The sequence below is a fragment of the Mustela nivalis genome (assembly GCF_964662115.1).
Source record: "Mustela nivalis genome assembly, contig: HAP1_SCAFFOLD_405, whole genome shotgun sequence".
NCBI lineage: Eukaryota > Metazoa > Chordata > Mammalia > Carnivora > Mustelidae > Mustela > Mustela nivalis.
This window is the reverse complement of record NW_028136247.1, coordinates 17,497-305,854: the sequence shown is the minus strand read 5'-3', so window position 1 is coordinate 305,854 and position 288,358 is coordinate 17,497. Positions and strand designations below refer to the sequence as shown.

The 288,358-nt window shown below is 41.3% G+C and overlaps 1 pseudogene across 1 annotated transcript; it reads left to right on the top strand.

The window, feature by feature from the left end:
* The first annotated feature begins 267,293 nt into the window (after positions 1-267,293).
* Positions 267,294-270,577, top strand: LOC309857131 (vasculin-like protein 1 pseudogene; annotated as a pseudogene). Its single transcript has one exon. The product of its transcript is annotated as a vasculin-like protein 1 pseudogene (transcript).
* The last annotated feature ends 17,781 nt before the right edge of the window (positions 270,578-288,358 follow it).

Here is a 288,358-nt window from a genome sequence, read left to right as displayed (position 1 = left end):
AAAGATTAAAGAATCTTTTCAACTACCAAGCTTAAAATATCTATGTTTATGAACAAATGCCATGCATTTTCTATCTTGGTTTATCCTTGTTCCTTTCATTCCTAGTATTTTTTTTTTTAATACCATGATGTCTTTTGCATCTTCCTATTCATGTATTTATTCAGCAAACATTTACTGAGTGTTTTTCGTGAGGTAAACATTATTGTGGGCCTTCCATTTTCAGAGACTTGGCTCTTCCCTGGAGGAGATCAAGTGTACTGGGAATACCAGCTATAGACAGATACAATATAATATCAGTAAACCTGAGCAAAGTAGGATCAGAGCAACTCTTTCTGCCTAAGGGAGTCCAGGAAGTTGTTCACAGCAGATAACATTGAAGGGAGACATGAAGAATGTATAGTAATTTGGGCAAAAAAGTGGAAGGAAAGATCTTCTGTGCAGAGAGTAGTGTAATACAGAGGCACAGATATGAGAGAGGTTTGGCATGTTCAAGAAACAATAAGTGCCATTTTCTTAGAGCTTAAAGCACACTGGGATAAAGAAGAGGGGGAAGACTTGAGATGAAGAAGGTTACCATTTCCACTGCCAGACATGAAAAGCACAGCCTTCCCCCCAAATGACCCCCTCCTTTTTCTCTTGGAACAGAACAGTAATATGGGAACTGGTAACCCTTTGTACAATTGGCAGGAATTGAATAAAAGTAGGCTTTTGATCAGCAAAGAAAATAGGATTGAGTTTTCTAAAAAAAAGTGTAAAAAGGACAAATGAGAGTAAAACCCCAGCATAGTCTCAGAGCAATAAGTAATCAGTGGTCATTCCCAAAGTAGAGATGCTACAGATAAGAGGGAAGGAAGCCTCCGTTAGAGTGTCATAGAGCACTGGGCATGGTTTTCTTTATTTCTTCGTCTTCCTTCATCAACCTGGGTGAACCACAGAGGGCAACTGGATGGAATTAGGTAGACAGTAATGTGGTTGATAACAGAAATAGGCAACAGAAGGATTATGATAGGGAGATGTGCTGGCCTGAGAGTGAGAAAGTAAAGTTTAAAGGCAAAAATCCAAATTTCTGCAATTCTATAATTAGTGGGAAAGAGATGTTCTGTGTTTTAAACAAGCCCCTAAAAGAAGGGAACAGTATTAGAAGACTGTTAGGAAAGTAAATGTGGTCTTACCAGGAAGGTGTTGGTAAAGACAGGTGACACTGGATGGAGGTGTCACCTCCATCAGTGCATTTCCCTTTGTTCTGGAGGCCATATTTTTAGAGATAATTACAGAGAAGAGAATGGCCAGGGTTGGTAAACAGGGTAGCAAATGGTCTGGGAAGAATATTGCAGGCAAAAGAGACAATGGAACTGAAGCTGATCAACCCTCCCATTGAATAAAGGAGACAAGATAGTCAAAAGCAAGAATTGTCTAGAGGGAAGGCAACAGCCACTAACTGGAAGTCCGAGGAGTAGATTTAGTTCTATGAAGAAATTTAGTTCTATGATCTTTCTTATGACTTTCATTGACAATAGGGAAATAAACAACTTTGGAATAAATACCTTCAAGATAATGAGTTCTCTGTGTATTGGGGGTGTTCAAGCTGTGTTGGGTGCCAACTTGTCAGTAATGTTGTGATTTGTAGGCATTTTGACTAATGACCTTCAGTGTCATTAGAAGATGTCTGAGAATGTAAAATATGACACTCTTGATAGCCTTAAGATGTATGTGAACCAGATGGCCTCAGCTGGATGCATTTAGGAGCCCTGATGCCAGCGAGCCCTGGGCATGCAGTAGGGCTACGTGTGAGCTTTCATTGGAGATCTGACTGGTGGGAAATGACCTAGTTGCTAAAATGAGATGAAATAACAATTATAGCCATTAGGAAATGAATGTCTGCTAATGCCCAATTCTCAGCTGGGTACTTTATACACACTATCTGACTTAGTCATCACAACAAACTTGGGTGGTGGAGTTTATTATCTATCCCTTCTTTTATCAATGAACAAAGAAAGGATTGACTAGATTGAGTCCAGCTGCAACATTTGCCAGCTGTGTCACTTTGGAGACTTACGTGTCTCCATGCCTCTGTTCCCCCATCGAAAAGTGTGGATAGTAAGAGTGGCTGTCACATAGATGAGGGTTAAATGTGTTCAGTACATAGTAGATGCTTAGTACAACTTTGCTATCATACTTTAATTTTTACTATGGCTCTAAAGCTCCTGCTGTTTTACCAGAGATGCAGTTGGTTGGGGGAATGTCACAGCTAAAGAAATTTGAAAAAATATTAGAATCTTCATTCTTTACAGGGGGGAAGAATCTTCATTCTTTCATTCTACTTGGGAGTTTGGGAGAGAGCCAGGTAGCAGTTGATGATTACATGAGTAGTCTCGTATATTTATGTATAAGAATGGTGTACAGTACGGGGCTATATATCCTTCTTCAGGTAAACAACCTCTTAAAACCAATCCAAAATGCTACTTACTTTACAAAATTTTTCCAATCCTCAAACTGGGATGGAATTATGTTTTCCTTTAACTGCCCACCCCTGCACACACCCCCCTCCTACCCCGAATGTTCTTACTTGCTTATTATTCCCTGATTTATATCACGGTTACTTGCGTACTCTCCAAAGAACCTGAAGCTCAGCTTTGGCCTGGCCTTTAGCATCTCCTCTGTGGTATTTCTTGGAATACCTCAGTTCTGGTATGTAGGTACTCAAGTCTTTATTTGAATTGAACCACATTATTAAGTTTTCATTTTTATCTTTTTTTTTTTTTTTTTTTTTACTGACCCCTTTAGACAATACTGAAAGGCATCCACAGAACATTTACTTTCTCTAGACCATAGAGTTTGTTTTTTTAAAGCAGATAGGCTAATTCCTAAAATTTTAAGTTTGTGTACTTTAAAAACAAACATTACTTTAGCACTGGGTGTGGTGCAAAAATAATGAATACTGTTATGCTGAAAATAAATAAATTTAATTTAAACAAACAAACAAACAGACATTACTTTAATGAAAACAGATCCTGAATCTGGTATTTGCATACCAATGATTAGGAATCAGTGGGGGAGGAAAGAAACTGTTTCACTCTGGCCCCAAAGGGCTTTCATGCAAAAAGACTAAATGCTCCCTTTAACTGACTCAGTTGCACAGATGTGTAGATGCCTATGTCCCCCTTCATCACCCAGCCATGCTGGTGCAGTGATGCTAGAATGTGCACATGTTTTGCAATACCTTCCACCGCTCCATCTTCACTGTCACTTCATTTAAATTCTTATACCTGAGTTATTGTACTAGCTTCCTCATTGAGGTGCCTGACACCATTCTGGACTCAGGTAAGTCCCCACCCTCCGTGATCGTGAACATTCTATGCACAGAACTGACCATGTTCATGGACCTAGAATGCCACAGGAGTTTGAAGCAGTGAAGCTGGCCTCAGGGTGCTTCTGAGATCCCCCTCTCCCCACAACAGATTTCTAGCAGCAGTCTTTCCCTGTCCTTTCCCTTCTGCCAGACCCCTTGGATTTTATGCTTCAGAAATATAGGTAGTTTTTTGTTGTGTTATTCACTCTTTGATAACCCCTTAAATGTTATTGTAGCTATTAGGGATGTGGGCTCTACACTCAAATTTTATTTCCTTCAACTTTCACAACTGTAAAGTGGGGATTATGTTAGTGCCTAAGTCATAGGATTGTTATGAGGATTGAGTTAATATGTGTAAAGTAGTACATTAGTGTACCTCTGTGCTCTGTCCTGCTTTGGGAATATGTGTCATCACATCTTTATTCCTGTTCCTGCTGTTCTCTCTATTTTTTTTTTAAGATTTTATTTATTTATTTGACAGAAAGAGCATACACATGAATGGGGGGGAGGAGGGGCAGAGAGAAGGGGAGAATCAGGCTTTCAACTGAGCAGGGAGCCCAATGCAGGACTTGATCCCAGGAACCTGAGATCATGGCCTGAGCGGAAGGCAGATGCTTAACCAATTTAGCCACTCAAGCACCTCTGCTGTTCCCACTATCTTAAGAGTTCTTCTCTATCTGAAGAATTTCTATCCATTTCTTTAGAACCCTCCTTTAAGACATCAGTCTCTTAGCCTTTTCATGTTACCCTTTACATGCTCAGAAAGATCTGATACTCCATCTACTTCTGAACCTTGAAAATAAATTTACATGGAACATACTGTAATGCAAATATTTTTATATGTATCAGTTTCCTCTTCTGGACCATCAACTCATGAAATCATTGTTGACTTATCATTGGTTCCTCAGAAGCTAGCTCAGTGTCAAACACATCATTTTTAATAAATAATCTTTGGACTTTTTTTTTTTTTTTTGACTGAACAGAGAAGCATTTTACGACAGAACGTGGTGGTGGTAGTATTGAATTTCAAGATTTCGTTTGGACTTTGGTCCAGAGCATGGTGTTCTTGTGTGATTCTGATAGGTATAGATACATATCTGCATATGTGTACTTTTATTAGTGTATGCCTGATTAAATACAATCATTCCTTCCAGTTTGCATTTATTTAACTACTTCTGGTAGCTTATAAGAAATTAATCTTCTGACTTCCCATGTAAAAATGCAAGCCGGGAGTTGTGGTGATTCCGTGCCAAAGATCTGTTGCTGTTCACCTGGAAGACTGACGCGTCCTCTGGTTCAAGCTGTGCTTTAATAAACAGGAGCTCAAACACTTTGTGATGGGAAGTACAGCTGAGGACTCTTTCAAGTGCACAAGCGGATCATGCTGAATGCTTTTCTAGGTCATGCTCATTTCATAAAAACAGTCAATTCCCAGCCATCCCAGAAGAGGAAATGCTGAAGGTCCCTTGCTGCACTGCGGGGTGAGGAGGAAACCAAGTGCTGCGAGCGGGAGGGGCCCCACCGCCATACCCTTCCTTGGCTAGTAACTGGTGGGCATGGAGCCCGGTTGCACAAGTCCCCACACAGCAGCTTTCAGGCTAAATTTGTGCCGCTGTTTCAATGCAGAAGTTTTTTTGTTTGGTTTTGTTCCCCCCCTCCTTTCCTTTTGCAGCCACCACATAGTTCCAGGGACCAGAGCAACATGACACAGAAGCAGAGAAAACACACTAAGTTCTTGCCAGTTGCTAAGCAGAGAAAATGCTTTTGGATGTTTGAAGTATGCTTCCCATGTTGATTTCCTAATCATGACTTGTTTTCAAAGCCAAACACAATAGCATCCTGAATACTCATCAGCATTTGGCCAGCTTTGCCCACAAGCTAATTAACAGATTTTTATTTAGAGGGATGAGAATAAAGGCGATGCTTTTGTTAAAGAAGTACCATCGTGGGAAATTTGATTTTTCTTCTTCAAGAATTGTTATTTCTAATTTTTGGATATTATGTTGTAAATATTAATCCCACTGGCCATGTTTGCTTTAATTTGAACATACAGTTTTCAGATTATACTGACCATTGATACTGACACATTTGTGTTGGATATTACCAAGTTATCTTTTTTTAAAGATATTATTTATTCATTTGAGAGAGAAACAGTGAGCAAGAGCATGAGAGAGGAGAAGGTTAGAGGGAGAAATAGACTCCCTGTGGAGCTGAGAGCCAGATGCTGGACTTGATCCTGGGACTCCAGGATCATGACCTGAGCCAAAGGCAGTTGCTTAACCACTGAGCCATCCAGGCACCACCAAGTTATCTTTTTAAAAACCTGATGAGTTATTGAGAAGGTACCACTTTGGATCTAAATGCCAAGATCAGAGTAGCTGACAAGTAAGTCTACTTGTGTGCTGACAAAACTTATTTTTCCTTCTTTTCAGGGATGAGAAAACAACGTTTTAGTCTGGAACAGCAGGCTTCTCACTGCTAAACCGTGAAGCCTGAGAATCCCAAAACCAGAGGCAGAGAATCCTGTGGAGGGTGCTAAGTGTAGGCGGCTGAAGGGGAATCGGGAAGGAATCTCTCTTCCCTGGCATGACCACACATTTGGAAGGGAGAGGAGCAGCTAGGCCATTGGAGGCAATTTGAGTGCAATGTCCGGACAGGGTATTTGGGCTTGGCTATGGTCCACAATTTATCTGGGGTGTGGAGCTGCTCCAACCTCGCATACAACCAGTGCTTCCCACCAGAAATATCCAGAATGATATCTCTTTAATTCTGTTATCAGGACCATGAGGTTTCTTGCAGGGAACAGCTCTGCTGGAAGCTTTCAGGAAGCTTGATGAATAGCAAGACTCATGTAGTGGTGGAAAGATCTCAGGCAGCTGTCACTTGGGAGATGGAAGTTCAAGGTTAATTTCACTTGGTTGGCAAATGTGTATTGAGAAAAAGGTTCATTTTCATAATGCTTCTTTTGACTGGAGACAGGAGAAATGCAGGAAAGATTAACATTTTTCTAGGCTCTCTTTTGGGCTAATCAGGTTATACTAATGACAATATTTTAGTGTGCAACACACAGTATTAAGTGCAACATGTGTGTAAATTCTTTTAATTCTCACAGTGATCCTATGAGGTAGGCTCGCTTATTCTGCCTTTTTTATGGTTGGGACATTGAGGCACAGAGAGATTAAGTGATTGCCCTGGAATCACCCAGCTGATCAGTGGCACAGCTGGGATTTGAACCACCTCTTAGAGTTGAGCTTCTGCTCTTTGTCAGGACACTGTACTGCCTGAGCATGCAGGGAGCATGTAGATACAATAGTTGGATTGGTCTCTGAGCTCTCTGTAACACTTCTTGGAGCATTGATTTATCTCACTGGATTTAAGCCATTGATTTCCATTTATTTTGCTTCTCTCCTTCTGTAACCTTCCAAAGGCAGGGGTTTGACTTTGCATCCCTGGCACCAGCTTGCGTTCCTGGCACCGTAGGAAATTCTGGAACACGGTGCCAGCAACCTGGGGTCCAAGAAGAACAGCAAAGCTGTGAAATCCAAGTGATACTGTGGCCTTTCCAGCTCTGGTCAGGGGAATAGAGATAATGTGTCAGAGTTTAGAAGTCACTGAAACCAAAGTTGAAGATGAATAGAATCACTCATTTCTGATGTGTTTATGTTTGCTCTCCTTTTATTATCAATATCTTCATCTTTCCAGAACTATGTAAAGCTGGTCAACATTCCCCAGAAGGTAAGCTAGTGAGACCGTTAGCTAGCAACGCTAAATAGATCAATTCAGAGCCACTATTGACATCATAAAGCCCGATTCTTTTCCTCTGTCCTGGTTGGGCACCTTTAAGATATTTATTATTTCTTTCCAACCTGCTGTACTTCTGCAGGGATTCTGAGGTTATCTCTCTCTGGGGAAAGCTGTGTCCAGAATGAATGTGTCCAGGATGAAGTTGTAGACTGACAGTTCCTCTCCAGGTATATTTCAAGTTCATCTCCTGCCTTGTTCCCCAAGCCCTCCTCTCATGCACTGGACTGACTGTTCCCACATAGATCTGGTAGCTGCTGCCCTTGGGTCTGGCCTCAGATTGTTGCCTTTTCAAGATACTTGATACCCCATTTCTTCCTCTTTTTGGAAACCCTTCTTGGTCTGTGATGTTCAAACTCCACCTTTTCTAAGCATCTGTTCAGAGTTTCCCCACCTGCATTTGACTTCTTCCTTTCCTACTCGATCATCCTTCTTTCTAGACTGTTCTTATTAATACAAGCCTCATATTAGGTATTTGAATGTGTCTGTCTTTTTCATTGGGAATTTTGGAGGACCAGAAATTTTTTTTGTGTGTGTATGTGAGTGTGTGTGTGTGTGTGTGTGTGTGTGTATACATGTGGCTATTCCCACGTACATAAATATACCCAATGTCTTTGCTGTCCCATAAGGCAGAATAGCAGGTACTCAAAGATACTTTTTTTCATTTGAATGACCACCCTCCATCTTCCTGTTCACCTTTTGCCTCCACACATCATGGATGCCTCATTCTGATACCACAGAAAATATTTGAACACTTCTGCCTTCTAGCCATACAGTTTTTGGATTGTCTCTCTTCCCATTCTTTTTAATTTCTAAAATGCTACAGAGTCCGCAGCCACCTAGCATCTGCCTGGCCTCAGTTCTAGCCAGGGCTCCTTCACTTCCCCCTGCAGTGGGACAAGGACTGGAATCAGAGAAGTAGGACTGATGATGATAGAGGTTTGGTGAAAGTCAATGCACTCCATAGCAGACATTCTCCTGGCAACCCTTCTGTCCTTACTCCAGGAATGTTGCCTCCAAGGAGGAAACTGAAGCTCACGGAGATGGTGGAGTACAGCTGGGATTCAAAGCCAGATTTTGCTACCAAATCCAATGTTCTTTCGCCTACTACTCCCTACATCTCCTAAGCCCTGAATGTGCATGACACGGTGCACTCATCACCCTAGTGACTCTTCACTCAGAGAGAAATTGGTAGCCCATTATCCACAGAGGGCAAGCTCCACCCAAGGTCCCACCAATGATAGTGGGAGAGCCCATGATTCAAGCACAGATGTTCCCCCACTCTTTTCTTTCCATTGAACCACACCATCTCCTGACTCCCCAAAATATGTATAGTAGACTTTGTGTGTCTTCTTTGTTTCCCAGGGTTGTTGCCCACCACTCTTTTTTTTTTTTGTCTTCTAGGCCCCTACCTTGGTTGTGGAGTCTTGGGCCTGAGTTTGAGGTCTCTTACTTGATTAGTTTATCCTTTTGTTGGAAACTCAGAAGCTTCCAGAGGTAAAGCAGGCAACGCATACATAACAAGCAGGTGGTGATAACTGGTCAGGTGGAGGGAGTCTGTGCCCCATCCAAAGGGGCAGCGATACTCACGTCCAGTCAACTCTTGCTAAAGACTATGACCCCAATGTTCCAGGAGCTCCTGCTTTTCCAGAATAAGCTGGAATTCAGGATTTTTATCTGAGTTTTCCAAATTTTTTAAATGCAAAAGAAGCAAACCATTCATGTGTATGGACCAGATTTCCAGGCTGCTGTTTTGTGGCCTCTGCCTGGGGACCTGACTGCCTGCCACTACTTTGCTGTTTTGTGTGATTTCCCTATCCTATAGAGATCTGGGTTTGTAACTTTGTTTGGGGGAAAGGAGAAGGAAATTAGTACATGAGATACAGATATGGAAAAAGAAATTCAAAAAGTGTTAATATTTGATTTAAAAGATTTATGCTAAAATAAGTGGGGCACATCTAAATTTACATTTAAATATACGTGGCATCCTAATTTAGTGACTACAAAGAATATTAGATTTCCTCAAAATAGAGTTTTCTCCAAATTAGTTATCTCTCAACCTAAATTTTGCCTAAGAATGATCTTTAAATCTATCTTAAAAACATCTAAATCTTAGATATTTTAATAATTAAAAATTTTCAGATCTAATTAAAGACTGCTAAAGAATAATACTAATATTTTATTTTCTATACATGTAGTTTGATAAGCATTTAAACTGTTTAGCCAAATTAGCATAGAACTTACACATATATTAGCAACATTTTAATGATGTTGCTCTATATTTCCTGCAAAACTATTGATGATTTTGTTATTTTTAAGTAGAAAGCTATGACTTCTTTATAAAAATTTAAAGTTGTCTCACTATTAAGTAAAACTAGCTTTATATGCCAACCTTTAATTACTTAATGTGGTATTGCTAAATTCAGTCACCTTCCGAAAACTCAAAATTCTTTTCCCTCAGTCTGTGGAATGCACTTAAAAGAGGCATTTAAGTGTATCCACACATTTGTGTGGGGATACACTTGATGAAATACCACAGTCGCAAACAATGATCTTCCTATTTTTAAAAAATGTAACTCACTTAATCCAAAATGCAGACATGTTTACAAAATGAATATTTTCTGCCAGATGAATCAGTAATTTCTGGATTTTAATGCTTCCTAAGCTGCTCATTTTTAAAAATGTGAACCCCTGTCTTGGATCTTTTGAGAGTCCTAGACATGGCTGGGGAGGGCTGGTGCTCTCTGTGCCATGGAACAGTGGTTCTCAAGCCTGTCTGTACATTAGAATCACCTAGGGAGCTTTAAAGATATATCTAGATCCACTTCAATAGATCTGACTTGCTTGGTTTGGTGTAGGGCTTGGGCATTGTTTTCTTTAGTTTTGAGACTCTCCGCAGGTGACTGTAAAGTATAGCTAGGTATAAGAACGGTCCCGGGACTTCGAGGAGAATGCCAGCCATAACTGATACAATGCACTGAGTTTCAACCTGGGTCCACCTCACTCAAGATCCCCAGCAGCCTATCCAGATTGTGCTACTGGGGCTGTGGCCCATGTTCCCTTGGCCTAAGGCTGAAAGCCTCTGAGGTAGCTCTACACATCTAATGCAGTGGGGCAGAGGGGGTTTAATCTAGCCCCACTCGTGTGTGTCTGTGTGTTTTCCTTAATAATAAGTACATTTATGGATTCACTGGCCTCTGTACTTGATGTCCATGTTATTTTTAATTTCCCCAACAACTCTATAAAGTAGTGAAAATTATTATAACTTTTCAAGGAGAAAACAAAAGAGCAAGGAGAGGGAAGAAAGTAATATGCCCAGGGTCATACAACTAGGAAGTGTTGGGATTTAAATCTGGGTAGTCTAATAGCAGAGTTCTCACACTTAAACCAAAGGGTTCGAATAAAATGCTCATGAGGTAAGGCAGGGAACAAAAATGGCCAAAGCTGATCAGGGGCAAACACTAGGGAATGGTAAGGACTGGGGAGCGCAAGGAGGGCAGCACCCCTCTGCTTCAGCCAATTGCTGCCAGGCAGGTGTGTGGCCCCAAGTATAGTTAGCACATCTGATGTTTTAAGAGGTACTCTAAAAAATCTGGAATTTTAATTTTTAAAATTTATTGATTTATTTAAAGATTGTATGTATTTATCAGATAGAGAACACAAGTATGCAGAGAAGCAGGCAGAGAGAGAGAAGGAAGCAGGCTCCGGGCTGAGTAGAGAGCCCGATGCAGGGCTCAATCCCAGGACCCTGAGATCATGACCTGATCCAAAGGCAGAGGCTTTAACCCACTGAGCCACCCAGGCACCCCCCAAATCTGGAATTTTTAATATGAATCTTCCTCAACTTTTTTTTTAAAGATTTTTTATTTATTTATTTGACAGAGAGAGATCACAAGTAGGCAGAGAGGCAAGCAGAGAGAGAGAGGAGGAAGCAGGCTCCCTGCTGAGCAGAGAGCCCGATGCGGGACTCGATCCCAGGACCCTGAGATCATGACCTGAGCCGAAGGCAGCGGCTTAACCCACTGAGCCACCCAGGGGCCCTTCCTCAACTTTTTAAACTAGCAAACTTCTGTTACAAATTATGCTGTCTTCACTGTTCTTTATTCTCATTAAGGGAAGCTCTAGTCAAGGACAGAGATACTGAAAAGACAATATGAGCAACGCATTAAGCTCTGTGAAAAGAAGGCATGTAGATTCTTTTGGGGAGGGACTGGTCTTTCCACAGACAGGACCTGCATTGATCTATACAAGCTCTTTGTGGTACTCTTCTGAAACTGGTATATACTCTTCTTTGTGACACTAAACTAAGCTGCAGGTGCAGGAATGTCTTATTGATCTAAAGGTCATATCAAGGACATCTCTCCAGTTTGTTTGTCATCTCTGTGGTCTGTGGTTCAGCAGAGATGAGGGTATCATGATATCATAAACACAGGTCTTAAGATACAACCTGCACCCATCAACTTAATATCCTGGTTTTGCTTAATTTTCATGTATAAATTTCTCATTTTTGTACATGTGCATTAATTAGTCTCAGCTGAGAAGTATGATGAACATTTTCTTAGTATTTATTTATTCAACAAACCTACAGGCTGAGAAGTGTTTAAGAACTTGGAAAAATAAAGTGTTTAAAAAAATAAAGAGTTTTATAATTTAAGGAACATTGCTTCAAATCTGATTTGGTCAGATATTGACCCTTTCTAAATAATACCTAAGATTAAGGAACATTAATTATAAACAGCTTTTTTTTTAAAGATTTTATTTATTTATTTGACAGAGAGAAATCACAAGTAGACAGAAGGCAGGCAGAGAGAGAGAGGAGGAAGCAGACTTTCTGCTGAGCAGAGAGCCCGATGTGGGACTCCATCCCAGGACCCTGAGATCATGACTTGAGCCGAAGGCAGCGGCTTAATCCACTGAGCCACCCAGGTGCCCTATAAACAGCTTTTTTTTTTTAATATAATTTTTTATTTTTTATAAACATATATTTTTATCCCCAGGGGTACAGGTCTGTGAATCACCAGGTTTACAAACTTCACAGCACTCACCAAAACACATACCCTCCCCAATGTCCATAATACCACCCCCTTCTCCCAAACCCCCTCCCCCCAGCAACCCTCAGTTTGTTTTCTGAGATTAAGAGTCACTTATGGTTTGTCTCCCTCCCAATCCCATCTTCTTTCATTTATTCTTCTCGTACCCACTTAAGCCCCCATGTTGCATCACCACTTCCTCATATCAGGGAGATGATATGATAGTTGTCTTTCTCTGATTGACTTATTTCGCTAAGCATGATATGCTCTAGTTCCATCCATGTTGTCGCAAATGGCAAGATTTCATTTCTTTTGATGGCTGCATAGTATTCCATTGTGTATATATACCACATCTTCTTGATCCATTCATCTGTTGATGGACATCTAGGTTCTTTCCATAGTTTGGATATTGTGGACATTGCTGCTATAAACATTCGAGTACACGTGCCCCTTTGGATCACTACGTTTGTATCTTTAGGGTAAATACCCAGTAGTGCAATTGCTGGGTCATAGGGCAGTTCTATTTTCAACATTTTGAGGAACCTCCATGCTGTTTTCCAGAGAGGTTGCACCAGCTTGCATTCCCACCAACAGTGTAGGAGTGTTCCCCTTTCTCCACATCCTCGCCAGCATCTGTCATTTCCTGACTTGTTGATTTTAGCCATTCTGACTGGTGTGAGGTGATATCGCATTGTGGTTTTGATTTGTATTTCCCTGATGCAGAGTGATATGGAGCACTTTTTCATGTGTCTGTTGGCAATCTGGATGTCTTCTTTGCAGAAATGTCTGTTCATGTCCTCTGCCCATTTCTTGATTGGATTATTTGTTCTTTGGGTGTTGAGTTTGCTAAGTTCTTTATAGATTCTGGACACTAGTCCTTTATCTGATATGTCGTTTGCAAATATCTTCTCCCATTCTGTCAGTTGTCTTTTGATTTTGTTAACTGTTTCCTTTGCTGTGCAAAAGCTTTTGATCTTGATGAAATCCCAATAGTTCATTTTTGCCCTTGCTTCCCTTGCCTTTTGCGTTGTTCCTAGGAAGATGTTGCTGCGGCTGAGGTCGAAGAGGTTGCTGCCCGTGTTCTCCTCAAGGATTTTGATGGATTCCTTTCGCACATTGAGGTCCGTCATCCACTTTGAGTCTATTTTTGTGTGTGGTGTAAGGAAATGGTCCAATTTCATTTTTCTGCATGTGGCCGTCCAATTTTCCCAGCACCATTTATTGAAGAGGCTGTCTTTTTTCCATTGGACATTCTTTCCTGCTTTGTCGAAGATTAGTTGACCATAGAGTTGAGGGTCTATTTCTGGGCTCTCTATTCTGTTCTATTGATCTATGGGTCTGTTTTTGTGCCAGTATCATGCTGTCTTGATGATGACCGCTTTGTAATAGAGCTTGAAGTCCGGAATTGTGATGCCACCAACGTTGGCTTTCTTTTTCAATATCCCTTTGGCTATTCGAGGTCTTTTCTGGTTCCATATAAATTTTAGAATTATTTGCTCCATTTCTTTGAAAAAGATGGATGGTACTTTGATAGGAATTGCATTAAATGTGTAGATTGCTTTAGGTAGCATAGACATTTTCACAATATTTATTCTTCCAATCCAGGAGCATGGAACATTTTTCCATTTCTTTGTGTCTTCCTCAATTTCTTTCATGAGTACTTTATAGTTTTCTGAGTATAGATTCTGTGCCTCTTTGGTTAGGTATATTCCTAGGTATCTTATGGTTTTGGATGCAATTGTAAATGGGATGGACTCCTTAATTTCTCTTTCTTCTGTCTTGCTGTTGGTGTAGAGAAATGCAACTGATTTCTGCGCATTGATTTTATATCCTGACAATTTACTGAATTCCTGTATAAGTCCTAGCAGTTTTGGAGTGGAGTCTTTTGGGTTTCCACATATAGTATCATATCATCTGCGAAGAGTGATAATTTGACTTCTTCTTTGCCGATTTGGATGCCTTTAATTTCCTTTTGTTGTCTGATTGCTGAGGCTAGGACCTCTAGTACTATGTTGAATAGCAGTGGTGATAAGGGACATCCCTGCCGTGTTCCTGACCTTAGCGGAAAAGCTTTCAGTTTTTCTCCATTGAGAATGATATTTGCGGTGGGTTTTTCATAGATGGCTTTGATGATATTGAGGTATATGCCCTCTATCCCTACACTTTGAAGAGTTTTGATCAGGAAGGGATGCTGTACTTTGTCAAATGCTTTTTCAGCATCTATTGAGAGTATCATATGGCTCTTGTTCTTTCTTTTATTGATGTGTTGTATCACATTGACTGATTTGCGGATGTTGAACCAACCTTGCAGCCCTGGAATAAATCCCACTTGGTTGTGGTGAATAATCCTTTTAATGTATTGTTGAATCCTATTAGCTAGTATTTTGTTGAGTATTTTCGCATCTGTGTTCATCAAGGATATTGGTCTATAGCTCTCTTTTTTGATGGGATCCTGGTCTGGTTTTGGGATCAAGGTGATGCTGGCCTCATTAAATGAGTTTGGAAGTTTTCCTTCCATTTCTATTTTTTGGAACAGTTTCAGGAGAATAGGAATTAGTTCTTCTTTAATGTTTGGTAGAATTCCCCCGGGAAGCCGTCTGGCCCTGGGCTTTTGTTTGTTTGGAGATTTTTAATGACTGTTTCAATCTCCTTACTGGTTATGGGTCTGTTCAGGCTTTCTACTTCTTCCTGGTTTAGTTGTGGTAGTTTATATGTTTCTAGGAATGCATCCATTTCTTCCAGATTGTCAAATTTATTGCCGTAGAGTTGCTCATAGTATGTTCTTATAATAGTTTGTATTTCTTTGGTGTTAGTTGTGATCTCTCCTCTTTCATTCATGATTTTATTTATTTGGGTCCTTTCTCTTTTCTTTTTGATAAGTCGGGCCAGGGGTTTATCAATTTTATTAATTATTTCAAAGAACCAGCTCCTAGTTTCGTTGATTTGTTCTATTGTCTTTTTGGTTTCTATTTCATTGATTTCTGCTCTGATCTTTATGATTTCTCTTCTCCTGCTGGGCTTAGGGTTTCTTTCTTGTTCTTTCTGCAGCTCCTTTAGGTGTAGGGTTAGGTTGTGTACCTGAGACGTTTCTTGTTTCTTGAGAAAGGCTTGTACCGCTATATATTTTCCTCTCAGGACTGCCTTTGTTGTGCCCCACAGATTTTGAACTGTTGTATTTTCATTATCATTTGTTTCCATGATTTTTTTCAATTCTTCTTTAATTTCCCGGTTGACCCATTCATTCTTTAGAAGGATGCTGTTTAGTCTGCATGTATTTGGGTTCTTTCCAAACTTCCTTTTGTGGTTGAGTTCTAGCTTTAGAGCATTGTGGTCTGAAAATATGCAGGGAATGATCTCAATCTTTTGATACTGGTTGAGTCCTGATTTAGGACCGAGGATGTGATCTATTCTGGAGAATGTTCCATGTGCACTAGAGAAGAATGTGTATTCTGTTGCTTTGGGATGAAATGTTCTGAATATATCTGTGATGTCCATCTGGTCCAGTGTTTTGTTTAAGGCCTTTATTTCCTTGCTGATCTTTGGCTTGGATGATCTGTCCATTTCAGTGAGGGGAGTGTTAAAGTCCCCTACTATTATTGTATTATTGTTGATGTGTTTCTTTGATTTTGTTATTAATTGGTTTATATAGTTGGCTGCTCCCACGTTGGGGGCATAGATATTTAAAATGTTTAAATCTTCCTGTTGGGCAGACCCTTTGCGTATGATATAGTGTCCTTCCTGATCTCTTATTATAGTCTTTGGCTTAAAATCTAATTGATCTGATATAAGGATTGCCACTCCTGCTTTCTTCTGATGTCCATTAGCATGGTAAATTCTTTTCCACCCCCTCACTTTAAATCTGGAGGTGTCTTCGGGCTTAAAATGAGTTTCTTGGAGGCAACATATAGATGGGTTTTGTTTTTTTTATCCATTCTGATACCCTGTGTCTCTTGACAGGGGCATTTAGCCCATTAACATTCAGGGTAACTATTGAGAGATATGAATTTAGTGCCATTGTATTGCCTGTCAGGTGACTGTTACTGTATATGGTCTCTGTTCCTTTCTCATCTACCACTTGTAGCCTCTCTCTTTGCTTAGAGGACCCCTTTCAATATTTCCTGTAGAGCTGGTTTGGTGTTTGCAAATTCTTTCAGTTTTTGTTTGTCCTGGAAGCTTTTAATCTCTCCTTCTATTTTCAATGAAAGCCTAGCTGGATATAGTATTCTTGGCTGCATGTTTTTCTCGTTTAGTGCTCTGAAAATTTCATGCCAGCTCTTTCTGGCCTGCCAGGTCTCTGTGGATAGGTCAGCTGCCAATCTAATATTTTTACCATTGTATGTTACAGACTTCTTTTCCAGGGCTGCTTTCAGGATTTTCTCTTTGTCACTGAGACTTGTAAATTTTACTATTAGGTGACGGGGTGTTGGCCTATTCTTATTGATTTTGAGGGGCGTTTCTGAACCTCCTGAATTTTGATGCTCGTTCCCTTTGCCATATTGGGGAAATTCTCCCCAATAATTCTCTCCAGTATACCATCTGCTCCCCTCTCTCTTTCTTCTTCTTCTGGAATCCCAATTATTCTAATGTTGTTTTGTTGTATGGTGTCACTTATCTCTCGAATTCTCCCCTCGTGGTCCAGTAGCTGTTTGACCCTCTTTTGCTCAGCTTCTTTATTCTCTGTCATTTGGTCTTCTATATCACTAATTCTTTCTTCTGTCTCATTTATCCTAGCAGAGAGAGCCTCCATTTTTTATTGCACCTCATTAATCGCTTTTTTGATTTCAACTTGGTTAGATTTTTGTTCTTTTATTTCTCCAGAATGGGCTTTTATATCTCTCGAGAGGGTTTCTCTCATATCTTCCATGCCTTTTTTGAGCCTGGCTAGAACCTTGAGAATTGTCATTCTGAACTCTAGATCTGACATATTACCAATGTCTGTATTGATTAGGTCCCTATCCTTCGGTACTGCCTCTTGTTCTCTTTTCTGCGTTGAATTTTTCCGTCTTGTCATTTTGTCCAGATAAGAGTATATGAAGGAGCAAGTAAAATACTAAAAGGGTGGCAACAACCCCAGGAAAATATGCTTTAACCAAATTAGAAGAGATCCCAAATTGTGAAGGGGGAGAAAGGGGATAAAAAGAAGTTCAAAAAGGAAGACAGAAATAAAAAAGAAAAAAGAAAAGAAAAGAAAAGAATTTTAAAAAAAGAAAACACATAAGAAAAATATAAAAAAGAAAAAATATATATATTAGATAAACTAGTTAAAAAACGTTAAAAAAGAAAAAGGTAAAAGTTACAAAAAAAATTTTACCCAAAGGCAAGAAAAAAAAAACGCAAAATGAAAAAGAAAAAATTAAATTACCTGGAAGACTAAAAAAAATCACAGGGAAAAAGCCATGAGTTCCGTGCTTGGCTTTCTCCTCCTCTGGAATTCTGCTGCTCTCCTTGGTATTGAAACCACACTCCTTGGTAGGTGAACTTGGTCTTGGCTGGATTTCTTGTTGATCTTCTGGGGGAGAGGCCAGGTGTAGTGATTCTCAAGTGTCTTTGCCCCACGCGGAATTACACCGCCCTTTCCATGGGCCGGGGTGAGTAATCCGCTCGGGTTTGCTTTCAGGAGCTTTTGTTCCCTGAGCGCTTTCCGTAGAGTTCCGGAGGTCGGGAATACAAATGGCGGCCTCCTAGTCTCTGGCCCCGAGGAGCCGAGAGCCCAGGGCCCCACTCCTCAGTGCGCCCTCAGAGAACAGCGCCCAGTTACTCCCGTCTGCCTGACCTCCGGCCGCGCTCCGAGCTCACCGAGCTTGCGTCCGGTTCAAGGTAACACCGAGGTGTGAGCTTACTGTCGGCTCTGTCTCTGCAGCCGGCTTTCCCGTTCCAATACCCGCAAGCACTGCGACACTCAGACACCCCCGATCCTTCTGTGACCCTGCGGGACCTGAGGCCACGCTGACCCTGGGTTGGCTTCGCCCCGGGTAGCCTCTGGAGCGATGTCCCTCAGCGGAACAGACTTTTAAAAGTCGTGATTTTGTGCGCCGCTGCTGCGCTGCTTGACGGGAGCCGGCCCCTCCCCCCGGGGTCTATCTTCCCGTCGCTTTGGATTCACTTCTCCGCCGGTCCTACCTTTCAGAAAGTGGTTGTTTTTCTGTTTCCAGAATTGCTGTTCTTCTCTTCGATCTGCCGATTGATTTTCAGGTGTTTGCAATCTTTAGATAAGCTATCTAGCTGATCTCCGGCTAGCTGAAGTAGTCTCAGCCTGCTACTTCGCCGCCATCTTGACTCCTCCTTCTCTGTAATTAGTTATTCTTAAGGAGAAACTTCAGATGAAGACATTTCTCTTCGAAAACATAAGGTTATGGAAAAAATTGCACTCTTTATTTTAAAAAATAAGTTTTGAAGATTATGAATTGTTTATTTCAGAACTTGAACTGTTCAAAATTATCCTTGGCTTAAGTTTGTAAGCAGATGTCAAAATATTGTTTTTTTTTCTTTTAATGATGAGGAAATAATTATTAAAATTTGTTCTAGATTTATAAGTATTTAGAGATAGGTGTTCTATTGTTTAAGAATTCTGTTCCTTTAAAAAGCTCCAAGGTGATTCTGATGCAGTCATGTTCAGAATTCTAAGAATGACTTCCAGTGGCCCTTGTCCTGATGCAATTTCCTCCTGAGTGAAGATGGAACCCATGAATATGGTGAGCTTGGACTCTCATGGTTATATCACGTTATATGACAAAAGATAGATTATCTGGCGAGTCTAATCTAACTACAAAGCTCTTTAAAAGCAGGGTTTTCTGTGGCTTGTGGCAAAAGAAACTGAAGAGATTTCAAATGGGAGAAGTCAAGGCACCATTTTGCTAAGCAGCGGGTGGAGAGGGTCATAGGAGAATGAAAGCAGAGAGCCTTAGGGACTGAGAGCAGTGCCCTGCTGACAGCCAGCAAGGAAACAGGGACCTTGATCCTACAACCACATGGAACTAAAGTCTGCCAACACCCTGAATGAGCCTGGAGGCTGATTCTTCCAGAACCTCCAGATAAGAACCCATCTGGTCTTTGACACCCTGACTTTGGGCTTGTGAGCCCCTAAGTAGAGGACCCAGCCAAGCCTGCTGACTTCTTACCTGCAAAAATATGAGAGGATAAATGGGTGTTGTTTTAAGCTGGTAAATAGATGGCAATTTGTTATGCAGCAGTGGAAAACCAATGCATAAACATTTAGGTTTGGCAGTAGACCATTAAGGAATGGGATCCTCCCATAGGCTCTGAAGCACAGGTTCATTATTTCCACTTTTTGGATGACCAGGTGGGGTCAGAGGACTGAGGTTCTTTTCCCACAGTCTCATACCTAATGTCAGAACTATAGTTTGGGAAAAAAATATATGTACATTAAATATATATATATTCATATATATATGAAAAAATATATGTACATGAAATATATATATTCACATATATAAATATATGTACATGAAATATGAATCTATCTCTCTCTCTATATATGTATGTACATATTTTTTTTTTCCAAACTATAGTTTGAAGTTCCCTAATGCTCAAAAACAGAAAGGGAAAAGATCAAACATATAGAAAATAGGGAGACTGGATGAAGCCAAAGAAGAAAGACTTCAGTTCAGTAGACATTGAAAAAAAATGAGTCCTATTTCTTTAATGTGCCCGCGAAAATTGCAAACTCCAATCTGTTTGCTTTATAAGATAGTTGAATGGTTCAAACACATAAGGGAGGCTTGGGATATTCTTTCAGGCTTAATGTAGTTGCAACTCAAGGATAGGAGATAACTGTAGAGTCAGATCCTCCTGACAGTGGCTCCAAAGGTTGGCAATGTAATCAATATGTCAGGAGGCCCAGAACAATTGTCCAGGCTTTGTCCTTTGGCAAGGGTCTTACAGCCCCCTGGCTCACTGGAGATACAGAGAACATTTAGGTAAGTCCCCCACAGTGTTTCATCAACTTCCCAGAACATACCTTTGTGCATAGTGATGTCAGCTGGAATATAAAACACGGAGACTTAATGAAGTTCTGTCCTCTGGCTCTTTAAATCAGGAGTAGTCACTCCTGCCAAAGGTATGAAGGGTGATGTGTGTGCCTACTTCAACCCAGTCTTTCCACTGAGGTTCCTTCTCTGCTGTCTCAGACACTGACTTAGGGAAGCCAAGACAAGGGGAAGAGCTACCCATCCATCCATTCATTCATCCCTTCTGCCCACACACATATATTAAGCTCCTGCTGGGGTGCTCAGTGCGATTCCGAAGCAACTGGGCTTCATCAGACCAATTTTAGTACAAAACAAAAAGCATCTTCGCTGTGGAGAGAGTAAAAATAAAAATCTATCCCTAATTCTGATCCTATCTTTTGAAAAGAGTCTTTACAAACTATATTAATCTGCTTGCATAGACAAGTTCCAAAAGTGTGTAATAGAAATTCTACAGAAATCCATCCAAGAATAATTTATGTTGCTCTTCCAAAGAGGGCTGTCCTGGCTTCACTCCCCAAATGTTTATTCATGTCAGCCATTCATTGGCTCAAGGAATATACACTGGGTGTCTTCTATGTGCTCCCCAGAGAGGCATAGGTACAAAAGTGAATAAAACAAAGTTTTGCTCTCAAAATCTAGCCCAGACAATCCCCCCCCAAAATATTAATAATAACAACACATTTTGCATCCAAATACTCTGATGCAGGGGAATCTATGTGCCCAGCCATAAACTCTTGTTCGTGCAAGAATAACCTGAAAACCAGAGGACTGTACAAGTAGGTTTTTCTGCCGGGCTGAGGGTTTTTTTGTTTGTTTGTTTGTTTGTTTTTGTTTTCCTTATTTAGTCTGCTTGTAAAACTCTCACTTTCCATTTCTGCAGCCACTCCATTAGGAATTTTGATGAACTGGAGGACAGAAATCCTATCTGTGTGTAAAAAAGCTGAGGTATTGCATAGTTTCTTTTGGATTTTTCCTCTGACAAGTGGTTGGCATCTGCTAACAATACTTCTTTTCTTGAGCTTTGTAACATTGCCAGCCTTAGAGCTGAGCTTTGAAAAAGGAGATGGGACTGTTAACAAATGCCTTTGTTATCTCCAGAATTGATTATTGTACAGTGGTTCACAGAAAAAACTTGATGTGCATCTTGTCTCAATATTTACCTGCTCCTCTCAGGAAATATTGTGCTAAGAGCAATTCCCTGCCTCACAACAAATGTCAACTTGCCTAAGATAGCTGGTGTGCAGCTCACCAATCGACTGTCTTTCTCCCCATTTGGGGAACCAGTATGATAAGACCCCAGGAAGAATTTCTCACTGGAGATCTTGGGTGATCTTTTGGTTGTGATGGCTGTGTGGAGTGTCTCATATATCTCTTTTCTCCCCTTGCTTTCATTTGAAAAATATTTATTGAAACCTTCTACTTGCTAAGCCCTTTTCTGGCCTCTTGGAAAATACTAATGAATGAAAACAAACCTGAGGCAAATGGCCTTCCTGGAGATTACATTGGGCGGAGGAGAGGAGCATTCCTCAGGCAATCCCAGTACATGGTGATAACACAGGATTGCCCAGTACATGTGCTACAAGAAGTTAATATAGTCAAAGATCAAAGACAGCTATTTTGAGAAAGTGATTTTTTTTAACTGAGTTAGAAGGAATCCAGGAATTGGGATGGGGGAGAGTGAGTGAGAGAGAAGCAGTAAAGAACAGGGAGGTGGCATTTTCTAGACGGAGAGGACAATAGTAAAAAGGGGGTTCAAAGGTGAATGAGGGCATGGCAAATGACCCTGGGCAAGCTGCTAAACTTTTCGAGGGCTCAGTTTCCTCATCTCTGAAATGAAGGAATGAAAAATAAATAAAATGGGCAAAATGGTAAAACCCATGTAATAGTGTTGTAAGGATTAACTGGACGGTTCATGGAAATCATTGACACGTATTTCTTGATAAGTCCACATGGACAATAAGCTAGTATTTATTCATTGATTGAGGAACTGAGAAAAATTTGAGATCAGGGTGGCTGGGCTGCCTGTGGTTTTCGCCCAATCTTGTATGCCAGACTTTCTTTACAGTTAGAGTATAGCCTGTGTTGTACATCTGAAGCTCTCCAATGTGTAGCAAACATTTGTTGTTTATATGTCTGTATCTGACTCAAAACTATCATTCTTTGCAGACAAGTGCTATGTCTTATTTATTTCTGTATCCACACACATAATGTAGTGCCTGGCACAAAGTAGTTTCTCAATAAATGTTTCATGGATGAATGAATAAATAGAAGAAGATAGAAGTAATAGAGTAGAGTAGAATAGAATCCTTTAAGATCTTGGTGCTAAGCTAAATGCTACAGGAAATTCAAAGAGTAGCTGTTGAATTTAGTCTCTAAGATACTTTTTTAAAAGAGATTTTATTTATTTATTTGACAGAGAGGCAGGCAGAGAGAGAGAGAGGAGGAAGCAGGTTCACTGCTGAGCAGAGAGCCTGATGTGGGGCTTGATCCCAGGGTACTTGGATCATGACCTGAGCCAAAGGCATAGACTTTAACCCACTGAGCCACCCAGGTGCCCCCCTAAGATACTTTTTAAGGGCTATTAGAACACTGCTGCCCCAGGAAGACATGAATAGACATTTTTCCAAAGGAGACATCCAGATAGCCAACGGACACTTGAAAAGATATTCAGCATCACATCATCAGGGAAATGAAAATCAAAACCACAATGAGATATCATTTCCTACCAGTCAGAATGGTTAAAATCAACAACACAAGAAACAACACGTATTGGTGAAGATGTGGAGATCTTGCACTGCTGGTGGGAAAGCAAACGGGTGGTAGCCACTGGGAAAACAGTATGGGAGTTCCTGAAAAAGTAAAAAATAAAACTACCCTATAATCTAGCAATTGCATGAATGGTTATTTACCCAAAGAATATAAAAAATACTAATTCAGACAAGATCGGGTATGTTTAGGATGGTATTGCCATAGACCAAAAATACTAATACAAAGGGTTATGTGCACCCTGATGTTTATAGCAGCATTATTTACAATAACCAAATTATGGAAATAGCCATACACACACACACACACATATGTATATATTGCATATATTATTTATGAATATATTGTGAATATATTATATATATAATATATTATATAAAATATATATGATACATTATATATATATATAATATATATATAATATTATCCAGCCCTAAAAAAGAATGAAATCTCTATTTGCAGCAACACGGGTAGAGCTAGAGAGTATTATGCTAAGTGAAATATGTCGGTCTCACTCACATGTGGAATTTAAGAAACTAAACAAATGAGCATAGGGAGAAAAAGGCAAACCAAGAAACACACTTTTAACCATAGAGAACAAGCTGATGGTGACCAAAAGGGAGGTGGGTGGGGGATAAGTGAAACAGGTGATGGGGATTAAGGAGGGCACTTGTGATGAGCTCGGGGTGATGTTGGAAGTGTTGAATCACTATACGGTACACCTAAAACTAATATTAGATTGTATGTAAACTACACTGCAATTTAAATAAAAATTAAAAAAAAAAAAACTGCTTCCCCAGGCTGCCAGATGTTTGGAACAGCAGAGGAATAAAAAGCTCACTCACCCTAGCAACCTTCCCTCGCGCCTCAGAGCACAAATTTTGGGCATTGCATTTCTTCCCCATGCCTCCCTTGAGAGAAAACTGTGCAGCTAAACTCTATTGCATGATAGTAAATATCCAAGACCCCTCCCAAATAAAAATCCTTATTATTATTTCAAGAATTATATGTACTCATTTTTTACAATATGGATATTTTTGAAGATATTTAAAATATGTCCAAAGATAGCTACAACCTTGGCACCTTTGCACATTATTATAAACTATATATTGTCTCACAATCCACTGTCATTAACTCTGTGCTAAAGATGGGAAGACTGAGGCTCATCGCAGCCAGGGGAGCTATCCAGTGTAGCACAATCAGTAAATGGTGCAACTGGTACTCAGGCCCGACTATGTCCTGGGTATGCAAGGCCAAGAGGGGATGGTACCTCTTCATGATAGATTACGAAGCCCACGCTACCTTTGGACTTGGGAGTGATATCCATTTTAATTTTATATTCCCTCTAACCTAGCTTTAATGATACTCCCTCACTTTTCCATTCATCTGGACCCCACTCTCATTTGGAGGTTCTGTTAAAGTTTTTCATCCTCCAGCAGCCTTCTTGAATCTGTCAAGCCAATTGATTATAGCTCCCCCTGGTCTCTGTTGTTAGGCCCTCCAGCTTTGCATCTCTGGCTTAGGACTTTTAAATACTACATTACATACATAGCTATTTTTTTTAGGTACATGCTAGGCCATTAGTTTAATAATAAAACCACCAAATATTAGACCCGAGAGTCCCCTTCTTCTGAATTCAGATCTTATCTCCATCACTCCTGGGCTTTGTGTCTATCTGCATGTTCTCTGACTTCTCTGTGCTTTAGCTCCTCATTTAAAAATGGGAACGAATACTACCCTCTCATAGGAGGGCAATAAGTTAATACACATAAAGCATCTGGGAGTTTTGAGTCGCTGCTAACTATTTTCGTAGGCCAACCTTTAAAGACCTAGAATCCATTCTTCATATAAAGCTGAATTGAGGAAGGAAGGTACTGACATTTTGTTATGTCCATCTCATTTGTGGGCACCCCTCACTCCACCAGAATCCCTGGAGCTCCACAGATCACCCAGCATTTTTTGTGGGCTAAAAAACAAAAGGCCTAGAGAGATGAAGTAACTTGTCTAATCACACATGGCCAGTAGTTGACAAGGAGGTCTGGCCTTGGGCCCGTGTTCTTCTCACTTGCACTAGACATGACCAAGTCTGACTGTCTGTTATCTTTATGTATTCCTTCCTCCGCCCCCCAGCCCAAAGCTTTACATGGCTTTATTCATCCACTGAGGATATAAATAAGTTTAGACCAGTCCCAGCATTTATGGAACTCATACTTTGGTGGGAGGGGAAGGGTAGAGAAACATAATTATAGAAGAGAATTAATTTAATGATAAAGGTATGCAGGGGGAACACAGATGAGGAATAATTAATCCAATGTTGAGCAGAATGTGAGGGATGAGTAAGAGGCAAATCGAGCTGTTGTGGGATTGGGGGCATTCCTGGCAGAGGGTACTGCTGGGACAAACCCACAAGGGCAGGGAAGAGCATGACATCTGTGAAGAGCTGCAATTTCCTTTCCCTGCTAGAGCGTGGAGCCTAAGATGTGAAGAGGGGGAGAAGCCCAGGAGAGAAAGCCAGGGGTGGCATACTGGGGGAGCATTGGTGAAAGGAGTCCCGGGCGTCATGTTGGAACACCTGGGGATTGATGTCCGTTTCCAGAACTACGTACTTTAAAGCTGAGAGGGTTGTGTTGGCAGAAAAAAAGAAAAAAGACCCGTGGTTTTGAAAAAGTGTTAAAATCAAGCAATATGAAACATATGTTGGTATCCTCTGAGGTGATGGAAAAGGGAAAATGCACTCCAACATTAGGATAGCACAGAAGTGCTGAGAGTCAACAAAATAAAGACTTTGACCAATCACTCTCTGTGTTGCTGCAGTACAGATTCTCTTTGATAAATGGAGTTTCAGCCATGAGGAGAGTTACCAAATACTGTTCCAAGCGACCTTAGTTAGCAACGCTTGTGTTCCACTTCTAACTAAGAGCAAGTTTTTCAAATCAGGTAAGATGAAAATCCTGTAGAGCTTGAAAAAAGACAATTAGTGGATGCACCAGACTCTGACCAGAGATGGGCACTGACAGCTGGAGATACACCCTCCCCGTGGCCTGCAGGACCTTCCCAGTGAGGCAGGGAGCTGGCTGGGCATGGAAGGGGGAGAGACGGAAAGGACCAGCTCGGCTGAGACAAGGAGTCCTGGCAGCTAAAGTCTATTTATTAGTGTCTCTGCTCCTCCCTTGCTGTTATATTAATATAACGAATTGCTCACAGGTGCGTCAAATGAGGTTTAGATTGCTGGGAGCTTTGTTACCCAAACAGGCCAAATTAGGGAGAGAAGATGCATCAGGCAAACTAGCTCCTTAGCAGAAGTACAAAGCTTGAATTAATGAAGGTCGGTGTTCACATTTGGCCTTCATGGCTTTCACGGCAGTGAGATTCAGCCCCATGTTCAGCTCTTGCTTGCCAAGAAGTTCTCTCTATCTTCACTTCTGTGGGGATAGGATAGATGGGGTGAGTGTCCCAAGGAAATTGTCTTCTCCTTTCCAATAATAATGAGAATAAGAAAAACTGATGGCCACATGTACCGGGCCTTACTGTAAGGGTGTGCAGGTTTTGTCGCTCAACACAAAGGTTCTAGAACAAAGGAGTGAACGTGTGCTGGCATCATGTTATGTAGTGCTCCCCACATCGTGTGCCCTGTGTGGGCTGCACACCCTGGAGGAAGGAGCACCTTTTTCTAACTGCCCCAAATATACAGTCCACTCAAGGACTTGTGTACTCGAGCCTTGGTACAGCTTTTCAGAGAGAGTGATTTTTCCCTCCTAACCCTCAGCGTGGCACATGAGCTAGTGGTAGCCCCCCACATATTATCTATAATCCCAACAACCACCCTGTATGGTGCACATAGTCTTAGGATCCCCATTTTACAGATTAGAAAACTGAGTGCCAGAAAGATGAAGCAACATGGTGAGAGTTTTACGTGGCAGAGCAAGGATTTGATCCAAAGCACTTTCCTATTCCTCTGCTGCCTTAAACCAAAATAAACACATTTTTTTTTCTTTATCTCTCACTCCAGAGAGAGGGATGAGAAAGGAGAAAGAATACTTCAAAACAGAGGCATGAGAGGGGCTCTATAGTCAAGAGAGCTAAGTTTGATGTTCAATATGAAGCTCGCTTTGAGTCCTCTGAATTTCTATTTCTTCCTGTAAAATGAGAATTGCCCTAGATGGCTGATCTCCAAGGTTTCCTCTAGTTTAATGTCCAAGAAATACAATGGCCTTTTCTTCCATTCATTTTTTTTCCCTGTAGGAGAGTATTAAGACTACATAAACTCCATGCATCCTGGAGAGTGATCTGAGAATACACACCAAAGCCATAAAAAGAATCATGTGCGTAATTTCGTACAATGATTACAATTCTGGAGAACATCCCAAGGAAATTATAAAAAAGAAGAGCTCTGAGTACAAAGCCTTGGCATTTGCTCATTGTGTCAAACAGCCAAGACCTAAATGACCCACAATAGGAGAATGGTTTTATAAATTTTAGGGTGTACATGTGATGGGGTGATTGACTATAATAACATACCAACTGTGATACCTCTCCAAGTAGAAACATGCATATGTCTTTAGGAAATAATGCCAAGCAAAAAAATAAAGAATTTAAAATTGTGCATAGACTATATTACAGACAGAAAAATGTTTACAGATTGATTGAAAGAGAATATAATATAAAATCATTTATTTTGGTAATGGGTTTATAGTACTTTACAAAAATTAATTTTATAATATTTAAGTCTCACTATCACTTTGGGCAGTTAAAGGTACTTCATCAAAACTTTTTGACTTCTGTATTTCTCTTGGGATTTCAAAATTGATACTCATTACATAAAATTTGGAAATTCAAAAGAGTAAAAAGAAATGGAAAAACATTCAAACTGCACTCATGAGAGGAAACCTAATTTTTTTTTTTTAAGATTTCTTTATGCATCTTAGAGAGAAAGAGAGAGAACACAAGCTGGGGAGGAGCAGAGGAGAGGAAGGGAATCCCAAGGAGATGCCCCGCTGAGTGTGGAGCCCGATGTGGGTCTCGATCTCACAACCCAGAGTTCATGTCCTGACCCAAAACCAAGTTAGACACTTCACCAACTAGCCACCCAGACATCCCACAGGCAACTTATTATGAGTTTGGTCTTTTTCTAGTTTTTTTAAACATTGATTTTGATTTTCCTTTGCACAGGTAGATCATTCTATCTCTATAAATCTGAATCATGTTTTGCTTTTAATATTATTTAACTTTATTTTGTATTTTCCCATGTTGCTAAAAAGGTTTATAAACACATAATACATCATTTAGTCCCCCAGTTATTTCTAACTCTTGTTACATATTTAGATTATTTCCAATTATTATTGGATTATTATTTTGCTTAATAATCCTGAAATGGTCTTTATAGTTTATAAATCACTGTCCAAATTTTAGATTATTTGCTTATGATAGAATCTCAGAATGGGAAAATAAGAAACTCTTCTTTTATTCTTTTATTTTTTTTTTAAGATTTTATTTATTCATTTGACAGACAGAGATCACAAGTAGGCAGAGAGGTAGGCAGAGAGAGAGGAGGAATCAGGGTCCCCACGGAGCAGAGAGCCCAATGTGGGGTCCGATCCCAGGACCCTGGGATCATGACCTGAACTGAAGGCAGAGGCTTTAACCCACTGAGCCACCCAGGTGCCCCGGAATTCTTTTAAACCAAAACTTCTCATTCCCAGACCTCATATTCAATGTATTTTGAAGTCAGTAAGGATTGGTAATTCATCTTCAAGGATTTTTTTTAAAGGTTTTGTTTTTTATTTGAGAGAGAGAGAGTGAGAGACAGAGGTCATCAGGAGAAGCAGACACCCTGCCGAGCAGGGAGCCCAATGTGGGACTTGATTCTAGGACTCCAGGATCATGACCTGAGCCGAAAGCAATTGCTTAACCAACTGAGACACCCATGCACCCAAGGATTTTTTTTTTTTAATCGAGGTACATAGTGGCATATTATTTGAGCTCTTATACATCTTCCTTTTGCCTATGCATGTGAAGATAGAACAGCATAAAAATCTTGGGTTGCAACTTTTTATTCTGAGAACTCTGTGGGTTTTCTTTCATTGTCCTCTGACTTGAAGTATTAAAGAGAAGGCTGAGGCTAATCTGCAGGTGGTCATCTTGAAGGAAATTGGAGTTTTCTGCTTGGTCAAGGAATGCTTATGAGTTTTAAATTTCCAATTTAAAATTATACTTTGTATCATTTGATCTAGCAATTTAAGTTCGTCAATTGGTCTCATAGGAGTAAACAGAAATGTGGTTGTTTATAGTAAAGTTTCTAATACAGAACCTTTTTTTAATGTTTCTAATACATAATTCTAATAATTATGTCTATAATCATGAAGATTTAAACTGATTTAAGTGACCAACAAGAAAGCATTAGTTAAATAACTCAGGATATGATGGACTACTCTAAAAATATTTTATAACACTTAGGGGCATTAGGAAATATTTGTGATACATTGTTAATTTAAAAAGCAAGCTACACAAATATGTATAGTCTGAATACATATGTGCTACATATAAATGTATGTAAATAGACTTATCTATGAAATACCTCCCTGGAAGAAGAATGCACACACATACACACACAAACACCAAAATATTTACCACAATTTATTAGTGAAACAGTGCAAACCACCATTTTTTTCAGGTTCTACATAGGTGTGATTCTGTGGTTAACTGATTTTGCCTAAAATACAGCAAGCTTTTCTAATTTATGGGCTTAAATCGGATATCCTTTTGCTTTTTGTTTTACTCTCAGGAAAGTTTTCCTCAGTTATATCTTTGATTATTACTTCTGTTTCAATTGTTCTACTTTGCTCCTCAGACCATCCTATAAGATTGGAATTTTCTTTACTGTCTTCCATCTCTACTCTCTTTTAATTATTTTGATCTGGTTTTGTCCCTTTTCTCCTCTGAGAGTTTTCCAAATCTGTCTTCTTCATCATAAATCCCATTTTCTCTCAATATCTTTCTATTCTTCACTACTTCTGCAAAAGCTTTAATTTTGTTAACATTTTTAGTCTACTCCCATCCTTCTTTCTTGTGGCGTTTGGTTCTGGTTTCCTGGAGATCACACCAACTTGCAAGCATTGAGTGATGCCAAATAGATTTCTGAAATTATTTCTTCTGAAGTTCCTGCAGTAGATAATTTTCAGAAGTCTTATGAATACACAATTCCCTTTTCCTTATTCTATAGCATTTTTTGTACAGTCCCCATGGTGATTTTGTTGTTTGCCATCTAATCACCCTTTAATAGAAGAGATCTATTCAGACCTACTGTTTGCCAATAAATGCAGTGTGTGGATTGCCCTTGACCCCAATTTCTGTCCACTGACATGCTGGTCAGATTTCTTTAACAGATCTATGGCAGATGGCGCCTTGATTCTTAGAGTTCTTACAATTCTCGTGTCTACCACACATTTGTTTCATGCTGAACTGAAACAGGTTCTTTCCTCTTTGCCCACCTCTCAAAGATCCCTGATGCTCTGATCAAAGTATACATGACAACTGTGTTCAGGATTCACTGCTACAGGATTCCTTGTGTCCTCCGCTATCTTCTTTAGCAATTCATAGCTTTACTTGTGGAAGTCATGCCTCCTCGGATTCACTGCACTCCCATGAACATGATCATCCTGATTTCTTTTTGTTTGTTTGTTTGTTTGCCTTTTAAATTCTGGCAATTCCAGTTTACAGTGGTTATAAAAAAAAAAAGAATGCTAATATGGAAAGTTAGGAAGAGCTCTCTGGGTTCTATTTTTCTCTTTCAAAAGTGGAACCCACTTAGGAAAATGATGTCTGCCCTGTTTTCAAGTTGAAACAGATCTTACTTTTAGAATAGAGATAGCTGGGAAGAGCTAAATCACATTCTTTTTAGGATCAGATGATATAATTGGAACATTGATTGCATTTTCCAACTGTTCAATGCTTATTGTGAATGAGCAATGCTTGAATAACGTGTCACTATCTTAACAGTGGTTATTGATGGGCTTTTATGAGTTTTTGGATTTTTTGTCTTATTTGGAAGGTTGAGAGAAGATTTCCCCAACTACTTTTTTAATAGTATTTTTAAACCAGAGGCTTCTGATTTTTAAATTTATATAATAACTTTGTTTTAATATTAAGCATACATGCAAATGTATTGTGGAATTTTTATTTTAAATTTATGATTTGAATTCTAATCCAGCATCCGTTTCTGATGGTCAGATATCTCAAAGCCACTAACATCTGTAATCTTTCAAATTATAACTGATTTGATTTCTGTGTCAGTCTTGGACTCTGCTAATAGTGAGAGATGCTGTATTTTTTTTTCAGTAATGCTTAGGAATTTAGTCATGCAAACTGAGTAGTTATTAGCAGATTTGACTGCCTTATATGAGAAACTGTTGAAGAAACTAAATGTTTATCTTAGGAAAGAAGAAAACTAAGAAACCCTTGAGAGCTTTCAAATCTTTCAGTATTTGAAATGCTACAGTACATAAGAGAACAGCTTACTTTTATAATTCTAGGAAACAGAACTAGTTACCATAGGTGGATATCATAGGGAAACAGGTTTTAATATTAGGTTTTAAGTTCCTCAAGGCCCTGTTTGCTTTTGTTTATTGTATCCACAGCATCAAAAATAATGCCTTGACCACAGTAGGTGCTCAATAAATGTTTACTGAGTAAATGCTGTTAATCATTCTAAAGACATTTTTTGCTAATAACTTCAGGCAAAGAATAGAACATCATTTGACAGTGATGCTTTATAAGGAATTCCTAACTGGAGAGGACAGAGGTACCGAATCAACCTAAGCTTTCTTCCAGCTCTGAGTTCTGTGAGTCTGGGCCCCAGCTGCATGTTAGAATAGAGGGTATTTTCTCTTAATGCCATAATATACAGGACTGTGAATTGGGTAAGATGGTAGAGCAAAGTCCAAACCCCACTCTTTAATCCTAGCTGAGCTGGTTATTTCACCTTTGGCCAATTACCTTTCTGTGCTGGAGAAATCATGTCCCTTGTAGTAGTTTCAGTCTTTGTTATATTGCCTTGATGACGAACCCTGGTCTGCTAGGTGGTTTTGCACATACAGATGCCCTTCTTTAATCCATTCTCCACACTAGGGTTTGAAGAACCTTTGTAAAGCCTACTCTTGCCATGCTATTCCTCTCTTTGAAACTCTTTACCATAGCCTAAAGATAAAGCCCAGACTCTCATGTAATGATGAAGAGACAAGAGTCTAGAATCAGATTCTGTACATTTTGTTGCTGTTAATTCCCAGCTATGTGGCTTTGGATAGCCACGTGTGTCTCAGTTTCCTTATCTATAAATTTGGGATTATAAATATTACAACCTCGGGCTTATGGGAATTAAATTATATATACACACTAGATAAGAAGGTAGGTAGGTAGATAGACAGACAGGCAACCAGACAGACAGAAGCATCTGATATATATATACATAGTAGAATTTGGCTGTTCCATGAACTCATCCATTTATTCCTATCTAATCTTATCACTGGTACTCCCTAAAACTGCTTGTAGTTTCTTGCACATACCAAACAATTGTCCTAATCTTGGAACATGCTTTTCCCTTGACCTGAAATCTCCTTGAGTCTTCCTCTGGATTATGATTCCCTTTCATCTTTCAATACCCAGCTCTGCATCTCTCCTTCTTCCCTAATTGTCCTCCCCTCTCCTAGACAATGCTGTCCTCTCCCTCCTTTGTATCAATTAATGTTCTTTTCACACATCTTTATTAAAGCACTTGCAACAGAATATTGACATAATTTGAATATATTCTGCCTCCTCTACCAAATGACCTCTTTGAAGAAAGAGAATTTTTTATTTACTCATTTTAGAATTCTCAGTGTTCAACTTTGTTCTTAGTGCATGATAGGCATACAGTAAAGGTTTGTTAAATGAGTAAAAGAATCAACAGATGGATTCCTGGGTGACTCAGTCAGTTAAGTGCCTAACTTTTGATCTCAGGATCATGAGTTCAAACCCCATGTTGGGGAAAAGAAGAATTAAAAATTAAAAATTAAGAAAAATGAACAGAATATCATATAATGGAATCTCTAGCTATAGGTGAAGTGAATTTTCCTCCTACCTACATACCTAATTACCATCCTCAGCACATTATTCTCTAGGTTCATGAGAGTTATCTCATTCCCCCTTATAATTGTACCTACCAAGACAGTTGGGAATTAGTCCTGTGGCTATAAAATGGGGAAGAATAGGAGCCACATTTACTATCAGTCTAAGGGTCTAGAAAATATCAGTCAAGACTGGGCATGGTGACCCTGGCCCATGAGCATTTTACAAGAGGTTTCCAATAAGCATTGTAACTGGTTCGTAGGTGTTCTCTCTTGCGGGCTGCAAGATTCTCCTTCTGTGCAAATCTGGGAGGAGCTGCTTTAGCACCGATTCAAGAACTAGTAGAGTTAAAAAAGATGATCTTTTCCAAAATACACCACTTCCTAAACTAATCAGTAAGAGTTTGTTTTTCTTCTTTAGTGTGTTTAGAGAAATAAGTCATGTCTGCCATAGGCAGCCATAACTGTTTTTTATGAGATAAGCAAAAAATACATACAATAGCACATAATGCACTTACATCTTAGGTTGTAATTAATGCAAATTACACAAGATTCATATACAATGTAATTAGATTTCTCTAGCACATAATTTATGGTTGAATTAACAAAGAAGCTGATTAAATGAGAAAATTGATTTCTGTCGCTTGACTTTTTTTTTTTTTGGTTATTTTTTTTATAAAAACAGGTCTGAAGACTCGAAGAAATTAGATTATAAAGTTGGAGTTCAAGGTATTCATCCTACTCTCTGACCTTCTTCCAGAGTAGCAAGCCTACCAAGGTTCACAAGCCTACCAAGGTCCATGATACTTTCCGACAATATACTGCAGGGCAAGTTTTAGTAAAACAATGTGAGGCTTTACCCTGAAGATACAGTGAAAAGAAGGGCCACCTGTTCCCCAATGTTTATGGCAGCAATGGCCACGGTTGCCAAACTGTGGAAAGAACCAAGATGCCCTTCAATGGACGAATGGATAAGGAAGATGTGGTCCATATACACTATGGAGTATTATGCCTCCATCAGAAAGGATGAATACCCAATTTTTGTATCAACATGGACGGGCCTGAAAGAGATTATGCTGAGTGAAATAAGTCAAGCAGAGAAAGTCAATTATCATATGGTTTCACTTATTTGTGGAGCATAAGAAATAACATGGAGGACAAGGGGAGATGGAGAGGAGAAGGGAGTTGAGGGAAATTGGAAGGGGAGGTGAATCGTGAAAGACTAAGGACTCTGAAAAACAATCTGAGGGTTTTGAAGTGGCGGGGGGTAGGAGGTTGGGGGAACCAGGTAGTGGGTATTAGGGAGGGCACGGATTGCGTGGAGCACTGGGTATGGTGCAAAAACAATGAATACTGTTACACTGAAAAGAAATAAAAAATTAAAAAAAAAAAAAACCATGAGGCTCTTGTAACTCCAAAATACAAATGTGTGGATGATTCAGTGGTGAAACAGAATAGATTTCTTTTCATGGTTTACTGGCCAGGAGCCATTTCCTTGAGTCCTATTCAAAAGCACTGTGGCAAATTTTTTCAGATACAAATACAGAAAGTTTGTATATGGTTAAACTTTTTCCTTGATTCTAATTCCAGTGATGGAACTGAATTTGAACTCTGGAATAAACAATAATTGGAAACCTTTCCCATTTCTTAGAAGAACACCCCCTGTAAACCAATGATCAATATTCATAGACAGAAATTTCATCTCCCAGACAACAGGACTCTTGATGGCCCAGGTCTGTGTCTTCTTAGCTTCTCTCCCTGCTCTCTAACTCCTTCTCAGGCAATCAAGTCCCAAATTCTACCAGTTTACTTTAACGTCTACAATATTTATTTCCTTCCACCCCTCCTCCATTTCTTCCTTTCTTCCTTGCTTCCTTCCATCCTTCCTTCTATCCCTCTTCCCTCCTGCCCCCCGTTCCATGTTTATTGAATGCCTACTCTGGGCCAGGCCTTGAAAACACACTGATGCATGCAACAGACAAGACATTGATGTCTAGAGGTGCCTGGGTGGATCAGTGGGTTAAAGCCTCTGCCTTCAGCTCAGGTCATGATCCTGGGTCCTGGGATAGAGCCCCGCATTGGGCTCTCTGCTCCATGGGGAGCCTGCTTCCTCCTCTCTCTCTGCCTGCCTCTCTGCCTACTTGTGATCTCTGTCTGTCAAATAAATAAATAAATAAAATCTTTAAAAAAAAAATAAAGAGCTGCCTTCAGCTCAGGTCATGATTCTGGAGTCCCAGTGTCAAGTCCCGCATTGGGTTCCTTGCTCAGCAGGGAGTCTGTTTCTTCCTCTGACGCTTCTCCCTCATGTTCTTCTCTCTCTCCCATTCTCTTTCTCTCAAATAAATAAGTAAAGTCTTTTAAAGAAAGTCTTTTAAAGAGTAATTGCTGCCTCAGCTACTGGAAAGAGTTATATCCTGGTATACAGAGGGCCTTGTTGGTGCCACCTTGGCTGACAGACTTTACTGTCAGAGGGTCCAAGCTATACCAATGCCTATAAGATCAAAGTAGAAATATACAAAGTTGCTTTAAAACAAAAGAATCACAGGGTGCCTGGGTGGCTCAGTCCATTAAGTGTGTGACTCCTCATTTTGGTGTTGTGGAATGGAGCCCCACTCTTGGGCTTCACACTCAGCAGGAGTCTGCTTGAGATTTTCTCCCTCTGCCCCCCTCCCACTCTCTCTCTCTCTCTCAAATAAATAAATCTTTAAAGCAAAAGAATCACCCTCCTACACCAGAACAAAGCTGAAATGACACCTTACTAAGCCAAGGGTGGGGATCAATCACAGAAAGACATGAAGAGAGACTAGAGGATAAGATCCATGGTGCTCATCGAAGGATTTCCCAGGAAGGGGACAGGGCATGGCTCAAGGGCCACCAGCCACCCCCTTACCCCAGTGCGGCCTCTGTCCCTAGGATGGAGATGGAGGGTTCAAGTTGTTTTCATCGCTTACCACCTTCTTGGCTGACGGGAAGTTAGTTCATGTCTCTGAGCTTCTGCTTTCTCATCTTGAAAATCAAACCACCTTCTGATAATGTCACTATCCCAGAACAAAGTGCCCTACTCATGCCACTGTAACAGTTATCACCCATGGGTAGTTCTGTTTCCCACCATAAAATCTTCAGTGCGAATTCAGTGCCATCCTCAGCCTCTTGTGAGGTTTGTTACTGTGAGTCAGTACTCCCAAGCTGACTCACTTCTTGGGTATGACAAATTTATTTTACAACTCAAAGTCTCAGGGTCAAATGTTAGTTTAGGATGTAAAATGTAACCAACATAAATGCTACTTCATGAGGCCTATGGACAGCCAGCCACTTTTTCTTTGGATGATGACACAGAAGAAGGTACTATCTACAGGTGCTTCTGAGAGTCACATGCAATAATGAATGGGAAAAGGGCTTTGTAAACTATCAAGCACTTCATACATATAAATTGGGACACAGTTTTGAAAGAAAGGATATTGCTAGGGCTTCCACTTCAGGATGCAAGATAGCCTGAATATTCTATATACGATAGATGCCAAAGTCAAGGGACAGTTTAGGAAGAATTCCCGTTGACAATTCTACCATTCCCCCCACCCTAAGAATTTGGCCAGAAAGGGGGGGGTATAGAAAGAGAAAGAGAGAAACTGTCATTTTTAATATCAAATCCTCCCTGCTGATTCTGTGAAGGCCTGGAAACAGCAAGTAACAATGTATAAGTGACTTTGAATTAAGACTGAACTCACTGTGCCCTTCGTTTCTCCCTCCAATGTGGAATGATTTTCTAAGAATTTAATTATCCAAACAGAGCATCAATGCTGTTAGACCCTTGTTAGTGTTAATTCAATGTGCATGAGATTTAGAGATCTTGGATACTAGGAAAATGATTTCAATTTAAATAGCCTTCTTTGTCTTACACATCACAAAACATCTTTTAACATAGGCTTTTTTTTTTTTTTTAATAGAATACTATAACCCAGGTCTCTCCCACTAAAAAAGAGTCTCACTGTGGAGAAATCAGATGTTCTGCAAATCAGCAGGATGCAATAGAAAGAATACATATGAGCTTTGGTGCCTTAGAAATGTAAGTTCAGGGGAGCCTGGGTGGCTCAGTGGGTTAAGCCGCTGCCTTCGGCTCAGGTCATAATCTCAGGGTCCTGGGATCGAGTCCCGCATCAGGCTCTCTGCTCAGCAGGGAGCCTGCTTCCTCCTCTCTCTCTCTCTCTCTGCCTGCCTCTCTGCCTACTTGTAATCTCTCTCTGTCAAATAGATAAATAAAATCTTTAAAAAAATTTAAAAAAAAAGAAATGTAAGTTCAAATCTTAGAGGTTCACCTTTTTCCCTGTGTCTGTGGGCAGAAGTTTAACTTCTTTGAACCTCAGTAAATTAACCTCTCAGCAAGGACTGAGAGCAGACAAGAGGGCATGTGGGAGAGCCACCAAAATGGGGTGAAGGCAGAGACATGTCTTGAAGCTGGTGGTCCTGGTGGAGTCTGGGGTCTAGAATTATCCGATCCATCCTAAGGCAAGAAGGGGACTTGTAATGAATGTTGGCCTGAGGACACGATGGGTCCATTGGATTTCATGACCCACAATTAAATCATGGCTAGTAGAAAACAACAAAGCAATACCTCCTTACCAACAAAGCAATACCAAAACATAACTGCTTAAAAAGTGTTATGGTACTTTAAGTGAAATATAGATCTCATATGTTAACTGTGGAACAATTGGACAATAGAAATCAGCCAATCCTACTGGAATATGTTTATTTCAAAAGTGTGAGATAAGCCCTGTGACACAATAATTCCTTTGAAAGGCATAAAGGAATCATTAGTTATTATGAACTGAAACTATGGCTTCAGGTAAATTAAAGTTCATTGTTTTAAAGTCTGAGAGTAGAACTTTATTACTGGACCAACAAAGATGTATGTATATATAATTACTTTTAAATCAGTGTCCCAGCTTACACTTGTTTCATTCATCTTTTAGATGTAATTTGAGGTTTCCAGTGCAGTATAACAATTTTCCTGCCTTATTAACACCTTACATGTGTATAGCCTATGATCAATATTACTTTCCCCCCAAATTTGTGAGGTGTTGGGACAAACTTTGTTATCCCCTTTTAATAACAATAATTTAAATCTCAGAGAAATTACAGGCCTTTTTCAGAGTCCAAAGTGAAGTGATTGAGCCCAAAGAACAATCTGAACTTAGAATTCTTTTCATCAAATATATACTCAAAGGACTCACCATAAGCGAGATTATTTGGTAGGTAATTTCTCCCCACTCATAACACCATGATTCCCCTAATTTAATAACCTATTGTACCTTCCTCTTTACCTTTTCTCCATCAAGAGCTTTATTCAAGAACTAATATCCAGTGTCAGTCATTTCCACTTCAGTATGAATTCAAGCCAATGAGCCATGTGGCCTCCTCCTTTATTTGTTTGCCTTTCAGTCATTATCTTTCAGCTGAATAATCACAAACATGTTTCTCTTATTTTTTTTAAGGATTTTTAAAAATGTATTTATTTGACAGAGAGACAGAACACAAGCAGGGGGAGTGGCAGAGGGAGAAGGAGAAGGAGGCTCCCTGCCAAGCAGGGAGTCCAAAGTGGGGCTTGATCCCAGGACCCTGGGATCATGATCTGAAGCGAAGTTAGATGCTTAACAACGGAGCCACCCAGGTGCCCACAAACATGTTTCTCTTACTGAAAGAATTTCAAGAGCATAAGGAGCTCTAACGGTTTCTGTTTAGAGACCTCTACTAGAAGCCCTTAGTGAAACACTGCCTGAGATATATCCGTGAACCTGAATTATTAAATGTGCCTCGCCACAGGATGGTAAGCTTCCTAAAGGAAGGGACCACAGCTGTCCAGTTGGCTTTTGTATTCCCAGTGGTTGACTACAAAGCCTGTCATATATTTAACACTAAATAATTCTAGAATCAATAACATCAACCTAACAGATACAGCAAGTCATGTCAAATATATCACATTTTCATAAGCTGAGTAAAAAAAAGAGAGAGAGAGAGAGAGAGAAAGACACTAAACGACATATTTGAAAAGAATTTCACAGCCATCAGTCAGATTGAAAAAGAATCTCTTAAGGCACCTAAACAATCCACCCTCTGCCTGGGAACTGCTTACACAATCAGGTCCCAAAGAAACTAAGATGCTAAAGAAGGGCCTGGGACTCCAGCTGACATGGCCGCCGTAGGGATCCGGGAGAGTTCGTGCTTACTCATGACTTGAATGTGATACCTGCGTGTTCTTATATTGCCACAGAAAAGTAGAATCCTGCCTTTGGATTCATGGTTGGTCATATTTCTTACATGAACGCATTGCTCTTTTGAAATGCAGGGTTATGTTGATGTTAGATGAGGACTGGATATAACCTGGTGGGTCGGGGGGAGAGTTGCCCCTTCCCTCATGAGCCCACCAAAGCCTCCAGACCCCACACCAGAAGGCAAGATGTTTATCCAAGACAAGAGAAGCTGCTGTTGCTTGGGAGGAATCAAATTCCTAGTCAGAGGTTGAGGAAAATAAAAGTTCCTGTATAAATGAGCCTTAAAGACAGAAGTGGGAAAATTAGGACATAAGCAAAATTTTGGAACACAAAGTACATGAAGCTTACTGATTTAGAACTGGGGACAATAACAGTGTGCAGCTAATTCCTAATCAGTGTTTTCAATATAGTGTGTGTATGTACGTGGAGTTGGCTTGATAGCATGAAGGAATAAGACAGGTCAACCTGTGTCCCGTATTGGTTTTTACTTTATGCGACTAAGACCTCAGAATAAATGGAAATACTCTGCTCCTTGAAGGCAAGGATGACATCTAATTTCTTAGACAGCAGTTTGTTTTTGTTGTGTCTAATAGATACTCAATAAATATCTATTGAATTAATTCATTCATACAAGGAGACAAATCCAGTGATTATTTTTTTAATATAATTGTACAACACTCAAATGTTATTAGCTACAGGTTGGGTTATTTTGAATCTAACTCTTCAAATTGCTGGAGAGTGTTTTTCATATAACTAGTTTATTGCCTCATGGAGAAGAGTAGTATGTATCACTTCTTAAACTGGTTTGCATTTCCCACCCTCTGCCTGGGAACTGCTTACACAATCAGGTCCCAAAGAAACTAAGATGCTAAAGAAGGGCCTGGGACTCCAGCTGACATGGCCGCCGTAGGGATCCGGGAGAGTTCGTGCTTACTCATGACTTGAATGTGATACCTGCGTGTTCTTATATTGCCACAGAAAAGTAGAATCCTGCCTGTGCTTTGTATTTTATTTTTTCAGAAGGAGAAAAAAATGATAGCAAACCCCGATTTCAAGGCACCCTTCTTAAGTAGGTGCAGACAAGTATGAAATAACTAAACACTTACAGTGATTCACATTTTCACCCAGGTGCTCCTGTGCACAATGACACAGAGAGGGCTATGTTTACAAACTATTGGCCAATTTAGCATTTGTCGAGAGAATACGTAATGGATTGGCACTGGAGTAACTCAGGAGACTGATAGCAAACCTTTAGATTGACATTTTTACAGAAGTAATAGGAAATACCCTGGAACCCTCTTTGGTATATTTTTTGAAGTACAATATGCATTTTGTTGTTGTTGTTACTTATTCTCTTTCCCTGTTTTTTTGCTTCCTAATTGGTGGTCTGTCTCATTCCAGGAAAGTATTAAGGAAGCACGTTGAGGTATACATGGATTTTGCTGCAATAGTTGCTCCATTCAGGGAATGTAGAACAAACTTCGAAAAATGTAGATTAGCTCTTATCACTTTTCCACTGACTCCTTCAATGACTTCTCTGGTCACAGGCCACCTTGCCTGGTGGCCTCTGATGCATGGGGTCCTCTTGATAAGGGATGCCGCAGAGTACACAGGTGCTCACCATGAAGGTCCTGTATGCCAGATTAAAGACCCTGGATTTTCTCCTCCAGGCACTGGAGATTATTTCAAATAAGGGCATAATCAGACCTGGGCTTCACATTATGGAACTGCCGTACAGTATTTTTCTCTGGGAAGCTGGTTCTTTACTGACCTCTCTGAAAAGAAAGCCCACGGGAGGAATAAATCTCCCCCTAAAAAACAGTGAAATATACTGAAGCGGTAACAATCTGAGTGCAAGTGTGGGCACAAATAAAGTTATATCTCATCTGAGCAGTAGCTGCATGGTTGCCCAGAGAGAGAGAGAAACCTTCACAAGGCTTCCTCACTTTGGAACTTCTCTGAGAATCTTAACAGGGTGATCAGTGTCACTGGAAAGGAATTAGTTGGAGAAAATCTCTGAGTAGTGAAAAATCTGGAGGGCTGAGTGGCTAAGGAATGAGATGACCTTTGTCATCCATCTAACAGACTCACAAAGTCTTTCTTTTGAAGCTGCTGATCACTTCCCCACTCTAAATACCTCTCTCTTGGAAGTGGGGAGGCATTTAAAGCACTCAGTCCTTACCTGTATTATGGTACTTAGGGCACTATTTTATTTCATTTATTAATTTTTTAAGTTTATTTATTCAAGTCGTTTCTACACCCAGTGTAGGGCTTGAACTCATAATGCCAAGGTCAACATTACATGCTTCACCAACTGAGACAGGCAGGTGCCCCACTTAGGGCAAGACTTTTTTTTTTTAAGATTTTATTTATTTATATGACAGACAGAGATCACAAGTAGGCAGAGAAGCAGGCAGAGAGAGATGGTGAGGCAGGCTTCCCACCAAGCAGAGAGCCCTATGCGGGGCTCAATCCCAGGACACTGAGATCATGACCCGAGCCAAAGGCAGAGGTTAGGGCAAGATTTTAAAAAACTACCTGTTTACTTATCTTTCTGTCCCATTGTTCTGTGAGTTACTTGGGAATGGAACTAGTCTTTCATTTCCTTACCATCGGCGCCTAGCACAGCGCATCATTCACAGGGAAAAAATACTTGGGTTTTGTTTTGTTTTTAGACAAATGAACATACGAATGAATAAAAATATGAGCTTTATAAATGAAAACAGACATGATCGTTCAGAAAAATATATTCCAGAGAAGATGTGGGCTCCAGTTCCAAGGATACTTAAAAGTATAATGGTTAAAACTTACATAGGTGTGTGTAATTAAAAATCAATTTGCAGCTGGACCTTTGGTAAATGACCTTGGGGAGTCCTCCGACTATGACAGGAGTCTCCAAATTTAGTCACATATGGTAAATCCAAAGGAAAGAACACACCAGGTTCTCACAATCATTGTGCAGTTTTCCTGACAGGTATAGACGGATATTCATGGCATGTCAGGGAGGACAGAACAACTGGGGACACAGTGACTAAAAAGAGCATGTGTTTGGGAATTAAATGATGTGGCATTAACAGTAATGGAATTAGAGCCTGAGTAGCTAGATAGCGAATGGTCAGTGAGTGATACGCACAAAGGTCATGTCAGTTGCCCAAGATCATACAATTAGACCAATGAAATAAATCCAGCAATGCTGATTTCCAGAGCTCTATTTTGGGTTCCCACATAGTGGGAACCACTAGAAGTGATTCAAGATACTCTTTTTGTATTAACAGAAATATATGAGGTCTTTTCTGTCATGCATACATAAAATATGAGAAAGCATTAAACTGTAATCATTAGAGACTCCTTGAGTGGAGTTACCCCTAAGTCAGAAATTAAGTGGGAAAAACCTTAGTATTCAAGTGCATTGGTTTACTCTATGCATTTTAATATATTTTGGGGTAAATTCTTAAATGAAGAGATAATGCCTGATAAGCCGCTTAAATATTTGAATGCCAATAATGAAATCATAATTAAATCAAGTAAAATGTAATAGTAAATGTCTATCTAATGTTGCTATTCCCTCATGGATTCCTTGGAATTTGAATGGATAAAAATTTTATCTTATAATTCTTGGGATTTAGTTCAACATTTATTTCATTATCAGTGCAGACCTACACATACTAACTAGTTTAAGGACAATGAATGCTGGGGTCTTTGACTAAAGACAGCAGCAACATAGCAAATGATTTTAATTAGAATAATATAATTGTACTTAAGAAAGATAGTCTAGTATATAGGAATAGGAATGGTATAGGAATTATATAAATAAATGCCATTTCCTTCAGCCTGAACCTGCTGTGTGACCTCGTGTAAGTCAGATAATCTTCCTCAATTCTATAGTTTTCATTTATAAAAATGAGAATATTGCCTAGTATATCTTTGTTTCTCTTGCATATTTAAGCTTTAAAAATTTCATACACCTGTATTTCTTATAAAATGAAATCAAATTAAATGAAATTTAATAAATAATTTGAGCACCAAGTGTGCTCTGTTCACTGTGGAAAAATCTGGTATATAATGCTGGACATTTATAACTTTTGCTCTATGAAAACTCGCTTGTTCATTCTGCATGTACTCCCCGATCAGCCCTCAGCAATATATCCAATACAGAATTATCTGTGTCCTAGAAATACAAAAATATTAGTGCCATAGAGCTGCTATAACAAGGTGCCACAAATTTGGTAACTTAGAACAACAGGTGTTTATCCTCTCCTAGTTCTGGAGCCCAAAGTCTAACATGGAGGTCTCCACACAGCTGGGCTCCCTATGAAGTCTTTAGGGAGGAATCCGTTCCTTGCCTCTTCCAGTTTCTTCTGCTGTTAGCTGTTTCTCAGCTTATTGCCGCATCACTCCCGTCCTTGACCGTCTGGTCACATTGCCTCCTCTCCTCTATGTCTCCATTGTGTGTGTCTTACAAGGATACTTTTAATTTGATTTAGGACCCACCTGTATAATCCTGGATTATCTTTTTTTTTTTTTTTAAGATTTATTAATTTACGTATTAGGGAGTGAGAAAGAATGATCACAAGCAAGGGACAGGGCAGAGAAAAGGAAAGAAGCAGACTTCCTGCAGAGTGCAGAGTCAAATGGGGCTCCATCTCACAACCCTGAGATCACGACCTGAGCTGAAATTAAGAGCCGGACACTTAACTGACTGAGCCACCCAGGCACCCTTGTCCTGGATTCTCTTCTCATCTCAACATCCTAACTTGAGATACAAAGACAGCAAAGATTTTTTCCAAATAAGGTAACACTCATAGATCTGGGGACTGAGTCACGGACATATATCTTGGGGAGCCACCATCCAACCCACTACAGTGACCAAACACAAAAACAACAAATAAAAGCGTCATTCTATCCTTATGGAGCTTATAGTCTATGAGGGGAAATAGACATTAAGCCATAATATTATTATAAAATGTAATTATACTTTCTATATTGTTGTACATTAATAGTTTTACATTGTAATTAGGTCTGTGGAGGGAAATTACAGGTGCCTTGAAAGATTTTAACCAAGGAAACTCATTACGGCTGGGAGTAAGGTCAGACCATTAAACAAGGGACAGTTAAGCTAGCACTGGTGAATATGTAGGAGGTGAGGCCTAGGTAGAAGCTGTTGGCGACATGGGGAGATACCATTCCAAGCAGACAGAACATTACTTGGAAAGGCCTTTATATGGGGGTTTGTAGAAGTGAATGAAGCCCACTGTTGCTGGAGTATAATGAGCAGGGGCAGAGTGGAGTGAGTTGAGGCTAGGTCATATGATGGAGGGATTTGAAAGCCTTTATCAAGACTTCTGAAAAGTCTTGGCATCATTAATGTGTTTTAAGAAAGAATACCTGAATTATATTTTTAGAATGTTACTGCAGCTAATATTTGTGTTTCAGGGAAGCAAGAGTAAAAACAGGGCAAAGGATGGTTCGAGGCCAGAGATGGATGCGGCTGGGTCCAGGATGATAGCAGGAGAGATGATGGAAGTGAAGGGATTTGAGTTACATGTTGGATGTACATTGACAAGGATGGGGAAAGGGCTGGTTATAGTTCAATGAGGCACAGGGAAGGTATAGTGATGGCTTTTAGTCTGTTGGGGGAACAGGCATTAAACAGATGCCCATAGGAGAGGGATTCTTAATGGGATTCAATAATGGAGATGAGACAAGTGACAGCACCTGGAACCAGACAGGGATGCATGCCTGCCTGTCTTCCTTCCTTCCTTCCTTCCTTCCTTCCTTCCTTCCTTCCTTCTTCCCTTCCTTCCTCTGTTATCCACTCTCCTGTCTTTTTTTTTTTTGTAACTTCCAGTTAGATTGAAGTCTAAGCATTCCTAATTATAAAGACTTTCCATCTCTTCATAAGGTGCTGTTTATATGGTTTTGATTGATGATTGTTCAATGGTGGAATTACAACCACACCAGCTGAATCACCCTTGAAATTTGTGCAGTGACAGGTGTCACATACATCTCTCTCTCTCTCTCTCTCTCTCTCTCTGCTGTTTATAAGGAGCTTAGCATCTACTCTAAGAGATTATAGTCCTTATGGGTTATCCCATAACGCATGGTAGGGATCAGGATTTAAGTAGGAACAATATATAAAGGAAGCAGAAGAGAGAATGATGGGGGGAGGCTTCGTTTAGACTAGGTCCTACACATTGGGAAGGATTTCAGTCCGTGGGAATAGGGAGGAGTCATCCAGGAGTAAGAAGCAGCCTGAGTGAGGGAATGGAGGCAAGCATGGAGAAGGTGTGGTCAGGAAGAGACCCATCATCTTTGTGGTTTGATCAGGAATATATAGGAGTGCCCTGCTAGAAGAAGATTATAAAATGAATCTAGATTGAAACGTAGAAAAATGAACTACTTTTGTCTTTAACCCCTGAAGGAAATTTCTGATCTATGGGAAATTCCAGAGCCATGTTTGTTGAAAGGTGTTCCTCTTCTCCCAGTCATCATGTCATTGTTGTCATAATCACCATTGCTAAATTTTATGATTGTGTAGCCTTTGCAATTTATCATTCACTACCTCATTACATTGATGATGTGGTTTGGGCAGAAGTAACAGAAACTATAAACAATGTTGGCTTAGATAATCAAAAGGACATTGTGGCTCCTGCTATTGTTAATGCAGTGCTGACTTTAGAGAGTGACTCCATGATATGACAGGATGAGTTCTTTTTGGTCTCTCTGCTTTGAGCTCTTTGGATCCAGCTTAATTATACGACCCATTCCCTTTAGAAGCATACACTGCTGTGTCCTGGTCTACAGGATTTTTTTTTTTTTTTTTTTGGTCTCAGGTCACATGCTCTTATCCAGAGCTGAAGCTGAAGACAGCTTCTGAGAAATCACACACTTCTCCAAATTGGAACTGGGTTTTCAGGAAGGGAGAAATGGTCTGGGTATGGGTGGGATGAGAGCCAAAGAAGGAACTAAAGAGTATCCTTTAGAGAAACATAGGTACTTTCATTGCCATTTTATAGCTGAGGAATAGAGGTTCACAGTACTGTTGGTTGCACAAAGATGTACTTGTTCCCTTTCTGTAAGAGGATCATGTATGTTGAGACAAAACAAAGTTACCTGTCTATGGGAATTCATAGATGAAAGTATATTACTATCCCTTCTGAATAGAAAGGACAGACACGTGTCATGGATTGTATGACCCTGAACAAGTTATTTAACTTCTCTTTCTTTTACTTTTGTGTGTGTGTGTGTGTGTGTGTGTGTGTGTGAGAGAGAGAGAGAGAGAGAGATGTGTGTGTGTGTGAATGTGTATATGTGTGAGTGTGTATGTGTATGTATGCTGAAAAATAGAGATGAGAGGAGCACCTACTTCACACGGTTGCTGGAAGGATTAAATAAGACATTTACAAATACAGGTGACCAAATGACTTTCCCATTCATTGTGTGCTTTATCTTAACAATGCCCAAGAAATTAGCTGAGGGCATCCATTCTAAGAGATGAAATTCCTGGGGCCTGGTATGGTTATTAGCCAAAGGAAATGCCAAACCAAAGTCTCGTGATTCCAAGTTCTATCTGCCTCTCTTTCCACTATACTGTGCTGCTGCTTAATGAGATCCCCAGCTCTCTATCTTTTCACCTTGCAGATAACAGGAACCACACTGAAAGAACTACACATGCAAATTATTATTAGCATGAAAACAGGTAATTATTATTTTTTTACATTTGCATCATCACAGATGATCTTTGCATTAGATATCCTTTAGCAATGAATGACTGCACCACAGGGCTTGTGGTTCATCCAGACAGTCATTCATTTTAAATAAGAAATTCATTTACTGTCACTCATGTTGCTTAAACAATGCAAAGCAAAGAACGACTACAGGGCCGTCTTAGATTATAAGGGCTGGGATGGAAGCTGGAAATCACCTAGTCCAGCCTTCTGATTTACATATGAGCAAAATGAGGGTCAGCATGAGGAAGGTGACACAATTAATTAGTGGCAGAGCTGAGACTAAACCCAATTTCTTTATTTCTCTACCCAAGCCTTGCCATTAAAGCATGAATGCTGGTCATCTGACTCCTATTTAGTTAGGAATTCCCTGATTGTTTAAAACACATGGAGGACATAGGATGGAGAGACACTTAACGTGCTAAAGGTTCCCAAGGGAAAATATATTAAGAATCTTTCATAAATTCCCTTGTGCTATATTAATTTTATCTCATTTATTTCTACAATGTACTTGTGGGGGGCGGGATGGGTATCTGTCTGTACTGAATGGACTCATTTGAGTCCTGCCAGTGTGAAGGTATGAAGAAAAACATTTTACATTAAAACAGAACAAATTGCTTATGGTAACCATTGCATAATGAAGGACCACAATGAAGAATTACAGCTCAAATTACTTATCAGGTCTCTTCCATTTTCTAAGTTTTTAAAGTAGAAGATTGCACAGTATAATTACAGTAAGTTAATTTGCATTCATATTACAATTCAGTGAGCAATTACATTCTTTTTATTTAAAAAATATATTTTATAAAGTGTGATTTCCATCAGTAAGTTTCCAGGAAAGAGTGGTGACTTTTTCCTTGTGAGGTTTTCATACAAATTCAACCACACAGCATAGACCTTCCAGTAGAGAGTTTTATATAGCCTTTATCGTCTTTCTGGGACAGGAGAGAAGAGAACCATTTGAAGTATAACTGTGGTTTCTGAGTTTTTTGAGAACTCTTCAAGGAATCATCAACTGTTGGGGTTTCAAAGGTCAACTTAAAAGTCTTATGGCTCAAGATTCCATTCCTCCATTCACTTCCACAATCCGAAGCTTAAATGTGCCTATCCCATTTCTGCTAAACCATCATCCAACCTACGTTTGCTTAACTCCTCTGGCAGGAAATCCTTTACCTTTTGGTGACACCCACAGCATTGCTGGACAGTACTTTCATTCTGTGTATGTAGGGGGCAGTGGTGGTGAAGGTACTCTATTTTGGCCTAACCATTCTTTCATTAATGTACTTTAAAGGATACTTAGATGAAACAAGAGAGGGAGACAAACCATAAGAGACTCTTAATCTCAGGAAACAAACTGAGGGTTCCTGGAGGGGATGGGGTGGTTGGTGGATGCACATTGGGGAGGGTAGGTGCTGTGCTGAGTGCTGTGAATTGGGTAAGACTGATGAATCACAGATCTGTGCCCCTGAAACAAATACTACATTATATGTCCATTTTAAAAAAGGCATACTTAAAACACACACACACACACACACACTCTCTCTCTCTCTCTCTCTCTCTCTCTCTCATTCATTGCTTTGGTTGTGCCTTACATAACATAGAGCACTCTTTTTGTTGAGGTATAAAATTTCATTTAGAACTTGCAACATTATCACAAACATCTGTGTTGGGCCATCATGGAGTGGTCCCCATGAGGACTGTGGGGTCTGATGGGCTGCTCCACTTTCTCTGCACTTGATCTCTTAAATTTTTAAAAGGATGAAATTAACTTATATTGCAATGCATAGGTTTTTTTTTTTTTACCTGCAATGCATAGATATTAAGAGTAATTTGGCCAATTTTGGCAAATGTATTTGCCTATGTAACCAACACTACATTAAAGAAAGAGTATATTCTATTAATCCAGGAAGTGCCTTGTGCCCCTTTCCAGACAATCCCTCTCCACAGAGGCAGCCAGTGTTCTGATTTTTCTTATCATACATTTAATTTCCCTGTTCTTGATCCTCCTATAGAAGGAACCATAATAATGTTATTGATCTTCTTATAGAAGGAATCATAATAATGTTCTTGATCTTCCTATAGAAGGAATCATAATAATGTCTGGTTTCTTTCATTTAATATTTTTTAAAGATTGGTCCATGTTGCTGTACTCATGAGTAGTCTATTTTGTTTCTTGCATATTAGTATAGTAGTATTCCACTGTATGACTTATCCTCCTGTGGAAAGACATTTGTGTGGTTTCCACTTGGACCTATTAGAAGTATATAACTTTCTAGCATATGTGTTTGTGTGTATGTGTGTGTATTAAGTGTGCGTGTATGTACTTATTTTATTTCTCAGAGGTAAATACTTAGGAGTGCAACATCTATAAATGCCCAAAGAGTAGATGTATCTTTAACTTGATAAGTTTTTCAACATGACCACACCATTGTACACTTCCACTGGAAACATATGAGAGTTCTATGTCCTCACCAAAATTGAATGTTGTCAGGCTTCCAAAATTTTAGAAATTTTAATGGGTGTGAAGTGATATCTCATTATGGTTTATTTGCATATTCTTTATGATCAGAGATGACACACACCTTCTCGTGTGCCTATTGGCTATATTCAATATATCTTTCTTTCTTTTTTATTTTTAGCAAAGTGTCTGTTCAACCATTTTGTCCATTTTGATTAGGTTGCTTATCTTTTTATTATTAATTGATAGGATTTGTTTATATTTTCTGGATTTAAGCCCTTTGTCAGATATGTATTTTGAATATTTTCTCTGGGCTTTTAGTTTACCATTAATTTCCTTAATACTGTCTTATGATCATCACATGTCTTAAATTTTTATAAAGTCTAATTTATTATATTTTCTTTTATGTTCAATGAATTTTTTTTCTGAGAAATCTGTGCATACCTAAAACCTAAGAGGATCCTTTTATAGTTCTTTTCTAAAATCTTTACTATTTTAGTGATTGTATATTGTTCTATACATGGTGGAAGGAAGGGACTGAGGTTAATTTTTTTCCATATCTTTGTCCATTTGTTGCAAAACCATACTTTAAAGACATTTCTTTCCTCAAGGCATTGTGATGACAACTTTGTAAAATATATATATGTATATATATATATATATATATATATATATATATGTGTGTGTGTGTGTGTGTGTGTGTATCAATTGGCCACATATATGTTGGCCTATTTCTGTTTCTCTATTCTGTTCCATTGATCACTTTATCTATCCCTAATGCTAAGACTGTACTGTCTTGATTATTGTAGCTTTGTAGTAATTCTTGAAATAAGGTAGGATAAGCTCTCTAATTTTGCTTTTCTTCCTCAGGATTGTTTTGGCTATTCTAAGTCTCTTTGCATTCTCACATACATTTTAGATTTATCTTGTCAATTTCTTGAAAAAAAAAAAGGGTGGGATTTTTTGGGATTTGTACTAAATGTGTAGTTAAATTTGGGGGAGAATTGACCTCAATGTTGAGTTTTGTAAACCGTGAACATGGTACGGTTCTCCATTTATTTGGGTTTTCTTTAATTGTTTTCATCAAAAATTTCTGTTTTGGGCCGAAATCTTGGATGACTTTTGTTCAATTTACTCCTACTTTGAGACATGCTTTTATAAATAACATTTAAATTTTTAATTTTCCAATGGTCTAACTATGTAACTTTGGGAATGATTTAACCTGAGTTTATTTTAACCTATAAAATGTAAATTCATGTATTTCTCAGAACAAGGCTAAGTATAAAAATATACAAATAGCTTTTTGGTATTCTTTAAGTATTAAATTGGATTTAAATATAGAAAGTTCCTAATACAATACGTGGTATATTAGTATTCTTTTCGTCAAAAGTGAAAAAAAAAAAAAAACTAACCCAAACTGACTTAAGTAATAGAGGGGGTATTTTGGCTCATATTGAAAAATCTGGATGGGGGGATGATAGTTAGCTTTAGGCATGACTAAACCAAACATTCTTCGAGTTTCCTCATACATCTCTATTTTTATCACCTTAGTCTGTTTTCTTCTTTGTTAAGGATTTTCTTTTTCTTTTCTTTTCTTTTTTTTTTTTAATTCTTCATTTAAGTAGTAGTTCAGTACTTCATTTAAGTAGTTCACATACACTGCATCACCAGTTCCCTGCTTAGAATTTAGTGATTCTTTAGTTGCATATAACGCCCAGAGCTCATTCCATCAAGTGCCCTCCTTAATGCCCATTGCCCAGTTACCCCCCCAACCTTCCCTTTAGCAACCATCAGTTTGTTTCCTAGATTTCAGAGTCTCTTATGGTTTGCCTTCCTCTCTATTTTCACGTTATTTTTCCTTCCTTTGACTATGTTATCTGTTTTGTTTCCTCAGTTCTACATATGAGTGACTGACTTATCACACTTTGCATAATATCCTCTAGCTCTATCCACACTGTTGCAAATGGCAAGTTTTCATTCTTTTTGATGGCTGAGTAATATTCCTTTGTATTTATATCCCACATTTTCTTTATCTCTTCACCCTTTGATGAACATCTGGGCTCTTTGCATATTTTGGCCCTTATGGACATTGCTGCTATAAATATTGGAGTGCAAGTGCCCCTTTGAATCACTATGTTTGTATCCTTTGGGCAAATACCTAGTAGTGCATTTGCTGGGTCATAGAGTGAGCCTATTTTTAAATTTTTAAGGAAACTCCATACTGTTTTCAAGAGTGGCTGCACCGGTTTATGTTCCCACCAACAGTGTACGAGGGTTCCTCTTTCTCTACATCCTCACCAATACCTGTTTTTTTCCTGACTTGTTCATTTTAGCCATTCTGACTCATGTGAGGTGGTATCTCATTGTGGTTTTGATCTGTGTTTTCCTGATCTCTGAAGGCTTTTCTTATGAAATGGGTTCTTAGAGCTACAGGCTTACCATCTTTCCAGTTTAGAATAGCAGTAAGGAGAAAGCATTTTCCCTAGTTGCTCTAGCAAAAGTACACAGGTCTATTGGACCATCCCTGAATTGTGGCCATTGATGTGTTGCACCTGTTTCTCCCTGGAGTTCAAGGTTGGGTCAACTCTCCCAAAATTAAATGGAAACCAAATCACTGAGTGTAGGAAATGGTTCCCCAACAAAATTTGGGTGGTGTTTACTAATGAAGGGGCAATGGCTGCAGAGAGGCCAAAAAACCAAGCATCTGTCATAACTTGAATATTGTAGCCACAAGCTACATGGCATTGTATCTTTTAGCATTCTGATTCTTCCCTGATCTCATACTCCATAGGCTCCGGAAACTTGGTCTTTCTGATAGCGTCCAGGCTCCTCCTATTTTCAATCACTAACATCCACTTATGCTCCATTTTATGATTGAAAAAAAAAATTGGGATTTGTGTTGGAACATAAGAGCCTTTTTTTTTTTTTAAGATTTTATTTATTTACTTGAGAGAGAGACAGTGAGAGAGAGCATTAATGAGGAGAAGGTCAGAGAGAGAAGCAGACTCCCCATGGAGCTGGGAGCCTGATGCTGGACTTGATCCCGGGACTCCAGGATCATGACCTGAGCCGAAGGCAGTTGTCCAACCAACTGAGCCACCCAGGCGTCCCCATAAGAGCCTTTTGATGATTGTTTCAGCTCTGCACTTTGTTTCTACTATGCATTTAGCCAAAAAGAGCAGATTGGTAGCATAAATACAATTGTAGTGCCACTAGTCCCCTCCACAGCCTCCTTGGAGAAATAAAAGGAGGGCTATTTATAGCAACTGTAAACCAGAGTCAAGTTTAGTCATAATACTGCCACACAACGTTTCCCTGGAATCAAGAAAGGCCAGCATCATAAAAGAAAGGAGCTTCTGTTTTGATGAAGACTTACAGAAATTTCTTGTCTTTTTTAACCTTCAGAAGAGAAATAGCAATTGAAAATCTTGCTTGAGTCCAGGGTGTGTAAGAAACATATCTGAAATGTGGCTAATGTAAGGATTGCAAAATATTTTTTCTTGCTTTTTAAAAAATCTGAGCCCTTTCACAGTAAATTCCAAAGTCCTTAATATGGCAAACAAGACCCTTTAAAATTTGTTTACATTGCTTCCCTCTATATAGTTAACTATATCTACCCTCTACCTCCATGAGGGTATTTGTCCATTCTCTTTTCTTGTCCTGAAATACCTTTCCCTGCTTCATTTGGTCATCTTTCGAGATGATATCACTTCCTTCCTGAAGTCTTCCTAATGTCCAACTCTGTGTTAAATGCCCCTATCTGATCTTCCCCTAGCATGCTGTACTTAACACTACCATAGCATGGATCAGAATGCAGCATAATGATGTATGGCCTTCGTGTGCCTCTGAGTTGTTTGAGAATGAGTTTTGTTTGCTTTTTGTTTTCTTTCTTTGTCAATGCCAAGCATTGTGCCTGGTATGGAGTAAACAATCAGCAAACACTTTTTGAGTAAAGGAATAGAATCGGAGTGTTAACATGAACTTGAATGAAAGGGCCTGTGCAAGGCTCATTTACTTTAGGTATTAACCTTCGAAATTTTGTGCATTCTATATACTGGTATACTTTGAACACATGATGTCTCTAGTAAGCTGGGTGGAAATGTTCCTACTGAGCATTAGTCAAAATCTTATTAATTTGAGAGCTTTATGTATATAGAATATTAGTGTATTCCTGGCATATGCAAGCACTAGAAACCATTTAATAAACAGTGGCTATGTAATAATTTGTGTTTGAAACCCTCAGAGCTTATGGCCCGAATTTATTTATTTATTAGAAAAAATTGCAGGAATAAACTTAGTTTTAAATAATATATACTACACAAAATGAGCTACTTTCCATTTCTTTCACAGGAGGAGTAATTTCTGGTAACTGAATTGATGATTTTTGACATTTGGTTTTACTTTTAATCCTAGGTCAGTTTCAAACAGTAACTCATACAGGCTGCTCCTCTGTTTAGCTCGAGAATCAGGTGCATCAGGATGAATTATGTGAAGTTCAATAAAACTCCTTTGTGCCCATCCACCTGCCCATGCCCTTGCTTTTTTATTCAGTTGACTCACAGCTCCTGAAAGGCAGAGTCTGTTTCTGATTTATCATCATTCCCATTGCATAGCACAGAGTCTGATATATAAAAGGAATGGCATAGATGCTTGTTGATTTAAAATGAACTATTTTGGGGGCGCCTGGGTGGCTCAGTGGGTTAAGCTGCTGCCTTCGGCTCAGGTCATGATCTCAGGGTCCTGGGATCAGGTCCCGCATCGGGCTCTCTGCTCAGCAGGAGCCTCCTTCCCTCTCTCTCTCTCTCTCTGCCTGCCTCTCCGTCTACTTGTGATTTCTCTCTGTCAAATAAATAAATAAAATCTTTAAAAAAAATGAACTATTTTGGCATTATTCTAGGAGGACAACCAATGTTTACTAGGTGATTCCTTTGGTGCTAGCTATGTCTACTGCATTATCTCTCTTAAGACCTGCTCTGATCTCATGAAGCAGGTGTCTCATGAAGCTAACACCATAGCAGAGTAAGGAATGTTGGAGTGCAGAAAGGTGAGTAGCTTGTCGAAGGTGATTCAGGCCCATCAGATTTCAAAGTGGGCAGTCTATCCAGTATATGTTAAAAGCTATACTTCTCTCACTGGGCTGCCATGAAGATTAAATGAGTTAATGTATGGAAAGCACCCAGCACAGTGCCTGGAACATAATACAAAATGCATACATCTTTGCTTTGCGGTTTCTCAGAGTAGATGGTAAAGAAATGTTTATTGATTTTTTTTCTTTATGCCACACTTAGTAGAAAGGACATTGTTATGTAAAGAGAAGAAAAACAACACCTACTTAGGTATGTTCTTTCTTGATATGTTTACTACAATAACTCAAAATAGTGCTTTAAGACTTGGTTTGGGGTTTAACCCAGAAGAATATTAGTGTCTTCACCAAGTTCTTGGTGAGCAGCTTGTGTGCACTTACTGTCTTTCTGTTACACTTTCTTCTAGCCTGGACTTGGGAACAGCTGTGGCTTATTGCCCCTGTTGGATGTAATGGGGATTTGCCCAGTTTCTGTAGTTGACCTTATTCAACATTGAATATAGAGAGAGTTTTACATGAACCTCTTCCATTTCTATTACTTGGCCAACTCAGCGTCCTGCATTCCCTTCAAACTTCCATTTGTACAGAAGCTGTTATTACGGAATAAGTTTAATGGGTCGTGAATTTTATGCAGAAAGCGAGGGTTTCTCGATGACTTTGTATGTACCAGCAATGGACGTATTGGCTCCACAAGGAGTGCATTAGGCTAAATATTTTTAGCCCATTGACCCTGGGGGTAATGATCCTAAATGCTTCATTAAATTTTCATGGGTGAGTGACAGAAGCTATGAGGGGAAAAAAACCCCAAAACCCAAATCTGCCACATTAGCTTTTTTATTATACAGCTGGAGGACAGGAGTGTGGCCCCTCAAAAGAATAAAAAAATCAATTTTTTGAGGAACTGTTCCCTGTCTTTTCTTCCTTTCTTGGCCCTGTTCCCATGGGCAGCCCTTGATCGGGTTTTTTTCTCTCTCCCACACCTGGCATTCCGGCGTCTGGAGACAGGTTATACCATACCAGACATTTACTGGAGTTAAACCCAATCTCAGGATACAAGACTTTCAGACCAAAACAGTCTTCTGTGCAACTAGGACCAGAAGGAGGGAGCAACTGTTTACTGGCTGGGGCCTTCTCCCTTGCAGGCCGCGTGTTCGAACTGAATCTGCAGATTGTCTTCTGCCGAGCATTCTAAGAACGCGAGTGGGCGAGCAGACCAGCCCGCATACCTTCAGGGGCTTGAGCCCCTTCCTAGGACTGAGGGCCACGGGAGCGATGCAAGCCTTCTCCCTTCTCGCCCAGTGGAGCCTCAGTGGAGACGCGGGTCTGCCTAACCAGGGTTGGCCGCTGGGAGCTAGCGGCCCCTCCCGCGAAGGAGCGAGGGGGCAGCGGGCCCTCGCCGAACCCGCCTCTGGCTCTCACCCGCGGTCGCTCTACCCTTGGGAATGCGTGAGAAGTTTGGAGGCTTGGATAAGAGTAGACCCTAGGGAAAAATGAGGCAGGTCGGGAGGGCGCTGTGGTCGGTGGGGACGGTGGCGAAAAACACTGGCTACTTTCAGCCGAGGCTGAAAGCTTTGACCCTTTCCCTCCCTCCCCCGCTCGGCGCGATGCGGCTGGGGGGGAGACCCCAAGCCCTGTAGGGGACCCCAAGCCCTCGGCTCCGCTCGCCTCCTTCCGCACCGGGATGCGGAGTGAGCGCAGGGGCTCCAGAGGCGCGACCGCGAATCGAGGCGCACCCGCTCGCTTGTTCGCTCCTTCTGCCTCCTCCACCCCGCCGCCGCCATGACTCGGCTAAGCTCGCGGAGCGCGCTCAGGCGCCGCGGACAGCGTCCGGGCGAGAGCGGGGGCGAGTGCCGGAGCCGCAGCCGGAGCCGGAGAGGCAAGGCCCCGGGCGAGGGCGCGCCGCAGGCGAGCGGCCCGGCGGCCAGGCGGCGGAGAGGCAGCGAGGGGAGCCAGCAGGTGAGCTAGGTTGCCCTGCGCTGGGCGGGCGCGGGGGCGGATGGGGCGGAGGCCGCGGGAGGAGTCGGGGCTGCGCGGGCGGCCGTCTCCTCCCCCGGCGCTGACGCAGGCTGGTGGCTCCTGGGGAGAATGGACCCTGCGCGGCGCTCGCCGGGGCTTTCCCAGGCTGGAGAGCGCGCCTGAGTGTGTCGCCCGCCGTGCATGGGGAGCCGCTTCCAGCGCGGCTGCGACAGCGGAGGAGGATGCTGTCCGCGAGCGGAGGTGAGTCGCGGTGGGGCCCGGCGCAGCTCTGAGTTCAGCGCCAGCAGGTGCCGGGGGGAGAGGGGAACCGGGTGCCAGACGCCACCGCTTGGGGCTCCGGACGCAGAAGAGGGCTCCTGGGCGCGCCCGTCGTGGGAGTTTGGCTGGGGTGTTGCGGGGATGGCGACAGCAGTTTTCCGCCCGCTCCCTCTTTCTGCTGGGAGAAAAGGAGCGACCTCTCCTCCTTCCTTTTGGCTCTCCCTGACCACCCCTAGTCTCCTTCTGACCGCGCGCGTCTTCTTTCCAGACGTCCTCACCCCAAACACTCGTCTCTCTCCGAGACCGGCTGCTCCCTCCTCCCTGCCGCGAACCCGGTTCTATCCACCTTTGAGCCCTCCCTTCCACTCCAAAACCTCCCCATTGCTCCGGAGCCCATCTCCCGGCCTCTCGAGCGGCTTCCCGCGGCCGGACCCTCTTCCCCACTCATCTGTAGAGCTACGGCTCTGCCCGCAACCGTCGAACAAGCGGGTTTCTCCTATAACCCCTACCTTTTCGCAAACACCCTCAGAGCTGGACCCCGCGTCTCCCCGGACCCAAGCCGTTCCCGAGTCCTCCGTGGACTCCGTTCTGTGCTGCTCCCCCCTGTCCCATTCCCCAGGCTCCCCGCAGCCCCGATGGCTCTCCTCCCTGGCCCGCCCCCTTGGTTTAGGTTCCAGACTGGATGCTGTGCCTGGGAACCAGAACTCAGGGCTTTTGTTTTGTTTTTGCTTTCTTTCTTTTTCTTTTTTTTCTCCTACTGGGGAAACTTTAAAATCCCCGTGGTTCGGCTCCTAAAAAGCGCTATCGGAGGGCTCAACCGCCGAGAGAATCTGGACGCAGGGAGACAGAGATGGGGGAGATTGTGTCGTTCGTCGGAAGGGAGCCTTGGGATGAGTGTACAAAGTAAATTTCAAAACGGAGGTGGTTGCTGCTGCCGGGACCCTCCTTCCCCGGCTGATTCCGTCCCCGTCCGGCAGAGTATTATTGTGACCCTTGGTGGGAGGGCGAGTCTTTTCTCTGCACTTTTTAAGGCGCCCGTCCCTCCCCGCCCCCCTCCCTTGGTGGTGCTGGTGACCTGACCGGGTGGGGGAAGAGCTAGTCGGCGCAAGGGAAATCTGCATGGAGAGGCTGATGCCACTTGGCTCCTGCGTTGCTTGCTCCCGGACCCGCCAGATTGTGTATGTTTCACTCTAAACTACCCGCCACCCCCAACTGCACCACACAAGTCCTCATTGTTGGGGGTCTGCCAGGGCACGTCTGCCTGGGTTGGGAGAGTCTGAAGGAATGGGATGCGGGTGGGGAGGCCGGGGGCGCTCAGCGAACGGGCGCCGACCCAGCGCCGGCATCCGTGAGCTCCGGCAACTGTAGGCGAGCGTGGTTGCGTGCCCACGTGGGTCGGTGCCTGGCGGGTAAGTTTGGAGACTCAGGCACGCCTGGACTTAGATCCTTTAGGAAGAGCTTTTCTGTCCGGGCGCTGGGCGGGTAAGAAAAACACTGGCTACTTTGTGAAAGCCAAGGCTGAAAGCTTTGACCCTTTCCCTTTCGCCCGCGGCAACCTAATCAGAACTGTGTAAAAGTCAACTTCTTAACAATCAGAAATTGTCTGCTGATGTCCTTGATTGAAACCCCAGCATTCAAATGGAGTATTGAAGAACTCGCAGACATAGCTTTTGAAGTGCTATTGTTCTTTTCCATACACAGAGGCCCTCTTAAAGGTTTGGGAAGTTCTAAATGCAGTGATTTGAAAGACTGACATTGTAACTATTTGCTGACTCTCAGGGGATTGGCAGGGATGAGAGCAGAGGCCACGGTGAGAAGTGCAAATGTGTTGCTACAGTTTTCTTGGGAGCAGTGCCACTGTCAAGTAGGAATTCAGTTCTAAGCATCAAGTTGGCAATTAAATCTCCTCCTAAAGCAGATTTAGGGGATGATTTTTACTAGGTTTTTTTTTTTTCTTTTTTCTTTTCTTGATGGTTTGCTTAAGGTCTGAGTAGGCATATTTGAAACATTTAATCATGTTCATTGTATTCAACAATAGAATCTGGATAAAAATTACTTATTGTTGATGAAGCTCATCTCACAAGCTGTTTCACAGTATGTTTCATTTGCAAGACACACCACTGTAGGAGGCTGCAGGGAAGAGATGCCATCACTTACTGTTCTGTTCTCTTCCCCAGGCCAGAGAGGAATCTGCTACTTCACTCCCCTCTGCCCTCCAAAGTCATTTCCCTTAAAGGGATGGGGGTTGGCTTGGTACCTGATAGGACCCTTCCTAAAAATTGCATTTGGTGGATATATGGATGCCTGGAGCCACCCTCCAGGCAGATGAAGAATCTAATTGAAGCAGCATTTCATTTTGATAATTCACTCAAGTCAAACATTTTGGTTTTTGCAGGAATTTAATCCCTCTCTCAAACTACTAAAACTAACAAAGCAAGAACATCACAGTTTATATCTTTTAGATGGCACTTTAAAAAATTGCCCACATTGAAAGCTGTTGTCAGGAACTTTCAGAATTATTTAGGGCTTACTGTGAAGCACATGCACTGGGTGAGTTAATTGAGGATAAATCTCTTGACCTCTCAGAACTTCCGTTTTGTTATTTGCAAAGCAAGGACAGTATTATCTACTTTGTATGTTCTTCCAACAATTTGATAGGGAAAACTATCTCTCTGGGCCCTTTGACAGATAACAGGACTTCATGGGAATGGTAGTTTTTGGTCAGAGGATGGAGTCCTGCTAAGGAGAGAGGATATTTGGCGTTGGAAGGCCATGATGGAATCCTGACTATGTGATGTTTGGTAAATCACCTCTTCTATTAATAAAAAAATAAAAAAAAAAAAAGAATAGTTTACCTTTTTGGATCACTTACTAAGAGTCAGGTACCCTTTTAAGCACTTTGCATGCATTAGTTTATTTAATCTTTAAATAACCATGAATAATCTTTGAGTAACCATAGGTTGATAGTTGTATTTTTGTTCCCCTTGGATTGATAAAGAGACTGGGGCTCACAGAGGTGGTAACTGGTCCAAGGTCACAAAGCCAATAAGTTATAGAACTAGGGTCTGTTTGTTTGTTTATTTATTTATTTATTTATTTAGAGTGCCCATGAGCAGGGAGGGGCAGAGGGCAAGGGAGGAGGAGACAATCCTAAGCAGGCTCCATTATCAGCATGGAGCCCCATGTGGGCCTCATCTTCACAATCTGGAGATCATGACCTGAGTCAAGAGTTGATAGGTAACCAACTGAGCCACCCAGGTGCCCCTAGAACTGGGATTTAAATCCAAGCTTTCTGGTTCCTGGGCCTGTGTGGCAGCACACTGCTGCCTCTGTGTGGGGGGTGATCCCAGCTATCTCTCGCGGTGGTTGTAAAACTTAACAGGGAACAATGGAATAGACTTCTGGCAGGAGCAAGTTATAGATTTTTCTCAAGGTTCAGATGCTAAAACAAAATGAGTATTGTGTTATCAATAGGGCATTGGGCTGATGATAGACATTTTGAACACTTGGGACTTCATGATAGGTATTGGTCAGTATGTTCACATCTGTCTGTGCTGTCAAAGTATTCTTTAAGTAGGTATTCAGAAATTGCATTACTACGGTTGTCTGTTACCAACTGTGATAAGCAGAGATTCTTAAAATTGAATGGTGGCATAACAGGTAGTTAGAAGTCTGGACTTGGGTGCTAGACTGCCTGAGTTCAGACCCTAGTTCCTCCAGCCCTGCCAGCGGTGTGGACTTGACCAACCTCTCTGACTTCTCCATGCTTTAGTGTCCTTGATAATAAAACAACAGTACCCACCACCTATGACTGTGGAGACCATTATAGGAATTAACACCAAGTGCTTAGAACAGCAGTGAGTACGTAATGTTACTTATCTATGTGTTACCCTTCAAATGAAAGCCAGATTCTTCCTTTTCATAATACAAAGGTCTCTGTCATTGATATCCCAAGGCCTAAATATCCTAACAGTATCTGTTATTATTTTTATTTTTTTCCTAAACAGAAGATAGGGAGAAAGAGATATAGTTCAGGATTTCAGAGAAAGGTTTTATTGTTGTTGGTTATTTTTTTGTCTTTTTAGTTTATTGGAAATATTACCTTGAACATTTACATTCTTTGTGAAGAGAATTGGGAAGTATACATAATGCTAAACTCTCCATGGAATTGCTCTTTTCAGAAACTGTTTTGAGGAAAATAAAATGACTGTTGGATTGATTGGATTCTAGTAGTAGAATAGTCAATTCTCCCCATTTACAGATTGGAAAACAAGTCAGATTGAAGGAAGCATGTAAACATAATGGCTGAGAGACACCATTGGAACCCAGAATTCTTGGGTTCCTCTTCCACTGTTTTTTCCTCTGGGCCAGATTGCCTCCCATACCAGGATAGGGAAGTAGCCTGAAATATAAACAAACCTTGAAGCAAGGGGAATGTTGCCAGACTGGGAGCAGGAGCCAGTCAGATGTTCGGTACTGAAACATGTGTCCAATAGGAAAAGAAAATGTGTCCAATAGGAAAAGAAAATGTGTCCAATAGGAAAAGAAAACCCCTCCTCTTATAAGTACACTTATATCCATGAAAACTGGCACTAAACTCAATCTATGAAATGCATATCAGGATATGAACCCATGTTAAATATACACACACACACACACACAGCAGTTGATGACTTGAACACCTCCCTTAGGTTGGAGAGCAAATGAACAAATGATTGGGTTTCTTTTTCTGTGAGATGCTCTTTGTGTTTTTCTTCCACTTAGTTCTCAGATATGGGAAGGTTTTGGTTCAGGAATCATTAAAACTCCTCCGGTTTCTATTTCATGAAATATGCAGCATATGCTATTGGAGAGAAATTGCCAGCTTGTTTTTATTATTATTATTATTATTATTATTATTATTTTTATTTGAACCCAACATATAACCAATCTACAATGCCAGTGGGGGATTCTCATAAAGAGAAAGGAAAACAGAAATAAAATTTTTGCTGAATAGAGCAACTCACAGCCAAAATGATACAAGTTTTGTGATGGCTAAGATGGGTTGTTTAGTTTAGGGGGTAAAAATGAGAGGAGGGCAGTCCCAGACAGATGAGGCCATTCAAGGTGAACCCCAGTCCCTGTCGACCACCTACAGTGAGCCTTGCAAAATAGTCAACTTGGTATATTGGCTCCAAGATTCAATTTCTGACTCTTGCTGTTGGTCAGTGTCTCTGGTTCTTGACTGGACAACTGTGATCTGTTGGTCCATCAGTTAGTCTTCCTTTCCCCCTCTTTTCCTCTTCTTGTTTTTGTCTCAGAGTTTGTCTCTCTTTCAGTCTTTGAATTGGTTTGTATCTCTTCTTGTTAGTGTCACTTTTGCTAGTAAAGACTGAAAAGTTACAAATATGTCTTTGAGACTATCTGGGAAATGGAGGAAGCTAACTCAGGGAATGCGCATAGACATTACTTCCATGCCCATTTAACACATACTTGCCTGAGCACCTAGTTTGTGTCTGGCTCTGGCTTTGTGCCTGGCATTATGAACAGTACCATGAGCAAGGGTGTCGTCTCTGCCATCTAGGCACTCTGCCTCACGCATAAATTACTGCCACAGTGTGAGATACGGTACAGGAAATATCTGCATGGCACTAGAAGCTTCCAGAAGAGTAATTTATTATGTCTAAAGAAAGGAAAAGGAGGGGGAAGCTTCAAAGAAGAGATTGCCTTTCAGCTGGAAGCTGAAGGTTGACCAAGAATTTCTCAGGTCTTGAAGGGATCCAGACCGGGAGAACTGTGGGCAAAGATAGGTGGGCATGAAGGTTCATCATTGGTTTGGAGACAGGCAAAGTTGGGTGTGGTTGTAGTGTACAATATGTGACTGAAATGGATTATTTTATACAGCATTTTCCAGATTGTGTTCCAAGGAACACTAGGGTTCCCCAAGATGGTTATGAGTATTTTAAAAGAAAGAACATACAGAAGGAAAATGTTCTGTGCCCCCCAAAGTTTGAAAAGCATTGAAAAACATAACACACTCTTGCTAAGACATGGTATTTACTGACATTAAAACTTCAGTAAGAAGTAAAAGCAAGCAAGCAAGGAAGCTCATTGAAATCATTAAGATCTTCTAAACTTACTTGCCAGAGACCCTCTCATTTCAAGAATCCCTTTTTAAAAAGTGTCTTATGAGATAGAGTGGGGAATATGTTTGTAGGTAAATCAATTAGGATTTTTACAAAAAGGAGTTGATTTTTAAAAAATATTTTATTTATTTATTTGACAGAGATCACAAGTAGACAGAGAGGCAGGTTGGGGGGGGGGTGGTTGGAAGCAGGCTCCCCGCCGAGCAGGGAGCCCGATGTGGGGCTGAATTCCAGGACCCTGTGATCATGACCTGAGCTGAAGGCAGAGGCTTTAACCTACTGAGCCACCCAGGCACCCCAAAAGGAGTTAATCTTATCATAAAAGTAATATGTGTGATTTGAAATGTAGTATAGTATATGTGAGACATACAAAAAAGTATAAAAATAGAGTAAAAGTTGATTAAAGAAGAAAAAAAAGCAACCCAAAAAAGCTGAGAACACTCAGCTTAAGAAATAGAGCCATGTAAATACAGTTGAAGTCTCCTTTCCCTGATCATATCTCCTTCCCTTCTGCCAGAGGTAACCACCGTCTTATATTTGGTGTTTATGATTCCATATAATTCTTTTGAATATTCTTTTTAGAAGACAAAGAATTCCTTTGAATTCTCATTCAGTTTCTAGCTTGTCAGTACAGAGATAATAAAGAAATTGTTGTTCTGTCCAGGAATTGTTGTTCTGTTCCTGGAATAAAATTCATTTATAAGCTCTTCAGAAGAAGGAACTATGGCTTCTCCTTTTAACAGTTTTCAGAATGCAGTAGATGCTCAATAAATTTCTGCTGAATTGAATTGAACTAAATGTGTGCACTCTCATGGGGTATATTAAGTTCACGTGGTAACAGAGATTGGGGAAAAGTAATTATTTTTCGTTAACAGTATTGAAATTCTTTGTGATCAGAGATCTTGAAAACTTTTTTTGTTTCATTTTTGTTTTGTTTTGTAATCTGGATCTGTAAGTGAAAAGGCATTTCAGGTCATCAAGTTGAGCAGGAATAGAGATCCAGGTCTCCTGTACCCATGTCGGTATTCTTCCCACCTCCCCACGTTGACTTACCATCCTCAAGTATATTGTGTTGAACATGTGAAAGACTGAAGCATTTTTCTATATGAGGAATCACCATTATGCACAGACATTGTAACATATCTGCAAAAATGGGGACAGCAGGACAGACGTCTACCTATGGCCCAAGGGATGATGATTATTTGTCGATTGCTATCCTTCTCTCTCTGTTGCTGTCTCTCTATGTCTTTCTCTGAAATTCTTTTTTTTTTTTTAATTTCAGATTTTATTCATTTATTTGACAGAGAGAGAGATCACAAGTAGGCAGAGAGGCAGGCAGGTTGGGGGGGGGGGCGGAAGCAGGCTTCCCACTGAACAGAGAGCCTGATGTGGGATTTGATTGTGAGACCATGACCTGAGCTGAAGGCAGAGGTTTAACCCACTGAGCCACCCAGGTGCCCCTCGGAATTCTTTATGTTATTAACTCTTTCATAAACTCACTCCCAGTAATATTTTTCCCATTCAAATATTATTTATATTTTAGGAGCTAGAGGGGATACTCGTTTCTCTCCTGGAATATGCCTAGGATATTCGTGTGGATAAAGTTTCAAATTTTTCTTCTCTCCTTGCTTATTGGGGTACCTTTCTCCTCTTTCTCACATTATGCCATCATGTTTCATTGTATTGTCTGGGGTGAAGATAATGCAAGTCATACTTATTTAGGTTGATGTAAAAAAGGGTGTCATTTTAAGGCAAAATTACAGGAAGGAGAAGCTGATCACTTGGTTACCCTAATATCACTCCATATTTTCTCTTTGCTCTCCCTGGGTTCATAGGAGTGAGGTCAGATATCATTTTGTATACATTTGACTGCTCCAAATGTTTCAGTGGAGAGAGAGGTCTTGATTCCAGTAGCCATAAGTTAATGTGGCTGAGAGGAAGGGGGTTGGGAGAATGGATTGACATTGTCCTTTTTTAAAAACAAAAATACATGAGTCATTCAGCATAGGCTCAGCCAAGTTTGATGCCTCCCTGTGCCTGCCTTTCCTAGGCATGTGTATCGTTCTCAGGCTTCTGGAACCTCAAACTCTATTAAACACCATACTTCATTATGTCCTATGCTGTTCTGCTCCATGTCTGTTTCTCTCGATTCCTCTAAAGATTGAGAGTTTCTCCAGGGCCCTGTCGACTTGTCTTCCATGCCTCAGAGGCTTAGCTTTTCCAGGAAGTTCACCCTAAATTCTTGCTTCTTCTGATTTATAATGCCTACCAAGGTTACTTTGCAGTAGAGAGAAGATTGTCCTCCCTTTCATGAACTATTTTGAACCTTGGAAACAAAATAAGAGCTTTCTCTTGTAATTTTCAGTGTTTCCTTTTGGGACCAGTCCTTGGCTCCTTTTATGCCCAAACTGTGCATTTCCTGCCCTGTCCTCTCTCCTTCCCTCCTTTACCTTGCTTCCTTCCTTTGTTTGTTTGTTTGTTTTGTTTTGTCCTTCCCCTTTCACCAAATCAAAGAAATTGCATGAAATCAACAACCACAAAAGGGCTCCCAGCTTAAAGTTTTGTAGTGTGATCTTGCACAGTTGCTGAAATATGCTTTATTCCCTCTTTCATGTGTTATTTCTATTTGGGGGAATAGTCAGGAGGTGGACCTTATCAGCTCTTTGCCCAGTTCCCTGGTAATGTAGGTATTTTAGCTGGGTGATTGTTCCCTTCATGGGTTGTCTGCAGTTGGTTTAAAATTACAACTTAAAGATGGAAACTCTGCCAACCATTGTGTTTTGGGGGCAAGGGGAGAGTGTCTCTGGGTGCTGTCCCTGAGCACACCTCAAAACCCAGCCACACCACTGGGACATCCAAGCAGAACGTAACAATGTTAACAGTAGACACTGTGTCAGTGAGCGCTGTGTCAAGAGACACATACCAGGTAGCCTAATAGAAGGAATTTAATACAGGAAACTACAAGGAAAATTTTCATAGAATCACACACGTGTCTGAAGAGCTGAGAGTGGGATGGAACAGCAGTGGGAAGCTCCTTCTGGAGTTAGAGGCACAAAGGGAAGGGGTACTGTTCCCAGAGCCTGGGAATTGGGGCTGCATGGTGGGAGCAGGTCCCACACAGGGCTGGGTGGGATCCATCGAGGAGACTGGGCCGCTGCGCAGGATGCCACCTTGAAGCAGAAAGAGAGGGATAGAGGGAGATAGATACCCTAGTTTCTAACCCCCTCCCTTTCTTCCTGTCTCCTGCCTGCCATTCCCATTGATTGACCCTAACTGGAAGTCAGTTGGCCAGGGAGCCTGGGAATGGGACTTGGGCTCAGCTTCCTGCCATGCAGGAAGGCTGCAGCGCAGGGGAAGGAGCCTGAATTGGATCAGAGAGAAACAGGCAAAGGACTAGTTCTGATGCCAGGAAGACTAGTCTCTTATAAAAGTGTTTGCTAATATTGCAGAACTTGGGAATGGGAAGTAAAGCCCTGCTCCTCCTCTAAGCTGCCCTCCCATGCTGTCCCATCCAACCTCCCTTGCTGAACTGTGAGAGGGACCCCTGGCATTGAATCTCTATCTTGCCAGGGGGAGCTACATCCATGCCAAGTGCCCTGGTGAGTAGAACAGTGATAGTCCCTATTCTGCAGTTCCCAAATCTAGATGACTCTGAAAAGTCCCAATATTTTTCCTAATTCATTGAATGGCAAGACCTGATCTGATCTGAATGGACACGAGACTACTTATCATATCTGTTGATCCCCCTGAGTGTGAATAGTCATACATATGGCTTGAGAGGTATTGATGAACTTGATTACGGAGGGAGGGACCTAGCTAGGGGTAGTCCAGATACCTAAAAGCTAAGTGTGTGACATGTGACATGTGACATGCGACACGCTGCCTTTCTGAACTTTTTTCAGAAGGAGAAAAAAATGATAGCAAACCCCGATTTCAAGGCACCCTTCTTAAGTAGGTGCAGACAAGTATGAAATAACTAAACACTTACAGTGATTCACATTTTCACCCAGGTGCTCCTGTGCACAATGACACAGAGAGGGCTATGTTTACAAACTATTGGCCAATTTAGCATTTGTCGAGAGAATACGTAATGGATTGGCACTGGAGTAACTCAGGAGACTGATAGCAAACCTTTAGATTGACATTTTTACAGAAGTAATAGGAAATACCCTGGAACCCTCTTTGGTATATTTTTTGAAGTACAATATGCATTTTGTTGTTGTTGTTACTTATTCTCTTTCCCTGTTTTTTTGCTTCCTAATTGGTGGTCTGTCTCATTCCAGGAAAGTATTAAGGAAGCACGTTGAGGTATACATGGATTTTGCTGCAATAGTTGCTCCATTCAGGGAATGTAGAACAAACTTCGAAAAATGTAGATTAGCTCTTATCACTTTTCCACTGACTCCTTCAATGACTTCTCTGGTCACAGGCCACCTTGCCTGGTGGCCTCTGATGCATGGGGTCCTCTTGATAAGGGATGCCGCAGAGTACACAGGTGCTCACCATGAAGGTCCTGTATGCCAGATTAAAGACCCTGGATTTTCTCCTCCAGGCACTGGAGATTATTTCAAATAAGGGCATAATCAGACCTGGGCTTCACATTATGGAACTGCCGTACAGTATTTTTCTCTGGGAAGCTGGTTCTTTACTGACCTCTCTGAAAAGAAAGCCCACAGGAGGAATAAATCTCCCCCTAAAAAACAGTGAAATATACTGAAGCGGTAACAATCTGAGTGCAAGTGTGGGCACAAATAAAGTTATATCTCATCTGAGCAGTAGCTGCATGGTTGCCCAGAGAGAGAGAGAAACCTTCACAAGGCTTCCTCACTTTGGAACTTCTCTGAGAATCTTAACAGGGTGATCAGTGTCACTGGAAAGGAATTAGTTGGAGAAAATCTCTGAGTAGTGAAAAATCTGGAGGGCTGAGTGGCTAAGGAATGAGATGACCTTTGTCATCCATCTAACAGACTCACAAAGTCTTTCTTTTGAAGCTGCTGATCACTTCCCCACTCTAAATACCTCTCTCTTGGAAGTGGGGAGGCATTTAAAGCACTCAGTCCTTACCTGTATTATGGTACTTAGGGCACTATTTTATTTCATTTATTAATTTTTTAAGTTTATTTATTCAAGTCGTTTCTACACCCAGTGTAGGGCTTGAACTCATGATGCCAAGGTCAACATTACATGCTTCACCAACTGAGACAGGCAGGTGCCCCACTTAGGGCAAGACTTTTTTTTTTTAAGATTTTATTTATTTATATGACAGACAGAGATCACAAGTAGGCAGAGAAGCAGGCAGAGAGAGATGGTGAGGCAGGCTTCCCACCAAGCAGAGAGCCCTATGCGGGGCTCAATCCCAGGACACTGAGATCATGACCCGAGCCAAAGGCAGAGGTTAGGGCAAGATTTTAAAAAACTACCTGTTTACTTATCTTTCTGTCCCATTGTTCTGTGAGTTACTTGGGAATGGAACTAGTCTTTCATTTCCTTACCATCGGCGCCTAGCACAGCGCATCATTCACAGGGAAAAAATACTTGGGTTTTGTTTTGTTTTTAGACAAATGAACATACGAATGAATAAAAATATGAGCTTTATAAATGAAAACAGACATGATCGTTCAGAAAAATATATTCCAGAGAAGATGTGGGCTCCAGTTCCAAGGATACTTAAAAGTATAATGGTTAAAACTTACATAGGTGTGTGTAATTAAAAATCAATTTGCAGCTGGACCTTTGGTAAATGACCTTGGGGAGTCCTCCGACTATGACAGGAGTCTCCAAATTTAGTCACATATGGTAAATCCAAAGGAAAGAACACACCAGGTTCTCACAATCATTGTGCAGTTTTCCTGACAGGTATAGACGGATATTCATGGCATGTCAGGGAGGACAGAACAACTGGGGACACAGTGACTAAAAAGAGCATGTGTTTGGGAATTAAATGATGTGGCATTAACAGTAATGGAATTAGAGCCTGAGTAGCTAGATAGCGAATGGTCAGTGAGTGATACGCACAAAGGTCATGTCAGTTGCCCAAGATCATACAATTAGACCAATGAAATAAATCCAGCAATGCTGATTTCCAGAGCTCTATTTTGGGTTCCCACATAGTGGGAACCACTAGAAGTGATTCAAGATACTCTTTTTGTATTAACAGAAATATATGAGGTCTTTTCTGTCATGCATACATAAAATATGAGAAAGCATTAAACTGTAATCATTAGAGACTCCTTGAGTGGAGTTACCCCTAAGTCAGAAATTAAGTGGGAAAAACCTTAGTATTCAAGTGCATTGGTTTACTCTATGCATTTTAATATATTTTGGGGTAAATTCTTAAATGAAGAGATAATGCCTGATAAGCCGCTTAAATATTTGAATGCCAATAATGAAATCATAATTAAATCAAGTAAAATGTAATAGTAAATGTCTATCTAATGTTGCTATTCCCTCATGGATTCCTTGGAATTTGAATGGATAAAAATTTTATCTTATAATTCTTGGGATTTAGTTCAACATTTATTTCATTATCAGTGCAGACCTACACATACTAACTAGTTTAAGGACAATGAATGCTGGGGTCTTTGACTAAAGACAGCAGCAACATAGCAAATGATTTTAATTAGAATAATATAATTGTACTTAAGAAAGATAGTCTAGTATATAGGAATAGGAATGGTATAGGAATTATATAAATAAATGCCATTTCCTTCAGCCTGAACCTGCTGTGTGACCTCGTGTAAGTCAGATAATCTTCCTCAATTCTATAGTTTTCATTTATAAAAATGAGAATATTGCCTAGTATATCTTTGTTTCTCTTGCATATTTAAGCTTTAAAAATTTCATACACCTGTATTTCTTATAAAATGAAATCAAATTAAATGAAATTTAATAAATAATTTGAGCACCAAGTGTGCTCTGTTCACTGTGGAAAAATCTGGTATATAATGCTGGACATTTATAACTTTTGCTCTATGAAAACTCGCTTGTTCATTCTGCATGTACTCCCCGATCAGCCCTCAGCAATATATCCAATACAGAATTATCTGTGTCCTAGAAATACAAAAATATTAGTGCCATAGAGCTGCTATAACAAGGTGCCACAAATTTGGTAACTTAGAACAACAGGTGTTTATCCTCTCCTAGTTCTGGAGCCCAAAGTCTAACATGGAGGTCTCCACACAGCTGGGCTCCCTATGAAGTCTTTAGGGAGGAATCCGTTCCTTGCCTCTTCCAGTTTCTTCTGCTGTTAGCTGTTTCTCAGCTTATTGCCGCATCACTCCCGTCCTTGACCGTCTGGTCACATTGCCTCCTCTCCTCTATGTCTCCATTGTGTGTGTCTTACAAGGATACTTTTAATTTGATTTAGGACCCACCTGTATAATCCTGGATTATCTTTTTTTTTTTTTTTAAGATTTATTAATTTACGTATTAGGGAGTGAGAAAGAATGATCACAAGCAAGGGACAGGGCAGAGAAAAGGAAAGAAGCAGACTTCCTGCAGAGTGCAGAGTCAAATGGGGCTCCATCTCACAACCCTGAGATCACGACCTGAGCTGAAATTAAGAGCCGGACACTTAACTGACTGAGCCACCCAGGCACCCTTGTCCTGGATTCTCTTCTCATCTCAACATCCTAACTTGAGATACAAAGACAGCAAAGATTTTTTCCAAATAAGGTAACACTCATAGATCTGGGGACTGAGTCACGGACATATATCTTGGGGAGCCACCATCCAACCCACTACAGTGACCAAACACAAAAACAACAAATAAAAGCGTCATTCTATCCTTATGGAGCTTATAGTCTATGAGGGGAAATAGACATTAAGCCATAATATTATTATAAAATGTAATTATACTTTCTATATTGTTGTACATTAATAGTTTTACATTGTAATTAGGTCTGTGGAGGGAAATTACAGGTGCCTTGAAAGATTTTAACCAAGGAAACTCATTACGGCTGGGAGTAAGGTCAGACCATTAAACAAGGGACAGTTAAGCTAGCACTGGTGAATATGTAGGAGGTGAGGCCTAGGTAGAAGCTGTTGGCGACATGGGGAGATACCATTCCAAGCAGACAGAACATTACTTGGAAAGGCCTTTATATGGGGGTTTGTAGAAGTGAATGAAGCCCACTGTTGCTGGAGTATAATGAGCAGGGGCAGAGTGGAGTGAGTTGAGGCTAGGTCATATGATGGAGGGATTTGAAAGCCTTTATCAAGACTTCTGAAAAGTCTTGGCATCATTAATGTGTTTTAAGAAAGAATACCTGAATTATATTTTTAGAATGTTACTGCAGCTAATATTTGTGTTTCAGGGAAGCAAGAGTAAAAACAGGGCAAAGGATGGTTCGAGGCCAGAGATGGATGCGGCTGGGTCCAGGATGATAGCAGGAGAGATGATGGAAGTGAAGGGATTTGAGTTACATGTTGGATGTACATTGACAAGGATGGGGAAAGGGCTGGTTATAGTTCAATGAGGCACAGGGAAGGTATAGTGATGGCTTTTAGTCTGTTGGGGGAACAGGCATTAAACAGATGCCCATAGGAGAGGGATTCTTAATGGGATTCAATAATGGAGATGAGACAAGTGACAGCACCTGGAACCAGACAGGGATGCATGCCTGCCTGTCTTCCTTCCTTCCTTCCTTCCTTCCTTCCTTCCTTCCTTCCTTCCTTCCTTCTTCCCTTCCTTCCTCTGTTATCCACTCTCCTGTCTTTTTTTTGGTAACTTCCAGTTAGATTGAAGTCTAAGCATTCCTAATTATAAAGACTTTCCATCTCTTCATAAGGTGCTGTTTATATGGTTTTGATTGATGATTGTTCAATGGTGGAATTACAACCACACCAGCTGAATCACCCTTGAAATTTGTGCAGTGACAGGTGTCACATACATCTCTCTCTCTCTCTCTCTCTCTCTCTCTCTCTCTCTGCTGTTTATAAGGAGCTTAGCATCTACTCTAAGAGATTATAGTCCTTATGGGTTATCCCATAACGCATGGTAGGGATCAGGATTTAAGTAGGAACAATATATAAAGGAAGCAGAAGAGAGAATGATGGGGGGAGGCTTCGTTTAGACTAGGTCCTACACATTGGGAAGGATTTCAGTCCGTGGGAATAGGGAGGAGTCATCCAGGAGTAAGAAGCAGCCTGAGTGAGGGAATGGAGGCAAGCATGGAGAAGGTGTGGTCAGGAAGAGACCCATCATCTTTGTGGTTTGATCAGGAATATATAGGAGTGCCCTGCTAGAAGAAGATTATAAAATGAATCTAGATTGAAACGTAGAAAAATGAACTACTTTTGTCTTTAACCCCTGAAGGAAATTTCTGATCTATGGGAAATTCCAGAGCCATGTTTGTTGAAAGGTGTTCCTCTTCTCCCAGTCATCATGTCATTGTTGTCATAATCACCATTGCTAAATTTTATGATTGTGTAGCCTTTGCAATTTATCATTCACTACCTCATTACATTGATGATGTGGTTTGGGCAGAAGTAACAGAAACTATAAACAATGTTGGCTTAGATAATCAAAAGGACATTGTGGCTCCTGCTATTGTTAATGCAGTGCTGACTTTAGAGAGTGACTCCATGATATGACAGGATGAGTTCTTTTTGGTCTCTCTGCTTTGAGCTCTTTGGATCCAGCTTAATTATACGACCCATTCCCTTTAGAAGCATACACTGCTGTGTCCTGGTCTACAGGATTTTTTTTTTTTTTTTTTGGTCTCAGGTCACATGCTCTTATCCAGAGCTGAAGCTGAAGACAGCTTCTGAGAAATCACACACTTCTCCAAATTGGAACTGGGTTTTCAGGAAGGGAGAAATGGTCTGGGTATGGGTGGGATGAGAGCCAAAGAAGGAACTAAAGAGTATCCTTTAGAGAAACATAGGTACTTTCATTGCCATTTTATAGCTGAGGAATAGAGGTTCACAGTACTGTTGGTTGCACAAAGATGTACTTGTTCCCTTTCTGTAAGAGGATCATGTATGTTGAGACAAAACAAAGTTACTTGTCTATGGGAATTCATAGATGAAAGTATATTACTATCCCTTCTGAATAGAAAGGACAGACACGTGTCATGGATTGTATGACCCTGAACAAGTTATTTAACTTCTCTTTCTTTTACTTTTGTGTGTGTGTGTGTGTGTGTGTGTGTGAGAGAGAGAGAGAGATGTGTGTGTGTGTGAATGTGTATATGTGTGAGTGTGTATGTGTATGTATGCTGAAAAATAGAGATGAGAGGAGCACCTACTTCACACGGTTGCTGGAAGGATTAAATAAGACATTTACAAATACAGGTGACCAAATGACTTTCCCATTCATTGTGTGCTTTATCTTAACAATGCCCAAGAAATTAGCTGAGGGCATCCATTCTAAGAGATGAAATTCCTGGGGCCTGGTATGGTTATTAGCCAAAGGAAATGCCAAACCAAAGTCTCGTGATTCCAAGTTCTATCTGCCTCTCTTTCCACTATACTGTGCTGCTGCTTAATGAGATCCCCAGCTCTCTATCTTTTCACCTTGCAGATAACAGGAACCACACTGAAAGAACTACACATGCAAATTATTATTAGCATGAAAACAGGTAATTATTATTTTTTTACATTTGCATCATCACAGATGATCTTTGCATTAGATATCCTTTAGCAATGAATGACTGCACCACAGGGCTTGTGGTTCATCCAGACAGTCATTCATTTTAAATAAGAAATTCATTTACTGTCACTCATGTTGCTTAAACAATGCAAAGCAAAGAACGACTACAGGGCCGTCTTAGATTATAAGGGCTGGGATGGAAGCTGGAAATCACCTAGTCCAGCCTTCTGATTTACATATGAGCAAAATGAGGGTCAGCATGAGGAAGGTGACACAATTAATTAGTGGCAGAGCTGAGACTAAACCCAATTTCTTTATTTCTCTACCCAAGCCTTGCCATTAAAGCATGAATGCTGGTCATCTGACTCCTATTTAGTTAGGAATTCCCTGATTGTTTAAAACACATGGAGGACATAGGATGGAGAGACACTTAACGTGCTAAAGGTTCCAAGGGAAAATATATTAAGAATCTTTCATAAATTCCCTTGTGCTATATTAATTTTATCTCATTTATTTCTACAATGTACTTGTGGGGGGCGGGATGGGTATCTGTCTGTACTGAATGGACTCATTTGAGTCCTGCCAGTGTGAAGGTATGAAGAAAAACATTTTACATTAAAACAGAACAAATTGCTTATGGTAACCATTGCATAATGAAGGACCACAATGAAGAATTACAGCTCAAATTACTTATCAGGTCTCTTCCATTTTCTAAGTTTTTAAAGTAGAAGATTGCACAGTATAATTACAGTAAGTTAATTTGCATTCATATTACAATTCAGTGAGCAATTACATTCTTTTTATTTAAAAAATATATTTTATAAAGTGTGATTTCCATCAGTAAGTTTCCAGGAAAGAGTGGTGACTTTTTCCTTGTGAGGTTTTCATACAAATTCAACCACACAGCATAGACCTTCCAGTAGAGAGTTTTATATAGCCTTTATCGTCTTTCTGGGACAGGAGAGAAGAGAACCATTTGAAGTATAACTGTGGTTTCTGAGTTTTTTGAGAACTCTTCAAGGAATCATCAACTGTTGGGGTTTCAAAGGTCAACTTAAAAGTCTTATGGCTCAAGATTCCATTCCTCCATTCACTTCCACAATCCGAAGCTTAAATGTGCCTATCCCATTTCTGCTAAACCATCATCCAACCTACGTTTGCTTAACTCCTCTGGCAGGAAATCCTTTACCTTTTGGTGACACCCACAGCATTGCTGGACAGTACTTTCATTCTGTGTATGTAGGGGGCAGTGGTGGTGAAGGTACTCTATTTTGGCCTAACCATTCTTTCATTAATGTACTTTAAAGGATACTTAGATGAAACAAGAGAGGGAGACAAACCATAAGAGACTCTTAATCTCAGGAAACAAACTGAGGGTTCCTGGAGGGGATGGGGTGGTTGGTGGATGCACATTGGGGAGGGTAGGTGCTGTGCTGAGTGCTGTGAATTGGGTAAGACTGATGAATCACAGATCTGTGCCCCTGAAACAAATACTACATTATATGTCCATTTTAAAAAAGGCATACTTAAAACACACACACACACACACACACACTCTCTCTCTCTCTCTCTCTCATTCATTGCTTTTGTTGTGCCTTACATAACATAGAGCACTCTTTTTGTTGAGGTATAAAATTTCATTTAGAACTTGCAACATTATCACAAACATCTGTGTTGGGCCATCATGGAGTGGTCCCCATGAGGACTGTGGGGTCTGATGGGCTGCTCCACTTTCTCTGCACTTGATCTCTTAAATTTTTAAAAGGATGAAATTAACTTATATTGCAATGCATAGGTTTTTTTTTTTACCTGCAATGCATAGATATTAAGAGTAATTTGGCCAATTTTGGCAAATGTATTTGCCTATGTAACCAACACTACATTAAAGAAAGAGTATATTCTATTAATCCAGGAAGTGCCTTGTGCCCCTTTCCAGACAATCCCTCTCCACAGAGGCAGCCAGTGTTCTGATTTTTCTTATCATACATTTAATTTCCCTGTTCTTGATCCTCCTATAGAAGGAACCATAATAATGTTATTGATCTTCTTATAGAAGGAATCATAATAATGTTCTTGATCTTCCTATAGAAGGAATCATAATAATGTCTGGTTTCTTTCATTTAATATTTTTTAAAGATTGGTCCATGTTGCTGTACTCATGAGTAGTCTATTTTGTTTCTTGCATATTAGTATAGTAGTATTCCACTGTATGACTTATCCTCCTGTGGAAAGACATTTGTGTGGTTTCCACTTGGACCTATTAGAAGTATATAACTTTCTAGCATATGTGTTTGTGTGTATGTGTGTGTATTAAGTGTGCGTGTATGTACTTATTTTATTTCTCAGAGGTAAATACTTAGGAGTGCAACATCTATAAATGCCCAAAGAGTAGATGTATCTTTAACTTGATAAGTTTTTCAACATGACCACACCATTGTACACTTCCACTGGAAACATATGAGAGTTCTATGTCCTCACCAAAATTGAATGTTGTCAGGCTTCCAAAATTTTAGAAATTTTAATGGGTGTGAAGTGATATCTCATTATGGTTTATTTGCATATTCTTTATGATCAGAGATGACACACACCTTCTCGTGTGCCTATTGGCTATATTCAATATATCTTTCTTTCTTTTTTATTTTTAGCAAAGTGTCTGTTCAACCATTTTGTCCATTTTGATTAGGTTGCTTATCTTTTTATTATTAATTGATAGGATTTGTTTATATTTTCTGGATTTAAGCCCTTTGTCAGATATGTATTTTGAATATTTTCTCTGGGCTTTTAGTTTACCATTAATTTCCTTAATACTGTCTTATGATCATCACATGTCTTAAATTTTTATAAAGTCTAATTTATTATATTTTCTTTTATGTTCAATGAATTTTTTTTCTGAGAAATCTGTGCATACCTAAAACCTAAGAGGATCCTTTTATAGTTCTTTTCTAAAATCTTTACTATTTTAGTGATTGTATATTGTTCTATACATGGTGGAAGGAAGGGACTGAGGTTAATTTTTTTCCATATCTTTGTCCATTTGTTGCAAAACCATACTTTAAAGACATTTCTTTCCTCAAGGCATTGTGATGACAACTTTGTAAAATATATATATGTATATATATATATATATATATATATATATATATATATATATGTGTGTGTGTGTGTGTGTATCAATTGGCCACATATATGTTGGCCTATTTCTGTTTCTCTATTCTGTTCCATTGATCACTTTATCTATCCCTAATGCTAAGACTGTACTGTCTTGATTATTGTAGCTTTGTAGTAATTCTTGAAATAAGGTAGGATAAGCTCTCTAATTTTGCTTTTCTTCCTCAGGATTGTTTTGGCTATTCTAAGTCTCTTTGCATTCTCACATACATTTTAGATTTATCTTGTCAATTTCTTGAAAAAAAAAAAAAGGGTGGGATTTTTTGGGATTTGTACTAAATGTGTAGTTAAATTTGGGGGAGAATTGACCTCAATGTTGAGTTTTGTAAACCGTGAACATGGTACGGTTCTCCATTTATTTGGGTTTTCTTTAATTGTTTTCATCAAAAATTTCTGTTTTGGGCCGAAATCTTGGATGACTTTTGTTCAATTTACTCCTACTTTGAGACATGCTTTTATAAATAACATTTAAATTTTTAATTTTCCAATGGTCTAACTATGTAACTTTGGGAATGATTTAACCTGAGTTTATTTTAACCTATAAAATGTAAATTCATGTATTTCTCAGAACAAGGCTAAGTATAAAAATATACAAATAGCTTTTTGGTATTCTTTAAGTATTAAATTGGATTTAAATATAGAAAGTTCCTAATACAATACATGGTATATTAGTATTCTTTTCGTCAAAAGTGAAAAAAAAAAAAAAACTAACCCAAACTGACTTAAGTAATAGAGGGGGTATTTTGGCTCATATTGAAAAATCTGGATGGGGGGATGATAGTTAGCTTTAGGCATGACTAAACCAAACATTCTTCGAGTTTCCTCATACATCTCTATTTTTATCACCTTAGTCTGTTTTCTTCTTTGTTAAGGATTTTCTTTTTCTTTTCTTTTCTTTTTTTTTTTTAATTCTTCATTTAAGTAGTAGTTCAGTACTTCATTTAAGTAGTTCACATACACTGCATCACCAGTTCCCTGCTTAGAATTTAGTGATTCTTTAGTTGCATATAACGCCCAGAGCTCATTCCATCAAGTGCCCTCCTTAATGCCCATTGCCCAGTTACCCCCCCAACCTTCCCTTTAGCAACCATCAGTTTGTTTCCTAGATTTCAGAGTCTCTTATGGTTTGCCTTCCTCTCTATTTTCACGTTATTTTTCCTTCCTTTGACTATGTTATCTGTTTTGTTTCCTCAGTTCTACATATGAGTGACTGACTTATCACACTTTGCATAATATCCTCTAGCTCTATCCACACTGTTGCAAATGGCAAGTTTTCATTCTTTTTGATGGCTGAGTAATATTCCTTTGTATTTATATCCCACATTTTCTTTATCTCTTCACCCTTTGATGAACATCTGGGCTCTTTGCATATTTTGGCCCTTATGGACATTGCTGCTATAAATATTGGAGTGCAAGTGCCCCTTTGAATCACTATGTTTGTATCCTTTGGGCAAATACCTAGTAGTGCATTTGCTGGGTCATAGAGTGAGCCTATTTTTAAATTTTTAAGGAAACTCCATACTGTTTTCAAGAGTGGCTGCACCGGTTTATGTTCCCACCAACAGTGTACGAGGGTTCCTCTTTCTCTACATCCTCACCAATACCTGTTTTTTTCCTGACTTGTTCATTTTAGCCATTCTGACTCATGTGAGGTGGTATCTCATTGTGGTTTTGATCTGTGTTTTCCTGATCTCTGAAGGCTTTTCTTATGAAATGGGTTCTTAGAGCTACAGGCTTACCATCTTTCCAGTTTAGAATAGCAATAAGGAGAAAGCATTTTCCCTAGTTGCTCTAGCAAAAGTACACAGGTCTATTGGACCATCCCTGAATTGTGGCCATTGATGTGTTGCACCTGTTTCTCCCTGGAGTTCAAGGTTGGGTCAACTCTCCCAAAATTAAATGGAAACCAAATCACTGAGTGTAGGAAATGGTTCCCCAACAAAATTTGGGTGGTGTTTACTAATGAAGGGGCAATGGCTGCAGAGAGGCCAAAAAACCAAGCATCTGTCATAACTTGAATATTGTAGCCACAAGCTACATGGCATTGTATCTTTTAGCATTCTGATTCTTCCCTGATCTCATACTCCATAGGCTCCGGAAACTTGGTCTTTCTGATAGCGTCCAGGCTCCTCCTATTTTCAATCACTAACATCCACTTATGCTCCATTTTATGATTGAAAAAAAAAATTGGGATTTGTGTTGGAACATAAGAGCCTTTTTTTTTTTTAAGATTTTATTTATTTACTTGAGAGAGAGACAGTGAGAGAGAGCATTAATGAGGAGAAGGTCAGAGAGAGAAGCAGACTCCCCATGGAGCTGGGAGCCTGATGCTGGACTTGATCCCGGGACTCCAGGATCATGACCTGAGCCGAAGGCAGTTGTCCAACCAACTGAGCCACCCAGGCGTCCCCATAAGAGCCTTTTGATGATTGTTTCAGCTCTGCACTTTGTTTCTACTATGCATTTAGCCAAAAAGAGCAGATTGGTAGCATAAATACAATTGTAGTGCCACTAGTCCCCTCCACAGCCTCCTTGGAGAAATAAAAGGAGGGCTATTTATAGCAACTGTAAACCAGAGTCAAGTTTAGTCATAATACTGCCACACAACGTTTCCCTGGAATCAAGAAAGGCCAGCATCATAAAAGAAAGGAGCTTCTGTTTTGATGAAGACTTACAGAAATTTCTTGTCTTTTTTAACCTTCAGAAGAGAAATAGCAATTGAAAATCTTGCTTGAGTCCAGGGTGTGTAAGAAACATATCTGAAATGTGGCTAATGTAAGGATTGCAAAATATTTTTTCTTGCTTTTTAAAAAATCTGAGCCCTTTCACAGTAAATTCCAAAGTCCTTAATATGGCAAACAAGACCCTTTAAAATTTGTTTACATTGCTTCCCTCTATATAGTTAACTATATCTACCCTCTACCTCCATGAGGGTATTTGTCCATTCTCTTTTCTTGTCCTGAAATACCTTTCCCTGCTTCATTTGGTCATCTTTCGAGATGATATCACTTCCTTCCTGAAGTCTTCCTAATGTCCAACTCTGTGTTAAATGCCCCTATCTGATCTTCCCCTAGCATGCTGTACTTAACACTACCATAGCATGGATCAGAATGCAGCATAATGATGTATGGCCTTCGTGTGCCTCTGAGTTGTTTGAGAATGAGTTTTGTTTGCTTTTTGTTTTCTTTCTTTGTCAATGCCAAGCATTGTGCCTGGTATGGAGTAAACAATCAGCAAACACTTTTTGAGTAAAGGAATAGAATCGGAGTGTTAACATGAACTTGAATGAAAGGGCCTGTGCAAGGCTCATTTACTTTAGGTATTAACCTTCGAAATTTTGTGCATTCTATATACTGGTATACTTTGAACACATGATGTCTCTAGTAAGCTGGGTGGAAATGTTCCTACTGAGCATTAGTCAAAATCTTATTAATTTGAGAGCTTTATGTATATAGAATATTAGTGTATTCCTGGCATATGCAAGCACTAGAAACCATTTAATAAACAGTGGCTATGTAATAATTTGTGTTTGAAACCCTCAGAGCTTATGGCCCGAATTTATTTATTTATTAGAAAAAATTGCAGGAATAAACTTAGTTTTAAATAATATATACTACACAAAATGAGCTACTTTCCATTTCTTTCACAGGAGGAGTAATTTCTGGTAACTGAATTGATGATTTTTGACATTTGGTTTTACTTTTAATCCTAGGTCAGTTTCAAACAGTAACTCATACAGGCTGCTCCTCTGTTTAGCTCGAGAATCAGGTGCATCAGGATGAATTATGTGAAGTTCAATAAAACTCCTTTGTGCCCATCCACCTGCCCATGCCCTTGCTTTTTTATTCAGTTGACTCACAGCTCCTGAAAGGCAGAGTCTGTTTCTGATTTATCATCATTCCCATTGCATAGCACAGAGTCTGATATATAAAAGGAATGGCATAGATGCTTGTTGATTTAAAATGAACTATTTTGGGGGCGCCTGGGTGGCTCAGTGGGTTAAGCTGCTGCCTTCGGCTCAGGTCATGATCTCAGGGTCCTGGGATCAGGTCCCGCATCGGGCTCTCTGCTCAGCAGGAGCCTCCTTCCCTCTCTCTCTCTCTCTCTGCCTGCCTCTCCGTCTACTTGTGATTTCTCTCTGTCAAATAAATAAATAAAATCTTTAAAAAAAATGAACTATTTTGGCATTATTCTAGGAGGACAACCAATGTTTACTAGGTGATTCCTTTGGTGCTAGCTATGTCTACTGCATTATCTCTCTTAAGACCTGCTCTGATCTCATGAAGCAGGTGTCTCATGAAGCTAACACCATAGCAGAGTAAGGAATGTTGGAGTGCAGAAAGGTGAGTAGCTTGTCGAAGGTGATTCAGGCCCATCAGATTTCAAAGTGGGCAGTCTATCCAGTATATGTTAAAAGCTATACTTCTCTCACTGGGCTGCCATGAAGATTAAATGAGTTAATGTATGGAAAGCACCCAGCACAGTGCCTGGAACATAATACAAAATGCATACATCTTTGCTTTGCGGTTTCTCAGAGTAGATGGTAAAGAAATGTTTATTGATTTTTTTTCTTTATGCCACACTTAGTAGAAAGGACATTGTTATGTAAAGAGAAGAAAAACAACACCTACTTAGGTATGTTCTTTCTTGATATGTTTACTACAATAACTCAAAATAGTGCTTTAAGACTTGGTTTGGGGTTTAACCCAGAAGAATATTAGTGTCTTCACCAAGTTCTTGGTGAGCAGCTTGTGTGCACTTACTGTCTTTCTGTTACACTTTCTTCTAGCCTGGACTTGGGAACAGCTGTGGCTTATTGCCCCTGTTGGATGTAATGGGGATTTGCCCAGTTTCTGTAGTTGACCTTATTCAACATTGAATATAGAGAGAGTTTTACATGAACCTCTTCCATTTCTATTACTTGGCCAACTCAGCGTCCTGCATTCCCTTCAAACTTCCATTTGTACAGAAGCTGTTATTACGGAATAAGTTTAATGGGTCGTGAATTTTATGCAGAAAGCGAGGGTTTCTCGATGACTTTGTATGTACCAGCAATGGACGTATTGGCTCCACAAGGAGTGCATTAGGCTAAATATTTTTAGCCCATTGACCCTGGGGGTAATGATCCTAAATGCTTCATTAAATTTTCATGGGTGAGTGACAGAAGCTATGAGGGGAAAAAAACCCCAAAACCCAAATCTGCCACATTAGCTTTTTTATTATACAGCTGGAGGACAGGAGTGTGGCCCCTCAAAAGAATAAAAAAATCAATTTTTTGAGGAACTGTTCCCTGTCTTTTCTTCCTTTCTTGGCCCTGTTCCCATGGGCAGCCCTTGATCGGGTTTTTTTCTCTCTCCCACACCTGGCATTCCGGCGTCTGGAGACAGGTTATACCATACCAGACATTTACTGGAGTTAAACCCAATCTCAGGATACAAGACTTTCAGACCAAAACAGTCTTCTGTGCAACTAGGACCAGAAGGAGGGAGCAACTGTTTACTGGCTGGGGCCTTCTCCCTTGCAGGCCGCGTGTTCGAACTGAATCTGCAGATTGTCTTCTGCCGAGCATTCTAAGAACGCGAGTGGGCGAGCAGACCAGCCCGCATACCTTCAGGGGCTTGAGCCCCTTCCTAGGACTGAGGGCCACGGGAGCGATGCAAGCCTTCTCCCTTCTCGCCCAGTGGAGCCTCAGTGGAGACGCGGGTCTGCCTAACCAGGGTTGGCCGCTGGGAGCTAGCGGCCCCTCCCGCGAAGGAGCGAGGGGGCAGCGGGCCCTCGCCGAACCCGCCTCTGGCTCTCACCCGCGGTCGCTCTACCCTTGGGAATGCGTGAGAAGTTTGGAGGCTTGGATAAGAGTAGACCCTAGGGAAAAATGAGGCAGGTCGGGAGGGCGCTGTGGTCGGTGGGGACGGTGGCGAAAAACACTGGCTACTTTCAGCCGAGGCTGAAAGCTTTGACCCTTTCCCTCCCTCCCCCGCTCGGCGCGATGCGGCTGGGGGGGAGACCCCAAGCCCTGTAGGGGACCCCAAGCCCTCGGCTCCGCTCGCCTCCTTCCGCACCGGGATGCGGAGTGAGCGCAGGGGCTCCAGAGGCGCGACCGCGAATCGAGGCGCACCCGCTCGCTTGTTCGCTCCTTCTGCCTCCTCCACCCCGCCGCCGCCATGACTCGGCTAAGCTCGCGGAGCGCGCTCAGGCGCCGCGGACAGCGTCCGGGCGAGAGCGGGGGCGAGTGCCGGAGCCGCAGCCGGAGCCGGAGAGGCAAGGCCCCGGGCGAGGGCGCGCCGCAGGCGAGCGGCCCGGCGGCCAGGCGGCGGAGAGGCAGCGAGGGGAGCCAGCAGGTGAGCTAGGTTGCCCTGCGCTGGGCGGGCGCCGGGGCGGATGGGGCGGAGGCCGCGGGAGGAGTCGGGGCTGCGCGGGCGGCCGTCTCCTCCCCCGGCGCTGACGCAGGCTGGTGGCTCCTGGGGAGAATGGACCCTGCGCGGCGCTCGCCGGGGCTTTCCCAGGCTGGAGAGCGCGCCTGAGTGTGTCGCCCGCCGTGCATGGGGAGCCGCTTCCAGCGCGGCTGCGACAGCGGAGGAGGATGCTGTCCGCGAGCGGAGGTGAGTCGCGGTGGGGCCCGGCGCAGCTCTGAGTTCAGCGCCAGCAGGTGCCGGGGGGAGAGGGGAACCGGGTGCCAGACGCCACCGCTTGGGGCTCCGGGCGCAGAAGAGGGCTCCTGGGCGCGCCCGTCGTGGGAGTTTGGCTGGGGTGTTGCGGGGATGGCGACAGCAGTTTTCCGCCCGCTCCCTCTTTCTGCTGGGAGAAAAGGAGCGACCTCTCCTCCTTCCTTTTGGCTCTCCCTGACCACCCCTAGTCTCCTTCTGACCGCGCGCGTCTTCTTTCCAGACGTCCTCACCCCAAACACTCGTCTCTCTCCGAGACCGGCTGCTCCCTCCTCCCTGCCGCGAACCCGGTTCTATCCACCTTTGAGCCCTCCCTTCCACTCCAAAACCTCCCCATTGCTCCGGAGCCCATCTCCCGGCCTCTCGAGCGGCTTCCCGCGGCCGGACCCTCTTCCCCACTCATCTGTAGAGCTACGGCTCTGCCCGCAACCGTCGAACAAGCGGGTTTCTCCTATAACCCCTACCTTTTCGCAAACACCCTCAGAGCTGGACCCCGCGTCTCCCCGGACCCAAGCCGTTCCCGAGTCCTCCGTGGACTCCGTTCTGTGCTGCTCCCCCCTGTCCCATTCCCCAGGCTCCCCGCAGCCCCGATGGCTCTCCTCCCTGGCCCGCCCCCTTGGTTTAGGTTCCAGACTGGATGCTGTGCCTGGGAACCAGAACTCAGGGCTTTTGTTTTGTTTTTGCTTTCTTTCTTTTTCTTTTTTTTCTCCTACTGGGGAAACTTTAAAATCCCCGTGGTTCGGCTCCTAAAAAGCGCTATCGGAGGGCTCAACCGCCGAGAGAATCTGGACGCAGGGAGACAGAGATGGGGGAGATTGTGTCGTTCGTCGGAAGGGAGCCTTGGGATGAGTGTACAAAGTAAATTTCAAAACGGAGGTGGTTGCTGCTGCCGGGACCCTCCTTCCCCGGCTGATTCCGTCCCCGTCCGGCAGAGTATTATTGTGACCCTTGGTGGGAGGGCGAGTCTTTTCTCTGCACTTTTTAAGGCGCCCGTCCCTCCCCGCCCCCCTCCCTTGGTGGTGCTGGTGACCTGACCGGGTGGGGGAAGAGCTAGTCGGCGCAAGGGAAATCTGCATGGAGAGGCTGATGCCACTTGGCTCCTGCGTTGCTTGCTCCCGGACCCGCCAGATTGTGTATGTTTCACTCTAAACTACCCGCCACCCCCAACTGCACCACACAAGTCCTCATTGTTGGGGGTCTGCCAGGGCACGTCTGCCTGGGTTGGGAGAGTCTGAAGGAATGGGATGCGGGTGGGGAGGCCGGGGGCGCTCAGCGAACGGGCGCCGACCCAGCGCCGGCATCCGTGAGCTCCGGCAACTGTAGGCGAGCGTGGTTGCGTGCCCACGTGGGTCGGTGCCTGGCGGGTAAGTTTGGAGACTCAGGCACGCCTGGACTTAGATCCTTTAGGAAGAGCTTTTCTGTCCGGGCGCTGGGCGGGTAAGAAAAACACTGGCTACTTTGTGAAAGCCAAGGCTGAAAGCTTTGACCCTTTCCCTTTCGCCCGCGGCAACCTAATCAGAACTGTGTAAAAGTCAACTTCTTAACAATCAGAAATTGTCTGCTGATGTCCTTGATTGAAACCCCAGCATTCAAATGGAGTATTGAAGAACTCGCAGACATAGCTTTTGAAGTGCTATTGTTCTTTTCCATACACAGAGGCCCTCTTAAAGGTTTGGGAAGTTCTAAATGCAGTGATTTGAAAGACTGACATTGTAACTATTTGCTGACTCTCAGGGGATTGGCAGGGATGAGAGCAGAGGCCACGGTGAGAAGTGCAAATGTGTTGCTACAGTTTTCTTGGGAGCAGTGCCACTGTCAAGTAGGAATTCAGTTCTAAGCATCAAGTTGGCAATTAAATCTCCTCCTAAAGCAGATTTAGGGGATGATTTTTACTAGGTTTTTTTTTTTTCTTTTTTCTTTTCTTGATGGTTTGCTTAAGGTCTGAGTAGGCATATTTGAAACATTTAATCATGTTCATTGTATTCAACAATAGAATCTGGATAAAAATTACTTATTGTTGATGAAGCTCATCTCACAAGCTGTTTCACAGTATGTTTCATTTGCAAGACACACCACTGTAGGAGGCTGCAGGGAAGAGATGCCATCACTTACTGTTCTGTTCTCTTCCCCAGGCCAGAGAGGAATCTGCTACTTCACTCCCCTCTGCCCTCCAAAGTCATTTCCCTTAAAGGGATGGGGGTTGGCTTGGTACCTGATAGGACCCTTCCTAAAAATTGCATTTGGTGGATATATGGATGCCTGGAGCCACCCTCCAGGCAGATGAAGAATCTAATTGAAGCAGCATTTCATTTTGATAATTCACTCAAGTCAAACATTTTGGTTTTTGCAGGAATTTAATCCCTCTCTCAAACTACTAAAACTAACAAAGCAAGAACATCACAGTTTATATCTTTTAGATGGCACTTTAAAAAATTGCCCACATTGAAAGCTGTTGTCAGGAACTTTCAGAATTATTTAGGGCTTACTGTGAAGCACATGCACTGGGTGAGTTAATTGAGGATAAATCTCTTGACCTCTCAGAACTTCCGTTTTGTTATTTGCAAAGCAAGGACAGTATTATCTACTTTGTATGTTCTTCCAACAATTTGATAGGGAAAACTATCTCTCTGGGCCCTTTGACAGATAACAGGACTTCATGGGAATGGTAGTTTTTGGTCAGAGGATGGAGTCCTGCTAAGGAGAGAGGATATTTGGCGTTGGAAGGCCATGATGGAATCCTGACTATGTGATGTTTGGTAAATCACCTCTTCTATTAATAAAAAAATAAAAAAAAAAAAAGAATAGTTTACCTTTTTGGATCACTTACTAAGAGTCAGGTACCCTTTTAAGCACTTTGCATGCATTAGTTTATTTAATCTTTAAATAACCATGAATAATCTTTGAGTAACCATAGGTTGATAGTTGTATTTTTGTTCCCCTTGGATTGATAAAGAGACTGGGGCTCACAGAGGTGGTAACTGGTCCAAGGTCACAAAGCCAATAAGTTATAGAACTAGGGTCTGTTTGTTTGTTTATTTATTTATTTATTTATTTAGAGTGCCCATGAGCAGGGAGGGGCAGAGGGCAAGGGAGGAGGAGACAATCCTAAGCAGGCTCCATTATCAGCATGGAGCCCCATGTGGGCCTCATCTTCACAATCTGGAGATCATGACCTGAGTCAAGAGTTGATAGGTAACCAACTGAGCCACCCAGGTGCCCCTAGAACTGGGATTTAAATCCAAGCTTTCTGGTTCCTGGGCCTGTGTGGCAGCACACTGCTGCCTCTGTGTGGGGGGTGATCCCAGCTATCTCTCGCGGTGGTTGTAAAACTTAACAGGGAACAATGGAATAGACTTCTGGCAGGAGCAAGTTATAGATTTTTCTCAAGGTTCAGATGCTAAAACAAAATGAGTATTGTGTTATCAATAGGGCATTGGGCTGATGATAGACATTTTGAACACTTGGGACTTCATGATAGGTATTGGTCAGTATGTTCACATCTGTCTGTGCTGTCAAAGTATTCTTTAAGTAGGTATTCAGAAATTGCATTACTACGGTTGTCTGTTACCAACTGTGATAAGCAGAGATTCTTAAAATTGAATGGTGGCATAACAGGTAGTTAGAAGTCTGGACTTGGGTGCTAGACTGCCTGAGTTCAGACCCTAGTTCCTCCAGCCCTGCCAGCGGTGTGGACTTGACCAACCTCTCTGACTTCTCCATGCTTTAGTGTCCTTGATAATAAAACAACAGTACCCACCACCTATGACTGTGGAGACCATTATAGGAATTAACACCAAGTGCTTAGAACAGCAGTGAGTACGTAATGTTACTTATCTATGTGTTACCCTTCAAATGAAAGCCAGATTCTTCCTTTTCATAATACAAAGGTCTCTGTCATTGATATCCCAAGGCCTAAATATCCTAACAGTATCTGTTATTATTTTTATTTTTTTCCTAAACAGAAGATAGGGAGAAAGAGATATAGTTCAGGATTTCAGAGAAAGGTTTTATTGTTGTTGGTTATTTTTTTGTCTTTTTAGTTTATTGGAAATATTACCTTGAACATTTACATTCTTTGTGAAGAGAATTGGGAAGTATACATAATGCTAAACTCTCCATGGAATTGCTCTTTTCAGAAACTGTTTTGAGGAAAATAAAATGACTGTTGGATTGATTGGATTCTAGTAGTAGAATAGTCAATTCTCCCCATTTACAGATTGGAAAACAAGTCAGATTGAAGGAAGCATGTAAACATAATGGCTGAGAGACACCATTGGAACCCAGAATTCTTGGGTTCCTCTTCCACTGTTTTTTCCTCTGGGCCAGATTGCCTCCCATACCAGGATAGGGAAGTAGCCTGAAATATAAACAAACCTTGAAGCAAGGGGAATGTTGCCAGACTGGGAGCAGGAGCCAGTCAGATGTTCGGTACTGAAACATGTGTCCAATAGGAAAAGAAAATGTGTCCAATAGGAAAAGAAAATGTGTCCAATAGGAAAAGAAAACCCCTCCTCTTATAAGTACACTTATATCCATGAAAACTGGCACTAAACTCAATCTATGAAATGCATATCAGGATATGAACCCATGTTAAATATACACACACACACACACACAGCAGTTGATGACTTGAACACCTCCCTTAGGTTGGAGAGCAAATGAACAAATGATTGGGTTTCTTTTTCTGTGAGATGCTCTTTGTGTTTTTCTTCCACTTAGTTCTCAGATATGGGAAGGTTTTGGTTCAGGAATCATTAAAACTCCTCCGGTTTCTATTTCATGAAATATGCAGCATATGCTATTGGAGAGAAATTGCCAGCTTGTTTTTATTATTATTATTATTATTATTATTATTATTATTATTATTTGAACCCAACATATAACCAATCTACAATGCCAGTGGGGGATTCTCATAAAGAGAAAGGAAAACAGAAATAAAATTTTTGCTGAATAGAGCAACTCACAGCCAAAATGATACAAGTTTTGTGATGGCTAAGATGGGTTGTTTAGTTTAGGGGGTAAAAATGAGAGGAGGGCAGTCCCAGACAGATGAGGCCATTCAAGGTGAACCCCAGTCCCTGTCGACCACCTACAGTGAGCCTTGCAAAATAGTCAACTTGGTATATTGGCTCCAAGATTCAATTTCTGACTCTTGCTGTTGGTCAGTGTCTCTGGTTCTTGACTGGACAACTGTGATCTGTTGGTCCATCAGTTAGTCTTCCTTTCCCCCTCTTTTCCTCTTCTTGTTTTTGTCTCAGAGTTTGTCTCTCTTTCAGTCTTTGAATTGGTTTGTATCTCTTCTTGTTAGTGTCACTTTTGCTAGTAAAGACTGAAAAGTTACAAATATGTCTTTGAGACTATCTGGGAAATGGAGGAAGCTAACTCAGGGAATGCGCATAGACATTACTTCCATGCCCATTTAACACATACTTGCCTGAGCACCTAGTTTGTGTCTGGCTCTGGCTTTGTGCCTGGCATTATGAACAGTACCATGAGCAAGGGTGTCGTCTCTGCCATCTAGGCACTCTGCCTCACGCATAAATTACTGCCACAGTGTGAGATACGGTACAGGAAATATCTGCATGGCACTAGAAGCTTCCAGAAGAGTAATTTATTATGTCTAAAGAAAGGAAAAGGAGGGGGAAGCTTCAAAGAAGAGATTGCCTTTCAGCTGGAAGCTGAAGGTTGACCAAGAATTTCTCAGGTCTTGAAGGGATCCAGACCGGGAGAACTGTGGGCAAAGATAGGTGGGCATGAAGGTTCATCATTGGTTTGGAGACAGGCAAAGTTGGGTGTGGTTGTAGTGTACAATATGTGACTGAAATGGATTATTTTATACAGCATTTTCCAGATTGTGTTCCAAGGAACACTAGGGTTCCCCAAGATGGTTATGAGTATTTTAAAAGAAAGAACATACAGAAGGAAAATGTTCTGTGCCCCCCAAAGTTTGAAAAGCATTGAAAAACATAACACACTCTTGCTAAGACATGGTATTTACTGACATTAAAACTTCAGTAAGAAGTAAAAGCAAGCAAGCAAGGAAGCTCATTGAAATCATTAAGATCTTCTAAACTTACTTGCCAGAGACCCTCTCATTTCAAGAATCCCTTTTTAAAAAGTGTCTTATGAGATAGAGTGGGGAATATGTTTGTAGGTAAATCAATTAGGATTTTTACAAAAAGGAGTTGATTTTTTAAAAATATTTTATTTATTTATTTGACAGAGATCACAAGTAGACAGAGAGGCAGGTTGGGGGGGGGGTGGTTGGAAGCAGGCTCCCCGCCGAGCAGGGAGCCCGATGTGGGGCTGAATTCCAGGACCCTGTGATCATGACCTGAGCTGAAGGCAGAGGCTTTAACCTACTGAGCCACCCAGGCACCCCAAAAGGAGTTAATCTTATCATAAAAGTAATATGTGTGATTTGAAATGTAGTATAGTATATGTGAGACATACAAAAAAGTATAAAAATAGAGTAAAAGTTGATTAAAGAAGAAAAAAAAGCAACCCAAAAAAGCTGAGAACACTCAGCTTAAGAAATAGAGCCATGTAAATACAGTTGAAGTCTCCTTTCCCTGATCATATCTCCTTCCCTTCTGCCAGAGGTAACCACCGTCTTATATTTGGTGTTTATGATTCCATATAATTCTTTTGAATATTCTTTTTAGAAGACAAAGAATTCCTTTGAATTCTCATTCAGTTTCTAGCTTGTCAGTACAGAGATAATAAAGAAATTGTTGTTCTGTCCAGGAATTGTTGTTCTGTTCCTGGAATAAAATTCATTTATAAGCTCTTCAGAAGAAGGAACTATGGCTTCTCCTTTTAACAGTTTTCAGAATGCAGTAGATGCTCAATAAATTTCTGCTGAATTGAATTGAACTAAATGTGTGCACTCTCATGGGGTATATTAAGTTCACGTGGTAACAGAGATTGGGGAAAAGTAATTATTTTTCGTTAACAGTATTGAAATTCTTTGTGATCAGAGATCTTGAAAACTTTTTTTGTTTCATTTTTGTTTTGTTTTGTAATCTGGATCTGTAAGTGAAAAGGCATTTCAGGTCATCAAGTTGAGCAGGAATAGAGATCCAGGTCTCCTGTACCCATGTCGGTATTCTTCCCACCTCCCCACGTTGACTTACCATCCTCAAGTATATTGTGTTGAACATGTGAAAGACTGAAGCATTTTTCTATATGAGGAATCACCATTATGCACAGACATTGTAACATATCTGCAAAAATGGGGACAGCAGGACAGACGTCTACCTATGGCCCAAGGGATGATGATTATTTGTCGATTGCTATCCTTCTCTCTCTGTTGCTGTCTCTCTATGTCTTTCTCTGAAATTCTTTTTTTTTTTTTAATTTCAGATTTTATTCATTTATTTGACAGAGAGAGAGATCACAAGTAGGCAGAGAGGCAGGCAGGTTGGGGGGGGGGGGCGCGGAAGCAGGCTTCCCACTGAACAGAGAGCCTGATGTGGGATTTGATTGTGAGACCATGACCTGAGCTGAAGGCAGAGGTTTAACCCACTGAGCCACCCAGGTGCCCCTCGGAATTCTTTATGTTATTAACTCTTTCATAAACTCACTCCCAGTAATATTTTTCCCATTCAAATATTATTTATATTTTAGGAGCTAGAGGGGATACTCGTTTCTCTCCCGGAATATGCCTAGGATATTCGTGTGGATAAAGTTTCAAATTTTTCTTCTCTCCTTGCTTATTGGGGTACCTTTCTCCTCTTTCTCACATTATGCCATCATGTTTCATTGTATTTTCTGGGGTGAAGATAATGCAAGTCATACTTATTTAGGTTGATGTAAAAAAGGGTGTCATTTTAAGGCAAAATTACAGGAAGGAGAAGCTGATCACTTGGTTACCCTAATATCACTCCATATTTTCTCTTTGCTCTCCCTGGGTTCATAGGAGTGAGGTCAGATATCATTTTGTATACATTTGACTGCTCCAAATGTTTCAGTGGAGAGAGAGGTCTTGATTCCAGTAGCCATAAGTTAATGTGGCTGAGAGGAAGGGGGTTGGGAGAATGGATTGACATTGTCCTTTTTTAAAAACAAAAATACATGAGTCATTCAGCATAGGCTCAGCCAAGTTTGATGCCTCCCTGTGCCTGCCTTTCCTAGGCATGTGTATCGTTCTCAGGCTTCTGGAACCTCAAACTCTATTAAACACCATACTTCATTATGTCCTATGCTGTTCTGCTCCATGTCTGTTTCTCTGGATTCCTCTAAAGATTGAGAGTTTCTCCAGGGCCCTGTCGACTTGTCTTCCATGCCTCAGAGGCTTAGCTTTTCCAGGAAGTTCACCCTAAATTCTTGCTTCTTCTGATTTATAATGCCTACCAAGGTTACTTTGCAGTAGAGAGAAGATTGTCCTCCCTTTCATGAACTATTTTGAACCTTGGAAACAAAATAAGAGCTTTCTCTTGTAATTTTCAGTGTTTCCTTTTGGGACCAGTCCTTGGCTCCTTTTATGCCCAAACTGTGCATTTCCTGCCCTGTCCTCTCTCCTTCCCTCCTTTACCTTGCTTCCTTTGTTTGTTTGTTTGTTTGTTTTGTTTTGTCCTTCCCCTTTCACCAAATCAAAGAAATTGCATGAAATCAACAACCACAAAAGGGCTCCCAGCTTAAAGTTTTGTAGTGTGATCTTGCACAGTTGCTGAAATATGCTTTATTCCCTCTTTCATGTGTTATTTCTATTTGGGGGAATAGTCAGGAGGTGGACCTTATCAGCTCTTTGCCCAGTTCCCTGGTAATGTAGGTATTTTAGCTGGGTGATTGTTCCCTTCATGGGTTGTCTGCAGTTGGTTTAAAATTACAACTTAAAGATGGAAACTCTGCCAACCATTGTGTTTTGGGGGCAAGGGGAGAGTGTCTCTGGGTGCTGTCCCTGAGCACACCTCAAAACCCAGCCACACCACTGGGACATCCAAGCAGAACGTAACAATGTTAACAGTAGACACTGTGTCAGTGAGCGCTGTGTCAAGAGACACATACCAGGTAGCCTAATAGAAGGAATTTAATACAGGAAACTACAAGGAAAATTTTCATAGAATCACACACGTGTCTGAAGAGCTGAGAGTGGGATGGAACAGCAGTGGGAAGCTCCTTCTGGAGTTAGAGGCACAAAGGGAAGGGGTACTGTTCCCAGAGCCTGGGAATTGGGGCTGCATGGTGGGAGCAGGTCCCACACAGGGCTGGGTGGGATCCATCGAGGAGACTGGGCCGCTGCGCAGGATGCCACCTTGAAGCAGAAAGAGAGGGATAGAGGGAGATAGATACCCTAGTTTCTAACCCCCTCCCTTTCTTCCTGTCTCCTGCCTGCCATTCCCATTGATTGACCCTAACTGGAAGTCAGTTGGCCAGGGAGCCTGGGAATGGGACTTGGGCTCAGCTTCCTGCCATGCAGGAAGGCTGCAGCGCAGGGGAAGGAGCCTGAATTGGATCAGAGAGAAACAGGCAAAGGACTAGTTCTGATGCCAGGAAGACTAGTCTCTTATAAAAGTGTTTGCTAATATTGCAGAACTTGGGAATGGGAAGTAAAGCCCTGCTCCTCCTCTAAGCTGCCCTCCCATGCTGTCCCATCCAACCTCCCTTGCTGAACTGTGAGAGGGACCCCTGGCATTGAATCTCTATCTTGCCAGGGGGAGCTACATCCATGCCAAGTGCCCTGGTGAGTAGAACAGTGATAGTCCCTATTCTGCAGTTCCCAAATCTAGATGACTCTGAAAAGTCCCAATATTTTTCCTAATTCATTGAATGGCAAGACCTGATCTGATCTGAATGGACACGAGACTACTTATCATATCTGTTGATCCCCCTGAGTGTGAATAGTCATACATATGGCTTGAGAGGTATTGATGAACTTGATTACGGAGGGAGGGACCTAGCTAGGGGTAGTCCAGATACCTAAAAGCTAAGTGTGTGACATGTGACATGTGACATGCGACACGCTGCCTTTCTGAACTTTTTTCAGAAGGAGAAAAAAATGATAGCAAACCCCGATTTCAAGGCACCCTTCTTAAGTAGGTGCAGACAAGTATGAAATAACTAAACACTTACAGTGATTCACATTTTCACCCAGGTGCTCCTGTGCACAATGACACAGAGAGGGCTATGTTTACAAACTATTGGCCAATTTAGCATTTGTCGAGAGAATACGTAATGGATTGGCACTGGAGTAACTCAGGAGACTGATAGCAAACCTTTAGATTGACATTTTTACAGAAGTAATAGGAAATACCCTGGAACCCTCTTTGGTATATTTTTTGAAGTACAATATGCATTTTGTTGTTGTTGTTACTTATTCTCTTTCCCTGTTTTTTTGCTTCCTAATTGGTGGTCTGTCTCATTCCAGGAAAGTATTAAGGAAGCACGTTGAGGTATACATGGATTTTGCTGCAATAGTTGCTCCATTCAGGGAATGTAGAACAAACTTCGAAAAATGTAGATTAGCTCTTATCACTTTTCCACTGACTCCTTCAATGACTTCTCTGGTCACAGGCCACCTTGCCTGGTGGCCTCTGATGCATGGGGTCCTCTTGATAAGGGATGCTGCAGAGTACACAGGTGCTCACCATGAAGGTCCTGTATGCCAGATTAAAGACCCTGGATTTTCTCCTCCAGGCACTGGAGATTATTTCAAATAAGGGCATAATCAGACCTGGGCTTCACATTATGGAACTGCCGTACAGTATTTTTCTCTGGGAAGCTGGTTCTTTACTGACCTCTCTGAAAAGAAAGCCCACGGGAGGAATAAATCTCCCCCTAAAAAACAGTGAAATATACTGAAGCGGTAACAATCTGAGTGCAAGTGTGGGCACAAATAAAGTTATATCTCATCTGAGCAGTAGCTGCATGGTTGCCCAGAGAGAGAGAGAAACCTTCACAAGGCTTCCTCACTTTGGAACTTCTCTGAGAATCTTAACAGGGTGATCAGTGTCACTGGAAAGGAATTAGTTGGAGAAAATCTCTGAGTAGTGAAAAATCTGGAGGGCTGAGTGGCTAAGGAATGAGATGACCTTTGTCATCCATCTAACAGACTCACAAAGTCTTTCTTTTGAAGCTGCTGATCACTTCCCCACTCTAAATACCTCTCTCTTGGAAGTGGGGAGGCATTTAAAGCACTCAGTCCTTACCTGTATTATGGTACTTAGGGCACTATTTTATTTCATTTATTAATTTTTTAAGTTTATTTATTCAAGTCGTTTCTACACCCAGTGTAGGGCTTGAACTCATGATGCCAAGGTCAACATTACATGCTTCACCAACTGAGACAGGCAGGTGCCCCACTTAGGGCAAGACTTTTTTTTTTTAAGATTTTATTTATTTATATGACAGACAGAGATCACAAGTAGGCAGAGAAGCAGGCAGAGAGAGATGGTGAGGCAGGCTTCCCACCAAGCAGAGAGCCCTATGCGGGGCTCAATCCCAGGACACTGAGATCATGACCCGAGCCAAAGGCAGAGGTTAGGGCAAGATTTTAAAAAACTACCTGTTTACTTATCTTTCTGTCCCATTGTTCTGTGAGTTACTTGGGAATGGAACTAGTCTTTCATTTCCTTACCATCGGCGCCTAGCACAGCGCATCATTCACAGGGAAAAAATACTTGGGTTTTGTTTTGTTTTTAGACAAATGAACATACGAATGAATAAAAATATGAGCTTTATAAATGAAAACAGACATGATCGTTCAGAAAAATATATTCCAGAGAAGATGTGGGCTCCAGTTCCAAGGATACTTAAAAGTATAATGGTTAAAACTTACATAGGTGTGTGTAATTAAAAATCAATTTGCAGCTGGACCTTTGGTAAATGACCTTGGGGAGTCCTCCGACTATGACAGGAGTCTCCAAATTTAGTCACATATGGTAAATCCAAAGGAAAGAACACACCAGGTTCTCACAATCATTGTGCAGTTTTCCTGACAGGTATAGACGGATATTCATGGCATGTCAGGGAGGACAGAACAACTGGGGACACAGTGACTAAAAAGAGCATGTGTTTGGGAATTAAATGATGTGGCATTAACAGTAATGGAATTAGAGCCTGAGTAGCTAGATAGCGAATGGTCAGTGAGTGATACGCACAAAGGTCATGTCAGTTGCCCAAGATCATACAATTAGACCAATGAAATAAATCCAGCAATGCTGATTTCCAGAGCTCTATTTTGGGTTCCCACATAGTGGGAACCACTAGAAGTGATTCAAGATACTCTTTTTGTATTAACAGAAATATATGAGGTCTTTTCTGTCATGCATACATAAAATATGAGAAAGCATTAAACTGTAATCATTAGAGACTCCTTGAGTGGAGTTACCCCTAAGTCAGAAATTAAGTGGGAAAAACCTTAGTATTCAAGTGCATTGGTTTACTCTATGCATTTTAATATATTTTGGGGTAAATTCTTAAATGAAGAGATAATGCCTGATAAGCCGCTTAAATATTTGAATGCCAATAATGAAATCATAATTAAATCAAGTAAAATGTAATAGTAAATGTCTATCTAATGTTGCTATTCCCTCATGGATTCCTTGGAATTTGAATGGATAAAAATTTTATCTTATAATTCTTGGGATTTAGTTCAACATTTATTTCATTATCAGTGCAGACCTACACATACTAACTAGTTTAAGGACAATGAATGCTGGGGTCTTTGACTAAAGACAGCAGCAACATAGCAAATGATTTTAATTAGAATAATATAATTGTACTTAAGAAAGATAGTCTAGTATATAGGAATAGGAATGGTATAGGAATTATATAAATAAATGCCATTTCCTTCAGCCTGAACCTGCTGTGTGACCTCGTGTAAGTCAGATAATCTTCCTCAATTCTATAGTTTTCATTTATAAAAATGAGAATATTGCCTAGTATATCTTTGTTTCTCTTGCATATTTAAGCTTTAAAAATTTCATACACCTGTATTTCTTATAAAATGAAATCAAATTAAATGAAATTTAATAAATAATTTGAGCACCAAGTGTGCTCTGTTCACTGTGGAAAAATCTGGTATATAATGCTGGACATTTATAACTTTTGCTCTATGAAAACTCGCTTGTTCATTCTGCATGTACTCCCCGATCAGCCCTCAGCAATATATCCAATACAGAATTATCTGTGTCCTAGAAATACAAAAATATTAGTGCCATAGAGCTGCTATAACAAGGTGCCACAAATTTGGTAACTTAGAACAACAGGTGTTTATCCTCTCCTAGTTCTGGAGCCCAAAGTCTAACATGGAGGTCTCCACACAGCTGGGCTCCCTATGAAGTCTTTAGGGAGGAATCCGTTCCTTGCCTCTTCCAGTTTCTTCTGCTGTTAGCTGTTTCTCAGCTTATTGCCGCATCACTCCCGTCCTTGACCGTCTGGTCACATTGCCTCCTCTCCTCTATGTCTCCATTGTGTGTGTCTTACAAGGATACTTTTAATTTGATTTAGGACCCACCTGTATAATCCTGGATTATCTTTTTTTTTTTTTTTAAGATTTATTAATTTACGTATTAGGGAGTGAGAAAGAATGATCACAAGCAAGGGACAGGGCAGAGAAAAGGAAAGAAGCAGACTTCCTGCAGAGTGCAGAGTCAAATGGGGCTCCATCTCACAACCCTGAGATCACGACCTGAGCTGAAATTAAGAGCCGGACACTTAACTGACTGAGCCACCCAGGCACCCTTGTCCTGGATTCTCTTCTCATCTCAACATCCTAACTTGAGATACAAAGACAGCAAAGATTTTTTCCAAATAAGGTAACACTCATAGATCTGGGGACTGAGTCACGGACATATATCTTGGGGAGCCACCATCCAACCCACTACAGTGACCAAACACAAAAACAACAAATAAAAGCGTCATTCTATCCTTATGGAGCTTATAGTCTATGAGGGGAAATAGACATTAAGCCATAATATTATTATAAAATGTAATTATACTTTCTATATTGTTGTACATTAATAGTTTTACATTGTAATTAGGTCTGTGGAGGGAAATTACAGGTGCCTTGAAAGATTTTAACCAAGGAAACTCATTACGGCTGGGAGTAAGGTCAGACCATTAAACAAGGGACAGTTAAGCTAGCACTGGTGAATATGTAGGAGGTGAGGCCTAGGTAGAAGCTGTTGGCGACATGGGGAGATACCATTCCAAGCAGACAGAACATTACTTGGAAAGGCCTTTATATGGGGGTTTGTAGAAGTGAATGAAGCCCACTGTTGCTGGAGTATAATGAGCAGGGGCAGAGTGGAGTGAGTTGAGGCTAGGTCATATGATGGAGGGATTTGAAAGCCTTTATCAAGACTTCTGAAAAGTCTTGGCATCATTAATGTGTTTTAAGAAAGAATACCTGAATTATATTTTTAGAATGTTACTGCAGCTAATATTTGTGTTTCAGGGAAGCAAGAGTAAAAACAGGGCAAAGGATGGTTCGAGGCCAGAGATGGATGCGGCTGGGTCCAGGATGATAGCAGGAGAGATGATGGAAGTGAAGGGATTTGAGTTACATGTTGGATGTACATTGACAAGGATGGGGAAAGGGCTGGTTATAGTTCAATGAGGCACAGGGAAGGTATAGTGATGGCTTTTAGTCTGTTGGGGGAACAGGCATTAAACAGATGCCCATAGGAGAGGGATTCTTAATGGGATTCAATAATGGAGATGAGACAAGTGACAGCACCTGGAACCAGACAGGGATGCATGCCTGCCTGTCTTCCTTCCTTCCTTCCTTCCTTCCTTCCTTCCTTCCTTCCTTCCTTCTTCCCTTCCTTCCTCTGTTATCCACTCTCCTGTCTTTTTTTTGGTAACTTCCAGTTAGATTGAAGTCTAAGCATTCCTAATTATAAAGACTTTCCATCTCTTCATAAGGTGCTGTTTATATGGTTTTGATTGATGATTGTTCAATGGTGGAATTACAACCACACCAGCTGAATCACCCTTGAAATTTGTGCAGTGACAGGTGTCACATACATCTCTCTCTCTCTCTCTCTCTCTCTGCTGTTTATAAGGAGCTTAGCATCTACTCTAAGAGATTATAGTCCTTATGGGTTATCCCCATAACGCATGGTAGGGATCAGGATTTAAGTAGGAACAATATATAAAGGAAGCAGAAGAGAGAATGATGGGGGGAGGCTTCGTTTAGACTAGGTCCTACACATTGGGAAGGATTTCAGTCCGTGGGAATAGGGAGGAGTCATCCAGGAGTAAGAAGCAGCCTGAGTGAGGGAATGGAGGCAAGCATGGAGAAGGTGTGGTCAGGAAGAGACCCATCATCTTTGTGGTTTGATCAGGAATATATAGGAGTGCCCTGCTAGAAGAAGATTATAAAATGAATCTAGATTGAAACGTAGAAAAATGAACTACTTTTGTCTTTAACCCCTGAAGGAAATTTCTGATCTATGGGAAATTCCAGAGCCATGTTTGTTGAAAGGTGTTCCTCTTCTCCCAGTCATCATGTCATTGTTGTCATAATCACCATTGCTAAATTTTATGATTGTGTAGCCTTTGCAATTTATCATTCACTACCTCATTACATTGATGATGTGGTTTGGGCAGAAGTAACAGAAACTATAAACAATGTTGGCTTAGATAATCAAAAGGACATTGTGGCTCCTGCTATTGTTAATGCAGTGCTGACTTTAGACAGTGACTCCATGATATGACAGGATGAGTTCTTTTTGGTCTCTCTGCTTTGAGCTCTTTGGATCCAGCTTAATTATAAGACCCATTCCCTTTAGAAGCATACACTGCTGTGTCCTGGTCTACAGGATTTTTTTTTTTTTTTTGGTCTCAGGTCACATGCTCTTATCCAGAGCTGAAGCTGAAGACAGCTTCTGAGAAATCACACACTTCTCCAAATTGGAACTGGGTTTTCAGGAAGGGAGAAATGGTCTGGGTATGGGTGGGATGAGAGCCAAAGAAGGAACTAAAGAGTATCCTTTAGAGAAACATAGGTACTTTCATTGCCATTTTATAGCTGAGGAATAGAGGTTCACAGTACTGTTGGTTGCACAAAGATGTACTTGTTCCCTTTCTGTAAGAGGATCATGTATGTTGAGACAAAACAAAGTTACTTGTCTATGGGAATTCATAGATGAAAGTATATTACTATCCCTTCTGAATAGAAAGGACAGACACGTGTCATGGATTGTATGACCCTGAACAAGTTATTTAACTTCTCTTTCTTTTACTTTTGTGTGTGTGTGTGTGTGTGTGTGTGTGAGAGAGAGAGAGAGAGAGAGAGAGAGATGTGTGTGTGTGTGTGAATGTGTATATGTGTGAGTGTGTATGTGTATGTATGCTGAAAAATAGAGATGAGAGGAGCACCTACTTCACACGGTTGCTGGAAGGATTAAATAAGACATTTACAAATACAGGTGACCAAATGACTTTCCCATTCATTGTGTGCTTTATCTTAACAATGCCCAAGAAATTAGCTGAGGGCATCCGTTCTAAGAGATGAAATTCCTGGGGCCTGGTATGGTTATTAGCCAAAGGAAATGCCAAACCAAAGTCTCGTGATTCCAAGTTCTATCTGCCTCTCTTTCCACTATACTGTGCTGCTGCTTAATGAGATCCCCAGCTCTCTATCTTTTCACCTTGCAGATAACAGGAACCACACTGAAAGAACTACACATGCAAATTATTATTAGCATGAAAACAGGTAATTATTATTTTTTTACATTTGCATCATCACAGATGATCTTTGCATTAGATATCCTTTAGCAATGAATGACTGCACCACAGGGCTTGTGGTTCATCCAGACAGTCATTCATTTTAAATAAGAAATTCATTTACTGTCACTCATGTTGCTTAAACAATGCAAAGCAAAGAACGACTACAGGGCCGTCTTAGATTATAAGGGCTGGGATGGAAGCTGGAAATCACCTAGTCCAGCCTTCTGATTTACATATGAGCAAAATGAGGGTCAGCATGAGGAAGGTGACACAATTAATTAGTGGCAGAGCTGAGACTAAACCCAATTTCTTTATTTCTCTACCCAAGCCTTGCCATTAAAGCATGAATGCTGGTCATCTGACTCCTATTTAGTTAGGAATTCCCTGATTGTTTAAAACACATGGAGGACATAGGATGGAGAGACACTTAACGTGCTAAAGGTTCCAAGGGAAAATATATTAAGAATCTTTCATAAATTCCCTTGTGCTATATTAATTTTATCTCATTTATTTCTACAATGTACTTGTGGGGGGCGGGATGGGTATCTGTCTGTACTGAATGGACTCATTTGAGTCCTGCCAGTGTGAAGGTATGAAGAAAAACATTTTACATTAAAACAGAACAAATTGCTTATGGTAACCATTGCATAATGAAGGACCACAATGAAGAATTACAGCTCAAATTACTTATCAGGTCTCTTCCATTTTCTAAGTTTTTAAAGTAGAAGATTGCACAGTATAATTACAGTAAGTTAATTTGCATTCATATTACAATTCAGTGAGCAATTACATTCTTTTTATTTAAAAAATATATTTTATAAAGTGTGATTTCCATCAGTAAGTTTCCAGGAAAGAGTGGTGACTTTTTCCTTGTGAGGTTTTCATACAAATTCAACCACACAGCATAGACCTTCCAGTAGAGAGTTTTATATAGCCTTTATCGTCTTTCTGGGACAGGAGAGAAGAGAACCATTTGAAGTATAACTGTGGTTTCTGAGTTTTTTGAGAACTCTTCAAGGAATCATCAACTGTTGGGGTTTCAAAGGTCAACTTAAAAGTCTTATGGCTCAAGATTCCATTCCTCCATTCACTTCCACAATCCGAAGCTTAAATGTGCCTATCCCATTTCTGCTAAACCATCATCCAACCTACGTTTGCTTAACTCCTCTGGCAGGAAATCCTTTACCTTTTGGTGACACCCACAGCATTGCTGGACAGTACTTTCATTCTGTGTATGTAGGGGGCAGTGGTGGTGAAGGTACTCTATTTTGGCCTAACCATTCTTTCATTAATGTACTTTAAAGGATACTTAGATGAAACAAGAGAGGGAGACAAACCATAAGAGACTCTTAATCTCAGGAAACAAACTGAGGGTTCCTGGAGGGGATGGGGTGGTTGGTGGATGCACATTGGGGAGGGTAGGTGCTGTGCTGAGTGCTGTGAATTGGGTAAGACTGATGAATCACAGATCTGTGCCCCTGAAACAAATACTACATTATATGTCCATTTTAAAAAAGGCATACTTAAAACACACACACACACACACTCTCTCTCTCTCTCTCTCTCTCTCTCTCTCTCTCATTCATTGCTTTGGTTGTGCCTTACATAACATAGAGCACTCTTTTTGTTGAGGTATAAAATTTCATTTAGAACTTGCAACATTATCACAAACATCTGTGTTGGGCCATCATGGAGTGGTCCCCATGAGGACTGTGGGGTCTGATGGGCTGCTCCACTTTCTCTGCACTTGATCTCTTAAATTTTTAAAAGGATGAAATTAACTTATATTGCAATGCATAGGTTTTTTTTTTTTACCTGCAATGCATAGATATTAAGAGTAATTTGGCCAATTTTGGCAAATGTATTTGCCTATGTAACCAACACTACATTAAAGAAAGAGTATATTCTATTAATCCAGGAAGTGCCTTGTGCCCCTTTCCAGACAATCCCTCTCCACAGAGGCAGCCAGTGTTCTGATTTTTCTTATCATACATTTAATTTCCCTGTTCTTGATCCTCCTATAGAAGGAACCATAATAATGTTATTGATCTTCTTATAGAAGGAATCATAATAATGTTCTTGATCTTCCTATAGAAGGAATCATAATAATGTCTGGTTTCTTTCATTTAATATTTTTTAAAGATTGGTCCATGTTGCTGTACTCATGAGTAGTCTATTTTGTTTCTTGCATATTAGTATAGTAGTATTCCACTGTATGACTTATCCTCCTGTGGAAAGACATTTGTGTGGTTTCCACTTGGACCTATTAGAAGTATATAACTTTCTAGCATATGTGTTTGTGTGTATGTGTGTGTATTAAGTGTGCGTGTATGTACTTATTTTATTTCTCAGAGGTAAATACTTAGGAGTGCAACATCTATAAATGCCCAAAGAGTAGATGTATCTTTAACTTGATAAGTTTTTCAACATGACCACACCATTGTACACTTCCACTGGAAACATATGAGAGTTCTATGTCCTCACCAAAATTGAATGTTGTCAGGCTTCCAAAATTTTAGAAATTTTAATGGGTGTGAAGTGATATCTCATTATGGTTTATTTGCATATTCTTTATGATCAGAGATGACACACACCTTCTCGTGTGCCTATTGGCTATATTCAATATATCTTTCTTTCTTTTTTATTTTTAGCAAAGTGTCTGTTCAACCATTTTGTCCATTTTGATTAGGTTGCTTATCTTTTTATTATTAATTGATAGGATTTGTTTATATTTTCTGGATTTAAGCCCTTTGTCAGATATGTATTTTGAATATTTTCTCTGGGCTTTTAGTTTACCATTAATTTCCTTAATACTGTCTTATGATCATCACATGTCTTAAATTTTTATAAAGTCTAATTTATTATATTTTCTTTTATGTTCAATGAATTTTTTTTCTGAGAAATCTGTGCATACCTAAAACCTAAGAGGATCCTTTTATAGTTCTTTTCTAAAATCTTTACTATTTTAGTGATTGTATATTGTTCTATACATGGTGGAAGGAAGGGACTGAGGTTAATTTTTTTCCATATCTTTGTCCATTTGTTGCAAAACCATACTTTAAAGACATTTCTTTCCTCAAGGCATTGTGATGACAACTTTGTAAAATATATATATGTATATATATATATATATATATATATATATATATGTGTGTGTGTGTGTGTGTGTGTGTGTGTATCAATTGGCCACATATATGTTGGCCTATTTCTGTTTCTCTATTCTGTTCCATTGATCACTTTATCTATCCCTAATGCTAAGACTGTACTGTCTTGATTATTGTAGCTTTGTAGTAATTCTTGAAATAAGGTAGGATAAGCTCTCTAATTTTGCTTTTCTTCCTCAGGATTGTTTTGGCTATTCTAAGTCTCTTTGCATTCTCACATACATTTTAGATTTATCTTGTCAATTTCTTGAAAAAAAAAAAGGGTGGGATTTTTTGGGATTTGTACTAAATGTGTAGTTAAATTTGGGGGAGAATTGACCTCAATGTTGAGTTTTGTAAACCGTGAACATGGTACGGTTCTCCATTTATTTGGGTTTTCTTTAATTGTTTTCATCAAAAATTTCTGTTTTGGGCCGAAATCTTGGATGACTTTTGTTCAATTTACTCCTACTTTGAGACATGCTTTTATAAATAACATTTAAATTTTTAATTTTCCAATGGTCTAACTATGTAACTTTGGGAATGATTTAACCTGAGTTTATTTTAACCTATAAAATGTAAATTCATGTATTTCTCAGAACAAGGCTAAGTATAAAAATATACAAATAGCTTTTTGGTATTCTTTAAGTATTAAATTGGATTTAAATATAGAAAGTTCCTAATACAATACATGGTATATTAGTATTCTTTTCGTCAAAAGTGAAAAAAAAAAAAAAACTAACCCAAACTGACTTAAGTAATAGAGGGGGTATTTTGGCTCATATTGAAAAATCTGGATGGGGGGATGATAGTTAGCTTTAGGCATGACTAAACCAAACATTCTTCGAGTTTCCTCATACATCTCTATTTTTATCACCTTAGTCTGTTTTCTTCTTTGTTAAGGATTTTCTTTTTCTTTTCTTTTCTTTTTTTTTTTTAATTCTTCATTTAAGTAGTAGTTCAGTACTTCATTTAAGTAGTTCACATACACTGCATCACCAGTTCCCTGCTTAGAATTTAGTGATTCTTTAGTTGCATATAACGCCCAGAGCTCATTCCATCAAGTGCCCTCCTTAATGCCCATTGCCCAGTTACCCCCCCAACCTTCCCTTTAGCAACCATCAGTTTGTTTCCTAGATTTCAGAGTCTCTTATGGTTTGCCTTCCTCTCTATTTTCACGTTATTTTTCCTTCCTTTGACTATGTTATCTGTTTTGTTTCCTCAGTTCTACATATGAGTGACTGACTTATCACACTTTGCATAATATCCTCTAGCTCTATCCACACTGTTGCAAATGGCAAGTTTTCATTCTTTTTGATGGCTGAGTAATATTCCTTTGTATTTATATCCCACATTTTCTTTATCTCTTCACCCTTTGATGAACATCTGGGCTCTTTGCATATTTTGGCCCTTATGGACATTGCTGCTATAAATATTGGAGTGCAAGTGCCCCTTTGAATCACTATGTTTGTATCCTTTGGGCAAATACCTAGTAGTGCATTTGCTGGGTCATAGAGTGAGCCTATTTTTAAATTTTTAAGGAAACTCCATACTGTTTTCAAGAGTGGCTGCACCGGTTTATGTTCCCACCAACAGTGTACGAGGGTTCCTCTTTCTCTACATCCTCACCAATACCTGTTTTTTTCCTGACTTGTTCATTTTAGCCATTCTGACTCATGTGAGGTGGTATCTCATTGTGGTTTTGATCTGTGTTTTCCTGATCTCTGAAGGCTTTTCTTATGAAATGGGTTCTTAGAGCTACAGGCTTACCATCTTTCCAGTTTAGAATAGCAGTAAGGAGAAAGCATTTTCCCTAGTTGCTCTAGCAAAAGTACACAGGTCTATTGGACCATCCCTGAATTGTGGCCATTGATGTGTTGCACCTGTTTCTCCCTGGAGTTCAAGTTTGGGTCAACTCTCCCAAAATTAAATGGAAACCAAATCACTGAGTGTAGGAAATGGTTCCCCAACAAAATTTGGGTGGTGTTTACTAATGAAGGGGCAATGGCTGCAGAGAGGCCAAAAAACCAAGCATCTGTCATAACTTGAATATTGTAGCCACAAGCTACATGGCATTGTATCTTTTAGCATTCTGATTCTTCCCTGATCTCATACTCCATAGGCTCCGGAAACTTGGTCTTTCTGATAGCGTCCAGGCTCCTCCTATTTTCAATCACTAACATCCACTTATGCTCCATTTTATGATTGAAAAAAAAAATTGGGATTTGTGTTGGAACATAAGAGCCTTTTTTTTTTTTAAGATTTTATTTATTTACTTGAGAGAGAGACAGTGAGAGAGAGCATTAATGAGGAGAAGGTCAGAGAGAGAAGCAGACTCCCCATGGAGCTGGGAGCCTGATGCTGGACTTGATCCCGGGACTCCAGGATCATGACCTGAGCCGAAGGCAGTTGTCCAACCAACTGAGCCACCCAGGCGTCCCCATAAGAGCCTTTTGATGATTGTTTCAGCTCTGCACTTTGTTTCTACTATGCATTTAGCCAAAAAGAGCAGATTGGTAGCATAAATACAATTGTAGTGCCACTAGTCCCCTCCACAGCCTCCTTGGAGAAATAAAAGGAGGGCTATTTATAGCAACTGTAAACCAGAGTCAAGTTTAGTCATAATACTGCCACACAACGTTTCCCTGGAATCAAGAAAGGCCAGCATCATAAAAGAAAGGAGCTTCTGTTTTGATGAAGACTTACAGAAATTTCTTGTCTTTTTTAACCTTCAGAAGAGAAATAGCAATTGAAAATCTTGCTTGAGTCCAGGGTGTGTAAGAAACATATCTGAAATGTGGCTAATGTAAGGATTGCAAAATATTTTTTCTTGCTTTTTAAAAAATCTGAGCCCTTTCACAGTAAATTCCAAAGTCCTTAATATGGCAAACAAGACCCTTTAAAATTTGTTTACATTGCTTCCCTCTATATAGTTAACTATATCTACCCTCTACCTCCATGAGGGTATTTGTCCATTCTCTTTTCTTGTCCTGAAATACCTTTCCCTGCTTCATTTGGTCATCTTTCGAGATGATATCACTTCCTTCCTGAAGTCTTCCTAATGTCCAACTCTGTGTTAAATGCCCCTATCTGATCTTCCCCTAGCATGCTGTACTTAACACTACCATAGCATGGATCAGAATGCAGCATAATGATGTATGGCCTTCGTGTGCCTCTGAGTTGTTTGAGAATGAGTTTTGTTTGCTTTTTGTTTTCTTTCTTTGTCAATGCCAAGCATTGTGCCTGGTATGGAGTAAACAATCAGCAAACACTTTTTGAGTAAAGGAATAGAATCGGAGTGTTAACATGAACTTGAATGAAAGGGCCTGTGCAAGGCTCATTTACTTTAGGTATTAACCTTCGAAATTTTGTGCATTCTATATACTGGTATACTTTGAACACATGATGTCTCTAGTAAGCTGGGTGGAAATGTTCCTACTGAGCATTAGTCAAAATCTTATTAATTTGAGAGCTTTATGTATATAGAATATTAGTGTATTCCTGGCATATGCAAGCACTAGAAACCATTTAATAAACAGTGGCTATGTAATAATTTGTGTTTGAAACCCTCAGAGCTTATGGCCCGAATTTATTTATTTATTAGAAAAAATTGCAGGAATAAACTTAGTTTTAAATAATATATACTACACAAAATGAGCTACTTTCCATTTCTTTCACAGGAGGAGTAATTTCTGGTAACTGAATTGATGATTTTTGACATTTGGTTTTACTTTTAATCCTAGGTCAGTTTCAAACAGTAACTCATACAGGCTGCTCCTCTGTTTAGCTCGAGAATCAGGTGCATCAGGATGAATTATGTGAAGTTCAATAAAACTCCTTTGTGCCCATCCACCTGCCCATGCCCTTGCTTTTTTATTCAGTTGACTCACAGCTCCTGAAAGGCAGAGTCTGTTTCTGATTTATCATCATTCCCATTGCATAGCACAGAGTCTGATATATAAAAGGAATGGCATAGATGCTTGTTGATTTAAAATGAACTATTTTGGGGGCGCCTGGGTGGCTCAGTGGGTTAAGCTGCTGCCTTCGGCTCAGGTCATGATCTCAGGGTCCTGGGATCAGGTCCCGCATCGGGCTCTCTGCTCAGCAGGAGCCTCCTTCCCTCTCTCTCTCTCTCTCTGCCTGCCTCTCCGTCTACTTGTGATTTCTCTCTGTCAAATAAATAAATAAAATCTTTAAAAAAAATGAACTATTTTGGCATTATTCTAGGAGGACAACCAATGTTTACTAGGTGATTCCTTTGGTGCTAGCTATGTCTACTGCATTATCTCTCTTAAGACCTGCTCTGATCTCATGAAGCAGGTGTCTCATGAAGCTAACACCATAGCAGAGTAAGGAATGTTGGAGTGCAGAAAGGTGAGTAGCTTGTCGAAGGTGATTCAGGCCCATCAGATTTCAAAGTGGGCAGTCTATCCAGTATATGTTAAAAGCTATACTTCTCTCACTGGGCTGCCATGAAGATTAAATGAGTTAATGTATGGAAAGCACCCAGCACAGTGCCTGGAACATAATACAAAATGCATACATCTTTGCTTTGCGGTTTCTCAGAGTAGATGGTAAAGAAATGTTTATTGATTTTTTTTCTTTATGCCACACTTAGTAGAAAGGACATTGTTATGTAAAGAGAAGAAAAACAACACCTACTTAGGTATGTTCTTTCTTGATATGTTTACTACAATAACTCAAAATAGTGCTTTAAGACTTGGTTTGGGGTTTAACCCAGAAGAATATTAGTGTCTTCACCAAGTTCTTGGTGAGCAGCTTGTGTGCACTTACTGTCTTTCTGTTACACTTTCTTCTAGCCTGGACTTGGGAACAGCTGTGGCTTATTGCCCCTGTTGGATGTAATGGGGATTTGCCCAGTTTCTGTAGTTGACCTTATTCAACATTGAATATAGAGAGAGTTTTACATGAACCTCTTCCATTTCTATTACTTGGCCAACTCAGCGTCCTGCATTCCCTTCAAACTTCCATTTGTACAGAAGCTGTTATTACGGAATAAGTTTAATGGGTCGTGAATTTTATGCAGAAAGCGAGGGTTTCTCGATGACTTTGTATGTACCAGCAATGGACGTATTGGCTCCACAAGGAGTGCATTAGGCTAAATATTTTTAGCCCATTGACCCTGGGGGTAATGATCCTAAATGCTTCATTAAATTTTCATGGGTGAGTGACAGAAGCTATGAGGGGAAAAAAACCCCAAAACCCAAATCTGCCACATTAGCTTTTTTATTATACAGCTGGAGGACAGGAGTGTGGCCCCTCAAAAGAATAAAAAAATCAATTTTTTGAGGAACTGTTCCCTGTCTTTTCTTCCTTTCTTGGCCCTGTTCCCATGGGCAGCCCTTGATCGGGTTTTTTTCTCTCTCCCACACCTGGCATTCCGGCGTCTGGAGACAGGTTATACCATACCAGACATTTACTGGAGTTAAACCCAATCTCAGGATACAAGACTTTCAGACCAAAACAGTCTTCTGTGCAACTAGGACCAGAAGGAGGGAGCAACTGTTTACTGGCTGGGGCCTTCTCCCTTGCAGGCCGCGTGTTCGAACTGAATCTGCAGATTGTCTTCTGCCGAGCATTCTAAGAACGCGAGTGGGCGAGCAGACCAGCCCGCATACCTTCAGGGGCTTGAGCCCCTTCCTAGGACTGAGGGCCACGGGAGCGATGCAAGCCTTCTCCCTTCTCGCCCAGTGGAGCCTCAGTGGAGACGCGGGTCTGCCTAACCAGGGTTGGCCGCTGGGAGCTAGCGGCCCCTCCCGCGAAGGAGCGAGGGGGCAGCGGGCCCTCGCCGAACCCGCCTCTGGCTCTCACCCGCGGTCGCTCTACCCTTGGGAATGCGTGAGAAGTTTGGAGGCTTGGATAAGAGTAGACCCTAGGGAAAAATGAGGCAGGTCGGGAGGGCGCTGTGGTCGGTGGGGACGGTGGCGAAAAACACTGGCTACTTTCAGCCGAGGCTGAAAGCTTTGACCCTTTCCCTCCCTCCCCCGCTCGGCGCGATGCGGCTGGGGGGGAGACCCCAAGCCCTGTAGGGGACCCCAAGCCCTCGGCTCCGCTCGCCTCCTTCCGCACCGGGATGCGGAGTGAGCGCAGGGGCTCCAGAGGCGCGACCGCGAATCGAGGCGCACCCGCTCGCTTGTTCGCTCCTTCTGCCTCCTCCACCCCGCCGCCGCCATGACTCGGCTAAGCTCGCGGAGCGCGCTCAGGCGCCGCGGACAGCGTCCGGGCGAGAGCGGGGGCGAGTGCCGGAGCCGCAGCCGGAGCCGGAGAGGCAAGGCCCCGGGCGAGGGCGCGCCGCAGGCGAGCGGCCCGGCGGCCAGGCGGCGGAGAGGCAGCGAGGGGAGCCAGCAGGTGAGCTAGGTTGCCCTGCGCTGGGCGGGCGCGGGGGCGGATGGGGCGGAGGCCGCGGGAGGAGTCGGGGCTGCGCGGGCGGCCGTCTCCTCCCCCGGCGCTGACGCAGGCTGGTGGCTCCTGGGGAGAATGGACCTTGCGCGGCGCTCGCCGGGGCTTTCCCAGGCTGGAGAGCGCGCCTGAGTGTGTCGCCCGCCGTGCATGGGGAGCCGCTTCCAGCGCGGCTGCGACAGCGGAGGAGGATGCTGTCCGCGAGCGGAGGTGAGTCGCGGTGGGGCCCGGCGCAGCTCTGAGTTCAGCGCCAGCAGGTGCCGGGGGGAGAGGGGAACCGGGTGCCAGACGCCACCGCTTGGGGCTCCGGGCGCAGAAGAGGGCTCCTGGGCGCGCCCGTCGTGGGAGTTTGGCTGGGGTGTTGCGGGGATGGCGACAGCAGTTTTCCGCCCGCTCCCTCTTTCTGCTGGGAGAAAAGGAGCGACCTCTCCTCCTTCCTTTTGGCTCTCCCTGACCACCCCTAGTCTCCTTCTGACCGCGCGCGTCTTCTTTCCAGACGTCCTCACCCCAAACACTCGTCTCTCTCCGAGACCGGCTGCTCCCTCCTCCCTGCCGCGAACCCGGTTCTATCCACCTTTGAGCCCTCCCTTCCACTCCAAAACCTCCCCATTGCTCCGGAGCCCATCTCCCGGCCTCTCGAGCGGCTTCCCGCGGCCGGACCCTCTTCCCCACTCATCTGTAGAGCTACGGCTCTGCCCGCAACCGTCGAACAAGCGGGTTTCTCCTATAACCCCTACCTTTTCGCAAACACCCTCAGAGCTGGACCCCGCGTCTCCCCGGACCCAAGCCGTTCCCGAGTCCTCCGTGGACTCCGTTCTGTGCTGCTCCCCCCTGTCCCATTCCCCAGGCTCCCCGCAGCCCCGATGGCTCTCCTCCCTGGCCCGCCCCCTTGGTTTAGGTTCCAGACTGGATGCTGTGCCTGGGAACCAGAACTCAGGGCTTTTGTTTTGTTTTTGCTTTCTTTCTTTTTCTTTTTTTTTCTCCTACTGGGGAAACTTTAAAATCCCCGTGGTTCGGCTCCTAAAAAGCGCTATCGGAGGGCTCAACCGCCGAGAGAATCTGGACGCAGGGAGACAGAGATGGGGGAGATTGTGTCGTTCGTCGGAAGGGAGCCTTGGGATGAGTGTACAAAGTAAATTTCAAAACGGAGGTGGTTGCTGCTGCCGGGACCCTCCTTCCCCGGCTGATTCCGTCCCCGTCCGGCAGAGTATTATTGTGACCCTTGGTGGGAGGGCGAGTCTTTTCTCTGCACTTTTTAAGGCGCCCGTCCCTCCCCGCCCCCCTCCCTTGGTGGTGCTGGTGACCTGACCTGGTGGGGGAAGAGCTAGTCGGCGCAAGGGAAATCTGCATGGAGAGGCTGATGCCACTTGGCTCCTGCGTTGCTTGCTCCGGGACCCGCCAGATTGTGTATGTTTCACTCTAAACTACCCGCCACCCCCAACTGCACCACACAAGTCCTCATTGTTGGGGGTCTGCCAGGGCACGTCTGCCTGGGTTGGGAGAGTCTGAAGGAATGGGATGCGGGTGGGGAGGCCGGGGGCGCTCAGCGAACGGGCGCCGACCCAGCGCCGGCATCCGTGAGCTCCGGCAACTGTAGGCGAGCGTGGTTGCGTGCCCACGTGGGTCGGTGCCTGGCGGGTAAGTTTGGAGACTCAGGCACGCCTGGACTTAGATCCTTTAGGAAGAGCTTTTCTGTCCGGGCGCTGGGCGGGTAAGAAAAACACTGGCTACTTTGTGAAAGCCAAGGCTGAAAGCTTTGACCCTTTCCCTTTCGCCCGCGGCAACCTAATCAGAACTGTGTAAAAGTCAACTTCTTAACAATCAGAAATTGTCTGCTGATGTCCTTGATTGAAACCCCAGCATTCAAATGGAGTATTGAAGAACTCGCAGACATAGCTTTTGAAGTGCTATTGTTCTTTTCCATACACAGAGGCCCTCTTAAAGGTTTGGGAAGTTCTAAATGCAGTGATTTGAAAGACTGACATTGTAACTATTTGCTGACTCTCAGGGGATTGGCAGGGATGAGAGCAGAGGCCACGGTGAGAAGTGCAAATGTGTTGCTACAGTTTTCTTGGGAGCAGTGCCACTGTCAAGTAGGAATTCAGTTCTAAGCATCAAGTTGGCAATTAAATCTCCTCCTAAAGCAGATTTAGGGGATGATTTTTACTAGGTTTTTTTTTTTCTTTTTTCTTTTCTTGATGGTTTGCTTAAGGTCTGAGTAGGCATATTTGAAACATTTAATCATGTTCATTGTATTCAACAATAGAATCTGGATAAAAATTACTTATTGTTGATGAAGCTCATCTCACAAGCTGTTTCACAGTATGTTTCATTTGCAAGACACACCACTGTAGGAGGCTGCAGGGAAGAGATGCCATCACTTACTGTTCTGTTCTCTTCCCCAGGCCAGAGAGGAATCTGCTACTTCACTCCCCTCTGCCCTCCAAAGTCATTTCCCTTAAAGGGATGGGGGTTGGCTTGGTACCTGATAGGACCCTTCCTAAAAATTGCATTTGGTGGATATATGGATGCCTGGAGCCACCCTCCAGGCAGATGAAGAATCTAATTGAAGCAGCATTTCATTTTGATAATTCACTCAAGTCAAACATTTTGGTTTTTGCAGGAATTTAATCCCTCTCTCAAACTACTAAAACTAACAAAGCAAGAACATCACAGTTTATATCTTTTAGATGGCACTTTAAAAAATTGCCCACATTGAAAGCTGTTGTCAGGAACTTTCAGAATTATTTAGGGCTTACTGTGAAGCACATGCACTGGGTGAGTTAATTGAGGATAAATCTCTTGACCTCTCAGAACTTCCGTTTTGTTATTTGCAAAGCAAGGACAGTATTATCTACTTTGTATGTTCTTCCAACAATTTGATAGGGAAAACTATCTCTCTGGGCCCTTTGACAGATAACAGGACTTCATGGGAATGGTAGTTTTTGGTCAGAGGATGGAGTCCTGCTAAGGAGAGAGGATATTTGGCGTTGGAAGGCCATGATGGAATCCTGACTATGTGATGTTTGGTAAATCACCTCTTCTATTAATAAAAAATAAAAAAAAAAAAGAATAGTTTACCTTTTTGGATCACTTACTAAGAGTCAGGTACCCTTTTAAGCACTTTGCATGCATTAGTTTATTTAATCTTTAAATAACCATGAATAATCTTTGAGTAACCATAGGTTGATAGTTGTATTTTTGTTCCCCTTGGATTGATAAAGAGACTGGGGCTCACAGAGGTGGTAACTGGTCCAAGGTCACAAAGCCAATAAGTTATAGAACTAGGGTCTGTTTGTTTGTTTATTTATTTATTTATTTATTTATTTAGAGTGCCCATGAGCAGGGAGGGGCAGAGGGCAAGGGAGGAGGAGACAATCCTAAGCAGGCTCCATTATCAGCATGGAGCCCCATGTGGGCCTCATCTTCACAATCTGGAGATCATGACCTGAGTCAAGAGTTGATAGGTAACCAACTGAGTAACCAACTGAGCCACCCAGGTGCCCCTAGAACTGGGATTTAAATCCAAGCTTTCTGGTTCCTGGGCCTGTGTGGCAGCACACTGCTGCCTCTGTGTGGGGGGTGATCCCAGCTATCTCTCGCGGTGGTTGTAAAACTTAACAGGGAACAATGGAATAGACTTCTGGCAGGAGCAAGTTATAGATTTTTCTCAAGGTTCAGATGCTAAAACAAAATGAGTATTGTGTTATCAATAGGGCATTGGGCTGATGATAGACATTTTGAACACTTGGGACTTCATGATAGGTATTGGTCAGTATGTTCACATCTGTCTGTGCTGTCAAAGTATTCTTTAAGTAGGTATTCAGAAATTGCATTACTACGGTTGTCTGTTACCAACTGTGATAAGCAGAGATTCTTAAAATTGAATGGTGGCATAACAGGTAGTTAGAAGTCTGGACTTGGGTGCTAGACTGCCTGAGTTCAGACCCTAGTTCCTCCAGCCCTGCCAGCGGTGTGGACTTGACCAACCTCTCTGACTTCTCCATGCTTTAGTGTCCTTGATAATAAAACAACAGTACCCACCACCTATGACTGTGGAGACCATTATAGGAATTAACACCAAGTGCTTAGAACAGCAGTGAGTACGTAATGTTACTTATCTATGTGTTACCCTTCAAATGAAAGCCAGATTCTTCCTTTTCATAATACAAAGGTCTCTGTCATTGATATCCCAAGGCCTAAATATCCTAACAGTATCTGTTATTATTTTTATTTTTTTCCTAAACAGAAGATAGGGAGAAAGAGATATAGTTCAGGATTTCAGAGAAAGGTTTTATTGTTGTTGGTTATTTTTTTGTCTTTTTAGTTTATTGGAAATATTACCTTGAACATTTACATTCTTTGTGAAGAGAATTGGGAAGTATACATAATGCTAAACTCTCCATGGAATTGCTCTTTTCAGAAACTGTTTTGAGGAAAATAAAATGACTGTTGGATTGATTGGATTCTAGTAGTAGAATAGTCAATTCTCCCCATTTACAGATTGGAAAACAAGTCAGATTGAAGGAAGCATGTAAACATAATGGCTGAGAGACACCATTGGAACCCAGAATTCTTGGGTTCCTCTTCCACTGTTTTTTCCTCTGGGCCAGATTGCCTCCCATACCAGGATAGGGAAGTAGCCTGAAATATAAACAAACCTTGAAGCAAGGGGAATGTTGCCAGACTGGGAGCAGGAGCCAGTCAGATGTTCGGTACTGAAACATGTGTCCAATAGGAAAAGAAAATGTGTCCAATAGGAAAAGAAAATGTCCAATAGGCCTCCTCTTATAAGTACACTTATATCCATGAAAACTGGCACTAAACTCAATCTATGAAATGCATATCAGGATATGAACCCATGTTAAACATACACACACACACACACACAGCAGTTGATGACTTGAACACCTCCCTTAGGTTGGAGAGCAAATGAACAAATGATTGGGTTTCTTTTTCTGTGAGATGCTCTTTGTGTTTTTCTTCCACTTAGTTCTCAGATATGGGAAGGTTTTGGTTCAGGAATCATTAAAACTCCTCCGGTTTCTATTTCATGAAATATGCAGCATATGCTATTGGAGAGAAATTGCCAGCTTGTTTTTATTATTATTATTATTATTATTATTATTATTATTTTTTATTTGAACCCAACATATAACCAATCTACAATGCCAGTGGGGGATTCTCATAAAGAGAAAGGAAAACAGAAATAAAATTTTTGCTGAATAGAGCAACTCACAGCCAAAATGATACAAGTTTTGTGATGGCTAAGATGGGTTGTTTAGTTTAGGGGGTAAAAATGAGAGGAGGGCAGTCCCAGACAGATGAGGCCATTCAAGGTGAACCCCAGTCCCTGTCGACCACCTACAGTGAGCCTTGCAAAATAGTCAACTTGGTATATTGGCTCCAAGATTCAATTTCTGACTCTTGCTGTTGGTCAGTGTCTCTGGTTCTTGACTGGACAACTGTGATCTGTTGGTCCATCAGTTAGTCTTCCTTTCCCCCTCTTTTCCTCTTCTTGTTTTTGTCTCAGAGTTTGTCTCTCTTTCAGTCTTTGAATTGGTTTGTATCTCTTCTTGTTAGTGTCACTTTTGCTAGTAAAGACTGAAAAGTTACAAATATGTCTTTGAGACTATCTGGGAAATGGAGGAAGCTAACTCAGGGAATGCGCATAGACATTACTTCCATGCCCATTTAACACATACTTGCCTGAGCACCTAGTTTGTGTCTGGCTCTGGCTTTGTGCCTGGCATTATGAACAGTACCATGAGCAAGGGTGTCGTCTCTGCCATCTAGGCACTCTGCCTCACGCATAAATTACTGCCACAGTGTGAGATACGGTACAGGAAATATCTGCATGGCACTAGAAGCTTCCAGAAGAGTAATTTATTATGTCTAAAGAAAGGAAAAGGAGGGGGAAGCTTCAAAGAAGAGATTGCCTTTCAGCTGGAAGCTGAAGGTTGACCAAGAATTTCTCAGGTCTTGAAGGGATCCAGACCGGGAGAACTGTGGGCAAAGATAGGTGGGCATGAAGGTTCATCATTGGTTTGGAGACAGGCAAAGTTGGGTGTGGTTGTAGTGTACAATATGTGACTGAAATGGATTATTTTATACAGCATTTTCCAGATTGTGTTCCAAGGAACACTAGGGTTCCCCAAGATGGTTATGAGTATTTTAAAAGAAAGAACATACAGAAGGAAAATGTTCTGTGCCCCCCAAAGTTTGAAAAGCATTGAAAAACATAACACACTCTTGCTAAGACATGGTATTTACTGACATTAAAACTTCAGTAAGAAGTAAAAGCAAGCAAGCAAGGAAGCTCATTGAAATCATTAAGATCTTCTAAACTTACTTGCCAGAGACCCTCTCATTTCAAGAATCCCTTTTTAAAAAGTGTCTTATGAGATAGAGTGGGGAATGTGTTTGTAGGTAAATCAATTAGGATTTTTACAAAAAGGAGTTGATTTTTTAAAAATATTTTATTTATTTATTTGACAGAGATCACAAGTAGACAGAGAGGCAGGTTGGGGGGGGGTGGTTGGAAGCAGGCTCCCCGCCGAGCAGGGAGCCCGATGTGGGGCTGAATTCCAGGACCCTGTGATCATGACCTGAGCTGAAGGCAGAGGCTTTAACCTACTGAGCCACCCAGGCGCCCCAAAAGGAGTAATCTTATCATAAAAGTAATATGTGTGATTTGAAATGTAGTATAGTATATGTGAGACATACAAAAAAGTATAAAAATAGAGTAAAAGTTGATTAAAGAAGAAAAAAAAGCAACCCAAAAAAGCTGAGAACACTCAGCTTAAGAAATAGAGCCATGTAAATACAGTTGAAGTCTCCTTTCCCTGATCATATCTCCTTCCCTTCTGCCAGAGGTAACCACCGTCTTATATTTGGTGTTTATGATTCCATATAATTCTTTTGAATATTCTTTTTAGAAGACAAAGAATTCCTTTGAATTCTCATTCAGTTTCTAGCTTGTCAGTACAGAGATAATAAAGAAATTGTTGTTCTGTCCAGGAATTGTTGTTCTGTTCCTGGAATAAAATTCATTTATAAGCTCTTCAGAAGAAGGAACTATGGCTTCTCCTTTTAACAGTTTTCAGAATGCAGTAGATGCTCAATAAATTTCTGCTGAATTGAATTGAACTAAATGTGTGCACTCTCATGGGGTATATTAAGTTCACGTGGTAACAGAGATTGGGGAAAAGTAATTATTTTTCGTTAACAGTATTGAAATTCTTTGTGATCAGAGATCTTGAAAACTTTTTTTGTTTCATTTTTGTTTTGTTTTGTAATCTGGATCTGTAAGTGAAAAGGCATTTCAGGTCATCAAGTTGAGCAGGAATAGAGATCCAGGTCTCCTGTACCCATGTCGGTATTCTTCCCACCTCCCCACGTTGACTTACCATCCTCAAGTATATTGTGTTGAACATGTGAAAGACTGAAGCATTTTTCTATATGAGGAATCACCATTATGCACAGACATTGTAACATATCTGCAAAAATGGGGACAGCAGGACAGACGTCTACCTATGGCCCAAGGGATGATGATTATTTGTCGATTGCTATCCTTCTCTCTCTGTTGCTGTCTCTCTATGTCTTTCTCTGAAATTCTTTTTTTTTTTTTAATTTCAGATTTTATTCATTTATTTGACAGAGAGAGAGATCACAAGTAGGCAGAGAGGCAGGCAGGTTGGGGGGGGGGCGCGGAAGCAGGCTTCCCACTGAACAGAGAGCCTGATGTGGGATTTGATTGTGAGACCATGACCTGAGCTGAAGGCAGAGGTTTAACCCACTGAGCCACCCAGGTGCCCCTCGGAATTCTTTATGTTATTAACTCTTTCATAAACTCACTCCCAGTAATATTTTTCCCATTCAAATATTATTTATATTTTAGGAGCTAGAGGGGATACTCGTTTCTCTCCCGGAATATGCCTAGGATATTCGTGTGGATAAAGTTTCAAATTTTTCTTCTCTCCTTGCTTATTGGGGTACCTTTCTCCTCTTTCTCACATTATGCCATCATGTTTCATTGTATTTTCTGGGGTGAAGATAATGCAAGTCATACTTATTTAGGTTGATGTAAAAAAGGGTGTCATTTTAAGGCAAAATTACAGGAAGGAGAAGCTGATCACTTGGTTACCCTAATATCACTCCATATTTTCTCTTTGCTCTCCCTGGGTTCATAGGAGTGAGGTCAGATATCATTTTGTATACATTTGACTGCTCCAAATGTTTCAGTGGAGAGAGAGGTCTTGATTCCAGTAGCCATAAGTTAATGTGGCTGAGAGGAAGGGGGTTGGGAGAATGGATTGACATTGTCCTTTTTTAAAAACAAAAATACATGAGTCATTCAGCATAGGCTCAGCCAAGTTTGATGCCTCCCTGTGCCTGCCTTTCCTAGGCATGTGTATCGTTCTCAGGCTTCTGGAACCTCAAACTCTATTAAACACCATACTTCATTATGTCCTATGCTGTTCTGCTCCATGTCTGTTTCTCTGGATTCCTCTAAAGATTGAGAGTTTCTCCAGGGCCCTGTCGACTTGTCTTCCATGCCTCAGAGGCTTAGCTTTTCCAGGAAGTTCACCCTAAATTCTTGCTTCTTCTGATTTATAATGCCTACCAAGGTTACTTTGCAGTAGAGAGAAGATTGTCCTCCCTTTCATGAACTATTTTGAACCTTGGAAACAAAATAAGAGCTTTCTCTTGTAATTTTCAGTGTTTCCTTTTGGGACCAGTCCTTGGCTCCTTTTATGCCCAAACTGTGCATTTCCTGCCCTGTCCTCTCTCCTTCCCTCCTTTACCTTGCTTCCTTTGTTTGTTTGTTTGTTTGTTTTGTTTTGTCCTTCCCCTTTCACCAAATCAAAGAAATTGCATGAAATCAACAACCACAAAAGGGCTCCCAGCTTAAAGTTTTGTAGTGTGATCTTGCACAGTTGCTGAAATATGCTTTATTCCCTCTTTCATGTGTTATTTCTATTTGGGGGAATAGTCAGGAGGTGGACCTTATCAGCTCTTTGCCCAGTTCCCTGGTAATGTAGGTATTTTAGCTGGGTGATTGTTCCCTTCATGGGTTGTCTGCAGTTGGTTTAAAATTACAACTTAAAGATGGAAACTCTGCCAACCATTGTGTTTTGGGGGCAAGGGGAGAGTGTCTCTGGGTGCTGTCCCTGAGCACACCTCAAAACCCAGCCACACCACTGGGACATCCAAGCAGAACGTAACAATGTTAACAGTAGACACTGTGTCAGTGAGCGCTGTGTCAAGAGACACATACCAGGTAGCCTAATAGAAGGAATTTAATACAGGAAACTACAAGGAAAATTTTCATAGAATCACACACGTGTCTGAAGAGCTGAGAGTGGGATGGAACAGCAGTGGGAAGCTCCTTCTGGAGTTAGAGGCACAAAGGGAAGGGGTACTGTTCCCAGAGCCTGGGAATTGGGGCTGCATGGTGGGAGCAGGTCCCACACAGGGCTGGGTGGGATCCATCGAGGAGACTGGGCCGCTGCGCAGGATGCCACCTTGAAGCAGAAAGAGAGGGATAGAGGGAGATAGATACCCTAGTTTCTAACCCCCTCCCTTTCTTCCTGTCTCCTGCCTGCCATTCCCATTGATTGACCCTAACTGGAAGTCAGTTGGCCAGGGAGCCTGGGAATGGGACTTGGGCTCAGCTTCCTGCCATGCAGGAAGGCTGCAGCGCAGGGGAAGGAGCCTGAATTGGATCAGAGAGAAACAGGCAAAGGACTAGTTCTGATGCCAGGAAGACTAGTCTCTTATAAAAGTGTTTGCTAATATTGCAGAACTTGGGAATGGGAAGTAAAGCCCTGCTCCTCCTCTAAGCTGCCCTCCCATGCTGTCCCATCCAACCTCCCTTGCTGAACTGTGAGAGGGACCCCTGGCATTGAATCTCTATCTTGCCAGGGGGAGCTACATCCATGCCAAGTGCCCTGGTGAGTAGAACAGTGATAGTCCCTATTCTGCAGTTCCCAAATCTAGATGACTCTGAAAAGTCCCAATATTTTTCCTAATTCATTGAATGGCAAGACCTGATCTGATCTGAATGGACACGAGACTACTTATCATATCTGTTGATCCCCCTGAGTGTGAATAGTCATACATATGGCTTGAGAGGTATTGATGAACTTGATTACGGAGGGAGGGACCTAGCTAGGGGTAGTCCAGATACCTAAAAGCTAAGTGTGTGACATGTGACATGTGACATGCGACACGCTGCCTTTCTGAACTTTTTTCAGAAGGAGAAAAAAATGATAGCAAACCCCGATTTCAAGGCACCCTTCTTAAGTAGGTGCAGACAAGTATGAAATAACTAAACACTTACAGTGATTCACATTTTCACCCAGGTGCTCCTGTGCACAATGACACAGAGAGGGCTATGTTTACAAACTATTGGCCAATTTAGCATTTGTCGAGAGAATACGTAATGGATTGGCACTGGAGTAACTCAGGAGACTGATAGCAAACCTTTAGATTGACATTTTTACAGAAGTAATAGGAAATACCCTGGAACCCTCTTTGGTATATTTTTTGAAGTACAATATGCATTTTGTTGTTGTTGTTACTTATTCTCTTTCCCTGTTTTTTTGCTTCCTAATTGGTGGTCTGTCTCATTCCAGGAAAGTATTAAGGAAGCACGTTGAGGTATACATGGATTTTGCTGCAATAGTTGCTCCATTCAGGGAATGTAGAACAAACTTCGAAAAATGTAGATTAGCTCTTATCACTTTTCCACTGACTCCTTCAATGACTTCTCTGGTCACAGGCCACCTTGCCTGGTGGCCTCTGATGCATGGGGTCCTCTTGATAAGGGATGCTGCAGAGTACACAGGTGCTCACCATGAAGGTCCTGTATGCCAGATTAAAGACCCTGGATTTTCTCCTCCAGGCACTGGAGATTATTTCAAATAAGGGCATAATCAGACCTGGGCTTCACATTATGGAACTGCCGTACAGTATTTTTCTCTGGGAAGCTGGTTCTTTACTGACCTCTCTGAAAAGAAAGCCCACGGGAGGAATAAATCTCCCCCTAAAAAACAGTGAAATATACTGAAGCGGTAACAATCTGAGTGCAAGTGTGGGCACAAATAAAGTTATATCTCATCTGAGCAGTAGCTGCATGGTTGCCCAGAGAGAGAGAGAAACCTTCACAAGGCTTCCTCACTTTGGAACTTCTCTGAGAATCTTAACAGGGTGATCAGTGTCACTGGAAAGGAATTAGTTGGAGAAAATCTCTGAGTAGTGAAAAATCTGGAGGGCTGAGTGGCTAAGGAATGAGATGACCTTTGTCATCCATCTAACAGACTCACAAAGTCTTTCTTTTGAAGCTGCTGATCACTTCCCCACTCTAAATACCTCTCTCTTGGAAGTGGGGAGGCATTTAAAGCACTCAGTCCTTACCTGTATTATGGTACTTAGGGCACTATTTTATTTCATTTATTAATTTTTTAAGTTTATTTATTCAAGTCGTTTCTACACCCAGTGTAGGGCTTGAACTCATGATGCCAAGGTCAACATTACATGCTTCACCAACTGAGACAGGCAGGTGCCCCACTTAGGGCAAGACTTTTTTTTTTTAAGATTTTATTTATTTATATGACAGACAGAGATCACAAGTAGGCAGAGAAGCAGGCAGAGAGAGATGGTGAGGCAGGCTTCCCACCAAGCAGAGAGCCCTATGCGGGGCTCAATCCCAGGACACTGAGATCATGACCCGAGCCAAAGGCAGAGGTTAGGGCAAGATTTTAAAAAACTACCTGTTTACTTATCTTTCTGTCCCATTGTTCTGTGAGTTACTTGGGAATGGAACTAGTCTTTCATTTCCTTACCATCGGCGCCTAGCACAGCGCATCATTCACAGGGAAAAAATACTTGGGTTTTGTTTTGTTTTTAGACAAATGAACATACGAATGAATAAAAATATGAGCTTTATAAATGAAAACAGACATGATCGTTCAGAAAAATATATTCCAGAGAAGATGTGGGCTCCAGTTCCAAGGATACTTAAAAGTATAATGGTTAAAACTTACATAGGTGTGTGTAATTAAAAATCAATTTGCAGCTGGACCTTTGGTAAATGACCTTGGGGAGTCCTCCGACTATGACAGGAGTCTCCAAATTTAGTCACATATGGTAAATCCAAAGGAAAGAACACACCAGGTTCTCACAATCATTGTGCAGTTTTCCTGACAGGTATAGACGGATATTCATGGCATGTCAGGGAGGACAGAACAACTGGGGACACAGTGACTAAAAAGAGCATGTGTTTGGGAATTAAATGATGTGGCATTAACAGTAATGGAATTAGAGCCTGAGTAGCTAGATAGCGAATGGTCAGTGAGTGATACGCACAAAGGTCATGTCAGTTGCCCAAGATCATACAATTAGACCAATGAAATAAATCCAGCAATGCTGATTTCCAGAGCTCTATTTTGGGTTCCCACATAGTGGGAACCACTAGAAGTGATTCAAGATACTCTTTTTGTATTAACAGAAATATATGAGGTCTTTTCTGTCATGCATACATAAAATATGAGAAAGCATTAAACTGTAATCATTAGAGACTCCTTGAGTGGAGTTACCCCTAAGTCAGAAATTAAGTGGGAAAAACCTTAGTATTCAAGTGCATTGGTTTACTCTATGCATTTTAATATATTTTGGGGTAAATTCTTAAATGAAGAGATAATGCCTGATAAGCCGCTTAAATATTTGAATGCCAATAATGAAATCATAATTAAATCAAGTAAAATGTAATAGTAAATGTCTATCTAATGTTGCTATTCCCTCATGGATTCCTTGGAATTTGAATGGATAAAAATTTTATCTTATAATTCTTGGGATTTAGTTCAACATTTATTTCATTATCAGTGCAGACCTACACATACTAACTAGTTTAAGGACAATGAATGCTGGGGTCTTTGACTAAAGACAGCAGCAACATAGCAAATGATTTTAATTAGAATAATATAATTGTACTTAAGAAAGATAGTCTAGTATATAGGAATAGGAATGGTATAGGAATTATATAAATAAATGCCATTTCCTTCAGCCTGAACCTGCTGTGTGACCTCGTGTAAGTCAGATAATCTTCCTCAATTCTATAGTTTTCATTTATAAAAATGAGAATATTGCCTAGTATATCTTTGTTTCTCTTGCATATTTAAGCTTTAAAAATTTCATACACCTGTATTTCTTATAAAATGAAATCAAATTAAATGAAATTTAATAAATAATTTGAGCACCAAGTGTGCTCTGTTCACTGTGGAAAAATCTGGTATATAATGCTGGACATTTATAACTTTTGCTCTATGAAAACTCGCTTGTTCATTCTGCATGTACTCCCCGATCAGCCCTCAGCAATATATCCAATACAGAATTATCTGTGTCCTAGAAATACAAAAATATTAGTGCCATAGAGCTGCTATAACAAGGTGCCACAAATTTGGTAACTTAGAACAACAGGTGTTTATCCTCTCCTAGTTCTGGAGCCCAAAGTCTAACATGGAGGTCTCCACACAGCTGGGCTCCCTATGAAGTCTTTAGGGAGGAATCCGTTCCTTGCCTCTTCCAGTTTCTTCTGCTGTTAGCTGTTTCTCAGCTTATTGCCGCATCACTCCCGTCCTTGACCGTCTGGTCACATTGCCTCCTCTCCTCTATGTCTCCATTGTGTGTGTCTTACAAGGATACTTTTAATTTGATTTAGGACCCACCTGTATAATCCTGGATTATCTTTTTTTTTTTTTTAAGATTTATTAATTTACGTATTAGGGAGTGAGAAAGAATGATCACAAGCAAGGGACAGGGCAGAGAAAAGGAAAGAAGCAGACTTCCTGCAGAGTGCAGAGTCAAATGGGGCTCCATCTCACAACCCTGAGATCACGACCTGAGCTGAAATTAAGAGCCAGACACTTAACTGACTGAGCCACCCAGGCACCCTTGTCCTGGATTCTCTTCTCATCTCAACATCCTAACTTGAGATACAAAGACAGCAAAGATTTTTTCCAAATAAGGTAACACTCATAGATCTGGGGACTGAGTCACGGACATATATCTTGGGGAGCCACCATCCAACCCACTACAGTGACCAAACACAAAAACAACAAATAAAAGCGTCATTCTATCCTTATGGAGCTTATAGTCTATGAGGGGAAATAGACATTAAGCCATAATATTATTATAAAATGTAATTATACTTTCTATATTGTTGTACATTAATAGTTTTACATTGTAATTAGGTCTGTGGAGGGAAATTACAGGTGCCTTGAAAGATTTTAACCAAGGAAACTCATTACGGCTGGGAGTAAGGTCAGACCATTAAACAAGGGACAGTTAAGCTAGCACTGGTGAATATGTAGGAGGTGAGGCCTAGGTAGAAGCTGTTGGCGACATGGGGAGATACCATTCCAAGCAGACAGAACATTACTTGGAAAGGCCTTTATATGGGGGTTTGTAGAAGTGAATGAAGCCCACTGTTGCTGGAGTATAATGAGCAGGGGCAGAGTGGAGTGAGTTGAGGCTAGGTCATATGATGGAGGGATTTGAAAGCCTTTATCAAGACTTCTGAAAAGTCTTGGCATCATTAATGTGTTTTAAGAAAGAATACCTGAATTATATTTTTAGAATGTTACTGCAGCTAATATTTGTGTTTCAGGGAAGCAAGAGTAAAAACAGGGCAAAGGATGGTTCGAGGCCAGAGATGGATGCGGCTGGGTCCAGGATGATAGCAGGAGAGATGATGGAAGTGAAGGGATTTGAGTTACATGTTGGATGTACATTGACAAGGATGGGGAAAGGGCTGGTTATAGTTCAATGAGGCACAGGGAAGGTATAGTGATGGCTTTTAGTCTGTTGGGGGAACAGGCATTAAACAGATGCCCATAGGAGAGGGATTCTTAATGGGATTCAATAATGGAGATGAGACAAGTGACAGTACCTGGAACCAGACAGGGATGCATGCCTGCCTGTCTTCCTTCCTTCCTTCCTTCCTTCCTTCCTTCCTTCCTTCTTCCCTTCCTTCCTCTGTTATCCACTCTCCTGTCTTTTTTTTTTTTTGTAACTTCCAGTTAGATTGAAGTCTAAGCATTCCTAATTATAAAGACTTTCCATCTCTTCATAAGGTGCTGTTTATATGGTTTTGATTGATGATTGTTCAATGGTGGAATTACAACCACACCAGCTGAATCACCCTTGAAATTTGTGCAGTGACAGGTGTCACATACATCTCTCTCTCTCTCTCTCTCTCTCTCTCTGCTGTTTATAAGGAGCTTAGCATCTACTCTAAGAGATTATAGTCCTTATGGGTTATCCCATAACGCATGGTAGGGACCAGGATTTAAGTAGGAACAATATATAAAGGAAGCAGAAGAGAGAATGATGGGGGGAGGCTTCGTTTAGACTAGGTCCTACACATTGGGAAGGATTTCAGTCCGTGGGAATAGGGAGGAGTCATCCAGGAGTAAGAAGCAGCCTGAGTGAGGGAATGGAGGCAAGCATGGAGAAGGTGTGGTCAGGAAGAGACCCATCATCTTTGTGGTTTGATCAGGAATATATAGGAGTGCCCTGCTAGAAGAAGATTATAAAATGAATCTAGATTGAAACGTAGAAAAATGAACTACTTTTGTCTTTAACCCCTGAAGGAAATTTCTGATCTATGGGAAATTCCAGAGCCATGTTTGTTGAAAGGTGTTCCTCTTCTCCCAGTCATCATGTCATTGTTGTCATAATCACCATTGCTAAATTTTATGATTGTGTAGCCTTTGCAATTTATCATTCACTACCTCATTACATTGATGATGTGGTTTGGGCAGAAGTAACAGAAACTATAAACAATGTTGGCTTAGATAATCAAAAGGACATTGTGGCTCCTGCTATTGTTAATGCAGTGCTGACTTTAGAGAGTGACTCCATGATATGACAGGATGAGTTCTTTTTGGTCTCTCTGCTTTGAGCTCTTTGGATCCAGCTTAATTATACGACCCATTCCCTTTAGAAGCATACACTGCTGTGTCCTGGTCTACAGGATTTTTTTTTTTTTTTTTTTGGTCTCAGGTCACATGCTCTTATCCAGAGCTGAAGCTGAAGACAGCTTCTGAGAAATCACACACTTCTCCAAATTGGAACTGGGTTTTCAGGAAGGGAGAAATGGTCTGGGTATGGGTGGGATGAGAGCCAAAGAAGGAACTAAAGAGTATCCTTTAGAGAAACATAGGTACTTTCATTGCCATTTTATAGCTGAGGAATAGAGGTTCACAGTACTGTTGGTTGCACAAAGATGTACTTGTTCCCTTTCTGTAAGAGGATCATGTATGTTGAGACAAAACAAAGTTACCTGTCTATGGGAATTCATAGATGAAAGTATATTACTATCCCTTCTGAATAGAAAGGACAGACACGTGTCATGGATTGTATGACCCTGAACAAGTTATTTAACTTCTCTTTCTTTTACTTTTGTGTGTGTGTGTGTGTGTGTGAGAGAGAGAGAGAGAGAGAGAGAGAGATGTGTGTGTGTGTGAATGTGTATATGTGTGAGTGTGTATGTGTATGTATGCTGAAAAATAGAGATGAGAGGAGCACCTACTTCACACGGTTGCTGGAAGGATTAAATAAGACATTTACAAATACAGGTGACCAAATGACTTTCCCATTCATTGTGTGCTTTATCTTAACAATGCCCAAGAAATTAGCTGAGGGCATCCATTCTAAGAGATGAAATTCCTGGGGCCTGGTATGGTTATTAGCCAAAGGAAATGCCAAACCAAAGTCTCGTGATTCCAAGTTCTATCTGCCTCTCTTTCCACTATACTGTGCTGCTGCTTAATGAGATCCCCAGCTCTCTATCTTTTCACCTTGCAGATAACAGGAACCACACTGAAAGAACTACACATGCAAATTATTATTAGCATGAAAACAGGTAATTATTATTTTTTTACATTTGCATCATCACAGATGATCTTTGCATTAGATATCCTTTAGCAATGAATGACTGCACCACAGGGCTTGTGGTTCATCCAGACAGTCATTCATTTTAAATAAGAAATTCATTTACTGTCACTCATGTTGCTTAAACAATGCAAAGCAAAGAACGACTACAGGGCCGTCTTAGATTATAAGGGCTGGGATGGAAGCTGGAAATCACCTAGTCCAGCCTTCTGATTTACATATGAGCAAAATGAGGGTCAGCATGAGGAAGGTGACACAATTAATTAGTGGCAGAGCTGAGACTAAACCCAATTTCTTTATTTCTCTACCCAAGCCTTGCCATTAAAGCATGAATGCTGGTCATCTGACTCCTATTTAGTTAGGAATTCCCTGATTGTTTAAAACACATGGAGGACATAGGATGGAGAGACACTTAACGTGCTAAAGGTTCCAAGGGAAAATATATTAAGAATCTTTCATAAATTCCCTTGTGCTATATTAATTTTATCTCATTTATTTCTACAATGTACTTGTGGGGGGCGGGATGGGTATCTGTCTGTACTGAATGGACTCATTTGAGTCCTGCCAGTGTGAAGGTATGAAGAAAAACATTTTACATTAAAACAGAACAAATTGCTTATGGTAACCATTGCATAATGAAGGACCACAATGAAGAATTACAGCTCAAATTACTTATCAGGTCTCTTCCATTTTCTAAGTTTTTAAAGTAGAAGATTGCACAGTATAATTACAGTAAGTTAATTTGCATTCATATTACAATTCAGTGAGCAATTACATTCTTTTTATTTAAAAAATATATTTTATAAAGTGTGATTTCCATCAGTAAGTTTCCAGGAAAGAGTGGTGACTTTTTCCTTGTGAGGTTTTCATACAAATTCAACCACACAGCATAGACCTTCCAGTAGAGAGTTTTATATAGCCTTTATCGTCTTTCTGGGACAGGAGAGAAGAGAACCATTTGAAGTATAACTGTGGTTTCTGAGTTTTTTGAGAACTCTTCAAGGAATCATCAACTGTTGGGGTTTCAAAGGTCAACTTAAAAGTCTTATGGCTCAAGATTCCATTCCTCCATTCACTTCCACAATCCGAAGCTTAAATGTGCCTATCCCATTTCTGCTAAACCATCATCCAACCTACGTTTGCTTAACTCCTCTGGCAGGAAATCCTTTACCTTTTGGTGACACCCACAGCATTGCTGGACAGTACTTTCATTCTGTGTATGTAGGGGGCAGTGGTGGTGAAGGTACTCTATTTTGGCCTAACCATTCTTTCATTAATGTACTTTAAAGGATACTTAGATGAAACAAGAGAGGGAGACAAACCATAAGAGACTCTTAATCTCAGGAAACAAACTGAGGGTTCCTGGAGGGGATGGGGTGGTTGGTGGATGCACATTGGGGAGGGTAGGTGCTGTGCTGAGTGCTGTGAATTGGGTAAGACTGATGAATCACAGATCTGTGCCCCTGAAACAAATACTACATTATATGTCCATTTTAAAAAAGGCATACTTAAAACACACACACACACACACACTCTCTCTCTCTCTCTCTCTCTCTCTCTCATTCATTGCTTTGGTTGTGCCTTACATAACATAGAGCACTCTTTTTGTTGAGGTATAAAATTTCATTTAGAACTTGCAACATTATCACAAACATCTGTGTTGGGCCATCATGGAGTGGTCCCCATGAGGACTGTGGGGTCTGATGGGCTGCTCCACTTTCTCTGCACTTGATCTCTTAAATTTTTAAAAGGATGAAATTAACTTATATTGCAATGCATAGGTTTTTTTTTTTTTACCTGCAATGCATAGATATTAAGAGTAATTTGGCCAATTTTGGCAAATGTATTTGCCTATGTAACCAACACTACATTAAAGAAAGAGTATATTCTATTAATCCAGGAAGTGCCTTGTGCCCCTTTCCAGACAATCCCTCTCCACAGAGGCAGCCAGTGTTCTGATTTTTCTTATCATACATTTAATTTCCCTGTTCTTGATCCTCCTATAGAAGGAACCATAATAATGTTATTGATCTTCTTATAGAAGGAATCATAATAATGTTCTTGATCTTCCTATAGAAGGAATCATAATAATGTCTGGTTTCTTTCATTTAATATTTTTTAAAGATTGGTCCATGTTGCTGTACTCATGAGTAGTCTATTTTGTTTCTTGCATATTAGTATAGTAGTATTCCACTGTATGACTTATCCTCCTGTGGAAAGACATTTGTGTGGTTTCCACTTGGACCTATTAGAAGTATATAACTTTCTAGCATATGTGTTTGTGTGTATGTGTGTGTATTAAGTGTGCGTGTATGTACTTATTTTATTTCTCAGAGGTAAATACTTAGGAGTGCAACATCTATAAATGCCCAAAGAGTAGATGTATCTTTAACTTGATAAGTTTTTCAACATGACCACACCATTGTACACTTCCACTGGAAACATATGAGAGTTCTATGTCCTCACCAAAATTGAATGTTGTCAGGCTTCCAAAATTTTAGAAATTTTAATGGGTGTGAAGTGATATCTCATTATGGTTTATTTGCATATTCTTTATGATCAGAGATGACACACACCTTCTCGTGTGCCTATTGGCTATATTCAATATATCTTTCTTTCTTTTTTATTTTTAGCAAAGTGTCTGTTCAACCATTTTGTCCATTTTGATTAGGTTGCTTATCTTTTTATTATTAATTGATAGGATTTGTTTATATTTTCTGGATTTAAGCCCTTTGTCAGATATGTATTTTGAATATTTTCTCTGGGCTTTTAGTTTACCATTAATTTCCTTAATACTGTCTTATGATCATCACATGTCTTAAATTTTTATAAAGTCTAATTTATTATATTTTCTTTTATGTTCAATGAATTTTTTTTCTGAGAAATCTGTGCATACCTAAAACCTAAGAGGATCCTTTTATAGTTCTTTTCTAAAATCTTTACTATTTTAGTGATTGTATATTGTTCTATACATGGTGGAAGGAAGGGACTGAGGTTAATTTTTTTCCATATCTTTGTCCATTTGTTGCAAAACCATACTTTAAAGACATTTCTTTCCTCAAGGCATTGTGATGACAACTTTGTAAAATATATATATGTATATATATATATATATATATATATATATATATATATATATGTGTGTGTGTGTGTGTGTGTGTATCAATTGGCCACATATATGTTGGCCTATTTCTGTTTCTCTATTCTGTTCCATTGATCACTTTATCTATCCCTAATGCTAAGACTGTACTGTCTTGATTATTGTAGCTTTGTAGTAATTCTTGAAATAAGGTAGGATAAGCTCTCTAATTTTGCTTTTCTTCCTCAGGATTGTTTTGGCTATTCTAAGTCTCTTTGCATTCTCACATACATTTTAGATTTATCTTGTCAATTTCTTGAAAAAAAAAAAAAAGGGTGGGATTTTTTGGGATTGGTACTAAATGTGTAGTTAAATTTGGGGGAGAATTGACCTCAATGTTGAGTTTTGTAAACCGTGAACATGGTACGGTTCTCCATTTATTTGGGTTTTCTTTAATTGTTTTCATCAAAAATTTCTGTTTTGGGCCGAAATCTTGGATGACTTTTGTTCAATTTACTCCTACTTTGAGACATGCTTTTATAAATAACATTTAAATTTTTAATTTTCCAATGGTCTAACTATGTAACTTTGGGAATGATTTAACCTGAGTTTATTTTAACCTATAAAATGTAAATTCATGTATTTCTCAGAACAAGGCTAAGTATAAAAATATACAAATAGCTTTTTGGTATTCTTTAAGTATTAAATTGGATTTAAATATAGAAAGTTCCTAATACAATACATGGTATATTAGTATTCTTTTCGTCAAAAGTGAAAAAAAAAAAAAAACTAACCCAAACTGACTTAAGTAATAGAGGGGGTATTTTGGCTCATATTGAAAAATCTGGATGGGGGGATGATAGTTAGCTTTAGGCATGACTAAACCAAACATTCTTCGAGTTTCCTCATACATCTCTATTTTTATCACCTTAGTCTGTTTTCTTCTTTGTTAAGGATTTTCTTTTTCTTTTCTTTTCTTTTTTTTTTTTTAATTCTTCATTTAAGTAGTAGTTCAGTACTTCATTTAAGTAGTTCACATACACTGCATCACCAGTTCCCTGCTTAGAATTTAGTGATTCTTTAGTTGCATATAACGCCCAGAGCTCATTCCATCAAGTGCCCTCCTTAATGCCCATTGCCCAGTTACCCCCCCAACCTTCCCTTTAGCAACCATCAGTTTGTTTCCTAGATTTCAGAGTCTCTTATGGTTTGCCTTCCTCTCTATTTTCACGTTATTTTTCCTTCCTTTGACTATGTTATCTGTTTTGTTTCCTCAGTTCTACATATGAGTGACTGACTTATCACACTTTGCATAATATCCTCTAGCTCTATCCACACTGTTGCAAATGGCAAGTTTTCATTCTTTTTGATGGCTGAGTAATATTCCTTTGTATTTATATCCCACATTTTCTTTATCTCTTCACCCTTTGATGAACATCTGGGCTCTTTGCATATTTTGGCCCTTATGGACATTGCTGCTATAAATATTGGAGTGCAAGTGCCCCTTTGAATCACTATGTTTGTATCCTTTGGGCAAATACCTAGTAGTGCATTTGCTGGGTCATAGAGTGAGCCTATTTTTAAATTTTTAAGGAAACTCCATACTGTTTTCAAGAGTGGCTGCACCGGTTTATGTTCCCACCAACAGTGTACGAGGGTTCCTCTTTCTCTACATCCTCACCAATACCTGTTTTTTTCCTGACTTGTTCATTTTAGCCATTCTGACTCATGTGAGGTGGTATCTCATTGTGGTTTTGATCTGTGTTTTCCTGATCTCTGAAGGCTTTTCTTATGAAATGGGTTCTTAGAGCTACAGGCTTACCATCTTTCCAGTTTAGAATAGCAGTAAGGAGAAAGCATTTTCCCTAGTTGCTCTAGCAAAAGTACACAGGTCTATTGGACCATCCCTGAATTGTGGCCATTGATGTGTTGCACCTGTTTCTCCCTGGAGTTCAAGGTTGGGTCAACTCTCCCAAAATTAAATGGAAACCAAATCACTGAGTGTAGGAAATGGTTCCCCAACAAAATTTGGGTGGTGTTTACTAATGAAGGGGCAATGGCTGCAGAGAGGCCAAAAAACCAAGCATCTGTCATAACTTGAATATTGTAGCCACAAGCTACATGGCATTGTATCTTTTAGCATTCTGATTCTTCCCTGATCTCATACTCCATAGGCTCCGGAAACTTGGTCTTTCTGATAGCGTCCAGGCTCCTCCTATTTTCAATCACTAACATCCACTTATGCTCCATTTTATGATTGAAAAAAAAAATTGGGATTTGTGTTGGAACATAAGAGCCTTTTTTTTTTTTTAAGATTTTATTTATTTACTTGAGAGAGAGACAGTGAGAGAGAGCATTAATGAGGAGAAGGTCAGAGAGAGAAGCAGACTCCCCATGGAGCTGGGAGCCTGATGCTGGACTTGATCCCGGGACTCCAGGATCATGACCTGAGCCGAAGGCAGTTGTCCAACCAACTGAGCCACCCAGGCGTCCCCATAAGAGCCTTTTGATGATTGTTTCAGCTCTGCACTTTGTTTCTACTATGCATTTAGCCAAAAAGAGCAGATTGGTAGCATAAATACAATTGTAGTGCCACTAGTCCCCTCCACAGCCTCCTTGGAGAAATAAAAGGAGGGCTATTTATAGCAACTGTAAACCAGAGTCAAGTTTAGTCATAATACTGCCACACAACGTTTCCCTGGAATCAAGAAAGGCCAGCATCATAAAAGAAAGGAGCTTCTGTTTTGATGAAGACTTACAGAAATTTCTTGTCTTTTTTAACCTTCAGAAGAGAAATAGCAATTGAAAATCTTGCTTGAGTCCAGGGTGTGTAAGAAACATATCTGAAATGTGGCTAATGTAAGGATTGCAAAATATTTTTTCTTGCTTTTTAAAAAATCTGAGCCCTTTCACAGTAAATTCCAAAGTCCTTAATATGGCAAACAAGACCCTTTAAAATTTGTTTACATTGCTTCCCTCTATATAGTTAACTATATCTACCCTCTACCTCCATGAGGGTATTTGTCCATTCTCTTTTCTTGTCCTGAAATACCTTTCCCTGCTTCATTTGGTCATCTTTCGAGATGATATCACTTCCTTCCTGAAGTCTTCCTAATGTCCAACTCTGTGTTAAATGCCCCTATCTGATCTTCCCCTAGCATGCTGTACTTAACACTACCATAGCATGGATCAGAATGCAGCATAATGATGTATGGCCTTCGTGTGCCTCTGAGTTGTTTGAGAATGAGTTTTGTTTGCTTTTTGTTTTCTTTCTTTGTCAATGCCAAGCATTGTGCCTGGTATGGAGTAAACAATCAGCAAACACTTTTTGAGTAAAGGAATAGAATCGGAGTGTTAACATGAACTTGAATGAAAGGGCCTGTGCAAGGCTCATTTACTTTAGGTATTAACCTTCGAAATTTTGTGCATTCTATATACTGGTATACTTTGAACACATGATGTCTCTAGTAAGCTGGGTGGAAATGTTCCTACTGAGCATTAGTCAAAATCTTATTAATTTGAGAGCTTTATGTATATAGAATATTAGTGTATTCCTGGCATATGCAAGCACTAGAAACCATTTAATAAACAGTGGCTATGTAATAATTTGTGTTTGAAACCCTCAGAGCTTATGGCCCGAATTTATTTATTTATTAGAAAAAATTGCAGGAATAAACTTAGTTTTAAATAATATATACTACACAAAATGAGCTACTTTCCATTTCTTTCACAGGAGGAGTAATTTCTGGTAACTGAATTGATGATTTTTGACATTTGGTTTTACTTTTAATCCTAGGTCAGTTTCAAACAGTAACTCATACAGGCTGCTCCTCTGTTTAGCTCGAGAATCAGGTGCATCAGGATGAATTATGTGAAGTTCAATAAAACTCCTTTGTGCCCATCCACCTGCCCATGCCCTTGCTTTTTTATTCAGTTGACTCACAGCTCCTGAAAGGCAGAGTCTGTTTCTGATTTATCATCATTCCCATTGCATAGCACAGAGTCTGATATATAAAAGGAATGGCATAGATGCTTGTTGATTTAAAATGAACTATTTTGGGGGCGCCTGGGTGGCTCAGTGGGTTAAGCTGCTGCCTTCGGCTCAGGTCATGATCTCAGGGTCCTGGGATCAGGTCCCGCATCGGGCTCTCTGCTCAGCAGGAGCCTCCTTCCCTCTCTCTCTCTCTCTCTGCCTGCCTCTCCGTCTACTTGTGATTTCTCTCTGTCAAATAAATAAATAAAATCTTTAAAAAAAATGAACTATTTTGGCATTATTCTAGGAGGACAACCAATGTTTACTAGGTGATTCCTTTGGTGCTAGCTATGTCTACTGCATTATCTCTCTTAAGACCTGCTCTGATCTCATGAAGCAGGTGTCTCATGAAGCTAACACCATAGCAGAGTAAGGAATGTTGGAGTGCAGAAAGGTGAGTAGCTTGTCGAAGGTGATTCAGGCCCATCAGATTTCAAAGTGGGCAGTCTATCCAGTATATGTTAAAAGCTATACTTCTCTCACTGGGCTGCCATGAAGATTAAATGAGTTAATGTATGGAAAGCACCCAGCACAGTGCCTGGAACATAATACAAAATGCATACATCTTTGCTTTGCGGTTTCTCAGAGTAGATGGTAAAGAAATGTTTATTGATTTTTTTCTTTATGCCACACTTAGTAGAAAGGACATTGTTATGTAAAGAGAAGAAAAACAACACCTACTTAGGTATGTTCTTTCTTGATATGTTTACTACAATAACTCAAAATAGTGCTTTAAGACTTGGTTTGGGGTTTAACCCAGAAGAATATTAGTGTCTTCACCAAGTTCTTGGTGAGCAGCTTGTGTGCACTTACTGTCTTTCTGTTACACTTTCTTCTAGCCTGGACTTGGGAACAGCTGTGGCTTATTGCCCCTGTTGGATGTAATGGGGATTTGCCCAGTTTCTGTAGTTGACCTTATTCAACATTGAATATAGAGAGAGTTTTACATGAACCTCTTCCATTTCTATTACTTGGCCAACTCAGCGTCCTGCATTCCCTTCAAACTTCCATTTGTACAGAAGCTGTTATTACGGAATAAGTTTAATGGGTCGTGAATTTTATGCAGAAAGCGAGGGTTTCTCGATGACTTTGTATGTACCAGCAATGGACGTATTGGCTCCACAAGGAGTGCATTAGGCTAAATATTTTTAGCCCATTGACCCTGGGGGTAATGATCCTAAATGCTTCATTAAATTTTCATGGGTGAGTGACAGAAGCTATGAGGGGAAAAAAACCCCAAAACCCAAATCTGCCACATTAGCTTTTTTATTATACAGCTGGAGGACAGGAGTGTGGCCCCTCAAAAGAATAAAAAAATCAATTTTTTGAGGAACTGTTCCCTGTCTTTTCTTCCTTTCTTGGCCCTGTTCCCATGGGCAGCCCTTGATCGGGTTTTTTTCTCTCTCCCACACCTGGCATTCCGGCGTCTGGAGACAGGTTATACCATACCAGACATTTACTGGAGTTAAACCCAATCTCAGGATACAAGACTTTCAGACCAAAACAGTCTTCTGTGCAACTAGGACCAGAAGGAGGGAGCAACTGTTTACTGGCTGGGGCCTTCTCCCTTGCAGGCCGCGTGTTCGAACTGAATCTGCAGATTGTCTTCTGCCGAGCATTCTAAGAACGCGAGTGGGCGAGCAGACCAGCCCGCATACCTTCAGGGGCTTGAGCCCCTTCCTAGGACTGAGGGCCACGGGAGCGATGCAAGCCTTCTCCCTTCTCGCCCAGTGGAGCCTCAGTGGAGACGCGGGTCTGCCTAACCAGGGTTGGCCGCTGGGAGCTAGCGGCCCCTCCCGCGAAGGAGCGAGGGGGCAGCGGGCCCTCGCCGAACCCGCCTCTGGCTCTCACCCGCGGTCGCTCTACCCTTGGGAATGCGTGAGAAGTTTGGAGGCTTGGATAAGAGTAGACCCTAGGGAAAAATGAGGCAGGTCGGGAGGGCGCTGTGGTCGGTGGGGACGGTGGCGAAAAACACTGGCTACTTTCAGCCGAGGCTGAAAGCTTTGACCCTTTCCCTCCCTCCCCCGCTCGGCGCGATGCGGCTGGGGGGGAGACCCCAAGCCCTGTAGGGGACCCCAAGCCCTCGGCTCCGCTCGCCTCCTTCCGCACCGGGATGCGGAGTGAGCGCAGGGGCTCCAGAGGCGCGACCGCGAATCGAGGCGCACCCGCTCGCTTGTTCGCTCCTTCTGCCTCCTCCACCCCGCCGCCGCCATGACTCGGCTAAGCTCGCGGAGCGCGCTCAGGCGCCGCGGACAGCGTCCGGGCGAGAGCGGGGGCGAGTGCCGGAGCCGCAGCCGGAGCCGGAGAGGCAAGGCCCCGGGCGAGGGCGCGCCGCAGGCGAGCGGCCCGGCGGCCAGGCGGCGGAGAGGCAGCGAGGGGAGCCAGCAGGTGAGCTAGGTTGCCCTGCGCTGGGCGGGCGCGGGGGCGGATGGGGCGGAGGCCGCGGGAGGAGTCGGGGCTGCGCGGGCGGCCGTCTCCTCCCCCGGCGCTGACGCAGGCTGGTGGCTCCTGGGGAGAATGGACCCTGCGCGGCGCTCGCCGGGGCTTTCCCAGGCTGGAGAGCGCGCCTGAGTGTGTCGCCCGCCGTGCATGGGGAGCCGCTTCCAGCGCGGCTGCGACAGCGGAGGAGGATGCTGTCCGCGAGCGGAGGTGAGTCGCGGTGGGGCCCGGCGCAGCTCTGAGTTCAGCGCCAGCAGGTGCCGGGGGGAGAGGGGAACCGGGTGCCAGACGCCACCGCTTGGGGCTCCGGGCGCAGAAGAGGGCTCCTGGGCGCGCCCGTCGTGGGAGTTTGGCTGGGGTGTTGCGGGGATGGCGACAGCAGTTTTCCGCCCGCTCCCTCTTTCTGCTGGGAGAAAAGGAGCGACCTCTCCTCCTTCCTTTTGGCTCTCCCTGACCACCCCTAGTCTCCTTCTGACCGCGCGCGTCTTCTTTCCAGACGTCCTCACCCCAAACACTCGTCTCTCTCCGAGACCGGCTGCTCCCTCCTCCCTGCCGCGAACCCGGTTCTATCCACCTTTGAGCCCTCCCTTCCACTCCAAAACCTCCCCATTGCTCCGGAGCCCATCTCCCGGCCTCTCGAGCGGCTTCCCGCGGCCGGACCCTCTTCCCCACTCATCTGTAGAGCTACGGCTCTGCCCGCAACCGTCGAACAAGCGGGTTTCTCCTATAACCCCTACCTTTTCGCAAACACCCTCAGAGCTGGACCCCGCGTCTCCCCGGACCCAAGCCGTTCCCGAGTCCTCCGTGGACTCCGTTCTGTGCTGCTCCCCCCTGTCCCATTCCCCAGGCTCCCCGCAGCCCCGATGGCTCTCCTCCCTGGCCCGCCCCCTTGGTTTAGGTTCCAGACTGGATGCTGTGCCTGGGAACCAGAACTCAGGGCTTTTGTTTTGTTTTTGCTTTCTTTCTTTTTCTTTTTTTTCTCCTACTGGGGAAACTTTAAAATCCCCGTGGTTCGGCTCCTAAAAAGCGCTATCGGAGGGCTCAACCGCCGAGAGAATCTGGACGCAGGGAGACAGAGATGGGGGAGATTGTGTCGTTCGTCGGAAGGGAGCCTTGGGATGAGTGTACAAAGTAAATTTCAAAACGGAGGTGGTTGCTGCTGCCGGGACCCTCCTTCCCCGGCTGATTCCGTCCCCGTCTGGCAGAGTATTATTGTGACCCTTGGTGGGAGGGCGAGTCTTTTCTCTGCACTTTTTAAGGCGCCCGTCCCTCCCCGCCCCCCTCCCTTGGTGGTGCTGGTGACCTGACCGGGTGGGGGAAGAGCTAGTCGGCGCAAGGGAAATCTGCATGGAGAGGCTGATGCCACTTGGCTCCTGCGTTGCTTGCTCCGGGACCCGCCAGATTGTGTATGTTTCACTCTAAACTACCCGCCACCCCCAACTGCACCACACAAGTCCTCATTGTTGGGGGTCTGCCAGGGCACGTCTGCCTGGGTTGGGAGAGTCTGAAGGAATGGGATGCGGGTGGGGAGGCCGGGGGCGCTCAGCGAACGGGCGCCGACCCAGCGCCGGCATCCGTGAGCTCCGGCAACTGTAGGCGAGCGTGGTTGCGTGCCCACGTGGGTCGGTGCCTGGCGGGTAAGTTTGGAGACTCAGGCACGCCTGGACTTAGATCCTTTAGGAAGAGCTTTTCTGTCCGGGCGCTGGGCGGGTAAGAAAAACACTGGCTACTTTGTGAAAGCCAAGGCTGAAAGCTTTGACCCTTTCCCTTTCGCCCGCGGCAACCTAATCAGAACTGTGTAAAAGTCAACTTCTTAACAATCAGAAATTGTCTGCTGATGTCCTTGATTGAAACCCCAGCATTCAAATGGAGTATTGAAGAACTCGCAGACATAGCTTTTGAAGTGCTATTGTTCTTTTCCATACACAGAGGCCCTCTTAAAGGTTTGGGAAGTTCTAAATGCAGTGATTTGAAAGACTGACATTGTAACTATTTGCTGACTCTCAGGGGATTGGCAGGGATGAGAGCAGAGGCCACGGTGAGAAGTGCAAATGTGTTGCTACAGTTTTCTTGGGAGCAGTGCCACTGTCAAGTAGGAATTCAGTTCTAAGCATCAAGTTGGCAATTAAATCTCCTCCTAAAGCAGATTTAGGGGATGATTTTTACTAGGTTTTTTTTTTTCTTTTTTCTTTTCTTGATGGTTTGCTTAAGGTCTGAGTAGGCATATTTGAAACATTTAATCATGTTCATTGTATTCAACAATAGAATCTGGATAAAAATTACTTATTGTTGATGAAGCTCATCTCACAAGCTGTTTCACAGTATGTTTCATTTGCAAGACACACCACTGTAGGAGGCTGCAGGGAAGAGATGCCATCACTTACTGTTCTGTTCTCTTCCCCAGGCCAGAGAGGAATCTGCTACTTCACTCCCCTCTGCCCTCCAAAGTCATTTCCCTTAAAGGGATGGGGGTTGGCTTGGTACCTGATAGGACCCTTCCTAAAAATTGCATTTGGTGGATATATGGATGCCTGGAGCCACCCTCCAGGCAGATGAAGAATCTAATTGAAGCAGCATTTCATTTTGATAATTCACTCAAGTCAAACATTTTGGTTTTTGCAGGAATTTAATCCCTCTCTCAAACTACTAAAACTAACAAAGCAAGAACATCACAGTTTATATCTTTTAGATGGCACTTTAAAAAATTGCCCACATTGAAAGCTGTTGTCAGGAACTTTCAGAATTATTTAGGGCTTACTGTGAAGCACATGCACTGGGTGAGTTAATTGAGGATAAATCTCTTGACCTCTCAGAACTTCCGTTTTGTTATTTGCAAAGCAAGGACAGTATTATCTACTTTGTATGTTCTTCCAACAATTTGATAGGGAAAACTATCTCTCTGGGCCCTTTGACAGATAACAGGACTTCATGGGAATGGTAGTTTTTGGTCAGAGGATGGAGTCCTGCTAAGGAGAGAGGATATTTGGCGTTGGAAGGCCATGATGGAATCCTGACTATGTGATGTTTGGTAAATCACCTCTTCTATTAATAAAAAATAAAAAAAAAAAGAATAGTTTACCTTTTTGGATCACTTACTAAGAGTCAGGTACCCTTTTAAGCACTTTGCATGCATTAGTTTATTTAATCTTTAAATAACCATGAATAATCTTTGAGTAACCATAGGTTGATAGTTGTATTTTTGTTCCCCTTGGATTGATAAAGAGACTGGGGCTCACAGAGGTGGTAACTGGTCCAAGGTCACAAAGCCAATAAGTTATAGAACTAGGGTCTGTTTGTTTGTTTATTTATTTATTTATTTATTTATTTAGAGTGCCCATGAGCAGGGAGGGGCAGAGGGCAAGGGAGGAGGAGACAATCCTAAGCAGGCTCCATTATCAGCATGGAGCCCCATGTGGGCCTCATCTTCACAATCTGGAGATCATGACCTGAGTCAAGAGTTGATAGGTAACCAACTGAGCCACCCAGGTGCCCCTAGAACTGGGATTTAAATCCAAGCTTTCTGGTTCCTGGGCCTGTGTGGCAGCACACTGCTGCCTCTGTGTGGGGGGTGATCCCAGCTATCTCTCGCGGTGGTTGTAAAACTTAACAGGGAACAATGGAATAGACTTCTGGCAGGAGCAAGTTATAGATTTTTCTCAAGGTTCAGATGCTAAAACAAAATGAGTATTGTGTTATCAATAGGGCATTGGGCTGATGATAGACATTTTGAACACTTGGGACTTCATGATAGGTATTGGTCAGTATGTTCACATCTGTCTGTGCTGTCAAAGTATTCTTTAAGTAGGTATTCAGAAATTGCATTACTACGGTTGTCTGTTACCAACTGTGATAAGCAGAGATTCTTAAAATTGAATGGTGGCATAACAGGTAGTTAGAAGTCTGGACTTGGGTGCTAGACTGCCTGAGTTCAGACCCTAGTTCCTCCAGCCCTGCCAGCGGTGTGGACTTGACCAACCTCTCTGACTTCTCCATGCTTTAGTGTCCTTGATAATAAAACAACAGTACCCACCACCTATGACTGTGGAGACCATTATAGGAATTAACACCAAGTGCTTAGAACAGCAGTGAGTACGTAATGTTACTTATCTATGTGTTACCCTTCAAATGAAAGCCAGATTCTTCCTTTTCATAATACAAAGGTCTCTGTCATTGATATCCCAAGGCCTAAATATCCTAACAGTATCTGTTATTATTTTTATTTTTTTCCTAAACAGAAGATAGGGAGAAAGAGATATAGTTCAGGATTTCAGAGAAAGGTTTTATTGTTGTTGGTTATTTTTTTGTCTTTTTAGTTTATTGGAAATATTACCTTGAACATTTACATTCTTTGTGAAGAGAATTGGGAAGTATACATAATGCTAAACTCTCCATGGAATTGCTCTTTTCAGAAACTGTTTTGAGGAAAATAAAATGACTGTTGGATTGATTGGATTCTAGTAGTAGAATAGTCAATTCTCCCCATTTACAGATTGGAAAACAAGTCAGATTGAAGGAAGCATGTAAACATAATGGCTGAGAGACACCATTGGAACCCAGAATTCTTGGGTTCCTCTTCCACTGTTTTTTCCTCTGGGCCAGATTGCCTCCCATACCAGGATAGGGAAGTAGCCTGAAATATAAACAAACCTTGAAGCAAGGGGAATGTTGCCAGACTGGGAGCAGGAGCCAGTCAGATGTTCGGTACTGAAACATGTGTCCAATAGGAAAAGAAAATGTGTCCAATAGGAAAAGAAAATGTGTCCAATAGGAAAAGAAAACCCCTCCTCTTATAAGTACACTTATATCCATGAAAACTGGCACTAAACTCAATCTATGAAATGCATATCAGGATATGAACCCATGTTAAACATACACACACACACACACACAGCAGTTGATGACTTGAACACCTCCCTTAGGTTGGAGAGCAAATGAACAAATGATTGGGTTTCTTTTTCTGTGAGATGCTCTTTGTGTTTTTCTTCCACTTAGTTCTCAGATATGGGAAGGTTTTGGTTCAGGAATCATTAAAACTCCTCCGGTTTCTATTTCATGAAATATGCAGCATATGCTATTGGAGAGAAATTGCCAGCTTGTTTTTATTATTATTATTATTATTTTTTTTTTTTTTTATTTGAACCCAACATATAACCAATCTACAATGCCAGTGGGGGATTCTCATAAAGAGAAAGGAAAACAGAAATAAAATTTTTGCTGAATAGAGCAACTCACAGCCAAAATGATACAAGTTTTGTGATGGCTAAGATGGGTTGTTTAGTTTAGGGGGTAAAAATGAGAGGAGGGCAGTCCCAGACAGATGAGGCCATTCAAGGTGAACCCCAGTCCCTGTCGACCACCTACAGTGAGCCTTGCAAAATAGTCAACTTGGTATATTGGCTCCAAGATTCAATTTCTGACTCTTGCTGTTGGTCAGTGTCTCTGGTTCTTGACTGGACAACTGTGATCTGTTGGTCCATCAGTTAGTCTTCCTTTCCCCCTCTTTTCCTCTTCTTGTTTTTGTCTCAGAGTTTGTCTCTCTTTCAGTCTTTGAATTGGTTTGTATCTCTTCTTGTTAGTGTCACTTTTGCTAGTAAAGACTGAAAAGTTACAAATATGTCTTTGAGACTATCTGGGAAATGGAGGAAGCTAACTCAGGGAATGCGCATAGACATTACTTCCATGCCCATTTAACACATACTTGCCTGAGCACCTAGTTTGTGTCTGGCTCTGGCTTTGTGCCTGGCATTATGAACAGTACCATGAGCAAGGGTGTCGTCTCTGCCATCTAGGCACTCTGCCTCACGCATAAATTACTGCCACAGTGTGAGATACGGTACAGGAAATATCTGCATGGCACTAGAAGCTTCCAGAAGAGTAATTTATTATGTCTAAAGAAAGGAAAAGGAGGGGGAAGCTTCAAAGAAGAGATTGCCTTTCAGCTGGAAGCTGAAGGTTGACCAAGAATTTCTCAGGTCTTGAAGGGATCCAGACCGGGAGAACTGTGGGCAAAGATAGGTGGGCATGAAGGTTCATCATTGGTTTGGAGACAGGCAAAGTTGGGTGTGGTTGTAGTGTACAATATGTGACTGAAATGGATTATTTTATACAGCATTTTCCAGATTGTGTTCCAAGGAACACTAGGGTTCCCCAAGATGGTTATGAGTATTTTAAAAGAAAGAACATACAGAAGGAAAATGTTCTGTGCCCCCCAAAGTTTGAAAAGCATTGAAAAACATAACACACTCTTGCTAAGACATGGTATTTACTGACATTAAAACTTCAGTAAGAAGTAAAAGCAAGCAAGCAAGGAAGCTCATTGAAATCATTAAGATCTTCTAAACTTACTTGCCAGAGACCCTCTCATTTCAAGAATCCCTTTTTAAAAAGTGTCTTATGAGATAGAGTGGGGAATATGTTTGTAGGTAAATCAATTAGGATTTTTACAAAAAGGAGTTGATTTTTTAAAAATATTTTATTTATTTATTTGACAGAGATCACAAGTAGACAGAGAGGCAGGTTGGGGGGGGGGTGGTTGGAAGCAGGCTCCCCGCCGAGCAGGGAGCCCGATGTGGGGCTGAATTCCAGGACCCTGTGATCATGACCTGAGCTGAAGGCAGAGGCTTTAACCTACTGAGCCACCCAGGCACCCCAAAAGGAGTTAATCTTATCATAAAAGTAATATGTGTGATTTGAAATGTAGTATAGTATATGTGAGACATACAAAAAAGTATAAAAATAGAGTAAAAGTTGATTAAAGAAGAAAAAAAAGCAACCCAAAAAAGCTGAGAACACTCAGCTTAAGAAATAGAGCCATGTAAATACAGTTGAAGTCTCCTTTCCCTGATCATATCTCCTTCCCTTCTGCCAGAGGTAACCACCGTCTTATATTTGGTGTTTATGATTCCATATAATTCTTTTGAATATTCTTTTTAGAAGACAAAGAATTCCTTTGAATTCTCATTCAGTTTCTAGCTTGTCAGTACAGAGATAATAAAGAAATTGTTGTTCTGTCCAGGAATTGTTGTTCTGTTCCTGGAATAAAATTCATTTATAAGCTCTTCAGAAGAAGGAACTATGGCTTCTCCTTTTAACAGTTTTCAGAATGCAGTAGATGCTCAATAAATTTCTGCTGAATTGAATTGAACTAAATGTGTGCACTCTCATGGGGTATATTAAGTTCACGTGGTAACAGAGATTGGGGAAAAGTAATTATTTTTCGTTAACAGTATTGAAATTCTTTGTGATCAGAGATCTTGAAAACTTTTTTTGTTTCATTTTTGTTTTGTTTTGTAATCTGGATCTGTAAGTGAAAAGGCATTTCAGGTCATCAAGTTGAGCAGGAATAGAGATCCAGGTCTCCTGTACCCATGTCGGTATTCTTCCCACCTCCCCACGTTGACTTACCATCCTCAAGTATATTGTGTTGAACATGTGAAAGACTGAAGCATTTTTCTATATGAGGAATCACCATTATGCACAGACATTGTAACATATCTGCAAAAATGGGGACAGCAGGACAGACGTCTACCTATGGCCCAAGGGATGATGATTATTTGTCGATTGCTATCCTTCTCTCTCTGTTGCTGTCTCTCTATGTCTTTCTCTGAAATTCTTTTTTTTTTTTTAATTTCAGATTTTATTCATTTATTTGACAGAGAGAGAGATCACAAGTAGGCAGAGAGGCAGGCAGGTTGGGGGGGGGGGGCGCGGAAGCAGGCTTCCCACTGAACAGAGAGCCTGATGTGGGATTTGATTGTGAGACCATGACCTGAGCTGAAGGCAGAGGTTTAACCCACTGAGCCACCCAGGTGCCCCTCGGAATTCTTTATGTTATTAACTCTTTCATAAACTCACTCCCAGTAATATTTTTCCCATTCAAATATTATTTATATTTTAGGAGCTAGAGGGGATACTCGTTTCTCTCCCGGAATATGCCTAGGATATTCGTGTGGATAAAGTTTCAAATTTTTCTTCTCTCCTTGCTTATTGGGGTACCTTTCTCCTCTTTCTCACATTATGCCATCATGTTTCATTGTATTTTCTGGGGTGAAGATAATGCAAGTCATACTTATTTAGGTTGATGTAAAAAAGGGTGTCATTTTAAGGCAAAATTACAGGAAGGAGAAGCTGATCACTTGGTTACCCTAATATCACTCCATATTTTCTCTTTGCTCTCCCTGGGTTCATAGGAGTGAGGTCAGATATCATTTTGTATACATTTGACTGCTCCAAATGTTTCAGTGGAGAGAGAGGTCTTGATTCCAGTAGCCATAAGTTAATGTGGCTGAGAGGAAGGGGGTTGGGAGAATGGATTGACATTGTCCTTTTTTAAAAACAAAAATACATGAGTCATTCAGCATAGGCTCAGCCAAGTTTGATGCCTCCCTGTGCCTGCCTTTCCTAGGCATGTGTATCGTTCTCAGGCTTCTGGAACCTCAAACTCTATTAAACACCATACTTCATTATGTCCTATGCTGTTCTGCTCCATGTCTGTTTCTCTGGATTCCTCTAAAGATTGAGAGTTTCTCCAGGGCCCTGTCGACTTGTCTTCCATGCCTCAGAGGCTTAGCTTTTCCAGGAAGTTCACCCTAAATTCTTGCTTCTTCTGATTTATAATGCCTACCAAGGTTACTTTGCAGTAGAGAGAAGATTGTCCTCCCTTTCATGAACTATTTTGAACCTTGGAAACAAAATAAGAGCTTTCTCTTGTAATTTTCAGTGTTTCCTTTTGGGACCAGTCCTTGGCTCCTTTTATGCCCAAACTGTGCATTTCCTGCCCTGTCCTCTCTCCTTCCCTCCTTTACCTTGCTTCCTTTGTTTGTTTGTTTGTTTGTTTTGTTTTGTCCTTCCCCTTTCACCAAATCAAAGAAATTGCATGAAATCAACAACCACAAAAGGGCTCCCAGCTTAAAGTTTTGTAGTGTGATCTTGCACAGTTGCTGAAATATGCTTTATTCCCTCTTTCATGTGTTATTTCTATTTGGGGGAATAGTCAGGAGGTGGACCTTATCAGCTCTTTGCCCAGTTCCCTGGTAATGTAGGTATTTTAGCTGGGTGATTGTTCCCTTCATGGGTTGTCTGCAGTTGGTTTAAAATTACAACTTAAAGATGGAAACTCTGCCAACCATTGTGTTTTGGGGGCAAGGGGAGAGTGTCTCTGGGTGCTGTCCCTGAGCACACCTCAAAACCCAGCCACACCACTGGGACATCCAAGCAGAACGTAACAATGTTAACAGTAGACACTGTGTCAGTGAGCGCTGTGTCAAGAGACACATACCAGGTAGCCTAATAGAAGGAATTTAATACAGGAAACTACAAGGAAAATTTTCATAGAATCACACACGTGTCTGAAGAGCTGAGAGTGGGATGGAACAGCAGTGGGAAGCTCCTTCTGGAGTTAGAGGCACAAAGGGAAGGGGTACTGTTCCCAGAGCCTGGGAATTGGGGCTGCATGGTGGGAGCAGGTCCCACACAGGGCTGGGTGGGATCCATCGAGGAGACTGGGCCGCTGCGCAGGATGCCACCTTGAAGCAGAAAGAGAGGGATAGAGGGAGATAGATACCCTAGTTTCTAACCCCCTCCCTTTCTTCCTGTCTCCTGCCTGCCATTCCCATTGATTGACCCTAACTGGAAGTCAGTTGGCCAGGGAGCCTGGGAATGGGACTTGGGCTCAGCTTCCTGCCATGCAGGAAGGCTGCAGCGCAGGGGAAGGAGCCTGAATTGGATCAGAGAGAAACAGGCAAAGGACTAGTTCTGATGCCAGGAAGACTAGTCTCTTATAAAAGTGTTTGCTAATATTGCAGAACTTGGGAATGGGAAGTAAAGCCCTGCTCCTCCTCTAAGCTGCCCTCCCATGCTGTCCCATCCAACCTCCCTTGCTGAACTGTGAGAGGGACCCCTGGCATTGAATCTCTATCTTGCCAGGGGGAGCTACATCCATGCCAAGTGCCCTGGTGAGTAGAACAGTGATAGTCCCTATTCTGCAGTTCCCAAATCTAGATGACTCTGAAAAGTCCCAATATTTTTCCTAATTCATTGAATGGCAAGACCTGATCTGATCTGAATGGACACGAGACTACTTATCATATCTGTTGATCCCCCTGAGTGTGAATAGTCATACATATGGCTTGAGAGGTATTGATGAACTTGATTACGGAGGGAGGGACCTAGCTAGGGGTAGTCCAGATACCTAAAAGCTAAGTGTGTGACATGTGACATGTGACATGCGACACGCTGCCTTTCTGAACTTTTTTCAGAAGGAGAAAAAAATGATAGCAAACCCCGATTTCAAGGCACCCTTCTTAAGTAGGTGCAGACAAGTATGAAATAACTAAACACTTACAGTGATTCACATTTTCACCCAGGTGCTCCTGTGCACAATGACACAGAGAGGGCTATGTTTACAAACTATTGGCCAATTTAGCATTTGTCGAGAGAATACGTAATGGATTGGCACTGGAGTAACTCAGGAGACTGATAGCAAACCTTTAGATTGACATTTTTACAGAAGTAATAGGAAATACCCTGGAACCCTCTTTGGTATATTTTTTGAAGTACAATATGCATTTTGTTGTTGTTGTTACTTATTCTCTTTCCCTGTTTTTTTGCTTCCTAATTGGTGGTCTGTCTCATTCCAGGAAAGTATTAAGGAAGCACGTTGAGGTATACATGGATTTTGCTGCAATAGTTGCTCCATTCAGGGAATGTAGAACAAACTTCGAAAAATGTAGATTAGCTCTTATCACTTTTCCACTGACTCCTTCAATGACTTCTCTGGTCACAGGCCACCTTGCCTGGTGGCCTCTGATGCATGGGGTCCTCTTGATAAGGGATGCTGCAGAGTACACAGGTGCTCACCATGAAGGTCCTGTATGCCAGATTAAAGACCCTGGATTTTCTCCTCCAGGCACTGGAGATTATTTCAAATAAGGGCATAATCAGACCTGGGCTTCACATTATGGAACTGCCGTACAGTATTTTTCTCTGGGAAGCTGGTTCTTTACTGACCTCTCTGAAAAGAAAGCCCACGGGAGGAATAAATCTCCCCCTAAAAAACAGTGAAATATACTGAAGCGGTAACAATCTGAGTGCAAGTGTGGGCACAAATAAAGTTATATCTCATCTGAGCAGTAGCTGCATGGTTGCCCAGAGAGAGAGAGAAACCTTCACAAGGCTTCCTCACTTTGGAACTTCTCTGAGAATCTTAACAGGGTGATCAGTGTCACTGGAAAGGAATTAGTTGGAGAAAATCTCTGAGTAGTGAAAAATCTGGAGGGCTGAGTGGCTAAGGAATGAGATGACCTTTGTCATCCATCTAACAGACTCACAAAGTCTTTCTTTTGAAGCTGCTGATCACTTCCCCACTCTAAATACCTCTCTCTTGGAAGTGGGGAGGCATTTAAAGCACTCAGTCCTTACCTGTATTATGGTACTTAGGGCACTATTTTATTTCATTTATTAATTTTTTAAGTTTATTTATTCAAGTCGTTTCTACACCCAGTGTAGGGCTTGAACTCATGATGCCAAGGTCAACATTACATGCTTCACCAACTGAGACAGGCAGGTGCCCCACTTAGGGCAAGACTTTTTTTTTTTAAGATTTTATTTATTTATATGACAGACAGAGATCACAAGTAGGCAGAGAAGCAGGCAGAGAGAGATGGTGAGGCAGGCTTCCCACCAAGCAGAGAGCCCTATGCGGGGCTCAATCCCAGGACACTGAGATCATGACCCGAGCCAAAGGCAGAGGTTAGGGCAAGATTTTAAAAAACTACCTGTTTACTTATCTTTCTGTCCCATTGTTCTGTGAGTTACTTGGGAATGGAACTAGTCTTTCATTTCCTTACCATCGGCGCCTAGCACAGCGCATCATTCACAGGGAAAAAATACTTGGGTTTTGTTTTGTTTTTAGACAAATGAACATACGAATGAATAAAAATATGAGCTTTATAAATGAAAACAGACATGATCGTTCAGAAAAATATATTCCAGAGAAGATGTGGGCTCCAGTTCCAAGGATACTTAAAAGTATAATGGTTAAAACTTACATAGGTGTGTGTAATTAAAAATCAATTTGCAGCTGGACCTTTGGTAAATGACCTTGGGGAGTCCTCCGACTATGACAGGAGTCTCCAAATTTAGTCACATATGGTAAATCCAAAGGAAAGAACACACCAGGTTCTCACAATCATTGTGCAGTTTTCCTGACAGGTATAGACGGATATTCATGGCATGTCAGGGAGGACAGAACAACTGGGGACACAGTGACTAAAAAGAGCATGTGTTTGGGAATTAAATGATGTGGCATTAACAGTAATGGAATTAGAGCCTGAGTAGCTAGATAGCGAATGGTCAGTGAGTGATACGCACAAAGGTCATGTCAGTTGCCCAAGATCATACAATTAGACCAATGAAATAAATCCAGCAATGCTGATTTCCAGAGCTCTATTTTGGGTTCCCACATAGTGGGAACCACTAGAAGTGATTCAAGATACTCTTTTTGTATTAACAGAAATATATGAGGTCTTTTCTGTCATGCATACATAAAATATGAGAAAGCATTAAACTGTAATCATTAGAGACTCCTTGAGTGGAGTTACCCCTAAGTCAGAAATTAAGTGGGAAAAACCTTAGTATTCAAGTGCATTGGTTTACTCTATGCATTTTAATATATTTTGGGGTAAATTCTTAAATGAAGAGATAATGCCTGATAAGCCGCTTAAATATTTGAATGCCAATAATGAAATCATAATTAAATCAAGTAAAATGTAATAGTAAATGTCTATCTAATGTTGCTATTCCCTCATGGATTCCTTGGAATTTGAATGGATAAAAATTTTATCTTATAATTCTTGGGATTTAGTTCAACATTTATTTCATTATCAGTGCAGACCTACACATACTAACTAGTTTAAGGACAATGAATGCTGGGGTCTTTGACTAAAGACAGCAGCAACATAGCAAATGATTTTAATTAGAATAATATAATTGTACTTAAGAAAGATAGTCTAGTATATAGGAATAGGAATGGTATAGGAATTATATAAATAAATGCCATTTCCTTCAGCCTGAACCTGCTGTGTGACCTCGTGTAAGTCAGATAATCTTCCTCAATTCTATAGTTTTCATTTATAAAAATGAGAATATTGCCTAGTATATCTTTGTTTCTCTTGCATATTTAAGCTTTAAAAATTTCATACACCTGTATTTCTTATAAAATGAAATCAAATTAAATGAAATTTAATAAATAATTTGAGCACCAAGTGTGCTCTGTTCACTGTGGAAAAATCTGGTATATAATGCTGGACATTTATAACTTTTGCTCTATGAAAACTCGCTTGTTCATTCTGCATGTACTCCCCGATCAGCCCTCAGCAATATATCCAATACAGAATTATCTGTGTCCTAGAAATACAAAAATATTAGTGCCATAGAGCTGCTATAACAAGGTGCCACAAATTTGGTAACTTAGAACAACAGGTGTTTATCCTCTCCTAGTTCTGGAGCCCAAAGTCTAACATGGAGGTCTCCACACAGCTGGGCTCCCTATGAAGTCTTTAGGGAGGAATCCGTTCCTTGCCTCTTCCAGTTTCTTCTGCTGTTAGCTGTTTCTCAGCTTATTGCCGCATCACTCCCGTCCTTGACCGTCTGGTCACATTGCCTCCTCTCCTCTATGTCTCCATTGTGTGTGTCTTACAAGGATACTTTTAATTTGATTTAGGACCCACCTGTATAATCCTGGATTATCTTTTTTTTTTTTTTTAAGATTTATTAATTTACGTATTAGGGAGTGAGAAAGAATGATCACAAGCAAGGGACAGGGCAGAGAAAAGGAAAGAAGCAGACTTCCTGCAGAGTGCAGAGTCAAATGGGGCTCCATCTCACAACCCTGAGATCACGACCTGAGCTGAAATTAAGAGCCGGACACTTAACTGACTGAGCCACCCAGGCACCCTTGTCCTGGATTCTCTTCTCATCTCAACATCCTAACTTGAGATACAAAGACAGCAAAGATTTTTTCCAAATAAGGTAACACTCATAGATCTGGGGACTGAGTCACGGACATATATCTTGGGGAGCCACCATCCAACCCACTACAGTGACCAAACACAAAAACAACAAATAAAAGCGTCATTCTATCCTTATGGAGCTTATAGTCTATGAGGGGAAATAGACATTAAGCCATAATATTATTATAAAATGTAATTATACTTTCTATATTGTTGTACATTAATAGTTTTACATTGTAATTAGGTCTGTGGAGGGAAATTACAGGTGCCTTGAAAGATTTTAACCAAGGAAACTCATTACGGCTGGGAGTAAGGTCAGACCATTAAACAAGGGACAGTTAAGCTAGCACTGGTGAATATGTAGGAGGTGAGGCCTAGGTAGAAGCTGTTGGCGACATGGGGAGATACCATTCCAAGCAGACAGAACATTACTTGGAAAGGCCTTTATATGGGGGTTTGTAGAAGTGAATGAAGCCCACTGTTGCTGGAGTATAATGAGCAGGGGCAGAGTGGAGTGAGTTGAGGCTAGGTCATATGATGGAGGGATTTGAAAGCCTTTATCAAGACTTCTGAAAAGTCTTGGCATCATTAATGTGTTTTAAGAAAGAATACCTGAATTATATTTTTAGAATGTTACTGCAGCTAATATTTGTGTTTCAGGGAAGCAAGAGTAAAAACAGGGCAAAGGATGGTTCGAGGCCAGAGATGGATGCGGCTGGGTCCAGGATGATAGCAGGAGAGATGATGGAAGTGAAGGGATTTGAGTTACATGTTGGATGTACATTGACAAGGATGGGGAAAGGGCTGGTTATAGTTCAATGAGGCACAGGGAAGGTATAGTGATGGCTTTTAGTCTGTTGGGGGAACAGGCATTAAACAGATGCCCATAGGAGAGGGATTCTTAATGGGATTCAATAATGGAGATGAGACAAGTGACAGCACCTGGAACCAGACAGGGATGCATGCCTGCCTGTCTTCCTTCCTTCCTTCCTTCCTTCCTTCCTTCCTTCCTTCCTTCCTTCCTTCTTCCCTTCCTTCCTCTGTTATCCACTCTCCTGTCTTTTTTTTGGTAACTTCCAGTTAGATTGAAGTCTAAGCATTCCTAATTATAAAGACTTTCCATCTCTTCATAAGGTGCTGTTTATATGGTTTTGATTGATGATTGTTCAATGGTGGAATTACAACCACACCAGCTGAATCACCCTTGAAATTTGTGCAGTGACAGGTGTCACATACATCTCTCTCTCTCTCTCTCTCTCTCTCTCTCTCTCTGCTGTTTATAAGGAGCTTAGCATCTACTCTAAGAGATTATAGTCCTTATGGGTTATCCCATAACGCATGGTAGGGATCAGGATTTAAGTAGGAACAATATATAAAGGAAGCAGAAGAGAGAATGATGGGGGGAGGCTTCGTTTAGACTAGGTCCTACACATTGGGAAGGATTTCAGTCCGTGGGAATAGGGAGGAGTCATCCAGGAGTAAGAAGCAGCCTGAGTGAGGGAATGGAGGCAAGCATGGAGAAGGTGTGGTCAGGAAGAGACCCATCATCTTTGTGGTTTGATCAGGAATATATAGGAGTGCCCTGCTAGAAGAAGATTATAAAATGAATCTAGATTGAAACGTAGAAAAATGAACTACTTTTGTCTTTAACCCCTGAAGGAAATTTCTGATCTATGGGAAATTCCAGAGCCATGTTTGTTGAAAGGTGTTCCTCTTCTCCCAGTCATCATGTCATTGTTGTCATAATCACCATTGCTAAATTTTATGATTGTGTAGCCTTTGCAATTTATCATTCACTACCTCATTACATTGATGATGTGGTTTGGGCAGAAGTAACAGAAACTATAAACAATGTTGGCTTAGATAATCAAAAGGACATTGTGGCTCCTGCTATTGTTAATGCAGTGCTGACTTTAGAGAGTGACTCCATGATATGACAGGATGAGTTCTTTTTGGTCTCTCTGCTTTGAGCTCTTTGGATCCAGCTTAATTATACGACCCATTCCCTTTAGAAGCATACACTGCTGTGTCCTGGTCTACAGGATTTTTTTTTTTTTTTTTTTGGTCTCAGGTCACATGCTCTTATCCAGAGCTGAAGCTGAAGACAGCTTCTGAGAAATCACACACTTCTCCAAATTGGAACTGGGTTTTCAGGAAGGGAGAAATGGTCTGGGTATGGGTGGGATGAGAGCCAAAGAAGGAACTAAAGAGTATCCTTTAGAGAAACATAGGTACTTTCATTGCCATTTTATAGCTGAGGAATAGAGGTTCACAGTACTGTTGGTTGCACAAAGATGTACTTGTTCCCTTTCTGTAAGAGGATCATGTATGTTGAGACAAAACAAAGTTACCTGTCTATGGGAATTCATAGATGAAAGTATATTACTATCCCTTCTGAATAGAAAGGACAGACACGTGTCATGGATTGTATGACCCTGAACAAGTTATTTAACTTCTCTTTCTTTTACTTTTGTGTGTGTGTGTGTGTGTGTGTGTGTGAGAGAGAGAGAGAGAGAGAGAGAGAGAGAGATGTGTGTGTGTGTGAATGTGTATATGTGTGAGTGTGTATGTGTATGTATGCTGAAAAATAGAGATGAGAGGAGCACCTACTTCACACGGTTGCTGGAAGGATTAAATAAGACATTTACAAATACAGGTGACCAAATGACTTTCCCATTCATTGTGTGCTTTATCTTAACAATGCCCAAGAAATTAGCCGAGGGCATCCATTCTAAGAGATGAAATTCCTGGGGCCTGGTATGGTTATTAGCCAAAGGAAATGCCAAACCAAAGTCTCGTGATTCCAAGTTCTATCTGCCTCTCTTTCCACTATACTGTGCTGCTGCTTAATGAGATCCCCAGCTCTCTATCTTTTCACCTTGCAGATAACAGGAACCACACTGAAAGAACTACACATGCAAATTATTATTAGCATGAAAACAGGTAATTATTATTTTTTTACATTTGCATCATCACAGATGATCTTTGCATTAGATATCCTTTAGCAATGAATGACTGCACCACAGGGCTTGTGGTTCATCCAGACAGTCATTCATTTTAAATAAGAAATTCATTTACTGTCACTCATGTTGCTTAAACAATGCAAAGCAAAGAACGACTACAGGGCCGTCTTAGATTATAAGGGCTGGGATGGAAGCTGGAAATCACCTAGTCCAGCCTTCTGATTTACATATGAGCAAAATGAGGGTCAGCATGAGGAAGGTGACACAATTAATTAGTGGCAGAGCTGAGACTAAACCCAATTTCTTTATTTCTCTACCCAAGCCTTGCCATTAAAGCATGAATGCTGGTCATCTGACTCCTATTTAGTTAGGAATTCCCTGATTGTTTAAAACACATGGAGGACATAGGATGGAGAGACACTTAACGTGCTAAAGGTTCCAAGGGAAAATATATTAAGAATCTTTCATAAATTCCCTTGTGCTATATTAATTTTATCTCATTTATTTCTACAATGTACTTGTGGGGGGCGGGATGGGTATCTGTCTGTACTGAATGGACTCATTTGAGTCCTGCCAGTGTGAAGGTATGAAGAAAAACATTTTACATTAAAACAGAACAAATTGCTTATGGTAACCATTGCATAATGAAGGACCACAATGAAGAATTACAGCTCAAATTACTTATCAGGTCTCTTCCATTTTCTAAGTTTTTAAAGTAGAAGATTGCACAGTATAATTACAGTAAGTTAATTTGCATTCATATTACAATTCAGTGAGCAATTACATTCTTTTTATTTAAAAAATATATTTTATAAAGTGTGATTTCCATCAGTAAGTTTCCAGGAAAGAGTGGTGACTTTTTCCTTGTGAGGTTTTCATACAAATTCAACCACACAGCATAGACCTTCCAGTAGAGAGTTTTATATAGCCTTTATCGTCTTTCTGGGACAGGAGAGAAGAGAACCATTTGAAGTATAACTGTGGTTTCTGAGTTTTTTGAGAACTCTTCAAGGAATCATCAACTGTTGGGGTTTCAAAGGTCAACTTAAAAGTCTTATGGCTCAAGATTCCATTCCTCCATTCACTTCCACAATCCGAAGCTTAAATGTGCCTATCCCATTTCTGCTAAACCATCATCCAACCTACGTTTGCTTAACTCCTCTGGCAGGAAATCCTTTACCTTTTGGTGACACCCACAGCATTGCTGGACAGTACTTTCATTCTGTGTATGTAGGGGGCAGTGGTGGTGAAGGTACTCTATTTTGGCCTAACCATTCTTTCATTAATGTACTTTAAAGGATACTTAGATGAAACAAGAGAGGGAGACAAACCATAAGAGACTCTTAATCTCAGGAAACAAACTGAGGGTTCCTGGAGGGGATGGGGTGGTTGGTGGATGCACATTGGGGAGGGTAGGTGCTGTGCTGAGTGCTGTGAATTGGGTAAGACTGATGAATCACAGATCTGTGCCCCTGAAACAAATACTACATTATATGTCCATTTTAAAAAAGGCATACTTAAAACACACACACACACACACACACTCTCTCTCTCTCTCTCTCTCTCTCTCTCTCATTCATTGCTTTGGTTGTGCCTTACATAACATAGAGCACTCTTTTTGTTGAGGTATAAAATTTCATTTAGAACTTGCAACATTATCACAAACATCTGTGTTGGGCCATCATGGAGTGGTCCCCATGAGGACTGTGGGGTCTGATGGGCTGCTCCACTTTCTCTGCACTTGATCTCTTAAATTTTTAAAAGGATGAAATTAACTTATATTGCAATGCATAGGTTTTTTTTTTTTACCTGCAATGCATAGATATTAAGAGTAATTTGGCCAATTTTGGCAAATGTATTTGCCTATGTAACCAACACTACATTAAAGAAAGAGTATATTCTATTAATCCAGGAAGTGCCTTGTGCCCCTTTCCAGACAATCCCTCTCCACAGAGGCAGCCAGTGTTCTGATTTTTCTTATCATACATTTAATTTCCCTGTTCTTGATCCTCCTATAGAAGGAACCATAATAATGTTATTGATCTTCTTATAGAAGGAATCATAATAATGTTCTTGATCTTCCTATAGAAGGAATCATAATAATGTCTGGTTTCTTTCATTTAATATTTTTTAAAGATTGGTCCATGTTGCTGTACTCATGAGTAGTCTATTTTGTTTCTTGCATATTAGTATAGTAGTATTCCACTGTATGACTTATCCTCCTGTGGAAAGACATTTGTGTGGTTTCCACTTGGACCTATTAGAAGTATATAACTTTCTAGCATATGTGTTTGTGTGTATGTGTGTGTATTAAGTGTGCGTGTATGTACTTATTTTATTTCTCAGAGGTAAATACTTAGGAGTGCAACATCTATAAATGCCCAAAGAGTAGATGTATCTTTAACTTGATAAGTTTTTCAACATGACCACACCATTGTACACTTCCACTGGAAACATATGAGAGTTCTATGTCCTCACCAAAATTGAATGTTGTCAGGCTTCCAAAATTTTAGAAATTTTAATGGGTGTGAAGTGATATCTCATTATGGTTTATTTGCATATTCTTTATGATCAGAGATGACACACACCTTCTCGTGTGCCTATTGGCTATATTCAATATATCTTTCTTTCTTTTTTATTTTTAGCAAAGTGTCTGTTCAACCATTTTGTCCATTTTGATTAGGTTGCTTATCTTTTTATTATTAATTGATAGGATTTGTTTATATTTTCTGGATTTAAGCCCTTTGTCAGATATGTATTTTGAATATTTTCTCTGGGCTTTTAGTTTACCATTAATTTCCTTAATACTGTCTTATGATCATCACATGTCTTAAATTTTTATAAAGTCTAATTTATTATATTTTCTTTTATGTTCAATGAATTTTTTTTCTGAGAAATCTGTGCATACCTAAAACCTAAGAGGATCCTTTTATAGTTCTTTTCTAAAATCTTTACTATTTTAGTGATTGTATATTGTTCTATACATGGTGGAAGGAAGGGACTGAGGTTAATTTTTTTCCATATCTTTGTCCATTTGTTGCAAAACCATACTTTAAAGACATTTCTTTCCTCAAGGCATTGTGATGACAACTTTGTAAAATATATATATGTATATATATATATATATATATATATATATGTGTGTGTGTGTGTGTGTGTATCAATTGGCCACATATATGTTGGCCTATTTCTGTTTCTCTATTCTGTTCCATTGATCACTTTATCTATCCCTAATGCTAAGACTGTACTGTCTTGATTATTGTAGCTTTGTAGTAATTCTTGAAATAAGGTAGGATAAGCTCTCTAATTTTGCTTTTCTTCCTCAGGATTGTTTTGGCTATTCTAAGTCTCTTTGCATTCTCACATACATTTTAGATTTATCTTGTCAATTTCTTGAAAAAAAAAAAGGGTGGGATTTTTTGGGATTTGTACTAAATGTGTAGTTAAATTTGGGGGAGAATTGACCTCAATGTTGAGTTTTGTAAACCGTGAACATGGTACGGTTCTCCATTTATTTGGGTTTTCTTTAATTGTTTTCATCAAAAATTTCTGTTTTGGGCCGAAATCTTGGATGACTTTTGTTCAATTTACTCCTACTTTGAGACATGCTTTTATAAATAACATTTAAATTTTTAATTTTCCAATGGTCTAACTATGTAACTTTGGGAATGATTTAACCTGAGTTTATTTTAACCTATAAAATGTAAATTCATGTATTTCTCAGAACAAGGCTAAGTATAAAAATATACAAATAGCTTTTTGGTATTCTTTAAGTATTAAATTGGATTTAAATATAGAAAGTTCCTAATACAATACATGGTATATTAGTATTCTTTTCGTCAAAAGTGAAAAAAAAAAAAAAAACTAACCCAAACTGACTTAAGTAATAGAGGGGGTATTTTGGCTCATATTGAAAAATCTGGATGGGGGGATGATAGTTAGCTTTAGGCATGACTAAACCAAACATTCTTCGAGTTTCCTCATACATCTCTATTTTTATCACCTTAGTCTGTTTTCTTCTTTGTTAAGGATTTTCTTTTTCTTTTCTTTTCTTTTTTTTTTTTAATTCTTCATTTAAGTAGTAGTTCAGTACTTCATTTAAGTAGTTCACATACACTGCATCACCAGTTCCCTGCTTAGAATTTAGTGATTCTTTAGTTGCATATAACGCCCAGAGCTCATTCCATCAAGTGCCCTCCTTAATGCCCATTGCCCAGTTACCCCCCCAACCTTCCCTTTAGCAACCATCAGTTTGTTTCCTAGATTTCAGAGTCTCTTATGGTTTGCCTTCCTCTCTATTTTCACGTTATTTTTCCTTCCTTTGACTATGTTATCTGTTTTGTTTCCTCAGTTCTACATATGAGTGACTGACTTATCACACTTTGCATAATATCCTCTAGCTCTATCCACACTGTTGCAAATGGCAAGTTTTCATTCTTTTTGATGGCTGAGTAATATTCCTTTGTATTTATATCCCACATTTTCTTTATCTCTTCACCCTTTGATGAACATCTGGGCTCTTTGCATATTTTGGCCCTTATGGACATTGCTGCTATAAATATTGGAGTGCAAGTGCCCCTTTGAATCACTATGTTTGTATCCTTTGGGCAAATACCTAGTAGTGCATTTGCTGGGTCATAGAGTGAGCCTATTTTTAAATTTTTAAGGAAACTCCATACTGTTTTCAAGAGTGGCTGCACCGGTTTATGTTCCCACCAACAGTGTACGAGGGTTCCTCTTTCTCTACATCCTCACCAATACCTGTTTTTTTCCTGACTTGTTCATTTTAGCCATTCTGACTCATGTGAGGTGGTATCTCATTGTGGTTTTGATCTGTGTTTTCCTGATCTCTGAAGGCTTTTCTTATGAAATGGGTTCTTAGAGCTACAGGCTTACCATCTTTCCAGTTTAGAATAGCAGTAAGGAGAAAGCATTTTCCCTAGTTGCTCTAGCAAAAGTACACAGGTCTATTGGACCATCCCTGAATTGTGGCCATTGATGTGTTGCACCTGTTTCTCCCTGGAGTTCAAGGTTGGGTCAACTCTCCCAAAATTAAATGGAAACCAAATCACTGAGTGTAGGAAATGGTTCCCCAACAAAATTTGGGTGGTGTTTACTAATGAAGGGGCAATGGCTGCAGAGAGGCCAAAAAACCAAGCATCTGTCATAACTTGAATATTGTAGCCACAAGCTACATGGCATTGTATCTTTTAGCATTCTGATTCTTCCCTGATCTCATACTCCATAGGCTCCGGAAACTTGGTCTTTCTGATAGCGTCCAGGCTCCTCCTATTTTCAATCACTAACATCCACTTATGCTCCATTTTATGATTGAAAAAAAAAATTGGGATTTGTGTTGGAACATAAGAGCCTTTTTTTTTTTTTAAGATTTTATTTATTTACTTGAGAGAGAGACAGTGAGAGAGAGCATTAATGAGGAGAAGGTCAGAGAGAGAAGCAGACTCCCCATGGAGCTGGGAGCCTGATGCTGGACTTGATCCCGGGACTCCAGGATCATGACCTGAGCCGAAGGCAGTTGTCCAACCAACTGAGCCACCCAGGCGTCCCCATAAGAGCCTTTTGATGATTGTTTCAGCTCTGCACTTTGTTTCTACTATGCATTTAGCCAAAAAGAGCAGATTGGTAGCATAAATACAATTGTAGTGCCACTAGTCCCCTCCACAGCCTCCTTGGAGAAATAAAAGGAGGGCTATTTATAGCAACTGTAAACCAGAGTCAAGTTTAGTCATAATACTGCCACACAACGTTTCCCTGGAATCAAGAAAGGCCAGCATCATAAAAGAAAGGAGCTTCTGTTTTGATGAAGACTTACAGAAATTTCTTGTCTTTTTTAACCTTCAGAAGAGAAATAGCAATTGAAAATCTTGCTTGAGTCCAGGGTGTGTAAGAAACATATCTGAAATGTGGCTAATGTAAGGATTGCAAAATATTTTTTCTTGCTTTTTAAAAAATCTGAGCCCTTTCACAGTAAATTCCAAAGTCCTTAATATGGCAAACAAGACCCTTTAAAATTTGTTTACATTGCTTCCCTCTATATAGTTAACTATATCTACCCTCTACCTCCATGAGGGTATTTGTCCATTCTCTTTTCTTGTCCTGAAATACCTTTCCCTGCTTCATTTGGTCATCTTTCGAGATGATATCACTTCCTTCCTGAAGTCTTCCTAATGTCCAACTCTGTGTTAAATGCCCCTATCTGATCTTCCCCTAGCATGCTGTACTTAACACTACCATAGCATGGATCAGAATGCAGCATAATGATGTATGGCCTTCGTGTGCCTCTGAGTTGTTTGAGAATGAGTTTTGTTTGCTTTTTGTTTTCTTTCTTTGTCAATGCCAAGCATTGTGCCTGGTATGGAGTAAACAATCAGCAAACACTTTTTGAGTAAAGGAATAGAATCGGAGTGTTAACATGAACTTGAATGAAAGGGCCTGTGCAAGGCTCATTTACTTTAGGTATTAACCTTCGAAATTTTGTGCATTCTATATACTGGTATACTTTGAACACATGATGTCTCTAGTAAGCTGGGTGGAAATGTTCCTACTGAGCATTAGTCAAAATCTTATTAATTTGAGAGCTTTATGTATATAGAATATTAGTGTATTCCTGGCATATGCAAGCACTAGAAACCATTTAATAAACAGTGGCTATGTAATAATTTGTGTTTGAAACCCTCAGAGCTTATGGCCCGAATTTATTTATTTATTAGAAAAAATTGCAGGAATAAACTTAGTTTTAAATAATATATACTACACAAAATGAGCTACTTTCCATTTCTTTCACAGGAGGAGTAATTTCTGGTAACTGAATTGATGATTTTTGACATTTGGTTTTACTTTTAATCCTAGGTCAGTTTCAAACAGTAACTCATACAGGCTGCTCCTCTGTTTAGCTCGAGAATCAGGTGCATCAGGATGAATTATGTGAAGTTCAATAAAACTCCTTTGTGCCCATCCACCTGCCCATGCCCTTGCTTTTTTATTCAGTTGACTCACAGCTCCTGAAAGGCAGAGTCTGTTTCTGATTTATCATCATTCCCATTGCATAGCACAGAGTCTGATATATAAAAGGAATGGCATAGATGCTTGTTGATTTAAAATGAACTATTTTGGGGGCGCCTGGGTGGCTCAGTGGGTTAAGCTGCTGCCTTCGGCTCAGGTCATGATCTCAGGGTCCTGGGATCAGGTCCCGCATCGGGCTCTCTGCTCAGCAGGAGCCTCCTTCCCTCTCTCTCTCTCTCTCTGCCTGCCTCTCCGTCTACTTGTGATTTCTCTCTGTCAAATAAATAAATAAAATCTTTAAAAAAAATGAACTATTTTGGCATTATTCTAGGAGGACAACCAATGTTTACTAGGTGATTCCTTTGGTGCTAGCTATGTCTACTGCATTATCTCTCTTAAGACCTGCTCTGATCTCATGAAGCAGGTGTCTCATGAAGCTAACACCATAGCAGAGTAAGGAATGTTGGAGTGCAGAAAGGTGAGTAGCTTGTCGAAGGTGATTCAGGCCCATCAGATTTCAAAGTGGGCAGTCTATCCAGTATATGTTAAAAGCTATACTTCTCTCACTGGGCTGCCATGAAGATTAAATGAGTTAATGTATGGAAAGCACCCAGCACAGTGCCTGGAACATAATACAAAATGCATACATCTTTGCTTTGCGGTTTCTCAGAGTAGATGGTAAAGAAATGTTTATTGATTTTTTTTCTTTATGCCACACTTAGTAGAAAGGACATTGTTATGTAAAGAGAAGAAAAACAACACCTACTTAGGTATGTTCTTTCTTGATATGTTTACTACAATAACTCAAAATAGTGCTTTAAGACTTGGTTTGGGGTTTAACCCAGAAGAATATTAGTGTCTTCACCAAGTTCTTGGTGAGCAGCTTGTGTGCACTTACTGTCTTTCTGTTACACTTTCTTCTAGCCTGGACTTGGGAACAGCTGTGGCTTATTGCCCCTGTTGGATGTAATGGGGATTTGCCCAGTTTCTGTAGTTGACCTTATTCAACATTGAATATAGAGAGAGTTTTACATGAACCTCTTCCATTTCTATTACTTGGCCAACTCAGCGTCCTGCATTCCCTTCAAACTTCCATTTGTACAGAAGCTGTTATTACGGAATAAGTTTAATGGGTCGTGAATTTTATGCAGAAAGCGAGGGTTTCTCGATGACTTTGTATGTACCAGCAATGGACGTATTGGCTCCACAAGGAGTGCATTAGGCTAAATATTTTTAGCCCATTGACCCTGGGGGTAATGATCCTAAATGCTTCATTAAATTTTCATGGGTGAGTGACAGAAGCTATGAGGGGAAAAAAACCCCAAAACCCAAATCTGCCACATTAGCTTTTTTATTATACAGCTGGAGGACAGGAGTGTGGCCCCTCAAAAGAATAAAAAAATCAATTTTTTGAGGAACTGTTCCCTGTCTTTTCTTCCTTTCTTGGCCCTGTTCCCATGGGCAGCCCTTGATCGGGTTTTTTTCTCTCTCCCACACCTGGCATTCCGGCGTCTGGAGACAGGTTATACCATACCAGACATTTACTGGAGTTAAACCCAATCTCAGGATACAAGACTTTCAGACCAAAACAGTCTTCTGTGCAACTAGGACCAGAAGGAGGGAGCAACTGTTTACTGGCTGGGGCCTTCTCCCTTGCAGGCCGCGTGTTCGAACTGAATCTGCAGATTGTCTTCTGCCGAGCATTCTAAGAACGCGAGTGGGCGAGCAGACCAGCCCGCATACCTTCAGGGGCTTGAGCCCCTTCCTAGGACTGAGGGCCACGGGAGCGATGCAAGCCTTCTCCCTTCTCGCCCAGTGGAGCCTCAGTGGAGACGCGGGTCTGCCTAACCAGGGTTGGCCGCTGGGAGCTAGCGGCCCCTCCCGCGAAGGAGCGAGGGGGCAGCGGGCCCTCGCCGAACCCGCCTCTGGCTCTCACCCGCGGTCGCTCTACCCTTGGGAATGCGTGAGAAGTTTGGAGGCTTGGATAAGAGTAGACCCTAGGGAAAAATGAGGCAGGTCGGGAGGGCGCTGTGGTCGGTGGGGACGGTGGCGAAAAACACTGGCTACTTTCAGCCGAGGCTGAAAGCTTTGACCCTTTCCCTCCCTCCCCCGCTCGGCGCGATGCGGCTGGGGGGGGAGACCCCAAGCCCTGTAGGGGACCCCAAGCCCTCGGCTCCGCTCGCCTCCTTCCGCACCGGGATGCGGAGTGAGCGCAGGGGCTCCAGAGGCGCGACCGCGAATCGAGGCGCACCCGCTCGCTTGTTCGCTCCTTCTGCCTCCTCCACCCCGCCGCCGCCATGACTCGGCTAAGCTCGCGGAGCGCGCTCAGGCGCCGCGGACAGCGTCCGGGCGAGAGCGGGGGCGAGTGCCGGAGCCGCAGCCGGAGCCGGAGAGGCAAGGCCCCGGGCGAGGGCGCGCCGCAGGCGAGCGGCCCGGCGGCCAGGCGGCGGAGAGGCAGCGAGGGGAGCCAGCAGGTGAGCTAGGTTGCCCTGCGCTGGGCGGGCGCGGGGGCGGATGGGGCGGAGGCCGCGGGAGGAGTCGGGGCTGCGCGGGCGGCCGTCTCCTCCCCCGGCGCTGACGCAGGCTGGTGGCTCCTGGGGAGAATGGACCCTGCGCGGCGCTCGCCGGGGCTTTCCCAGGCTGGAGAGCGCGCCTGAGTGTGTCGCCCGCCGTGCATGGGGAGCCGCTTCCAGCGCGGCTGCGACAGCGGAGGAGGATGCTGTCCGCGAGCGGAGGTGAGTCGCGGTGGGGCCCGGCGCAGCTCTGAGTTCAGCGCCAGCAGGTGCCGGGGGGAGAGGGGAACCGGGTGCCAGACGCCACCGCTTGGGGCTCCGGGCGCAGAAGAGGGCTCCTGGGCGCGCCCGTCGTGGGAGTTTGGCTGGGGTGTTGCGGGGATGGCGACAGCAGTTTTCCGCCCGCTCCCTCTTTCTGCTGGGAGAAAAGGAGCGACCTCTCCTCCTTCCTTTTGGCTCTCCCTGACCACCCCTAGTCTCCTTCTGACCGCGCGCGTCTTCTTTCCAGACGTCCTCACCCCAAACACTCGTCTCTCTCCGAGACCGGCTGCTCCCTCCTCCCTGCCGCGAACCCGGTTCTATCCACCTTTGAGCCCTCCCTTCCACTCCAAAACCTCCCCATTGCTCCGGAGCCCATCTCCCGGCCTCTCGAGCGGCTTCCCGAGGCCGGACCCTCTTCCCCACTCATCTGTAGAGCTACGGCTCTGCCCGCAACCGTCGAACAAGCGGGTTTCTCCTATAACCCCTACCTTTTCGCAAACACCCTCAGAGCTGGACCCCGCGTCTCCCCGGACCCAAGCCGTTCCCGAGTCCTCCGTGGACTCCGTTCTGTGCTGCTCCCCCCTGTCCCATTCCCCAGGCTCCCCGCAGCCCCGATGGCTCTCCTCCCTGGCCCGCCCCCTTGGTTTAGGTTCCAGACTGGATGCTGTGCCTGGGAACCAGAACTCAGGGCTTTTGTTTTGTTTTTGCTTTCTTTCTTTTTCTTTTTTTTCTCCTACTGGGGAAACTTTAAAATCCCCGTGGTTCGGCTCCTAAAAAGCGCTATCGGAGGGCTCAACCGCCGAGAGAATCTGGACGCAGGGAGACAGAGATGGGGGAGATTGTGTCGTTCGTCGGAAGGGAGCCTTGGGATGAGTGTACAAAGTAAATTTCAAAACGGAGGTGGTTGCTGCTGCCGGGACCCTCCTTCCCCGGCTGATTCCGTCCCCGTCCGGCAGAGTATTATTGTGACCCTTGGTGGGAGGGCGAGTCTTTTCTCTGCACTTTTTAAGGCGCCCGTCCCTCCCCGCCCCCCTCCCTTGGTGGTGCTGGTGACCTGACCGGGTGGGGGAAGAGCTAGTCGGCGCAAGGGAAATCTGCATGGAGAGGCTGATGCCACTTGGCTCCTGCGTTGCTTGCTCTGGGACCCGCCAGATTGTGTATGTTTCACTCTAAACTACCCGCCACCCCCAACTGCACCACACAAGTCCTCATTGTTGGGGGTCTGCCAGGGCACGTCTGCCTGGGTTGGGAGAGTCTGAAGGAATGGGATGCGGGTGGGGAGGCCGGGGGCGCTCAGCGAACGGGCGCCGACCCAGCGCCGGCATCCGTGAGCTCCGGCAACTGTAGGCGAGCGTGGTTGCGTGCCCACGTGGGTCGGTGCCTGGCGGGTAAGTTTGGAGACTCAGGCACGCCTGGACTTAGATCCTTTAGGAAGAGCTTTTCTGTCCGGGCGCTGGGCGGGTAAGAAAAACACTGGCTACTTTGTGAAAGCCAAGGCTGAAAGCTTTGACCCTTTCCCTTTCGCCCGCGGCAACCTAATCAGAACTGTGTAAAAGTCAACTTCTTAACAATCAGAAATTGTCTGCTGATGTCCTTGATTGAAACCCCAGCATTCAAATGGAGTATTGAAGAACTCGCAGACATAGCTTTTGAAGTGCTATTGTTCTTTTCCATACACAGAGGCCCTCTTAAAGGTTTGGGAAGTTCTAAATGCAGTGATTTGAAAGACTGACATTGTAACTATTTGCTGACTCTCAGGGGATTGGCAGGGATGAGAGCAGAGGCCACGGTGAGAAGTGCAAATGTGTTGCTACAGTTTTCTTGGGAGCAGTGCCACTGTCAAGTAGGAATTCAGTTCTAAGCATCAAGTTGGCAATTAAATCTCCTCCTAAAGCAGATTTAGGGGATGATTTTTACTAGGTTTTTTTTTTTTCTTTTTTCTTTTCTTGATGGTTTGCTTAAGGTCTGAGTAGGCATATTTGAAACATTTAATCATGTTCATTGTATTCAACAATAGAATCTGGATAAAAATTACTTATTGTTGATGAAGCTCATCTCACAAGCTGTTTCACAGTATGTTTCATTTGCAAGACACACCACTGTAGGAGGCTGCAGGGAAGAGATGCCATCACTTACTGTTCTGTTCTCTTCCCCAGGCCAGAGAGGAATCTGCTACTTCACTCCCCTCTGCCCTCCAAAGTCATTTCCCTTAAAGGGATGGGGGTTGGCTTGGTACCTGATAGGACCCTTCCTAAAAATTGCATTTGGTGGATATATGGATGCCTGGAGCCACCCTCCAGGCAGATGAAGAATCTAATTGAAGCAGCATTTCATTTTGATAATTCACTCAAGTCAAACATTTTGGTTTTTGCAGGAATTTAATCCCTCTCTCAAACTACTAAAACTAACAAAGCAAGAACATCACAGTTTATATCTTTTAGATGGCACTTTAAAAAATTGCCCACATTGAAAGCTGTTGTCAGGAACTTTCAGAATTATTTAGGGCTTACTGTGAAGCACATGCACTGGGTGAGTTAATTGAGGATAAATCTCTTGACCTCTCAGAACTTCCGTTTTGTTATTTGCAAAGCAAGGACAGTATTATCTACTTTGTATGTTCTTCCAACAATTTGATAGGGAAAACTATCTCTCTGGGCCCTTTGACAGATAACAGGACTTCATGGGAATGGTAGTTTTTGGTCAGAGGATGGAGTCCTGCTAAGGAGAGAGGATATTTGGCGTTGGAAGGCCATGATGGAATCCTGACTATGTGATGTTTGGTAAATCACCTCTTCTATTAATAAAAAATAAAAAAAAAAAAGAATAGTTTACCTTTTTGGATCACTTACTAAGAGTCAGGTACCCTTTTAAGCACTTTGCATGCATTAGTTTATTTAATCTTTAAATAACCATGAATAATCTTTGAGTAACCATAGGTTGATAGTTGTATTTTTGTTCCCCTTGGATTGATAAAGAGACTGGGGCTCACAGAGGTGGTAACTGGTCCAAGGTCACAAAGCCAATAAGTTATAGAACTAGGGTCTGTTTGTTTGTTTATTTATTTATTTATTTATTTATTTAGAGTGCCCATGAGCAGGGAGGGGCAGAGGGCAAGGGAGGAGGAGACAATCCTAAGCAGGCTCCATTATCAGCATGGAGCCCCATGTGGGCCTCATCTTCACAATCTGGAGATCATGACCTGAGTCAAGAGTTGATAGGTAACCAACTGAGCCACCCAGGTGCCCCTAGAACTGGGATTTAAATCCAAGCTTTCTGGTTCCTGGGCCTGTGTGGCAGCACACTGCTGCCTCTGTGTGGGGGGTGATCCCAGCTATCTCTCGCGGTGGTTGTAAAACTTAACAGGGAACAATGGAATAGACTTCTGGCAGGAGCAAGTTATAGATTTTTCTCAAGGTTCAGATGCTAAAACAAAATGAGTATTGTGTTATCAATAGGGCATTGGGCTGATGATAGACATTTTGAACACTTGGGACTTCATGATAGGTATTGGTCAGTATGTTCACATCTGTCTGTGCTGTCAAAGTATTCTTTAAGTAGGTATTCAGAAATTGCATTACTACGGTTGTCTGTTACCAACTGTGATAAGCAGAGATTCTTAAAATTGAATGGTGGCATAACAGGTAGTTAGAAGTCTGGACTTGGGTGCTAGACTGCCTGAGTTCAGACCCTAGTTCCTCCAGCCCTGCCAGCGGTGTGGACTTGACCAACCTCTCTGACTTCTCCATGCTTTAGTGTCCTTGATAATAAAACAACAGTACCCACCACCTATGACTGTGGAGACCATTATAGGAATTAACACCAAGTGCTTAGAACAGCAGTGAGTACGTAATGTTACTTATCTATGTGTTACCCTTCAAATGAAAGCCAGATTCTTCCTTTTCATAATACAAAGGTCTCTGTCATTGATATCCCAAGGCCTAAATATCCTAACAGTATCTGTTATTATTTTTATTTTTTTCCTAAACAGAAGATAGGGAGAAAGAGATATAGTTCAGGATTTCAGAGAAAGGTTTTATTGTTGTTGGTTATTTTTTTGTCTTTTTAGTTTATTGGAAATATTACCTTGAACATTTACATTCTTTGTGAAGAGAATTGGGAAGTATACATAATGCTAAACTCTCCATGGAATTGCTCTTTTCAGAAACTGTTTTGAGGAAAATAAAATGACTGTTGGATTGATTGGATTCTAGTAGTAGAATAGTCAATTCTCCCCATTTACAGATTGGAAAACAAGTCAGATTGAAGGAAGCATGTAAACATAATGGCTGAGAGACACCATTGGAACCCAGAATTCTTGGGTTCCTCTTCCACTGTTTTTTCCTCTGGGCCAGATTGCCTCCCATACCAGGATAGGGAAGTAGCCTGAAATATAAACAAACCTTGAAGCAAGGGGAATGTTGCCAGACTGGGAGCAGGAGCCAGTCAGATGTTCGGTACTGAAACATGTGTCCAATAGGAAAAGAAAATGTGTCCAATAGGAAAAGAAAATGTGTCCAATAGGAAAAGAAAACCCCTCCTCTTATAAGTACACTTATATCCATGAAAACTGGCACTAAACTCAATCTATGAAATGCATATCAGGATATGAACCCATGTTAAACATACACACACACACACACACAGCAGTTGATGACTTGAACACCTCCCTTAGGTTGGAGAGCAAATGAACAAATGATTGGGTTTCTTTTTCTGTGAGATGCTCTTTGTGTTTTTCTTCCACTTAGTTCTCAGATATGGGAAGGTTTTGGTTCAGGAATCATTAAAACTCCTCCGGTTTCTATTTCATGAAATATGCAGCATATGCTATTGGAGAGAAATTGCCAGCTTGTTTTTATTATTATTATTATTATTATTATTATTATTTTATTTGAACCCAACATATAACCAATCTACAATGCCAGTGGGGGATTCTCATAAAGAGAAAGGAAAACAGAAATAAAATTTTTGCTGAATAGAGCAACTCACAGCCAAAATGATACAAGTTTTGTGATGGCTAAGATGGGTTGTTTAGTTTAGGGGGTAAAAATGAGAGGAGGGCAGTCCCAGACAGATGAGGCCATTCAAGGTGAACCCCAGTCCCTGTCGACCACCTACAGTGAGCCTTGCAAAATAGTCAACTTGGTATATTGGCTCCAAGATTCAATTTCTGACTCTTGCTGTTGGTCAGTGTCTCTGGTTCTTGACTGGACAACTGTGATCTGTTGGTCCATCAGTTAGTCTTCCTTTCCCCCTCTTTTCCTCTTCTTGTTTTTGTCTCAGAGTTTGTCTCTCTTTCAGTCTTTGAATTGGTTTGTATCTCTTCTTGTTAGTGTCACTTTTGCTAGTAAAGACTGAAAAGTTACAAATATGTCTTTGAGACTATCTGGGAAATGGAGGAAGCTAACTCAGGGAATGCGCATAGACATTACTTCCATGCCCATTTAACACATACTTGCCTGAGCACCTAGTTTGTGTCTGGCTCTGGCTTTGTGCCTGGCATTATGAACAGTACCATGAGCAAGGGTGTCGTCTCTGCCATCTAGGCACTCTGCCTCACGCATAAATTACTGCCACAGTGTGAGATACGGTACAGGAAATATCTGCATGGCACTAGAAGCTTCCAGAAGAGTAATTTATTATGTCTAAAGAAAGGAAAAGGAGGGGGAAGCTTCAAAGAAGAGATTGCCTTTCAGCTGGAAGCTGAAGGTTGACCAAGAATTTCTCAGGTCTTGAAGGGATCCAGACCGGGAGAACTGTGGGCAAAGATAGGTGGGCATGAAGGTTCATCATTGGTTTGGAGACAGGCAAAGTTGGGTGTGGTTGTAGTGTACAATATGTGACTGAAATGGATTATTTTATACAGCATTTTCCAGATTGTGTTCCAAGGAACACTAGGGTTCCCCAAGATGGTTATGAGTATTTTAAAAGAAAGAACATACAGAAGGAAAATGTTCTGTGCCCCCCAAAGTTTGAAAAGCATTGAAAAACATAACACACTCTTGCTAAGACATGGTATTTACTGACATTAAAACTTCAGTAAGAAGTAAAAGCAAGCAAGCAAGGAAGCTCATTGAAATCATTAAGATCTTCTAAACTTACTTGCCAGAGACCCTCTCATTTCAAGAATCCCTTTTTAAAAAGTGTCTTATGAGATAGAGTGGGGAATATGTTTGTAGGTAAATCAATTAGGATTTTTACAAAAAGGAGTTGATTTTTTAAAAATATTTTATTTATTTATTTGACAGAGATCACAAGTAGACAGAGAGGCAGGTTGGGGGGGGGGTGGTTGGAAGCAGGCTCCCCGCCGAGCAGGGAGCCCGATGTGGGGCTGAATTCCAGGACCCTGTGATCATGACCTGAGCTGAAGGCAGAGGCTTTAACCTACTGAGCCACCCAGGCACCCCAAAAGGAGTTAATCTTATCATAAAAGTAATATGTGTGATTTGAAATGTAGTATAGTATATGTGAGACATACAAAAAAGTATAAAAATAGAGTAAAAGTTGATTAAAGAAGAAAAAAAAGCAACCCAAAAAAGCTGAGAACACTCAGCTTAAGAAATAGAGCCATGTAAATACAGTTGAAGTCTCCTTTCCCTGATCATATCTCCTTCCCTTCTGCCAGAGGTAACCACCGTCTTATATTTGGTGTTTATGATTCCATATAATTCTTTTGAATATTCTTTTTAGAAGACAAAGAATTCCTTTGAATTCTCATTCAGTTTCTAGCTTGTCAGTACAGAGATAATAAAGAAATTGTTGTTCTGTCCAGGAATTGTTGTTCTGTTCCTGGAATAAAATTCATTTATAAGCTCTTCAGAAGAAGGAACTATGGCTTCTCCTTTTAACAGTTTTCAGAATGCAGTAGATGCTCAATAAATTTCTGCTGAATTGAATTGAACTAAATGTGTGCACTCTCATGGGGTATATTAAGTTCACGTGGTAACAGAGATTGGGGAAAAGTAATTATTTTTCGTTAACAGTATTGAAATTCTTTGTGATCAGAGATCTTGAAAACTTTTTTTGTTTCATTTTTGTTTTGTTTTGTAATCTGGATCTGTAAGTGAAAAGGCATTTCAGGTCATCAAGTTGAGCAGGAATAGAGATCCAGGTCTCCTGTACCCATGTCGGTATTCTTCCCACCTCCCCACGTTGACTTACCATCCTCAAGTATATTGTGTTGAACATGTGAAAGACTGAAGCATTTTTCTATATGAGGAATCACCATTATGCACAGACATTGTAACATATCTGCAAAAATGGGGACAGCAGGACAGACGTCTACCTATGGCCCAAGGGATGATGATTATTTGTCGATTGCTATCCTTCTCTCTCTGTTGCTGTCTCTCTATGTCTTTCTCTGAAATTCTTTTTTTTTTTTTAATTTCAGATTTTATTCATTTATTTGACAGAGAGAGAGATCACAAGTAGGCAGAGAGGCAGGCAGGTTGGGGGGGGGGGCGGAAGCAGGCTTCCCACTGAACAGAGAGCCTGATGTGGGATTTGATTGTGAGACCATGACCTGAGCTGAAGGCAGAGGTTTAACCCACTGAGCCACCCAGGTGCCCCTCGGAATTCTTTATGTTATTAACTCTTTCATAAACTCACTCCCAGTAATATTTTTCCCATTCAAATATTATTTATATTTTAGGAGCTAGAGGGGATACTCGTTTCTCTCCTGGAATATGCCTAGGATATTCGTGTGGATAAAGTTTCAAATTTTTCTTCTCTCCTTGCTTATTGGGGTACCTTTCTCCTCTTTCTCACATTATGCCATCATGTTTCATTGTATTTTCTGGGGTGAAGATAATGCAAGTCATACTTATTTAGGTTGATGTAAAAAAGGGTGTCATTTTAAGGCAAAATTACAGGAAGGAGAAGCTGATCACTTGGTTACCCTAATATCACTCCATATTTTCTCTTTGCTCTCCCTGGGTTCATAGGAGTGAGGTCAGATATCATTTTGTATACATTTGACTGCTCCAAATGTTTCAGTGGAGAGAGAGGTCTTGATTCCAGTAGCCATAAGTTAATGTGGCTGAGAGGAAGGGGGTTGGGAGAATGGATTGACATTGTCCTTTTTTAAAAACAAAAATACATGAGTCATTCAGCATAGGCTCAGCCAAGTTTGATGCCTCCCTGTGCCTGCCTTTCCTAGGCATGTGTATCGTTCTCAGGCTTCTGGAACCTCAAACTCTATTAAACACCATACTTCATTATGTCCTATGCTGTTCTGCTCCATGTCTGTTTCTCTGGATTCCTCTAAAGATTGAGAGTTTCTCCAGGGCCCTGTCGACTTGTCTTCCATGCCTCAGAGGCTTAGCTTTTCCAGGAAGTTCACCCTAAATTCTTGCTTCTTCTGATTTATAATGCCTACCAAGGTTACTTTGCAGTAGAGAGAAGATTGTCCTCCCTTTCATGAACTATTTTGAACCTTGGAAACAAAATAAGAGCTTTCTCTTGTAATTTTCAGTGTTTCCTTTTGGGACCAGTCCTTGGCTCCTTTTATGCCCAAACTGTGCATTTCCTGCCCTGTCCTCTCTCCTTCCCTCCTTTACCTTGCTTCCTTTGTTTGTTTGTTTGTTTGTTTTGTTTTGTCCTTCCCCTTTCACCAAATCAAAGAAATTGCATGAAATCAACAACCACAAAAGGGCTCCCAGCTTAAAGTTTTGTAGTGTGATCTTGCACAGTTGCTGAAATATGCTTTATTCCCTCTTTCATGTGTTATTTCTATTTGGGGGAATAGTCAGGAGGTGGACCTTATCAGCTCTTTGCCCAGTTCCCTGGTAATGTAGGTATTTTAGCTGGGTGATTGTTCCCTTCATGGGTTGTCTGCAGTTGGTTTAAAATTACAACTTAAAGATGGAAACTCTGCCAACCATTGTGTTTTGGGGGCAAGGGGAGAGTGTCTCTGGGTGCTGTCCCTGAGCACACCTCAAAACCCAGCCACACCACTGGGACATCCAAGCAGAACGTAACAATGTTAACAGTAGACACTGTGTCAGTGAGCGCTGTGTCAAGAGACACATACCAGGTAGCCTAATAGAAGGAATTTAATACAGGAAACTACAAGGAAAATTTTCATAGAATCACACACGTGTCTGAAGAGCTGAGAGTGGGATGGAACAGCAGTGGGAAGCTCCTTCTGGAGTTAGAGGCACAAAGGGAAGGGGTACTGTTCCCAGAGCCTGGGAATTGGGGCTGCATGGTGGGAGCAGGTCCCACACAGGGCTGGGTGGGATCCATCGAGGAGACTGGGCCGCTGCGCAGGATGCCACCTTGAAGCAGAAAGAGAGGGATAGAGGGAGATAGATACCCTAGTTTCTAACCCCCTCCCTTTCTTCCTGTCTCCTGCCTGCCATTCCCATTGATTGACCCTAACTGGAAGTCAGTTGGCCAGGGAGCCTGGGAATGGGACTTGGGCTCAGCTTCCTGCCATGCAGGAAGGCTGCAGCGCAGGGGAAGGAGCCTGAATTGGATCAGAGAGAAACAGGCAAAGGACTAGTTCTGATGCCAGGAAGACTAGTCTCTTATAAAAGTGTTTGCTAATATTGCAGAACTTGGGAATGGGAAGTAAAGCCCTGCTCCTCCTCTAAGCTGCCCTCCCATGCTGTCCCATCCAACCTCCCTTGCTGAACTGTGAGAGGGACCCCTGGCATTGAATCTCTATCTTGCCAGGGGGAGCTACATCCATGCCAAGTGCCCTGGTGAGTAGAACAGTGATAGTCCCTATTCTGCAGTTCCCAAATCTAGATGACTCTGAAAAGTCCCAATATTTTTCCTAATTCATTGAATGGCAAGACCTGATCTGATCTGAATGGACACGAGACTACTTATCATATCTGTTGATCCCCCTGAGTGTGAATAGTCATACATATGGCTTGAGAGGTATTGATGAACTTGATTACGGAGGGAGGGACCTAGCTAGGGGTAGTCCAGATACCTAAAAGCTAAGTGTGTGACATGTGACATGTGACATGCGACACGCTGCCTTTCTGAACTTTTTTCAGAAGGAGAAAAAAATGATAGCAAACCCCGATTTCAAGGCACCCTTCTTAAGTAGGTGCAGACAAGTATGAAATAACTAAACACTTACAGTGATTCACATTTTCACCCAGGTGCTCCTGTGCACAATGACACAGAGAGGGCTATGTTTACAAACTATTGGCCAATTTAGCATTTGTCGAGAGAATACGTAATGGATTGGCACTGGAGTAACTCAGGAGACTGATAGCAAACCTTTAGATTGACATTTTTACAGAAGTAATAGGAAATACCCTGGAACCCTCTTTGGTATATTTTTTGAAGTACAATATGCATTTTGTTGTTGTTGTTACTTATTCTCTTTCCCTGTTTTTTTGCTTCCTAATTGGTGGTCTGTCTCATTCCAGGAAAGTATTAAGGAAGCACGTTGAGGTATACATGGATTTTGCTGCAATAGTTGCTCCATTCAGGGAATGTAGAACAAACTTCGAAAAATGTAGATTAGCTCTTATCACTTTTCCACTGACTCCTTCAATGACTTCTCTGGTCACAGGCCACCTTGCCTGGTGGCCTCTGATGCATGGGGTCCTCTTGATAAGGGATGCCGCAGAGTACACAGGTGCTCACCATGAAGGTCCTGTATGCCAGATTAAAGACCCTGGATTTTCTCCTCCAGGCACTGGAGATTATTTCAAATAAGGGCATAATCAGACCTGGGCTTCACATTATGGAACTGCCGTACAGTATTTTTCTCTGGGAAGCTGGTTCTTTACTGACCTCTCTGAAAAGAAAGCCCACGGGAGGAATAAATCTCCCCCTAAAAAACAGTGAAATATACTGAAGCGGTAACAATCTGAGTGCAAGTGTGGGCACAAATAAAGTTATATCTCATCTGAGCAGTAGCTGCATGGTTGCCCAGAGAGAGAGAGAAACCTTCACAAGGCTTCCTCACTTTGGAACTTCTCTGAGAATCTTAACAGGGTGATCAGTGTCACTGGAAAGGAATTAGTTGGAGAAAATCTCTGAGTAGTGAAAAATCTGGAGGGCTGAGTGGCTAAGGAATGAGATGACCTTTGTCATCCATCTAACAGACTCACAAAGTCTTTCTTTTGAAGCTGCTGATCACTTCCCCACTCTAAATACCTCTCTCTTGGAAGTGGGGAGGCATTTAAAGCACTCAGTCCTTACCTGTATTATGGTACTTAGGGCACTATTTTATTTCATTTATTAATTTTTTAAGTTTATTTATTCAAGTCGTTTCTACACCCAGTGTAGGGCTTGAACTCATGATGCCAAGGTCAACATTACATGCTTCACCAACTGAGACAGGCAGGTGCCCCACTTAGGGCAAGACTTTTTTTTTTTAAGATTTTATTTATTTATATGACAGACAGAGATCACAAGTAGGCAGAGAAGCAGGCAGAGAGAGATGGTGAGGCAGGCTTCCCACCAAGCAGAGAGCCCTATGCGGGGCTCAATCCCAGGACACTGAGATCATGACCCGAGCCAAAGGCAGAGGTTAGGGCAAGATTTTAAAAAACTACCTGTTTACTTATCTTTCTGTCCCATTGTTCTGTGAGTTACTTGGGAATGGAACTAGTCTTTCATTTCCTTACCATCGGCGCCTAGCACAGCGCATCATTCACAGGGAAAAAATACTTGGGTTTTGTTTTGTTTTTAGACAAATGAACATACGAATGAATAAAAATATGAGCTTTATAAATGAAAACAGACATGATCGTTCAGAAAAATATATTCCAGAGAAGATGTGGGCTCCAGTTCCAAGGATACTTAAAAGTATAATGGTTAAAACTTACATAGGTGTGTGTAATTAAAAATCAATTTGCAGCTGGACCTTTGGTAAATGACCTTGGGGAGTCCTCCGACTATGACAGGAGTCTCCAAATTTAGTCACATATGGTAAATCCAAAGGAAAGAACACACCAGGTTCTCACAATCATTGTGCAGTTTTCCTGACAGGTATAGACGGATATTCATGGCATGTCAGGGAGGACAGAACAACTGGGGACACAGTGACTAAAAAGAGCATGTGTTTGGGAATTAAATGATGTGGCATTAACAGTAATGGAATTAGAGCCTGAGTAGCTAGATAGCGAATGGTCAGTGAGTGATACGCACAAAGGTCATGTCAGTTGCCCAAGATCATACAATTAGACCAATGAAATAAATCCAGCAATGCTGATTTCCAGAGCTCTATTTTGGGTTCCCACATAGTGGGAACCACTAGAAGTGATTCAAGATACTCTTTTTGTATTAACAGAAATATATGAGGTCTTTTCTGTCATGCATACATAAAATATGAGAAAGCATTAAACTGTAATCATTAGAGACTCCTTGAGTGGAGTTACCCCTAAGTCAGAAATTAAGTGGGAAAAACCTTAGTATTCAAGTGCATTGGTTTACTCTATGCATTTTAATATATTTTGGGGTAAATTCTTAAATGAAGAGATAATGCCTGATAAGCCGCTTAAATATTTGAATGCCAATAATGAAATCATAATTAAATCAAGTAAAATGTAATAGTAAATGTCTATCTAATGTTGCTATTCCCTCATGGATTCCTTGGAATTTGAATGGATAAAAATTTTATCTTATAATTCTTGGGATTTAGTTCAACATTTATTTCATTATCAGTGCAGACCTACACATACTAACTAGTTTAAGGACAATGAATGCTGGGGTCTTTGACTAAAGACAGCAGCAACATAGCAAATGATTTTAATTAGAATAATATAATTGTACTTAAGAAAGATAGTCTAGTATATAGGAATAGGAATGGTATAGGAATTATATAAATAAATGCCATTTCCTTCAGCCTGAACCTGCTGTGTGACCTCGTGTAAGTCAGATAATCTTCCTCAATTCTATAGTTTTCATTTATAAAAATGAGAATATTGCCTAGTATATCTTTGTTTCTCTTGCATATTTAAGCTTTAAAAATTTCATACACCTGTATTTCTTATAAAATGAAATCAAATTAAATGAAATTTAATAAATAATTTGAGCACCAAGTGTGCTCTGTTCACTGTGGAAAAATCTGGTATATAATGCTGGACATTTATAACTTTTGCTCTATGAAAACTCGCTTGTTCATTCTGCATGTACTCCCCGATCAGCCCTCAGCAATATATCCAATACAGAATTATCTGTGTCCTAGAAATACAAAAATATTAGTGCCATAGAGCTGCTATAACAAGGTGCCACAAATTTGGTAACTTAGAACAACAGGTGTTTATCCTCTCCTAGTTCTGGAGCCCAAAGTCTAACATGGAGGTCTCCACACAGCTGGGCTCCCTATGAAGTCTTTAGGGAGGAATCCGTTCCTTGCCTCTTCCAGTTTCTTCTGCTGTTAGCTGTTTCTCAGCTTATTGCCGCATCACTCCCGTCCTTGACCGTCTGGTCACATTGCCTCCTCTCCTCTATGTCTCCATTGTGTGTGTCTTACAAGGATACTTTTAATTTGATTTAGGACCCACCTGTATAATCCTGGATTATCTTTTTTTTTTTTTTTTAAGATTTATTAATTTACGTATTAGGGAGTGAGAAAGAATGATCACAAGCAAGGGACAGGGCAGAGAAAAGGAAAGAAGCAGACTTCCTGCAGAGTGCAGAGTCAAATGGGGCTCCATCTCACAACCCTGAGATCACGACCTGAGCTGAAATTAAGAGCCGGACACTTAACTGACTGAGCCACCCAGGCACCCTTGTCCTGGATTCTCTTCTCATCTCAACATCCTAACTTGAGATACAAAGACAGCAAAGATTTTTTCCAAATAAGGTAACACTCATAGATCTGGGGACTGAGTCACGGACATATATCTTGGGGAGCCACCATCCAACCCACTACAGTGACCAAACACAAAAACAACAAATAAAAGCGTCATTCTATCCTTATGGAGCTTATAGTCTATGAGGGGAAATAGACATTAAGCCATAATATTATTATAAAATGTAATTATACTTTCTATATTGTTGTACATTAATAGTTTTACATTGTAATTAGGTCTGTGGAGGGAAATTACAGGTGCCTTGAAAGATTTTAACCAAGGAAACTCATTACGGCTGGGAGTAAGGTCAGACCATTAAACAAGGGACAGTTAAGCTAGCACTGGTGAATATGTAGGAGGTGAGGCCTAGGTAGAAGCTGTTGGCGACATGGGGAGATACCATTCCAAGCAGACAGAACATTACTTGGAAAGGCCTTTATATGGGGGTTTGTAGAAGTGAATGAAGCCCACTGTTGCTGGAGTATAATGAGCAGGGGCAGAGTGGAGTGAGTTGAGGCTAGGTCATATGATGGAGGGATTTGAAAGCCTTTATCAAGACTTCTGAAAAGTCTTGGCATCATTAATGTGTTTTAAGAAAGAATACCTGAATTATATTTTTAGAATGTTACTGCAGCTAATATTTGTGTTTCAGGGAAGCAAGAGTAAAAACAGGGCAAAGGATGGTTCGAGGCCAGAGATGGATGCGGCTGGGTCCAGGATGATAGCAGGAGAGATGATGGAAGTGAAGGGATTTGAGTTACATGTTGGATGTACATTGACAAGGATGGGGAAAGGGCTGGTTATAGTTCAATGAGGCACAGGGAAGGTATAGTGATGGCTTTTAGTCTGTTGGGGGAACAGGCATTAAACAGATGCCCATAGGAGAGGGATTCTTAATGGGATTCAATAATGGAGATGAGACAAGTGACAGCACCTGGAACCAGACAGGGATGCATGCCTGCCTGTCTTCCTTCCTTCCTTCCTTCCTTCCTTCCTTCCTTCCTTCTTCCCTTCCTTCCTCTGTTATCCACTCTCCTGTCTTTTTTTTGGTAACTTCCAGTTAGATTGAAGTCTAAGCATTCCTAATTATAAAGACTTTCCATCTCTTCATAAGGTGCTGTTTATATGGTTTTGATTGATGATTGTTCAATGGTGGAATTACAACCACACCAGCTGAATCACCCTTGAAATTTGTGCAGTGACAGGTGTCACATACATCTCTCTCTCTCTCTCTCTCTCTCTCTCTGCTGTTTATAAGGAGCTTAGCATCTACTCTAAGAGATTATAGTCCTTATGGGTTATCCCATAACGCATGGTAGGGATCAGGATTTAAGTAGGAACAATATATAAAGGAAGCAGAAGAGAGAATGATGGGGGGAGGCTTCGTTTAGACTAGGTCCTACACATTGGGAAGGATTTCAGTCCGTGGGAATAGGGAGGAGTCATCCAGGAGTAAGAAGCAGCCTGAGTGAGGGAATGGAGGCAAGCATGGAGAAGGTGTGGTCAGGAAGAGACCCATCATCTTTGTGGTTTGATCAGGAATATATAGGAGTGCCCTGCTAGAAGAAGATTATAAAATGAATCTAGATTGAAACGTAGAAAAATGAACTACTTTTGTCTTTAACCCCTGAAGGAAATTTCTGATCTATGGGAAATTCCAGAGCCATGTTTGTTGAAAGGTGTTCCTCTTCTCCCAGTCATCATGTCATTGTTGTCATAATCACCATTGCTAAATTTTATGATTGTGTAGCCTTTGCAATTTATCATTCACTACCTCATTACATTGATGATGTGGTTTGGGCAGAAGTAACAGAAACTATAAACAATGTTGGCTTAGATAATCAAAAGGACATTGTGGCTCCTGCTATTGTTAATGCAGTGCTGACTTTAGACAGTGACTCCATGATATGACAGGATGAGTTCTTTTTGGTCTCTCTGCTTTGAGCTCTTTGGATCCAGCTTAATTATAAGACCCATTCCCTTTAGAAGCATACACTGCTGTGTCCTGGTCTACAGGATTTTTTTTTTTTTTTTGGTCTCAGGTCACATGCTCTTATCCAGAGCTGAAGCTGAAGACAGCTTCTGAGAAATCACACACTTCTCCAAATTGGAACTGGGTTTTCAGGAAGGGAGAAATGGTCTGGGTATGGGTGGGATGAGAGCCAAAGAAGGAACTAAAGAGTATCCTTTAGAGAAACATAGGTACTTTCATTGCCATTTTATAGCTGAGGAATAGAGGTTCACAGTACTGTTGGTTGCACAAAGATGTACTTGTTCCCTTTCTGTAAGAGGATCATGTATGTTGAGACAAAACAAAGTTACTTGTCTATGGGAATTCATAGATGAAAGTATATTACTATCCCTTCTGAATAGAAAGGACAGACACGTGTCATGGATTGTATGACCCTGAACAAGTTATTTAACTTCTCTTTCTTTTACTTTTGTGTGTGTGTGTGTGTGTGTGTGTGTGAGAGAGAGAGAGAGAGAGAGAGAGAGAGAGAGAGAGATGTGTGTGTGTGTGAATGTGTATATGTGTGAGTGTGTATGTGTATGTATGCTGAAAAATAGAGATGAGAGGAGCACCTACTTCACACGGTTGCTGGAAGGATTAAATAAGACATTTACAAATACAGGTGACCAAATGACTTTCCCATTCATTGTGTGCTTTATCTTAACAATGCCCAAGAAATTAGCTGAGGGCATCCATTCTAAGAGATGAAATTCCTGGGGCCTGGTATGGTTATTAGCCAAAGGAAATGCCAAACCAAAGTCTCGTGATTCCAAGTTCTATCTGCCTCTCTTTCCACTATACTGTGCTGCTGCTTAATGAGATCCCCAGCTCTCTATCTTTTCACCTTGCAGATAACAGGAACCACACTGAAAGAACTACACATGCAAATTATTATTAGCATGAAAACAGGTAATTATTATTTTTTTACATTTGCATCATCACAGATGATCTTTGCATTAGATATCCTTTAGCAATGAATGACTGCACCACAGGGCTTGTGGTTCATCCAGACAGTCATTCATTTTAAATAAGAAATTCATTTACTGTCACTCATGTTGCTTAAACAATGCAAAGCAAAGAACGACTACAGGGCCGTCTTAGATTATAAGGGCTGGGATGGAAGCTGGAAATCACCTAGTCCAGCCTTCTGATTTACATATGAGCAAAATGAGGGTCAGCATGAGGAAGGTGACACAATTAATTAGTGGCAGAGCTGAGACTAAACCCAATTTCTTTATTTCTCTACCCAAGCCTTGCCATTAAAGCATGAATGCTGGTCATCTGACTCCTATTTAGTTAGGAATTCCCTGATTGTTTAAAACACATGGAGGACATAGGATGGAGAGACACTTAACGTGCTAAAGGTTCCAAGGGAAAATATATTAAGAATCTTTCATAAATTCCCTTGTGCTATATTAATTTTATCTCATTTATTTCTACAATGTACTTGTGGGGGGCGGGATGGGTATCTGTCTGTACTGAATGGACTCATTTGAGTCCTGCCAGTGTGAAGGTATGAAGAAAAACATTTTACATTAAAACAGAACAAATTGCTTATGGTAACCATTGCATAATGAAGGACCACAATGAAGAATTACAGCTCAAATTACTTATCAGGTCTCTTCCATTTTCTAAGTTTTTAAAGTAGAAGATTGCACAGTATAATTACAGTAAGTTAATTTGCATTCATATTACAATTCAGTGAGCAATTACATTCTTTTTATTTAAAAAATATATTTTATAAAGTGTGATTTCCATCAGTAAGTTTCCAGGAAAGAGTGGTGACTTTTTCCTTGTGAGGTTTTCATACAAATCCAACCACACAGCATAGACCTTCCAGTAGAGAGTTTTATATAGCCTTTATCGTCTTTCTGGGACAGGAGAGAAGAGAACCATTTGAAGTATAACTGTGGTTTCTGAGTTTTTTGAGAACTCTTCAAGGAATCATCAACTGTTGGGGTTTCAAAGGTCAACTTAAAAGTCTTATGGCTCAAGATTCCATTCCTCCATTCACTTCCACAATCCGAAGCTTAAATGTGCCTATCCCATTTCTGCTAAACCATCATCCAACCTACGTTTGCTTAACTCCTCTGGCAGGAAATCCTTTACCTTTTGGTGACACCCACAGCATTGCTGGACAGTACTTTCATTCTGTGTATGTAGGGGGCAGTGGTGGTGAAGGTACTCTATTTTGGCCTAACCATTCTTTCATTAATGTACTTTAAAGGATACTTAGATGAAACAAGAGAGGGAGACAAACCATAAGAGACTCTTAATCTCAGGAAACAAACTGAGGGTTCCTGGAGGGGATGGGGTGGTTGGTGGATGCACATTGGGGAGGGTAGGTGCTGTGCTGAGTGCTGTGAATTGGGTAAGACTGATGAATCACAGATCTGTGCCCCTGAAACAAATACTACATTATATGTCCATTTTAAAAAAGGCATACTTAAAACACACACACACACACACACACACACACTCTCTCTCTCTCTCTCTCTCTCTCTCTCATTCATTGCTTTGGTTGTGCCTTACATAACATAGAGCACTCTTTTTGTTGAGGTATAAAATTTCATTTAGAACTTGCAACATTATCACAAACATCTGTGTTGGGCCATCATGGAGTGGTCCCCATGAGGACTGTGGGGTCTGATGGGCTGCTCCACTTTCTCTGCACTTGATCTCTTAAATTTTTAAAAGGATGAAATTAACTTATATTGCAATGCATAGGTTTTTTTTTTTTACCTGCAATGCATAGATATTAAGAGTAATTTGGCCAATTTTGGCAAATGTATTTGCCTATGTAACCAACACTACATTAAAGAAAGAGTATATTCTATTAATCCAGGAAGTGCCTTGTGCCCCTTTCCAGACAATCCCTCTCCACAGAGGCAGCCAGTGTTCTGATTTTTCTTATCATACATTTAATTTCCCTGTTCTTGATCCTCCTATAGAAGGAACCATAATAATGTTATTGATCTTCTTATAGAAGGAATCATAATAATGTTCTTGATCTTCCTATAGAAGGAATCATAATAATGTCTGGTTTCTTTCATTTAATATTTTTTAAAGATTGGTCCATGTTGCTGTACTCATGAGTAGTCTATTTTGTTTCTTGCATATTAGTATAGTAGTATTCCACTGTATGACTTATCCTCCTGTGGAAAGACATTTGTGTGGTTTCCACTTGGACCTATTAGAAGTATATAACTTTCTAGCATATGTGTTTGTGTGTATGTGTGTGTATTAAGTGTGCGTGTATGTACTTATTTTATTTCTCAGAGGTAAATACTTAGGAGTGCAACATCTATAAATGCCCAAAGAGTAGATGTATCTTTAACTTGATAAGTTTTTCAACATGACCACACCATTGTACACTTCCACTGGAAACATATGAGAGTTCTATGTCCTCACCAAAATTGAATGTTGTCAGGCTTCCAAAATTTTAGAAATTTTAATGGGTGTGAAGTGATATCTCATTATGGTTTATTTGCATATTCTTTATGATCAGAGATGACACACACCTTCTCGTGTGCCTATTGGCTATATTCAATATATCTTTCTTTCTTTTTTATTTTTAGCAAAGTGTCTGTTCAACCATTTTGTCCATTTTGATTAGGTTGCTTATCTTTTTATTATTAATTGATAGGATTTGTTTATATTTTCTGGATTTAAGCCCTTTGTCAGATATGTATTTTGAATATTTTCTCTGGGCTTTTAGTTTACCATTAATTTCCTTAATACTGTCTTATGATCATCACATGTCTTAAATTTTTATAAAGTCTAATTTATTATATTTTCTTTTATGTTCAATGAATTTTTTTTCTGAGAAATCTGTGCATACCTAAAACCTAAGAGGATCCTTTTATAGTTCTTTTCTAAAATCTTTACTATTTTAGTGATTGTATATTGTTCTATACATGGTGGAAGGAAGGGACTGAGGTTAATTTTTTTCCATATCTTTGTCCATTTGTTGCAAAACCATACTTTAAAGACATTTCTTTCCTCAAGGCATTGTGATGACAACTTTGTAAAATATATATATGTATATATATATATATATATATATATATGTGTGTGTGTGTGTGTGTGTATCAATTGGCCACATATATGTTGGCCTATTTCTGTTTCTCTATTCTGTTCCATTGATCACTTTATCTATCCCTAATGCTAAGACTGTACTGTCTTGATTATTGTAGCTTTGTAGTAATTCTTGAAATAAGGTAGGATAAGCTCTCTAATTTTGCTTTTCTTCCTCAGGATTGTTTTGGCTATTCTAAGTCTCTTTGCATTCTCACATACATTTTAGATTTATCTTGTCAATTTCTTGAAAAAAAAAAAAGGGTGGGATTTTTTGGGATTTGTACTAAATGTGTAGTTAAATTTGGGGGAGAATTGACCTCAATGTTGAGTTTTGTAAACCGTGAACATGGTACGGTTCTCCATTTATTTGGGTTTTCTTTAATTGTTTTCATCAAAAATTTCTGTTTTGGGCCGAAATCTTGGATGACTTTTGTTCAATTTACTCCTACTTTGAGACATGCTTTTATAAATAACATTTAAATTTTTAATTTTCCAATGGTCTAACTATGTAACTTTGGGAATGATTTAACCTGAGTTTATTTTAACCTATAAAATGTAAATTCATGTATTTCTCAGAACAAGGCTAAGTATAAAAATATACAAATAGCTTTTTGGTATTCTTTAAGTATTAAATTGGATTTAAATATAGAAAGTTCCTAATACAATACATGGTATATTAGTATTCTTTTCGTCAAAAGTGAAAAAAAAAAAAAAACTAACCCAAACTGACTTAAGTAATAGAGGGGGTATTTTGGCTCATATTGAAAAATCTGGATGGGGGGATGATAGTTAGCTTTAGGCATGACTAAACCAAACATTCTTCGAGTTTCCTCATACATCTCTATTTTTATCACCTTAGTCTGTTTTCTTCTTTGTTAAGGATTTTCTTTTTCTTTTCTTTTCTTTTTTTTTTTTAATTCTTCATTTAAGTAGTAGTTCAGTACTTCATTTAAGTAGTTCACATACACTGCATCACCAGTTCCCTGCTTAGAATTTAGTGATTCTTTAGTTGCATATAACGCCCAGAGCTCATTCCATCAAGTGCCCTCCTTAATGCCCATTGCCCAGTTACCCCCCCAACCTTCCCTTTAGCAACCATCAGTTTGTTTCCTAGATTTCAGAGTCTCTTATGGTTTGCCTTCCTCTCTATTTTCACGTTATTTTTCCTTCCTTTGACTATGTTATCTGTTTTGTTTCCTCAGTTCTACATATGAGTGACTGACTTATCACACTTTGCATAATATCCTCTAGCTCTATCCACACTGTTGCAAATGGCAAGTTTTCATTCTTTTTGATGGCTGAGTAATATTCCTTTGTATTTATATCCCACATTTTCTTTATCTCTTCACCCTTTGATGAACATCTGGGCTCTTTGCATATTTTGGCCCTTATGGACATTGCTGCTATAAATATTGGAGTGCAAGTGCCCCTTTGAATCACTATGTTTGTATCCTTTGGGCAAATACCTAGTAGTGCATTTGCTGGGTCATAGAGTGAGCCTATTTTTAAATTTTTAAGGAAACTCCATACTGTTTTCAAGAGTGGCTGCACCGGTTTATGTTCCCACCAACAGTGTACGAGGGTTCCTCTTTCTCTACATCCTCACCAATACCTGTTTTTTTCCTGACTTGTTCATTTTAGCCATTCTGACTCATGTGAGGTGGTATCTCATTGTGGTTTTGATCTGTGTTTTCCTGATCTCTGAAGGCTTTTCTTATGAAATGGGTTCTTAGAGCTACAGGCTTACCATCTTTCCAGTTTAGAATAGCAGTAAGGAGAAAGCATTTTCCCTAGTTGCTCTAGCAAAAGTACACAGGTCTATTGGACCATCCCTGAATTGTGGCCATTGATGTGTTGCACCTGTTTCTCCCTGGAGTTCAAGGTTGGGTCAACTCTCCCAAAATTAAATGGAAACCAAATCACTGAGTGTAGGAAATGGTTCCCCAACAAAATTTGGGTGGTGTTTACTAATGAAGGGGCAATGGCTGCAGAGAGGCCAAAAAACCAAGCATCTGTCATAACTTGAATATTGTAGCCACAAGCTACATGGCATTGTATCTTTTAGCATTCTGATTCTTCCCTGATCTCATACTCCATAGGCTCCGGAAACTTGGTCTTTCTGATAGCGTCCAGGCTCCTCCTATTTTCAATCACTAACATCCACTTATGCTCCATTTTATGATTGAAAAAAAAAAATTGGGATTTGTGTTGGAACATAAGAGCCTTTTTTTTTTTTTTAAGATTTTATTTATTTACTTGAGAGAGAGACAGTGAGAGAGAGCATTAATGAGGAGAAGGTCAGAGAGAGAAGCAGACTCCCCATGGAGCTGGGAGCCTGATGCTGGACTTGATCCCGGGACTCCAGGATCATGACCTGAGCCGAAGGCAGTTGTCCAACCAACTGAGCCACCCAGGCATCCCCATAAGAGCCTTTTGATGATTGTTTCAGCTCTGCACTTTGTTTCTACTATGCATTTAGCCAAAAAGAGCAGATTGGTAGCATAAATACAATTGTAGTGCCACTAGTCCCCTCCACAGCCTCCTTGGAGAAATAAAAGGAGGGCTATTTATAGCAACTGTAAACCAGAGTCAAGTTTAGTCATAATACTGCCACACAACGTTTCCCTGGAATCAAGAAAGGCCAGCATCATAAAAGAAAGGAGCTTCTGTTTTGATGAAGACTTACAGAAATTTCTTGTCTTTTTTAACCTTCAGAAGAGAAATAGCAATTGAAAATCTTGCTTGAGTCCAGGGTGTGTAAGAAACATATCTGAAATGTGGCTAATGTAAGGATTGCAAAATATTTTTTCTTGCTTTTTAAAAAATCTGAGCCCTTTCACAGTAAATTCCAAAGTCCTTAATATGGCAAACAAGACCCTTTAAAATTTGTTTACATTGCTTCCCTCTATATAGTTAACTATATCTACCCTCTACCTCCATGAGGGTATTTGTCCATTCTCTTTTCTTGTCCTGAAATACCTTTCCCTGCTTCATTTGGTCATCTTTCGAGATGATATCACTTCCTTCCTGAAGTCTTCCTAATGTCCAACTCTGTGTTAAATGCCCCTATCTGATCTTCCCCTAGCATGCTGTACTTAACACTACCATAGCATGGATCAGAATGCAGCATAATGATGTATGGCCTTCGTGTGCCTCTGAGTTGTTTGAGAATGAGTTTTGTTTGCTTTTTGTTTTCTTTCTTTGTCAATGCCAAGCATTGTGCCTGGTATGGAGTAAACAATCAGCAAACACTTTTTGAGTAAAGGAATAGAATCGGAGTGTTAACATGAACTTGAATGAAAGGGCCTGTGCAAGGCTCATTTACTTTAGGTATTAACCTTCGAAATTTTGTGCATTCTATATACTGGTATACTTTGAACACATGATGTCTCTAGTAAGCTGGGTGGAAATGTTCCTACTGAGCATTAGTCAAAATCTTATTAATTTGAGAGCTTTATGTATATAGAATATTAGTGTATTCCTGGCATATGCAAGCACTAGAAACCATTTAATAAACAGTGGCTATGTAATAATTTGTGTTTGAAACCCTCAGAGCTTATGGCCCGAATTTATTTATTTATTAGAAAAAATTGCAGGAATAAACTTAGTTTTAAATAATATATACTACACAAAATGAGCTACTTTCCATTTCTTTCACAGGAGGAGTAATTTCTGGTAACTGAATTGATGATTTTTGACATTTGGTTTTACTTTTAATCCTAGGTCAGTTTCAAACAGTAACTCATACAGGCTGCTCCTCTGTTTAGCTCGAGAATCAGGTGCATCAGGATGAATTATGTGAAGTTCAATAAAACTCCTTTGTGCCCATCCACCTGCCCATGCCCTTGCTTTTTTATTCAGTTGACTCACAGCTCCTGAAAGGCAGAGTCTGTTTCTGATTTATCATCATTCCCATTGCATAGCACAGAGTCTGATATATAAAAGGAATGGCATAGATGCTTGTTGATTTAAAATGAACTATTTTGGGGGCGCCTGGGTGGCTCAGTGGGTTAAGCTGCTGCCTTCGGCTCAGGTCATGATCTCAGGGTCCTGGGATCAGGTCCCGCATCGGGCTCTCTGCTCAGCAGGAGCCTCCTTCCCTCTCTCTCTCTCTCTCTGCCTGCCTCTCCGTCTACTTGTGATTTCTCTCTGTCAAATAAATAAATAAAATCTTTAAAAAAAATGAACTATTTTGGCATTATTCTAGGAGGACAACCAATGTTTACTAGGTGATTCCTTTGGTGCTAGCTATGTCTACTGCATTATCTCTCTTAAGACCTGCTCTGATCTCATGAAGCAGGTGTCTCATGAAGCTAACACCATAGCAGAGTAAGGAATGTTGGAGTGCAGAAAGGTGAGTAGCTTGTCGAAGGTGATTCAGGCCCATCAGATTTCAAAGTGGGCAGTCTATCCAGTATATGTTAAAAGCTATACTTCTCTCACTGGGCTGCCATGAAGATTAAATGAGTTAATGTATGGAAAGCACCCAGCACAGTGCCTGGAACATAATACAAAATGCATACATCTTTGCTTTGCGGTTTCTCAGAGTAGATGGTAAAGAAATGTTTATTGATTTTTTTTCTTTATGCCACACTTAGTAGAAAGGACATTGTTATGTAAAGAGAAGAAAAACAACACCTACTTAGGTATGTTCTTTCTTGATATGTTTACTACAATAACTCAAAATAGTGCTTTAAGACTTGGTTTGGGGTTTAACCCAGAAGAATATTAGTGTCTTCACCAAGTTCTTGGTGAGCAGCTTGTGTGCACTTACTGTCTTTCTGTTACACTTTCTTCTAGCCTGGACTTGGGAACAGCTGTGGCTTATTGCCCCTGTTGGATGTAATGGGGATTTGCCCAGTTTCTGTAGTTGACCTTATTCAACATTGAATATAGAGAGAGTTTTACATGAACCTCTTCCATTTCTATTACTTGGCCAACTCAGCGTCCTGCATTCCCTTCAAACTTCCATTTGTACAGAAGCTGTTATTACGGAATAAGTTTAATGGGTCGTGAATTTTATGCAGAAAGCGAGGGTTTCTCGATGACTTTGTATGTACCAGCAATGGACGTATTGGCTCCACAAGGAGTGCATTAGGCTAAATATTTTTAGCCCATTGACCCTGGGGGTAATGATCCTAAATGCTTCATTAAATTTTCATGGGTGAGTGACAGAAGCTATGAGGGGAAAAAAACCCCAAAACCCAAATCTGCCACATTAGCTTTTTTATTATACAGCTGGAGGACAGGAGTGTGGCCCCTCAAAAGAATAAAAAAATCAATTTTTTGAGGAACTGTTCCCTGTCTTTTCTTCCTTTCTTGGCCCTGTTCCCATGGGCAGCCCTTGATCGGGTTTTTTTCTCTCTCCCACACCTGGCATTCCGGCGTCTGGAGACAGGTTATACCATACCAGACATTTACTGGAGTTAAACCCAATCTCAGGATACAAGACTTTCAGACCAAAACAGTCTTCTGTGCAACTAGGACCAGAAGGAGGGAGCAACTGTTTACTGGCTGGGGCCTTCTCCCTTGCAGGCCGCGTGTTCGAACTGAATCTGCAGATTGTCTTCTGCCGAGCATTCTAAGAACGCGAGTGGGCGAGCAGACCAGCCCGCATACCTTCAGGGGCTTGAGCCCCTTCCTAGGACTGAGGGCCACGGGAGCGATGCAAGCCTTCTCCCTTCTCGCCCAGTGGAGCCTCAGTGGAGACGCGGGTCTGCCTAACCAGGGTTGGCCGCTGGGAGCTAGCGGCCCCTCCCGCGAAGGAGCGAGGGGGCAGCGGGCCCTCGCCGAACCCGCCTCTGGCTCTCACCCGCGGTCGCTCTACCCTTGGGAATGCGTGAGAAGTTTGGAGGCTTGGATAAGAGTAGACCCTAGGGAAAAATGAGGCAGGTCGGGAGGGCGCTGTGGTCGGTGGGGACGGTGGCGAAAAACACTGGCTACTTTCAGCCGAGGCTGAAAGCTTTGACCCTTTCCCTCCCTCCCCCGCTCGGCGCGATGCGGCTGGGGGGGGAGACCCCAAGCCCTGTAGGGGACCCCAAGCCCTCGGCTCCGCTCGCCTCCTTCCGCACCGGGATGCGGAGTGAGCGCAGGGGCTCCAGAGGCGCGACCGCGAATCGAGGCGCACCCGCTCGCTTGTTCGCTCCTTCTGCCTCCTCCACCCCGCCGCCGCCATGACTCGGCTAAGCTCGCGGAGCGCGCTCAGGCGCCGCGGACAGCGTCCGGGCGAGAGCGGGGGCGAGTGCCGGAGCCGCAGCCGGAGCCGGAGAGGCAAGGCCCCGGGCGAGGGCGCGCCGCAGGCGAGCGGCCCGGCGGCCAGGCGGCGGAGAGGCAGCGAGGGGAGCCAGCAGGTGAGCTAGGTTGCCCTGCGCTGGGCGGGCGCGGGGGCGGATGGGGCGGAGGCCGCGGGAGGAGTCGGGGCTGCGCGGGCGGCCGTCTCCTCCCCCGGCGCTGACGCAGGCTGGTGGCTCCTGGGGAGAATGGACCCTGCGCGGCGCTCGCCGGGGCTTTCCCAGGCTGGAGAGCGCGCCTGAGTGTGTCGCCCGCCGTGCATGGGGAGCCGCTTCCAGCGCGGCTGCGACAGCGGAGGAGGATGCTGTCCGCGAGCGGAGGTGAGTCGCGGTGGGGCCCGGCGCAGCTCTGAGTTCAGCGCCAGCAGGTGCCGGGGGGAGAGGGGAACCGGGTGCCAGACGCCACCGCTTGGGGCTCCGGGCGCAGAAGAGGGCTCCTGGGCGCGCCCGTCGTGGGAGTTTGGCTGGGGTGTTGCGGGGATGGCGACAGCAGTTTTCCGCCCGCTCCCTCTTTCTGCTGGGAGAAAAGGAGCGACCTCTCCTCCTTCCTTTTGGCTCTCCCTGACCACCCCTAGTCTCCTTCTGACCGCGCGCGTCTTCTTTCCAGACGTCCTCACCCCAAACACTCGTCTCTCTCCGAGACCGGCTGCTCCCTCCTCCCTGCCGCGAACCCGGTTCTATCCACCTTTGAGCCCTCCCTTCCACTCCAAAACCTCCCCATTGCTCCGGAGCCCATCTCCCGGCCTCTCGAGCGGCTTCCCGAGGCCGGACCCTCTTCCCCACTCATCTGTAGAGCTACGGCTCTGCCCGCAACCGTCGAACAAGCGGGTTTCTCCTATAACCCCTACCTTTTCGCAAACACCCTCAGAGCTGGACCCCGCGTCTCCCCGGACCCAAGCCGTTCCCGAGTCCTCCGTGGACTCCGTTCTGTGCTGCTCCCCCCTGTCCCATTCCCCAGGCTCCCCGCAGCCCCGATGGCTCTCCTCCCTGGCCCGCCCCCTTGGTTTAGGTTCCAGACTGGATGCTGTGCCTGGGAACCAGAACTCAGGGCTTTTGTTTTGTTTTTGCTTTCTTTCTTTTTCTTTTTTTTCTCCTACTGGGGAAACTTTAAAATCCCCGTGGTTCGGCTCCTAAAAAGCGCTATCGGAGGGCTCAACCGCCGAGAGAATCTGGACGCAGGGAGACAGAGATGGGGGAGATTGTGTCGTTCGTCGGAAGGGAGCCTTGGGATGAGTGTACAAAGTAAATTTCAAAACGGAGGTGGTTGCTGCTGCCGGGACCCTCCTTCCCCGGCTGATTCCGTCCCCGTCCGGCAGAGTATTATTGTGACCCTTGGTGGGAGGGCGAGTCTTTTCTCTGCACTTTTTAAGGCGCCCGTCCCTCCCCGCCCCCCTCCCTTGGTGGTGCTGGTGACCTGACCGGGTGGGGGAAGAGCTAGTCGGCGCAAGGGAAATCTGCATGGAGAGGCTGATGCCACTTGGCTCCTGCGTTGCTTGCTCTGGGACCCGCCAGATTGTGTATGTTTCACTCTAAACTACCCGCCACCCCCAACTGCACCACACAAGTCCTCATTGTTGGGGGTCTGCCAGGGCACGTCTGCCTGGGTTGGGAGAGTCTGAAGGAATGGGATGCGGGTGGGGAGGCCGGGGGCGCTCAGCGAACGGGCGCCGACCCAGCGCCGGCATCCGTGAGCTCCGGCAACTGTAGGCGAGCGTGGTTGCGTGCCCACGTGGGTCGGTGCCTGGCGGGTAAGTTTGGAGACTCAGGCACGCCTGGACTTAGATCCTTTAGGAAGAGCTTTTCTGTCCGGGCGCTGGGCGGGTAAGAAAAACACTGGCTACTTTGTGAAAGCCAAGGCTGAAAGCTTTGACCCTTTCCCTTTCGCCCGCGGCAACCTAATCAGAACTGTGTAAAAGTCAACTTCTTAACAATCAGAAATTGTCTGCTGATGTCCTTGATTGAAACCCCAGCATTCAAATGGAGTATTGAAGAACTCGCAGACATAGCTTTTGAAGTGCTATTGTTCTTTTCCATACACAGAGGCCCTCTTAAAGGTTTGGGAAGTTCTAAATGCAGTGATTTGAAAGACTGACATTGTAACTATTTGCTGACTCTCAGGGGATTGGCAGGGATGAGAGCAGAGGCCACGGTGAGAAGTGCAAATGTGTTGCTACAGTTTTCTTGGGAGCAGTGCCACTGTCAAGTAGGAATTCAGTTCTAAGCATCAAGTTGGCAATTAAATCTCCTCCTAAAGCAGATTTAGGGGATGATTTTTACTAGGTTTTTTTTTTTTCTTTTTTCTTTTCTTGATGGTTTGCTTAAGGTCTGAGTAGGCATATTTGAAACATTTAATCATGTTCATTGTATTCAACAATAGAATCTGGATAAAAATTACTTATTGTTGATGAAGCTCATCTCACAAGCTGTTTCACAGTATGTTTCATTTGCAAGACACACCACTGTAGGAGGCTGCAGGGAAGAGATGCCATCACTTACTGTTCTGTTCTCTTCCCCAGGCCAGAGAGGAATCTGCTACTTCACTCCCCTCTGCCCTCCAAAGTCATTTCCCTTAAAGGGATGGGGGTTGGCTTGGTACCTGATAGGACCCTTCCTAAAAATTGCATTTGGTGGATATATGGATGCCTGGAGCCACCCTCCAGGCAGATGAAGAATCTAATTGAAGCAGCATTTCATTTTGATAATTCACTCAAGTCAAACATTTTGGTTTTTGCAGGAATTTAATCCCTCTCTCAAACTACTAAAACTAACAAAGCAAGAACATCACAGTTTATATCTTTTAGATGGCACTTTAAAAAATTGCCCACATTGAAAGCTGTTGTCAGGAACTTTCAGAATTATTTAGGGCTTACTGTGAAGCACATGCACTGGGTGAGTTAATTGAGGATAAATCTCTTGACCTCTCAGAACTTCCGTTTTGTTATTTGCAAAGCAAGGACAGTATTATCTACTTTGTATGTTCTTCCAACAATTTGATAGGGAAAACTATCTCTCTGGGCCCTTTGACAGATAACAGGACTTCATGGGAATGGTAGTTTTTGGTCAGAGGATGGAGTCCTGCTAAGGAGAGAGGATATTTGGCGTTGGAAGGCCATGATGGAATCCTGACTATGTGATGTTTGGTAAATCACCTCTTCTATTAATAAAAAATAAAAAAAAAAAAGAATAGTTTACCTTTTTGGATCACTTACTAAGAGTCAGGTACCCTTTTAAGCACTTTGCATGCATTAGTTTATTTAATCTTTAAATAACCATGAATAATCTTTGAGTAACCATAGGTTGATAGTTGTATTTTTGTTCCCCTTGGATTGATAAAGAGACTGGGGCTCACAGAGGTGGTAACTGGTCCAAGGTCACAAAGCCAATAAGTTATAGAACTAGGGTCTGTTTGTTTGTTTATTTATTTATTTATTTATTTATTTAGAGTGCCCATGAGCAGGGAGGGGCAGAGGGCAAGGGAGGAGGAGACAATCCTAAGCAGGCTCCATTATCAGCATGGAGCCCCATGTGGGCCTCATCTTCACAATCTGGAGATCATGACCTGAGTCAAGAGTTGATAGGTAACCAACTGAGCCACCCAGGTGCCCCTAGAACTGGGATTTAAATCCAAGCTTTCTGGTTCCTGGGCCTGTGTGGCAGCACACTGCTGCCTCTGTGTGGGGGGTGATCCCAGCTATCTCTCGCGGTGGTTGTAAAACTTAACAGGGAACAATGGAATAGACTTCTGGCAGGAGCAAGTTATAGATTTTTCTCAAGGTTCAGATGCTAAAACAAAATGAGTATTGTGTTATCAATAGGGCATTGGGCTGATGATAGACATTTTGAACACTTGGGACTTCATGATAGGTATTGGTCAGTATGTTCACATCTGTCTGTGCTGTCAAAGTATTCTTTAAGTAGGTATTCAGAAATTGCATTACTACGGTTGTCTGTTACCAACTGTGATAAGCAGAGATTCTTAAAATTGAATGGTGGCATAACAGGTAGTTAGAAGTCTGGACTTGGGTGCTAGACTGCCTGAGTTCAGACCCTAGTTCCTCCAGCCCTGCCAGCGGTGTGGACTTGACCAACCTCTCTGACTTCTCCATGCTTTAGTGTCCTTGATAATAAAACAACAGTACCCACCACCTATGACTGTGGAGACCATTATAGGAATTAACACCAAGTGCTTAGAACAGCAGTGAGTACGTAATGTTACTTATCTATGTGTTACCCTTCAAATGAAAGCCAGATTCTTCCTTTTCATAATACAAAGGTCTCTGTCATTGATATCCCAAGGCCTAAATATCCTAACAGTATCTGTTATTATTTTTATTTTTTTCCTAAACAGAAGATAGGGAGAAAGAGATATAGTTCAGGATTTCAGAGAAAGGTTTTATTGTTGTTGGTTATTTTTTTGTCTTTTTAGTTTATTGGAAATATTACCTTGAACATTTACATTCTTTGTGAAGAGAATTGGGAAGTATACATAATGCTAAACTCTCCATGGAATTGCTCTTTTCAGAAACTGTTTTGAGGAAAATAAAATGACTGTTGGATTGATTGGATTCTAGTAGTAGAATAGTCAATTCTCCCCATTTACAGATTGGAAAACAAGTCAGATTGAAGGAAGCATGTAAACATAATGGCTGAGAGACACCATTGGAACCCAGAATTCTTGGGTTCCTCTTCCACTGTTTTTTCCTCTGGGCCAGATTGCCTCCCATACCAGGATAGGGAAGTAGCCTGAAATATAAACAAACCTTGAAGCAAGGGGAATGTTGCCAGACTGGGAGCAGGAGCCAGTCAGATGTTCGGTACTGAAACATGTGTCCAATAGGAAAAGAAAATGTGTCCAATAGGAAAAGAAAATGTGTCCAATAGGAAAAGAAAACCCCTCCTCTTATAAGTACACTTATATCCATGAAAACTGGCACTAAACTCAATCTATGAAATGCATATCAGGATATGAACCCATGTTAAACATACACACACACACACACACAGCAGTTGATGACTTGAACACCTCCCTTAGGTTGGAGAGCAAATGAACAAATGATTGGGTTTCTTTTTCTGTGAGATGCTCTTTGTGTTTTTCTTCCACTTAGTTCTCAGATATGGGAAGGTTTTGGTTCAGGAATCATTAAAACTCCTCCGGTTTCTATTTCATGAAATATGCAGCATATGCTATTGGAGAGAAATTGCCAGCTTGTTTTTATTATTATTATTATTATTATTATTATTATTTTATTTGAACCCAACATATAACCAATCTACAATGCCAGTGGGGGATTCTCATAAAGAGAAAGGAAAACAGAAATAAAATTTTTGCTGAATAGAGCAACTCACAGCCAAAATGATACAAGTTTTGTGATGGCTAAGATGGGTTGTTTAGTTTAGGGGGTAAAAATGAGAGGAGGGCAGTCCCAGACAGATGAGGCCATTCAAGGTGAACCCCAGTCCCTGTCGACCACCTACAGTGAGCCTTGCAAAATAGTCAACTTGGTATATTGGCTCCAAGATTCAATTTCTGACTCTTGCTGTTGGTCAGTGTCTCTGGTTCTTGACTGGACAACTGTGATCTGTTGGTCCATCAGTTAGTCTTCCTTTCCCCCTCTTTTCCTCTTCTTGTTTTTGTCTCAGAGTTTGTCTCTCTTTCAGTCTTTGAATTGGTTTGTATCTCTTCTTGTTAGTGTCACTTTTGCTAGTAAAGACTGAAAAGTTACAAATATGTCTTTGAGACTATCTGGGAAATGGAGGAAGCTAACTCAGGGAATGCGCATAGACATTACTTCCATGCCCATTTAACACATACTTGCCTGAGCACCTAGTTTGTGTCTGGCTCTGGCTTTGTGCCTGGCATTATGAACAGTACCATGAGCAAGGGTGTCGTCTCTGCCATCTAGGCACTCTGCCTCACGCATAAATTACTGCCACAGTGTGAGATACGGTACAGGAAATATCTGCATGGCACTAGAAGCTTCCAGAAGAGTAATTTATTATGTCTAAAGAAAGGAAAAGGAGGGGGAAGCTTCAAAGAAGAGATTGCCTTTCAGCTGGAAGCTGAAGGTTGACCAAGAATTTCTCAGGTCTTGAAGGGATCCAGACCGGGAGAACTGTGGGCAAAGATAGGTGGGCATGAAGGTTCATCATTGGTTTGGAGACAGGCAAAGTTGGGTGTGGTTGTAGTGTACAATATGTGACTGAAATGGATTATTTTATACAGCATTTTCCAGATTGTGTTCCAAGGAACACTAGGGTTCCCCAAGATGGTTATGAGTATTTTAAAAGAAAGAACATACAGAAGGAAAATGTTCTGTGCCCCCCAAAGTTTGAAAAGCATTGAAAAACATAACACACTCTTGCTAAGACATGGTATTTACTGACATTAAAACTTCAGTAAGAAGTAAAAGCAAGCAAGCAAGGAAGCTCATTGAAATCATTAAGATCTTCTAAACTTACTTGCCAGAGACCCTCTCATTTCAAGAATCCCTTTTTAAAAAGTGTCTTATGAGATAGAGTGGGGAATATGTTTGTAGGTAAATCAATTAGGATTTTTACAAAAAGGAGTTGATTTTTTAAAAATATTTTATTTATTTATTTGACAGAGATCACAAGTAGACAGAGAGGCAGGTTGGGGGGGGGGTGGTTGGAAGCAGGCTCCCCGCCGAGCAGGGAGCCCGATGTGGGGCTGAATTCCAGGACCCTGTGATCATGACCTGAGCTGAAGGCAGAGGCTTTAACCTACTGAGCCACCCAGGCACCCCAAAAGGAGTTAATCTTATCATAAAAGTAATATGTGTGATTTGAAATGTAGTATAGTATATGTGAGACATACAAAAAAGTATAAAAATAGAGTAAAAGTTGATTAAAGAAGAAAAAAAAGCAACCCAAAAAAGCTGAGAACACTCAGCTTAAGAAATAGAGCCATGTAAATACAGTTGAAGTCTCCTTTCCCTGATCATATCTCCTTCCCTTCTGCCAGAGGTAACCACCGTCTTATATTTGGTGTTTATGATTCCATATAATTCTTTTGAATATTCTTTTTAGAAGACAAAGAATTCCTTTGAATTCTCATTCAGTTTCTAGCTTGTCAGTACAGAGATAATAAAGAAATTGTTGTTCTGTCCAGGAATTGTTGTTCTGTTCCTGGAATAAAATTCATTTATAAGCTCTTCAGAAGAAGGAACTATGGCTTCTCCTTTTAACAGTTTTCAGAATGCAGTAGATGCTCAATAAATTTCTGCTGAATTGAATTGAACTAAATGTGTGCACTCTCATGGGGTATATTAAGTTCACGTGGTAACAGAGATTGGGGAAAAGTAATTATTTTTCGTTAACAGTATTGAAATTCTTTGTGATCAGAGATCTTGAAAACTTTTTTTGTTTCATTTTTGTTTTGTTTTGTAATCTGGATCTGTAAGTGAAAAGGCATTTCAGGTCATCAAGTTGAGCAGGAATAGAGATCCAGGTCTCCTGTACCCATGTCGGTATTCTTCCCACCTCCCCACGTTGACTTACCATCCTCAAGTATATTGTGTTGAACATGTGAAAGACTGAAGCATTTTTCTATATGAGGAATCACCATTATGCACAGACATTGTAACATATCTGCAAAAATGGGGACAGCAGGACAGACGTCTACCTATGGCCCAAGGGATGATGATTATTTGTCGATTGCTATCCTTCTCTCTCTGTTGCTGTCTCTCTATGTCTTTCTCTGAAATTCTTTTTTTTTTTTTAATTTCAGATTTTATTCATTTATTTGACAGAGAGAGAGATCACAAGTAGGCAGAGAGGCAGGCAGGTTGGGGGGGGGGGCGGAAGCAGGCTTCCCACTGAACAGAGAGCCTGATGTGGGATTTGATTGTGAGACCATGACCTGAGCTGAAGGCAGAGGTTTAACCCACTGAGCCACCCAGGTGCCCCTCGGAATTCTTTATGTTATTAACTCTTTCATAAACTCACTCCCAGTAATATTTTTCCCATTCAAATATTATTTATATTTTAGGAGCTAGAGGGGATACTCGTTTCTCTCCTGGAATATGCCTAGGATATTCGTGTGGATAAAGTTTCAAATTTTTCTTCTCTCCTTGCTTATTGGGGTACCTTTCTCCTCTTTCTCACATTATGCCATCATGTTTCATTGTATTTTCTGGGGTGAAGATAATGCAAGTCATACTTATTTAGGTTGATGTAAAAAAGGGTGTCATTTTAAGGCAAAATTACAGGAAGGAGAAGCTGATCACTTGGTTACCCTAATATCACTCCATATTTTCTCTTTGCTCTCCCTGGGTTCATAGGAGTGAGGTCAGATATCATTTTGTATACATTTGACTGCTCCAAATGTTTCAGTGGAGAGAGAGGTCTTGATTCCAGTAGCCATAAGTTAATGTGGCTGAGAGGAAGGGGGTTGGGAGAATGGATTGACATTGTCCTTTTTTAAAAACAAAAATACATGAGTCATTCAGCATAGGCTCAGCCAAGTTTGATGCCTCCCTGTGCCTGCCTTTCCTAGGCATGTGTATCGTTCTCAGGCTTCTGGAACCTCAAACTCTATTAAACACCATACTTCATTATGTCCTATGCTGTTCTGCTCCATGTCTGTTTCTCTGGATTCCTCTAAAGATTGAGAGTTTCTCCAGGGCCCTGTCGACTTGTCTTCCATGCCTCAGAGGCTTAGCTTTTCCAGGAAGTTCACCCTAAATTCTTGCTTCTTCTGATTTATAATGCCTACCAAGGTTACTTTGCAGTAGAGAGAAGATTGTCCTCCCTTTCATGAACTATTTTGAACCTTGGAAACAAAATAAGAGCTTTCTCTTGTAATTTTCAGTGTTTCCTTTTGGGACCAGTCCTTGGCTCCTTTTATGCCCAAACTGTGCATTTCCTGCCCTGTCCTCTCTCCTTCCCTCCTTTACCTTGCTTCCTTTGTTTGTTTGTTTGTTTGTTTTGTTTTGTCCTTCCCCTTTCACCAAATCAAAGAAATTGCATGAAATCAACAACCACAAAAGGGCTCCCAGCTTAAAGTTTTGTAGTGTGATCTTGCACAGTTGCTGAAATATGCTTTATTCCCTCTTTCATGTGTTATTTCTATTTGGGGGAATAGTCAGGAGGTGGACCTTATCAGCTCTTTGCCCAGTTCCCTGGTAATGTAGGTATTTTAGCTGGGTGATTGTTCCCTTCATGGGTTGTCTGCAGTTGGTTTAAAATTACAACTTAAAGATGGAAACTCTGCCAACCATTGTGTTTTGGGGGCAAGGGGAGAGTGTCTCTGGGTGCTGTCCCTGAGCACACCTCAAAACCCAGCCACACCACTGGGACATCCAAGCAGAACGTAACAATGTTAACAGTAGACACTGTGTCAGTGAGCGCTGTGTCAAGAGACACATACCAGGTAGCCTAATAGAAGGAATTTAATACAGGAAACTACAAGGAAAATTTTCATAGAATCACACACGTGTCTGAAGAGCTGAGAGTGGGATGGAACAGCAGTGGGAAGCTCCTTCTGGAGTTAGAGGCACAAAGGGAAGGGGTACTGTTCCCAGAGCCTGGGAATTGGGGCTGCATGGTGGGAGCAGGTCCCACACAGGGCTGGGTGGGATCCATCGAGGAGACTGGGCCGCTGCGCAGGATGCCACCTTGAAGCAGAAAGAGAGGGATAGAGGGAGATAGATACCCTAGTTTCTAACCCCCTCCCTTTCTTCCTGTCTCCTGCCTGCCATTCCCATTGATTGACCCTAACTGGAAGTCAGTTGGCCAGGGAGCCTGGGAATGGGACTTGGGCTCAGCTTCCTGCCATGCAGGAAGGCTGCAGCGCAGGGGAAGGAGCCTGAATTGGATCAGAGAGAAACAGGCAAAGGACTAGTTCTGATGCCAGGAAGACTAGTCTCTTATAAAAGTGTTTGCTAATATTGCAGAACTTGGGAATGGGAAGTAAAGCCCTGCTCCTCCTCTAAGCTGCCCTCCCATGCTGTCCCATCCAACCTCCCTTGCTGAACTGTGAGAGGGACCCCTGGCATTGAATCTCTATCTTGCCAGGGGGAGCTACATCCATGCCAAGTGCCCTGGTGAGTAGAACAGTGATAGTCCCTATTCTGCAGTTCCCAAATCTAGATGACTCTGAAAAGTCCCAATATTTTTCCTAATTCATTGAATGGCAAGACCTGATCTGATCTGAATGGACACGAGACTACTTATCATATCTGTTGATCCCCCTGAGTGTGAATAGTCATACATATGGCTTGAGAGGTATTGATGAACTTGATTACGGAGGGAGGGACCTAGCTAGGGGTAGTCCAGATACCTAAAAGCTAAGTGTGTGACATGTGACATGTGACATGCGACACGCTGCCTTTCTGAACTTTTTTCAGAAGGAGAAAAAAATGATAGCAAACCCCGATTTCAAGGCACCCTTCTTAAGTAGGTGCAGACAAGTATGAAATAACTAAACACTTACAGTGATTCACATTTTCACCCAGGTGCTCCTGTGCACAATGACACAGAGAGGGCTATGTTTACAAACTATTGGCCAATTTAGCATTTGTCGAGAGAATACGTAATGGATTGGCACTGGAGTAACTCAGGAGACTGATAGCAAACCTTTAGATTGACATTTTTACAGAAGTAATAGGAAATACCCTGGAACCCTCTTTGGTATATTTTTTGAAGTACAATATGCATTTTGTTGTTGTTGTTACTTATTCTCTTTCCCTGTTTTTTTGCTTCCTAATTGGTGGTCTGTCTCATTCCAGGAAAGTATTAAGGAAGCACGTTGAGGTATACATGGATTTTGCTGCAATAGTTGCTCCATTCAGGGAATGTAGAACAAACTTCGAAAAATGTAGATTAGCTCTTATCACTTTTCCACTGACTCCTTCAATGACTTCTCTGGTCACAGGCCACCTTGCCTGGTGGCCTCTGATGCATGGGGTCCTCTTGATAAGGGATGCCGCAGAGTACACAGGTGCTCACCATGAAGGTCCTGTATGCCAGATTAAAGACCCTGGATTTTCTCCTCCAGGCACTGGAGATTATTTCAAATAAGGGCATAATCAGACCTGGGCTTCACATTATGGAACTGCCGTACAGTATTTTTCTCTGGGAAGCTGGTTCTTTACTGACCTCTCTGAAAAGAAAGCCCACGGGAGGAATAAATCTCCCCCTAAAAAACAGTGAAATATACTGAAGCGGTAACAATCTGAGTGCAAGTGTGGGCACAAATAAAGTTATATCTCATCTGAGCAGTAGCTGCATGGTTGCCCAGAGAGAGAGAGAAACCTTCACAAGGCTTCCTCACTTTGGAACTTCTCTGAGAATCTTAACAGGGTGATCAGTGTCACTGGAAAGGAATTAGTTGGAGAAAATCTCTGAGTAGTGAAAAATCTGGAGGGCTGAGTGGCTAAGGAATGAGATGACCTTTGTCATCCATCTAACAGACTCACAAAGTCTTTCTTTTGAAGCTGCTGATCACTTCCCCACTCTAAATACCTCTCTCTTGGAAGTGGGGAGGCATTTAAAGCACTCAGTCCTTACCTGTATTATGGTACTTAGGGCACTATTTTATTTCATTTATTAATTTTTTAAGTTTATTTATTCAAGTCGTTTCTACACCCAGTGTAGGGCTTGAACTCATGATGCCAAGGTCAACATTACATGCTTCACCAACTGAGACAGGCAGGTGCCCCACTTAGGGCAAGACTTTTTTTTTTTAAGATTTTATTTATTTATATGACAGACAGAGATCACAAGTAGGCAGAGAAGCAGGCAGAGAGAGATGGTGAGGCAGGCTTCCCACCAAGCAGAGAGCCCTATGCGGGGCTCAATCCCAGGACACTGAGATCATGACCCGAGCCAAAGGCAGAGGTTAGGGCAAGATTTTAAAAAACTACCTGTTTACTTATCTTTCTGTCCCATTGTTCTGTGAGTTACTTGGGAATGGAACTAGTCTTTCATTTCCTTACCATCGGCGCCTAGCACAGCGCATCATTCACAGGGAAAAAATACTTGGGTTTTGTTTTGTTTTTAGACAAATGAACATACGAATGAATAAAAATATGAGCTTTATAAATGAAAACAGACATGATCGTTCAGAAAAATATATTCCAGAGAAGATGTGGGCTCCAGTTCCAAGGATACTTAAAAGTATAATGGTTAAAACTTACATAGGTGTGTGTAATTAAAAATCAATTTGCAGCTGGACCTTTGGTAAATGACCTTGGGGAGTCCTCCGACTATGACAGGAGTCTCCAAATTTAGTCACATATGGTAAATCCAAAGGAAAGAACACACCAGGTTCTCACAATCATTGTGCAGTTTTCCTGACAGGTATAGACGGATATTCATGGCATGTCAGGGAGGACAGAACAACTGGGGACACAGTGACTAAAAAGAGCATGTGTTTGGGAATTAAATGATGTGGCATTAACAGTAATGGAATTAGAGCCTGAGTAGCTAGATAGCGAATGGTCAGTGAGTGATACGCACAAAGGTCATGTCAGTTGCCCAAGATCATACAATTAGACCAATGAAATAAATCCAGCAATGCTGATTTCCAGAGCTCTATTTTGGGTTCCCACATAGTGGGAACCACTAGAAGTGATTCAAGATACTCTTTTTGTATTAACAGAAATATATGAGGTCTTTTCTGTCATGCATACATAAAATATGAGAAAGCATTAAACTGTAATCATTAGAGACTCCTTGAGTGGAGTTACCCCTAAGTCAGAAATTAAGTGGGAAAAACCTTAGTATTCAAGTGCATTGGTTTACTCTATGCATTTTAATATATTTTGGGGTAAATTCTTAAATGAAGAGATAATGCCTGATAAGCCGCTTAAATATTTGAATGCCAATAATGAAATCATAATTAAATCAAGTAAAATGTAATAGTAAATGTCTATCTAATGTTGCTATTCCCTCATGGATTCCTTGGAATTTGAATGGATAAAAATTTTATCTTATAATTCTTGGGATTTAGTTCAACATTTATTTCATTATCAGTGCAGACCTACACATACTAACTAGTTTAAGGACAATGAATGCTGGGGTCTTTGACTAAAGACAGCAGCAACATAGCAAATGATTTTAATTAGAATAATATAATTGTACTTAAGAAAGATAGTCTAGTATATAGGAATAGGAATGGTATAGGAATTATATAAATAAATGCCATTTCCTTCAGCCTGAACCTGCTGTGTGACCTCGTGTAAGTCAGATAATCTTCCTCAATTCTATAGTTTTCATTTATAAAAATGAGAATATTGCCTAGTATATCTTTGTTTCTCTTGCATATTTAAGCTTTAAAAATTTCATACACCTGTATTTCTTATAAAATGAAATCAAATTAAATGAAATTTAATAAATAATTTGAGCACCAAGTGTGCTCTGTTCACTGTGGAAAAATCTGGTATATAATGCTGGACATTTATAACTTTTGCTCTATGAAAACTCGCTTGTTCATTCTGCATGTACTCCCCGATCAGCCCTCAGCAATATATCCAATACAGAATTATCTGTGTCCTAGAAATACAAAAATATTAGTGCCATAGAGCTGCTATAACAAGGTGCCACAAATTTGGTAACTTAGAACAACAGGTGTTTATCCTCTCCTAGTTCTGGAGCCCAAAGTCTAACATGGAGGTCTCCACACAGCTGGGCTCCCTATGAAGTCTTTAGGGAGGAATCCGTTCCTTGCCTCTTCCAGTTTCTTCTGCTGTTAGCTGTTTCTCAGCTTATTGCCGCATCACTCCCGTCCTTGACCGTCTGGTCACATTGCCTCCTCTCCTCTATGTCTCCATTGTGTGTGTCTTACAAGGATACTTTTAATTTGATTTAGGACCCACCTGTATAATCCTGGATTATCTTTTTTTTTTTTTTTTAAGATTTATTAATTTACGTATTAGGGAGTGAGAAAGAATGATCACAAGCAAGGGACAGGGCAGAGAAAAGGAAAGAAGCAGACTTCCTGCAGAGTGCAGAGTCAAATGGGGCTCCATCTCACAACCCTGAGATCACGACCTGAGCTGAAATTAAGAGCCGGACACTTAACTGACTGAGCCACCCAGGCACCCTTGTCCTGGATTCTCTTCTCATCTCAACATCCTAACTTGAGATACAAAGACAGCAAAGATTTTTTCCAAATAAGGTAACACTCATAGATCTGGGGACTGAGTCACGGACATATATCTTGGGGAGCCACCATCCAACCCACTACAGTGACCAAACACAAAAACAACAAATAAAAGCGTCATTCTATCCTTATGGAGCTTATAGTCTATGAGGGGAAATAGACATTAAGCCATAATATTATTATAAAATGTAATTATACTTTCTATATTGTTGTACATTAATAGTTTTACATTGTAATTAGGTCTGTGGAGGGAAATTACAGGTGCCTTGAAAGATTTTAACCAAGGAAACTCATTACGGCTGGGAGTAAGGTCAGACCATTAAACAAGGGACAGTTAAGCTAGCACTGGTGAATATGTAGGAGGTGAGGCCTAGGTAGAAGCTGTTGGCGACATGGGGAGATACCATTCCAAGCAGACAGAACATTACTTGGAAAGGCCTTTATATGGGGGTTTGTAGAAGTGAATGAAGCCCACTGTTGCTGGAGTATAATGAGCAGGGGCAGAGTGGAGTGAGTTGAGGCTAGGTCATATGATGGAGGGATTTGAAAGCCTTTATCAAGACTTCTGAAAAGTCTTGGCATCATTAATGTGTTTTAAGAAAGAATACCTGAATTATATTTTTAGAATGTTACTGCAGCTAATATTTGTGTTTCAGGGAAGCAAGAGTAAAAACAGGGCAAAGGATGGTTCGAGGCCAGAGATGGATGCGGCTGGGTCCAGGATGATAGCAGGAGAGATGATGGAAGTGAAGGGATTTGAGTTACATGTTGGATGTACATTGACAAGGATGGGGAAAGGGCTGGTTATAGTTCAATGAGGCACAGGGAAGGTATAGTGATGGCTTTTAGTCTGTTGGGGGAACAGGCATTAAACAGATGCCCATAGGAGAGGGATTCTTAATGGGATTCAATAATGGAGATGAGACAAGTGACAGCACCTGGAACCAGACAGGGATGCATGCCTGCCTGTCTTCCTTCCTTCCTTCCTTCCTTCCTTCCTTCCTTCCTTCCTTCTTCCCTTCCTTCCTCTGTTATCCACTCTCCTGTCTTTTTTTTGGTAACTTCCAGTTAGATTGAAGTCTAAGCATTCCTAATTATAAAGACTTTCCATCTCTTCATAAGGTGCTGTTTATATGGTTTTGATTGATGATTGTTCAATGGTGGAATTACAACCACACCAGCTGAATCACCCTTGAAATTTGTGCAGTGACAGGTGTCACATACATCTCTCTCTCTCTCTCTCTCTCTCTCTCTCTCTCTGCTGTTTATAAGGAGCTTAGCATCTACTCTAAGAGATTATAGTCCTTATGGGTTATCCCATAACGCATGGTAGGGATCAGGATTTAAGTAGGAACAATATATAAAGGAAGCAGAAGAGAGAATGATGGGGGGAGGCTTCGTTTAGACTAGGTCCTACACATTGGGAAGGATTTCAGTCCGTGGGAATAGGGAGGAGTCATCCAGGAGTAAGAAGCAGCCTGAGTGAGGGAATGGAGGCAAGCATGGAGAAGGTGTGGTCAGGAAGAGACCCATCATCTTTGTGGTTTGATCAGGAATATATAGGAGTGCCCTGCTAGAAGAAGATTATAAAATGAATCTAGATTGAAACGTAGAAAAATGAACTACTTTTGTCTTTAACCCCTGAAGGAAATTTCTGATCTATGGGAAATTCCAGAGCCATGTTTGTTGAAAGGTGTTCCTCTTCTCCCAGTCATCATGTCATTGTTGTCATAATCACCATTGCTAAATTTTATGATTGTGTAGCCTTTGCAATTTATCATTCACTACCTCATTACATTGATGATGTGGTTTGGGCAGAAGTAACAGAAACTATAAACAATGTTGGCTTAGATAATCAAAAGGACATTGTGGCTCCTGCTATTGTTAATGCAGTGCTGACTTTAGAGAGTGACTCCATGATATGACAGGATGAGTTCTTTTTGGTCTCTCTGCTTTGAGCTCTTTGGATCCAGCTTAATTATAAGACCCATTCCCTTTAGAAGCATACACTGCTGTGTCCTGGTCTACAGGATTTTTTTTTTTTTTTTTTGGTCTCAGGTCACATGCTCTTATCCAGAGCTGAAGCTGAAGACAGCTTCTGAGAAATCACACACTTCTCCAAATTGGAACTGGGTTTTCAGGAAGGGAGAAATGGTCTGGGTATGGGTGGGATGAGAGCCAAAGAAGGAACTAAAGAGTATCCTTTAGAGAAACATAGGTACTTTCATTGCCATTTTATAGCTGAGGAATAGAGGTTCACAGTACTGTTGGTTGCACAAAGATGTACTTGTTCCCTTTCTGTAAGAGGATCATGTATGTTGAGACAAAACAAAGTTACTTGTCTATGGGAATTCATAGATGAAAGTATATTACTATCCCTTCTGAATAGAAAGGACAGACACGTGTCATGGATTGTATGACCCTGAACAAGTTATTTAACTTCTCTTTCTTTTACTTTTGTGTGTGTGTGTGTGTGTGTGTGTGTGAGAGAGAGAGAGAGAGAGAGAGAGAGAGAGAGATGTGTGTGTGTGTGAATGTGTATATGTGTGAGTGTGTATGTGTATGTATGCTGAAAAATAGAGATGAGAGGAGCACCTACTTCACACGGTTGCTGGAAGGATTAAATAAGACATTTACAAATACAGGTGACCAAATGACTTTCCCATTCATTGTGTGCTTTATCTTAACAATGCCCAAGAAATTAGCTGAGGGCATCCATTCTAAGAGATGAAATTCCTGGGGCCTGGTATGGTTATTAGCCAAAGGAAATGCCAAACCAAAGTCTCGTGATTCCAAGTTCTATCTGCCTCTCTTTCCACTATACTGTGCTGCTGCTTAATGAGATCCCCAGCTCTCTATCTTTTCACCTTGCAGATAACAGGAACCACACTGAAAGAACTACACATGCAAATTATTATTAGCATGAAAACAGGTAATTATTATTTTTTTACATTTGCATCATCACAGATGATCTTTGCATTAGATATCCTTTAGCAATGAATGACTGCACCACAGGGCTTGTGGTTCATCCAGACAGTCATTCATTTTAAATAAGAAATTCATTTACTGTCACTCATGTTGCTTAAACAATGCAAAGCAAAGAACGACTACAGGGCCGTCTTAGATTATAAGGGCTGGGATGGAAGCTGGAAATCACCTAGTCCAGCCTTCTGATTTACATATGAGCAAAATGAGGGTCAGCATGAGGAAGGTGACACAATTAATTAGTGGCAGAGCTGAGACTAAACCCAATTTCTTTATTTCTCTACCCAAGCCTTGCCATTAAAGCATGAATGCTGGTCATCTGACTCCTATTTAGTTAGGAATTCCCTGATTGTTTAAAACACATGGAGGACATAGGATGGAGAGACACTTAACGTGCTAAAGGTTCCAAGGGAAAATATATTAAGAATCTTTCATAAATTCCCTTGTGCTATATTAATTTTATCTCATTTATTTCTACAATGTACTTGTGGGGGGCGGGATGGGTATCTGTCTGTACTGAATGGACTCATTTGAGTCCTGCCAGTGTGAAGGTATGAAGAAAAACATTTTACATTAAAACAGAACAAATTGCTTATGGTAACCATTGCATAATGAAGGACCACAATGAAGAATTACAGCTCAAATTACTTATCAGGTCTCTTCCATTTTCTAAGTTTTTAAAGTAGAAGATTGCACAGTATAATTACAGTAAGTTAATTTGCATTCATATTACAATTCAGTGAGCAATTACATTCTTTTTATTTAAAAAATATATTTTATAAAGTGTGATTTCCATCAGTAAGTTTCCAGGAAAGAGTGGTGACTTTTTCCTTGTGAGGTTTTCATACAAATTCAACCACACAGCATAGACCTTCCAGTAGAGAGTTTTATATAGCCTTTATCGTCTTTCTGGGACAGGAGAGAAGAGAACCATTTGAAGTATAACTGTGGTTTCTGAGTTTTTTGAGAACTCTTCAAGGAATCATCAACTGTTGGGGTTTCAAAGGTCAACTTAAAAGTCTTATGGCTCAAGATTCCATTCCTCCATTCACTTCCACAATCCGAAGCTTAAATGTGCCTATCCCATTTCTGCTAAACCATCATCCAACCTACGTTTGCTTAACTCCTCTGGCAGGAAATCCTTTACCTTTTGGTGACACCCACAGCATTGCTGGACAGTACTTTCATTCTGTGTATGTAGGGGGCAGTGGTGGTGAAGGTACTCTATTTTGGCCTAACCATTCTTTCATTAATGTACTTTAAAGGATACTTAGATGAAACAAGAGAGGGAGACAAACCATAAGAGACTCTTAATCTCAGGAAACAAACTGAGGGTTCCTGGAGGGGATGGGGTGGTTGGTGGATGCACATTGGGGAGGGTAGGTGCTGTGCTGAGTGCTGTGAATTGGGTAAGACTGATGAATCACAGATCTGTGCCCCTGAAACAAATACTACATTATATGTCCATTTTAAAAAAGGCATACTTAAAACACACACACACACACTCTCTCTCTCTCTCTCTCTCTCTCTCTCTCATTCATTGCTTTGGTTGTGCCTTACATAACATAGAGCACTCTTTTTGTTGAGGTATAAAATTTCATTTAGAACTTGCAACATTATCACAAACATCTGTGTTGGGCCATCATGGAGTGGTCCCCATGAGGACTGTGGGGTCTGATGGGCTGCTCCACTTTCTCTGCACTTGATCTCTTAAATTTTTAAAAGGATGAAATTAACTTATATTGCAATGCATAGGTTTTTTTTTTTTACCTGCAATGCATAGATATTAAGAGTAATTTGGCCAATTTTGGCAAATGTATTTGCCTATGTAACCAACACTACATTAAAGAAAGAGTATATTCTATTAATCCAGGAAGTGCCTTGTGCCCCTTTCCAGACAATCCCTCTCCACAGAGGCAGCCAGTGTTCTGATTTTTCTTATCATACATTTAATTTCCCTGTTCTTGATCCTCCTATAGAAGGAACCATAATAATGTTATTGATCTTCTTATAGAAGGAATCATAATAATGTTCTTGATCTTCCTATAGAAGGAATCATAATAATGTCTGGTTTCTTTCATTTAATATTTTTTAAAGATTGGTCCATGTTGCTGTACTCATGAGTAGTCTATTTTGTTTCTTGCATATTAGTATAGTAGTATTCCACTGTATGACTTATCCTCCTGTGGAAAGACATTTGTGTGGTTTCCACTTGGACCTATTAGAAGTATATAACTTTCTAGCATATGTGTTTGTGTGTATGTGTGTGTATTAAGTGTGCGTGTATGTACTTATTTTATTTCTCAGAGGTAAATACTTAGGAGTGCAACATCTATAAATGCCCAAAGAGTAGATGTATCTTTAACTTGATAAGTTTTTCAACATGACCACACCATTGTACACTTCCACTGGAAACATATGAGAGTTCTATGTCCTCACCAAAATTGAATGTTGTCAGGCTTCCAAAATTTTAGAAATTTTAATGGGTGTGAAGTGATATCTCATTATGGTTTATTTGCATATTCTTTATGATCAGAGATGACACACACCTTCTCGTGTGCCTATTGGCTATATTCAATATATCTTTCTTTCTTTTTTATTTTTAGCAAAGTGTCTGTTCAACCATTTTGTCCATTTTGATTAGGTTGCTTATCTTTTTATTATTAATTGATAGGATTTGTTTATATTTTCTGGATTTAAGCCCTTTGTCAGATATGTATTTTGAATATTTTCTCTGGGCTTTTAGTTTACCATTAATTTCCTTAATACTGTCTTATGATCATCACATGTCTTAAATTTTTATAAAGTCTAATTTATTATATTTTCTTTTATGTTCAATGAATTTTTTTTCTGAGAAATCTGTGCATACCTAAAACCTAAGAGGATCCTTTTATAGTTCTTTTCTAAAATCTTTACTATTTTAGTGATTGTATATTGTTCTATACATGGTGGAAGGAAGGGACTGAGGTTAATTTTTTTCCATATCTTTGTCCATTTGTTGCAAAACCATACTTTAAAGACATTTCTTTCCTCAAGGCATTGTGATGACAACTTTGTAAAATATATATATGTATATATATATATATATATATGTGTGTGTGTGTGTGTGTGTGTGTGTATCAATTGGCCACATATATGTTGGCCTATTTCTGTTTCTCTATTCTGTTCCATTGATCACTTTATCTATCCCTAATGCTAAGACTGTACTGTCTTGATTATTGTAGCTTTGTAGTAATTCTTGAAATAAGGTAGGATAAGCTCTCTAATTTTGCTTTTCTTCCTCAGGATTGTTTTGGCTATTCTAAGTCTCTTTGCATTCTCACATACATTTTAGATTTATCTTGTCAATTTCTTGAAAAAAAAAAAAGGGTGGGATTTTTTGGGATTTGTACTAAATGTGTAGTTAAATTTGGGGGAGAATTGACCTCAATGTTGAGTTTTGTAAACCGTGAACATGGTACGGTTCTCCATTTATTTGGGTTTTCTTTAATTGTTTTCATCAAAAATTTCTGTTTTGGGCCGAAATCTTGGATGACTTTTGTTCAATTTACTCCTACTTTGAGACATGCTTTTATAAATAACATTTAAATTTTTAATTTTCCAATGGTCTAACTATGTAACTTTGGGAATGATTTAACCTGAGTTTATTTTAACCTATAAAATGTAAATTCATGTATTTCTCAGAACAAGGCTAAGTATAAAAATATACAAATAGCTTTTTGGTATTCTTTAAGTATTAAATTGGATTTAAATATAGAAAGTTCCTAATACAATACATGGTATATTAGTATTCTTTTCGTCAAAAGTGAAAAAAAAAAAAAAACTAACCCAAACTGACTTAAGTAATAGAGGGGGTATTTTGGCTCATATTGAAAAATCTGGATGGGGGGATGATAGTTAGCTTTAGGCATGACTAAACCAAACATTCTTCGAGTTTCCTCATACATCTCTATTTTTATCACCTTAGTCTGTTTTCTTCTTTGTTAAGGATTTTCTTTTTCTTTTCTTTTCTTTTTTTTTTTTAATTCTTCATTTAAGTAGTAGTTCAGTACTTCATTTAAGTAGTTCACATACACTGCATCACCAGTTCCCTGCTTAGAATTTAGTGATTCTTTAGTTGCATATAACGCCCAGAGCTCATTCCATCAAGTGCCCTCCTTAATGCCCATTGCCCAGTTACCCCCCCAACCTTCCCTTTAGCAACCATCAGTTTGTTTCCTAGATTTCAGAGTCTCTTATGGTTTGCCTTCCTCTCTATTTTCACGTTATTTTTCCTTCCTTTGACTATGTTATCTGTTTTGTTTCCTCAGTTCTACATATGAGTGACTGACTTATCACACTTTGCATAATATCCTCTAGCTCTATCCACACTGTTGCAAATGGCAAGTTTTCATTCTTTTTGATGGCTGAGTAATATTCCTTTGTATTTATATCCCACATTTTCTTTATCTCTTCACCCTTTGATGAACATCTGGGCTCTTTGCATATTTTGGCCCTTATGGACATTGCTGCTATAAATATTGGAGTGCAAGTGCCCCTTTGAATCACTATGTTTGTATCCTTTGGGCAAATACCTAGTAGTGCATTTGCTGGGTCATAGAGTGAGCCTATTTTTAAATTTTTAAGGAAACTCCATACTGTTTTCAAGAGTGGCTGCACCGGTTTATGTTCCCACCAACAGTGTACGAGGGTTCCTCTTTCTCTACATCCTCACCAATACCTGTTTTTTTCCTGACTTGTTCATTTTAGCCATTCTGACTCATGTGAGGTGGTATCTCATTGTGGTTTTGATCTGTGTTTTCCTGATCTCTGAAGGCTTTTCTTATGAAATGGGTTCTTAGAGCTACAGGCTTACCATCTTTCCAGTTTAGAATAGCAGTAAGGAGAAAGCATTTTCCCTAGTTGCTCTAGCAAAAGTACACAGGTCTATTGGACCATCCCTGAATTGTGGCCATTGATGTGTTGCACCTGTTTCTCCCTGGAGTTCAAGGTTGGGTCAACTCTCCCAAAATTAAATGGAAACCAAATCACTGAGTGTAGGAAATGGTTCCCCAACAAAATTTGGGTGGTGTTTACTAATGAAGGGGCAATGGCTGCAGAGAGGCCAAAAAACCAAGCATCTGTCATAACTTGAATATTGTAGCCACAAGCTACATGGCATTGTATCTTTTAGCATTCTGATTCTTCCCTGATCTCATACTCCATAGGCTCCGGAAACTTGGTCTTTCTGATAGCGTCCAGGCTCCTCCTATTTTCAATCACTAACATCCACTTATGCTCCATTTTATGATTGAAAAAAAAAATTGGGATTTGTGTTGGAACATAAGAGCCTTTTTTTTTTTTTTAAGATTTTATTTATTTACTTGAGAGAGAGACAGTGAGAGAGAGCATTAATGAGGAGAAGGTCAGAGAGAGAAGCAGACTCCCCATGGAGCTGGGAGCCTGATGCTGGACTTGATCCCGGGACTCCAGGATCATGACCTGAGCCGAAGGCAGTTGTCCAACCAACTGAGCCACCCAGGCGTCCCCATAAGAGCCTTTTGATGATTGTTTCAGCTCTGCACTTTGTTTCTACTATGCATTTAGCCAAAAAGAGCAGATTGGTAGCATAAATACAATTGTAGTGCCACTAGTCCCCTCCACAGCCTCCTTGGAGAAATAAAAGGAGGGCTATTTATAGCAACTGTAAACCAGAGTCAAGTTTAGTCATAATACTGCCACACAACGTTTCCCTGGAATCAAGAAAGGCCAGCATCATAAAAGAAAGGAGCTTCTGTTTTGATGAAGACTTACAGAAATTTCTTGTCTTTTTTAACCTTCAGAAGAGAAATAGCAATTGAAAATCTTGCTTGAGTCCAGGGTGTGTAAGAAACATATCTGAAATGTGGCTAATGTAAGGATTGCAAAATATTTTTTCTTGCTTTTTAAAAAATCTGAGCCCTTTCACAGTAAATTCCAAAGTCCTTAATATGGCAAACAAGACCCTTTAAAATTTGTTTACATTGCTTCCCTCTATATAGTTAACTATATCTACCCTCTACCTCCATGAGGGTATTTGTCCATTCTCTTTTCTTGTCCTGAAATACCTTTCCCTGCTTCATTTGGTCATCTTTCGAGATGATATCACTTCCTTCCTGAAGTCTTCCTAATGTCCAACTCTGTGTTAAATGCCCCTATCTGATCTTCCCCTAGCATGCTGTACTTAACACTACCATAGCATGGATCAGAATGCAGCATAATGATGTATGGCCTTCGTGTGCCTCTGAGTTGTTTGAGAATGAGTTTTGTTTGCTTTTTGTTTTCTTTCTTTGTCAATGCCAAGCATTGTGCCTGGTATGGAGTAAACAATCAGCAAACACTTTTTGAGTAAAGGAATAGAATCGGAGTGTTAACATGAACTTGAATGAAAGGGCCTGTGCAAGGCTCATTTACTTTAGGTATTAACCTTCGAAATTTTGTGCATTCTATATACTGGTATACTTTGAACACATGATGTCTCTAGTAAGCTGGGTGGAAATGTTCCTACTGAGCATTAGTCAAAATCTTATTAATTTGAGAGCTTTATGTATATAGAATATTAGTGTATTCCTGGCATATGCAAGCACTAGAAACCATTTAATAAACAGTGGCTATGTAATAATTTGTGTTTGAAACCCTCAGAGCTTATGGCCCGAATTTATTTATTTATTAGAAAAAATTGCAGGAATAAACTTAGTTTTAAATAATATATACTACACAAAATGAGCTACTTTCCATTTCTTTCACAGGAGGAGTAATTTCTGGTAACTGAATTGATGATTTTTGACATTTGGTTTTACTTTTAATCCTAGGTCAGTTTCAAACAGTAACTCATACAGGCTGCTCCTCTGTTTAGCTCGAGAATCAGGTGCATCAGGATGAATTATGTGAAGTTCAATAAAACTCCTTTGTGCCCATCCACCTGCCCATGCCCTTGCTTTTTTATTCAGTTGACTCACAGCTCCTGAAAGGCAGAGTCTGTTTCTGATTTATCATCATTCCCATTGCATAGCACAGAGTCTGATATATAAAAGGAATGGCATAGATGCTTGTTGATTTAAAATGAACTATTTTGGGGGCGCCTGGGTGGCTCAGTGGGTTAAGCTGCTGCCTTCGGCTCAGGTCATGATCTCAGGGTCCTGGGATCAGGTCCCGCATCGGGCTCTCTGCTCAGCAGGAGCCTCCTTCCCTCTCTCTCTCTCTCTCTGCCTGCCTCTCCGTCTACTTGTGATTTCTCTCTGTCAAATAAATAAATAAAATCTTTAAAAAAAATGAACTATTTTGGCATTATTCTAGGAGGACAACCAATGTTTACTAGGTGATTCCTTTGGTGCTAGCTATGTCTACTGCATTATCTCTCTTAAGACCTGCTCTGATCTCATGAAGCAGGTGTCTCATGAAGCTAACACCATAGCAGAGTAAGGAATGTTGGAGTGCAGAAAGGTGAGTAGCTTGTTGAAGGTGATTCAGGCCCATCAGATTTCAAAGTGGGCAGTCTATCCAGTATATGTTAAAAGCTATACTTCTCTCACTGGGCTGCCATGAAGATTAAATGAGTTAATGTATGGAAAGCACCCAGCACAGTGCCTGGAACATAATACAAAATGCATACATCTTTGCTTTGCGGTTTCTCAGAGTAGATGGTAAAGAAATGTTTATTGATTTTTTTTCTTTATGCCACACTTAGTAGAAAGGACATTGTTATGTAAAGAGAAGAAAAACAACACCTACTTAGGTATGTTCTTTCTTGATATGTTTACTACAATAACTCAAAATAGTGCTTTAAGACTTGGTTTGGGGTTTAACCCAGAAGAATATTAGTGTCTTCACCAAGTTCTTGGTGAGCAGCTTGTGTGCACTTACTGTCTTTCTGTTACACTTTCTTCTAGCCTGGACTTGGGAACAGCTGTGGCTTATTGCCCCTGTTGGATGTAATGGGGATTTGCCCAGTTTCTGTAGTTGACCTTATTCAACATTGAATATAGAGAGAGTTTTACATGAACCTCTTCCATTTCTATTACTTGGCCAACTCAGCGTCCTGCATTCCCTTCAAACTTCCATTTGTACAGAAGCTGTTATTACGGAATAAGTTTAATGGGTCGTGAATTTTATGCAGAAAGCGAGGGTTTCTCGATGACTTTGTATGTACCAGCAATGGACGTATTGGCTCCACAAGGAGTGCATTAGGCTAAATATTTTTAGCCCATTGACCCTGGGGGTAATGATCCTAAATGCTTCATTAAATTTTCATGGGTGAGTGACAGAAGCTATGAGGGGAAAAAAACCCCAAAACCCAAATCTGCCACATTAGCTTTTTTATTATACAGCTGGAGGACAGGAGTGTGGCCCCTCAAAAGAATAAAAAAATCAATTTTTTGAGGAACTGTTCCCTGTCTTTTCTTCCTTTCTTGGCCCTGTTCCCATGGGCAGCCCTTGATCGGGTTTTTTTCTCTCTCCCACACCTGGCATTCCGGCGTCTGGAGACAGGTTATACCATACCAGACATTTACTGGAGTTAAACCCAATCTCAGGATACAAGACTTTCAGACCAAAACAGTCTTCTGTGCAACTAGGACCAGAAGGAGGGAGCAACTGTTTACTGGCTGGGGCCTTCTCCCTTGCAGGCCGCGTGTTCGAACTGAATCTGCAGATTGTCTTCTGCCGAGCATTCTAAGAACGCGAGTGGGCGAGCAGACCAGCCCGCATACCTTCAGGGGCTTGAGCCCCTTCCTAGGACTGAGGGCCACGGGAGCGATGCAAGCCTTCTCCCTTCTCGCCCAGTGGAGCCTCAGTGGAGACGCGGGTCTGCCTAACCAGGGTTGGCCGCTGGGAGCTAGCGGCCCCTCCCGCGAAGGAGCGAGGGGGCAGCGGGCCCTCGCCGAACCCGCCTCTAGCTCTCACCCGCGGTCGCTCTACCCTTGGGAATGCGTGAGAAGTTTGGAGGCTTGGATAAGAGTAGACCCTAGGGAAAAATGAGGCAGGTCGGGAGGGCGCTGTGGTCGGTGGGGACGGTGGCGAAAAACACTGGCTACTTTCAGCCGAGGCTGAAAGCTTTGACCCTTTCCCTCCCTCCCCCGCTCGGCGCGATGCGGCTGGGGGGGAGACCCCAAGCCCTGTAGGGGACCCCAAGCCCTCGGCTCCGCTCGCCTCCTTCCGCACCGGGATGCGGAGTGAGCGCAGGGGCTCCAGAGGCGCGACCGCGAATCGAGGCGCACCCGCTCGCTTGTTCGCTCCTTCTGCCTCCTCCACCCCGCCGCCGCCATGACTCGGCTAAGCTCGCGGAGCGCGCTCAGGCGCCGCGGACAGCGTCCGGGCGAGAGCGGGGGCGAGTGCCGGAGCCGCAGCCGGAGCCGGAGAGGCAAGGCCCCGGGCGAGGGCGCGCCGCAGGCGAGCGGCCCGGCGGCCAGGCGGCGGAGAGGCAGCGAGGGGAGCCAGCAGGTGAGCTAGGTTGCCCTGCGCTGGGCGGGCGCGGGGGCGGATGGGGCGGAGGCCGCGGGAGGAGTCGGGGCTGCGCGGGCGGCCGTCTCCTCCCCCGGCGCTGACGCAGGCTGGTGGCTCCTGGGGAGAATGGACCCTGCGCGGCGCTCGCCGGGGCTTTCCCAGGCTGGAGAGCGCGCCTGAGTGTGTCGCCCGCCGTGCATGGGGAGCCGCTTCCAGCGCGGCTGCGACAGCGGAGGAGGATGCTGTCCGCGAGCGGAGGTGAGTCGCGGTGGGGCCCGGCGCAGCTCTGAGTTCAGCGCCAGCAGGTGCCGGGGGGAGAGGGGAACCGGGTGCCAGACGCCACCGCTTGGGGCTCCGGGCGCAGAAGAGGGCTCCTGGGCGCGCCCGTCGTGGGAGTTTGGCTGGGGTGTTGCGGGGATGGCGACAGCAGTTTTCCGCCCGCTCCCTCTTTCTGCTGGGAGAAAAGGAGCGACCTCTCCTCCTTCCTTTTGGCTCTCCCTGACCACCCCTAGTCTCCTTCTGACCGCGCGCGTCTTCTTTCCAGACGTCCTCACCCCAAACACTCGTCTCTCTCCGAGACCGGCTGCTCCCTCCTCCCTGCCGCGAACCCGGTTCTATCCACCTTTGAGCCCTCCCTTCCACTCCAAAACCTCCCCATTGCTCCGGAGCCCATCTCCCGGCCTCTCGAGCGGCTTCCCGAGGCCGGACCCTCTTCCCCACTCATCTGTAGAGCTACGGCTCTGCCCGCAACCGTCGAACAAGCGGGTTTCTCCTATAACCCCTACCTTTTCGCAAACACCCTCAGAGCTGGACCCCGCGTCTCCCCGGACCCAAGCCGTTCCCGAGTCCTCCGTGGACTCCGTTCTGTGCTGCTCCCCCCTGTCCCATTCCCCAGGCTCCCCGCAGCCCCGATGGCTCTCCTCCCTGGCCCGCCCCCTTGGTTTAGGTTCCAGACTGGATGCTGTGCCTGGGAACCAGAACTCAGGGCTTTTGTTTTGTTTTTGCTTTCTTTCTTTTTCTTTTTTTTCTCCTACTGGGGAAACTTTAAAATCCCCGTGGTTCGGCTCCTAAAAAGCGCTATCGGAGGGCTCAACCGCCGAGAGAATCTGGACGCAGGGAGACAGAGATGGGGGAGATTGTGTCGTTCGTCGGAAGGGAGCCTTGGGATGAGTGTACAAAGTAAATTTCAAAACGGAGGTGGTTGCTGCTGCCGGGACCCTCCTTCCCCGGCTGATTCCGTCCCCGTCCGGCAGAGTATTATTGTGACCCTTGGTGGGAGGGCGAGTCTTTTCTCTGCACTTTTTAAGGCGCCCGTCCCTCCCCGCCCCCCTCCCTTGGTGGTGCTGGTGACCTGACCGGGTGGGGGAAGAGCTAGTCGGCGCAAGGGAAATCTGCATGGAGAGGCTGATGCCACTTGGCTCCTGCGTTGCTTGCTCCCGGACCCGCCAGATTGTGTATGTTTCACTCTAAACTACCCGCCACCCCCAACTGCACCACACAAGTCCTCATTGTTGGGGGTCTGCCAGGGCACGTCTGCCTGGGTTGGGAGAGTCTGAAGGAATGGGATGCGGGTGGGGAGGCCGGGGGCGCTCAGCGAACGGGCGCCGACCCAGCGCCGGCATCCGTGAGCTCCGGCAACTGTAGGCGAGCGTGGTTGCGTGCCCACGTGGGTCGGTGCCTGGCGGGTAAGTTTGGAGACTCAGGCACGCCTGGACTTAGATCCTTTAGGAAGAGCTTTTCTGTCCGGGCGCTGGGCGGGTAAGAAAAACACTGGCTACTTTGTGAAAGCCAAGGCTGAAAGCTTTGACCCTTTCCCTTTCGCCCGCGGCAACCTAATCAGAACTGTGTAAAAGTCAACTTCTTAACAATCAGAAATTGTCTGCTGATGTCCTTGATTGAAACCCCAGCATTCAAATGGAGTATTGAAGAACTCGCAGACATAGCTTTTGAAGTGCTATTGTTCTTTTCCATACACAGAGGCCCTCTTAAAGGTTTGGGAAGTTCTAAATGCAGTGATTTGAAAGACTGACATTGTAACTATTTGCTGACTCTCAGGGGATTGGCAGGGATGAGAGCAGAGGCCACGGTGAGAAGTGCAAATGTGTTGCTACAGTTTTCTTGGGAGCAGTGCCACTGTCAAGTAGGAATTCAGTTCTAAGCATCAAGTTGGCAATTAAATCTCCTCCTAAAGCAGATTTAGGGGATGATTTTTACTAGGTTTTTTTTTTTTTCTTTTTTCTTTTCTTGATGGTTTGCTTAAGGTCTGAGTAGGCATATTTGAAACATTTAATCATGTTCATTGTATTCAACAATAGAATCTGGATAAAAATTACTTATTGTTGATGAAGCTCATCTCACAAGCTGTTTCACAGTATGTTTCATTTGCAAGACACACCACTGTAGGAGGCTGCAGGGAAGAGATGCCATCACTTACTGTTCTGTTCTCTTCCCCAGGCCAGAGAGGAATCTGCTACTTCACTCCCCTCTGCCCTCCAAAGTCATTTCCCTTAAAGGGATGGGGGTTGGCTTGGTACCTGATAGGACCCTTCCTAAAAATTGCATTTGGTGGATATATGGATGCCTGGAGCCACCCTCCAGGCAGATGAAGAATCTAATTGAAGCAGCATTTCATTTTGATAATTCACTCAAGTCAAACATTTTGGTTTTTGCAGGAATTTAATCCCTCTCTCAAACTACTAAAACTAACAAAGCAAGAACATCACAGTTTATATCTTTTAGATTGCACTTTAAAAAATTGCCCACATTGAAAGCTGTTGTCAGGAACTTTCAGAATTATTTAGGGCTTACTGTGAAGCACATGCACTGGGTGAGTTAATTGAGGATAAATCTCTTGACCTCTCAGAACTTCCGTTTTGTTATTTGCAAAGCAAGGACAGTATTATCTACTTTGTATGTTCTTCCAACAATTTGATAGGGAAAACTATCTCTCTGGGCCCTTTGACAGATAACAGGACTTCATGGGAATGGTAGTTTTTGGTCAGAGGATGGAGTCCTGCTAAGGAGAGAGGATATTTGGCGTTGGAAGGCCATGATGGAATCCTGACTATGTGATGTTTGGTAAATCACCTCTTCTATTAATAAAAAATAAAAAAAAAAAAAGAATAGTTTACCTTTTTGGATCACTTACTAAGAGTCAGGTACCCTTTTAAGCACTTTGCATGCATTAGTTTATTTAATCTTTAAATAACCATGAATAATCTTTGAGTAACCATAGGTTGATAGTTGTATTTTTGTTCCCCTTGGATTGATAAAGAGACTGGGGCTCACAGAGGTGGTAACTGGTCCAAGGTCACAAAGCCAATAAGTTATAGAACTAGGGTCTGTTTGTTTGTTTATTTATTTATTTATTTATTTAGAGTGCCCATGAGCAGGGAGGGGCAGAGGGCAAGGGAGGAGGAGACAATCCTAAGCAGGCTCCATTATCAGCATGGAGCCCCATGTGGGCCTCATCTTCACAATCTGGAGATCATGACCTGAGTCAAGAGTTGATAGGTAACCAACTGAGCCACCCAGGTGCCCCTAGAACTGGGATTTAAATCCAAGCTTTCTGGTTCCTGGGCCTGTGTGGCAGCACACTGCTGCCTCTGTGTGGGGGGTGATCCCAGCTATCTCTCGCGGTGGTTGTAAAACTTAACAGGGAACAATGGAATAGACTTCTGGCAGGAGCAAGTTATAGATTTTTCTCAAGGTTCAGATGCTAAAACAAAATGAGTATTGTGTTATCAATAGGGCATTGGGCTGATGATAGACATTTTGAACACTTGGGACTTCATGATAGGTATTGGTCAGTATGTTCACATCTGTCTGTGCTGTCAAAGTATTCTTTAAGTAGGTATTCAGAAATTGCATTACTACGGTTGTCTGTTACCAACTGTGATAAGCAGAGATTCTTAAAATTGAATGGTGGCATAACAGGTAGTTAGAAGTCTGGACTTGGGTGCTAGACTGCCTGAGTTCAGACCCTAGTTCCTCCAGCCCTGCCAGCGGTGTGGACTTGACCAACCTCTCTGACTTCTCCATGCTTTAGTGTCCTTGATAATAAAACAACAGTACCCACCACCTATGACTGTGGAGACCATTATAGGAATTAACACCAAGTGCTTAGAACAGCAGTGAGTACGTAATGTTACTTATCTATGTGTTACCCTTCAAATGAAAGCCAGATTCTTCCTTTTCATAATACAAAGGTCTCTGTCATTGATATCCCAAGGCCTAAATATCCTAACAGTATCTGTTATTATTTTTATTTTTTTCCTAAACAGAAGATAGGGAGAAAGAGATATAGTTCAGGATTTCAGAGAAAGGTTTTATTGTTGTTGGTTATTTTTTTGTCTTTTTAGTTTATTGGAAATATTACCTTGAACATTTACATTCTTTGTGAAGAGAATTGGGAAGTATACATAATGCTAAACTCTCCATGGAATTGCTCTTTTCAGAAACTGTTTTGAGGAAAATAAAATGACTGTTGGATTGATTGGATTCTAGTAGTAGAATAGTCAATTCTCCCCATTTACAGATTGGAAAACAAGTCAGATTGAAGGAAGCATGTAAACATAATGGCTGAGAGACACCATTGGAACCCAGAATTCTTGGGTTCCTCTTCCACTGTTTTTTCCTCTGGGCCAGATTGCCTCCCATACCAGGATAGGGAAGTAGCCTGAAATATAAACAAACCTTGAAGCAAGGGGAATGTTGCCAGACTGGGAGCAGGAGCCAGTCAGATGTTCGGTACTGAAACATGTGTCCAATAGGAAAAGAAAATGTGTCCAATAGGAAAAGAAAATGTGTCCAATAGGAAAAGAAAACCCCTCCTCTTATAAGTACACTTATATCCATGAAAACTGGCACTAAACTCAATCTATGAAATGCATATCAGGATATGAACCCATGTTAAACATACACACACACACACACACAGCAGTTGATGACTTGAACACCTCCCTTAGGTTGGAGAGCAAATGAACAAATGATTGGGTTTCTTTTTCTGTGAGATGCTCTTTGTGTTTTTCTTCCACTTAGTTCTCAGATATGGGAAGGTTTTGGTTCAGGAATCATTAAAACTCCTCCGGTTTCTATTTCATGAAATATGCAGCATATGCTATTGGAGAGAAATTGCCAGCTTGTTTTTATTATTATTATTATTATTATTATTATTATTATTATTATTTTTATTTGAACCCAACATATAACCAATCTACAATGCCAGTGGGGGATTCTCATAAAGAGAAAGGAAAACAGAAATAAAATTTTTGCTGAATAGAGCAACTCACAGCCAAAATGATACAAGTTTTGTGATGGCTAAGATGGGTTGTTTAGTTTAGGGGGTAAAAATGAGAGGAGGGCAGTCCCAGACAGATGAGGCCATTCAAGGTGAACCCCAGTCCCTGTCGACCACCTACAGTGAGCCTTGCAAAATAGTCAACTTGGTATATTGGCTCCAAGATTCAATTTCTGACTCTTGCTGTTGGTCAGTGTCTCTGGTTCTTGACTGGACAACTGTGATCTGTTGGTCCATCAGTTAGTCTTCCTTTCCCCCTCTTTTCCTCTTCTTGTTTTTGTCTCAGAGTTTGTCTCTCTTTCAGTCTTTGAATTGGTTTGTATCTCTTCTTGTTAGTGTCACTTTTGCTAGTAAAGACTGAAAAGTTACAAATATGTCTTTGAGACTATCTGGGAAATGGAGGAAGCTAACTCAGGGAATGCGCATAGACATTACTTCCATGCCCATTTAACACATACTTGCCTGAGCACCTAGTTTGTGTCTGGCTCTGGCTTTGTGCCTGGCATTATGAACAGTACCATGAGCAAGGGTGTCGTCTCTGCCATCTAGGCACTCTGCCTCACGCATAAATTACTGCCACAGTGTGAGATACGGTACAGGAAATATCTGCATGGCACTAGAAGCTTCCAGAAGAGTAATTTATTATGTCTAAAGAAAGGAAAAGGAGGGGGAAGCTTCAAAGAAGAGATTGCCTTTCAGCTGGAAGCTGAAGGTTGACCAAGAATTTCTCAGGTCTTGAAGGGATCCAGACCGGGAGAACTGTGGGCAAAGATAGGTGGGCATGAAGGTTCATCATTGGTTTGGAGACAGGCAAAGTTGGGTGTGGTTGTAGTGTACAATATGTGACTGAAATGGATTATTTTATACAGCATTTTCCAGATTGTGTTCCAAGGAACACTAGGGTTCCCCAAGATGGTTATGAGTATTTTAAAAGAAAGAACATACAGAAGGAAAATGTTCTGTGCCCCCCAAAGTTTGAAAAGCATTGAAAAACATAACACACTCTTGCTAAGACATGGTATTTACTGACATTAAAACTTCAGTAAGAAGTAAAAGCAAGCAAGCAAGGAAGCTCATTGAAATCATTAAGATCTTCTAAACTTACTTGCCAGAGACCCTCTCATTTCAAGAATCCCTTTTTAAAAAGTGTCTTATGAGATAGAGTGGGGAATATGTTTGTAGGTAAATCAATTAGGATTTTTACAAAAAGGAGTTGATTTTTTAAAAATATTTTATTTATTTATTTGACAGAGATCACAAGTAGACAGAGAGGCAGGTTGGGGGGGGGGTGGTTGGAAGCAGGCTCCCCGCCGAGCAGGGAGCCCGATGTGGGGCTGAATTCCAGGACCCTGTGATCATGACCTGAGCTGAAGGCAGAGGCTTTAACCTACTGAGCCACCCAGGCACCCCAAAAGGAGTTAATCTTATCATAAAAGTAATATGTGTGATTTGAAATGTAGTATAGTATATGTGAGACATACAAAAAAGTATAAAAATAGAGTAAAAGTTGATTAAAGAAGAAAAAAAAGCAACCCAAAAAAGCTGAGAACACTCAGCTTAAGAAATAGAGCCATGTAAATACAGTTGAAGTCTCCTTTCCCTGATCATATCTCCTTCCCTTCTGCCAGAGGTAACCACCGTCTTATATTTGGTGTTTATGATTCCATATAATTCTTTTGAATATTCTTTTTAGAAGACAAAGAATTCCTTTGAATTCTCATTCAGTTTCTAGCTTGTCAGTACAGAGATAATAAAGAAATTGTTGTTCTGTCCAGGAATTGTTGTTCTGTTCCTGGAATAAAATTCATTTATAAGCTCTTCAGAAGAAGGAACTATGGCTTCTCCTTTTAACAGTTTTCAGAATGCAGTAGATGCTCAATAAATTTCTGCTGAATTGAATTGAACTAAATGTGTGCACTCTCATGGGGTATATTAAGTTCACGTGGTAACAGAGATTGGGGAAAAGTAATTATTTTTCGTTAACAGTATTGAAATTCTTTGTGATCAGAGATCTTGAAAACTTTTTTTGTTTCATTTTTGTTTTGTTTTGTAATCTGGATCTGTAAGTGAAAAGGCATTTCAGGTCATCAAGTTGAGCAGGAATAGAGATCCAGGTCTCCTGTACCCATGTCGGTATTCTTCCCACCTCCCCACGTTGACTTACCATCCTCAAGTATATTGTGTTGAACATGTGAAAGACTGAAGCATTTTTCTATATGAGGAATCACCATTATGCACAGACATTGTAACATATCTGCAAAAATGGGGACAGCAGGACAGACGTCTACCTATGGCCCAAGGGATGATGATTATTTGTCGATTGCTATCCTTCTCTCTCTGTTGCTGTCTCTCTATGTCTTTCTCTGAAATTCTTTTTTTTTTTTTAATTTCAGATTTTATTCATTTATTTGACAGAGAGAGAGATCACAAGTAGGCAGAGAGGCAGGCAGGTTGGGGGGGGGGGGCGGAAGCAGGCTTCCCACTGAACAGAGAGCCTGATGTGGGATTTGATTGTGAGACCATGACCTGAGCTGAAGGCAGAGGTTTAACCCACTGAGCCACCCAGGTGCCCCTCGGAATTCTTTATGTTATTAACTCTTTCATAAACTCACTCCCAGTAATATTTTTCCCATTCAAATATTATTTATATTTTAGGAGCTAGAGGGGATACTCGTTTCTCTCCTGGAATATGCCTAGGATATTCGTGTGGATAAAGTTTCAAATTTTTCTTCTCTCCTTGCTTATTGGGGTACCTTTCTCCTCTTTCTCACATTATGCCATCATGTTTCATTGTATTTTCTGGGGTGAAGATAATGCAAGTCATACTTATTTAGGTTGATGTAAAAAAGGGTGTCATTTTAAGGCAAAATTACAGGAAGGAGAAGCTGATCACTTGGTTACCCTAATATCACTCCATATTTTCTCTTTGCTCTCCCTGGGTTCATAGGAGTGAGGTCAGATATCATTTTGTATACATTTGACTGCTCCAAATGTTTCAGTGGAGAGAGAGGTCTTGATTCCAGTAGCCATAAGTTAATGTGGCTGAGAGGAAGGGGGTTGGGAGAATGGATTGACATTGTCCTTTTTTAAAAACAAAAATACATGAGTCATTCAGCATAGGCTCAGCCAAGTTTGATGCCTCCCTGTGCCTGCCTTTCCTAGGCATGTGTATCGTTCTCAGGCTTCTGGAACCTCAAACTCTATTAAACACCATACTTCATTATGTCCTATGCTGTTCTGCTCCATGTCTGTTTCTCTCGATTCCTCTAAAGATTGAGAGTTTCTCCAGGGCCCTGTCGACTTGTCTTCCATGCCTCAGAGGCTTAGCTTTTCCAGGAAGTTCACCCTAAATTCTTGCTTCTTCTGATTTATAATGCCTACCAAGGTTACTTTGCAGTAGAGAGAAGATTGTCCTCCCTTTCATGAACTATTTTGAACCTTGGAAACAAAATAAGAGCTTTCTCTTGTAATTTTCAGTGTTTCCTTTTGGGACCAGTCCTTGGCTCCTTTTATGCCCAAACTGTGCATTTCCTGCCCTGTCCTCTCTCCTTCCCTCCTTTACCTTGCTTCCTTTGTTTGTTTGTTTGTTTGTTTTGTTTTGTCCTTCCCCTTTCACCAAATCAAAGAAATTGCATGAAATCAACAACCACAAAAGGGCTCCCAGCTTAAAGTTTTGTAGTGTGATCTTGCACAGTTGCTGAAATATGCTTTATTCCCTCTTTCATGTGTTATTTCTATTTGGGGGAATAGTCAGGAGGTGGACCTTATCAGCTCTTTGCCCAGTTCCCTGGTAATGTAGGTATTTTAGCTGGGTGATTGTTCCCTTCATGGGTTGTCTGCAGTTGGTTTAAAATTACAACTTAAAGATGGAAACTCTGCCAACCATTGTGTTTTGGGGGCAAGGGGAGAGTGTCTCTGGGTGCTGTCCCTGAGCACACCTCAAAACCCAGCCACACCACTGGGACATCCAAGCAGAACGTAACAATGTTAACAGTAGACACTGTGTCAGTGAGCGCTGTGTCAAGAGACACATACCAGGTAGCCTAATAGAAGGAATTTAATACAGGAAACTACAAGGAAAATTTTCATAGAATCACACACGTGTCTGAAGAGCTGAGAGTGGGATGGAACAGCAGTGGGAAGCTCCTTCTGGAGTTAGAGGCACAAAGGGAAGGGGTACTGTTCCCAGAGCCTGGGAATTGGGGCTGCATGGTGGGAGCAGGTCCCACACAGGGCTGGGTGGGATCCATCGAGGAGACTGGGCCGCTGCGCAGGATGCCACCTTGAAGCAGAAAGAGAGGGATAGAGGGAGATAGATACCCTAGTTTCTAACCCCCTCCCTTTCTTCCTGTCTCCTGCCTGCCATTCCCATTGATTGACCCTAACTGGAAGTCAGTTGGCCAGGGAGCCTGGGAATGGGACTTGGGCTCAGCTTCCTGCCATGCAGGAAGGCTGCAGCGCAGGGGAAGGAGCCTGAATTGGATCAGAGAGAAACAGGCAAAGGACTAGTTCTGATGCCAGGAAGACTAGTCTCTTATAAAAGTGTTTGCTAATATTGCAGAACTTGGGAATGGGAAGTAAAGCCCTGCTCCTCCTCTAAGCTGCCCTCCCATGCTGTCCCATCCAACCTCCCTTGCTGAACTGTGAGAGGGACCCCTGGCATTGAATCTCTATCTTGCCAGGGGGAGCTACATCCATGCCAAGTGCCCTGGTGAGTAGAACAGTGATAGTCCCTATTCTGCAGTTCCCAAATCTAGATGACTCTGAAAAGTCCCAATATTTTTCCTAATTCATTGAATGGCAAGACCTGATCTGATCTGAATGGACACGAGACTACTTATCATATCTGTTGATCCCCCTGAGTGTGAATAGTCATACATATGGCTTGAGAGGTATTGATGAACTTGATTACGGAGGGAGGGACCTAGCTAGGGGTAGTCCAGATACCTAAAAGCTAAGTGTGTGACATGTGACATGTGACATGCGACACGCTGCCTTTCTGAACTTTTTTCAGAAGGAGAAAAAAATGATAGCAAACCCCGATTTCAAGGCACCCTTCTTAAGTAGGTGCAGACAAGTATGAAATAACTAAACACTTACAGTGATTCACATTTTCACCCAGGTGCTCCTGTGCACAATGACACAGAGAGGGCTATGTTTACAAACTATTGGCCAATTTAGCATTTGTCGAGAGAATACGTAATGGATTGGCACTGGAGTAACTCAGGAGACTGATAGCAAACCTTTAGATTGACATTTTTACAGAAGTAATAGGAAATACCCTGGAACCCTCTTTGGTATATTTTTTGAAGTACAATATGCATTTTGTTGTTGTTGTTACTTATTCTCTTTCCCTGTTTTTTTGCTTCCTAATTGGTGGTCTGTCTCATTCCAGGAAAGTATTAAGGAAGCACGTTGAGGTATACATGGATTTTGCTGCAATAGTTGCTCCATTCAGGGAATGTAGAACAAACTTCGAAAAATGTAGATTAGCTCTTATCACTTTTCCACTGACTCCTTCAATGACTTCTCTGGTCACAGGCCACCTTGCCTGGTGGCCTCTGATGCATGGGGTCCTCTTGATAAGGGATGCCGCAGAGTACACAGGTGCTCACCATGAAGGTCCTGTATGCCAGATTAAAGACCCTGGATTTTCTCCTCCAGGCACTGGAGATTATTTCAAATAAGGGCATAATCAGACCTGGGCTTCACATTATGGAACTGCCGTACAGTATTTTTCTCTGGGAAGCTGGTTCTTTACTGACCTCTCTGAAAAGAAAGCCCACGGGAGGAATAAATCTCCCCCTAAAAAACAGTGAAATATACTGAAGCGGTAACAATCTGAGTGCAAGTGTGGGCACAAATAAAGTTATATCTCATCTGAGCAGTAGCTGCATGGTTGCCCAGAGAGAGAGAGAAACCTTCACAAGGCTTCCTCACTTTGGAACTTCTCTGAGAATCTTAACAGGGTGATCAGTGTCACTGGAAAGGAATTAGTTGGAGAAAATCTCTGAGTAGTGAAAAATCTGGAGGGCTGAGTGGCTAAGGAATGAGATGACCTTTGTCATCCATCTAACAGACTCACAAAGTCTTTCTTTTGAAGCTGCTGATCACTTCCCCACTCTAAATACCTCTCTCTTGGAAGTGGGGAGGCATTTAAAGCACTCAGTCCTTACCTGTATTATGGTACTTAGGGCACTATTTTATTTCATTTATTAATTTTTTAAGTTTATTTATTCAAGTCGTTTCTACACCCAGTGTAGGGCTTGAACTCATGATGCCAAGGTCAACATTACATGCTTCACCAACTGAGACAGGCAGGTGCCCCACTTAGGGCAAGACTTTTTTTTTTTAAGATTTTATTTATTTATATGACAGACAGAGATCACAAGTAGGCAGAGAAGCAGGCAGAGAGAGATGGTGAGGCAGGCTTCCCACCAAGCAGAGAGCCCTATGCGGGGCTCAATCCCAGGACACTGAGATCATGACCCGAGCCAAAGGCAGAGGTTAGGGTAAGATTTTAAAAAACTACCTGTTTACTTATCTTTCTGTCCCATTGTTCTGTGAGTTACTTGGGAATGGAACTAGTCTTTCATTTCCTTACCATCGGCGCCTAGCACAGCGCATCATTCACAGGGAAAAAATACTTGGGTTTTGTTTTGTTTTTAGACAAATGAACATACGAATGAATAAAAATATGAGCTTTATAAATGAAAACAGACATGATCGTTCAGAAAAATATATTCCAGAGAAGATGTGGGCTCCAGTTCCAAGGATACTTAAAAGTATAATGGTTAAAACTTACATAGGTGTGTGTAATTAAAAATCAATTTGCAGCTGGACCTTTGGTAAATGACCTTGGGGAGTCCTCCGACTATGACAGGAGTCTCCAAATTTAGTCACATATGGTAAATCCAAAGGAAAGAACACACCAGGTTCTCACAATCATTGTGCAGTTTTCCTGACAGGTATAGACGGATATTCATGGCATGTCAGGGAGGACAGAACAACTGGGGACACAGTGACTAAAAAGAGCATGTGTTTGGGAATTAAATGATGTGGCATTAACAGTAATGGAATTAGAGCCTGAGTAGCTAGATAGCGAATGGTCAGTGAGTGATACGCACAAAGGTCATGTCAGTTGCCCAAGATCATACAATTAGACCAATGAAATAAATCCAGCAATGCTGATTTCCAGAGCTCTATTTTGGGTTCCCACATAGTGGGAACCACTAGAAGTGATTCAAGATACTCTTTTTGTATTAACAGAAATATATGAGGTCTTTTCTGTCATGCATACATAAAATATGAGAAAGCATTAAACTGTAATCATTAGAGACTCCTTGAGTGGAGTTACCCCTAAGTCAGAAATTAAGTGGGAAAAACCTTAGTATTCAAGTGCATTGGTTTACTCTATGCATTTTAATATATTTTGGGGTAAATTCTTAAATGAAGAGATAATGCCTGATAAGCCGCTTAAATATTTGAATGCCAATAATGAAATCATAATTAAATCAAGTAAAATGTAATAGTAAATGTCTATCTAATGTTGCTATTCCCTCATGGATTCCTTGGAATTTGAATGGATAAAAATTTTATCTTATAATTCTTGGGATTTAGTTCAACATTTATTTCATTATCAGTGCAGACCTACACATACTAACTAGTTTAAGGACAATGAATGCTGGGGTCTTTGACTAAAGACAGCAGCAACATAGCAAATGATTTTAATTAGAATAATATAATTGTACTTAAGAAAGATAGTCTAGTATATAGGAATAGGAATGGTATAGGAATTATATAAATAAATGCCATTTCCTTCAGCCTGAACCTGCTGTGTGACCTCGTGTAAGTCAGATAATCTTCCTCAATTCTATAGTTTTCATTTATAAAAATGAGAATATTGCCTAGTATATCTTTGTTTCTCTTGCATATTTAAGCTTTAAAAATTTCATACACCTGTATTTCTTATAAAATGAAATCAAATTAAATGAAATTTAATAAATAATTTGAGCACCAAGTGTGCTCTGTTCACTGTGGAAAAATCTGGTATATAATGCTGGACATTTATAACTTTTGCTCTATGAAAACTCGCTTGTTCATTCTGCATGTACTCCCCGATCAGCCCTCAGCAATATATCCAATACAGAATTATCTGTGTCCTAGAAATACAAAAATATTAGTGCCATAGAGCTGCTATAACAAGGTGCCACAAATTTGGTAACTTAGAACAACAGGTGTTTATCCTCTCCTAGTTCTGGAGCCCAAAGTCTAACATGGAGGTCTCCACACAGCTGGGCTCCCTATGAAGTCTTTAGGGAGGAATCCATTCCTTGCCTCTTCCAGTTTCTTCTGCTGTTAGCTGTTTCTCAGCTTATTGCCGCATCACTCCCGTCCTTGACCGTCTGGTCACATTGCCTCCTCTCCTCTATGTCTCCATTGTGTGTGTCTTACAAGGATACTTTTAATTTGATTTAGGACCCACCTGTATAATCCTGGATTATCTTTTTTTTTTTTTTTAAGATTTATTAATTTACGTATTAGGGAGTGAGAAAGAATGATCACAAGCAAGGGACAGGGCAGAGAAAAGGAAAGAAGCAGACTTCCTGCAGAGTGCAGAGTCAAATGGGGCTCCATCTCACAACCCTGAGATCACGACCTGAGCTGAAATTAAGAGCCGGACACTTAACTGACTGAGCCACCCAGGCACCCTTGTCCTGGATTCTCTTCTCATCTCAACATCCTAACTTGAGATACAAAGACAGCAAAGATTTTTTCCAAATAAGGTAACACTCATAGATCTGGGGACTGAGTCACGGACATATATCTTGGGGAGCCACCATCCAACCCACTACAGTGACCAAACACAAAAACAACAAATAAAAGCGTCATTCTATCCTTATGGAGCTTATAGTCTATGAGGGGAAATAGACATTAAGCCATAATATTATTATAAAATGTAATTATACTTTCTATATTGTTGTACATTAATAGTTTTACATTGTAATTAGGTCTGTGGAGGGAAATTACAGGTGCCTTGAAAGATTTTAACCAAGGAAACTCATTACGGCTGGGAGTAAGGTCAGACCATTAAACAAGGGACAGTTAAGCTAGCACTGGTGAATATGTAGGAGGTGAGGCCTAGGTAGAAGCTGTTGGCGACATGGGGAGATACCATTCCAAGCAGACAGAACATTACTTGGAAAGGCCTTTATATGGGGGTTTGTAGAAGTGAATGAAGCCCACTGTTGCTGGAGTATAATGAGCAGGGGCAGAGTGGAGTGAGTTGAGGCTAGGTCATATGATGGAGGGATTTGAAAGCCTTTATCAAGACTTCTGAAAAGTCTTGGCATCATTAATGTGTTTTAAGAAAGAATACCTGAATTATATTTTTAGAATGTTACTGCAGCTAATATTTGTGTTTCAGGGAAGCAAGAGTAAAAACAGGGCAAAGGATGGTTCGAGGCCAGAGATGGATGCGGCTGGGTCCAGGATGATAGCAGGAGAGATGATGGAAGTGAAGGGATTTGAGTTACATGTTGGATGTACATTGACAAGGATGGGGAAAGGGCTGGTTATAGTTCAATGAGGCACAGGGAAGGTATAGTGATGGCTTTTAGTCTGTTGGGGGAACAGGCATTAAACAGATGCCCATAGGAGAGGGATTCTTAATGGGATTCAATAATGGAGATGAGACAAGTGACAGCACCTGGAACCAGACAGGGATGCATGCCTGCCTGTCTTCCTTCCTTCCTTCCTTCCTTCCTTCCTTCCTTCCTTCCTTCCTTCTTCCCTTCCTTCCTCTGTTATCCACTCTCCTGTCTTTTTTTTGGTAACTTCCAGTTAGATTGAAGTCTAAGCATTCCTAATTATAAAGACTTTCCATCTCTTCATAAGGTGCTGTTTATATGGTTTTGATTGATGATTGTTCAATGGTGGAATTACAACCACACCAGCTGAATCACCCTTGAAATTTGTGCAGTGACAGGTGTCACATACATCTCTCTCTCTCTCTCTCTCTCTCTCTCTCTCTCTGCTGTTTATAAGGAGCTTAGCATCTACTCTAAGAGATTATAGTCCTTATGGGTTATCCCATAACGCATGGTAGGGATCAGGATTTAAGTAGGAACAATATATAAAGGAAGCAGAAGAGAGAATGATGGGGGGAGGCTTCGTTTAGACTAGGTCCTACACATTGGGAAGGATTTCAGTCCGTGGGAATAGGGAGGAGTCATCCAGGAGTAAGAAGCAGCCTGAGTGAGGGAATGGAGGCAAGCATGGAGAAGGTGTGGTCAGGAAGAGACCCATCATCTTTGTGGTTTGATCAGGAATATATAGGAGTGCCCTGCTAGAAGAAGATTATAAAATGAATCTAGATTGAAACGTAGAAAAATGAACTACTTTTGTCTTTAACCCCTGAAGGAAATTTCTGATCTATGGGAAATTCCAGAGCCATGTTTGTTGAAAGGTGTTCCTCTTCTCCCAGTCATCATGTCATTGTTGTCATAATCACCATTGCTAAATTTTATGATTGTGTAGCCTTTGCAATTTATCATTCACTACCTCATTACATTGATGATGTGGTTTGGGCAGAAGTAACAGAAACTATAAACAATGTTGGCTTAGATAATCAAAAGGACATTGTGGCTCCTGCTATTGTTAATGCAGTGCTGACTTTAGAGAGTGACTCCATGATATGACAGGATGAGTTCTTTTTGGTCTCTCTGCTTTGAGCTCTTTGGATCCAGCTTAATTATAAGACCCATTCCCTTTAGAAGCATACACTGCTGTGTCCTGGTCTACAGGATTTTTTTTTTTTTTTTGGTCTCAGGTCACATGCTCTTATCCAGAGCTGAAGCTGAAGACAGCTTCTGAGAAATCACACACTTCTCCAAATTGGAACTGGGTTTTCAGGAAGGGAGAAATGGTCTGGGTATGGGTGGGATGAGAGCCAAAGAAGGAACTAAAGAGTATCCTTTAGAGAAACATAGGTACTTTCATTGCCATTTTATAGCTGAGGAATAGAGGTTCACAGTACTGTTGGTTGCACAAAGATGTACTTGTTCCCTTTCTGTAAGAGGATCATGTATGTTGAGACAAAACAAAGTTACTTGTCTATGGGAATTCATAGATGAAAGTATATTACTATCCCTTCTGAATAGAAAGGACAGACACGTGTCATGGATTGTATGACCCTGAACAAGTTATTTAACTTCTCTTTCTTTTACTTTTGTGTGTGTGTGTGTGTGTGTGTGTGTGTGTGAGAGAGAGAGAGAGAGAGAGAGAGAGAGAGAGAGAGATGTGTGTGTGTGTGAATGTGTATATGTGTGAGTGTGTATGTGTATGTATGCTGAAAAATAGAGATGAGAGGAGCACCTACTTCACACGGTTGCTGGAAGGATTAAATAAGACATTTACAAATACAGGTGACCAAATGACTTTCCCATTCATTGTGTGCTTTATCTTAACAATGCCCAAGAAATTAGCTGAGGGCATCCATTCTAAGAGATGAAATTCCTGGGGCCTGGTATGGTTATTAGCCAAAGGAAATGCCAAACCAAAGTCTCGTGATTCCAAGTTCTATCTGCCTCTCTTTCCACTATACTGTGCTGCTGCTTAATGAGATCCCCAGCTCTCTATCTTTTCACCTTGCAGATAACAGGAACCACACTGAAAGAACTACACATGCAAATTATTATTAGCATGAAAACAGGTAATTATTATTTTTTTACATTTGCATCATCACAGATGATCTTTGCATTAGATATCCTTTAGCAATGAATGACTGCACCACAGGGCTTGTGGTTCATCCAGACAGTCATTCATTTTAAATAAGAAATTCATTTACTGTCACTCATGTTGCTTAAACAATGCAAAGCAAAGAACGACTACAGGGCCGTCTTAGATTATAAGGGCTGGGATGGAAGCTGGAAATCACCTAGTCCAGCCTTCTGATTTACATATGAGCAAAATGAGGGTCAGCATGAGGAAGGTGACACAATTAATTAGTGGCAGAGCTGAGACTAAACCCAATTTCTTTATTTCTCTACCCAAGCCTTGCCATTAAAGCATGAATGCTGGTCATCTGACTCCTATTTAGTTAGGAATTCCCTGATTGTTTAAAACACATGGAGGACATAGGATGGAGAGACACTTAACGTGCTAAAGGTTCCAAGGGAAAATATATTAAGAATCTTTCATAAATTCCCTTGTGCTATATTAATTTTATCTCATTTATTTCTACAATGTACTTGTGGGGGGCGGGATGGGTATCTGTCTGTACTGAATGGACTCATTTGAGTCCTGCCAGTGTGAAGGTATGAAGAAAAACATTTTACATTAAAACAGAACAAATTGCTTATGGTAACCATTGCATAATGAAGGACCACAATGAAGAATTACAGCTCAAATTACTTATCAGGTCTCTTCCATTTTCTAAGTTTTTAAAGTAGAAGATTGCACAGTATAATTACAGTAAGTTAATTTGCATTCATATTACAATTCAGTGAGCAATTACATTCTTTTTATTTAAAAAATATATTTTATAAAGTGTGATTTCCATCAGTAAGTTTCCAGGAAAGAGTGGTGACTTTTTCCTTGTGAGGTTTTCATACAAATTCAACCACACAGCATAGACCTTCCAGTAGAGAGTTTTATATAGCCTTTATCGTCTTTCTGGGACAGGAGAGAAGAGAACCATTTGAAGTATAACTGTGGTTTCTGAGTTTTTTGAGAACTCTTCAAGGAATCATCAACTGTTGGGGTTTCAAAGGTCAACTTAAAAGTCTTATGGCTCAAGATTCCATTCCTCCATTCACTTCCACAATCCGAAGCTTAAATGTGCCTATCCCATTTCTGCTAAACCATCATCCAACCTACGTTTGCTTAACTCCTCTGGCAGGAAATCCTTTACCTTTTGGTGACACCCACAGCATTGCTGGACAGTACTTTCATTCTGTGTATGTAGGGGGCAGTGGTGGTGAAGGTACTCTATTTTGGCCTAACCATTCTTTCATTAATGTACTTTAAAGGATACTTAGATGAAACAAGAGAGGGAGACAAACCATAAGAGACTCTTAATCTCAGGAAACAAACTGAGGGTTCCTGGAGGGGATGGGGTGGTTGGTGGATGCACATTGGGGAGGGTAGGTGCTGTGCTGAGTGCTGTGAATTGGGTAAGACTGATGAATCACAGATCTGTGCCCCTGAAACAAATACTACATTATATGTCCATTTTAAAAAAGGCATACTTAAAACACACACACACACACACACACTCTCTCTCTCTCTCTCTCTCTCTCTCTCTCATTCATTGCTTTGGTTGTGCCTTACATAACATAGAGCACTCTTTTTGTTGAGGTATAAAATTTCATTTAGAACTTGCAACATTATCACAAACATCTGTGTTGGGCCATCATGGAGTGGTCCCCATGAGGACTGTGGGGTCTGATGGGCTGCTCCACTTTCTCTGCACTTGATCTCTTAAATTTTTAAAAGGATGAAATTAACTTATATTGCAATGCATAGGTTTTTTTTTTTTACCTGCAATGCATAGATATTAAGAGTAATTTGGCCAATTTTGGCAAATGTATTTGCCTATGTAACCAACACTACATTAAAGAAAGAGTATATTCTATTAATCCAGGAAGTGCCTTGTGCCCCTTTCCAGACAATCCCTCTCCACAGAGGCAGCCAGTGTTCTGATTTTTCTTATCATACATTTAATTTCCCTGTTCTTGATCCTCCTATAGAAGGAACCATAATAATGTTATTGATCTTCTTATAGAAGGAATCATAATAATGTTCTTGATCTTCCTATAGAAGGAATCATAATAATGTCTGGTTTCTTTCATTTAATATTTTTTAAAGATTGGTCCATGTTGCTGTACTCATGAGTAGTCTATTTTGTTTCTTGCATATTAGTATAGTAGTATTCCACTGTATGACTTATCCTCCTGTGGAAAGACATTTGTGTGGTTTCCACTTGGACCTATTAGAAGTATATAACTTTCTAGCATATGTGTTTGTGTGTATGTGTGTGTATTAAGTGTGCGTGTATGTACTTATTTTATTTCTCAGAGGTAAATACTTAGGAGTGCAACATCTATAAATGCCCAAAGAGTAGATGTATCTTTAACTTGATAAGTTTTTCAACATGACCACACCATTGTACACTTCCACTGGAAACATATGAGAGTTCTATGTCCTCACCAAAATTGAATGTTGTCAGGCTTCCAAAATTTTAGAAATTTTAATGGGTGTGAAGTGATATCTCATTATGGTTTATTTGCATATTCTTTATGATCAGAGATGACACACACCTTCTCGTGTGCCTATTGGCTATATTCAATATATCTTTCTTTCTTTTTTATTTTTAGCAAAGTGTCTGTTCAACCATTTTGTCCATTTTGATTAGGTTGCTTATCTTTTTATTATTAATTGATAGGATTTGTTTATATTTTCTGGATTTAAGCCCTTTGTCAGATATGTATTTTGAATATTTTCTCTGGGCTTTTAGTTTACCATTAATTTCCTTAATACTGTCTTATGATCATCACATGTCTTAAATTTTTATAAAGTCTAATTTATTATATTTTCTTTTATGTTCAATGAATTTTTTTTCTGAGAAATCTGTGCATACCTAAAACCTAAGAGGATCCTTTTATAGTTCTTTTCTAAAATCTTTACTATTTTAGTGATTGTATATTGTTCTATACATGGTGGAAGGAAGGGACTGAGGTTAATTTTTTTCCATATCTTTGTCCATTTGTTGCAAAACCATACTTTAAAGACATTTCTTTCCTCAAGGCATTGTGATGACAACTTTGTAAAATATATATATGTATATATATATATATATATATATATGTGTGTGTGTGTGTGTGTGTGTATCAATTGGCCACATATATGTTGGCCTATTTCTGTTTCTCTATTCTGTTCCATTGATCACTTTATCTATCCCTAATGCTAAGACTGTACTGTCTTGATTATTGTAGCTTTGTAGTAATTCTTGAAATAAGGTAGGATAAGCTCTCTAATTTTGCTTTTCTTCCTCAGGATTGTTTTGGCTATTCTAAGTCTCTTTGCATTCTCACATACATTTTAGATTTATCTTGTCAATTTCTTGAAAAAAAAAAAAGGGTGGGATTTTTTGGGATTTGTACTAAATGTGTAGTTAAATTTGGGGGAGAATTGACCTCAATGTTGAGTTTTGTAAACCGTGAACATGGTACGGTTCTCCATTTATTTGGGTTTTCTTTAATTGTTTTCATCAAAAATTTCTGTTTTGGGCCGAAATCTTGGATGACTTTTGTTCAATTTACTCCTACTTTGAGACATGCTTTTATAAATAACATTTAAATTTTTAATTTTCCAATGGTCTAACTATGTAACTTTGGGAATGATTTAACCTGAGTTTATTTTAACCTATAAAATGTAAATTCATGTATTTCTCAGAACAAGGCTAAGTATAAAAATATACAAATAGCTTTTTGGTATTCTTTAAGTATTAAATTGGATTTAAATATAGAAAGTTCCTAATACAATACATGGTATATTAGTATTCTTTTCGTCAAAAGTGAAAAAAAAAAAAAAACTAACCCAAACTGACTTAAGTAATAGAGGGGGTATTTTGGCTCATATTGAAAAATCTGGATGGGGGGATGATAGTTAGCTTTAGGCATGACTAAACCAAACATTCTTCGAGTTTCCTCATACATCTCTATTTTTATCACCTTAGTCTGTTTTCTTCTTTGTTAAGGATTTTCTTTTTCTTTTCTTTTCTTTTTTTTTTTTAATTCTTCATTTAAGTAGTAGTTCAGTACTTCATTTAAGTAGTTCACATACACTGCATCACCAGTTCCCTGCTTAGAATTTAGTGATTCTTTAGTTGCATATAACGCCCAGAGCTCATTCCATCAAGTGCCCTCCTTAATGCCCATTGCCCAGTTACCCCCCCAACCTTCCCTTTAGCAACCATCAGTTTGTTTCCTAGATTTCAGAGTCTCTTATGGTTTGCCTTCCTCTCTATTTTCACGTTATTTTTCCTTCCTTTGACTATGTTATCTGTTTTGTTTCCTCAGTTCTACATATGAGTGACTGACTTATCACACTTTGCATAATATCCTCTAGCTCTATCCACACTGTTGCAAATGGCAAGTTTTCATTCTTTTTGATGGCTGAGTAATATTCCTTTGTATTTATATCCCACATTTTCTTTATCTCTTCACCCTTTGATGAACATCTGGGCTCTTTGCATATTTTGGCCCTTATGGACATTGCTGCTATAAATATTGGAGTGCAAGTGCCCCTTTGAATCACTATGTTTGTATCCTTTGGGCAAATACCTAGTAGTGCATTTGCTGGGTCATAGAGTGAGCCTATTTTTAAATTTTTAAGGAAACTCCATACTGTTTTCAAGAGTGGCTGCACCGGTTTATGTTCCCACCAACAGTGTACGAGGGTTCCTCTTTCTCTACATCCTCACCAATACCTGTTTTTTTCCTGACTTGTTCATTTTAGCCATTCTGACTCATGTGAGGTGGTATCTCATTGTGGTTTTGATCTGTGTTTTCCTGATCTCTGAAGGCTTTTCTTATGAAATGGGTTCTTAGAGCTACAGGCTTACCATCTTTCCAGTTTAGAATAGCAGTAAGGAGAAAGCATTTTCCCTAGTTGCTCTAGCAAAAGTACACAGGTCTATTGGACCATCCCTGAATTGTGGCCATTGATGTGTTGCACCTGTTTCTCCCTGGAGTTCAAGGTTGGGTCAACTCTCCCAAAATTAAATGGAAACCAAATCACTGAGTGTAGGAAATGGTTCCCCAACAAAATTTGGGTGGTGTTTACTAATGAAGGGGCAATGGCTGCAGAGAGGCCAAAAAACCAAGCATCTGTCATAACTTGAATATTGTAGCCACAAGCTACATGGCATTGTATCTTTTAGCATTCTGATTCTTCCCTGATCTCATACTCCATAGGCTCCGGAAACTTGGTCTTTCTGATAGCGTCCAGGCTCCTCCTATTTTCAATCACTAACATCCACTTATGCTCCATTTTATGATTGAAAAAAAAAAATTGGGATTTGTGTTGGAACATAAGAGCCTTTTTTTTTTTTTAAGATTTTATTTATTTACTTGAGAGAGAGACAGTGAGAGAGAGCATTAATGAGGAGAAGGTCAGAGAGAGAAGCAGACTCCCCATGGAGCTGGGAGCCTGATGCTGGACTTGATCCCGGGACTCCAGGATCATGACCTGAGCCGAAGGCAGTTGTCCAACCAACTGAGCCACCCAGGCGTCCCCATAAGAGCCTTTTGATGATTGTTTCAGCTCTGCACTTTGTTTCTACTATGCATTTAGCCAAAAAGAGCAGATTGGTAGCATAAATACAATTGTAGTGCCACTAGTCCCCTCCACAGCCTCCTTGGAGAAATAAAAGGAGGGCTATTTATAGCAACTGTAAACCAGAGTCAAGTTTAGTCATAATACTGCCACACAACGTTTCCCTGGAATCAAGAAAGGCCAGCATCATAAAAGAAAGGAGCTTCTGTTTTGATGAAGACTTACAGAAATTTCTTGTCTTTTTTAACCTTCAGAAGAGAAATAGCAATTGAAAATCTTGCTTGAGTCCAGGGTGTGTAAGAAACATATCTGAAATGTGGCTAATGTAAGGATTGCAAAATATTTTTTCTTGCTTTTTAAAAAATCTGAGCCCTTTCACAGTAAATTCCAAAGTCCTTAATATGGCAAACAAGACCCTTTAAAATTTGTTTACATTGCTTCCCTCTATATAGTTAACTATATCTACCCTCTACCTCCATGAGGGTATTTGTCCATTCTCTTTTCTTGTCCTGAAATACCTTTCCCTGCTTCATTTGGTCATCTTTTGAGATGATATCACTTCCTTCCTGAAGTCTTCCTAATGTCCAACTCTGTGTTAAATGCCCCTATCTGATCTTCCCCTAGCATGCTGTACTTAACACTACCATAGCATGGATCAGAATGCAGCATAATGATGTATGGCCTTCGTGTGCCTCTGAGTTGTTTGAGAATGAGTTTTGTTTGCTTTTTGTTTTCTTTCTTTGTCAATGCCAAGCATTGTGCCTGGTATGGAGTAAACAATCAGCAAACACTTTTTGAGTAAAGGAATAGAATCGGAGTGTTAACATGAACTTGAATGAAAGGGCCTGTGCAAGGCTCATTTACTTTAGGTATTAACCTTCGAAATTTTGTGCATTCTATATACTGGTATACTTTGAACACATGATGTCTCTAGTAAGCTGGGTGGAAATGTTCCTACTGAGCATTAGTCAAAATCTTATTAATTTGAGAGCTTTATGTATATAGAATATTAGTGTATTCCTGGCATATGCAAGCACTAGAAACCATTTAATAAACAGTGGCTATGTAATAATTTGTGTTTGAAACCCTCAGAGCTTATGGCCCGAATTTATTTATTTATTAGAAAAAATTGCAGGAATAAACTTAGTTTTAAATAATATATACTACACAAAATGAGCTACTTTCCATTTCTTTCACAGGAGGAGTAATTTCTGGTAACTGAATTGATGATTTTTGACATTTGGTTTTACTTTTAATCCTAGGTCAGTTTCAAACAGTAACTCATACAGGCTGCTCCTCTGTTTAGCTCGAGAATCAGGTGCATCAGGATGAATTATGTGAAGTTCAATAAAACTCCTTTGTGCCCATCCACCTGCCCATGCCCTTGCTTTTTTATTCAGTTGACTCACAGCTCCTGAAAGGCAGAGTCTGTTTCTGATTTATCATCATTCCCATTGCATAGCACAGAGTCTGATATATAAAAGGAATGGCATAGATGCTTGTTGATTTAAAATGAACTATTTTGGGGGCGCCTGGGTGGCTCAGTGGGTTAAGCTGCTGCCTTCGGCTCAGGTCATGATCTCAGGGTCCTGGGATCAGGTCCCGCATCGGGCTCTCTGCTCAGCAGGAGCCTCCTTCCCTCTCTCTCTCTCTCTCTGCCTGCCTCTCCGTCTACTTGTGATTTCTCTCTGTCAAATAAATAAATAAAATCTTTAAAAAAAATGAACTATTTTGGCATTATTCTAGGAGGACAACCAATGTTTACTAGGTGATTCCTTTGGTGCTAGCTATGTCTACTGCATTATCTCTCTTAAGACCTGCTCTGATCTCATGAAGCAGGTGTCTCATGAAGCTAACACCATAGCAGAGTAAGGAATGTTGGAGTGCAGAAAGGTGAGTAGCTTGTCGAAGGTGATTCAGGCCCATCAGATTTCAAAGTGGGCAGTCTATCCAGTATATGTTAAAAGCTATACTTCTCTCACTGGGCTGCCATGAAGATTAAATGAGTTAATGTATGGAAAGCACCCAGCACAGTGCCTGGAACATAATACAAAATGCATACATCTTTGCTTTGCGGTTTCTCAGAGTAGATGGTAAAGAAATGTTTATTGATTTTTTTCTTTATGCCACACTTAGTAGAAAGGACATTGTTATGTAAAGAGAAGAAAAACAACACCTACTTAGGTATGTTCTTTCTTGATATGTTTACTACAATAACTCAAAATAGTGCTTTAAGACTTGGTTTGGGGTTTAACCCAGAAGAATATTAGTGTCTTCACCAAGTTCTTGGTGAGCAGCTTGTGTGCACTTACTGTCTTTCTGTTACACTTTCTTCTAGCCTGGACTTGGGAACAGCTGTGGCTTATTGCCCCTGTTGGATGTAATGGGGATTTGCCCAGTTTCTGTAGTTGACCTTATTCAACATTGAATATAGAGAGAGTTTTACATGAACCTCTTCCATTTCTATTACTTGGCCAACTCAGCGTCCTGCATTCCCTTCAAACTTCCATTTGTACAGAAGCTGTTATTACGGAATAAGTTTAATGGGTCGTGAATTTTATGCAGAAAGCGAGGGTTTCTCGATGACTTTGTATGTACCAGCAATGGACGTATTGGCTCCACAAGGAGTGCATTAGGCTAAATATTTTTAGCCCATTGACCCTGGGGGTAATGATCCTAAATGCTTCATTAAATTTTCATGGGTGAGTGACAGAAGCTATGAGGGGAAAAAAACCCCAAAACCCAAATCTGCCACATTAGCTTTTTTATTATACAGCTGGAGGACAGGAGTGTGGCCCCTCAAAAGAATAAAAAAATCAATTTTTTGAGGAACTGTTCCCTGTCTTTTCTTCCTTTCTTGGCCCTGTTCCCATGGGCAGCCCTTGATCGGGTTTTTTTCTCTCTCCCACACCTGGCATTCCGGCGTCTGGAGACAGGTTATACCATACCAGACATTTACTGGAGTTAAACCCAATCTCAGGATACAAGACTTTCAGACCAAAACAGTCTTCTGTGCAACTAGGACCAGAAGGAGGGAGCAACTGTTTACTGGCTGGGGCCTTCTCCCTTGCAGGCCGCGTGTTCGAACTGAATCTGCAGATTGTCTTCTGCCGAGCATTCTAAGAACGCGAGTGGGCGAGCAGACCAGCCCGCATACCTTCAGGGGCTTGAGCCCCTTCCTAGGACTGAGGGCCACGGGAGCGATGCAAGCCTTCTCCCTTCTCGCCCAGTGGAGCCTCAGTGGAGACGCGGGTCTGCCTAACCAGGGTTGGCCGCTGGGAGCTAGCGGCCCCTCCCGCGAAGGAGCGAGGGGGCAGCGGGCCCTCGCCGAACCCGCCTCTGGCTCTCACCCGCGGTCGCTCTACCCTTGGGAATGCGTGAGAAGTTTGGAGGCTTGGATAAGAGTAGACCCTAGGGAAAAATGAGGCAGGTCGGGAGGGCGCTGTGGTCGGTGGGGACGGTGGCGAAAAACACTGGCTACTTTCAGCCGAGGCTGAAAGCTTTGACCCTTTCCCTCCCTCCCCCGCTCGGCGCGATGCGGCTGGGGGGGAGACCCCAAGCCCTGTAGGGGACCCCAAGCCCTCGGCTCCGCTCGCCTCCTTCCGCACCGGGATGCGGAGTGAGCGCAGGGGCTCCAGAGGCGCGACCGCGAATCGAGGCGCACCCGCTCGCTTGTTCGCTCCTTCTGCCTCCTCCACCCCGCCGCCGCCATGACTCGGCTAAGCTCGCGGAGCGCGCTCAGGCGCCGCGGACAGCGTCCGGGCGAGAGCGGGGGCGAGTGCCGGAGCCGCAGCCGGAGCCGGAGAGGCAAGGCCCCGGGCGAGGGCGCGCCGCAGGCGAGCGGCCCGGCGGCCAGGCGGCGGAGAGGCAGCGAGGGGAGCCAGCAGGTGAGCTAGGTTGCCCTGCGCTGGGCGGGCGCGGGGGCGGATGGGGCGGAGGCCGCGGGAGGAGTCGGGGCTGCGCGGGCGGCCGTCTCCTCCCCCGGCGCTGACGCAGGCTGGTGGCTCCTGGGGAGAATGGACCCTGCGCGGCGCTCGCCGGGGCTTTCCCAGGCTGGAGAGCGCGCCTGAGTGTGTCGCCCGCCGTGCATGGGGAGCCGCTTCCAGCGCGGCTGCGACAGCGGAGGAGGATGCTGTCCGCGAGCGGAGGTGAGTCGCGGTGGGGCCCGGCGCAGCTCTGAGTTCAGCGCCAGCAGGTGCCGGGGGGAGAGGGGAACCGGGTGCCAGACGCCACCGCTTGGGGCTCCGGGCGCAGAAGAGGGCTCCTGGGCGCGCCCGTCGTGGGAGTTTGGCTGGGGTGTTGCGGGGATGGCGACAGCAGTTTTCCGCCCGCTCCCTCTTTCTGCTGGGAGAAAAGGAGCGACCTCTCCTCCTTCCTTTTGGCTCTCCCTGACCACCCCTAGTCTCCTTCTGACCGCGCGCGTCTTCTTTCCAGACGTCCTCACCCCAAACACTCGTCTCTCTCCGAGACCGGCTGCTCCCTCCTCCCTGCCGCGAACCCGGTTCTATCCACCTTTGAGCCCTCCCTTCCACTCCAAAACCTCCCCATTGCTCCGGAGCCCATCTCCCGGCCTCTCGAGCGGCTTCCCGCGGCCGGATCCTCTTCCCCACTCATCTGTAGAGCTACGGCTCTGCCCGCAACCGTCGAACAAGCGGGTTTCTCCTATAACCCCTACCTTTTCGCAAACACCCTCAGAGCTGGACCCCGCGTCTCCCCGGACCCAAGCCGTTCCCGAGTCCTCTGTGGACTCCGTTCTGTGCTGCTCCCCCCTGTCCCATTCCCCAGGCTCCCCGCAGCCCCGATGGCTCTCCTCCCTGGCCCGCCCCCTTGGTTTAGGTTCCAGACTGGATGCTGTGCCTGGGAACCAGAACTCAGGGCTTTTGTTTTGTTTTTGCTTTCTTCCTTTTTCTTTTTTTTCTCCTACTGGGGAAACTTTAAAATCCCCGTGGTTCGGCTCCTAAAAAGCGCTATCGGAGGGCTCAACCGCCGAGAGAATCTGGACGCAGGGAGACAGAGATGGGGGAGATTGTGTCGTTCGTCGGAAGGGAGCCTTGGGATGAGTGTACAAAGTAAATTTCAAAACGGAGGTGGTTGCTGCTGCCGGGACCCTCCTTCCCCGGCTGATTCCGTCCCCGTCCGGCAGAGTATTATTGTGACCCTTGGTGGGAGGGCGAGTCTTTTCTCTGCACTTTTTAAGGCGCCCGTCCCTCCCCGCCCCCCTCCCTTGGTGGTGCTGGTGACCTGACCGGGTGGGGGAAGAGCTAGTCGGCGCAAGGGAAATCTGCATGGAGAGGCTGATGCCACTTGGCTCCTGCGTTGCTTGCTCCCGGACCCGCCAGATTGTGTATGTTTCACTCTAAACTACCCGCCACCCCCAACTGCACCACACAAGTCCTCATTGTTGGGGGTCTGCCAGGGCACGTCTGCCTGGGTTGGGAGAGTCTGAAGGAATGGGATGCGGGTGGGGAGGCCGGGGGCGCTCAGCGAACGGGCGCCGACCCAGCGCCGGCATCCGTGAGCTCCGGCAACTGTAGGCGAGCATGGTTGCGTGCCCACGTGGGTCGGTGCCTGGCGGGTAAGTTTGGAGACTCAGGCACGCCTGGACTTAGATCCTTTAGGAAGAGCTTTTCTGTCCGGGCGCTGGGCGGGTAAGAAAAACACTGGCTACTTTGTGAAAGCCAAGGCTGAAAGCTTTGACCCTTTCCCTTTCGCCCGCGGCAACCTAATCAGAACTGTGTAAAAGTCAACTTCTTAACAATCAGAAATTGTCTGCTGATGTCCTTGATTGAAACCCCAGCATTCAAATGGAGTATTGAAGAACTCGCAGACATAGCTTTTGAAGTGCTATTGTTCTTTTCCATACACAGAGGCCCTCTTAAAGGTTTGGGAAGTTCTAAATGCAGTGATTTGAAAGACTGACATTGTAACTATTTGCTGACTCTCAGGGGATTGGCAGGGATGAGAGCAGAGGCCACGGTGAGAAGTGCAAATGTGTTGCTACAGTTTTCTTGGGAGCAGTGCCACTGTCAAGTAGGAATTCAGTTCTAAGCATCAAGTTGGCAATTAAATCTCCTCCTAAAGCAGATTTAGGGGATGATTTTTACTAGGTTTTTTTTTTTTCTTTTTTCTTTTCTTGATGGTTTGCTTAAGGTCTGAGTAGGCATATTTGAAACATTTAATCATGTTCATTGTATTCAACAATAGAATCTGGATAAAAATTACTTATTGTTGATGAAGCTCATCTCACAAGCTGTTTCACAGTATGTTTCATTTGCAAGACACACCACTGTAGGAGGCTGCAGGGAAGAGATGCCATCACTTACTGTTCTGTTCTCTTCCCCAGGCCAGAGAGGAATCTGCTACTTCACTCCCCTCTGCCCTCCAAAGTCATTTCCCTTAAAGGGATGGGGGTTGGCTTGGTACCTGATAGGACCCTTCCTAAAAATTGCATTTGGTGGATATATGGATGCCTGGAGCCACCCTCCAGGCAGATGAAGAATCTAATTGAAGCAACATTTCATTTTGATAATTCACTCAAGTCAAACAGTATTGAAATTCTTTGTGATCAGAGATCTTGAAAACTTTTTTTGTTTCATTTTTGTTTTGTTTTGTAATCTGGATCTGTAAGTGAAAAGGCATTTCAGGTCATCAAGTTGAGCAGGAATAGAGATCCAGGTCTCCTGTACCCATGTCGGTATTCTTCCCACCTCCCCACGTTGACTTACCATCCTCAAGTATATTGTGTTGAACATGTGAAAGACTGAAGCATTTTTCTATATGAGGAATCACCATTATGCACAGACATTGTAACATATCTGCAAAAATGGGGACAGCAGGACAGACGTCTACCTATGGCCCAAGGGATGATGATTATTTGTCGATTGCTATCCTTCTCTCTCTGTTGCTGTCTCTCTATGTCTTTCTCTGAAATTCTTTTTTTTTTTAATTTCAGATTTTATTCATTTATTTGACAGAGAGAGAGATCACAAGTAGGCAGAGAGGCAGGCAGGTTGGGGGGGGGGGCGGAAGCAGGCTTCCCACTGAACAGAGAGCCTGATGTGGGATTTGATCTAGTACCCTGAGACCATGACCTGAGCTGAAGGCAGAGGTTTAACCCACTGAGCCACCCAGGTGCCCCTCGGAATTCTTTATGTTATTAACTCTTTCATAAACTCACTCCCAGTAATATTTTTCCCATTCAAATATTATTTATATTTTAGGAGCTAGAGGGGATACTCGTTTCTCTCCCGGAATATGCCTAGGATATTCGTGTGGATAAAATTTCAAATTTTTCTTCTCTCCTTGCTTATTGGGGTAACTTTCTCCTCTTTCTCACATTATGCCATCATGTTTCATTGTATTTTCTGGGGTGAAGATAATGCAAGTCATACTAATTTAGGTTGATGTAAAAAAGGGTGTCATTTTAAGGCAAAATTACAGGAAGGAGAAGCTGATCACTTGGTTACCCTAATATCACTCCATATTTTCTCTTTGCTCTCCCTGGGTTCATAGGAGTGAGGTCAGATATCATTTTGTGTACATTTGACTGCTCCAAATGTTTCAGTGGAGAGAGAGGTCTTGATTCCAGTAGCCATAAGTTAATGTGGCTGAGAGGAAGGGGGTTGGGAGAATGGATTGACATTGTCCTTTTTTAAAAACAAAAATACATGAGTCATTCAGCATAGGCTCAGCCAAGTTTGATGCCTTCCTGTGCCTGCCTTTCCTAGGCATGTGTATCGTTCTCAGGCTTCTGGAACCTCAAACTCTATTAAACACCATACTTCATTATGCCCTATGCTGTTCTGCTCCATGTCTGTTTCTCTCGATTCCTCTAAAGATTGAGAGTTTCTCCAGGGCCCTGTCGACTTGTCTTCCATGCCTCAGAGGCTTAGCTTTTCCAGGAAGTTCACACTAAATTCTTGCTTCTTCTGATTTATAATGCCTACCAAGGTTACTTTGCAGTAGAGAGAAGATTGTCCTCCCTTTCATGAACTATTTTGAACCTTGAAAACAAAATAAGAGCTTTCTCTTGTAATTTTCAGTGTTTCCTTTTGGGACCAGTCCTTGGCTTCTTTTATGCCCAAACTGTGCATTTCCTGCCCTGTCCTCTCTCCTTCCCTCCTTTACCTTGCTTCCTTTGTTTGTTTGTTTTGTTTTGTCCTTCCCCTTTCACCAAATCAAAGAAATTGCATGAAATCAACAACCACAAAAGGGCTCCCAGCTTAAAGTTTTGTAGTGTGATCTTGCACAGTTGCTGAAATATGCTTTATTCCCTCTTTCATGTGTTATTTCTATTTGGGGGAATAGTCAGGAGGTGGACCTTATCAGTTCTTTGCCCAGTTCCCTGGTAATGTAGGTATTTTAGCTGGGTGATTGTTCCCTTCATGGGTTGTCTGCAGTTGGTTTAAAATTACAATTTAAAGATGGAAACTCTGCCAACCATTGTGTTTTGGGGGCAAGGGGAGAGTGTCTCTGGGTGCTGTCCTGTGAGCACACCTCAAAACCCAGCCACACCACTGGGACATCCAAGCAGAACGTAACAATGTTAACAGTAGACACTGTGTCAGTGAGCGCTGTGTCAAGAGACACATACCAGGTAGCCTAATAGAAGGAATTTAATACAGGAAACTACAAGGAAAATTTTCATAGAATCACACACGTGTCTGAAGAGCTGAGAGTGGGATGGAACAGCAGTGAGAAGCTCCTTCTGGAGTTAGAGGCACAAAGGGAAGGGGTACTGTTCCCAGAGCCTGGGAATTGGGGCTGCATGGTGGGAGCAGGTCCCACACAGGGCTGAGTAGGATCCATCGAGGAGACTGGGCCGCTGCCCAGGATGCCACCTTGAAGCAGAAAGAGAGGGATAGAGGGAGATAGATACCCTAGTTTCTAACCCCCTCCCTTTCTTCCTGTCTCCTGCCTGCCATTCCCATTGATTGACCCTAACTGGAAGTCAGTTGGCCAGGGAGCCTGGGAATGGGACTTGGGCTCAGCTTCCTGCCATGCAGGAAGGCTGCAGCGCAGGGGAAGGAGCCTGAATCGGATCAGAGAGAAACAGGCAAAGGACTAGTTCTGATGCCAGGAATACTAGTCTCTTATAAAAGTGTTTGTTAATATTGCAGAACTTGGGAATGGGAAGTAAAGCCCTGCTCCTCCTCTAAGCTGCCCTCCCATGCTGTCCCATCCAACCTCCCTTGCTGAACTGTGAGAGGGACCCCTGGCATTGAATCTCTATCTTGCCAGGGGGAGCTACGTCCATGCCAAGTGCCCTGGTGAGTAGAACAGTGATAGTCCCTATTCTGCAGTTCCCAAATCTAGATGACTCTGAAAATTCCCAATATTTTTCCTAATTCATTGAATGGCAAGACCTGATCTGATCTGAATGGATACGAGGCTACTTATCATATCTGTTGATCCCCCTGAGTGTGAATAGTCATACATATGGCTTGAGAGGTATTGATGAACTTGATTACGGAGGGAGGGACCTAGCTAGGGGTAGTCCAGATACCTAAAAGCTAAGTGTGTGACATGTGACATGTGACATGCGACACGCTGCCTTTCTGAACTGCATATTAAAATCTGCATTCCGAACACATCAGACCCAGGAAATTTGGATTGTGAACCTGTATTTCAACATGACAGGAGAAGGAAGAGTGGAAATGTGGCCTGATTATAGGCAGCTCTAGGCCAGTGCTCCTGGTAAGCAGTACAGCCGTTCCGGGATCACTGAATGCCAGAGCAGGGTTCCTCTGTAGCCTGGCCTAACAGCCTGCTCAGTCTATAGATGGGGAGACTTCATTGAGGTTGGAGAGCTGGTCCATGTGTTGTGGGGTCACCAAGGGCTTCTCAGAGGAGCTGCTACTACTTGAGTTCCCTTTGCAGTCCATGCTGCTTTGGTCTGAAGCTTGGGTGACTTCCAGCCTTGAAGTTTCAGAATGAAGGAAGCCAGCTGGTGAGTGAACATACAGGTAAATCTGCCCTCCAGCTGTGGTCATCTTATCCTTTTGTAGCATTTCACATAGGCACGCACATTTGCACACCCACACACATGTACTCACACTCATGCAAAAACTTTTCAGCTTCTGATCTTATCAGACAGACAGGATGGGTGTCACCATCCCCATTTTCCAGACCCTCAGACCAAGGTTTGAGTAATGAAGTAATTAGGTCCATGGCTGTGGGCAAGTCCCTGAACGCTTGGAGCCTCCACTGGAAAATGAATTCTTACTCATGCTTTTGTTTTAATTGTTTAGCCACAATCAGACCTATAGGGGGAGTGGCAACACAATTAGAACTGTGCCTGGTGCCCATCGACCATCCTTTCTTCCTCACCGCTCCACCTTCAGACAAGTAAAGTAGATTACATGAAGCCACACAGCTATTCCCTTTGAAAGGGAAGGCTACAGTATCATGAAGAGAACTTAGTAGTTGACTGAAGACAGACCTTTTCTCTCTGTGTCTCTGCTTGCTTGCTTGCTTGCTTTCCTGGCTTTAAGAGGAGGGGCTTGAAGAAATGCCACCATACTAATTTTCTCTTTCTCTCCTGGGAAACTGGGTCTCAGTTGGCTGTGAACTTTGTGACCCCTATTGTCTTCACAGATCCAGATACGCACAGGTTGTTATTTTGGTTACTCCAAATCTGACTGGAGAGGAAACAACCAGATCACAAATACAATTTGCTGTAGAGAGCAACTTTATTTCTTGTCAGCACACATGGGACTTTGCTTATCATAATTCATGGTACATGGGCATAATAAAATATTCTCTTTTTCTAAGTATTTTGCAAGATTAGTAAGGCTTCATTCTTAGGGAAAGTTTATTAATCCATAACTTATAGAAAACTCCAGAGGAAGAAGATATGAGATATGTCCTGTAAGACGTCAGCGTTCGTTATTCAACTAGCTCTCTGCCAGGTGTAGTGCAGGTTGCTGATAGGATAGCAACTCTCCCTTGGATGTGATCTAAACCAGCAGTTGTCTCCATTTTGTTTTCAAATTGGGAGGGTGTGAAAAAGTAGGCGGCAGCCCACTGAGTAATCACGGTCCTTGGGATGCTGGTCCCTTCCACCCTTTTGGCGGCACTGTAGCAACATTAGACACAGAGGCATGCATCGGACCCTGGCTGCCTTGCCTCAGGCTGTGTGCCCTGGGTCTCTGCTCTCTTAGCAAATGGAGATGGTGTGCTGGTGGCAAGGGCGATAGCAATGATGAGGGTGATGGTGAGGAAGTTAGTTACCTCTGTGTCCATTACAAGGGGTAATGGCTGATGGGGAAGTACTCTGTGATCTGTCCTGTCACTCATTTACCCATGTTCAGTGTACCCTTGCAGGGTATTGGCACGATGGTGGGCTCCGTGGAAATGGCCACAAAAGATAGGCTTCCTTCTCAAGATTGAGGATTGGTGTGTAAAGCCCAGATACACAGATGACAACACAGTGGCTAAATACAATAACAAAAAAAGTAGAATTAGTTGAGGGATGAATTTTGCCAGCGTCCAGCTAAGTAATTTGAAGGTGAACTGGGATTTGCTGATGGATCGTTCTTTTTTTTTTTAAAGATTTTATTTATTTGACAAACAGAGATCACAAGTAGGCAGAGAGGCAGGCAGAGAGAGAGGAGGAAGCAGGCTCCCCACTGAGCAGAGAGCCTGATGTGGGCCTCGATCCCAGGACGCTGGGATCATGACCCGAGCCGAAGGCAGAGGCTTTAACCCACTGAGCCACCCAGGCGCCCTGATGGATCATTCTTATTGTAAATATGTTTCAGGTATTGTGTGGGGTGAATGTCACAGCAGCTGTTGTCTACCAGGGAAGGCACAAATCCACAAATGCATGGAGGAGGTACGTTCTAGGTGAGGGGACCATGGTAAAGGTAGAGATGGGCACCTCCATGTATGGTGAGCCCTGAATGAGCTGGTATGAGCTGGCCAGAGCCGGGGAAAGTGAGGCCGTAAAGGTAGTACCTGGTTGCCATGTTAGCCTTGAGATTGTGGCTGGTGGTGAAACAGGCTTTTCTTTGTGTGCCCTTCTGGGCAGGTCTCACTCTTCTCCTCTTCCCTGAGGTGAACAGGCAGTCTAAGGAGAAATGGGGTTATATTTATTTAGGTGAAACGAGGATAGGTATGTGGCAGGTACGGTGTGTTTTAATGGTCTCTCAGAGGCCTCCTGTGACCATATCTGCAAGCCCAGGTGCCTACAAAGATGGTGTAGTTGACATTGCTGAATGAAACAATCCAGGGGAGGCATTGGGGGGGGCCTTGGGTTAGCTACTATTCAGCTCCAGCCAAGGGTTGCCATAAGAGAGTTCTAGACCAAAGTAGCCAAGTCTTCAGCTTTATTGAGAAAAGTTAGAAATTTTTTAAAGACTTATTTATTTATTTATTTGCCAGAGAGAAAGAGAGAGAGAGAGAACGAGCATGGGAGCAGGGAGAATGTCAGGAAGAGGGAGAAGAACTGAGCAGGGAGCCTTGGACAGGACTCAACCCCAGGACTCTGGGGTCATGACTTGAGCCAAAGACAGATACTTAACTGACTGAGCCACCCAGGCATCCCAAGAAATCTGTTTTTTAATTGTGAAATCCATCAGTTTAAAAATGTGGCACGAAATTAGTTACAGAATAATGACAATAACAACAGAAAAATAACATTTGTAGGCTAAAGATAACTGGCCCATGGGCTGATTTTGACTCATGAACCCCCTCATTGTGGATTCTGGCCTATTCTTGATAATTATCTATGACTACATAGATCTCTCTCAAATGGAAGTTCGATAAATATACCAAGGGGTAAATCGGGCCATTTTTAGTAAGGAAAAGTTTCTGTAAGACAGTTGGATGGTAGGAATTGGTCCTCATTTATTTCTGTGTGTTTCCTCAATCACCTCTTCTGTTGTTCTTGATTAAATGCTACTGATACAGGGTAAACCTTTGGTAAAACCGGTATCCATGGCAATCCCAGTGTGTTGCTCACTGTTTGCTGGGCAGCACTGAGGTATATGTGTGTCTGATTCTACAGCTGCCTTGGTGAAGCCTGTTACATCCTGCTGCCCAGGCAAGTGCCCGTAGTAAGTTAGATGAGTGGGTGTGGTATCTGTAAATGACAGTGTTCTATGGTGTTCTTGTTTAGGGTTGAGCTTTGACTCCCAGCCTCTGAAATATGCACATTTCAAACCAGAGTGAGAACACAAACAACTTAGTATTACTGTGGAATTGAGTGAATGTCATAAATATTTCTTTATCTTTTTCATAGCTCGCATAAAATTGTTAAGATATAAAAAAGTTGTTCATTCTAAAAACAACGAAAATTCATTGGCTATCCATCTCCTAAATGCGTGTGTCTCTTTGGGTTTTCATTAGCGTCTAGCAATATACTTTGAGAAATTAGATTTGAACAGAAGTTTCAGCAGAATATGAAACTCCTGGTGTTCATAATGAACCCGTTTTCAGCACTGATCCACTGCGTACAACAGCCTCCTTTTAACCATTATTTCTTCAGAAATAATCCCTTGTTTATTGAATTTGGAAAACACACAATAAATATGAAAAAAAAAGTCATAATATTTCTACTCAGAAGCAGTCTCTGTAATGTTTTGAATTACAGAGATAAACAGGCTAGAGATTGAGGTCAGATGAATATGGGTTTCTATCCAGGCTTCTTCTTTTATGTATTCTTTTTTTTTTTTTTTAAGATTTTATTTATTTATTTGACAGACAGAGATCACAAGTAGGCAGAGAGGCAGGCAAAGAGAGAGGGGGGAAGCAGGCTTCCCGCCGAGCAGAGAGCCCGACGCGTGGCTCTATCCCAGGACCCGGGACCACGACCCGAGCCGAAGGCAGAGGCCCCAACCCACTGAGCCTCTCAGGCACCCCTTTTATGTATTCTTGATAAGTCTTATTTTTCTCACCTATGAAATAGAAATATGGATATTATCTCTTTTATCTGATATTTTCTTGATTCAACCAGATAATGTACATGAAGCACATAGCTCTTCGCTCTTTTATCTGATATTTTCTTGATTCAACCAGATAATGTACATGAAGCACGTAGCTCATTGGTTGGTACACAGAATGCATTAAAAAATGAGCAATATGCTTATGTCTCCTATTCCTTTGGCTACAAACATTTTACTTTGTGGAATCCATGTGGTCAATGACCTATTTTCTGTTAAAAAAAAAAAAAAAAAGGACGACTTCCCTTGTTCCCATATCTCTTTAAGAATCACTCTCCCTAGTATCCTTTTTAATATATTTCTTTACAGACCTGAATCATCCTTAAACTTTTCCCTTGCATGTTTAAGGTGTTTTCCATCCTTCTTTATTATAAATAATTATTTGATGGATATCTCTCTTCATCAATTGTTGGTGGCAGCTTGATTTTCTGGTTAATATAGTGACTGCATCTCAATGGGAAATGGGCAGGACTCCTGCCAGCATCCTCCATTGGAACCCATGCCGATGATGGATGGGAATGTTCTGTATCTGCACTGTCCAATATAGTAGCCACTAGCCATGCATGGCTGTTGAGCATTCGAAATGCAGCTGGTGTGACTGAGAAACTGATTTTTTTTTTAAATTTTTAACATTACTTAATTTTAGTTTGAAAAGCCCTGTGAGTTCATGGCTGCCATATCGTACAGCATGGGCTTCTGCTTTTCCGGTTAAAGGAGTAGAGTAGACCTAGGCTGGGGTTTGTTTTTTAGAGAAACCTGTCAGTGAAACATCTAGCTTTATCTTTTGGCCTTTTCCTTTAATTCTCTGGTACAGGTACTTAAGTACTGGATTTTCCCTTTCTTTGTGTACCTTCTTTTTATTTTGGCAGAGGGTTGATAGAGGACACATCATGTGCCAGCTAACTTCTTAACTTAGAAGCTGAGTTTTCAGTTTTGCTGATGTGAGGACAGTTCAGGTTGTCAGTGACAAGAATGTAGCTTAGTATGACTTTGGTCTAAAGGGGAACTCCTTGGCCTTTTTAATAGGATACTTTTAATATCTCAGGGAAAGTCTAAGTTGCCTCTTATAATCGGTGTCTAAATATCTAAATATATTACTACAGGGCTTGATTTTGAACACAGGACAAGTAAGAAAACGAAGTTTTTGCCTTGATTTTTGTTGGGTTTTGATTTATTTTGTTTTGGGTTTTTCTTTTTCTTAGAATAATCTCAGTGTGGTTGATGCACAGATTGGTTGATGCACAACCAATCTCAGTGTGTAAATGGCCTATTAAAAGGGCCATTTACAGAAAAGGGTATACAAAGAGCCAACATACACAAAAAGGTATAGTTCATTCCCAGAGAAATGCAAATTAAAGCAACAAAAAAGCCATTTTTCAAATAGAAGATTGAACAATTTTCAATTTTTTGGAGTTTCACTAATGTTGATGAGGCTGTGGAAAAAAACAACACAGTGCTGATGGAAATGTGAAATTGCTACTAACTCATCAGAAAATAATCCTGCAGAATCTAGTAAGAGTTCTGATTCTCGCACCTTTGCACAAATGCATTTTACTCATAGAAATTATTTGACCAAGAAGTTAGCATGTGTAAAAGCCTGGTTAGCCAGAGGGAGCCATGTTGTTGTAAGCTTAGATTGACCATGCCCCTCCCAGAGGAACTTACTTACAAATCCCGGATATAGGGGCGGGCCAGGCCGGATGGAGACATCCAATCAGTGGGGTGCACATATATTTGCTATGGTGAGCTGGAATTCAATTGGCCACCGGTATGGCTGACCGAGCATGACTGTGCAGTTTTCCCTGTGTGTTGCAATCTCATTGGCCACCTGGGTGTGGGCCGGGCTCAACCACGTCTATAAAGGTTAGTGTGGGAGGTCAGGTGGGGGTAGCGTCCTTCGGGTGGTCGTTTGAGGTCTCCTGGCTGTCGGGGGAGCGGTCTCGTGGGGAAGTGGCCTCATCTTCAGGGGAGCGACCTCTTCCGGTAGGGTTGTGGTGGGGAAGCAGAGTCCCCGGGTCAGGGAGCAGCGTGGTCGGATAGCGGCCTTGCGAGGGAGCGGCGTGGTCCGTGAGCGGCCTCGTCCGGGGAGCAGCCTCCTGGTGTAGGGTTGTGGTGGGGAAGAGGAGTCCCAGGGTCCGGGAGCGGAGTCCCGGGGTCGGCGATCAGCGTGGTCCGTGAGCGGCCTTGGCTGGGGGCTGCGTGGTTGGTGAGCGGCCTTGTCCGGGGTGCACCCTCGTTGGGGGAGCGGCCTCCTCGGGTAGGGTTGTGGTGGGGAAGCAGAGTCCCAGGGTCGGGGAGCGGAGTCCCGGGGTCGGGGATCTGCGTGGTCCGTGAGCGGCCTTGTCCGGGGTGCATCCTCGTTGGGGGAGCGGCCTCCTCGGGTAGGGTTGTGGTGGGGAAGCGGAGTCCCGGGGTCGGGGAGCGGAGTCCCGGGGTCGGGGAGCGGCGTGGTCCGTGAGCGGCCTTGACGGGGAGCTGTGTGGTCCGTGAGCGGCCTCGCGTGGAGCAGCCTCACTGGGGAGCGGCGTTGCGGTGGGGTTTGTGGTCAGGTAGGGTCGTCCTCAGGTAGCGGAGTTGGGAGCGGCGTTGTCGGGGTCAGTGTCCTGGTCCTGTCCTGGTCGTTGTCGCCCGGACTGGTCGGTTTGATTTTAGATGCTTGGCAAGGAATAAAACTTTGTGGGACTTTCGCATTACATCAGTCTCCTTCCTTTGATCAGGGACCCTAACTGTGCATTAGAATATTTATTGCAGCATTGAGGTGGAATTAAAAAAACTGATAGCTAGAAGTCCATCAGGAAATCCATTGGAAAAATTAAGATCTAAATCAAGAGAAGTCTATAGTATGGAATATTATGAAGCTGTTACAAAGAATGAGTTATGGACACACACTGACCTAGAGGAATATGTAGGATATGTTAAATGAAAATAGAAAGCTTTAGAGTCATATGCATGATTTTTTTAAGGTAGCCTTTGCACTGTAGGGCTGTCTCTCTGGGATGTTAATTCTTAGGAGGTAGGGAAAAGGTGATGGTGTTTTGAGAGAAATTCTCTTCTTTTTATCCCACTAAAATGATAACAACATGGGAGATTTAATTTGACCATTTAATTATGTATTTCATAGTAACTGGACTAGGAAAGAAGAAATCCAGGTTCTGTTTTGACTTACATGCCATGGATTATATTATTGGATTCCTAATCTCTTCTATCACCTGTTGAGGAAATATGAGGAATTATCAAATGCTCCAAGGTCCTCCTAGGACAAGATAATGTTTCCTCTGCACTTCTTACATTTTGCTGTAGTTATATACCAAGATTTAGAAGATCATAAATTAGTATGTCAGCTATGGTCCCCTAAAAAAGGGCCATCAGTCTTCACTTGAGAAGGTTCAGTGCATTTATGCCCATACTTAGCATATGGAAAATGGACACTCAGTCTGGAACACAGCCTACTTTTCATAGAATCTCCCAGTCATAGAACAATACATCTAGGAAGAAATGAGCAGACTTTAAACATGATTGCTCATCAGAATTATCTGCAAATCGAATAAATGCAGATCTATCCTATGCATACCCTCGAATGTACAGAATCAAAATATCTAGAAACTAAGCCCAGGAATCTTTTAAAAAATGACAACCAAGGGATTCTGAGCCATCTCCTTTGTACACTAGTGTTTGTGGACTACAGATGAAGTTTATCCTATAAGGTCGAGCTGCCTGTCAACAAGGCAGGGAAGACAACAAACATTTGTAAAGTCCCTACATAGGAAATACCTCTTAGTGCTAAGCCCTCCTGCACAGCTAGCAAGATGTATGAAATTCAAACATGTTAGTAGAGTTTCATTTTTCCCAGACTAGGATCCTTGATAAGGAATTTTTCCTAAAGTAACATACAAGTCTTGCCATAAAGGATTACCCTGAGCCACTTTAATCTGCAACTGATTCTCTGTGTCCTGATAGGCTGTGTCCTAATCTTTAGTCCAAGGGCATATACTTTATGCAAAAACTCCATCATCCGGTGGAGCCCTCTTTAAAACTTTGTTAAAGCTAATGGTCAAATTGTAGTTGTATAGTCCCTCTTTAAAAAAAAAAAAAAACAAAAAAAAAAAAAACAAAAAAACAGTCTATTAACACCAGACCTTCAATTTCTGAAATGCTTAAAAGAATATTACCACTAACAGAAAGACCAAGTGGAAAGGGAACCATTTAGAAACACTGAAACAAAGCAAATGGCACGCATGGCATTTCTTTTTAGTTCTAAGGCAGTGAAGTACCAGATGTCATGTAACAAAGTCTGAGGGGACCATGGAACCTAATGGGCATAGCCAGAGTGCTAGCTTTAAAAAGCTCTTGTGCTTATAAAAACAAGCAACTTGTCACCATTAACTCCATATGTTAGACTTAAGACTTTTTCCAGCCTGCATTTGATTTACTTAAACACTTGTAATGCTTACCTTTTGCATTAAAAGGGAGAATATTAGTGAATAAGGGGTTTGTCCAGCCCTGTTATAGATCTTTCACATAGTAGGTTGCTTAGTAAAAATCTGGTGGCTCTGTTAGCTACTACCTTCTAATTGTGGGGATGGAAAAGGAAAGGTCAGCTGAAGTTATCTCTGAACTTGAAATAAGCTACACAACATAAGCAGTGACTTCATTATCTTATGGGGATGGCAGGAAATGGTGAGTTTGAAAATCCACAGCAGAAGTCTCTAATTCCACAATCTTAAAATGAGCCTTGGTTAATTTCAGGGTACACAATGCATAGATATAGTTACAAAATTACCAATGACCAGTCCTTCAAGTTCTTTTTCCTAGAAATCTATGGAATTATCCAAATGCAATGTTGCTCACACCTGTCTGACCACTGCTCCTTTGTCTCCATTGATGGATCCCCTCCCTACCCCAACCCCATTTGCTGCTCACATTATCACTCAGAACGTTCTCTGCAAGCTCTGTATTCTCTGCTCCAAACATGTTGATTGTTTTTCAGGGCACTAGTTCTATTATCTCTGTTCTGATGAGTTTCAGGCCTTTATTTCCTGTTCTGGCTTCTTCATGCTTCCAGTCTGATATGTTCATGATGGCTGCTGGACATTTCTATGTAGATGCCAACTTTTTTGAAACTGTTTATCCTTTAACACTTGTCCTCTTCCTATCCTCATTCAGGTTGGAGAAATCTAACCACCCAAGGTCAAAACTGCTCATTTTTTTTCTTCCCCACTATCATTACTCACTGAATCTTAGCATTCCTTTTTCCCAGCAGCAATGTCTTCCCTCCATCTCATTTCTCTCAATCTTCTTTCATTATATCATTCTCATGTGGCCATAATAACCTCCTAATTTCCCACTGCCTCCGTCAGTTCTATGCCTCAGTACCAAATTAATCCTCCTCAAGTACATTTATGTCATGTAGCTCTGCTGATCCAGAACACTTCAGTAGGCCATGACTTCTCAAGAATGCTGTTCAAACTCATTTTTCTGAAGTCCCAAACCCTCTGCAAACTCTTTCCCTTTCCCCTCTGTTCTGGTCCGAGGAGTCTGCCATTTCACCAGACATGACCACAGCTCACTCCTACTCCATCCACTTCATTTTTAGCACCTAGGAGGCTGTCCTGAGCTCTGTCCTCCCATGTGAAAGGTCCCTTCCCTTCAACCTCTAGATTTATGTTTCATCTCTAGCGTGACCAAACAAACCCACAGAGACCACCTTTAACAGCTTTTTTGTTAGCACTAGTCACCTTTAATATAGAGCCTGTATCTTCAACTACTTCATATGCTTCCCCTAGTATTTCATAAATAGTAAATGCTCAAAGATTTATTTTGATTAGATTTAGAAACTGGCCTATTGCCTTGTTTATGATTCTCCATCCAACCTGCCCAAAACAATGAAAGAAAAAAGAACCCAAAGAAAATACTGGCAGGTAAGCTAAGTACCCCTCCTCCAAGGTTCAAACAAAGTTCTGTGAATAGAATTCAGTCTCCTCTGTCTCTGTTCAAATAATGCATGTCTCCTAAGACTGGGAAATCTGTACTTGGGGAAAGGTACCAGCCCAGATGGAGATATGGAGGAATGACTCTTGCCATAGGAACTTTTCTAACTTCCAGTTTGAAAAAATTCCTTTAGGGGGATTTTCTGATATACATGTGTGTCCCTCACCGTAACCAGCAACTGGTCCTTGTTTATGTGGGACAGGCAATTAGCATAGACCTGGATGGTTTCCCTAAGATTTTGCAAGTTCTGTGTTTCTGACCCTTAGAAGAATAAGTCATGATTTTACCTAGATGAATTTTCCTTAGCCAAACTACCTTTTAAAAAATACTAAAAACACAATTCTTCTTTCCAGCCCAAATTTTTATTTTTTCAAATATTCATAGTACAAAAGCATAATTCTTAAAACCCTGGTGTGAGTTTCCAGATAGATATATTTTTCTAAGATCTTACTCATTTTAGAGCAAGCGAGCACACAAGTGGGGAGGGGTGGAGAGAGAGTGAAACAAAATCTGAGGCAGATTCTGCGCTGAGTGGGGGGCTTGATCCCACAACTGCGAGATCATGACTTGAGCTGAAACCAAGAGATGCTCAACTGACTGAGCCACCCAGGCACATTACTTTCTTAATTATGCTAACTGGGATTGATTAAGTCTTAATATATTTTGCTGTGAAGAATTGGCTAATACTAAGAATAGATTAAATATTCTAGAAAATGATGGACCCAGGGACTGAGTCAAAGTATGCTAGCTTGGAGGGTATACATATAAGTCTTCAGGAAAGAAAAAAAAAAAGATGCACACCCTTCTCTTTGTCTTCTAGTGTGAGAGATTGGGTCCCAAAGCCTGCTTCTAATAGTATGCCAATGAGGCTGAAATCAAAGTGTCAACACGGCAACATTTCCTCTGACAGCTAGAGGGGAGAATCTGTCCATTCCCTCTAGCTTCTGATGACTGTGGCTACCTCATTCCAAACTTTCTCCATGGTCACACTGCCTTGTCTAATCTCTTGCTTCTTTAAGGACATGTGTGATTGCATCTTTAGGCTCTTCCAGATAACCTAGTGCAATCTCTTGTCTTGATATTCTTAATAAATTTGTAATGCTCTCTTTTCTTTTTTGTCATACAAGGGAATACACATTCTAGAACATCGATGTATTTTGCGAGCCATTATTCAGCCTACTAGAATGATGATGATTATTCTGCATATATAAAAAACTTAAAGTTTTAAACTATAAAACAGCAAAAATATTAGTGTCTATACCATATGGTCAACAATGATTATTCTTGGGAGTGGGTCGACCAAGAATTTTCACTTTCACTACCACACATGCTTATTTTTTCCCCCTAATATTATTGTGCTTTTGAAACCATTCACTCTTCTATTAAGAACATGTAACTGATATGTTTGTATTGAGGGATAAAATGGCAAGGATTAAAGTGCAAAATTCCAGCCATATAAAAGCAAAATGATGCCCTAATTGGGTATCTTTCTCCTTCATCTCATGGTACTTCTTTCCAGCACGGCCCTCCCTCGTCCTTGTGCTGCTGCTCATTCACTCATCTGTGCAACTTGGATTGAAAACACACTTGAGACAATTAAATCCAAACTTGGATTTGCTTGGCCTCAAAGTCCCTGCTGTTCCCTCTGTTGCAGGCTGTTTCTCTTAATTTCTCCCTTCAAAGACCAAAGAACTTTCCAGAAGAAAGGGGACAAGGAGAAGAATTGGAAGGAATAGGGAATATTTCTTTTTTTTGACTTGTGGTCTGAGATGTCTTTGGTTTCGTGTATGTTTGTTTTCCTCTCCTCAGCAAAGGCTGCAGAGTCCTGTGTGGGGATAGATCAAGCCTTACTCTTCACGTCCCAAACTCTACCATTTGTGGAAGGTTTCTTTGCTATGCTGCTGACTTAGTATCATTTGTCCTCTTTCTCAATTTGGATTCTTGGAGCATTTGCTATCTTTTAGGCAAGGATAGTAGGAGAATGCCCTAAGAAATGCAGTTTCCCTTCAATCTGCTGCCAGAGCCCAGTGCCGCAGATTTAAGATACATAGATCTCATTGGTGATTAATAACTCCCCCCATCACTCTCCTCTAACATCCAGTTTCTTTACAAATCCCTAGCAAGATCAAAGTGTCCACTGGTTTGAGCAAACTAAGGATTTGTAATTACACAGCGGTGTCCTTCCCTAGAAACGAGACTTCAACATGTTGAAGGACAAATCTGGAAACCCATCTTCTTTTCTATAGATATCTTAAAGAATTAGTCACTGTTGCATTGTATCTACTTGGCCATACTTTGCATTTTTTGTAGACAAGATATTTTCCATTGTTTTGGTGAAATAACAGTTTTAACATGTATATGCAATCAGGCATTTAATTAAATCAACTTAGTTTATCACTGGGTGCATTTATTGTACTGTCTAATCACGGAGGTAAACACAGCTGCCATGGGCATGTGGTGAGAATACTCTGGAAAAAGGGGGCATGGTGGGAAATCTGTTTAAAAGCTGCCAATTTATCTTTCCTTTTCTCACTTGAAATTTTGTAGAGAGGGGCTAGTTTTCACTGATAACAAAGGCAAAAGTATATACTTTTTAAGGAGTTGAAGAAATCTAGATTTCATAGAAATGAATCATGGGAAAAGTGTATAACCAAGCTTCTCAAAACTGATGTGTGTAGAAATCACCTGGAATCTTGTGAAAATGCAGATTCCAATTTAGTGGGGCTGGGCTGGGGCCGGAGATTTTCAAACAGGCATTTCTGGTAATGTTCCCCACCCCCACCCCCACTCTCCTGGCGCTGATGCTGCTGGGGTTGGTTCAAGAGACAAGCAAGATTGAGGAGTCCGTCAAATGATTCGAGGTCACCATCTTTTTGAAATCAAGAAAACATCCACATCTTTTGTTTTTAGGGGCCAAAATATAGTGTTCTTTTTTGATGAATTAAAGAAGCTCTAATCCAGCGGAGTGCCTTTCTGATATTCCAAGCCTGCAATAATAGCTGCTTAGTTCTTTAAATGGCTTGGTTTACTCTGGACTTTTAAAATGTATGTATTTTTAAATTTCCAAATGCTACCATACTCATTGAGAGTAGAAACAGGATCCTGATAGTGCTGGATGCATATTAAATATTTAACATATGTGTCACCAATTGAGTAAGACTCTTTTGTTTCTATAAGGTATTTCCAGTGATCCTTGTCAGTGAATTTCCCCTTTTGCAAATTAAACAATTGAGAGAGCTTAGGAGGACACTGGGTCTAAGCTTTAAATGTGAACAGAGATTAAAGGCAAAGGTTAAGGCTTCCTATTAGATTTCAAAGAAATACTCTGAGATCTCTGGGAAACTGTCATCACCTGAATGCCCTGTCCTTCCCTTCAAGATTGCTATGCCAACGCCCTTGACATTGCTCCTCATTCAAAGCAAGCCTTCTTTTTCAATCATTTTCCCTTCTGTTTTGGTATGAACTTAACACTTTGTCAGTGGGATAATCCTGTGTATCTTCGAGAGGTTGGAGGTGGGTAAAGAGATCATGGACAACATTTATGTCCCAGCACCTATCTTGACACATCTTATTTATGTATAATTAGGTGTACTTACGATCAGAATTCAAACTTAGGGATTTTGCAAATATGACCATTTCCTAAATCATTTCTAGACAAAAACTTTAGCTTTGAAATTTTGAAAATACTTTTGAAATCTGTTACTTTAATTTAGGGCGTATATAAAATCAGGATCAAATTTCATTTGTGGGTCGCATCTAACAATTATTAGAGTGTTTGAACTTCAGCCTTGTTTTGTGCTAGGAGAGAGAAGCGGACAGTAAATAGCAATGGAATGCAGCTATAAATTGGAAATGCATACAGGACTTAATTTAATATAGAAGACTAAAGTAGCCTTCCACTTGCCAGGATACTGTAAAATCAATCTTCTCTCAGAAATAAGGAAAAACTGAATGAAGTCATTAGGAGTTAAAAATAGTAGATAAGGGGCGCCTGGGTGGCTCAGTGGGTTAAGCCGCTGCCTTCGGCTCGGGTCATGATCTCAGGGTCTTGGGATTGAGTCCCACATTGGGCTCTCTGCTCGGCGGGGAGCCTGCTTCTCTGCTTCCCTTCCTCTCTCTCTCTCTGCCTGCCTCTCTGTCAAAAAAAAAAAAATAATAATGTAGATAAAATCTTCTCAAGCTGCCTATATAAACTTCACAGAGTCCTTACTGTTTATTTTTTGTTACACACAATATATTATTTGCCAAGTTCCACAAACCTAATTGCCAGAGCAGAGGCTCCCAGCCACCTCCTCCCCCCCCCCTTTTCTGAAGCAGAGTCATGAACTGATTACATGGAATAAATAACTCATTAGGGTCATCCATACATACTTGAAATAAGAAAATATGGCTAAGTGTCCTCCACAGACAGGCTACTTAACCAGTTTTCTCTATTCAGACTTTATTCACTTACCAAACCAAACTTCAGATCACATTTGTCTATTAAAATCCTCAACATCCTACTGGAAAGTGAATTGTGCTTAGTGAAGGAACTAATCTTTAAAACGAGCTTACTTTTTTGGGAGAATGCTTTGGACATCCTAACTTTTCAGTGTCCACAAGGGCTAAAACCTCTCTCTGGCCTTCTAGAAGAAATTTTCATAGCCTTGTGAGGGTTTGTACTCCCCAGTTTGTTTCCCAAAATAGAGAGAAATGAGAGCTGTCACAAGTTTCTTTCAAATTCTCCATAGAAACCCTGATCAATCTGATATTTTCCAAACTATCATAATCTGGAATTTCTAGCCAAATAGCATTTCAGCTGTTGTGTATTTAAGTGTCTATTGTTTATAAGTAACAGAAACCAATTTGAGATACTTTAGACTAAAAAGGGGAATATATTTCAAGGATTCAGACTGGGCTCTGGGGACTTGAAGGTGAAATCATGGTTGAAGGTGAAATCATGGACCTTTCTCAAAAGCCCTGGTCTCACCAGACCTACAGTCTCTCAGTATCACAGTACCTGAATTCTGAAAAGAAAGAAGTGGCTATCCATGTTTCAACTAACAAAGGCCAGGGACCCAATTTTAGGTAACTTAAGTCAAAAACCTGGTACCAAGCTCTACAGACAAGGTACAGAGCTTGGGAATCCCTGTGGCCAGGCTACAAATAGTACCCACTACAGGAAGTATTGATTTTTTTTTTTAAAACATTAAGACAATAGTAGTGATCAAATTTTTACAACTCCTTAATCTGTACTTCATACAAGCCTACTCAAAATGTTCTAGAAGGGTTGAAGATAAACCCAGTAGTTCTGAGCTTGGGTTTCCTGGACCTATAAAGATCCATGCTAGGATTCTGAAAGTTCTTCAGCCGCTCCCGTGTTCTGAGAAGCCTTCACTTACTTACCAGGATAAAGCTGCAAAGGATCACTAGCCCCTTGAGTTTCTTGGATTTTTAGCTAAAATGTTATTAAGTTGATGTGGTAATGTTCTGTGTCCTCATGATAGAAGTTCATTATATAGATCTTTATTTAATCATGGAGAAATTAAACTCAGAAACAGACACAGTACTAATAGCAAACACTCATGCAATGTCTTCTGTGTGCCTGTGCTCCTCCAGTACTCCAGACATGATCTTTCCAAAGCTGCAGTTCATTGACAAGGGAGGTAGAAGGAGATATTTAAGTGCCAGAGAAGACTGGGAGCCACCCAACCAAGTCTTCAGTTAGAGTTCAGCGTCAGCGGTGATCCTCATGCAGAGATAGAAACATCTTGCTCTTGACAGGGAGTTAGTTATTCCCAGAACAAACTTCATAACTGAGTCTTCTTTTGCTTGCCACCCCTGAGTTTGATTCTAGCCACAGTTTCACACATTCCTAAGTTGTAGTTTTGGTCTGTGTTCAAAGTAACCCTTCAGGAGGCTTGCATTTTTTACTGTGCTGGACATCTGTGGTTAGACTGTTTAGCAAGATAAAATATCCTCATTAGACTATAGAACAATTTGAAACCACATAGGGCTGTTGTACTCTTTCAAGAATTTGAAATGTGTACTCTGATCTGCCACATGGCTTGTCTATCACTTCAAAACCATAAAGTAGCTATTTAATAACAATCCAGATCTAAGTGTTACTTTGTTAGATAATGAACCAGATACCTTTTCATAAATATTCATGGAAACACTCAGAGATGATATCCCCTCCTTTACAGATAAAGCAACTGAGGCTTGGCAAATAGCTTGGCAAATAGCAAATAAAAAGTACTCCAAAGCACCCCAGGAGTGAAAGCTGTAATGTTCTAGGCAGCAGAGACTGTACCTGTTTCCTGTTGTATTCTCAGTCCCCAGCACAAAATGGGTCCATAATAAATACACAAGTAAGAAATAAACGAACAACTCCAACTCTTATTTCGAAGTTCATTCTCTTTTCTGCTATATTGTTTCCTTTAAGATTACCCTGGCATACATTTTGTGCCTAAGCAAAGAAATAATTTATCAGCACTAGTAGGAGTAAAATATTCTGTTGTCATAGAATAAATGTATACTTCCACCCATTGGCTTGTCTTTTGTGTTGTTGGCATGAAGGTTAGTTGCAGTATATAGAAATAAATCCCCATAAGAAAAGCAATCACCATAAATCCATGCTTGAGGAAAGGGGCCATCATCATTTTGTTGGAATGCCGGTACAATATGCGAGCTATCAAAATTCACCTAATTCTGGGATATTTTTTCCCCAGATAACAATATATAAAAGGTAATTCCATTGAACTAATCTTGTCAGTATGTTTAGTTGATGTTTTATAGCAGTAAAAATGTACTTAACTGCAAACCTCAAACCAAGTTACTGGAAGGAAAGATAAATACACGGGTGATCTGTGTTATGAAAATCACAAGGCAAAATTGCTCTAACTTTACTCTTACATTGTTGATCATACCACATTGCTTTAAACATTCGAATTCCAGTTCTAAGTATTCATTGGCCTGAAAGAAATACTGTATGAATTATAACATTTACTTGCAGTCCTTAAAAAATAAGGAGGATGTATGCAGAAGACTTTGTCTTGGGAAATGCTGCCCAATGTTTGCTGGAGAAAATGGCTATATTGATTCCGGACAATGGTTTATATTATCTTAGCAAATACAGTTTGAGGTCAGTTACCAGTAATGCTATTTTTCACTGAGTTTATAAACTTCCTGGTATTTAAAAAATGAAAGAATGTGTGCTGTTCAACTTGTAACCATGATTATTCAGTGGGTCACTTTAAGTAAATATGTAAACATCTGGTTCCAAGAGACCAGCAAAGACCTCACAGCTTCAGATCTGTAAATAGTGCCTCTCTATTAAACCTCCTATATTAGTGTTTGGGTGAAAAACAAAACAAAACAAAACAAAACAAAACAAAACAGCTAAATGTTGTTCAGGGGAATATATAAGGTCAATCTTAGTTTTGTAAGCTTCATGATTATATGACCCAAAATAGATTATTTAGACCAGAGAGGGATAAATTCCTTTTTGGTTCTGGATCCTTTTGTGAAGCTGATGACCCCAAAATTGGCAGAATATTACATACAGCTTTAGAAGGTTCTCTGAACTGAAGTTCATCTATCTACATTAAGAATATAAATATCACTTCAATTTTTAGGCACAGGTGTACATGAATTTAAATCTACATATTAGCCTATTTTTCTCTTTAAACTCTTCATTATATTCATGTGCCTCTAAGTGCCCCAAACCATAATGCTACAAATGCGAGAAAAGTTATTCTAGCAAAGTGGTATTTGATACTGTGCTGTTTATCTAGGCCCTCCCCTTTCCCTTGTCCACTAGGCAGTAGCTTATATTCCTTAACCTTATGTGGAGAGGCCTGCTCTGAGATTTTGGTTGTTCAAGTGTAGGATTTTCTCTGGAAATTTTTTAGAAGTCATATTCAGGAAATGGGAGAAAACTGAACCTGGGAACATAATAAAACTTTTGAGCATCATGCTTCCCTTTTCCAGCTAATTCCATGGTGGTGTTACTCAGCTAAAATCTGTATGTCAATATCTTTGCCTTTCTTAAGTATCAGTTACAAAGTTTCTGCCTGAAATAGACATCTGTCTCTAGGATCTTACAAATCCAATTGGAGAGAAGAGGCTATACACGGAACAAGAAAATAGTGAATTATTCAGTATTGATACAGAATTGTAAATATTGATGGGGGTAATGGATGCTAAGAGGAAGTCTACAATTAAATCATTATAAACATAATGAGTAATAGTGTGTTCCCAAGCTTATCCGAGCCTAAATCCTATTTTATAACACTGATTAACATCCAAAACAAACTAAGGAACTATTATCTAGAATTATCATAAATTTTCCTGAGGCTGTGGGAAGCCCTTGAGAAATAGACAGGATGTGAGTTTGGTTTGGTCCAGAATCACCAGGGATTAATTGTTTTAAAAAAAATTCATTACTGAGCATTACCTCTGTCCTATGAAATCATAATTTTTGATGTGGTGGCATTGGATCTCCACATTTTAATACCATCTCTGCCTTTATGAACAGTCAGGCATGAGAACCCCCTTACAGACATGTGTGATGAAGAGGAAAGGTGTCCATACCATGTAGACAAAAAATGTTCAACAGTAAAATTCTTTGAGCACTTTGAGTCTAACCTCAAAACTTGAGAACTTGAAAGATTTTGTAAATAGTGACCTCTTCCAGGCTATCATTTGCTGGACCTAATAAAATGAACATCTCATTGCTAAAATAGTCCTTTTGGATTTCCATTTCAGCACATGGTTTCAAATATTTACTTCCTGCCAAAAAATTCAAATAATGCAAGTTTGTGTACATATAAGTCACAAACACATCTATCTACATAATTTCTTTTGATTTTTTTATGGGAGCATGTGGAGGCACTGATTGCCTTATATGTCAAACTTCATAAAAGTGAAGCAAGGGAAGAAAATAATTACAGAGTAAAAGGAGTTTCATGCACTTTTTTTCTTCATGACTGTGAGATCTTGGATAAAATTTGAGGACCTGCTAAGTCTGATGCCCAGGACTTGTGATGAAAAATTCCCATTTTTCCTCAGTGAGAAACACTTTTTTTAAAAAAAATCTAAATCTTGGGGAAGAGCTTTGTTATGGTTGTGGGCTCTCCACCTCTATGGGATCAGGAAGCTGGGGACGCGCCCTTAGACGCTGCCTCTGGCCCCTAGCTGTAGCCCCACTGCTGCCGGTGATAGATTCCTGTGGCCTTTTAAGTGATTGAATAATGATGGAAATGGATCCAAAATAATAAATGACTGCTCTACTAAAGCAGTAGAAGACTCCTCGTATCACCTTCCAGTTCAATTCAGTCTTCAGGAGGAGGCGGAACAAGTGAAATAGAGAAGACTGAAGAGAAGATGACCTCACTTTGGAACTGTTTACTCCTTGACTTCTTTATTTCTACTTGTTTTAATTTTGCTGTGAATTTAAATAGTGAAAACCAAAGAAATAGAAGATACATTTGGGAGCTTTATATAACCCAAGAAATTTGCCTTGAAAGCTGCTATTCTTTGGAGGAAAACATACTAAGTTCCTGTCTGATTAAAAACAAACCAGATTTCCTATGTCCCTTAGATTCTGAAGAATAAAACAGATATAAATACATATCCGCACACTTTTTAGCAGCTCTGTAGGAATAATGAGATTTATAAATTAAGGGCTTTGTTATGTGGATGTTTTGCCGCTGGAATTGACTGCTCAGAAGATCTTTTATTGCTCTCTAATGCTATATTTTTGATCTGTGGCTTTGATGGCATTCGCCCACACATGAGTTTACCTCTTTCCAGTTATGACCTTGTTATGAACAGTGTTTGCACTCAATGTGCAAATGTCCATGTATTATCTATTTAAACAGCATCATAGTGCCATCACTCAAGGAAGTTGAATGAGGTGAACATAGACATAGCTCTTTCCCCTTCCCCCCATTTTTTAAATGTAACAAATAATTTTTATGTTTCCCTTCCCCTTTCCCCTTCCCCTTTTTGGAAACGTGTCAGGAACTAGATAGTTTAAGATGAGCAATTGAGGAGACTTGAAAAAGTGATACAGACAGAGCCTGGCTTCCTTGTGCTTTATCACAAGGCGTGCTGCTGGCCAGCCTATTTCAGCACCCTTTTAACAAGAGAACCTCGTAGGAAATCCAGCTGGCAGACTCAAGGAGTTCGGGAAACAGGACCACAGAGGTTACACTCTGGGATCCTGGCCATGAGGTTGGATGCCTCACCTTGCTGAAAAGAGACACTGGACCTAAATGGCACAGCATGACTTTTTTCCTGCTTGGCTAAATTTCTCAACACCACAGTCAGCTAAGTCACCTACAGCCACCTTCGAAAACCACGGAGAGCACCTATCCCGAGGAGATCGTAGGTTTGGAGTAAGCCGTCGTCGACATGATTCCTCTGATGGCTTTTTTAACAATGGACCTCTGCGAACTGCAGGAGATTCCTGGCACCAGCCCTCCCTGTTGCGCCACGACTCTGTGGACTCTGGTGTCTCTAAGGGAGCATATGCTGGAATCACAGGGAACCTATCTGGTTGGCATGGCTCTTCCCGAGGTCATGATGGCATGAGCCAGCGTAGTGGGGGTGGCACAGGGAACCATCGCCACTGGATTGGCAGCTTCCATTCCCAGAAAGGCTGTGCCTTTCAAGAAAAGCCACCTACAGAGATTAGGGAAGAAAAGAAAGAAGACAAGGTGGAAAAATTACAATTTGAAGAGGAAGATTTTCCTTCTTTGAATCCAGAAGCTGGCAAACAGAATCAGCCATGCAGACCTATTGGGACCCCTTCTGGAGTGTGGGAAAACCCACCTAGTGCCAAGCAACCCTCCAAAATGCTAGTCATCAAAAAAGTTTCCAAAGAAGATCCTTCTGCTGCCTTCTCTGCTGCATTCACCTCACCAGGATCTCACCATGCAAATGGGAACAAATCAACCATGGTTCCAAGTGTCTATAAGAACCTGGTTCCTAAGCCTGCACCACCTCCTTCCAAGCCCAGTGCATGGAAAGCTAACAGAATGGAACACAAATCAGGATCCCTTTCCTCTAGCTGGGAGTCTGCTTTTTCCAGTCCGATCTCTGTTACCAAACCAGTAGTACTGGCTTGGGGCACAGTTTTAAGCTCTCCTAAAGAGAGTCCCTCCAACACTACTCCTCCGATTGAGATCAGCTCCTCTCGCCTGACCAAGCTCACCCGCCTAACTACCGACAGGAAGAGTGAGTTCCTGAAGACTCTAAAGGACGACCGGAATGGAGACTTCTCAGAGAACAGAGACTGTGACAAGCTGGAGGATTTGGAGGACAACAGCACACCTGAACCAAAGGAAAACGGAGAGGAAGGCTGTCATCAGAATGGTCTTACTCTCCCTGCAGAGGAGGAAGGGGAGGTCCTCTCACACTCTCTGGAAGCAGAGCATCGATTATTGAAAGCAATGGGATGGCAGGAATATCCTGAAAATGATGAGAATTGCCTCCCCCTCACAGAGGATGAGCTCAGAGAGTTCCACATGAAGACGGAACAGCTGAGAAGAAATGGCTTTGGGAAGAACGGCTTTTTGCAGAGCCGTGGTTCCGGCCTGTTCTCCCCGTGGAGAAGCACTCGTAAAGCAGAGTTTGAGGATTCGGACACGGAAACCAGTAGCAGTGAAACATCAGATGACGATGCCTGGAAGTAGGCATATAAGTCCTCAAAAATCTGACCCAGTAAACTCAGCTTGTGTGTTTAGGGAGTATACAGAAGAAATCATTCTTTTCCTTTTCTTATGTTGAATACTTCATGCACAAGGGAAAATAGTCATATCCCAAAGAGAGAGCAATTGGCTTGTTTAGCTTTTGTTGTTCTTCCCTGTTATCTGCTTAATAGAAGTTTGTGTGATGGGAAAGATTTTTTAAATACACACACACACACAGACACAGTATCTATGAGGCGACGCACAGGTGGGAGCTGGCAGTGCAGAGAGGAGACGCAGGTCTGCAGCAACAGCTTCTACCACCAACCCTTGGGGCACTCACCCCTGTGCTCAAGCAATCATTGTCAATGACACAGTGACTATTGAAGTTATAATTGTATTAAATTAATGCTAATAATTTGGATATTTTATTTTATTTTTGGCTGCTCGGGTAACGTTAGCCCTTAACCAAGCATACATGGTTTTCTTCTTTTCTTTTTTTTTTTTTTCCCCTTTTTTTGGGTACAGCTGTAAAATATTTGGATATAGGAAATGTTGTGTTATTCTTGCAGCCTTGATATTCAGGGTGGATTGTAAAATATAAATTTTTGTGAGATTTCAAAGATTAAGATTATTTTGATAACATTATTTACAGATTTAAAAGATGTGGTTATCACAAGTCTGTTGAAGGGGAAAACTACTGCATAAAATAACTAACTTGGAATAAATATTTTGCATCAGTTTGGAAAAAAAAAATCTAAATCCTTATTAAATGGTGGGACTGGATGTTTTTCTCTTAGGAACTAAAAGGGAAGGGAATTTAAAAGTATTTTACTTTTTAAAAAAGAATTTACTTTTCCTGAGGCTCTACTAAGGATCAGGTCCTTTATTTCACTTATTGCCCCTTCAACATTCAACACAACTTCATAAAGGAGGTGGTATGTCTCTAAATCCTTTTCATGGATTAAGAAACTGAAGCAGTAAGAAGTTGCATGGCCTCCTTAAGGTCTTAAGGACTGTTAAGTGCCAAAACCAGAGTTTTGACCCTCTTCTCTGTGCTGTGCTTGTTTTTCTGTAGCACATTTCCCGAGAGCAGCAGGATCTCTAAACATTGTACCTCTAGCCCAGGACACCCCTCACTTCCTGGTGGCAGACCATTTCTGTAGAGGGGAGCAGCCCACACCAGTTTCAGCTTGGGTGGAATCTGCTGATTGTGGAAACTTCTAGGAGCATCACAAGGTCCCTAGTGTCTCCTCCACTCCAACAAGCAGAGTAGAGCAGTGATTACCAATGTGGACTTAGGTTTGATAATGACTAGCTGTTTAGCGTTAAGTGAGTTACCCAGCCTTTGAGACTCTTCCCTCAGTTGCGCAATGGAAGTGAGGTCTACCGCACAGAGCTGTATGGGTTTAACAGCTTTAGTGAGGTGTCATTTACATGCTCTAAAATCAATTTATGTATAAATTTCACTGAATTTGGTAAGCATCTTTAGTTGGGAAATTGCCACCACAACCTAGTTTTAGGACTTTTGCATCACCCCCTAAAGTAAAGGGCCTTTTTCAATCCCTAATGCCTACCTTTCCTTGGTCCCAGAAACCATTTGACTGCTTTCTGTTCCAACAGTTTTGCTTTTTTCCAGAATATCACGTGAATGGAAACTGTGTAGGCTTTTAGCGTTTTTCAGTTAGCATGTTGTTTTGTGGTGCATGCATTTTGTTTGTACCTTGTATCAGTAGTTCATCCCTTTTATGGCTGAAAAGTATTCCATTGTATAACCTACCACATCTTATTTATGTTTGGGTAGTATCTATTTGGGGTTACTATGGATAATGCTGCTACACATAATCATATAAATATTTCTGTGGCCATAGGTTTTGTCTTGGGTAGATACCTAGAAGTAGAATTGTTGAGCCAAGTAAGTATATGTTTAATATTATAAGATGCTGTCAAACTTTTCAAAGTGGTTCTACCATTTTGCATATCCACCTACAGTACATAGTGTTTCAGTTCCTCCACATCCTCAACAACACTTGGTATTGTCCACCTTTCTAACCTGAATTATTCCAGTGGGCATGGAATGGTGTCTCAATGAGGGCTTAATTTAATTTCAATGATGGTGAGCTTCTTTGTGTCTTGTGGATCATTTGTATATCTTCTGTGGAGTATCTGTTCAACTTATATACCTTCTTTTGTGTGGTGCTTGTAAAGAAAACTATGTATCTTTTGTGTAAGGTGTGTTCAAATATTTTGCCCAATTTAAAATTAAGTTGTATGGTTACTAACATAAAAATTTTTTCTTACTGTGTATTTTAAGCACTTTTTATATTTTTTGGAAACAAATTTTTCATTAGATATTTCTGTAAATATTTTCTCAGTCTTTAACTTTTCATTTCCTTGCTGGTATATCTCAAAGACCAGAGTACTTGTAATAAAAGCTGACTTACTAATTTTTTTCTTCTATGACACAATAAACATAAGCCAGAAAAGAAGCTTTGGGTGTCACATCTCAGAAATCTTGCTTAACGCAGTGTCATGGATTTTTTTTTCCCTAGGTTTTCTTCTAGAATTTTTAGTTTTAAAATAAGTTCTCATTTAGATTTATGATCTGTTTTAAGTTAACTTTTGTGCATGGTACAAGGATCAAGGTTCATTGTTTGCATGCAGATGGCCAGGTATCCTAGCACTATTTGTTGAAAAGATTTTCTTTTCACTATTGGTTTACTTCACCCCTTTGTTAAAAAATCAATTAACCATTTAAACATCTTTGCAAATTCTCCATTCTCTTTCATTGATCTGTATTTCTATTCTTATGCCAATATTATACTATTTGATTATTTTTATATTGTTTTGAAATCAGGTAGTATATAAGTCCTCTAACTTTGCTGTTCTTCTTTAAAAATGCTTGGTATTGAGGAGAGCCCAGGCAGCAACCTCTTTGACCTCAGCCACAGCAACTTCTTCCTAGAAACGTTGCCAAAGGCAATGAACCATTTCAAAGAACCATTTGAATGGTTCAGTGAACCATTTCAAAGAACCATTTCTTGGTTTCATTGATCTATTTAATTTTTAACATTTTTATTTTTATTTCTGCTCTACTCCTTATTTCTTTCCTTCTGCTGCCTTTAGGCTTTGTTTGTTGTCCCTTTTCTATACATGTAAGGTGAGGTTGTTTGAGATTTTTCTTGCTTCTTGAAATAGGCCTGTATTGCTATATAGTTGCCTCTTAGAATTGTTTTTACAGCATCCAAAGATTTTGGACCATTGTGTTTTCATTTTCATGTACTTTATTTCTGTTTTTATTTCCTGGTGTTGGGCTGGCAGGAAGGGCTACTAAAGATGGCGAAAGTTCCCGCCACAAGACCTGAGCTCGGACAGGAGAACAAAGGCCCAAGCAGGAATCTGAGACCCCCCGCCCCGGGCTCCCGTGGACCAATGGGATCCCGATGAGCAAGCGGGATATCCAAATAAGGGAAACTTCCAAAAGACCCCTGAGCTTCCTCTGAGACCCCTTAAAAGTCCCCTCCTCCCTGCCTTGGGCGCGACTTCCGCCACTCTGCTTTCCAGAGTGGCGGAACCTCGCCCGAGGGTGCCCACCTCCTCCCGGCGCAACTTTCCTGGCTCCCCTTCTCCTGAGCCCTGAAACTTCGGCGGAGAGCATTTTTAATAAATCTTGCCTTGCACCCACTTTGCCTGGTGTTGTGTTTATCTCGCCGGAAAAAACTTTACACCTGGTTGACCTATTCATTGTTCAGTAAAGCATGTTAAACTCCATGTATTTGTGTTCTTTGCAGATTTTTTTCTTGTGGTTAATGTCTAGCTTCATAGCATTGTGGTCAGTAAAAGATGCATGGTAGGACTTCGATCTTCCTGAATTTGCTGAAGCGTGTTTTGTGAACCAGCATGTGATCTTTTCTGGAGAATATTCTGTGATACACTTGAAAAGAATGTGTTTTCTTTTAAGATAGATTTAACAGATATACTCAAAATATCCTATTCTAGTGTGTCAGTCAAAGCCATTGTTTCCTTGATTTTCCATTTATATTATCTGACCATTGCTATAAATGGTGTTTTTAAAGCCCCCTATTATTATTAGCTCCTTTGTTACTGTTTTATATATTTGAGTGTTCCCCTCTTTGGTGCATAAATATTGATAACTTCTATTTTCTTGTTGGAATGTCCCTTTTATGATTATATAGTATTCTTCTTTATCTCTTATTATAGTCATTGATTTAAGGTTTTTTATCTGGGGGGATCTGGGTGGCTTAGTTGGTGAAGCATCTGAATCTTGAATTCAGTTCAGGTCATGATCTTGCAGTGGTGGGATTGAGCTCCACATCAGGCTCTGCATTCAATGGGGAGACCACTTGAGATTCTCTCCCTTTACCTCTTCCCCTTCTCACACGTGCTCTCTCTCTAAAGTAAAACTTTAAGTTCTATTTTGTCTGAACTAAGTATTGCTACTCCCACTTCCTTTGACATCCATTTGTATGATAAATGTTTTTCCATACCCTTTCAATTTGCAGGTGTCTAGGCCTAAAACGAATCTCCTATAGGCAGTATAAATGGGTCTTTTTTCCCTCAATCCATTCTGTTGTTTTTTTTTTTTCTTCAATCCTCTATGTCTTTTGATTGGAGCATTTAGTCCACTTACATTCTAAATAATTATTGATATGTATTTATAGCCATTTTATTACATGTTATATTTTTTGAAGTGTTTCTCTAATCCTTCTCTTATCATGATTTTTGACTTTTTTTTTTTAGTGATATTCTATCCTCTTCTACATATAGCTTTCTATATTAAGTTGGTTGTCATTTAACTTTGTGACCATTCTTTGTTCCTTAACTCCCCACATTTTAGGTGTATGTTTATATTTTATATTCTTTTATTCTGTGAGTTCTTTGACTCTGTGGTTTTTTTGTTTTGCTTTTTTTTTTTAAGAGGAAAGAATCATTTTTACTACTTTTGTGTTTCCTACCTCTATATTGTCACTTTTGGGGTTTCCTTTCCACTCAGTGAATCCTCTTTAATATTTCTTGCAGGACTGGTTTAGTGGTCATGAACTCCTAGGAGGTTTTTGTTGGGGAAACTCTTTATCCCTTCTTCTATTCCTAATGGTAGTCCTGCTGGATAGAGTGTTCTTGGCTGCAGATTTTTCCAACTCAGCATTTTGGATATATCATGCCACTCTACTCTGGCTTGCAAAATTTTTTGAAAAATCTCCTGCTAGCCTTATGAGTTTTCATTTGTAAGTTAATGACCTCTTTTGTCTTACTGCTTTTAAAATATTGTTTTTACCATTATATTTTGCCAGTTTAATATATGTTCTGGTGTAGGTCTGCTTTTGTTGATTTGATGGTAGTTTTTGTGCCCCCTGGATCTAGATATGTTTCCCTCCCCAGATTAGGGAAGTTTTCAGCTATTATTTCTTCAAATAAATTTTCTGCTCCCTACTCCCTTTTTTTCTGGAACTCTTAAAATACAAATGTCCTGTTTGAAGTCACCGAGTTCCTTAAATGTATTGTTTTATATAATTTCTATTTCTTTTCTTCAGTTTACTTCCCATTCTGTCTTCTAGGTCACTAAATTTTTCTGCTGCTTCTACCTAGTGTTCATTCCATCAAGCACGTTTCTCATTTTGTTTATTGAGCCCTTTCTCTCTTCTGTATCATGCCTTATTTCTGTTAAGGGTTTCATTCATGTCCTCCACTCTTGTCTCAAGTCCAGTGAGTACCCTCCTGATCATTGCCTTAAATTCTCTATCAGGTATATTACTTATATCTGTTTCACTTAGATCTCTAGGCATGGCCTTGTCCTGTTCTTGCATTTGGGATAAATTCTTCTGTCTCCTCATTTTTTTTCTGCATTTCTGTGTCTTATTTCCCTGTGTTGAGAAAATCAGCTATGTCTTCTGCTCTTGAAAAGAGCTACTTTATAAAAAAGAGGTCTTGGAGTGTCCTGCAATAGAGTGTCCCCTGTTCGCAGAATCTGGCATTTCAAAAGAGTATTCTCTGTGTGATGCCTATAATCTGTTGTTGTGTCTGAGTCACTTAGGTTCCTTTCAGTGCACTTGTCTGCACTGACATTCTGCCTGTTGTGGGCTGTGCTTGTTCTCTGTAGTGTTAGTAGGACCCAGGCACACCAGTTCTGAGGGAGCATGGCCACCAGGGAACTTGGGAGTGGGCAGCAGGATTAGCAAAATTTCCATTAGGTCGCAAATCCTATGCCAGATCTCTTGAAATGCTATAGTGGCTGGGGGCCATACACCAGCAGTTGGAGGCACAAGGTGTGGGGCATAGTATGCAGCAATGTCTGGGCAGGGTACATGTGCAGCTTTAACAGAACTTACCTTGAGGTCAGGCCTGAGTTATATTTTGCAGTGCTTGATATTGACCCACAGATCTTCAAGTTTGTTTATTTTTAACTTTATTGTTCTGTTTTTAGATTGTGACCTACTGATTTTTCATTCATTGTTTTTTTCTTCACCATTTCAAATCTGTTTGAGTATATACAATATATTTTTCACTTCCATTAATATGCTTTTCTTCTCTACAATAGCCATTAGATTCTTTTAGTTTCCTTCTCTTAGTATTTACTATTTGTTCATTATTTGAATATTCCTTGAACAGGATTTCCTTTAATTTTTTAATGTATTTATAATAGCTCTTTGAAGTCTTTGTCTTAAATCCAACCTCTGAGCCCACTCAGTGTCAAATTCTAATGGCTGCCTTTTTCCCTAGATATGGGTCATTCCTGTTCCTTTTCCCATCTCATATATTTTGGTCAAAAAATAGTAAAAAGCATTTGTAGTTGTACTCACAGTGAATCTGAAATCGGTTTTGTTCTTTGGAGGGATTTAGACTTTAACATGCCTGGAGTCAAACTGAAATCTCCAACCACAGATGTTTTTTCTTTTGCCTAGTTCTCTAAGGAGTTCCTCTGCACCTGCATAGTTCAGAGGCCAAACAGGCAGAGATTGTAGTCAGAGACTCTGAGTTAGTCAGGCTTTCATCCTCCTCTGTTTTGTGTAGATTTCACTGTGCATTCAGATGTGTGGCAAATTCACATGCTTTCTTTCAATTTTTGTTGGGTTCCCTGCTGTATCCAATAAGCACACATAGTTTAGCAGTTAACCAGGTATATATGGAAAGCTTATTGTATCAGTTGCTCTATAGCTTTCTCACATCCAAAATCTCCCTCTGAAATTTCTAACTGCTTTGTTGCCTGCTCCTGAGTCTGTCACCTCCAGCTCATAAAGCTGGATTTTCACTGCCCATGTTTGGTAGTTGGTGGAGCTTGGGAATGCTCTCAGACTCCCACCTCCCCTCCAAAAGTTAATTCTTAGTTATTACTCAATGCAGTAGCAGTTTCACATGAATTAGTATTTCCCAAGTTGTTGCCTACCTTTGGTTATTTTCCAGTGCCCTGAAATGATTGTCACAAATGGTTTTGTCCAGTGTATAGTCATTTTCTATGGAGCAGTCATCTGACCATCTCATGCTGTTGTTACCAGTAGAGTCCCTAGATTACTTTAAGGATAAAAAGAAATAGTGTGCATTAAGTGTTGGGTATAGTTGCTGGCATATGGTAAGCACTCAGCAGGTGATAGAATCTGTTAAATAATAACAGGAAAAGCTAGATCCCTCAATGGACTCTCAGTATTATTCATCTCTTCTGGAACATAGCTTCCAAACTATGTGCTGGAGGATCCATCTCATCAGCCCTCAGGTTTCCTGTCACCTCCACCTTATGTAGGATTCCAAAATTCTCCATTTAACTACTGTTTCATGCAAATACTATCATTTTCTGTGTGTGTCAAGATGTAGAAAGGCTTAGGAAGCATTACTTTTAGAGGACAGCCTGGAGCAGGATCCCTATTTGGTCTTCTAGATCTGCTTTTAAACAAGTTCATGGGAACAAGTCTTTTAAGGTACTTTTCAAAGTTCTCTGAAATAGGAACTCCCTTACATATAAGACTCTCCATTCAATAAGTAATGTTGATGACTTGCAATGTGCCAGGCCCCTTTTCCCACCTTCTCTTAATTCCAGGAGTAAACCAGAGGTCCTGACTCCAGTGTGGCCCATGGTATTCTCTTCACTACCCTAAGGGATTGAAAGGCCCTAATTAGATGTGTGGCTTGCCAAAGACCTCTGGGTGTGTACATGCATGCATACATGCAGGAGATAGCTCTAGTAATAGCTCTGAGTATCCTGCCATATGTCTTCTAGGATAGTGCTGCAGAATAAGGTAATGGTGATCTTGGGTCACACAGTTTACAGTGCTGTATGGGAAATAGGCAGAACTTCATTTCAGTTATTTTCTGGTCTGGGGCCAGTCTTTTCAGTCACCAACACACGGTTACTGTTGCAGCCATCAGCCTTACTAGCTAGAGATGGACAATAATGTTGGTGCTCTAAGTCGTTGTTGGAATTTTCAAGTTTCTATTCCTGCTTGTGTGAACTAACCCTCACTAGAGTTCTTTGTGCCCTAGGCTTATGGGTTTATGCTAATTCGTATAACTTGGTGAATATATATCTACTTTCACAACTCTAGCATATTAACTAATAAATATTACATTTGAACTAACTTGGGTATTGCTTTTTACTGTTTATCTGTGTCCCAATTTGATTCAAAGAGGTTAACACTTTTATAGAGACCTATGATTTAATGGCAAAGTACATCAGCTTCCCACTAATGGATCATGTTTTGATGTTGCCACTTAATAAACCTTTTATGTAACTGTCAGCATTTCTGTGTGATACTAGCTTCAGTAAAAATAGCCTATGATGCCCACTTTTGAAGTAATATAAAGAAGACATGATTTACACATAATAAATTATGGCAAGAAAAATAAGCTTCACTGTTAAAAAAAAATACAAACAAAAAACACATTCCCAGGGAAAGGTTTACTGTTGGTAATTAAAATGCTTTACAGAAATGTTTCACTGAAAATAGTACAATGGTGAATTGTATTATTAGACTTACAAATCAAAACCCCAATGAGATACCACATTACACCAGTCAGAATGGCTAAAATTAATGAGATAGGAAACAACAAATGTTGGCAAGGATGTGGAAGCAGGGGAACCCACTTACACTCTGGGTGGGAAGGCAAGCTGGTACATTCTTTACTCTGGAAAGTGGTATAAAGTATGGAGGTTCCTCAAGATGTTAAAAATAGAGCTGCCCTATGACCTACCAATTGCACTACTAGGTATTTACCCCAGAGGTATAAATGTAGTGATCCAAAGGGGCACCTGTGCCCCAATGTTCATAGCAGCAATGTCCACAGTAGCCAAACTGTGGTAAGAGTCTAGATGTCCATTGACAGATGATTGGATAAAGATGTAGTACATATATAAAATGTAATATATACAATATGACTCAGCCATTAGAAAGGATAAATACCATTTACACTGATGTGGATAGAATTGGAGGGTATTATGCTGATGGAAATAAGTCAGTCAGAAGAACAATGATCATATGGTTTCACTTTTATGTGGAATAAAACAGCATAGAGGGATCATAAGGGAAGGGAGGGAAAACAGAATGGGAAGTCATCAGAGAGGGAGAAAAAACTATGAGAGATTCTTAACTATGGGAAACAGGGTTGCTGGAGGGGAGGAGGGTAGGGGATGGGTAATTCGGTGATGGGCATTAAGAAAGGCTCATGATGTGATGTGCAATGGGTGTTATATGCAACTGAGAAGTTACTGAACACTACATCTGAAACTAATGATGTACTGTAAGTTGGCTAATTGAATTTAAATAAAGAATAACATAAATTTTTCAAGCAGCTGCCAGTGCACAGTTCACACTGTAACAAGGGAAACATGGCTTCATCACACTCAAGTTGTTGCAACAACCTCTTGTTCTTTAAATCTGTTTTTCATCCCTGCACAAGCAACTGCTAGTACAGAAAGATGTGTTAATTAAGTCCAGCATAGTTCATAAGGGAATTATTCTCTATCAACAAGAGAAGTTTTGAAGTCAGTGCCAAAGGTTTATCTGAGGTTTTGTTTTAATTTAATCAGTTCATGTTTGGGCCCCTGCAATTAATATTCTTCTTCTAAAATGATCCTGAAATCTATGTACCATTTCAAAGTTCTGTAGGTAAAATATCAGATAAATTTAAAAAGAAAAAGTCTGTGAGGTAACTTGGTAAAGTATTGAACCAAGATATTTAAAGCTTGAAATTAAATGTCACAACCATAGTTGCAGAAATATATAGGAAACATGAAGGATTTGTTGTTCATGACGCAATGGGTAGGCTAACGATGCTATATTCCACAGTCATGGAGGGATCCAAGCTCTTTTAATCTTTTCTCAGTCTTGCAGTGGGTTCTTGCACCCCTAATCACATGAGGAAAGTGAAGGTGAAGATGATCTCAAGTGAAGTTTCAGGGGCCAGGTTTGAAAGAGGTACATAGTACTTCTTCCCTCATGCCATTGACCAGACTAGTCTCTCAGGGCCGCCTAAATGAGCTGAAGAAATAGACTGTGATAATCTAAATAAAAAGATAAAAATAAAGATATTGATGAGCACCACTAATCTTGATCACAAGCATGGAGCTATACACTTACATAAATACATAACATGAGCTCTGAACAGGTGTATGAGGCCAATAAGCCTTACTTCTAAAAACTTAAATATTTGGTTATTATGTGAACTTCCCCTCATTTTGTTTTTTAATAAGATACCCCTTTTTATTGAGAGAAAATTGACAAATAGAGTTCTCAGAATGTAATTTTCAAGTTCTCAGTCGTTGCTTTTTCTCAAGATTGTGTTAGCTATTCAGGATTTTTGTAGTTCCATACAAATATTAGGACTATTCCAGTGTTTTGAAAAGCACTGTTGGTATTTTCACAGGAATTGGTTTGAATCTGTAGATCGCTCTGGGTGGAGTGAACATTTTACCAATAGTATTCTAATCCATGAACATGTATCTTCTATTTGTTCATGTACTTTTCCATTTCATCAATGTTTTATAGTTTTCAGGGTACATTTTTTTCTTGGGTTGATTCCTAAGTATTTTTATTCTTTTTTGTGTAACTTTAAATGGAGTCTTTTAAAATTTGGTTTTCTGCTACTTTTTTTGGTGGAGTCTTCAGGGATTTTATTTATGGTGTCATGTTCTCTGCAAATAGTGACAATTTTATTTCTTTACCAATTTGGATGGCTTTTATTTCTTGTTTGATTGCTGTGCATAGGACTTCAGGTTATGCAGAATAAAAGTGGTGAGAGTGGAATCCTTGTCTTGCTCTTGCTCTTAGAGGAAAAGCTATTTTTAACCATTAAGTGTTCTATTACCTGTGGGTTTTGCCATCAGTGGTCTTTCTTATGTTTGAGGTATGTGGTCCATGTAATCCCACTTATGAGTTTGTATCACGAACAGCTGTTGAGTTTTGTTATGACTTTTCTGTCGGGGACCACCTCCAGCCGGGAAAGTCCCCGCCATTACAAGATGGCGCTTGGCTCACTGCCAGCAAAATACGCTGCAAGTAAAAAACGAACTTTCTGGTGAAGCCTGTCTAAAGGAGGACATAGTCATTGGCTGTTTCAAATTTAATAAGCATAGTAACAGGACTCTCATTGGCTCTCCCCACTGCTTGGCCCCTTATTTGTCACGCTGCCGCATATAAGCTAAGGAAGTTGACGAAATAAAAGGAGGAAATGAAGCATTAACACCGAACCAGGCTTTTTGTCGTCCTTGCGGGTCGAGGGCGAAAAATGGTGCCGAAACCCGAGAAATATTAAGAAAAATATAAAAACCTTGCAAGGGAGAAGTCCGCAGGACAAAGAAGTGCCGATTTGGATTCCAGAGAGATTGGTCCGGAAGGCCCCTGAGAACGAGGATGAGGACAGAGGAAGCCGTGATCCTCCTACTGTCGTGGGGGACTCTGATATTCCTAATTCCCCAGATGGCGACACGTGAATTATGGGCTATTCTAAAGGCTTGGCCCTATCCTTTACCTTTAACTAATTCTTCCTTTATTTTCCCCCGTTCTTCACTAGCTGAAATACTGAGTGTTGGTTCTATTGTTTCTTTTTCTGCACTCTGTGTTACCCCTGTAAAATTCTCTAACCTTAGTCAGATTAGCAATTCCTCCGAACAGCTTTCCCAGGTTTGCAGGGTGCTTGGTCTGACTATATTCAAAATTTCACACAAATCCTTTTGGCTGAGATAACTCGAGTAAATAGTACGCGTGTGCAACCAGCTTCCCTTCCAGATCTATTTCAAACATTGAGCAATATGTTCCAGTTTACCAAACAATGGGCTGGCACAATTGGTCTTCTTGTCCTCCTCCTTATTGGCATTCTGCTTCTATTCAGAAAAGTTCGCCAATGGAGAACACAGCAGCGAGAGCAGAGCGGAGCTATAGTACAAGCCCTTATGTCAATAGAGGCTGGGACATCTCCCCAGATATGGCTAAGCTTGCTAGATCGGTAGTCAAAGATGGGTAAGATCAGTAGAGAAGCATACCAACCTAAGACAGGACAGAGATCATTGATATCTTGTGTCTGATGATGGGTAAGGATGTTTTCTGCTACTGACGACCTAAGACAGGCACCATCTCTGCCATAAAACAAAAAAGGGGGAGATGTCAGGGACCACCTCCCACTGGGAAAGTCCCCGCCATTACAAGATGGCGCTTGGCTCACTGCCAGCAAAATATGCTGCAAGTAAACAACGAACTTTCTGGTGAAGCCCGCCTAAAGGAGGACATAGTCATTGGCTGTTTCAAATTTAATCAGCATAGTAACAGGACTCTCATTGGCTCTCCCCATGGCTTGACCCCTTATTGGTCACCCTGCCGCATATAAGCTAAGGAAGTTGACGAAATAAAAGGAGGAAATGAATATTAACACTGAACCAGGCTTCTTGTCATCCTTGCGGGTCGAGGACTACACTTTTCCACATCAATTAAGATACCATTTTTATCCTTCATTTTGTTAATGTAGTATCAATTGATTTTGTAAATATTGAACCATTCTTACACTTCCAGATTAAGTCTCACTTGATTGTGGTGAATGATTTTTTTACTGTATTGTTAAATGTGGTTTGCTAACTTTTTTCAAGAATTCTGGCATCTGTATTCTTTACGGATATTGGCCTGTAATTCTTTCTCCTGCTCCTCCTTGTAGTGTTTCTGTCTCATTTTGGTATCAGGGTAATGCTAGCCTCATAGAATGAATTTAGAAGCTTTCCTTCCTCTTCTATTTTTTGAAATAGTTTGAGAATAGATATTATCTCTTAAATATTCTAGAACTTGTGAATATGTCTAGTTTTAGACTTCTGTTTATTGACTTTCTTTACAATTTAATTTTATTACCAATCATCTGTTCATTATTTTCTATTTCTATTTACTTTTGGAAGATTGTATGCTTCTAGAAATTTATCCATTTCTTCTAAATTGTCTAATTTGTTAGCATATAATTTTTGATAATCTCTAATCTGTATTTCTGTGGTATTGATTGTTATTTCTCCTCTTACTGATTTCAGTTGGGTACTCTTTATTTTTCTTCATGAGTCTTGTTAAAAGTTTATCATTTTGTTTATATTTTCAAAGAAAGCTCTTGATTTCACTGATATTTTCTATTTTGGTAATTTTTTAGTGCCTATTTCATCTGTTTCTGCTCTGATTGTTATTTCCTTTCTTGTACTAACTTTTGGCTTTGGGTTTTGTTGGTTCTTCTTTATCTAGTTCTTTAGATGAAAGATGAATTGTTTACTTTAGATTTCTATTGTTTCTTGAGGTAGATTTTTCTCGGTATAAATTTCTCTTAGGATGGTATTGTTGTGTCTCAAAGGTTTTGGACCACTATGTCTTCCTATTTATCTCCATGTATTTTATTTTTCTTTGATTTTTTTCACGGACTCATTGGTAATTTAGTAGCATGTTGTTTAGCCTACATGTCTTTTTTTCCAGTTTTTTTTTTCTTTTGTAATTGATTTCTAGTTTCATTCCATTGTGGCCAGAAAAAAAAAAATGCTTGATATGATCTCCATTTCAAATTTATTGAAACTTGTTTTGCTATCTACCATATGATCTATGCTGGGGAATGTCCATGTGCACTTGAAAAAAAAAGTATATTCTATTTTGGGTATTCTGTTTATATAAGTGTACCTGATTTAATGTGCTATTCAAAAACATTGTTTTCTACTGCTTTTTTCTCCCCTGCCTGGATGACCTTTCCACTGATGAAAATGGAGTGTCAAAGTCCCCTGTTACTGTTACTGTATTACTGTCACTTTCCTCCTTTGTGTCAATATTTGCTTTGTGTTTAGGTACTCCAATGTTCGGTGCATAGATGTTTACAAGTGTTATATCCTTTTGTTGGATTAATCCCTTTATCATTATGCAGTGCCCTTTGTCTCTTATTATAGTCCTTGTTTAAACTTTATTGTGTCTAAGTATTGCTATTCAGCTTTTTTCTTTTTCATTTCAATTTGCATGGAGTAACTTTTATCCTTCACTGTTAGTCTGTATGTGTCTTTAAGTCTGTAGTGTCTTGTATGCATCATATAGATGGGTATTAGGTGTTTTGTTTACCATTCAGTCACCCTGTGTCTTTTAGAGTATTTAGGCCATTTACACTTAGTTGATTTGTTTTTGCCATTTTGTTAATTGCTTTCTGATTACTTTTGTAATTCTCTTGCTCTTATCGATGAGTTTTAGTGCTATGCTTGATTTCATTTCTCTTCACTTTTTGTGCATCTGTTGTAAATTTTTGGTTTATGATTACCATAAGGTTCATATATAACATCCTAAATCAATCTATATTAAGTTATCTTCACTTAAGTTTGAATACACGTTAAGGAAGTTTCATTCTTCCTACTTCCATGTTTTTTATGTATACTGTCCTATTTTATATCTTTATTTTTCCAGTCCCTGCAACTAGTAATATCTTATTATTTTTGTCTCTTAATCTTTATAATAGCTTTATAAGTGGTTGTTCTACTACCTTTAGTGTATGTTTGCATTACTGGTGAAATTTTTTCTTCCATACTTTTCTTATAATTATGGTCTTTCTACTTAAAGTATGTTTAACATTTTTTATAAGGCCAGGTTAGTAGTGATAAACTCTTAACTTTTGTTCATCTAAGAAACTTTCTCCTTCAATTCTGAATGATAATCTTGCCAGGTAGAGTATTCTCAGTTGTAGGTTTTTGTTTTTTTTTGTTTTTTTTTTTTTTTAAACCTTCCAGTACTTTGTAGCCAGAAGGGAGTGGCATGATATAGTCGGTTTCTGACAAAAATAATCTGATGTTGTTATTAGGAGGTTTCCCTTGTATGTAACCAGTTGCTTCTTGCTACTATTAAAATTGTCTTGATGGTTAATATTTGCCATCTTATTTTTTTAAAGATTTATTTTAGAGAGTGAGCATGCAGTGGGGGAGGGCCTGAGAGAGAGGTAGAGAGAAACTGTAAGCAGACCCTGTGTTTAGTGTGGATCCCCACATGAGGCTGGATCTCAGACTCTGAGATCATGACCTGAGCCTAAACCAAGAGGTGGACACTCAACTGACTGTGCCACCCAGGTGCCCCTAATCTTTACCATTTTAATTATTATGTGTCTTGATGTGGACCTCAGTGGCTTTTTCTTGTTTGGTACTTTCTGTCCTTCCTGAACTCAATGTCTGTTTCTATCCCCAGGTTAGGTAAGTTTTCTGCTATCATTTCTTCAAGTAATTCTCTGCCCCACCTCTCTTCTCCTCCTGGGACTACTATAATACAAATGTTTGATTTATATTATCAAAATATCACTTACCCTAACCTCATTTAATATTTTTTTCTTTTTGCTGTTGAGCTTAGGTACTTTCCATTATCCAGTATTCCAGATCACCTATCCATTCTTCTATATCCTCTGATTTCCCAAAGCTTAGCTTTGATTTCAGTTATTTTTCAACTCTGGTAATTTATATTTATTATCTAGATCTTTGCTGAAGTACTCATTAAGTTCATCTACTCTTCTCTCCAGTCCAGTGAGCACTTTTATGATCAGTACTTTGAACTCTTTATCAGATAGATTACTTATCTGCTTTGTTCTTTTTCTGAGGTTTTGTTTCTTTTAGAGCATATTCCTCTTAATTTTCTGGGTGTATTTCTATGAATTAGGTGTAAAATCTACTTCTCCTAAACTTAGAGTAATAGTCTTGTGTGTGGCCATCACCAGTGTACACTTGTGTGCCTGGTGACTTTGGGTGGCTGACTAGAGCTGTGGCTGGTGGGGGTGTCCTGTGTCATTCTTTGCTGGGGCTACCCCGGTGGGATTGTTGGAGCCAAAGTATGCATAGACTGGTATGGTCCTGGGGATTTCTTTATCGACAGCACCTTGACAGGGTTGCTGAAGCTGAAATGGGTACAAGCTAGAAGGTCCCAGGGCTTTCTTTGTAGAGGACATGCTTTTTCAGAACAACTGAAGGCAAAGTAGATGATAGCTATGGTGTCATGGGGCACTCTGTATAGAGGGTGCACTGGCAGGGTGGCTGGAGCTGAGACAATGTGGGCTGCAGGATCCCAGAACACTCCACATTAGGGGGTGTCCTGGTTGGGCAGCTGGGGCTGAGCTGGCACCAAATTGTGGGGTGGGGAGGGAGGTCCTTGTGTGTTTTGCTTAAGGGTGTTCTGTGAGTTGTCTGAGTCTAAAGCAGCTATAGGCTGAGAGGTCCTGAGGTGCTCTGCACTGGGGATGTTCCTAAAATTCTGGTGCTGAAGTGGTGCAGTGATTTGTGCCTGTGCCATTTTAGCAAAATGGCTGGAGCTAAGGGAGTACTGCCAAGGGGTATCCCAGTATGCACTGTACTGAGGCTACCTTGGTGGGACAGCTGGAGATAGTGTGCAGCAGAACCCCAGTTCTCCCTGAAGCAGCTGGCCAACTATAGTGCCCAGTTCCTCCCCCAATCTGTACTCTCAAAGTGGAGGGGTAGCATAAAGTATTGTGCTTACCATCACCTTAGATCCAGGGAGCATTCTAGCCACTCCCCTGACATTTGGCAGGGATTCAGGGCTAGTTCCTTTGAAAGGGCAACTAGAATTTAAAATGGCAGCTTCTCCCTCCCCACCACCATGTTTCCCAGGGAGAAAAATTTATTCCTGGTCCTTCAGTACTGTCCCTTCCTATGATAGTTTGCAACATCAGGGTTGGGGGTTTCCTTCATTACTGTATCTCCATCTCTCTTGCCATTCTTCATTGTGCAGAAGCTGTTCAATCAGGCCTCCATTCTTCAGAAGGAATTGCTCTATATGAAAGTATAGATTTGGTTTGTTTGTGGAGAAGTTGAGTTCAGGATTTTCCTACATTGCCATCTTGGACTCTCCCTGATTGTTTTGTCTTTCTTGAGGTTTAATAACTAGCACCACAGGCAATATGCCAACTGACTTTTTAAATAAGTGTAACTACTGTTATCCATTTCATTTCTGGAGGTCCAGTCCTTCCTTCAGCATTGACACATTAGCATATCTTGAATCTTTGCATTTGAATCCAGCTTTACAATATACATTTCTCTTAACCTACATTTTCTCATTTGATTTCATAATAATCTTCCAGTACAAGGATGGGTTCTATAGTTCTCTTCACTTTACAGGTAAGAAAACTGAGGTCTAGGACAGGGAAAAGTCTTGACCAAGGTCACAATAATAAATAATGAAAGAGCCTGAACCTTTGATTCTTAGGGCCATGATAATGATGAGGATGAAGAGGAGGAGATACCATCTACTGCAGCTTATTAAAAATATACACAACTAATGAATCATTGAACACCACATCAAAAACTAATGATGAACTAATAATAAATTACATAGAGATACTTAACTCTAGGCACCATGCTAAGTAACTTCCTATTTCGGTGTTATAAGCAGTCCTACTAGCCGAAGGTCAAAATTGTAAAGGGATTTGCAAAAGCTCACAGGGCTAGTAAACAGCAGAACATAGTATCTAGGCAAGATGTCTGCCAGATGCAAAAGCTCATTATCTGGTATAGACCCTAAGACCCAGTCCATTGTTTTGGTCTTGGTACATCAGGCAATGACTTCACAAAACCAAATAAATAGTTTTGGGTGTGATCTGATAACTTGGGCTTGTTATCATTAGAGAGATATCTGTAAGGGTGACAGCCATCCCAGTTTGCCCAGGACTCCATGGTTTCCCTGATTGTTGAATTTTAGTCCTAAAGCTGAAAAGTCTTGGACAAACCAGGATGACTTGCTCACTGTAAGTCCTGTGTCCTTTAATGCATCTTGTTGGAAATTCCTGTTTTTTTTTAATCCTAGTTTGCTATCTTGTTTCCTAGAAGAGCTAATTTATCACTGGAGTTAAGATATCAACTTTAACCAAGCAGAAAAGGAGGAATTTGAGCCCTAACAGGTAGAGGTAACTTTGAGTAATCCATGAGGTTCTTTGGCCTCTGAAGGCCTAAAGTAAAGAAAGACTGCATGTAGGTATCTATTATATACCAAAATGTAGTTTAATTGAATTGTTCTTCAAAATTATTTTTGTGAACTCTCCCACACTTAAATAA